The sequence below is a fragment of the Melanerpes formicivorus genome, unplaced genomic scaffold, assembly GCF_026170545.1.
Source record: "Melanerpes formicivorus ecotype bairdi unplaced genomic scaffold, bMelFor1.0.p_v2 SCAF_2, whole genome shotgun sequence".
In the NCBI taxonomy this organism is placed as follows: Eukaryota; Metazoa; Chordata; class Aves; order Piciformes; family Picidae; genus Melanerpes; species Melanerpes formicivorus.
The window spans coordinates 36,973,593-37,180,852 of NW_027142354.1; the positions used below are offsets into that span (position 1 = coordinate 36,973,593).

Consider the following 207,260-nt stretch of genomic DNA (forward strand, 5'->3'; position numbering starts at 1 on the left):
ATCTGTTGTGTTATAAATAAGTATAAATCAGGCAAAACCGAAGCTTTTTTGTTTTCTATTTGTTCTTTGTTTATAAGTATCATGCTGGAACTTTTTCACTTTTTGTTTGCCAATGTATTGTTTCTAATCATTAAAAATGGCACCAACCGAGGCTGTGTTCTTACGCTGACAGTGAACAAAGTTTGAAGTAAAATGTTTCTGTTGCATGGATATGGTGTGTTAATCCAAGGCTTGTCCTGACTGTGCATTCGTCTCAAAACAACAACATGGGCATGCCCGCATCACTTCAGGGGATCCTTAATCAAAGAGCAAAACAAGCTGCTCTGTGCCAGAGCTGCTGCTTAATGTGTGAAATGAAGAGCTTGTGCCATATAGTCCAAGTTTCAGAACTTCAGTGTTAAAACAGCACTGCATTTGTCTAGGTGGATGTTTACTTCCCTTCTGTTACTGTACAAAATGACTGTGATATTCTTGTAAAGGCTCCAAAGGCAAATTTACCTGCAAATTTCCAACTGTGTTGAAGTTAGTGGCTTCCATTAGAGCTCTTCATTTGGTGCTTGACCTATCTGCCTACAGGAGCATAGCCTTTTTATAAAATCCTGGCACTTGTACCACAACTAAATGTATCAGACCTGACGATGCTCATTAAACATGATGATCATTAACTTTTTTTTTACCATTAAAAACTAGCATTGAAATAAGTACTTAATGCATTGATTTGACAATAAGAGGGTGGCTAGCATGGTTGCACCTTTTTCTTTAGTGTGTGTTTATGGTGTCATAGCAACGCTAATGTGAAGTCACTGCTGCTTAATTAAGCAGATGTAAACAGCTGCATGGGATATTAAACTCTAATTTGTATCCACATTACCAATTATTTTTTGCTCTAACCTCAGTTAGAATACTATTGTACCAAATTAATGCAGATATTCAAGCCTTAGTAACTTGCCTCTGTTACAGCTCAGTAAGTAAACTGATCTTGGCAGCAGATGGGAAATAACTGTCTTTCAAGGTTTTAGCTATAACATGCAAGGTAGATATCTTACTTTGCAGAAAAATCACAGTGAATCCCATGAAGTATGTAGACAATGGAGTACTTTTTAAATCACTTCCCCTCATCTTTTTACCATTTTATCCAAGTGTATAGGAGCCTGTATAGTTAAAGTCAGTTTCTGGCCATAACATAAAAGTCCCATTTTTTAACTCTTAAGCTGGTTTTGTGGAAAATGGTTTAAGAATTATTTTCAAAGGCACAAAGGTCAGCAAACTGCTGGTTAGATCAGGACAGAACTTTACTCCATGGTTTTTGGTCCTGCCTTTGGCCCAAGATTCACCTCTGACAGGTTGCCACATTGCAGAGTGGAATGTTACCAGGCACTGGGATCACTGTAGCCATCCTGCCCAAGGGAGAGCACACCACACAAGTCAATAGTCTTTCCTGGTGCTTTTAGGAAGGGAAAAAAACAAGGAAATTTAAACAGTAAGAACCCTGTAAACAACTTCCAAGTTTCATTCCTGTAATTACATATTAGATATTTAGGTACTAGCAGAATAAAATATATGTGACTATAGAGTGACTGGGTCTGCAGCAGCCTCTTTGGCATTGTTGGTTGGGTTTTGCTGCTGTTTTTCTTCTCTAAATCTTTGACAAAAGTTCAAGGTAGAGATAGTGCCTATCTGCTAGACTGTCAGGGATAAAATTATGTGAATGGAGGCAAGACTGGACTACTGCTAGCTTCTAGGGAGCTTTAGTGTGGGTCTACCATCAGCACTGTATTTGGATGATGATCTATTAAGCAGCAATAGAGCCTGAATCTTTACTTAAAGACAGCACGCTCCTATACAACACAGGAAATAAAAACTACACTGCTTATGCTGGCTTTAACCTCTGCTTGCTACATCAGATACAGCATTCAGGCATGCTCGGAATCACACTGTTAAAAAAGGAATTAGTACAAAACTTTTTTTTTTCCCATGCCACTATGTAATCCTACACATGAACTGTTTATTAGGGTGGCTTTTCTTTCCCAAAGTGTTTCTGGTATTAATTAACATAAACAAATGATCTCTTTCACACCCTGAGGCAAACAGCTTGCTAAGAAAATAACCATATCAATTTATCGTGTGTACAAATGTTGAACCCAAACCCAGCTGACCTACATTTAAGCCAATACAATACTACTATGTTACCCTGGATCCCTGTGGAGGAGAATTACTGAAGTTTAGATTTTCAGATGGAATTCCTCAGGCATGTCTTCATTTTTTACCTCCATACTGCCTTTGTATTAGTGTGGTTTAGAGGCCTTCTTTTCCTGTTTCCTTATTTGCTTGTCCAGAAGCCAGTCTCCATCACCTGCCTCCCCGGACTGTCAACTCTGTTGTTACAAAGCAGAAAATAGAAACATTTTTCAATGGAATAAAAGAACAGATCTACATTTATCTTGCCATAAGGAATAAGTATAAGGTATACTAAGCAATTTCAGGTACATGTTGTTAATTCTTTGGGGTTTTTTCCCCACTATGTGTATATACACACATACTTACTTAGGTTTAAATATATTGGGTCTGGCAGCTACCTGTCTTTGAAAAGCAGGTTTTTGAGCTTCAATGTTTCTCTCCTTTCCTACAGATTAGGTGGAATTTGCAGGTGTTTATATTGAAACGTGATAGAAGTAAGTTTCACAATTACTAAAACAAAATAGATTCTCCTAGAGCATAAGATGCAGACCATACAATATATACCCCACAAATTACTACGGTACAGCTCTAAAATCTCAGCACTGCCTCTGTTTTTAATAAAGGCTCAGAGAACACAAATACCAAACCACAATGAACCATCCTGATTTTGAGAGGTCTGCATGTTATGACTTGTCACCTTTGTAAGTCACAATCTCTTCTGTGCTTCTTGCCTGAAAAGCAACTTTTTAAGTCTTGCAAAGTGCTAACTTGGTAAACTTAGTTCTCTAGCTGTATTAATGCTACTTACCCTTTACATTTAGAGTGCCTATACTAACTATATCATTTAGTAATACAGAATCACAGAATCACCAAAGTTGGAAGAGACCTCAAAGATCATCGAGTCCAACCTGTCACCACAGACCTCAAGACTAAACCATTGCACCAAGTGCCACATCCAGTCCTCACTTGAACACCTCCAGGGATGGTGACTCCACCACCTCCCTGGGCAGCACATTCCAATGGCGAACGACTCTCTCAGTGAAGAACTTTCTCCTCACCTTGAGCCTAAACTTCCCCTGGTGCAGCTTTAGACTGTATCCTTTTGTTCTGGTGCTGGTTGCTTGAGAGAAGAGACCAACTCCCTCCTGGCTACAACCACCCTTCAGGTAGTTGTAGGCAGGAATAAGGTCTCCCCTGAACCTCCTCCAGGCTAAGCAACCCCAGCTCCCTCAGCCTCTCCTCATAGGGCTTGTGCTCAAGGCCTCTCACCAGCCTTGTTGCCCTTCTCTGGACACGTTCAAGAGCCTCAATGTCCTTCTTAAACTGAAGGGCTGAGAACTGGACACAGTACTAAAGGTGTGGCCTAACCAGTGCTGAGTACAGTGACTTCCCCGCTCCTGCTGGCAATGCAATACCATGGCTTCTGGGCATCTTGTTCAGACCATGCTTTTGCCAAGAAAGGTTAAACCAGATGATCCTGCAGGTCTCCTTTCAACCTGGTATTCTATGATCATCTCCAAATGTCTAGATAATATTAATGCTAGAGTCTAACATGTCTGCAATTCAGATTGTTAAATACAAAATTGTATTGGAGAGGTGTCCAGAAAAGAAAAAAGCAGGTTCTTTATCAGTCAGAGACCATGCAGGGTATCTAGCAGCCCTGCTTCTGGTGGGAAGATCACCAAGTTAATCTTGGGATGCAGGATGCAGGGCAAGCAGAGCCCTAAGAAAATCTGAGAGTGAAAAAAAGGCATGATGTTCTTCCCCTTCAAAGACATTTAGAAGCGAGGTAACTGATAAGACTTGCACACCATAGAAGTTGTTAAACCTCAAGAGTAATGCCCAAAACTAAACCAAATATAAACGTGTTTACAAAAATAACAAGCAGGCTGCTCTACTAGGGTTGCTAGATATGGCTTTTATGTAAGGAACATGCTTTTCAAACACATCCTGTCTCACTGCATTTAAAAACCATCAGACAAGTTTCCCACATAACCACTTACTGTGTTTTGGGTTTTTTTAATTTGTTTATCCTGCACCTCCATTCATTGTTTTCCCACCTGCCAACCCACATCCACAGATAGGCCTTTAGTAGTTCAACTCTTTGCATAATGCTCTATGGGCAGAAAGTAACCACATCTCAGTCTCCCAAGAGCAAATATACAAACACAATAAAAGTGTGACACCTCCAACCAGAAAATTAAAGCAAACTAAACTGGAATAATACCAAATTCAATTTGCCATCATTAATGACTGCCTCTGTTCCCTTATTAAGCATTTTCTCATTTACCAGAACAAATGGGAAAAGCAAAATGTGAGGCTGTTCCATCTTTTCAATTTTCTTTCAGATGTTTAAATGAGTATGTGATTCAGAAAACAAAAGTGAACCCAACAGAAAATGTCTTGCAACCTACTCTAAGCAATGGTTTGGATGTCCCAGAAGTCCTGTTCTCTCACCGTGAAACTCTTAAGTTTCCAGCCACAGAAAAACTTTGCCCTTATATAAATGAGCAGTGACCACATCAATGCAAACTTCCAGAACCTTGTCAGTCATAGAATCATAGGATGCACTGGGCTGGAGGGGACCTCTAGAGGTCATCCAGTCCTCTTGTAGTAAGCAGGGGCATCCCCAACTTCAATCAGGTTGTTCACAGCCCCATCAAGCCTGACCTTGAATGTCTCCAGGGTTGGGACCTCCACCACTTCCCTGGGCAACCTGTTCCTCCCAATGATTCACCACCTTCAGATTCCTTTGTTTGAAACCTGTTATAATAAGCTTATTTCTACAATTACTTTAAGCAGCTAATTAAAAAGATAATGAGCTGGATGCCACACAGCTGTATAACAGGCACAGCTGAAGCCTAGTGCACTACAGTTCACAGAATCACAAAATTAACCAGGTTGGAAAAGACCGTCTAGTTCTAAGCCTAGAGTGTGACAGCAACCCTTGCAACACTGCAGGAGGGTAACACTGCACAAGGAGTACACCAGCATGATTAAATTACCATGTAGCAAGGTCTTAATCGTTATACATGCATAATCAGCCTAGCCAAGCACCAGCATTCTCACATTAGGGAGGCCAGGGTGCCAGATCCCTGTGCATGCTGGCTGGAACAGTCCTGCATGACATGAGCTCCAGCCAGTTCAGGCTGTTTGCTGGCAAGGTACTGTGGCAGTGACTCAAGAGGAAATGGCAGATCAAATAGCCAACAGCAGGATTGCTGGACAAGAAATTATATGCCTGCCAACAGGACCCATCCTCTTAACTACCAAGTTGTTACTGTGAAACCCCAACTGGATTTTGAGGCAGTGCAATTTGGTGTGATACAAAATTCAGGGAGGCTAGGCTGGCCTGGCCTTCAGCTCAGCAGCAGTCACAAGAGAAATCGTGTGACCATCTGGGCTGGCTGAGTTTTGCCACAGCAGGTGGGTTTCTGGATAACTCCCAGAGCACTACAGAAGCCCCAAACCAGGGAAAAAATACCTCTTCCAGATTTAATTCAATGCATGGCCCATCTCTCTCATGGTCACTAAAGGCAACAGAATGTGCAGGCAGATCACAGGCACTGAAATACCTGCTGTCATATCTCCCAGGGAGGCTTTAAAGATTAGCAACATGAAGGATCTCAATGGAGACCACCTGATCCGTAAGAACAGAGAAGACAAGGTGGAAATTACACCCAGATGAGGATTTAGCTCAATACAGACCTCATTCTAGTTAAAAAAAACACAACATTAAATAAAATAAATTAGTAACACAAACAACAAAACTCGAAACAAACAAACAAAAAACCCCACTACTAGTACACAGTCACAAACAATTGCTGTTGACAGTAAGTAGTGACCAAAGCAGAAGTCCTACTGATGTGTTAAACCTCTTTCCACTCTCTTCTAGCTGTTTCTCCAAGGAAATCATTCATGGTAGAAAACAAATAGCCAGATGAAAAATGACACACAGTAGGGAACTGAACATCAGTACCTTGTGTCAGAGGAGAAGCCAAGCCATTTAAACAAAGGAGAGGAGTACATGGCTCCTGATAAACTCTGCAGTTCAGGAAAGATGGTTCTGTCTTGAAGAGCTCTCAAGAGTCTCTGTTGCTAACAAAAATAAATGAAGGATAGTGCAGAAATTTCAAGACTGCAACAGAGAACTGCACTGGAATGCAAAATTTGATGTATGCCTAATACAAGACATGGATTAATTAGCTGAATAACATAGTTGAGATACTGTTGCCTTCTTGAAAATGTTTGTATGACTTGTGTAAGTGTATTTTTACTCACTGCTTTAAATATGCCTTTGCTTTTACTTGCAAATGCGTTTTCAGGCACAGGATCCAACAGCAAATGATTCTCCATTGCCAAGTGTGCCCTCAAACGCAGTTGTCCAGTCACTGTCACTACAGACTAACCATGACTGTAAACTCATCCAGTTTTCATTTTCCCTTGACAGTTCATTTTGCACATTTCAGCACTCTGACCTTCTTCTATGCAACAAAGCTCCACTGAGGCAACAGAGCTGTGCTAAGTGCCCCAGCATTCATCACTGGCTGCAGTTAAACATCCTAGTAGGTCAGGGTCTGGAGTCCCACCACAAAGCATCCTTAATCTGTCATACAGAAATTATTCTTTGTTTATTCCCAAATACTACATCCTATGACTGACACAGTTTAAATTGCCAGCAGTGTTTGCCTCAACCCTTGCTGCCTTTTTTATCAGACTGAAGTTGTTCCAGAAGCCCTCTGGGAGAAAATGCTACAATTTAGATTTTTTCTAAATTGAAAGTATTTCCATAGTTGAACAGCTTTCACTTTAACAGCCTTTGGGGTTTAGTTCAGTCAGCATATGTAAAGAAAATACTTCAATGTTCTTGTTGTGTTATCATCTTTTGACCGTAGTTTAGGCCTCTGTTGTTATTTAGATGACATCTAAGGAAAAATACAGCTCTACGTGAAGTTAAGGAAATGTTTCCAGTGTCATTTTGAGGCACATATCAGACAAGATTATTTGCTCTTTGATTTCTTGTTAAAATACAATTTAACAATTCATATGACCATTCTGCATACTAAATCCTCTGCCCAAAGTCAGTTTTATCACAGAAATGCTGACCACCTGGAGGCGATCACCCTTCGGCCCTGCTATTCCCCAGTCCCAGCTCCCTCAATGGCTACAACTGCTCATGAAATACATGATCCACATCCCCTACCATCATGATAGTTTAGACCCCGTGCTTCAAGCTAATTGCTTTCTCCCTTTTGTCCCTAGTTCCAGTTAAGTAGCAATGTTACCATGGATACCCTGCGTTTATAGCTTACTTCAGTTACAAGACATAATTTGTACATTTTCATTTACTCAAAACCAAAACCATTGCACAAGAGGTGAAGAAAATAAGCATGAACACTAAGCATAGGTCGTGTTTCACTTTTAAAAGGCTGGCCATTTTCAGTTTCTCTCATACTTGCAGTTAAAATCCATTAATCATCATAAACCATTTTGTCTAAAAGAAGAGGTAATACATTTTCCCATGTAAATCACTTCATTGCCATGACAGAATAATGTCAGAGAATCTAAACAGGTGTTCTAATAGATTTTCCTTTTGGAACAGTGCTTAGGATTAAAGTGGGGAGACACATACACAACACACACACAACACAGGGTGTGACTGATACCAGCTGCTGGTAAGAAAAATTCAGTTTTAATTGTTGTAAAATAGACCTAAATACTATATTGACACAGATACACCTTGAGAGACTGAGAAAAATACACACATAACTTAACAGTGGAGCAGTAAGAACTCAAGTCCTTTCTAGAATAGAAGTCCAGCTCCAGCTAATAATAAGATTTTCTGACATTTCTAAAAAACAATTGAAATCAAAATTAACTTCGTAAGGTGTATCACTTCATTCCTCTTTTTAAGGATCATTTTTGATCAGTAATTCAGCATTTCGTGTTCACCATTTGTACATGCACATACACTTGAATACACAAATTCCTTTAGCTGAAATTAGCTTTGCATCTAACTTGGCTTTGTGCATAAGAATTCTCAAACAATGGAACAGCAGTACAGGTGAGAAACAGAACTTTATTTCTCCCTTCGAAAGAGATCAACTTCCCCAAATTGTAGCCTACACTTTCGTCCTGGTTTAAGGCTGGACAGATCCTCTATTGCCCTGAGAGGGACAGAAGAATGACACTCACACAAAAGGATTGGATAGTGATGGAAAGTTTAAATGGAGAAGCAATTGGTGTTTTACAGAAACTACGAAGCGTAGTGGCAAGAATATCCCAAAGCATACAAAGTGCCGTACACCACACCCTAAGGCCTCCCAACACTTCCCTGCTCTCCACCTGAGGGTGTATACTCAAAACCCCACAGGGCTCTTTCTCCCTTTCCTTCGCTGTAAAAAATTAAAAGTTATTCATAGATCTTTAAAGTAATTTGATTCATAACAGCAGAAGAGTTTTCTCATGAAATCAACCTAATCCTTTTGCCAGTGATTTCTATTCATTTTTGTTCAGCTTGGTTCACTAACCAATTTTAAATACCTCTAGATGTACCCTTAAATATATTTTTAGGGTAAGACATCATTAACATCCCCTTGCACAATCAAAACCTTAGTATATAGTACAGGGGGAAAAAAATAAAAGAAAAAGAAAACAAAACCCCAAACAATAACACAACAGTAAAACATCCACACAGAAAGCAAAGAGAAATCTTTCTTACTCCACACATCCCCCCCTTCCTTCTGTTCATCTCCCTCATAAAGACAGAGACTGTGTTTCTGTAGTTGTACCTCTATGTGAACTCACTGATCACTACAGAAACAAACAATTCTGCTTTGTCCTGACAGGGACAGCACAAGAGGTGAGGAGAAAGTTCTTCACAGAAAGAGTTGTTGGCCATTGGAATGTGCTGCCCAGGCAGGTGGTAGAGTCACCATCCCTGGATGCATTCAAGAGAGGACTGGACGTGGCACTTGAAGCCATGGTTTAGTTCGTCATGAGGTGTTGGGTGACAGGTTGGACTTGATGATCTCTCAGGTCTTTTCCAACCTTATTGATTCTATGATTCTATGATCCCTCCTGATGAACTTCAGTAAGCTTCATTAATTTGTCAATACTGATAGGGGGAAAGGGAAATATCAAGTGCTTTGTATTAGCTATAGCTCTGTATTACTTCAGTGGAGGAGGCCACCTTAAATGAGAACAACCCTTGGTAGCAATCAGTCAGGATCTGGGTGGTATAACTCCCCAAAACAGAATCTTTACTGCTGATTCTCAACAGGTGCAACACAGAATCCCATTAAAAAAAAAAAACCACTGACTGAGACTAAGTATGAATTGTTCTCACTAAAACACTTTAAGATCAAACACTGTGTTCTTGAATGCTGTTTCCCTGTATCATTTATCAATTCATAGATTATCTGCATTTGCTTACCTCACTCTCACTGCAAAAACTACTATCAACTTTTCCAATGTTTACATTTTTATTTCCTTTCTATACTCTCCTTGCTCACAGAAGGCTTGAGTTCATTCTTTTAAAAAGTAATGTGAGGTCTTTCACTGTAGATTATTTAAGCAGTCTGTAGTACTCACCTCATACTTGAATGTCCAATTTTCTTAACTTCAGTAGTATTTTCAAGGTTAACAGTAAAAACTTCAACATTTTTTTCCTAAAATGACACCCTAATTAACTCTGTTTCATCTACATTGTTTTTCAAGCCCTTCAGCATTCTGCCCCTTTTAAGAACAAATAAATATATATAACTAATAATATATATTATAACTGTATATATTTATTATAGATATTATTATATATTACAGATGATAAATATTTATATATAACATTTATTATATCTAGTATATTTTAAATATATATTATAAATGTATATATAGTATAAAATGAAATTCAGTAACTGAAACAATGATTCACTTGGCCATATGTTAATGTTTAAAAGATAACAACAATAGTAACACAAATTAAAAGGGAAGTGTATGCACACATTTTCCATATTGCATTCAATTTAGGAATAGACTGAAGCTGACAAACTTATATTTACTTTAAGACTCCTTGATGCTAGTAAAATTTGTTTGTTTGGGGTTTTTTAATTAAGAGACTGGGGCCCATTATCATCTCAAGCTGTGCTAAAAGCTGACAAATTAAACCTGCCAGTTTCATAGTTTCATAGTTTCATTCAGGGTTGGAAGGGACCACAAGGATCATCTAGTTCCAACCCCCCTGCCATGGGCAGGGACACCCCACACTAGATCAGGCTGGACAGAGCCTCATCCAGCCTGCTCTTAAACACCCCCAGGGACGGGGCCTCGACCACCTCCCTGGACAACCCATTCCAGGGTTTCACCACTCTCATGGTGAAGAACCTCCTCCTCACATCCAGCCTGAATCTCCCCACCTCCAGCTTCATTCCATTCCCCCTAGTCCTATCACTACCTGATATCCTGAGAAGTCCTTCCCCTGCCTTCCTGTAGGCCCCCTTCAGATACTGGAAGGCGACAATTAGGTCACCTCGGAGCCTTCTCTTCTGCAGACTGTACAGCCCCAACTCCTTCAGTCTGTCCTCATAGGAGAGGTGCTCCAGCCCTCTGATCATCCTCGTGGCCCTTCTCTGGACACGTTCCAGCACCTCCACATCCCTCTTGTAATAGGGGCTCCAGAACTGGACACAGTACTCCAGGTGGGGTCTCACCAGGGCTGAGTAGAGGGGGAGGATCACCTCCCTCGACCTGCTAGCCACACTTCTCCTGATGCAGCCCAGGATCTGATTGGCTTTGCGGGCTGCAAGTGCACACTGAGAGCTCATGTTGAGCTTTTTGTCCACCAGCACCCCCAAGTCTCTCTCCTCAGGGCTATCCTCCAGCCAGTCACTGCCTAGCCTGTATTTGTGCCTGGGATTGCCTCGACCCAGATGCAGGACCCTGCACTTGCTCTTATTGAACTTCATGAGGTTGGCCTGTGCCCACCTCTCCAGCCTGTCAAGGTCCCTCTGGATGGCCTCCCTTCCCTCCAGCGTGTCTGCTGCACCACACAGCTTGGTGTCATCAGCAAACTTGCTGAGGGTGCACTCAATGCCACTGTCCATGTCCCCCACAAAGATGTTGAATAAGATAGGTCCCAGGACTGATCCCTGAGGGACTCCACTTGTCACTGGCCTCCACTGGGACATGGAGCCATTGACAGCCACTCTCTGGGTGCGGCCATCAAGCCAGTTCCTTATCCATCTAGTGGTCCACCCATCAAACCCATGTGTCACCAGTTTGGAGACCAGGATGTGGTGCGGGACAGTGTCGAAGGCTTTGCTCAGGTCCAGGTAAACGACATCAGTTGCTCGCCCCTCATCTATTAATTTTGTCACCTGCTCATAGAAGGCCACCAGGTTGGTCAGGCAGGATTTGCCCTTGGCAAAGCCATGCTGACTGTTCCCAATCACCTCTTCACTATTCTTTTGAGCGAGTAGTGACTCCAGGAGGATCTGTTCCATGATCTTTCCAGGCACAGAGGTGAGACTGACTGGCCTGTAGTTCCCTGGTTCCTCCTTCTTGCCCTTTTTGAAGATGGGGGCAATGTTTCCCCTTTTCCAGTCTGTGGGGACTTCACCAGACTGCCAGGACTTTTGAAATATAATAGAGAGGGGTTTAGCAACCTCATCTGCCAGTTCTCTCAGCACCCGTGGGTGTAACCCGTCGGGTCCCATGGACTTGAACACTTTCAGGTTCTTCAGATGATCACGAACCTGATCTGCACTTACAATGGGCAGTTCTTCCTCCCCGTCCCTGGCTTTGACTTCCATAACATCAGGAGTGTGGCTAGAGGCCCTTGCAGTGAAGACTGAGGTAAAGAAGTTATTAAGTACCTCAGCCTTTTCCTCATCACAGGTGACCATGTCACCATTTTCTTTTCTGAGGGGGCCCACACCTTCCCTAGTCTTCTTCTTCCCATTAATATACCTGTAAAAGTTCTTAGTATTCCCTTTAATCTCCCTGGCTAGATTCAACTCAAACTCTGCTTTGGCTTTCCTGACCAGGACTCTTGCTGCTCGGGCAGCTTCCTTGTATTCCCCCTGTTCTACCTGTCCTTCCCTCCACTTCCTGTAGAGTTTCCTTTTAAGTAATAGTGTGTCCAGTAGCTCCTTGCCCATCCAGGCAGGCCTCCTAGCATTCTTACCTGCTTTTCTCTTTGTTGGTACACAGAGCTCCTGGACACAGAGGAGGTGGTCCTTGAATACTGACCAGCTGTCCTGGGTCCCTCTTCCCTCCAGGGCTTTGTCCCATGACACTTTGGCTAGCAGATCCCTGAAGCGATCAAAATCTGCATGCCTAAAGTCTAGGGTCATGAGCTTGGAATACTTCCTCCTGATTGCCCTGAGGATGTTAAATTCAACTGCTTCATGGTCACTGCAGCCAAGGCCGTCTATGAGCCTCACATTGCTTACCAGCCCTTCCCTGTTGGTGAGAACAAGGTCCAGCAAAGGTCCAGTTATAGATATATTCCTTCAACCTACTACAAACAGAAACTGATTACTTCTCTCTTTAAGCTCACTGTACTTTTGTGTGTGTTATGTGTCTCACTCTAATAATTTTCTTCCAGGTGCACTGCAGCAAAGCGAAAAATAGCATTAACCAATTCACAAAACTGTTGCACACAGCTTTTGCTGAAGTAAAATTTCTCTTTCCTCTGCACTGCAGAACTGCTCTAACCACTGCATTTACAGATGACAACACACTGATGACAACACACAGATGACAACACACTGGTATTTAAATTCTGCAAGGGTACCATCTGCCCTTATTTGAGCTATGAGGCTGAAATGCCCTTTATTCCAACAAATCAAGAGATCTTTTGAAGAAAAGGATGTAAATTGTGTGGAGGAGGAAAGAATATAGACTACATTTCATTTGCTTGGAAAATTCTATTGTACTCCAAAGAAACAAAGCAGATTTCAAAACAGTCTTGATCAACCACTGAACCTTTTGACCAGATGCTGCCACAACTTACAGGGTGGCTCTTCCAGGACATGACTCTCAGCATAAAATGCTACCATTAGTAATTATTTTCCTTGTCAGAAACAATAATGTATCAGATCTCTTAAAGGTCCATGCCCTCCCTTTATTCATCATTTCCTGAACAAGATACTAGAGCTCTTAATATGCATGCATGCAAATTGGTACAGCCTGATCCCCCACTCATCCAGCAACATCCATTTCCATTGCCTACTTACCCTTCCCTCCACAAACACATACATGCTATCTTTCACACTGCATTATGGACAAACTGAAACAAAACCCTTCCAGGCTTGTCTGCAATGCCTCTTCTCAACACTCTTTTTCTCATCATTTTCCAGCATCTACCATGACAGCTCCTCCAATGTACTGATTGTATATACATGGAGGGTTTGCAGCAATTTCCATTATTTACATAGCATTCAGATCTTTTCATTAAAAAGATAAAATCAGACAAGATGCAGCTGTTGACACAGCTGGTTTATGAAAACATTCTTCACTCTGCCTTTTACTACATTAGCTCTCTCCACAGCATAGCCAAATACATAACAACTCTGTCTTCCACTGGAACAGTTCTTATCAGGACATCTAGGGCACTGACTGGCCATTAACAGCCTTGACCAGCCTCACCTGGGGCCTACACACACCCCTGTCAGCCCATGGGGCCAGGAGCTCTATTTAAGTCCAGGCCATCAGTCTTGGCCTAAGCTAAGTTGTTACAGTATTGGTCTCCAGATTTGTCACAGCTATGGACCCTGTTGATCCCAATCCCTGCACTGCCTTGGCCTTGGACCTGCTCACTGTGAGTTTACATAATGATCTAGACCTGGCCACAGCCTGTGAGTCTGCCTTGCTCATCTGTCCTTGCCTATCTGTCCTTGCCTTGCCAGCTGTATAGTGAAGATTGTTATCCAATTCTTCTGCAGTGATTAAGATTTCTAGGCCTTATTTTAAAATAGCTCATTTAAAATAGCAAAATTACTTTGCAGGCATTGAGTAAGCAAGAGAGTTCTCTTGCAATGCTAAATTTGAACTGGAAATTGACAAACCTTTTATGCCAAGTTTGTACTAAATATGGTATTGTGGCTGCTCCTTTTTTATCTTCTACAACAACACTAGGAAAATATTATAGCTGAAGATGTCATTGTTATGAAAGTATTGGGAAATGAGGGAATCTGTCCCTAAGCATGGAAAGTTTGGAAGTAGGTGGAAATTTCCACATTTATGTTGATTTTTGGTGCATGTTAGCTTGTTGTTTTTTTTGTTTGGGCTGGGGGGGTTTGGTTTGGTTTGTTTTTTTGTATGGACTTGTAATGCCTTTATGTCATGAAGCTCCATAAACTCAGGACTTGAGAGGAAAACAGATGAGGTTGGACTAGATGACCTTTAGAGGTTCCTTCCAACTCAAATCATTCCATGATTCCAGATGTAGTACAGAATGTAAGATGTTGTGACTCTCAACAAATGTGACATTCCACACTACAGAAATCCTTCTTTGCTGATCTTCACCGTCTAGTAGAGCTTAATTGAAAAGATTTATTTGCTATCATGACCTGGAAATGAGCTAGTGGTAATGTCTGTCAGATGTATGTTGGGGCTGAGTTGTAGTCACACTGCCATTGGTACTGCTGAGCATCCTTCAACACAGGTAAAAGGCTATGGGTGATCCCCATGGCCTCACTGTAGAATGGGAACAGCCATAGGGAGGACACAAGTTGTGAGGTGTTGCTCAGTGTCTATTGAAGGTAAGCCAGCATGTGTCCAAGTGACCAAGAAGGCCAACAGCATCCTGGCCTTTAACAGCAATAGAGGCCTGTACTGGGCACTGGTGAGGCTGCATCCTGAATGTTTAGAATAGAATAATAAACCAGGTTGGAAGAAACCTTCAAGATCATCGTTCGGTTTTGGGCTTCTCTCTCCAGAGAAGGGCATCAAAGCTAGAAAAGGGTGTAGATCATATGCCCTATGAGAAATGGCTAGGAGTAGTGGGCTTGTTTATGCTAGGAGGACGCTGAGGGGAAGTTTTCTCACTCTCTACAACTCCCTTAAAGGAGGTTAGAGTGAGATGGCAGTTGGTCTCTTCTCCTAGGTAACAAGTGATAGGACAAGAGAAAATGGCTTCAGGTTGTGCCAGGAGAGGTTTAAGTCAGACATGAGAAACAGCATCTTCCCTGAAGGGGCTGTCAAGCCCTAGAGCAGGCTGCCCAGAACAGCAGTGGGGTCACTATCCATGGAGGAATCGGAAAGGTGTGTACATTTGGTGCAGAGGACATGCTTTAGTGGTGACCTGGCAGTCCTGGGTTAACAGTTGGACCTGATGATCTTAAAGGCCTTTTGCAACCAAAACAATTCCATTATTCTGGTATAGTGACTGGCATAGCAGTGTCTCTAAGAGGCACTACCCCAACATAAATAAATAACAGCAACTTTGGTAATTCAAAAGGAAGACCTCATCCTTTATTTATGTGAGCTGAAAACCCATTACTGAAATGTTCTTTATTAAAAAAGCTACATCTAGAAATAGGAAGAGCTGCAAGTGCTTTATTCTGTGAGCAGTGTATTTGTAAGCAGAACTCTAGCTGGTGACACTGAACTGCACTGTCAACATCTGAGGAAAAATCCTGTCACTGTTTTCTTACATTTGGTGAATGTAGATGAATCTCTTTTAAAATAAGTCATTCTTGTTTTTTTTTTCATCCTGTGGATTCATCCAAGCCACCCACAGCTCGAAGATTATCCTTTCCTGAACTTGCCAATTTTTTCACATTTGAAATCTACCAGCTGCCAGATTTATATGCAAACCCAATGCCTCACACCACACAAGACATCTCTCTCACTTTTAAACTAGTCATTTGAGTAATATGTGAGGTTCACTTACAAAAACTGTTAGAAAAAGGCAGGTATTCCACCTGAGAAATCTGGGAAATTTCCCCAGGGCAGATACCTGACTACAACATCAGTGAAGTGTGGACTGCAAAAAAAAAAGGCAGACTAGCGCTGCATTAGCACATAAAGCAGTAAGCTTTAGCATTGGCTTTATCTAGATTCTGACTCTATCTTCATCTTTAAAAAGTCCCACATTACACAAGCTGTGAATTCATTCATGCCTAGGGAAATTATGAAGACTGTAGAAGTACTAGGAGATCATTATTTCTCAGAACAGATCCTTTTTCTGTGTCTCAGCCTACTCTTCCCTCTTGAATTGTATTCAAACACATATTTAAGCAAGGAATCTATCTCACTTTTAGTTCTGATAAGAATGAGAAATTAAAACCAGAACAGGGATAGCATTGGGTTTTTTTAAAAGAACCCAGACAGACAGCTAACTCATCTCCTAGTCATATTGAGCAAGTTATTTTCTTATGAATCATAGAATCAGTCAGGGTTGGAAGGGACCACAAGGATCATCTAGTTCCAACCCCCCTGCCATGGGCAGGGACACCCCACACGAGATCAGGCTGATCCTCAAACGCTTGGAGATTCCCTCAGTGTATCCTTTTCGGTAGTTACTTCTGTCCAGGGCTGCTGCTTTTTCGCTGTATGAAGGACAAGGAGGGGAAAAAAAAAACTTGGCAGCTCCCAAGCTCTTGGTGGGCTCCTTCAGAAGAGAAGTTCTGAATGTCACCTACAATCACTGTCACCATGAATTTCACATTCTCTTGGGTTAAAAGTGAAGCCAGCTACAAACTGATTTAAAGTCCTGCAAGTTGTGCCAATGTATAAATTAGTACTAACATCTTATCTATGTTCACTACTTTGCTTTAGGTTTCCTGATAGGAAATCAGTAGGATGTCTTATAGATGACTTCCTCTGACAGTTATGATGTTTGAGAAAGTTTTGTAAAGAAAACTCCTTTAATAGTGGTTATTTCTGACTGGCTTTAATCTGTTAAGAACTGCTGCAAACTATTAGCTGCTTTGCTTTGTGGTTGTCTTGCTTGTTTGTGGAATAGGAATTCCCTTTCCTAAAGAAATATTGTTGCAGAAAAGCATCATAGAATGGCCTAGGTTGGAAGGGACCTCAAAGATTACTTACTCCAACCCTCCCCTGCCATGTGCAGGGGTACCTCTCAAATAGACTTGGTTGCTCAAGGTCTTATCACAGCTATTTTCCTGGCTCCAGAACAAGCACTAAATATGAAAGAGAAGCCTGCTGCAGCTGGGAACCACCAGGTGCAACTTTCAATTTTACTGAAATAGAACCTAATGGCAGCATTCATCTGCGCTTTCCAAGGGCAGGTGCAGTGAGGGTATTTTATGGAACCACTTCATTTTATATGTTGTTTTAGCCGCCTGGGCACACTGCAGGCTCATGTTCAGCCTACCATTGACTAGTATCCCCAGGTCCCTCTCTGCCTGGCTGCTCTCCAGCCACTCTGACCCCAGTCTCTAGCACTGCATGGGGTTGCTGTGGCCAATGTGCAGAACCCGGCACTTGGATGTGTTAAATCTCATGCCGTTAGATTCTGCCCATCTGTCCAGCCTGCCGAGGTCCCTCTGCAAAGCCTCTCTCCAGAAGATCAACTCCTGCCCCCAGCTTGGTGTTGTCTGCAAATTTACTGATGATGGACTCAATGCCCTCATCCAGATCATCAATAAAGATGATAAAGAGCATGGGGCCCAGCACTGATCCTTGGGGCACACCACTGATGATACCAAGTCTGAACACACTGACAAAACTAGCACTACAGTGATCAATAGAAAAATGTTTCACAAAGAAAATCAGAATCCAATCTTCCTCTTCCTTCCCAACAACATATCAGCATGAGCAATAGTCACAAATTCTGTTTCAGAGCTAAATATGGAGATTTTAAGATAAATACTATTATTGATGAAAACTTGAATCTAAGCTTGTCACTGAAGAAAATTATGTCACTAATTGCAATATAGGAAAGAAGTGAAATATGACAGTGATTTGCGTTGCCAGTGTCAGCAGAGTTTAGCCTAGATGTACGGGGACACTATGACACTGGAAATGCAGTAATAGGTGTAAGTACAAATCCCCCTATGTTATACAAAGAGAAGTTAAGAGGGGGAAAAAAGTATTGGGAAAAGTAAACAGTTTTCAAATTTGTGTGCTGTGAGCAAAAATGTTAAGGATCATGGTGGTGTTACTAAATCAGGAGTTTTGCATACACCAGGGTTAGTGAGGCCTGGCTTCGAAATGATTTGTGTCTCAGCTGACTGCAAGCTGCAACTGAAGCTTTTTTATGCCCTCAGGGCATTCAATGAATCCTGACTTCAACCCCTCTTCCCTCCCCAGTTACCTCCTCAGGGCTGAGTTCTCTTTCACATAGTAACACAAGGTTTTCATGCAGGAGGTCTAACTATCCCAGTTTGTATTTCTCTTCTTGTTTATCCAACTTTTTCACAAACCTAAAAATCCCCTCATCAACCTCTGTCATTAAGTTAAATGCTCTGTTGATCTTAAATCATAAATAGGACTAAGATATTGGTATTATCCCATTATTTGCATGTATTAATATATTTTTATATAGTCTGTTTTCATCAAATAGACTTTACAGCCTATTGATTTAGGCAATGAGTCTGAACACTGTTATTATCCCAAGCTTCTGGCAGGATTTTTTCCTGGAGGTTAAATGGCTTCTTTCCAAATTGCACCTTGGCAGAGATTTTCTGCTGTGCTTAGACTCATGGGATTTCCTTATTTTTGTACTTCTAAGTCATAAGCAACAATAAAGTATTTATGATATCTAATGTCTTGGACTTCACAATAATCATTCTAGTAGTATGACAACCTATGGTACCATATTTTTCAGAATGTCTTAAATTTTGCTCCCATATAACTGTATTACCTTCCAACTTACATGTCAATCTCAAGGCTTTGCATAGTAACCACAGGTATTCTGTACATTCTGAGTGTGAGACCTCCCTACAGCAGGACAGTGTGTGTATTTTGATACCAGTCCTCACTACAAATAATATCAGAGAATACAGTAACTGCTATAGTTTGGTTTTTTTAAAGCTTGTGTGAAAAGGTTGGAATAAAGCAGTAATATCTAAGATGAGTTGAACTATCTGTATATGCATGGAGGTGTGGCAGGTTTGATTTATAGCAGCTTTATCTTAAATAAAAAAAAAAAAATTAATTCTAGGGAACACAGGTGACAAAATTACATTTTCAGTTCTAGAATTCAGAAGCCAGTTGCTGGAATAAGCTCCTCCTCCCCCAACTGCCCTCTGTGCAAATCTGAAGCAGTTAAAAGATTCTGTGTTTGGACTTGAAGTCTGAAGATATGTACAAATATGTAACTATTTCTGAGGCACTAATCCAGAAATGTATTATCTACTAAACTAATAAACACAAAGCTTCCCTGCTACTAGGCCTACCTATGCACTTCAATGCAGAGAAAGAACATGGAGCCTGGCATACCTGAACACTCAACCATTGATGTAAACAGGGGACACATTCAAAACTCAGTTCATTTGTCAACCTGACAGTAGCTGGAAGATTTCTGCATGCAAAATATAGAAGCATCTGGCTATCAAGAATATTAAGACCTTACCTATTGATCTCTTTCATCTGCTTAAATTAATTCAAGATGTTAGGATGCCAAAAAATGGTGATTAAAGATCCCATGCATAAAAACAAAACCCAATGAAGCAATTAGGAGATGGTACACATACTACAAAACCATACCTGCTGTACAGCTCCCAAATAGCAGACTGAAAACCTATAAACCCCAGAAACCTGACTGCTAGAAGTGGTGGACACTATGGCTTATTTTAAAAATGCATTTTGTTTATTTGTTATGAAGGACTTAAAGGAGAAAATTGTTGCAAAGAGAGATAAGGAACCAGAAGATGGGAAAATATGATTGTATTTCTATTACATGTCTGTTTGTTTTTAAAGGACCAAGCTACAATATTGCCTACAAATATAGGTTAGGTTTAACTTCTCTAACAAGGACCTATAGTCCCTGCAGGACTGGGGTTCATATACCAATAACATACCATAATCCCTGTGGTGGTAGGGCTAAATTGAGTCCAGCACAAACCCAGACAGGTCCTGGAATGTCTAGACATGGTCCCCCTCTTTCCCCTCCCTCCTGCAGGAGTTGGGGTAATGTGGGAAAAGGGACAAAAGAACAGGCACCAACATGTCTCCTTTTGGGGTAAGAGCACTGGCCACTGCTTCTCCCAGACAGGCCTATATTCCCACCTTTCATGGCCACAGCCTGGCAGAGTCCCATTTAATTGGCTAAGTGTTTGCTGGCTTCAGTTGCCCTATTGGCCCAATTGAATCTCGGACAAGTCATAAATACACAGGCTGATTTCTATTTGCCTTTGCCTGGACTTGCCTACTTGGACTTGCCTTGCCTTGAGTTGCCTGGTCCAAGACCTGGGATAGAAGCCATGAGTCCTACTTACTGGAAGCCTGAGAAACCACAAGCCTTAGGACCCAAGCCCCACTTCCCCTTGCAACCAAATTCGTGCCATGCCTCAGTTTACCCAGGAAGATGCAAGAGCCCTTTGTGAAAACGTATGGTACCACCTGCCCTCTTACTGGAGTCACATCAGCCTCAAGGCCACGCTGGCACCCTTACAGCCTTAATGGCTAAAGTACAGCAGCAGCACCCCTCTGTGAGTAACTAATTCATTGCCTCCTGTATTTACAGTTCTCCTCGAGTCTCCTCTGTGGTGGAGCACCATATTGCTCCCGGGGATTCTCGTATCACAGTATCACCAAGGTTGGAAGAGACCTCAAAGATCATAGAGTCCAACCTGTCACCACAGACCTCATGACTAGACCAAGGCACCAAGTGCCATGTCTAATCCCCTCTTGAACACTTCCAGGGGTGGTGACTCCACCACCTCCCTGGGCAGCACATTCCAATGACGAAAGTTCTTCACGGACAGAGTCATTCTCCTCACCTTGAGCCTCAACTTCCCCTGGCACAGCTTGAGACTGTGTCCCCTTGTTCTGGTGCTGGTTGCTAGAGAGAAGAGACAACCCCTTCCTGGCTACAACCACCTTTCAGGTAGTTGTAGAGAGCAATGAGGTCACCCCTGAGCCTCCTCTTCTCCAAGCCAAACTCCCAGCTCCCTCAGCCTCTCCTCATAGGGCTTGTGTTCTGTTATTCCTTCTAGTTTGCTTAAAATTGTTACATTGCCTAAATACATTCCCACTGTAAATATATATTCAAGCCATACACCAAACCTATTTGATAAGTTTTTGGCAAATATTCATATTAATTAAAAAATTAATGCTTTAATTAATATTCATGTTTTCAATATTAATTTCCATAAATTCTATAACAATCCCTGCAGCAGATTCATTTAAGTTAGAAACTGGAAGACTTCACAACACAAACCAATACAAATTGCTACATTAACTAGGCAAGTTAAAGATTCAAGCCTTATCTTTCCTTTATTAATTTTTAAGAGAGCAGGATGAAAATCACTGCACCTACTTTTACTCTTCCAGAAACAATTTAACTGTAGCAAGGGCACCATCTTTATCCTGTACCTTTCTTCCCTTTATAGTACTAGTATAGAAATTTATGGCTTGAAACTGAGATGTAAATAGAAATAGCTATTATTCTGTCAGGAGCAAGGAGATGACATTTGAGGAGAATCTGTTCACACTAGAAGCCAGACTAAATTAAGTCTTGACCTATACCACACTGTGATGCTATCAGAATCTGGCTGCGTGCCAGTCAGCCTCAATGCCATCTCTGCAATCTAAATTTGGCTGTTACATATATATATATATAGAGAGAGAGAGAGAGAGAGATTAATCTATAGAGAGAAAAAAAAAAAAGAAAGCAACACATGATTGTTGATAACCTTTCTAAGTTTAGAAAAATAAATAAAACATTATTTTAATAGATGTAGCAATTAATGCCATTGAGACTGAATAATACATAACTTCAAAAAAACTACCAGTAGAAGTGCTGGAAAATCTACACTGTCTTTCCAAAGTCATGCAAGTGTCACTGCCACAATCAGACTCATTATTCATTTTTGGGGCTCTGCCTGGGTGGAGATTGGGACTGAGATAATGAACTAAAAGAGGACAGCAGAGGAAGACAAGGAAAAGTTCTTTTTGTCATTGTGTGTGTTTTGAGAAGCATTTCGCCAAATGCTTTGAATCATTTTTTCTAAAATCATTAGACTAACAACAGAGGGACCTTGACAGGCTGGACAGATGGGCAGAATCCAATGGTAATGAGATTTAACACATCCAAGTGCCGGGTTCTGCACATTGGCCACAACAACCCCATGCAGTGCTACAGGCTGGGGTCAGAGTGGCTGGAGAGCAGCCAGGCAGAGAGGGACCTGGGGGTACTGGTCGATGGCAGGCTGAACATGAGCCTGCAGTGTGCCCAGGCAGCCAAGAGGGCCAATGGCATCCTGGCCTGCATCAAGAACAGTGTGGCCAGCAGGAGCAGGGAGGTCATTCTGCCCCTATACACTGCACTGGTTAGGCCACACCTCGAGTACTGTGTCCAGTTCTGGGCCCCTCAGTTTAGGAAGGATGTTGACTTGCTGGAACGAGTCCAGAGAAGAGCAACAAAGTTGGTGAGGGGTTTGGAACACAAGCCCTATGAGGAGAGGCTGAGGGAGCTGGGGTTGCTCAGCCTGGAGAAGAGGAGACTCAGGGGTGACCTTATCACTCTCTACAACTACCTGAAGGGAGGTTGTAGACAGGCGGATGATGGTCTCTTCTCCCAGGCAGCCAGTACCAGAACAAGAGGACACAGTCTCAGGCTGTGCCAGGGAAGGTTCAGGTTGGATATTAGGAAGAAGTTCTATACAGAGAGAGTGATTGCCCATTGGAATGGGCTGCCCAGGGAAGTGGTGGAGTCGCCGTCATTGGAGGTGTTCAGGAGGAGACTTGATGGGGTACTTGGTGCCATGGGTTAGCTGTTTGGGTGGGTTGGATTGGTTGATGGGTTGGACACGATGATCTTGAAGGTTTATTCTAAATAAACTATTAAAGCATGACAGAGCAGCACTGCAACCAGAATACACAGATTTAACACATGATTATTTAATCACATCACAACCATCTATGGAAAGTTCTCACCTCCCTTTTCCTGACTACACTTTCCACTAAGCAGACCAGTAAAGCTCTGTATTGATAAAAGTTATTTGTGGGCCAGTACAGCTGTGAAGTGTGTTTCACAGCCACCAAATGCAACCTTCTCCCATTAAGATGGTGCAATGTTCAGTGAAAAAAAAAAAAAGAGAGATAAAAATCATAAGGAAAAAGCTTCATGAGGAAGTTCAGGAGATAATTTAAGCAACATTCCTACCTTCAGAAATCTGAATGTGTGTGCTGAACATCCTTTTCTTCCTCTTTATAGCAACTTTTACAAATAGGAAGACTATCATGAACTCCCCTTAAATTTTTTGACTAAATACCATCCTAACTCTTTTCTCATAGGTTAAGTCATAAAGAAAAGAATAACATTTGAGATAGAAACCAGAGACAAGTTGAGAATTACTGATTAATGGAAAATATAAAGCTAAGGGATTTCAGCAAAAACCTTCTGATTCCCTAACTCTTTAGCTAATGTCGGGGGGGGGGGGGGGGGGGGAATACCACAACAAAACACAAAAACCCCACAACCTGAACCAAAACCACCTGTCCCTAAGGGTAAATCAATCTTAATTTGTTTCTGAGCATTCAGACCCTGTACTGATGTATCTTCTCAATTTTACTGAGGAAGTAAGTTCTCATACTTGATACTTGAAAAACACTCACTAAAATGTAAAGCACAAATGTATGCATGATTTTTACCACACAAAAAAAGCTCTTGCTGAAAAAATAATAAAATTAAAAATCATGAATGAGTTCTAAGAAGGATTATTTTTACCATAAAGGAAAAGCTTAGCTAAACAGTTTGAGCAATAAAGGTTGAAATGGCATGTGAGCATCAATGATGAATGAGCACTCAGACTTAGAATTGCTGCCAAGTCCAAATGAAAACTTCAATTGAATAACCTAAGCTTCATTTTCCTGGAGGAAAAAAAAAGGCAAGGCTTGCATTCATAAAGTTATTTTGAAAAAACAAAAAAAAATAAAAAATGGACAGGAAGATTTGAGAATATTATCAAGACACAGGTAGCAGCAGAGACCCAAAACCTGTTCCTTGGAAGTTCTAAGGAAGGATGTTTTATTCAGGAGGACACTATCACTAGGCCGTTTTGGCATGATCTCTCCTTATCTTGTGCAGGCTTATCAATTTTTAGAAGCAAATCCTGTAGGACTTTTGCCAGACATCAAGTCATATGCTTTTAGCCCAAGTGTGCTGACAAGAATTTGGCGGCAATGCTAACATACACCTGAAAAGTCCTTGTGAAAAATGCAGCGAGTAACAATTCTAATGACTTTGTGGAAGGACAGAACACCTACTGTATCACCAAGGTTATAGAAGATAATAAGGGGGGTGGGGGGAGGGGTGTCAAATTACTATTTCTGGTAAAAAAATGTTTTGGGTTCCTCTCCCTCCAACATAAATTTGGAAATCTGCCCTGAAAACACAATGTCTAATCTACATCCAGAGAGATCAGAAGAACATACAGTTAGTGAAGCATATACTGCGTGTGCTCCAATCCTGGTTCACTTATTCCGGGAATGATCTATGGTAGTGAAGAACACAGTGTATGCACTGATTCATCCCAGGCTAAGTGGAATTGAATACAAGGAATTCACAGCATTGATTAAGTATCTTATTTTAGAAAGGCTTTTCTTTCTGTGGCTGCTCACTTGCTTGTTTTACAGGGGTTAGTATATTTATTCTAAGGGGTTTAGATGTTACATGTATAAAGGAAAGCCGTGCAGAAACACCACCAAATCTGCAGTTGGTGCGTGTGTTACTATCCTCTTCTGCATAGACGTGGGAGGGACTTCAGTGATAGCAAATCCCCTAGAGACACTAGATAAGGTTTTACATTTCTTTTCTATTTGGTGAATACTTGCTTGTAATACAGAAATAAATGACCTACTGCACCTGCAAATCAGTGCCTGTTTTCTTGAAGGCACTCCCAGCTATAGATGTCTGTAAGAACAAAAAACTTCAGTAGAAGGAGGAAATAAAATATGCAAACTGAAATTCTTTCAAAGGAGAGACAGCAGCACTTTCCCAGCAGGAATTTCAGTAAGCAATGAGAATGAGTCATTATGATACAGCTCTGTGATTCAGACAATTCAGAGCCACTCTGGGATGTAAAACCACTGACATATTTTTGCTCTGAACGAATCCATACTACAACAAAAAAGTATTGTCCAGCTCTTATGAGACTCTCCTAACAACTTTCTGATGGAGGTGTGTTTTGTTTTTCAATGTTACTGCAAATCTGGTTTTAGCCAACTTTAGATCCTTAATAAATTGACCATATTTGTTTCAGCCCTTTGCCTCTGCAGTAACATATTTATTTTGCAGCAGAACATACATTAAAATGTAGATGTGGACTAATGCCTTACTGTTTCCTAATCTGGTTTTATTAATAATTGCTACAACCAGACTTTGAACAGAATGGATGTATAACAGATCAGCAGAGACCAGGCATGTAACAAGACATAAAAAGTGATTCCTCATCATGTCTGTTTCTAGTCTGCTCTTTAGTCATAACTCTGCTACAATATTCCTTCACCTACAAGAGTGGGAAGAAAAGTAATTTCCCACAGCAACGAAATTAAGGCATAATTCTGTTACTGAGAACACTGTCCTGAAGGGACAAAAGCCTCAAAAATGCTCTGAATCAGACAATGGGGCAGGAGCCCGCAGGTCTGTTTTTTCAGGAGATCGCTCACATTGCCCAGGCTTGTCTGAACATGTCCTGGGGTCTAAGTGAGCCAGGTGTGTGTGCCTTTGGCCACTCTTTGGAGAAAACTGATATAGGTTAAAGTATCAGTTTTTTATCTCTTAATCATTGTTGTCACTGGCCATCATTATCTCGGGAAATCTATAAAGACTAGCCCAAGGAGCCAGTGCCTTGCCTTGCCTTGTCCAAGCGCTGAGCGATGTCATAAGCCTTGCTTTCCTTACAATTTGTAATCTGAGCTGTGCTTCAGTTTACCCAGAAAGACTGCACAGTCCCTCACTGAAAAGCGTTGTAAAGCCCAGGAGCAGACAGACGTGTTTTGCCGGGCCGAGAGACGAACTCCAGGAGGAATTGAGACCCCAGGACAGTTTAGTTTTATTGTAAGAAGTAACAAGAACCGCTGTGAAGGTTGCAGCCGGAGGATGTCTCCAAACAGGCAAAGCTACAAAGCCGATAAGCCCTGCAAGCTTTGGCAGTAACCTCTTTTCTACAAAGCTTTCAGCTATAAAGCCTGTATGTGCTACAGCAACAAGCTGCAGGAGCCAACAGAAAGTAAAACTCTGTTCATGTAGCTTTCACGTGTTCAACACCATTTTGGTTTTGTTTAAATCCCCACACATACCGCGTGGTACAACGACCTGTGGAATATAAACCTTGCAGCGGAACGTACTAGACTAAAGCGATTTGCAGTGAGTAATCTATGGGATCTGATTTTTATAAGCATCTGTTAAAAGGCCTGTTGCCCTAGAGAATTCCAGAGTTTCCCCCCTCGCCCCCTTGTGGGCAATCTCTGGCATGTTGCTGATGATGTTCTCTTTATTTTTTTCTTTCCAGTTTAAATTACTGTTTGTTGTTTCTGGATTTCTGCTCATATTGTTTAAATTGTTACATATTCCTGCTGGTGAGGTATCTGTTCCCCAACCACATATTTTTAATAGGTTTTATTAATATTTTCCGTGGGTTTTATTATTAATAAAGTTATTGATATTTTTATTAAGCATTCTGTCTATTAAGTATTAATAATCACCATACAATCATAACAAACAGTTGGAAAACCGATGGGAACTTATTTTCATGCTACTAGCTACAAGAAACCTGGGATTGGAATTAAAACAGATACCACCGACTTTACCATAGGATCTGAAAGATTGTACATAGAATCATAGAATCAGTAAGGTTGGAAAAGACCTCAAAGATCATCAAGTCCAACCTCCAGGGACAGTGACTCCACCACCTGCCTGGGCAGCACATTCCAATGGCCAACAACTCTCTCTGTGAAGTATTTTCTTCTCACCTCTAGCCTAAACTTCCCCTGGTGCAGCTTGAGACTGTGTCCTCTTGTTCTGATGCTAGTTGCCTGGGAGAAGGCAAAAATTACACATCAATGAAAGTCAAATCCTGATCTTACTGAGACCAAGGGCTTTCCCTACATAAAATAAGAGATGGTGAACAACATTGATTTCTTCATGTTTGTGCAAAATGAATGAAAATTCTCACAGGTGCTGGCAGTGCAAGAAAATGTGTGAGATTTGAAGAATTCTATTGTTCACCTTTGGGGACTGTATAAGAATGGGTTGGTTTCCTCCAACTCACTGAAAGTCTGCTCAGAAGTTGTCAGTCTCTCCTTTGGGTATCCAGAAGTAAAGAGCTCAGCAAAAGCAGTTACAAAGGACAGGGAAATGAGTCATCCTAGTCCACTGTTAATGATCTCATCCATTCTTCACTGTGTCAAACTATGACAGGCATTTTGAGGTAGGTTTTGAAAGAGAACATTTCATAGTTTCATAGTTTCATAGTTTCATTCAGGGTTGGAAGGGACCACAAGGATCATCTAGTTCCAACCCCCCTGCCATGGGCAGGGACACCCCACACTAGATCAGGCTGGACAGAGCCTCATCCAGCCTGGGCTTAAACACCTCCAGGGATGGGGCCTCGACCACCTCCCTGGACAACCCATTCCAGGGTTTCACCACTCTCATGGTGAAGAACCTCCTCCTCACATCTAGCCTGAATCTCCCCACCTCCAGCTTCATTCCATTCCCCCTAGTCCTATCACTACCTGAGATCTTGAGAAGTCCTTCCCCAGCCTTCCTGTAGGCCCCCTTCAGATACTGGAAGGCCACAATTAGGTCACCTCGGAGCCTTCTCTTCTGCAGACTGAACAGCCCCAACTCCCTCAGTCTGTCCTCATAGGAGAGGTGCTCCAGCCCTCTGATCATCCTCATGGCCCTTCTCTGGACACGTTCCAGCACCTCCACATCCCTCTTGTAATAGGGGCTCCAGAACTGGACACAGTACTCCAGGTGGGGTCTCACCAGGGCTGAGTAGAGGGGGAGGATCACCTCCCTCGACCTGCTAGCCACACTTCTCCTGATGCAGCCCAGGATCTGATTGGCTTTGCGGGCTGCAAGAGCACATTGAGAGCTCATGTTGAGCTTTTTGTCCACCAGCACCCCCAAGTCTCTCTCCTCAGGGCTACTTTCCAGCCAGTCACTGCCCAGCCTGTATTTGTGCCTGGGATTGCCTCGACCCAATTGCAGGACCCTGCACTTGCTCTTATTGAACTTCAGGAGGTTGGCTTGTGCCCACCTCTCCAGCCTGTCAAGGTCCCTCTGGATGGCCTCCCTTCCCTCCAGCGTGTCTGCTGCACCACACAGCTTGGTGTCATCAGCAAACTTGCTGAGGGTGCACTCAATGCCACTGTCCCATGTCACCCACAAAGATGTTGAATAAGACAGGTCCCAGGACTGATCCCTGAGGGACTCCGCTTGTCACTGGCCTCCACTGGGACATGGAGCCATTGACAGCCACTCTTTGGGTGCAGCCATCAAGCCAGTTCCTTATCCATCTAGTGGTCCACCCATCAAACCCACGTGTCACCAGTTTGGAGACCAGGATGTGGTGCGGGACAGTGTCGAAGGCTTTGCTCAGGTCCAGGTAAATGACATCAGTTGCTCGCCCCTCATCTATTAATTTTGTCACCTGCTCATAGAAGGCCACCAGGTTGGTCAGGCAGGATTTGCCCTTGGCAAAGCCATGCTGACTGTTCCCAATCACCTCTTCACTATTCTTTTGAGCGAGTAGTGACTCCAGGAGGATCTGCTCCATGATCTTTCCAGGCACAGAGGTGAGACTGACTGGCCTGTAGTTCCCTGGTTCCTCCTTCTTACCCTTTTTGAAGATGGGGGCAATGTTTCCCCTTTTCCAGTCTGTGGGGACTTCACCAGACTGCCAGGACTTTTGAAATATAATAGAGAGGGGTTTAGCAACCTCCTCTGCCAGTTCTCTCAGTACCCGTGGGTGTATCCTGTCGGGTCCCATGGACTTGAACACTTTCAGGTTCTTCAGATGATCACGAACCTGATCTGCACTTACAATGGGCAGTTCTTCCTCCCCGTCCCTGGCTTTAACTTCCATAACATCAGGAGTGTGGCTAGAGGCCCTTGCAGTGAAGACTGAGGTAAAGAAGTTATTAAGTACCTCAGCCTTTTCCTCATCACTTGTGACCATGTCACCATTTTCCTTTCTGAGGGGGCCCACACCTTCCCTAGTCTTCTTCTTCCCATTAATATACCTGTAAAAGTTCTTAGTATTCCCTTTAATCTCCCTGGCTAGATTCAATTCAAACTCTGCTTTGGCTTTCCTAACCAGGACTCTTGCTGCTCGGGCAGCTTCCTTATATTCCCCCTGTTCTACCTGTCCTTCTCTCCACTTCCTGTAGCGTTTCCTTTTAAGTTTTGTTTCCTTTGGTTTTATTCTTCCTTTATTTCCTTTGGTTTTATTCTTCCCAAGACAGATAATCCTCATAGAAGCTAGCAGTTTCAAAGATTTAGAGAGAGACTCATGGAGAAAATGAAATCCATTTTAATGCTGATTTGAGGTTGCTAAAGGCCAGTCAGACCTACTGGTCCTTTAAGTGTGAATATTTTCTCTGTATCTACTTCCCTCCGTTACAATCTAATTGTTCGTTTTGACAGAACCTTTTTCTTGGCAACTTCTAACATTTCAGTAAGTTTCACCTACCTCAAAGAGTGGAGAACAAACAGCACCCTCAGTAATGCTGTGTGTCATTCGAATCACATTTGAAAATACTGTGCAGATGGTATCTAGATAAGATTTACATGAACTGAATTTCTGTCATTTCCAGACAGAATGCGTGGCCTCCTGCCTTAACACCTGTTCATCACATCCTCTTCATTCCTCTGGTATTATAATTCTAGCACACTTCAAAACTACACTAAACTTTTGCTTAAGCAAATTCAAACTGAGACAGCAAAACCAGAGGGTGGCAAAAAAGTACTTCTCTGACATACTGGGCACCATACCCCCAATCATTCAGTAACTTCTCGTTTAAAGCACACATTTCAAAGGGGAAAAAAGGAAAAAAATAAAGTCTTTATTCTCTCGCATACACGAAACTTAGCAAGGCCAAAAGCCACAGAGATAGCTCAAACTTCGGAGGACCAACACAAAAAAAAAAAAAAAATCAGTGATTTTTGAGCACAATTGGAATTGCCTGCCTATGAGCTTTACTTTTTCATGGTGAAAGATGGTGTGCTAGGAATTGATAGGGGGAATGGAACAAAAATAGAAATGGGTAGATTCACATTGGATGTTAGGAACAAGTTCTTCACCCTGAGGGTGGTGAGACACTAGAACAGGTTGCCCAGGGAGGTGGTACAAGCCCCATCCTTGTTGGTTTTTAAGGCCAGGCTGGATGTGGCTCTGGGCAACCTGGTGTAGTGTGAGGTATCCCTGCCCACGGCAGGGGGCTTGGAACTAGATGGCCCTTAGGGTCTCTTCCAAGCCTAACAATTCCATGATTCTGTGATCTTCAGGACATTCATCTTCTCATATCACTAACTTGTCTCCTGCTGAGATGGTTTTTGACTTTATCACATTTCAGCAGCAGCTCTGAGAGAATGCTTTTATTGTTTGAATTCTGAGTAAGCAGGAAGGCATGTCATTTTTTCCTCCTCTTCTGAAGTACATGCACATTGTAAGAGAGCTCAGAAAAGATGAAGCGAATTTGTTTTACTACAGGTATCTGGACAGACGCTGAAATAAATACAGGAACAGACCGAAGCATGGTCCTCACCTCCGCTTGCCCTGCCATCCAGGGCAACATAGATCTCGCCGCTGCTACGAAGCCATAGGATTCTCTTCAGGGCAATGCACAGGCAGATGCCATATACCTATGCACGCATATCCTTGTCTATGCCTGCACACGCTCGCCCCACAAGCTACTCCTTCCGCTGGGGAAGGCAATCGGGAAGGCAATCGAGAAGGCAATCGCGACGGCCCGGCCCGGCCCGGCCCGGCCCAGTCTACCTCTCCGCCCCGCCGCCGCCTCGCGCACGCCGAGCATCTGCGGAGGCACGCGGCTGGGGATCCCGCGCAATTTCTCACTCCTGCTCCGTCCCCCCAACACGTAGCACGCACGCTCGCGGGGGGCGTGTGCGCTCGGGCGGCTGCTGCTGCTGCGCCTGCGCGGCGCCGCGTCCTCCCGGCGTGCCCGGCGACAGTGTCATGGCTGCTCCCTGTGGTTGGTTCCTGCACATGGGCTGAGGGGAATCCGGCAGCACCTGTCAGCGCAAGGGTCGCTCTGAGCAGTCGCGAGCAAGGGAGGCGGCGGCGGCGGCGGCTGGGGCAGTGGTGACGAACAGGGCGAGGACGGTGAGACCATGCTGATCCTGGAGCGCTCCTTGCTGAGGGGCTTCTTCAGCCCACCGGAGTCACTGGAGTGGAAGCAAGGCGAAGTCGCAGCAGCAGGTGAGGGGAAGTTCCTGCCCAGCGCGGGAGAAGGTGCTCAGTCGTTGCTCTGGGTATGTGGAGCCAAAGGCATCTCCACTGGCCTCAGGCTGAGCTCGGACGGAGGCTAGCGGCTCACTGCACCGTGCCCGCGCCGGAGGCAGACGTGTTCCCGTCGCCTCTCGTCTTTCCTGCCCCTTGCCGGGTTCCGAAGGGTCCTGCTGGCGCCACAAGGCGGGGGAGTCCCGATGGGCTCGTCCACCTGGAGGAGTGACGCTGCTGACAGGGCTGAGGAGAGAGGTGCGGTCGCCGCGCCCGGTCTCTCCTGAGTTTCTCGCTCGCTATCTGCAGGTCTGACAGGGCTCCAGGTGGAGAGGCTGCGGCTGCAGCAGCCCCTGCTCTGCGCCTGGGGTCCGGCAGATGCCTCGCTGCCGGCTTCATGGCTCTCCGGAGGGCCTCAGTCACGGTACTGCCTCGTGAGTGCCCAAAGTCTCCCTGACTGTTTGAATTTGGCAGCGATATGAAACTCCTTCATGTAGAAAAACACGAGAAGAAAAACTGGCATGAACTACCTGTTCTATATTTTCTTAGTGACTAAGTCATAGTTGTTTGAGGGAACAACAGAATGTAGCTCCTTGAGGGGCTTGATTAAGCTGTTGCTGAGCTAGCTTTCCTGTAGGGGAACACAACAGCTTCTGAAATGCAACATTTCTCATGAAAATACACTTCCATATTTCAGACAGTCTAGAAGTATTATGCTGGTGTGTCAAGATGCTTAAAACATTTGAAAGACTCATTTATCCTTACACAAATGCTTGGTGAATTTAGGAGAAGGACTGTACAGAGCTACTCAGCTCCATTTACCTTAATTTTTATTTAACCTTTGTGATTGTACCATTCAGGAATGTTAGGTAATGAGACTGACATCTGTCACATCTGTCTTGGCACACAGGTTGTGTATGCTATTTGTGGTGCGTACTGTTTATGTGTGTGTTTATTTTCTAGTTTGTTTGCTTGTTTTTAAGTAGTGTGCTGCTGTAAGATGTGAAGAAAACTATTCTCAAAGATATCTTGGCATAGAGATGGAAAGTGGTGGCGTTTGTGATGATTCTTAGTCGTCACTTTCTTGGGCCCTTCTACTGATGATCCCGAAACTAAAGACTATGACCTTGAATTTGTATGGTGTCTTACAAAAAGCTAAGCACATATATGCTTACATTTACTTTACAACATTACTGCAAAGAGAAAATGTCAATATTCATTAGTATCCTCACAGCCAATAGTTATTCTACAAACTACAGCATCACCTGTTTGGGCATCTGCAATCCAATATTGAATTTGTTGAAGGGAATTCTCTCTAAAGCGTAGGTTGGAGAAAGTTTCTTGTTATTTCTATTCTCTGTGGGAGTATGGCATCAGCAGGGCTGCAGAACCATTATTATTCTTCTGTATACGCCCTTCCAGATACAGCTTAAGGTGTTTGGTTTTGAAACCATCTAGCACAAATCATTTCTTGCATTGTTCATTTGATCATTGTTTTAAAGAACAAAAGTGAATTGGAGTCACCAGCCTGGTCCAGAGAGATTCAAATAAATGTCTTTATCACATGCTCTGGCCAAATCATCCATCTCTGCTGTTAAAGCTGGCTCTCTGCTCAGTCTTCCTGTATGTATGAAATGTAGAATACTTGGTTTAGCTGGATGAGCTTGGTGTTGGTATTTTGTTTACTTCCTTGCACAGCCCCTGCCTGTGTGGATCCATGTCTATGCTAGTGCTGAATTGGCTAGCTCCAATCTTAATAGCAGTGTAGCTGTAGTAACACTTGAGTGGATGGGAGCTGCAGTCCCCAATTGGAATCCAGAGTAGTATTAAGGCACCTATCCTATGTAGACCTCTGCATTTCCTCAGCTGCACCATTACTAGCACCTGCCTCAGCTAGTTTAATACCAGTTAGTACATCTGCATGAGTTGCAGCCACAGCTGCAGTGTATGGAGATACGGATTTTGCTCAAGAATAGAAATTTTTACTAAGTTGAAGTTTTTTTAACACCCACTGGATTATCTACATTGTAGCATATAAAGAAAGGATGATACCTTCTCCGAAACTGTCCCCTTAGTCAAGAATTTGATGGATTTGGTCTCTAAAGGCTTCAATGGAGAAACATTCATGCACCTCAATCCACCTAATTATGCCTGTGAATCTGACTCCATATCTCATGGAGATAAATTTATCATAGGAAAATAATTCTTTTTATAAAGACAAAATCATGTTGCCTATTCTTTGTAAGTATTCTAAGCATTTAAAGGGTGGACTGAGTAGTATCTGCAGTTATACATAAAAATCCATGCACTGAACTCTGCAAATATTGAACCATTTTTATTTGCTGTATTTCCCTTAAAAGGGTTCTCTAGTCTGTGAAACTATTGTCTTATCTATTCTATTCTATTTTATTAGATTCCAACACACTCATATAAAAAGTTTTGGAGTAAGAGAATCCTCCTATGATAATTGAACTCATATTCAATAACTGTACATGTTACTGTACAATGTTAGAAAAGCCATCTCTATATTTCCCTTGAAGTTTCTGTGCAAGTTTTTATTTTATATTCATCTGACAGTTTGCATTTCAATGCAAGATTAATGCAAATTCTGTAAAATTTGTATTTAAATAAATTTTAATAAACTAGTGATGCCTGCTACTGCAGTTCTTTAGTTTCAGTGCAATTGCACTTTTCCTTGAAAGGAGAGTGATACATGTTTTGGTTTGAATAGTAATTGTAAGACAAAGTTGCTTCAAAATTGTCACTGATTTATGTTTCATGGGTTTTTTTGTTTGTTTGTTTGTTTCAGAAAGTGGATCATTATTGCAGTTGATTTTTGATGGGAAATATGAGGCAATATTTTCAAGTCCAGCCATCCAGAATATTTTCAGTGCATCTTCTGTGACAGAGGAGAACATTGACAGTTACTTGGAGAAACAGATTCTAGCATACCTGGACTGTTCCACAGAAGCTGATAACATGGAAAGGTGGAAACTTTTCTTTATTATATGGAAGATCAGTAGAGGCCATAATTGATTTTTACAAAAGGCATTTTGAAAAATTTTGTATTGTGTGACAAGGCCTCCAAAATTCTTTATCTGAGGGAAAAACTGAAAACAGATTTCTTGGGTTGTCTGCCCCAGCTCCTTTGGGGCATCTATTCATTAGTGTTTTTCCACTGTGTATTATTGTGATAAGATTCTGGTATAAAGAAGCCAACAAATGTAAATTCATGTTGGCATGTGTCATCAAACTATTTATTAAGTTTTCTCTCTGAAATGCTGCTTTATGTTCATGTGACTTCTTGATGTAGTAAAGTTACTGTCAGAGCAATGCCTGTATCTCTAGGTATGGTTCATAGTAGGGTTGTTCTACTCTTCTCAGGGTAAATTAAGATATTATTCAGAGATTATATTAATCAATTAATTATTTTCGTCACAAGACTTTGTCTGGTAGATTCTAATTGTACTGCATATGTTAATTCTTGCTGTTAAAAGTCTGACTTCAGTGTTTGCAGTTTGCTATCTACAACAGACTGAAATCTATCATGGTAAGGATAGTACAAGAAGAAAATGCGGGGGGGGGCATATGTATTAGTTTATTTTAAGAAGTGAGAAAGAGGTTTCCTGAAAGAAGAGCAAAAGATAAAGGTAAAAAGCAAGTAAGAGGGAGGTTGCCAATAAATTTTGGTATGACAGACAAAGTCAAGAGATTTTGCTAAAATGTCAGAGAGAAACAGATAGTTGGTACCTTTAAAATATTTAGCTTAGATTTGTTAGTGATTGCAGTGTGTCAAAAACTTCCCTTCTAGCGTGGTGCACTGTACACTGCAGTCCTGTTTTCTGAGTTGGAATGTTCAGATTGATCCTGTGCATTTTAAACCTAGGTATTGTTTGGGTTTTTTTTTCTTTCTTTCTTTCATTTTTTCTTTCTTTGTTTTGCTGTTGCTGTTAAATATTAGCTGGAGTTTAGATGGTAGTATAGTCTAGAGAAGTTTTTCAACATTGCTGGATTCTGTCATCTTGAAATAATTTGTTCTGGATAATGCAACAAGGAAAGATGATCTATCACGGCTGGAAACACTGCTTGAACATATGTTGCTACTTTTAGGAGCCAGTCAGCTCCTTAAAGATAATCTTAATCTATATCTTGCCCTCACTAATACTTTGTACATACCCTGTCATGTGACATGTTGTTTTCTGCTCCCCCTGTGAGTTTTATTTGCCTATGTATCATTTACAGGACTCTACTGCTGCTGTCTCACTGCAAACAGTGAAGGAACTTGTTCCGCAGGTGCTCATGCTGCAGCTATTTGGCCTTTGAGGTTTTTGTTGTTCCCTCCACAACTTGAGGTGACATCTGAAGCCCCCTTGTCAGAAAGCATGGAGGCAGATCTGCAGTATTTAGCCTTCCAGAAGCAGGGGGTTCTCTGCCCAAACTTACTGCCTGGAATTTTATTCAAAATGAAAGTGTGTCATCTTCAGAATGTATCAGTATCTGCCAGAAATGTTTTTTGTTTGTAGCAGTCAAGTGAATTTTTCAAGCTTCATTAATAGTAATATAAGAAGCTTTGAATTATATTAGTGCTGAAGGAAGTACATTGTGGCTTTTGCTTGATAGAAAAACTTATACTGAAAGACAGATCATTTCCTATTTTAGGTAGGCAGTGCTTATAGCACTTAAATCTGTACAATGTTTCTCTCCAGTGACTTTCTTGGTGAGAATGTATTACATGGTTATTTCCTCTACCTTCAGGCTCTATGTTCTGTAACTTTTGGAAGAAATTAATGCAGCTTTTGCACTCTGACCCTTCATTGCTTAAAGTGAAAATGGTTTTGTTTGTTTGTTTGTTTTTCTAAATGGGTTAAATGTTACTTTCTTTTTCCACAGAGTGATTCAAGAGAAGTGCAGCAAAGCTCTTAAGTTCTAGTTCAAAAAATTCAGTAAACCACTGTTTCTCTTGTGAATTTTAGTAGGCTGGATAAGTTCACATAGATGCTTTTATATCCTGAACTGCAAGTTGTAATTCTTGAGATTAAAAAAACTCAGTGGGAGTTGAACTCATTCGGAAACAGAAAGTTGGATAATGTTAGTCTTATTCTTTTAGCACAATATAAAGACAATACAAAGTATGCTTTCGCAATTGCATTAAAGAAACTCTTAAGGACTTCTTTTTCTGAAGCTAAAACTGAGCAGCTTGAGGGCAAAACAGCTCAAAATTTGAATCTGGATTGTAATGTCTTTGGACATAACTTGTAACTTTTTCCAATTCCAGGTCTGTGGTTCTATAAGGAAAAAAATGGTATTTTAAAATTTGCTGCACCTTTGCCTCTCATTTTAACTACTTCCCTCCTTCCCCTGAACCAGACAAGTTTTCAGCCGTTACGGCTTAAAAATGAAGTCTCAAAGCATTTCTTACAACAAACTTGCTGAATAGGAGACTTACCCCCACCTCCCCTCCACCACCTTTCTGTTCCTACTGAATTCAACAGTTAACTTTGGTGGACGGGAAGCTCAACATGAGCTCTCAATGTGCACTTGCAGCCCAGAAAGCCAATCAGATCCTGGGCTGCATCAAGAGAACTGTGGCCAGCAGGTCAAGGGAGGTGATTCTCCCCCTCTACTCAGCTCTGGTGAGAGACCACCTGGAGTACTGTGTCCAGTTCTGGAGCCCCTATTACAAGAGGGATATGGAGGTGCTGGAACGTGTCCAGAGAAGGGCCACAAGGATGATCAGAGGGCTGGAGCACCTCTCCTATGAGGATAGACTGAAAGAGTTGGGGCTGTTCAGTCTGCAGAAGAGAAGGCTCCGAGGTGTTCTAATTGTGGCCTTCCAGTATCTGAAGGGGGTCTACAGGAAGGCTGGGGAGGGACTTCTCAGGACATCAGCTAGTGATAGGACTAGGGGGAATTGAATGAAGCTGGAGGTGGGGAGTTTCAGGCTGGATGTGAGGAGGAGGTTCTTCACCATGAGAGTGGTGAAGCCCGGAATGTGTTGTCCAGGGAGGTGATTGAGGTGCCGTCCCTGGGGGTGTTTAAGAGCAGGCTGGATGAGGCTCTGGCCAGCCTGATCTAGTGTGGGGTGTCCCTGCCCATGGCAGGGGGCTTGGAACTAGATGATCCTTTCCAACCACAGCAAACTCCTGGCCAAGCTGTCAGCCCATGGCTTGGATGGGAGCACACTGCACTGGGTTAGGAACCGGCTGGAGGGCCAAGCCAGAGAGTGGTGGTGAATGGTGCCACATCCAGCTGGCGGCCAGTCAGTAGTGGTGTGCCCCAAGGATCAGTGCTGGGCCCTGTGCTTTTTAACATCTTTATTGATGATCTGGATGAGGGCATTGAGTCCATCATCAGTAAATTTGCTGATGACACCAAGCTGGGGGCAGGAGTTGATCTGCTGGAGGGTAGAGAGGCTCTGCAGAGAGACCTCGACAGGCTGGACAGATGGGCAGAATCCAACGGCATGAGATTTAACACATCCAAGTGCCGGGTTCTGCACATTGGCCACAACAACCCCATGCAGTGCTACAGGCTGGGGTCAGAGTGGCTGGAGAGTGGCCAGGCAGAGAGGGACCTGGGATACTGGTTGATGGTGGGCTGAACATGAGCCTGCAGTGTGCCCAGGCGGCCAGGAGGACCAATGGCATTCTGGCCTGCATCAAGAGCAATGTGGCCAGCAGGAGCAGGGAGGTCATTCTGCCCCTGTACACTGCACTGGTTAGGCCACACCTCGAGTACTGTGTCCAGTTCTGGGCCCCTCAGTTTAGGAAAGATGTTGACTTGCTGGAACAAGTCCTTAGAAGGGCAATGAAGTTGGTATGGGGTTTGGAACACAAGCCCTATGAGGAGAGGCTGAGGGAGCTGGGGTTGCTTAGCCTGGAGAAGAGGAGACTCAGGGGTGACCTTATCACTCTCTACAACTACCTGAAAGGAGGTTGTAGACAGGCAGATGTTGGTCTCTTCTCCCAGGCAGCCAGTACCAGAACAAGAGGACACAGTCTCAGGCTGTGCCAGGGGAGGTTTAGGTTGGATGTTAGGAAGAAGTTCTATACAGAGAGAGTGATTGCCCATTGGAATGGGCTGCCTGAGGAGGTGGTGGAGTCACCATCATTGGAGGTGTTCAGGAGGAGACTTGATGGGGTGCTTGGTGCCATGGTTTAGTTGTTTAGGTGGGTTGGATTGGTTGATGGTTTGGACGCGATGATCTTGAAGGTCTCTTCCAACCTGGTTTATTATTATTATTATAACCCTGACTGCTTCTATGATTCTCAGAAAATGTAGCTTCATAGCTGTATTTTAAATTATCGAAGTGGAGGTGATGAAGCAAGAACAACAAGGACAGAAGAAAAAGGTATTTTTGTAAAGGTTGATTCAAAAGAACATGAAGGTCTCCTGTTTAATTCCAAAACCTAAAGGAGTAAGGAAGTGAAAACCAGCAACACTTGTTTATATTTGCCATGTATTTACTAATTTTACCTTATTCAAGATATAAGTGAATACCAAACTTTCTGAAACAAATCCATACAATAGATCTTGTAATGATTTTCCAACCTGAATGCTAAGTGATGTTTCTGGCATTTCTCTTGGGGCATCTGATAGCTGGTTAATTGGTGTGATATTTATATATATTGGGGGGGGGGAAGAAGAAATTCTTGCTGTTCTGCAGCTTACTTTGGTGTATATGAACCGAAAAAAACCCCAAATAGTCAGTGTCTAATTTTGATTTGACTGATTTTCTGTAGTTTCCACTCTGAAAAAAACCAAACCAAACCAAAAAACCCACACAAAGAAAACCCCAAAACCCAAACCAAACACAAAACCTGTAACCTAATCGCGTCTTAAGCATAGCCTGGCTATTGAGTGTTTTTTCGCTCTTTCATTTTATTTGCAAATCCTAGCATTATGAAAATCCATTATTTGTTTCAAATACAAATGCTCTATTACTCTTTGTTTTGAATTTGAGCAAGATTAGATATAGCAGTACGAATATTACAGTGGAGCGTATATAAGCGTCCGATTATGTATCAGTGTCCCACTAGACTTGGTGTAAAGAGTGTTCAAAAAGAAAAAGGCCACAAATCCCCCATTCATGCAGAGAAAGGAAGAACAAGATGCAATGTTTCCAAATGAAGCAGTTCCATGCTTCTATGATGGATGCAGACATATGTGTAAGGAAATACAAGAAATAAATTAAACCAAGTAGGTCACCACAATACGCGGGACAGTCTCAGCAGTCCCTCTATTGCTTTTCAGGCAGCACAGAAGAGCTATTTTCAGGCAGCCTATGAGAGGTGAGCATTTGCAGGAGTGCATTGTAAGTGTGAAGAGCAGTCAGGCAGACAGAATTAATTTTTTTTTTTTTTCTTGAAAAAAAAATAGGGAAGAGGAAGGGGAGGCTAGTATTTTCAGATATTAGAGCTTGGAATTGACTTTCTGATACAGACGGAGCGATAAGGAGACTGGAAGTTGGTCATGGATATGAAACTGGAGGAAGAAAAATCATTTGGCAATCAATTTTCTCAATTCCAAGCTAGTGGGAAGACAGTGTCAAGGACAGAGTAATGGAATTGGTTATCCTTTTTTCCAGAGGCCTTCTGCATGTATATAACAATCAAAACTTCAAGCAACCTTGATTAGCAGAAAAATAGATGTCAGTAATGTTAAAATAAATAAATAAAAACATATTAGTAGGAATAATAGTGTAAATGACAATGAAAATTAGTTTTTGGAAGACTGAAAAGCATCTGTCAAATCCCAGTGCAATGATAGTTGATTGTTCTGTATGTTACCTTTCAGAAGCTCTGAAACACAATTTATCATGGGAGAATAATTAGAAAATGTATGTGTGTAGTCATTTTGTGTATAATGTTAATAATTTAATGCACAGTAGTTTTTAGAGCTTTGTGTTCTTGAATTATTTGGAATTTTAATGGTAATTTTAGATTGCTAGTAGAGAGTTACTGGCTGAATAAATGCAGCTAGTACATGTTTTGATCAACAGCTCTTTGTACCAGTTATTGTTTTCTAACTCTTCTGAAAGCTGTGGGGTTTTTCTGTTTGTTTGTTTGTTTTGGTGGTGGTGGTGTGGTTTGGGTTTCAGTCCTGCATTCCTCACCCCACCTTTCTCATTATTCTACATCTTTTTTTACATTCTTGCCCACCAACTGTGTGTTTGTGTATGGTGGGGTTTTTTTGGGGACTTGTATACTACATAATCCTTTCTTTTCCATTTGGAGGATTCATGCAGCTTTGAGTCTCTGTTTATAGAGGACGAAGCAGCACACAGGTTTTTGCAGTTTGGTTATGTTTCTTTAACATACCAATTTTTACACTGAGCCAGCATGATTGAACTGTTAATTTTTTGTAGGCAGGTGGCCTATTATATATGTGACAAGGCTGTGGTTGGCACGTGACTGATTGTAACACCATCAGGTTCAAAATCCTTTAGGAAACATGAAACAAACCAGAAGTTGTCTACCCCTATTAAAATCAAACATTAAATTTTGAATGATTGTGCCCTGCCTTCTGCAGACCATATTGTACTTGCATAAAGTACTAATATATTGCTGATATTAGATGAGCTTAGTCTCATAATTCCATCTTTAAATAAAATATTATTTAAATTAAAAAAGCATGATCAAATGAGGTAAGATTTGCTACCAAAATATCTGAACCAACTCGACAGTGATAGTTTTGAACTTTTTCAGTGTTCAGTTAATTACATTGTTGTCAGAGGTAGTGCAAATTAAACAGTAATGTTAAAACAATAAGAAACATGCTGGTTTGGAATGTAGGTGAATCACAGAATGTCAGGGGCTGGAAGGGACCTTGAGAGATCATCTAGTCCAACCCCCCTGCCAAAGCAGGATCACTTATACCAGGTCATACAGGAACTCATCCAGGCGAGTCTTGAATATTTCCAGAGAGGGATATGCCACACACCCCCGGGCAGCCTGTTCCAGTGTTGTCACCCTCACAGTGAAATAATTATTCCTTCTGTTTCCATGGAACTTCCTATGCCTCAACTTTCACCCATTGCCCCTTGTCTTGTCATTGGGGATCACTGAGAAGACCCTGACACCATCCTCTTGGCGCTCACCCTTTACATATTTATAAACATTGAGGCCCCCCCTTAGTCTCCTCTTCTGCAAGCTGAAGAACCCCAGCTGCCTCAGACTCTCCTCATAAGGAAGATGTTCTACTCCCTTCACCATTTTTGTGGCTCTGCGCTGGACCATGCTGTAGGCAAATATGGGATAATCTGCATCCTATGCTAATCTTCTGATCTCTGATAGTTAGATACAGCCTTAAATTTTGAATCATAGGATCTAACTCTACTTTCAAAATGTTTGTCATTAATTAAACCTATTATACAAACATATTTCCAAGCCTTTTAGTTCCCGATGTGCTTTCCTGAATACTACATGTAGAATTAATTTGATCTTGTAGCCTTAAGTAAAATGTGATATGCTAATTATTTTTCTTATCTGTATTGCAGGCAGAGGCTGATGTTTCTGCTTGGTGTGGGCAGTTTGCAGCTCTTCGTTCAAAGCAATTGGACTGGGCCTCCAGTTCAGTTCAAGCTTCAGGATTTTTTGCCACCTGCACTGTTACAGAAATTCTGTGAGGTATAGTTGGATTTTAAAAAGCTATCCTTTTATCATCATTGCTTTTCACAAATAACCATAACACAGGTATGTTAGGACAAGGGGCAGTGGGCACAAACTAGAGCATGGGAAGTTCTACCTCAACATAAGGAAGAACTTACTTTGAGAGTGATGGAACACTCACCACCATGACTTTTTTCTATGATACAGAACAGTGTTTGTCATGGCAGTACCAAAGTCTCTCATGATTCTTCTGAACCTGTGGTTCATTACAGTTTCTCAAGCATTTATTTTTCTCTTTGAATTAAACCTATGGTAAAATACTGATTACTGCAGCATGTCAGGGAAGAGCATACCACTAGTTTTTACTAATGCCAAATCTACATGAGTTTAAATTTAGAATTCCACTGTAAACAAGGTGTAGCCCATGAACAATGTGAATGCTCTAATCTGTGGAATGAGAGAAGTCTGAGTATACAGAAAGTTTTGCATAAACCCATCAGATCAGTGTTGTATTATTGTGGTGTGCTTTTGCAAGAATTTCATCATAAAGTCCTGCCCTGGGTTTGTTTGCAAAGTTGTCTAAGTAACCAATTCAGATACAGTATCTCCCCTTAATTTAGCCAGCTGTTTGTTAGAGTGATTTATCTTTTAGAACTGACATGGTGTATTTATAAGATTGTAATTTTGCTTGGTTTTTGATACTGGAAATTAAAATCTCATCTGATGATTAAATAAGTTGCAATAATAGCATCCAAGTGTACTAAATCTTCTAGGGTATGAAATGAGCTAGCAAAATATATAGAAGTATGTTGTTTCTGATGGGCAAAATTAGTCAAATTTGCCTTCATCTATATAATAATAATAATAATAAAAAAATACAAACTCATTTATTCCGTTCTCCTTATAATTTGTTTATAACCTTTAGGCTTCAGTAGTAAAATCTCATGTAATCTGTGGGTGTTGTTTACTGAAGGACTCGTGATGTTAGGGTCTACGCACGGGCCGCAGTCTAACACAGAGCTATAGCCATAGAATTGCTGTTATTGGCAGCGTTTGCAGACCTGTAAAACATAGTGTTCATAATTCCTATGAAACATCCCCATTAATTGTCTGTTTTAAGGGAAAATGAAATGTTAATTGCCTGTTGAATAAGGGAATACCTGTCTCCTGTTTATTTTCTGTTATGTTTCAGCTGTGGCTGTGAATGGAGTACTTTGAAAGATGTTTGCATATACAGAGGTGGTATTCTGGAAATTAAATTGGCTAGAGATTGCAAAAGGAAAGAGACTTAAGCATTCTTGATTTCTAATGAGTGCTGCGTCAGACCTCAATACTGCTGCAAGGTTTAGCTATTTATGCATTCAGGCAGAAGTTTTTCTTTATGTGACTATTTATTTTCTGAATTGCTAGTGGGTTTTTTTTTCAATAGCACTAAATATTTGTGTGCTAAAATATAATACCCAGTTACCTTCTTTATTAACTGTCTTAATTCAAAAGCTTTTGTGTATTTTGGATTATGTTTATGTATTTACTTTTTCCCCCTAAGGATTCTTAGCATAAAATACTCCCCAAAAAAGGAACGTCTTGATAAACATATTTTTATGCTTTCATTAATCCAGCTTTCTCCTCTTGCATGCACAAATATTCAGAAAAAAGTGGGTTAAAAATACAGTTCTAACTTTATCCATCTATTGTAATCTTGCATGTTCTGTCATCATGACTGATACAATACCATTTTAAATAGACTTTCTATTTTTCAAGTTTTCAGACTAAAATTACCTTTTCCCATGTCAAAGTTAAAATTTTGTCCTTGCATTTCTTTTAGCTTGCACTAAGTAATTGCACTAACTTTCAGCCTGACAATGTCTCCTTTATTTGAGGAATATTTTCACAACTTCAATATTCTTATTTTCAGCACCCTTTATTGGATGAGTCTTAACCATGCTTTCAGGCTCTAGAACTGCTGCCATTTCTATCCTTTGGAAGTTTCACCTCTAGGTTTCATTTCTGCTCCTAGATAGCTTCTGAATGCATCATTAATTTCTTATGAGTGCATTAAGACTTCCTGAAACTATAATTATTTCCAGAGAAGAATAAATAAAATAGCCTCTTTTAGGTGAGTTTCTGCTTGGGGCCTCTTGGATGTCTTCTATGAACAATATTCAGGAGTACATTTATTTCCCATCCCCAAAACTGATTGCAGCCTTCTCTGTAAACTATGGTTACATTTGTGTGTTCTGTTAGGATTTCCTTTTATGTCCTGCACAACTGGCTTGTGCTTTTTTTCTTTTGAGTCCACACATAAAGGTAGTTCACTAATTTTTAAACAGAAAACCAGCTAGCATTTTAGTGAAGGGTCTTTCAGTTGTCTAAAATAATTATGAGACCTTACCACACCAGGTAATAGTCTGACTCATACTACCTTGAGTTTCTGTTAAAGGAAGATTTTTTAAAAGTACTGGATTTTACTTCAAATGAATTAGCAGATCTGGGTTTGAAGTTGCAGGTACTAGACTGAAACATTTTTAATTGTAATAAGCTCCTTGTATCCAAAAGATCTGTCACTGTCTGCATATAAGGAAATTAAAGTTAAAATTGGAGCATAGTCTGCCTTAAGTTTCAGAGTTTCTGCATATTAGGTTGTACAATTGAGTCGAGTATTTTTGGTAGATGAACTGCACAAAACTTTGTAGTATGACTGATTAAGACCACCAATAACTGTGTGAATAGTGCAAGGAAGAGCTGCTTTAATTGTTCATTGTCTGCTGTAATATTCACAAGTAGAATATATTTGGTAACAAGGAGAAGCTCCATCTTGAAGAAGATCTCATTATCCTAATTGATAATACATGTAAATAACTGGTAGGAATCCCCCAAATACATTTTAACAGTTCCTTTTTGTAACTTCCAGGTTAATTCCAAATAAAAAGTTTTGGAATGCATTTGAATAATTCTTTTTCCTTGTATTACTGAAGTCTTCTTTGCATTATTTGATTCCTTTGCTGGAAAAGACTGAAATGTTACCACACTTGATATCAACAGCCACATTCACAGCTCTTACAGCAAACACCAATGTACTACTGTCTCAAATCCACTGTGATTCATTAGCTATGTCATAGAATCACACAGAGTCAGAGAATGTTAAGGAATGGAAGGGACCTTGAAAGATCATCTACTCCAACACCCCCTGCCAGAGCAGAATCACCTAGAGTAGATAACATAGGAATGCATCCAGGTGGGTTTTGAGAGAGGGTTTGGAGTCTCCTTCTCTGGAAGGAGACTCCACAACATCCCTGTTCCAGTATTCTGTCATCCTTACAGTGGAAAAAATTTCTTTCCATATGTTCAGATGAGACTCCTGTGCTCCAACTTGCACTCATTTCCCCTTGTCCTGTCCATTGGGCATCACTGAGAGAAGCCTGAAGTCACCCTCAATGAGGTCACCCTTCAGTCTCCCTCAAGCTAAAGAGACCCAGCTCCCTCAGCCTTGCCTTATATGGAAGATGTTCAGCTCCCTTAATCATCTTTGTTGCTCTGCACTGGAGTCACTCAAGCAGCTCCCTGTCCTTCTTGAACTGAGGGGCCCAGAACTGGACACAAGACGTGGCTTCACTGGAACAGGGTAGAGGGAGAGGAGAACCTCTCTAAACCTACTAGCAGCACTCCTTCTAACACACCCCAGAATGGCATTGGCTTTCTTGGCCACAAGGGCACCTTGCTGCCTTGAGGTCATCCTGTTGTCCATCGGGACTCCCAGGTCCTTTTTCCTAGAGCTGTTTCTGACAGATCAGCTCCCAGCCTATACTGGTACGTAGGGTTGTTCTTTCCCAGTGTGACCGTTTTAGGCTGTGCCTTTAAGAAAGGGACATTTGCTGGAACACTCTGGCTGAATGTTTTGGTATTAAAATGAAAATATTCAGATATTCTAAATGAATTTCATTGGTAGAATGCAACTTTAAGTTTTAGTTCAGTTGGAATCTTTTTCTGTTCCAGTCTGTTCTGCCTTTCCAGCCTGTCTGCCTCTGAGCAACTAGCTGGAATGACCTTGGATAACAGATAAGAGGACTAATCCCTGCATGCGCTTTGAGGCCTAACAAAATTTCACCCTTATAAATTACCTTTTCTATCTCTCTAGCCCTTTTTGGGAAAAAGGGAGGTAGGGGGAGAGACGGGGGTACAAAGGGGGAACCTTCCTCTATCCGGAGGAGGGAGTTTTGTTCTGTATTACTTTCTTTGCTGTGTATTTCTGTATATATTGTAAATATTGTATATTGTGTATATATATAACCTGCATTTCATCTTGCGTGTAAATATAGCTTTTACCCTTTGCTTCTCCGACTGAGCTAGCTGTGGTTTCTTTCTTTGTGGGGGAGGGAGAGCTAGGCACCCAGATGCTTGCACCCAGATGCAAGACTTGTCCTTGTTACATTTCATTAAACTTCTCCCTGCCCAGCTCTCCAGCCTGACTTAACTCTCGCTGAATGGCAGCACGAACTTCAAGTGTGTCAGCCACTCCTCCCAGTTTTGTGTCATCAGCAAAACTGTTGATAGTGCACTCTCTTCCCTCATCCAGGTCATTGATGAATGTATTGAATAGTACTGGTCCCAGAACCAACCCCTGAGTGACTACACTAGATGCAGGACTCCAACTAGACTCTGTTCCATTGACCTCAACTATCTGGCGTCTTTCCTTCAACCAGTTCACAATCCACAGTCTGCTGGAAATTCCCTATTCCAGATCGAGATGCTTGGCTTTTATTAGCATAAACTATCCAGAAAGAAGAAAGAGATGTTTGAATATCAGTGTCCAGCAAGACACAGGCTTTGAAGATTTTGCAGATCTCTCCCTCTTGTGGGCAAAGTAAGGACGGAATATAAAGGCTAAATGTGGCAGTCTTGTAAGCAGAGATAATCTGCTAAAGAAGCCTACAGTGTTGCCCTGCATTCCCTTGCTAGGACTACAAAAAAGAAGGGAGATTCTTAATGCAGTCACTTGGAAAATACTCCCTTAATAGTGGAGCAAAATCATCCTCATAGTGACTATGAACAAAAGCATTCATAGCTAAGTACTTCTACATGTAGCACTCCTAGGGAAAACTTGCTTACACTAACTCACTTTTATTGTCTTCAGTCTGCAACTCAGCTTTGCATGAGTTACTTGTTGCTGGTTTTGAGTGTGAAACTGCAGGCAGTCTCCACTGTAATTGTATCTCCTTTGCAGAAAGTTGAGAAGGAATTAGAAGAAAAACTGAATTTTCAATCCCCTAAACTCAGGAGTAAAGAGTGCCATTCCAGAGGACCAAATCTTTGGCCGGTAACCTCAGTACATCCTACGTTATTCTGAAAGATATATCAGCTTTGCCAAATTATTGTCCAGTATTCTCTGTACTGATTAAATTTGAGGAGCCCAGTATATGGGGCTTAGTATCCATGTGGAGACAGATTCCTCATTTGATAGTTTTTGTCATGTCCCCTCCCCCCCATTTCCATATTTAATCAAATATTCCCAAGTCTTTAGTCTGCTTTTTTCTATCTCTGTGTATGTGTGCACTTACCTTTTAAAGATTGAGAGAAAGGATCCCCAAGACTGTGTGCAGAGAAGGGCTACAAGGATGACCAGAGGGCTGGAGCACCTCTCCTATGAGGACAGATTGAAGGAGTTGGGGCTGTTCAGTCTGGAGAAGAGAGTCTCTGAGGTGACCTAATTGTGGCTTTCCAGTATCTGAAGGGGGCCTACAGGAAGGCTGGGGAGGGACTTCTCAGGACATCAGGAAGTGATAGGACTAGGGGGAATGGCGTGAAGCTGGAAGTGGGGAGATTCAGGCTGGACATGAGGAGGAAGTTCTTCACCATGAGAGTGGTGAAGCCCTGGTTGTCCAGGGAGGTAGTTGAGGCACCGTCCCTGGAGATGTTTTAAGACCAGGCTGGATGAGGCTCTGGCCAGCCTGATCTAGTGTGGGGTGTCCCTGCCTGTGGCAGGGGGGTTGGGACTAGATGATCCTTGTGGTCCCTTCCAACCCTGACTGATACTATGACTGCTGAAGAGCTGATTAAGTGTTAGGAAGGCCAATTCAGAGCAGTTCCTGATACAAAAACATACCATTTCTCCTTTTCATCTAGTCACTATCATTAGTGAGAAAGGGACATGAAGCCTCTGAACTAAAATTCTCATGCTCTTTATTCTCAGAGCTATTGAATGTGAATGGTAGAAGCTTTTTTTTTCCTGGTTGTAATCATTATTAGTCAGGTGGTAACAGTTGTGCTGGGAAATATTTTTTAAGGACTGTGAAAATAGAAATAACCAAGAGAACTGTCCAGCTTACAGTTGATTTAGGGCTTTAGTAGTAATTACTTAACATTAATACATAACCAGTCAGTAAAAAAATATGTATTTTGAGTGCATTGAGTTTCATTTGTCTGTGGTCTGGAGATGGTTGAATGGAACCATGTGCAGATCCAACAGAAACTGGATGTTTACCTCAGAGATTTCTCAGCATGTGTTCATAAATTAGTTGCCTAGTATATATTTCTGTGTTTAAAGAATGTTATTCTTGAATAAAATAATTACATGTTTTGATAGCAAGTCTAAAGAATGGAAAGATTCAGCAACGTAAGCCAGGTTTACTATGCCAGGAACATTATGAGGCAGTTTTGAAATACATGAAAATTTTGAGCTGTGTGAGGTAGGTTTGACACTTGGAATACCTAAGTGTTTAAAAATTTGCAGACAAGCTCAAAATTTCTTTTTACTCTTAGCCAATGTTTTGGAGGGGGTTGTGGACTTGGTTTCTAACTTTTCAGCCCTTGAAGCTGTAAAAGCTTAGGTGTCTATGGGGCTGTTCTCTCATTTTAAAGACTGCCTCAGGGCAGTAAATCTTCTTGTTAGAATTCTGTGCTGATAATGAAGTCTTAGAGCAAACTCTAGAAGAAAGAATGTTTCTGACCTAAAAAGAAAAGGTCTGTAGGAGATTTACTCAATGGAAAAGAGCACAGCTTTGTTAAAATAGGAGATAGCAATTCTTTGGCTGTGTGACTTGTTGGCTTATTGTCAGGGCTGTGACGTGTCATCATATGTCTCATCTCCCTCCCTCATTACATTCCTTGTAATGTTACATTAGCCGGACCGAGTGCTCTAGTAAAAGGCCTTGAAATGGGGGTTTGAGATTAACTGTTTGCTACAGTGCTTAAACAAGTGTAGATTACTATAGCATAGCAAGGCTGGTTTAGAAAACATTTCTATAACAAAGCTTACAGCTTCTTTGCTTTTCCACTGAGAATTTTAAGTGTGGTCTACTATGATTGTAGAAAGAATCAAAAAAGGAGCATATGAGGAAAAAAAGTTTATGGGAAACTGAAAATCAAGTGTTCTATTATGTGTGTTGGGATTTTAAAAACAGAACTCTAAAAGTACTAAATGGTGACTTTCTCAAAATCAGAATAGAGCTGTTGGTTAGGACTGTACCGTTCTGAATCACTACAGAGGGAAGGAATCTGATATACTTCCACTTAACTGTTTCTTTCCTTTATTCCAAACTGATTAGTAGACTGTTATATTTGTTTTCCAAGGTGGGATTGAAATGACTTCGGTGATGTCATGCAGAAGTTCCACTGGGGACTTATAATTATTTACTCATAGTCGTTGTCTACAAAACAAAACTATTTTCAGTGTTAATGCAAGCTAAGTAACTAACATTCTAAGGAGATCATAAGAAAAGCCTGATGATTACACTGTTACTAAAAAGTGTACTAGGGCAATAATGTGGCTTACCAAATTTTGTCTTCAGTGTAACATGTTGGGAAAGGTATTGAAAAGAGTTTCAAATCACTTAGAAATTACATCTTTTTTTTTTAGTTTAAAGAGCTGAAATGTGATTCAAATTACTTCTGTCTTGGTTGTATAGACTTAAGAAAAATCTTCCTCAGGCAAGTGACTTCAACACAACTTACCATTTAACCTTCTCTTCCCCTTCCATTGTCTTGCTCCTTTCAATACCAACTGAAAACAAAAGCCCTACTTTTGTTAGTTTGCAAAGGAAACCTGCCATATGAGAACTAGGAATTAACTGATGAACTGATATCTTCCCTGAGCCTGAAGATAACTCTCTGTTTGTTACGCATTAAAAGGGAGAGAAGAATAGGTGATTGTCAGATGACAGTCACCACTCAGAAATTCCCTGGGGAGCTACCTCAAACCCATTAAGTAAAAAAATTGCTGTAGGGAAAATCGTAAAGGAAAGCATCCAAAGCAGGGAGAGGATTTTATTTATTGGAAAAAGGAAGCAATGTTTCTAACATTGCTGCCCTGATGCCACCTCAGCTGGATGCTCCCTCTGGGGAAAGAAGATAAAACATATTGACATCACTGGTGGAACACCTAGTGAATTTCAGTGCTGCAGGATTGATTTAATGAATAAATTACTGTATTTCTGTGATGACAAATCAAATGGCGTGGATTTACCAGAATCTTTTCTCCTTAGAAAGCATTATATTACTGCAGTGTGTTTGGGGATAGTGATGGCTGGACATATGCGTTTCAGGTGGAATAAGATCAAGTTGATAGGGTGTATCAGAACAGAGAGAAAAAAAAACAACCAGAATTTACCATGAGTTGGTAAAAAGTGGAGACTTCAAGAGACAGTGTTGTTGTTTTCTGTAAGGTTTTGAGTAGGTTTTTCCTTAAATACATGGAGAGGTTTTTTTTCCTTAATCTGTATTACATGATTTGCATATAAATTTACTTATGTTTTCTGGAACTTGTATTTTACTTTATCTTTCTTTATTCTTCTTTTAGCCAAAAATGCTGCATGCAGCTATTCTCAATATGCTGGTTCTGGATGGTGAATCAGTCTATGCCTTGACTTCTCAACCTATTTTGCTACTTATAGCTAGAATAATCCTTGTGAATTCAAGACACAAACTTGGATCTCTTCAGGTAAGAAATATATGAGTAATTATTTAGACTGCCAGCTACTTACTAATTTTCTTTCTCATTCCTTTCTTCATACCTCATTGAATCAGGTTTTTTCTGCTAAGAAACAGTTCAGACAAAGGGATTAACATTAAACACAAGTATATTTTCCTTAAAAATGAACTGTTTTCTTACCATCTGCCTCAAAAGAGAAGAAAGATGCCTTCACTACCTGGAAAAATTAGAAAATTTAATAGCAAGCAAGTTTTTTGAAAGACATACTTTGGGACCTTGTTTGAGGGAGGGCAGAGAGGAATGCCCTATAATGCAGCATACATATACTATGCCCATTTTTAGAAACTTTGGGATGCTGTTAATAGTTACTGCATGAATTCTAAGCCAGGAGTTCTAAATGTCAAGTAAGTCCTATCTTGTTTATCATTGTCTTCTACTTCTTCAGCAGGCAACCATATGAAGGCTATCTTAATTCTCTTTTTTTCGTTGTACATTAAAAGCAAGAAGATATGATGGACCTCTTCTTGAGAGACCTTTTGTCTGTATCTGCTTTGTAGTTTAGCAGTAGGCTAGTTGGTAGCTGGACTCTCTCAAACTGGAGGACTTTTAACTGCAGTAAGTTCTCTTTATTGCATTCCAGTCGAACAGAACTTGGCTGGAGATCAAAATGCCACATGGTCCTTCTTTATGCTTGGCTGACAACATCCATTCCCAGCTGGGTCTTTGTATGAGTGATGAATTAAACTGCGTGGGAGATGTTGGCTGAACTGCATTTCTGGAAGCCAAGGTCTTCCATCATTTTCCCTGTTATTCACAGATGAGTGCTGTTGAATTTCAGCAGTTGGGTCAGTCAGGGAGGCAGAAAATGTACCTGGTATAGAGAATTCCCTTGCTGTCTCCTCTCATACTGAGATAATGGGGGGCTGCTGTCTACCAAGTGGAGATCTAATTCCTTGTGGCTACATCAAGTTTGGATAGTAGTTCAAAAACAACAGCTGGTAAAAACTACTTTGATCAACAAGTCAATGTAGCAATTAAACCTTGCCATTCTTTTTTGTTTCAGCTTGATTCAAAAAGAGGCTCAACACTTCTTCTTTTTTGAGATTAGCACAAATAAATTTAAAACAAGATAAAAGACTCTGAAATGTATTATCTAAAGCATTTATAAAGTCCTGTTTTATTAAAAAATATTATTGTACATGGAAGATTAAATGCTTAAAAATCCTCTACAAATTCTTAACTTGGCTCCCAAAAAACTGGCATTGCTGATGGAATATTGTGCAGAGCTCAGCTGGCTTACCCAAAACTTTATAAACGTGCTTTCTCTGATACTAACATTTCTGAGTGGCAAGCATCAGGCCTCAGGAAATTGTCATTAAGCTGGATCCTCAGTTACTTTGTTATATAAACCTTAACCAAAGTAATCTGAAACTATTTAAATTGCCCTTAGGTTTCTAAATAAGTGAAATGCTGGGATTTGACCTTTCTTCACAAAGTCTATTGTTTGCGTGCTTTTAGTCTGTTAAGCTTGCTATCAGAAGTCATCTTTCGTTGCTCTTGGAAATAGATGCTATTTTTTTTGATGGTTCCTTTCAAGGGATGTCACAGTCAACTACATAGGATTGGTTTAGATGTTTGCACTTGAATAGTGTACAGCCCTCGGGTCAGACTTGTAAGCATACCTATGTAAAAAGTTCAGAAATAGATACCTCTCAGAAGCAGTCAGATGTCTGTTTTCTAGAAAATTATGGGCATGCTGACAGTAGCAGAATAACTAGTAATCTCAGGAGCCTGTGGAGAGGTATGCCCTACATTGACAGGCAATAAGAATAATTTTAAGATCTTGTACTATCAGTTAGCTTTTCCACGCATTTCTACCTGGTGGAGCCATAGAGGCACAAGGTATGTTGGGGAATTTATGCTTTCTGTATACAGCTTTCTAAAATCAGGTGTTTCCTGAGCTGTGATTTGGCTCTCCTATAGAAGGATTATTTAGTTCAAAAAGGTATTTGCCCTTCTGAAATTCCACATGCAAACATTAGTACTTCCAATTATGATTGTGAAGTGACCATAACTGCTCATGAAAACCTCTTCCATTTCTCCCTATCTCCTTTCTACCCCCACCTGAAGAAATAAAAAAAAAGGTAAAATGGAAAAGGGAAAAATGCATAGAAGGGCAATACTAGATGATCAGAAATACTGAATGGCTTCCACTCGAACAGTAGCTAAATAGTCTAAGACTCTTCAGTCTGGAAAGATACCTGAAGAGTGAGATCATGGCTGTGTACTAAAATCATGAGTTTCTTACCAGATTGTGGTCCTAAAGCTTTGCAGGATTCAAAGAGTAACTAGAGGAATTAACAGGGGAAACCCCATCAAACACTTAGAGCACTGTAGAGCTGCTTGAGGATGTTAATCTTTATGCTAGATTAGTGTTTGCTTTTTATAGAAAGGAGCTGTTTTGGATGGTTTTATATTTTTTTTAGACATTAGAATCAAATAGATTACAAAATCTGTATTTTAAAGCCACTTTTCCCCCCTCCCCCATTTTAAAGAAAAGGGATCTGTCCTTGTTATTAACTTGAAGTATCTGTATCTTCTTTCAGACATTACCTTGGTGGACTCTGCGATGTGTGAATATTCACCAGCAGTTGTTAGAGGAAAGATCACCTGAGCTATTTACTATTGCCCAGACCTGTATAAAACAAGGTATGTTTCTAATTTCTTCTCATATTGGCCTATAGCATCAGTTGTAAGATATCAGAGGAGAGGAATTTGTGGGCACAACTCTCACAGTGTTCTTACGTAATTAGGGAGAGCAGAAAGGGAACAGAATGCTCTTAAATTGACAGAAAGTTGTTTGCCTCATGCTGCTTTCTGGTCTGCAAGATGAAAATGGGAATACGCAATTGTAAACAAAGGTTTTCTTCACCTGTACTTAGTATTGTTAGCTTATCACAAGCTCACTTGAAGTCATTCTGTACAGTTTTTATTTCATAGAATCATGGAGTTACCAGGGACCTCAAGGCTAGTTCCAACCCCCTTGGCCCAGAGCTCCATCTAGCCTGGCCTTAAGAACTTCCAGGGATGGGACTTCCACCACTTGTTTGGACAACCTGTTCCAGTGTCTCACCACCCTCAAGGTGAAGAACTTCTTCCTAACATCCAATCTATATATCCCCTCCTCTACCTTGGATCCATTCCCCTTAATCCTATCACTACCTGACATCCTAAAAAGTCCCTTACCAGCTTTCTTGTAAGCCCCTTTCAGATACTGGAAGGCCACAATAAGGTCTTCTGGGAGCCTTCTCCTCTCCAGACTGAACAACCCCAACTCTCTCAGCCTGTCCTCACAGGAGAGGTGCTCCAGCCCTCTGATCATCCTCATGGCCCTTCTCTGGACACGTTCAGTATTCGATATCACTAAGGTTGGAAGAGACCTCAAAGATCATCGAGTCCAACCTGTCACCACAGACCACACGACTAGAGTAGGGAGGACACTACTGCCCACTGCAGGCTTGAACTCACAACCTTCCCATTGGTTGGTAGTCTTATGCACTACCAACTGAGCCACAGCACACGTTCCAGCATGTCCATATCTTTCTTGTAATAGGGGTTCCAGAACTGGACACACTACTCCAGGTGGAGTCTCATGAGAGCGGTGTGGAGGGGTAGAATCACCTCCCTCGCCCTGCTGGCCACTCTTCTCTTGGTGCAACCCAGAATGTGATTGGCTTTCTGGGCTGCAAGTGTTCACTGGCAGCTCATATTGAGCTTCTTATCCACCAGCACCCCCAAGTCCTCTTCTTTAGTAAGAGTTATTTAGATTTGGAAAGGAAATTTCCTTTTTCTTCTGTATCTTCATGGGGGACAAACTTATTTTCTCCTTTTTCTCTATTTCCACCTAAGTCCTGAGATTTGTTACCTCTCTGCATTATCACAGAATCGTAGAGTCAGAGATTGTTAGGTGTGGGAAGGGACCTGAAAGATCATCTAGTCCAACACCCCTGCCAGAGCAGGACCACCTTGAGTAGATCACACGGGAATGCATCCAGGCAGGTTTTGAATATCTCCAGAGAGGGAGACTCCACAGCACCCCTTGTCAGTTTGTGCCAGTGTTCTGTCACCCTCACAGTGAAAAATTCTCTCCTCATGTTTCCATGGAACTTCCTATGCCTCAACTTCCACCTACTGCCCCTTGTCCTGTAATTGGACATCATCAAGAAGAGCCTGACTCCATCTTCTTGGCACTCACCGTTTACTTATTTATAAACATTGATGAGGCCACCCCTCAATCTGCTTTTCTCTAAGCTAGAGCCCCAGCTCCCTCAGTCTCTCCTCGTAAGGAAGGTGTTCCACTCCCTTAATCATTTTTGTGGCTCTGCACTGGACTCTTTCAAGCAGTTCCCTGTCCTTTTTGAACTGAGGGGCCCAGAACTGGGCACAATATTCCAGATGCAGCCTCACTAGGGCAGAGTAGAGGGGAGAGGAGAACCTCTCTCAACTGACTAACCACAGCCCTTCTAATCTGCCCCAGAATGACATTGGCCTTCTTGGCCACAAGAGTACATTGCTGGCTCACAGTCATCATTCCATCCACTAGGACCCCCAGGTCCTTTTCCCTTTCGCTGCTCTTCAGCAGGTCAGTCCCCAACTTGCTGACATTGCACTCCATTCCCTCATCCGAGTAGTCAATGAATATATTGAATAGTAGTGGTCCCACTACTGACCCCTGAGGGGGACTCCACAAGATAGATGACTCCAACTAGACTCCATCCCATTGACCACAACTCTCTGACTTCTTTCCTTCAGCCAGTTCACATCTACCTCACTACCTCACTACCATACCACACTTCCTCAGTTTACCTGCAAGGATGCTGTGGGAGATGGTGTCAAATGATTTACTGAAATCAAGATAAACCACATCCCTTGCTCTACCATCATCCATCTACCTGGTTGTGTCCTCATAAAAGGCTATCAGGCTGGTCAAACATGACTTCCCCAAACACGATATGGATAAAACCATGTTGAGTGTTCCTAATGACCCTCTTATCCTTGATATGCCTAATGACCACACCAAGTTGTTCCATTACCTTTCTGGGGATGGAGGTGAGGCTGACCAGTCTATAGTTACCCAGGTCCACCTTCTTGCCCTTTTTGAAGACTGGAATGACATTTGCTTTCCTCCAGTCCACAGGTACCTCTCCTGTCTGCCATGATTTACTGAAGATGGTGGAGAGTGGTCTGGCAATGACCTCTGCCAGCTCCCTCACCACCCACAGGTGCATGCCATCAGGACGCAGGAATTTATGGATGACCAGATTGCTTAACTATTCCCTAACCCAGTCCTCATCATGTAGAGAAAATAGACTACCTTAAAATGGAATTATATATACATATATATATATGTTTACAAAAGCATAATGTAGAAAGTTAAAATGAAGTGTAATTATATTGCTTGGGTTTTTTGAAAGAGATGAAGTCTTATAAAAACTGTTAGTATTTACTCCAGCAACTGATAACAGCTGGAAAAGGAAGGACAACTTTTATGTTTATTTGCCTTTCAGCAGTGAGTTAGCTAAAAATTCCCATTTAACAAACCTGAAACATCCAAATGATTACATTTGAGAGATTTTCAGAATTATCTTTTGTATTACAAATACATTCTTCTTAAGTGTGAGTCAATGTCATCAACTCAATATAAGACAGATGCAGCGATTCCCTGCTATTCTGAGTCTTCTGTTGTGCAAAACCAACAGGGCTCAGTGCAGTTTTTCATCCGTTTAGCCCTGTGCAAGACATGGTATGGAGACCTGTAGGGCTGTCTTAAATTTGGGGCTGTAGTGATAATGCTTCTGTAACCATGATAGTAATGATGTGAAACATTGTAGAGCTCCTTGAAGTCTCAAATGCTTACACTGACCACGTTTTGGGGTTGAGACTGCAAGTAAATACTTAGGGAGTGGTAAGACTACCTCTCAATGCATCACTTCGGTTTATTATAGCAGTATATATAGCAGTATATAAACTAATTTTACATTCAGATCATTGAAACATGATAGCTGTGGAAAATAAAGAAGTATTGTATGATTATAGACTATAGCCTGTTTTTTTTCTTCTTTGAAATAGAATAAAAATCATTCATTTGGAAAGCTGCATTTTGGTGTAGTTTCCATATGTATACTTGCACATTAAAGTATCTTGCAGGTTTTTCACTGAGAACAGCCCTTCAGATTTTAGCAGCTCAAATTATACTAAAGAGTGAATGCAAATCTCTGTTTGCATCTGTATAAAATCCTCATTGCATTTTTGAGTGCTTTTCACAATACCTCATGAAAAACACAATTTTCTTTTTTCCTCATGTAAACAGGATTTTTGTCCTTTGGGAAACCATCAAAGGTGCCTCATATTTGTATGGAGAGTGAAAAGCAAGTGAAGATAGCAGATGTTCCAAATAATTTACTACGTTATTTCCCCCCACTCTTTACAGAAAACAAAGCTTCTGTTAGGCAGATGTTTTACGGTCCTGTGGACATTTTTCTCTTCTATAAAAACAGAGAATGTGTTTCATGATCTAGATGGGCAAAAGCATTAAGGCTTCAGACTGTTTCTTAGCAAAGAATACACATTACGGAAATGTGAAGTTAACATTTGAATAGAATAGAATAGAATAGAATAGAATAGAATAGAATAGAATAGAATAGAATAGAATAGACCAGACCTTCAAGATCATCGTGTCCAACCTAGCATCCAACCCACCTAATCAACTAAACCATGCAACCAAGCACCCTATCAAGTCTTCTCTTGAACACCTCCAATGATGGTGACTCCACCACCTACCTCCCTGGGTAGCTCATTCCAATGGGCAATCACTCTCTCTGTGTAGAACTTCCTCCTAACCTCCAGCCTAAACCTCCCCTGGTGCAGCTTGAGACTGTGTCCTCTGGTGCTGGTTGCCTGGGAGTAGAGACCAACCTCTTCCTGTCTACAATCTCCCTTTTAACTTTCTCAGTTTTGAAGTGATGTGGATTTTCTTAAGGGTTTTTTTTTAAGGGTTAAATTGTAACCTGCTGCATTCTCTATCGTACTTCAGTTGAAAACTATTGAAGTAGTATTTTTAAATTACTAGTTTGATGTCATGAAACAAAAATCTCTAAAATCAGACTTTGTAAGAAGTTGTTACTGAGCAGGATTTGTGTGTGCAAATTCTTATTTACTAAACTTAAAATAACTGTGTGAAAGTATGTTCAGAATTAGGAGCTTTCTGTGTTAATGGAAAGATTTTGAGGATTAACATGTAGGCAAGAAAAAAAGTCTAGGATGCGTAAACAAAATCTTTCAGGCTAGAGTTGACTGCCAATTTCTGAAATCAAAAGCCAGAGAAAAACATTTTAAAAATCATTGATAATGTTATTAATATATTATTAATCTTAAATCATGCTTGAAAAGGTAAGCATCCATTAAATAAAACAGCATCTGTGTCTGTCTTGGATACCTGTCTTTTTAGGTACTGTGATGTTCTGGGCTTTTGAAGACATATATTTCAGAATTTAAAAGTAGCTCACATGAATTGTTTTCAACTTAATGGTCTGTATTTTACTATGCAAGGAAATTACTTTGTCATTTACTGTACTTCGATAAAATTTAAATATATAAGAAATACAAATGCTCTCTGTGCTGGTTGAACAAATACCAAATCTTCTAGATATTTCAGATCTGTTTGCAAAGATGCTTTCTTCTGTTCAGATGGAGAACATGATCTTTATCACTCAGCAAAACAGTAATTATAAAAAAATGGAGCAATAAACTTACACACAAGCAAAATCCATCTAAAGAGTCCTAAGCCTCCATTCGATGCTCAATCTGCTGGTAAAACTCTCTCGCTTGAAGCCTCCTGCTTAAGGGAAGGATATTAGCTCAATATTATGTGTTCTGAATTCCTGTGTTCTTTAGCAGGTCCAAGGTAATTAGAGGGTTTTTTTTTAACTTTTATGTAAAATATGAGCAAAGATTAATCTTTTGTTTGTTCTAGTAGTAATCCTTAGATAAAACACTTGAAAAATGCTTTGAATAGTGCCTCTCTTTTATACATGGACTGTGGATTTTTAAATGTGTGGAGGTGTGAGGAACAGCAGGTCTACGTTGAGCAAAACAGACTTTCTCTCCTGGTATATTAAATGTATCGTTCTCCTGGACTGCATCCTGATTGCTTTTTGTTTTCTTAATTTGCAGTGACAGAAACAGAAACTTTGTTCAGATGTGGTGAAAGCTGGCACTTAGCAGTTCAGTTCCACCTTGAGTGTGCCTATACATTTTTGTATTACTATGAGTATAAAAAAGCTAAGGAGCGTTTCACTATGGCTAAAGACATAACAAAACTGCAGATTAATCTTACAGGTAAGTTTTGCTTATGCAGTCTATGGTGATGGTTGGTTGGACCAAACAAACCTATGGCTTGTTGGGTTGTTTTTTTTACATAAGTAAAAAACAGTAGTTTCAAAAATTTTTACTTTTCCAGATAGGACTTGTTTGTTTTCCAAGAATTAGTATGGCTTGGAAAATGGAAGAGCAGTGTGTCATATAGGTACAATAAACACAGGTGTCTCAGCAGTTGTATTACAATCCTTCCTGTGTTTCATATCAAGTTCTAGGTCTACTTCTATCTGTTGTGTCTTGATGAATGTTTCTGTTTGTTTCTTTGGAGACACTTCTGTAGAAGTCTGCATAATGACTTGTTGCAGTCTTTCACCTTTTATGCCAGTAGCTTAGATAAAATCACTTCCAGGACTGGTGGTGTCACCGGAAACAAGTAGAAATGCCGAATTTCTGATGAACAGAAATATGAAGCATACAACCACTGCGGAGACTATGATTATCTTTTCAGAACTGATTCTTCAGAGTAATGCAGATCAGATTGCTGAAACTTCCTTTAAAATTACATGCGTAGATATGGGAATGTTTGCAACATAAAATGCACATGTTTTCTGTGACAGAACTTTGGATTGTACATGAGTAGAAATGTGAAAGCTCTTGTATGTCTTTTTCAATAGACATATTAGTGAAAAGCACTAAAGAACTCCTCCTTTTCTATTAGGTGTGTCACAAGGCTGGATGTTCTTTTATCTTTAGATAGAAGCCACAGCCACCCCTGCTTATATCCTGAGTCAGTAGTTTCATATTTCGAGAAAAACCAACAACACAAAAAGCAACCAATGAAAATGCACACACACACACACAAAACCCTTACAAAACTAAACAACTTGTATGGAACTTCTTAATCATTTCCTCAAAGGTTTTAAAGCTTTACTTTGAAAAATCTGTAATGAAAATCTTGGGGCACACTCTCAAAAAAATCTTGTGGGACACAGTCTCAAGCTGCACCAGGGAAGGTTTAGACTTGAGGTGAGGAGGAAGTTCTTCACCAAGCGAGTCATTCGTCATTGGAACGGGTTGCCCAGGTAGGTGGTTGAGTCATCGTCCCTGGAGGTGTTCAAGAGGAGATTGGACGTGGCACTTGACTAGACCATGGCACCATGGGGTCTGTGTTGATAGGTTGGACTCGATGATCCTCGAGGTCCTTTCCAACCTAAGTTATACTGTGATACTGTGATAATGTTTTTGCATGACTATTAATTGATTATATTCAATACTACCTGCTTAGAACATAGAGGAGTAATTTCTATACATTTGTTTGAAGGAATTCCATGTCTTCAACTGATCCTACCCTTTTTTCCTATGTGCAACGTGTACTGTATGTGTGACATACTGTGTGTGGTGTATGCTGCAAACTTGATACCATAAGGTAAATTTGTTTAAAATGTGCTTATTTTTACTTTTTCTCACTATAGAAATTTAATTAAGAAAGAAATTTAAGACAATAAAATGGCAGGTGGCTATTTCCTGATATTCCTCAACTTATAGCTACATGTTCAATTATTTTTTCCCCTTTACAGGATAGCTTTAAATTTTTATTAAGTAATGTCCTTAAACCTAACTTAGGGGGCAAAAAAAACTCCTTTGGAGGGATAAAAAAGAGTTTGGATGCAGTGGAATTATTTGTATTTTTTATTACTTTAATAAGAGGTTATGCTAGTCCCAGAGAGAGATTGTGTCGATATAGTCTCTTGGAAAAATGTTGTGAAACTCCTAAAAGTTTGTGGTTTGTCTCCATAAATCAATGAGAACAGCTATGAAAGATGTCTAACCTGGAGGCAAATGAATTAAACCAAGCATGTGGCTATTACTGGCATTCTAGACAAATTCACTTAACATGCATGTATTACATCATCAAAAAAGACACAGCTTTAATGTAAAATTTCAGCCTCTAGCAGAGACATTTTTAAGGTTTTTGGAAGTCATTTCCTTTTTTAGGAAGATATTTTTAATTCTCTAATGGTCGTAACTGTTGCTCATTGAACATTTTATTATGACATGGAAATGAGTTCTGCTCTTAAAATTTAGAACCAGTATTTTCCAATGTTATTTTAGAAGTGTGTGAATAAATCATCCTTGTTTTGGCTTGTGTACTTTTTTAAGTCCCATTAATTCAGGTCTGTGCTGTTTTCTTCATTTATTAAAAAGCGTCCTTATGTCCCATGCAATGAGTCACAACCATCAATTACTCCACTAAACAATTTCCAGTAAAAGAGAAGACTGTGGTCCTTCTTGCATATAAATTTTCTAAATTGAAGAGTGGTAATTAGAAAAAAAAAACTTAAAAAAAATCACTAGATCTGGAGGATTACTAATACTGAACTCCTGAGATCTGCATGTTGTCTGCTTATTGTTTTCACGCCCAGTAATGCATCCCTGCAAACTTTTAATATGGAACAGAAAATAAAGTCTCTGAGTAGGTTTCCTCTCTTTTCTGAGAATTTATGGTGGTATAAAGTAAGCACATTTCCCCCCTACCTAAAGAAACATGATATATATTATCATAGAATCAATAATGTTGGAAAAGACCTCAAAGATCATCAAGTCCAACCTGTCACCCAAGACCTCATGACATGAGGAGGAACTTGTTCACTGTGAGGGTCACAGCGCACTGGAGCCGGCTGCCGAGAGATGTTGTGGAGTCTCCTCTGGAGACTTTCACGACCCATCTGGATGTGTTCCTGTGTGACCTGTGCTGGATTCTATGGTCCTGCTCTGGCAGGGGGGTTGGACTTGATGATCTTCAAAGGTGCCTTCCAACCCCTAACATCTTATCACAGTATCACCAAGGCTGGAAGAGACCTCAAAGATCATCAAGTCCAACCCATCACCACAGACCTCATGACTAGACCATGGTACCAAGTGCCACATCCAATCCCCTCTTGAACCCCTCCAGGGATGGTGACTCCACCACCTCCCTGGGCAGCACATTCCAATGGCCAACAACTCTCTCTGTGGAGAACTTTCTCCTCACCTTGAGCCTAAACTTCCCCTGGTGCAGCTTGAGACTATGTCCTTTTGTTCTGGTGCTGGTTGCCTGGGAGAAGAGACCAACCCCCTCCTGGCTACAACCACCCTTTAGGTAGTTGTAGACAGCAGTAAGGTCTCCCCTGAGCCTCCTCTCCTCCAGGCTATATTACTTACAAAATTAAAAAAAAAATATTTGTACCTGTAATAGCAAGAAATTATTTGCTTAAAAGAACATGGGTGAGTGCATCTCAGAGCATAAACAAATCAGGATTTCTAGGTGGTAGCAAGTAAATTTATTTGTAACTATCTTAGCAGGTGTTTTATTCAGTTATTTAAGCAGTAAGGCATAATGGGAAACTAATCACAGCATAATGATTTTCAAGCATTGTTAAAATTGAGAATTGAGCACTACTGTTTAATATTAATCATTATCCATATTTCTCTCCATGTGTGTCTCTACAGTGCACATTACAATTTTACTGTGATACTTTTAGAACCTTTTGAATTTCTTCATAAAGTCTTAACATGAGGCTTTGCCATTAAGAGGATTATTGGGAGAAAAGTTGAAATCAGTTTAATTTCTTGTTTTCCCTACTGCTCTGTTTCCACCTGCAGGAAGAAAAGGGGGTGTCTGCTATTTCAGTGCCTGTGCCATGTGATTCTTGCTGACAGTAGCCTCATCCTTCGGCCTTTGTCACATGAGCAGTCAGTGGTCTTTACCACAAGGATTTATATATCCTGCAATATTTTCAACATTATAATGAAATTAAGAAATTGATCTTAATTCTTCAAAGGCAACAGTGGACCAAGATTCATTCAGTCCTGTTGCTGTTGACTTTAACAGTTCACATTATCTGAACATTGTGTCATACTAATACTAAGTAAGCAAACCTTCAAATTTTTAAGCTCAGTTTTGACTCTGGTTAGGATTCCGTTATTCTGAGTAACTGTCCTGAGAGTTTTGTGATTTCTGATTGCAGCTTGCAAACATCTTGCTAACAGAGGAAGTCTTCAGATGAAGATCTGAAATATTAAAAATTATGGCTTGAAAGATATTATGGGGTTTTTATTTGCCTAAGTTGCCATGTTTTCATTAAATGCTAGCTGGCAAACTGAACAATTTCTTGTGTCATATGGCTAAGGGGTAAGTGAGGAACTGATGAAACTTCAGGACTATGACTTTTAAAGAGACATTATGGTGGATGATGGGGGTTTTACCTAAATGTGGCTTTGCGAAGGCCTGTCTAGCTGAGTTTGTATGTTTGTAATAGGTGTTTCTTTCTCTGTCATTGGTAGCAGTAAGGACAAGGCAAACAGATCAAGCAGAGTTAAACCAATGCTAGGTTATTTCCCAGTCTGTTTCTCCTATTATTTTACTTTTTAGTTTTTCTAAACTTGTATTAATTTTCTGTAGGTGCTTTGGGGAAGAGAACACGATTTCAGGAAAAATATATTGCACAGCTTGTTTTGGATGTCCAAAGAACAGATGAATTCCTCATTCCTCATAGTGAACTAAGTCTGGCTCCAACACCTCTAGAAAACTTAACAATGGTGTGTATTTGAGAAAATTTGGTTAATTTCTTAAAAAGAAAAATGTTCTGAATGCTCTTCCAGAGTATCTGCAAGCGAAAAGTGTGTGGTTCCTAGGAGAAACTTGATTACAATTTCTGAAAGTTTTGGGGAGCTACATGGGGTAAACCAACAGATGACTGTCTGCAAGACAGATGTGGCTACTCAACTAAAAGCATGTTTGCAAGTTTGATCTTCCATAGTTTATGTATTAATTTCTTGTGCCTAAGAATGACAGAGTTAGGAAAATCAGTGAAACAGATTTTCAAAACAGCCTGCAAGGCATCACAGGAATGTACAGACTTGATTTAGTAACAATATGAAGATAGGAGGTAGGTGTAGGTATTCTTACTGGTATTAATTATGTGACTTGACTCTGCTGGTTCTGAGGATGTATATGATTACTTCAATTATAAATTGCTTAACAACTACTGAATTGTTCTGGGATAGCATTTTTTATTCATGAGGAGAAGTTCTGATTGGTATTTAAAATTACTTGAGCTTACTAAAGAAGCCATAGATGAACTCAGGCAGTGTGGTGCAAGGTTTATTCCTTTATAGAAAGCTTTTATAGGAAAAAAAAAAAAAAGTCTTTATAGACTTCCAGTCTAAGTGGAAATGTTAATCAAAAGAATTTTTAATACTTCTCTATTCCTAAATTGAACATGTGAATATCTTGGGAGACTATCCTAGTTTTTTTTTTTTGCTTGTTTTCCATTACTATGTCCTGACTGTTGTATATAGCAAACCATTTAAGGATAATGAGAACTTGATGGAGGCCACTTGGTGAATGGTAATTTAGTAGTAGACTTAAAGTACAAATTACCTAGAACTAAATTATAGGATCCATTTTTCTCACAGAGTCTCTAACTGACATACTGTGTAACTACTTTTTTCCAGTTATTCTCTATTTTGTGCAGAATTTGCCTTTGTAAGCCTTATCTGATAAGGGCTTTAGTTTGGAATAAAATATTGACATTGATTCAATAAAAGTGACAGCACTGGTTTAGGTTTTAGGTATAACCTGGAATGGCATATATATTATCCTTACTAATTAAGTAGTGTATTCACATGTCCTTTTACTGAAGAGACCAAAAACTTCTGAAGTTAAGTTCAGCAGAGACTTTGAAAAAGGAAATTGAGATATTAGAAACTTTAAATTTAACCATGCTTATGGGTTTTTTTTTAATATATTTAGGGTTTTTTGAAGGGAAGAAGAAATTGTATTAAAGTTACCTCCTTCTTCTTGCAGCCTAAAGAATCTTTTGTTTCCAAACAAACACAAAGTAATTTACACTTTTTAGCCACAGATTGTATTACTTTCTTCCTCAAGTTAAATGATAGAGAATGAACTTAAGGTAGCATAGTTGTTTTTAAATGTTAAACCAGATACTGCTTAAACAACTTATTTCAGAGGAAATTTGCTGGAAAGGTGCAAGTACTTGTCTGGGAGCACCTACTTGTCTGGGAGCAATACTCTGTCTTGCCTTTACCTGGACAAAGTATCGAGATGTTGCCTCAGTGAGGTTTCTTCAATCTGTGTTTAATTTGCAAAACTCCTTCTGAAAAAAAAAAATTAAAAAGTAAAGGAGGACCAGTTCCCTGTGTGAGGAGTTTAACTGTGCTGGCAGACAGTGTTGTTCTACTTAATTGCACTTTACTGAAAATTCAAACATTCCCAGAGGTCTGTAGTCACTAGTCTGAAAACCTGCATGCTAGGAAAGTGATTAACCTTGATCACTTTCACGTTGACATTTCAGCTTGTCAGTAAATGTATAGTAGAGGAGGAAATTGTTGATAATACTATGAGCACCAATTTGAAAAGGAAAATCCCCTTCAGACCTTAAGTAGAAAATCAATATTCAGATAACCTTCAGGATGCTCTGAATGCTGTACCTCCTGCATAACAACCAGTACTCTTGTAGCAAAATGGTCTGGATGATACTTCCTTCTGACTGCCTTAGTCAGTTAGCTATGCTATCACAATCATGGTAAATTGCTTTCAATGTCATTTTGTGATATTTGCATTACCCTATTTCAAACAGGTCTATTTTTTTTTTCATATTTTAAGGCATATATTTCTCTGCAGTTATTTATATCCATTTTAAAATATTTTTTTCTCCTCCAACAGAATTATGATTTAAATGATGACACATTGCTTAATGAGATAAAATTAGCAGATGCTGATCAGTACCAGGTACCTGATTTGTGTGCAGAAGAGCTTGCTGTAATCCTCGGAATGTGGTAAGTTCATCTCTCAGAATAAATTGCTACATTAATCATTCTGATAATTAAATAGTGAAACGGTGAGTTGATGGGACTTTTTATCATTCCTTACCATGTAGCCTTATATGACTAAAATGTTAAAAGATTTGCATGATACATCCTGGCCTGCATTAAGAACAGTGTGGCCAGCAGGAGCAGGGAGGTCATTCTGCCCTTGTACACTGTACTGGTTAGGCCACACCTTGAGTACTGTGTCCAGTTCTGGGCCCCTCAGTTTAGGAAGGATGTTGACTTGCTGGAATGAGTCCAGAGAAGGGCAGCAAAATTGGTGAGGGGTTTGGAACACAAGCCCTATGAGGAGAGACTGAGGGAGCTGGTGTTGCTTAGCCTGGAGAAGAGGAGGCTCAGGGGAGACCTTATTGCTCTCTACAACTACTTGAAGGGAGGTTGTGGACAGGCAGAGGTTGGTCTCTTCTCCCAGGCAACCAGCACCAGAACAAGAGGACACAGTCTCAAGCTGCACCAGGGGAGGTTTAGGCTGGAGGTTAGGAAGAAATTCCACACAGAGAGAGTGATTGCCCATTGGAATGGGCTGCCTGAGGAGGTGGTGGAGTCACCATCATTGGAGGTGTTCAGGAGGAGACTTGATAGGATGCTTCATTACATGGTTTAGTTGATTAGATGGTGTTGGATAATAGGTTGGACGTGATGATCTTGAAGGTCTCTTCCAACCTGGTTTATTCTATTCTAAAATAGCATTTTCAGTAATCTCAGTTAACATTAGTGTCCAGGTCAGAATTTCAGTAGTATTTCATTAATTGCTATGTTGTTCTTTTATCCTGGGAAAACTTCTTGTTCTTTGTGCTTCAGACTAATCATATTTCAAATGTCAGGTAGCATTAGCTACCATATGATGATGACATGTTGGCGCATTTTGAAGATGTATTTCAGAGTCTGCAATGGTCAGCCTCCTATGAGGATCAACCATGTCAAGCAAAATTCTGCCCTGTTATTCAGTGCAGTGGGAACAGAGCATCTGTTGCCAGTTAGAAGCTACATTACGATGTCTTTGGGGTTTTTGCTTAAGGATTTTTCTCTTCAGTACATGGGTTTTGAAAATGGCACAGAAGTGCAAAAAGCAGCTTGAGATTTGAGTATCATACATTTTAGCTGCTAATGAATATTTCTCTTTATTTCTCTCTAAAAGAGAAATACTTTTTTCTATGATACAGTGTCAGCTGATTCACCCTTCTGAAGGAAATTTTAATTTGCCTGTTGGTCTTTCCCTTTGCTCTCTTTTTTTTGTGTGTGTGTGTGTTGTTTGTTTGTTTTTTAAAGTTTAGAATCTGAATTTTACATTGGTTATCTGCACAGTAGGTTTCTTGCCCACAGTATGTCACTTTGAAACCACTGCTGTCACACCCTGAATAGCAGCTAAAAACCATCTCAGCTGCCATCTGTGTGGGTACATTATAATCCAAATGGTACGCGAGTTTGGCGGGACTCAAGAGAAGTTAATTTAACCCACTATAAACAACCACCACCACCAGAAAAATCTGTTAGTGTTGCTTCCCCATAAGAATAGTAAATGGCCTTCAGTGGGTGGGATGTTAAGTGACTGAATTGTTTTGGTCATAGTTGGGGACAAGATTTGATATGCAGCCAGATTGCAGAACTGTTAGTAGAATGTCAGCTTTGAGAACTATTCTGAGGGGATTTAGGATGCAACCCTTGTGACTCAGTGGAGTTTAGACTTGGCATTTGCAAGGAAGTATATTCATGTATAGGAGATTCCCTGGGTTTTCTCATGCTTGAGGACTTCGGTTCTGTAGACCAAATACCTTATTTTATAATAGATAAGTTTGCTTTAGGATTCATTTAAGTTTCCAAAGCAGTTTTAACTAGACTTTAGTTTAGTCTAGCACCACCTTAATGGTATCTGTTGTTGACTGCCATATCAACATTGACCTACTTTGTTGTAGAAAGGCAGCCTGCAGGGAAAGAAAAAGAGTAAATGTGAGCAGTTATTTTCTATAAATTTCCTTGTGCTTGATCCTGTTTGTTTTACAGCAAATGTCACAGAAATGTTCTTTAATTCAACAGAGATTTTTGTAGCTAATGATAACGTTAACAAAATCAGCTGCAGGCAGAAATGTTTGTGGATAGCAGAACAAACTGAAAATTCTTACAATTTTCAGAAAACACTTAATTACAATTACACAGGATCCTATAATTACCTGAATACACATAATGCTTCCTACTGTGAACTAAGTTTCATTTCAATAGGTTACCACGATCAAATGGGTAAACAGGGTGGTGGTACAATATCATCTTCTCCTCAATAACCTTTCAAAAGGATATAAAATAGTTTTTTTCAAGTGTAAAAATATCTCACACCCTACTGTTTTTACAAAAATGGATGCTTCTCATGCAATATGCTTAAGCCAGCATGTAAATAACATGCATGAGCCTGAATCAGTTTGAGATTTGTTAAACCTCTTTGCACTGATGTCAGAAAAGAACAGCTTTATCAATAATCTATTTATATAAAAAATGAAAACTACCCAGCCAGTTCTCTCTGGCATCTGTAAAGCGAGGCAATTTCCTTCAAAGTGTTTGGCTATTCTGTTTCTTCTCAGCTAATTCCTTTTCTCCCAAATACTGAACATTCTGTGAAACTGATTTTTTTTTCTTTTAATGTAATGAAACTGTAGATACAAGAAAGGGGTGAAAGGCTGAGGTGGGGGACAAAACCGCCCCCAGTCTGCCTCACTTACACAGAGGCTTCCTATTCAATTTTATCCAGATTTTATAGTATCTGTCTAGAAAGAAAGTATCTAGAGGTGCCTTCAGATCATGTCACTGCAGGAGTAATGCAACTGAAAGGAGATATTCAAAGAAACTCCTAGGAGTGTAGAATCATCACTTGGCTAGGACTTTTTTGGTATTTCATATGAAAATAACTAGTCATAATGGTAGAAAATTTATCTTATAGTCAAGCATATGAGTGAAGCCAAAATTTTATATAGAGCCTTGAACCAAACTTTCAGAGACTGATGGAAAAGGTACAAATGTGCCAGTTTAAAAAAACTAAAATATAAAATAATCCAAAGAATGGACCAATATGTTAATATAGTGTAGATGCTGAGAAACTGAGACAGGATTAAGTTTTCCTTGCCACTTAAAATAGCCTAGATTATGTAGCTGCTAGACTAAACAGCAGCTGTGTATCAGTTACTTGGGAAGGAAATAATTTGATTCGCCATTTCTTAAAGGGAATGGTTTGAGAAATTAGACATGGCTGTAGAAAAGTCTAAGAAAGCAAGGAAATGTCCAGTGGCTGGTTATTTCTTAATCTTTTGCTATCTCTCGTGGATCAAATCGGATCAAAATAGTGTATTATGCTACTTATACTGTTATATATGCATCAATCTTCAGCTTATAAGAAAAGCATCAGGAAGCCTACCTTTTTTTATACATAGTACATTGAATAATAAGACATTATAAGTTTACACAGTGAACTGTATAAGCACACTTGAAACAGCTACATAAGCACTAAATAGACAACAGCAGATTTATAATTCTCTCTTCTAAACTATTGAGATAGGAACAGTTATGATTTTCATGTTCCTGTGGAAATTCCTGTATTCCAGTTTGTGCCCATTGCCCCTTGCCCTATCACAGGACAACACTGAAGAGTCTGCCCATCTTTTCTTGACGCCCACTCTTTAGATATTGATAAGCATTCATAAGATCCCTGCTCAGTCTTCTCTTCTCTAGGCTGAATAGCCCCAGGTCCCTTAGCCTTTCCTCCTGGGAGAGATGCTCCAGTCCTTTAATCACCTTTGTAGCCCTCTGCTGGACTCTCTCCAGTAGTTCTTTGTCTGTCTTGAAATAAGGAGCCTAGACCTGGACATCCATCCATATGTGACCTCAGGAGAACAGAGTGGTAGGGGAGGAGAACTGCCCTTGACCCGCTGGTCCTACTCTTCTTAATGCACCCCAAGATACCGTTGCCTTCTTGGCCACAAGAGCACGTTGCTGGCTCGTGGTTAAGTTGTTGTCTGCCAGCATTCCCACCCAGGTCCTTCTTGGCAGAGCTGCTTTCCAGCAGGTCAATCCCTAACCTTTACTGGTACATGCGGCTTATTACTCCCCAGGTTCAGGACTCTACACTTGCCCTTGTTGAACACCATTAGGTTTGTGTCTACCCAACTCTCCAGCCTATCCAGGTCTCATTGAGCGCAGAGCAGCCCCTTGCTGTCAGCCACTGTCAAACTCACTGAGGCTACACTCATCCAAGTGTGGTGGTTTGAGGTTCAGGTACCTTTAGGAAGACCACAGAGTTCTCCAAAAAGACCAACAGAGAGTCCTAAGGGAAGGACCGGGCCATTGTAACATTGTTATTCTGTTCTGATTTCTGGTGTCACAATCTTTAAGGCAGTGCCTAGCTGATACTGCTGTCTCCTCTCCTCGGAGGAGCTCACATGCCTCTTTATCCTATGGGTTGTGTGGAGACGTGGCTCTGGCGGGCAAGGGGACTTTGGAGATGTGTCACAAGGCCTTGTAGGCCTGAGGAGGTGAGGGGTGCAGTTGTGGCCTGCTCTTGGGCCTGATGAGGCTGGTAGGGGTGAAAGATTCTGGAAGCTTTTGGCCTGGTAGTCTAATTTGTGTATGTATTCATTCTACCTGAATGCTTTCCATGTGTATATTTGTAAATAGAATTTCCACTTAAGCTTCCAATCTAATTGTGCAGCCTTTTTACTTCTGCTCCCCAAAAAGGAGTAGAGTATCTCTCTGTCCAGTCCCCTGGTCTGGAGTAGCTTGTGACTCTAATCCAGGACACCAGGTCATTGATGAATCCTGGCCAACACTGGACACTGTACTGACCCCTGGGGAGCCACTAGCTACAAGCTTCAACTAGACTCTGTACTGATGATCTCAGCTTTCTGAGCTCATGGATTCAGTCAGTTCTCAATCCACTTTGCTTTCCGCTCATCTAACCCACACTTACCTAGCTTACCTCAAGGGGGCAGCATTCAAAGCCTTCCTGAAGTTAAGGTAGCCAACTGTTCACTGTTCACCCCTCACCGATCCAGCTAGTCACACCAGAACTCTATTTTATTTCAGTAGCTCCTAACAATGTTCTTTTATATTTTTAAACTTTCTAAATCAGTTCTTGAAACAGAAATGTTTAGTCATAATACAAAAAGGGATACTTTTTGTGTTGCTTTTAATTCCACTGTTACAGAGATTATAGGTTATTAGGTCTCAAACTATATAACTGATTAAACTGGATACCATATCCTTTAGATTGCCAACATAGATCTGAGTAATCCCAATAAAATATTTAATTGTAAATTGTAAACTATTCATAATTAAATTTGCTGATTTACCAGATTATTTTTTTCTGCAGAGTTGATCTTACTCTAAAGCCCTGTTTTACCCTTTTAAAGAATGTCTGTTTATCTTTGGTTTTGTCCTTCCCTCATCTATTTCATTCAACTTCCTGAGACAAGGTTAAAGAACAAATAGAGAATACTTTGCAAAGCTAAATGGTGCAGGAAGTGACTTTTCTTTGTTTGGTTATGAAAAGATGCCTGATCATAGATACTAAATTCCACTCTGATTTCACTGAAATTCTCTGGAGTGAACTGCTTAACCTGTCCTTGAAATCGGAACAAATACAGGCATAGAAGTGAAACATCTGTGAAGGACTCTGACAAGAGCTGACACAGTCACTAAAAATGCTTAAAACCAAGCTATAATTCTACTTTAGTTTCAGGTTTAAAATATGCCTTTAAATTTTATTTGATTTAATATGAAAAATCATTAAAGCAATTCCATTTTTCTCTTATCTTTCAAGGTTTTAATTCCTGTAATTATGTGTCTTTAAGTATTGTACATGGATGTGGCAGAAATGGAAATTAGGGACCTATTTTAGCACTGCTTTGATCTGGAAGAACTGCATCTGTGTGCTTCAAAATCTGTGACAAATCTGTCTTGAACAAGAAGAAGATTAATCCTTTATCTTTGAATCAATACATATGCTAACAAATAAGCTCCAAATTTGTCAAAATGTAACTGTCCTTTGATTTGCCCATCTTTTTCAAAAGCTGTGGTCATGTCTCTTTAACATTCTGATTGCTTAGCAAGGGGTGTAAATGTGCTTTTGCTTTGTCTCTCAGCCTTACCTGTATTTGGCTGTAGTCCTTTGAATAAATGCCATTTGTGTTGGCAGAATAGAACTTTTTTCAATTTATCCCTTAATTTCCTGAATGCTTCATTTTGCATTCATTCCTAGTCTGCTTAGTTTGAATGTTGGAAATTCCTAAAGAGTGGTCACTTCAGAAATGCTGAAGCAGTGCCCTTCAGAAAGAACTTTCTCTTGCTGTGTTTGGTTTGTTGGGCTTTACCCTCATGTAATCGTGGTGGAATGTGGAAGAGACCTATGCCATCAGGAAGGAGGCTTGGAACTCTGCCACACAGATAATATTTCTGCATCTTTTTGTGGGGATGCAAAGATAAAGAGAGTAGATTTAGATTTGGAAGAAATTCTTTCCTGTGAGAGTGTTGAGACCCTGGAAAAGGTTGCCCAGAAAGGCTGTGGATGCCTCATCCTGGGAAGTGTTCAAGGTCAGGTTGGGTGGGGCCTTGAGCGACTTGGTCTAGTCGAAGACGTTCCTACCCATGGCAGGGCATGTTGGAACTAGATGATCTTTCCAGTCCCACCTAAGCCACTTTGTGTGCCACAGAGTAGTGGCAATGCTGGTTTATAAGAAATGGACTCCTGTGGTTGTGTTCCTTGAGTGACTGAGTGTTAGTTTTTTTGGCGATGTTTTGGTTTTTTTTGCAGACTCTGTGTTCAATTAGTCATAGAATTCAATTGAAAACAGACCTCTGTAAAAAACAGAGAAAATATTTTAAACTGCTTAGGATTTGTTAAGAGTGTTTTTCCTATGAGCTTAAACTGAGCAAGGCATTTCAAAGGCACTACTGAAATATATTGGTTCCTTGAATGATTCTTTTTTTCTGTGACTGCTCCTAGGTCTAAGCCTTAAGTACGTGCATACTCCCATTTGTCATTGTAACCTTTTTCCAGAATGTCCTTTAGATTTCTGCAAGTTTGAAAAATGTGTTGTGCATGCTGGTGGTTTAAAGATAAATAAGCATGGGTTCATTATTTTATTTATTTTTTTTTTAATAGTATAGACTTCCAAAAGAACAATCCAATACACAAATTAACCGAAGAGGAACTTCTGGCTTTTACTTCAGTAAGTAACTTATCTGAATTTCATACTAATTGTGTTTTCACTTAAGTACAAAGTATTAACCTGTCAATCACATTAATCATTCAACTGTTTATAAGCCAAACTTGTTTCAGTGCTCAGTTATTTCATTACCTCTTTTCTTATTTCAAGAAATTAAAGTTATGCTGAAGTTCAACCCAGTTTTTGAGCCATCTTCATGCAGGATAGGTTTGATACTTAAACATTTAATTTCACCTGAGAACACGCACAAAACTTTTTTTTTTCATATGTTTGGTTTCGTTTTTATTAACTATATTAGTTACAATGTAATACTAAACTGCATTTTTACAGCAAACTCTTCCTCTGGCACTTTGAACGGTATTTAAGTGGATTTGAAGAGGAATTTCAGCTTTATTCTGTCAGATTTATTCAATCTGTGTATCGGATATTCCTTGCCAGTTCAGTGGCTGATTTGCTGCAGAATAATCCTATAACTTCCAAAGAAGCCTTGAACATTCTAACTTAGTATTTTTACTCAAAGCACAGTTTGCTCCCTTCTTCAATTTTGTGTGTGTGTGTGGTTTTTCGAGAGTAGTCTATCTGGGAGAGGTTAAGAAAGAAAGGCCAGACGTTATTTTGCCATTTTTGCATACTCTCCATGATGCTAGACTTTGGTGCAGTAAAGACAGCTTGCTTTCCTGTGCAAGTCTTGTAATGTGAGACCTTTTTGCTATAGTAATGCCCCCTGGAAAGTAAATTCTTGTGGGCATTTTGCAGATAGGATCTCAGCAAAAATCTCTTGGATTTCAGGTAAGCTAGAATTTTATCACTGACATTGCAGTTATGTAGAAGTACTATTGACAGTAAGATTAACTGTGATAATGCTTGTTTTGTTTTGGTTTTGGTTTGGTTTGGTTTTTTTTTGTGGCAGTAAAATGAAGAAAAAGAGACAATTCTAACATTATTAATCAATATATTCGTTTTAAGGTAATGTTTGGTTAGACCCCTATAGTAATGCAGTACATAAGATCTGCATGAAGGAGCTGAGTGAATCACTGTAAAGCAATTCAGTTTATGTAGGTTTTCTATTTGTTGCTACAGTGATCATACTGCTTTCTCATTATGTACTCATAGTTTCTGAAATATTTTGTTCTAAGCAGCAGTTTTGTGGTCTTTTTAAAAAGCTGGGAATAGAGAGCAAGAAGAATTGAAATGAAGAAAAAAATGAAGCTGTCCAGTCTCAGTTCATACTGTGGTAATTAAGGTATACAATAAGGATATTAAGGAGAAAAAAATGCACAGAAAGAATAACCACATGCAAAGTAAGGAAATGTACACATAGAAAAAGCCATAGGAATGAAAAAAATCCTGGTGAACTGTGCACTGCAAATTTCTTTAAAATGGTGAGGCTACTGGAGTATAATTTTTTGCAAAGGTAATGATAATGTGAATATGTGCAGTTTGAAGATGTACATATAATTTCATTAAAACAAACCTTCTTGTCAAATTGAGAGGTTTCTGTGAAAACTCAGAATTTTGCTTATCATATTCTATTTCCTGTCAAGTTCACCGGACTTTTTTTGTATAGTTCCTGCTTCAGTCTTCCCACAACCCACTACTACATAGCTCTTGGATAGAAAAGCTTCCATGATATACCTGAATCGTGAAATAACTTATTCTTGAGGATGTTCTATCCTTTTAATAGTAAATTGGGTGATATTGTGATAACAGTATATCTTTAAGAAATTGTCTTTATTCCTGTAACAGTCTACTTTCCAGTGTGATGAAACTAAGAGGGGGGGTTTTACTTGTTTTAGCACTCAGTGTTTCAAACATTTAAACACATTTCAGGTTTTACAGCAGAGGAGAAAAAGTAAAAGTAGCACAAATACTAGGCAAGAACAATAATCAACTTTACTGTCTTCTTTTATCTGGCATTGCTTGAGTGATCCTATTACTTGCTGAGATGCAAGAGATCTGTTGGCTGAATTCTTCCCCATGATGAGGAAATTAATTGCATTTTTCTGCCATCTAGTGGCTAATTCCTCAAAAAGCAAAGAGCTGAGGAGCTTGATCCTGACGTATTTATTGCTGTGACTGTGGGGAGCTCGTGCTTTTGTTCATTTATTTATTTATTTTTCTAAACCTTTAAAGTCAGCTATAGCTTTCTTCAAGCTTGTAAGATCAGCAGCCACTTTCAGGACAGATCTCCAGAGAAACACAGGTGAAAGATAGGTGTAGGCTTCTTTATCACTTTGTGCTCTGAATAGCAAAAAAGAAGGATATATTGCAATAAGCAAACAGGAGTCTCTCTAGAAGTGCAGAATTCAGTGGTCAGTAGTGAGCTGAAGTAACTGGTAGCCTAAAAATGAGATAAAAGAATGAATTCCAATATACTGAAAATTAGAGGAAGTAGTGAATTCCACTATCAGAATAGGGTTTTTTATAAGCTTTTACTTAATGTTTCCAAGTTACCTGGATGTAGGGATGCAATTCAATCCCAGACAAACAAGAACAAGTGTGAGTTGTAACATTACCATCCTACATCTTGCCTAGAAAGTGTGAACAGGAGTTACTTTTCAGTAAAGGCATCTTTTGTGAAGTTTGCACATGAGCCTAAAATTATGGGTAGTCCCCTGCAGAATTTCTTTATAAAATCTTTGAGCAGTTCTGCATCCTAGCTCTGAGTCACTGAACTGACCAATTCCATCACTACTCCCTGGCAGTAGGGATGTTCTTGTGCAATTGTTAACACAGCCTTGGTCTGCTAGCTGAGTAAATAAGTGGCACTGCCAATGTTTTCACTTGTATTTACCAAGCTTTGGTACTACCTGGTGAAACAGATAAATGATTACTATATCAGTACTACTCTAGTAATTTCTTTAGCATCATTTAAACTGCTATGTGTGTGTGTGTGTGTGTGAGCAGGCATCTTCTCAGCCTACATGTGGATTCCTAAATCTGCAGGCTGGTTAGATGGTTGTCATGCATTCATCTGATATCTGCTGAAATTTGTTTCCTGAAGAAAGGAGAGCATTTCAAGATATCTTAAGAAACTTGAGAAATTGTAAGGCATTTTTAATAATCAGTGAATTGCTTTGAACGTGGCAAAACAAATGCAAATGACCTGCAATTTCTCTTGAGCAGAGAGAATTAAGTTCCAGGTAGTATGAAAGGGAAAGGATGATCAAAGTCAGCTCAAGTAAATGATGTGCCTGACTCATACTAGGTCTAGGTTGGCAAACAGGCATTCTAAACTCCCTTTTTTATCTAGAGAAGTTGAAAATTGCTGTATCTGTAAATTTTGCATATATTTAAGTCACTGTTAGTGATTGCTTGGTGACTGCAGTTAAATACAAAATGATTACTGCTTTTCATTTACTGAAGTCTCATGGGAATGTTGCCATCATCCCAAAAGTACTAACTTTAACTAAAAATTACTTTTAGTATTGCAAATTTTTGAAGCAAGATGTGAGGCTGTAACAGATACTGCATAATTGTGTATGCATTCTTGTTGGCTAGGATAGCTCCTCTTGGTAAAATAATTTGAACTTCAGGGTTCGAGGTCTTCTAGTCAAATCTGTTTATCTATCATCATTGTAATATTTCAACTTTGAGGCTGCTCATCTATAGCTGAAATTAGATACATTTGATTTTTTTTTTCCTGCTCATTGCTACTTTTACATGAGAGGTAGTATAGGTGACATGCACTTAAGAATAAACACAAAATGAAACATTTAATCTTAAGGGGAATTAATTATCTTTTTTTCTTCTGCATAACAGTTTAAGGAAACAGTTACAATGTTTGTAATTTTATTGTGGTAAGCACTTAAGTCCTAGGAAAGCCAAGATCTTATTTAGAAATCAAATATCACACAAGCCACTTCAGAGACAGTTATACATATGATTTTTGGCAGACTTTCTGATTCAGCTAACTGAATAAAGACATTTTGAGAGAGGAAAAGAGGCAGTAAACCAGCAGTGAAACTCAGTGCTTCTCTGCTAGAACTACTGCTTTCTTCCTTACAATATTTTTTTTCTCCAGAGCTTTCTGTATAGAACATAAGAAGTAGACAATGTAAGAAACCAAGGAACTACCTCAGTACATCTTTCATATTGAGGTTTACTAGCTTAGTGTCCTTCTACCTCCCCAGGTTAGTTTTGCAATGCCTGAGTATGCTTCCTCATCCATCTTTATTTTCAGTGGATTGTTTTTAATGTAAAATACAAATGTGAAGTATGCTGGATTTTTTGTTGGGGTAGTAGTTGTTCCCTAGAAGTTCACAAGTACCTCACTGATCTCTATATATTTTAGAAATAAATAAATAAATTCCTTTTTGTAAATGAGCAAAAATAAGGTCTTAAAATCACTTCTATTAAATAGTCACTGGTTTCATTTTTGGGATAGATAATGCAGTTAAGACAATAAACCAAAGATGTGCATGATATTTCAATGTATTTTTAAGAGTTTTTTAACAGTTACATTTAAAGCTTTATAAAATATGTTGCAAACATAAACTATAGGACAGGAAATTAAAAAGTAGTTCTGAAATGTAAAAGAGTTCCAGAAACTTATGAAGCTTCTGTGTAAAAACTGGTAAATCTTCCTTTATGTTTTAATATTGATTGTGTAGCTCTTGCAGAGAAATAGGGGAAGGTTTAAATACTGGATTGTTTTGCCTTTTTTCTTTCTTTTACAAAAAAGAAATTTGGTCTTAAAAACAAGTGATAAGATTTGATTCTGAAATACAAGTTTTTACAGCTTTGTAAAAAGCTTATACTGTGTTTCAGAATTTGCATACTGGGGAGGTAATTCAGTGTTTTATTAGCCTGATGTGACACTCCAGGATTAAAGAGCTGCAAACTGGTCCTTAACATTACCCCTCCATCTGGCTTTGCTTCATCCAGGAGGAACAGGCTTCGCAGTAAATCTGATGAGCAATTTAGCCCAGTGTGGGAGAATATTCATTTTTTCCCCCTTGTTAGAGTGTTAAGATTAAGGGACTTAGAGTAGTAGCAACAGTGTTAACCTATAGGGGACAGAGGAAAAGCAACCAGAAACCACAGAAGATAAGCCTCTTCCTTTGTTCTTCTCACATCTTAGCCCTGTATTTATATTCTTTGAAATCCATAAAAGATGAGAAGGGGAAGAGAAGGGACTGTGAAAACTTATTTGCATTGGTTTGATACATTCCTGTCACTTCTGTTATTTATAGAGAGTAATTGGTTTCTTTATTAGCAGTGAAAAGCAGGAAGATGGAAGCTCTGGCAGCTCTTCTATTGGCACTTTAAAAAGGTGGGGATATCTTTCCTGAAGGGGGGGAACTTTTATTTTGCTCAGAGTACAAAATTGAAAAATCATTCACCATCTTCCAACAAAAATACCTTGATCATTCTGAAATTGTTCCAATAATGACATGAAAGATACTCAGGTCTGATCAAGGACTTGCAGCATGTGGAGAAAGTCTGTCAAAATCAAAGAAATACTGTATATTCAAAAGCTGGACCAGATGGGCATGATCCAGTGTGGTGAGGTGGTGATTCCGTAGGAGACTGATTTTACTAAGGAATTTGAGAATGGTTGGACAGAAGTGTGTTGTTTTTTTTCAGAGGTGGCCATTTATTGAGTGTGAGAGAAACTGATGTTGCATGGTACCTTTGAAAATCACAGCAAAGAACTGTAGTGCACATTTTACTGAGTCAGTATGTGTGTATGTATGCGTTTATGAGTATGTGTTCTGCTTTTCACTGTAGGAAAGGGACTTTGGGAGGAGGCAGTGGAGGGTGGAAATGGGAATGCTTTATTTTTCTCATCTTTTGTATGGCATTTGTGATATTAATGTGGAATAAGGGAGCAATTAAATCATGGCATGTGATATTTTTCATGTTAAGCCTTCCTATCAAAATCTCTATAAAGTTAACATGCCAGTTGGGTTTCTAAAGAGAGGCTGTTTATATAGCTTAAATAAAAGAAGTACATTTTTCTCTGCTGACAAAATGGCTGCAGTTTTCTTTATGTTTTATATCCAGCAAGAGTATTGAAAAGCTCATTAAGAGTGCCATGTGTCTCTACTGCTGTAACTTTTGTGGCTTTATAAAAAGTCTCTTTCACTTCTTTCTCTAAGCTGTGTTGCCTCTCTGTTGGTTACAAGATTATAGCACTGCAAAGACTTTCTCCAGGAAAGCCCTGCTAGTACTAGTAAGACACTTTTTTCCAAGTAAATGAATTTAAAGCATTTTTTTTCCCCTGTGTTTTTTTCTTATAAGCACTTACATTCAAAAGTCTGAATCATTTTCCAAGGTCAGCATCTAAACACTTGCTGCTAATTTAATGCATGTATGCTTTCTGGCCTATCATACATTACTGGGAAATCAAATTGAGTGTGGTGGAGGAGTATCACATGTAAAGACTCAACCAGCTTTCTCAGAAGCTCATTCCTACAGTGTTTAGTACTTGTGTTTACGATGTATTGTGGACAGGACATTAATTTAGCGTTGTCGGTACGTTTTGCTGCTGTTGCACCACATGCGTTCAGATGTTTTAGGATAAAGGAATTGAGTGTTACATAGTACCTGTCTTGAAGGACAGGGGAGAAGCTTGCAATCCATTCTAAACTGATGTATATAAGTAGTAGTCTGATTTATTTTACAAAGTATCAGATTTCAACATAATTGACGCTTTTATCCCTTTTGACTTTGTTCTCCCCTGTGGTCTGTATTCTTCCCTGAGTCCATGGGATCCACAGCTCTCCTTGAATCATGTCTTACAAGAGATTATTCCTGCTTTATTGTGTGTCTTTCTGGGCAGGAAGACATTTGGGAAGAAATTTGGCCTTCTCATTCTAGAGTAGTCTGCACTTTTGCAAAATCTGTACAGAATTACTCAAGTGATGAATTTTGGTAATCTTACTTGAAACTGCAATAAGAGAGCATAAAAGCCTTGTTTAAATATTAGTAGATGATTTGCCTGTCTAAGTTTGAGTGGTTAAACAAGCAAATGTGACGATGGTTAGTAACATTTTTTTCCCACAGCAGTCTTATTTCTCCCCCTCCCTCCTCTTTATCTATCAGCAGCTCACTTATTTTTTTTCTAGCAACCTCTCTGACAGTCTGTTGACATGTTGCAGGCATCCCTTCCCTCTCTTGTGTCTTTCACCAGTTATGACTGTTATAGTTTACTTCAGCAAGGAAGATTTCATTGCTGTATGAGGATAAAATTAAACCCTGTATTTAACAAAATGCTGTCTTGAGGTATCTGAAGGAAATAAGACATTGTCACTACTCTGTGTAATGCTTAGTATTTCTTTTTGATAATATTCTGATGATCAGTTCAATTCACATGTCATCAGTACTAGCAGTCACCATTTTTTTTTTTAAAGGCATGTATATTCTACTGATCCACCTAGCTGGATGTATTAAACAGGAGGCAAATGCTCCTCATTTTTGTTCTTTTGCCATCTGTGAGGAAGAATTATTCTTAAATTTTAATTTATCTGCCCTAATGTCTTGCCTTCTGCTCTGCCTAGTTTTAGTATTTCCCCTTCATTTGTTTTTTTTTTTCCCCCTTACCATTTAAAATACTAATCTTGTTTGTTCCCTAGCATCTAAAAGAATAAAGACAGTTGAATTCTTGTTTTCTAGTCACCTTGCTGCTGTCTCTAAGCAACAGAGTTTAATTTTCTGGCATCATCTGTCTGTAGCTTGCCCCAGAAGATTCCTCATATCAGCACCACAAACAATCTTGCTGGTCTGTATTAAAGATGAAATATTGGTAAAAATAATAATTTGTTAAACTTCCTACACAGTTTAAGAGAGGTTTGATTAGAAGGGCACAGTCCTTGATTTCAGTCATGAAGCATGTGTTTTTCCTTCCCCACCAAGATGTCTGTAGCATTGAAATCTGATACTCTTTGATTCATTTGTCATCACTAAAATGTCTCTGTTTTGGGGTGGGTTTCTTTAAAATAAAAACAGGCATAGTCAGTAGTTATTCTTCTACTCTTAGAAGAAAATTTGGGAAAAGTATCGCAAAACCAGGAGTGAAAAGATTAAATATCTTCATTTTTGTGTGTGTGGTTTTGGTTTTTTTCTTTTTCTCCCCCCCCCCCTTTTATTTTTTTTTCTCTCTTTTTTTATCCTCCCCTCTTTTCTTTATTTCTCTTTTCTTCTTTTCTCTCCTCCTTCTTTTCTTCTCTCTTTTTTTTACCCCCTTTCTCCTTTAAGTCTACTTGAATGGATTTCTAACTGGAAAATTGTTTCCTCAAGTTCAGACTCTACACATCATGGGCTTTTGAAAGGAGATGTAAAGGGTAAAGCTTTGGCAATTTTTATCTATTTTAAGAATTTTCCCCAAAAAAGCAGTTACAGCTTAGACTCAGCAGAATACCCATTTACATGCTTAGCTGTTCTATTTCAGTAAAGCCCCATCTGTTCAGCAGTAATCTTGGATATGTTTTTGCACAGTGTATTGTTCTTGTTGGTTTCAGTATGTTGTGGTAAAAGCATGGTCCTATCTATGTTACAGAAAGACAGAAGTTAAGTAGCACTGATTCTGTTATTTCCACAATATTTCCTTTCCCGTGTTTTATTAAAAGAAGTAAGTTTAAATAGTAAAGTGAATTTTTCCAATAGAAACCAAGATGTTAATTTGTGAAATATTTATCTACATCTGCATTCACATTTCTTTTACTTGTATTGACAGAATGCTTGAAGTCTAGTACTAAACAGTACATTGTGAATAAAGGGGAGAAAAAAACCCATTTATTCTTGCCAGCAGACCTCATCACTCAGCCTTTTTTTTTCCTTCTACAAGTTTTTTTTTCTTCTACAGTTTTACTTGAATAACTTACATACTGATCAGTGAAGTGTTGTTTTTAATAATTATTTGTGGCATCAAATATGCAAGACATTTCCATAGTGTAATTTGCATCTAGCATTTGTGACCTTCTGAAAACTTATTTCCAGTTATGGAAATACATGGAAAGGAATGGTTCATATTTTGTTTATGAAGGTCATCTCACTGCATGAGGAAAAGGAAACAATGCTAGCTCATTTAGTGGACTGTTTAGGCAAATATATATCATAGTTTCTTGATGACTGTGAGAAAATTCAAACTTCTCTGTGCATAATTTATGTGCTTAGCATATATGATAATATATGGTATGGTACAAATACTTTTGATGTGTTTGGATTGGCTGCATTAATCATGGTAAGTAGAGCTGTTATAAAGACTATTCAACATAATGCAAACAGAATATTTAAAAGCATCGTGTTCTATATATTTCAATTTGGAAAAATGTTTTAAAAAGTTAAAGCTATCTATCTGTAAAGCTGAAATTTGAGGCCTCTTCTGAACTTAAATAAAAATCATGGCATTAGATACTAGTTTCTGGGTTTTTGACATTTGAGAAACTTTTTACTGTCTTGTCTGTACTAACCTTAAACATGTGTTGCATTAAATTGGAGCTTGGTCTTTTTTTTTCTTTACATACTTTGTCTTGTCAGCTAGATTATTCTTCAGTACGCTTATCAGAATATGTTGGCCAACACATTCTACAGTGACTTCTATCTATCTAGACAAAAGATGAGAGAGGAAATAACTTTTACAGATTTCTATAAATAGAATGTGTGAGAATTTTCTGCTCTGTAAAATGATGGCTTTTCAAAATGTTTACAACAGTCGGAGAGAAGCAGTACATGCATTTACATTCACCCAAATTAGCAGCATACCTGTTGGGTTTTTTTTGTCATTGGCTAAAACCAAGTATGGGGTTTTTGTCAGTGAAACCCTTTCAGTTTTAGAATAAAGGAAGAAAATATATTTAGAAATTTGTTTTTATTTTGTTTTGATCATCTTGCATGGTTTAAAGATGTTTAGTATCTTAGTAGTAAGATTAAGAAAGCGAGCCAGTCATCTAGTTGTTGGAATAAAGCCATATTTCTCATCCTGAGGCTTATTGTGTTAAGAACTGCAGTGTGTACATTTATTTGTCTTTATATTCCCTTATCTAATAGCAGCCAAATAGTTATGTATGTTGAGTATCCAACAGAACTGGGAAAATGGGAAGCTTAGAGGTGCACTACTGGAATGATTGCCTCTTTTGTCTAAGAAAAATGTCTTGCAGCTTCTTCAGGCTAGGTATGAGGAAGAAATTTTTTACAAAAAGGGTGGTGAAGCATTGGAGCAGGTTGGCCAGAGAGTTAGTAAAAGCCTTATGCCTGGAAATAGTCAAGGTCAGTTGAAGATGTCCCTGCTTACTGAAAGGGGGTTGGGCTAGATGACCTTTAATGGTCCCTTCCAACCCAAAGCATTCTGTGATCTATCATCCAATTTTCACGGTTATTTTAGATTGTGTTTGAATCTTAATCCATTACAGCTCATTCTTTTAACTTCTTTCAGTTCTAAGCCCATCCCAGACATTGCCTTTGGTCTCCACTGACCAATATATTCAGACTATAGCTTCTCTTTATGTAACTCTGTCAGATTGAGGAACGTTACTCACTTTTGCCCACCAAGACAGGATTTTCTTTCATGCTCCCTAGCAGTCTCTCACTCATTTTTTTTTATTATGAGTCACTTGTGCCTATGTCAGTTTCCCTTTTTATTTATTCATCCATGCCATATTTCCCTCAGCCCTCCTTTGTCAGCTCTCATCTGCTGTTTATCTGACTTGCTCTCCTGTTCACTAATTCCTTTTTAACTCGCATATTTCCAACTGATGTTACTCTTTTCTTCCTGACTTTTGGTTGCTTCTTAAGGAGTTAGTCTTCTTTCAGGACCATTGTGTATTATGAGGCTCTGAAAGGAAGGTGATTGGAGCTTTGTTTTGCTCCTGGAACTAAACTTTGTACACATAAGGTTAAAGATAGGCTGCTAGTGACCTCCAGCAGCTGGATCCTATTGTGTGCAATGGGAACAGGAGCTGTTTAAAGAGGAGTACTTCTACTGGTGAGGTTAGGAACTGGAAGAAAACAAATATTTTTAAATGGACATTGAGCCAGCACCAGAACAAGAGGACACAGTCTCAGGCTGCGCCAGGGGAAGTTCAGGCTGGAGGTCAGGAGGAAGTTTTACACAGAGAGAGTGATTGCCCATTGGAATGGACTGCCCAGGGAGGTGGTGGAATCGCCATCACTGGAGGTGTTCAGGAGGAGACTTGACAGGGTGCTTGGTTGCATGGTTTAGTTGATTAGGTGGTGTTGGATGATAGGTTGGACGCGATGATCTTGAAGGTCTCTTCCAACCTGGTCTGGTCTATTCTATTCTATTCTATTCTATTCTATTCTATTCTATTCTATTCTATTCTATTCTATTCTATTCTATTCTATTCTATTCTATTAATATGGTCTTTCCTGGGAAACTGCTGACACCATCCTAGAAATCTCTTAAAATATCATCTTCAGACTTTGACCCTAGCCGCTTAGCCTACCAAATAGTAATTTGGGCACACCTCTTGCATTCAACAGATTACACTAACTTGTGAACATCCTGTATTGCTATATGTAGACTACTGAATAGTAGAGACTGTTGTTGGCAGAATTCATGTGGTGGATGCTGGCATTCAAAATGGGAAAACCAGGTATGACACACTCCCTGTAGATTCCTGTTTGGCATTGTATGGATGTTTCTCTGCTGTGCCTCACTGTTATTCCCCAGACAGCTGCTTTTACAGTCTGATGGTTGTAAAGATGTTTTATAGAAATTCTATACTTTGTTCTAACTTGGCTTAATAGTAAAGTCAGTGGCAGCCTTACTATAAATCTTTGGTTTAGGTGTGTAATTCTTCCTGAATTTTTTTGGCTGTTCCTGCCACCAAAAAAAAAAAAAAGAAAAAGGAAAAAAAGTGATATCTGATTTTGACTAGTTAACATCATTATAGGATGAGTTCACAAATGACACTTTAACAATTGCATACAGTTTTTATATTACAAAAGTATTGTTGTTGTGCCATTGACTAATCTTAAATTTTTGAAATTGTGAAAACATTTAAATTGTTTCTGTCAAGAGGATAATTTTATGCCTTTTGCTGAGGATATGAAGGTGGTTTGCAAGGCTCCATTGTGTAGTATAATTTTCATGGTTATGCTCCAGGTCTGTCTGAGAACCAGTATTTTTGCCAGCCTACATTCTCTCCCTGCAGAAGATACTCAGTAAAAATATTTTAAGGATAGTTACTGTAAATGGATATTTGTCTTGAGGTTATCCTTACCAAAGTAGACATAAAAGTTCCTGTTAGAATAGGAATCTATGCTGCATCAGATAACAGCAGTATTCTTCTAGAAACAGGAAAAAAAAAAACCAACAACCTGGATTTTGCTGAGTAAGAAATGCTATTAAAAAAAAAATTAAAAAATAAATTGCTTAGAAAGGGTTGACCAACCTAAAGGAAGTATTGATAGGTCATGGTTCTTATCTGTCACCACAGGTAGCAGTACCAGATATGGGAAGATGAAAAGTTGTAACTGCCTCCCTGAGGAATAAATTTCTATCAGCAGAGGATAAGTTAACCTGTAGTACTGTTACAAAAATGGTCCTTGTGAGAGGAGAGGCAAGGCTGAAGGTGGCGTGGGGCAAGCAGAGCAGAGGATTTAAAAGCCTACTGTGGTAGTTTCCAAGGGAATACCTAACAGGATGTTTCTTCTTCCACATAGCTGGTCTGAATGGAACAAGTTAGAAAATATTCTCCATTGGCACTGACTTTCAGTCATTTGCTTTGTTGTCTTAGGCTAAACAGATTGCCAACCTTAGACAGGATGTAACATTGCATATAGTCTTGAAACTAGCTTAAAAATATTATATCTAGCCATTCTCAAACCAAACTGACTGTTTTATTAGTTGCCCGGAGAGCAGTCTCTTTGAGGTACTGCTCTGTTTTTCAGAGTACTATCAGTAGAACACGTGATGTGTTCAGATGGTGAAATTCCTGAGGCTGAACAGTGAAAATGAGGAATTCACCATTGTTTAATACCAAGGGAAATCCTTATCATTGGTACCAAAGAGTTAAAGTCTAGTCTTTAGAATCCAAAAACCTGCTTTATTGCTGTTGAGGTTGGGCCTTAGGCAATACATTCAGTACTGTGACATGGTGTGGAAGTCTATACTTGAAGTCTCTACTTGTGTACTATCAGGAATAAGTCCAAACCACAAACCTGGAAAAGATAATGCTACCACAGTCAAATCTGGCTAAAGTAGTTTTCAGCATGACACAGAACAAGTAATACGTTAGGTACAGCAGAGCAAGTGTCACTAGTATTGCTGGACTCCATTCTAAATGAGGATAGAGCTATATCTTTTGTGGTTTCCCTTTCATAAGTCATTGAAAGCAAATTCTTTCAAATAAAGCAGTATCTTCTTTCTTTGTCATGTTTCATCTTCTTCTCTGGTTTCTTCTAAAAAAGTGGAGAACCTCCAAAGAAACTTACTTCTCGGCTTAAATAGTATATCAAAATGAACAGAGAAAAAAACCAAACCAAAATAAAAATGTAAGATCCAGTCCAACTTCCCCCTCAACTTGATCAGGTTGCCCAGAGCCTTGAATATCTCCAGGGATGGGGCCGATACTACCTCCCTGAGTAACCCAAAATCCCATTTAAGCAACAGCATGAAAAGTTTTAACTCCTTTTTTAAGTCATACCAAAGCATGCAGTATGTGTATTGTTGCAGAGCATTACGTTCTTAGAAACTTGCTAAGTATCAACTCATTGCTGCCTGTTCATGTGAAAGACTTTTTTTTTTTTAATTGTGGACATCCAGAATAGATCTATTGCTTGGATGTGTAAGAACTGAACAAATAATCTGACCCTTGGATAATAACATTGCACTATTATTAGAAAGCAGAAAATCCTAAGGGGGAGAGAAGGAAGCATTAAAACATTTTCCTAGCAGAACCTGATTTTAATTGAAATTTCCAGTGTGTCTAAAATGATTTGTAATTTTTGTTCCTACCGTAAGTGTCTCTGAAGGTTATGTACCTACATGCATGCAAGTTAAATAACAGACTGCCTTATGCACAATCAAAAAATTGTTATAGCTCACTACAAGCATCTCCCCTAGTTCTTGTTGTATTTTTCTTCCATGCAAGCTAATGTGAACTTGGTTTTCTGTGTTTGTTACATTGAAATCCATACAAAGCTTTCTTTGAGTTGTCTTTCTCGACTGAAAATTCTTCACTAAGTGTAAATCTTTGTACTCTGTTCATGTAGCTTTTTTTATGAAACAGGAGGCTTCCCTTGCAAGGGAATGTTTGTTTGGTACTCATTTTTTTTGACCTTTCTTGCTGTGAAGTATATCATGTAGGGGGCACTGGGCCACCATTTCAGTTTTATCTGCAGAGCTACATTCATATCTACCTATGAAGACATCCATCTTGTGCTTGTGTTTCTTCTGAACAGAGGTCAGATTCCATTACACCTACGTCCACATGAGATGACTCCCTATAATTTCATTTTATTAATACAGACAATATTTGCCTGTTTCTGAGTCACAGGGTTATGGAGTGAGACAGGAGCTTTTCCAATAAAAAACACAGAAACATCCAACTTAAAAGAAAGCTCAGGAAATTCTTGATATGTATTCAGAAGACATAAAGACTGTAGCAGGAAAGGGAAGAAAAAGATATGGACTGAGCTTTGGGCATGAGCATTGCTCTAAGAAGTGCATAACCATTTTCATATAGACTACTGAAAAATGTACTTGGTGAAAGGGAGAGAAAGATGTTTTGATTTGCATTCTTTCTGCACGGGAGGAAGTGTAGAGGACAACAGAAGGAAGGAAAAAGAAAGATGCAGCCTTTTACAGAACAAGGTAGTTATATCCATTAGTAAAGACCTTTTGTATGTTTCTTTTTGTAAGTTTCACTTTTCACTGTCCTTAAAAAGTAAAATAAAATTAACTGCAGAAGAGAGAAGGGCTAGGGATGACTTCAGGTTTCAAATGAGTCAGTCACAGAGAACAGAAAGGGAAGCTGGATATTCTTCTAATTAATGACACAACAGCTAAGACCAGAGGTAAGGTAGCCTCATTTTACCTGAATTTTTACCTATGTTGTCTTTGCTAGACAAAACAAGATGAATAAACAAGCTGTGAAGTCTGAGGATATTTTCTGTTCAGAAGTCATCCTTTTTCTCCATCCAGACTTCTAGTCCTCAGTTGAGAATACTAAGTCTGAGTATTGACTGAACAAAAGGAAAGGATGCTGGAGAATATGCAGTAGTGTTACTTTATTACTGAGGAGCTCCATTGTCTTTTTTCAACCAAGAATGCTGTCTTTTAAGAGTAGCTAGAAAAGACAGATGAAGTCTCTTGCTACTTCTAATGAAGATAGTAACACAGCATCTATGAGCATATAATGAATCATAGATTTGAAGTTCTTGGCAGAGCTGAAATTTTGAAAGTAGCAGATGCCTTTATTTAAAAAAATCAATAAATTTACTTATGGTTCTGTTTTCAGCACTACTTTCCAATGTCTTCCAAGGAAAGAAACAATGTGCAGTCCTTTTAATGCAAATTATTCTTTGCTTTGTTTGGCTGGCTTTTACAGTGCCATCTACACAAATACGATTGCACTCTTACTGTGGAGGAAATTAAGAAGAGTTGTACACAATGGAGTGTTTTGTTCTTTTTGTGAAGAGACAGCTCCCTTTTAGTATTGAGACTGCTGATTCATCCTTAGGTCTGTTGCTAGCATACCAGCTAGTATAATACTGAAACTGATTATATCTGTGCAAACACTTAGATGTCTCTTGAGAAGGTACTTGCATTGACTTAAAAACTAAAACAGGGTGAGAGATACACCTTAGGGTTTTATTCACTTTGAAATGTGTACCATAGAGCAAGTACTGTACAGAAATCTGTACTATAAAGCAAGTCTGGTGTAGAGTGTATTTTTTCCATCACTTGTATGAAAGAGTCATTCCAGAGGTGTCTGCATCCCTGTGACAAACTTAAGGGAACTAAAGGACATATGAGACTGGAAGATACAATAAAATTGTTGAGAACCTGTCTAGAAGATTCACTGGCAATAAAAATAAATAAAACTGTGGGAAAAATTGTTAGAGTGAAATTATTCTAGCTTACTTGTATACACTAGTGGAATATTTTAAGTCTTGGAGAATAAACTTCTCATCTTCCCTTCTAATTTTTTGATTGATTAAGCCAGCTACTAAGTAACTCTTACATTTATTTAATGTACCTTCAGACATGATGAATTTCAGATATGATAAATTCCAGAGAGTCAGTCAATTGCAAACAAAGGTTAAATTAAATACTTAAGAACTTTCAATTGCTTTCAGACAAGTGCAACTTAATTGCTGCTATGTTAAGTCTAACATTCATTTTTCAGTCAGTCAAATATAGTCTAATTAACTGTTTAACTAAGAGATTTTTAACATCTTTGCATACACCTTGTTTTATAAAAAATGTGGACAAAGAGAAAATGTATGATGACTCTTCATAGCTGCCAATGGGGAAAAAAAGGAACTGTCTATTGTGTGTGTGTTTGTGCATACATATATTCCACTTTAAAAATCAGAATGAATATTTTATTTCAAATGCATTCAGTTAGCCAAGACTGTGAAATTGTATAGGTGAAAGAATCTCATTCAAACACACTGAAGTAAATAAAAATGTAAAAATAGAATATTTTAAAAAAAAAAAATCAGGTAGTTTAATCTTTTTTTTTAGCTGTCAAATTCAACAAAAGATGCTCTGTATTTGCAATGATGTTATGTTACAACTTGAGTACCAAGGCTGCCAGACAAGACTAGACAAAGCAAATTTTAAAAATACCATTCTAATTAGACTAGTCCCTTGATGCAGGTCATGTTTTGGCCTTACTCTTGACTTTTTAACACTGAGAGATATTTTGTATGTCTGCAGCTAAGAGCTTTAAACCCAGCTCTGCTCATGATCAGCTAACACCTGTTGCAGTGAAAAGCTATTTTAGTTATACAGTCTCAAGATTAGTTTAATAGACCAAAATAAACTCTTGTCATACAGCTGAGTGAATAGCTTTAGACTTCGGAAAAAGTATGCCAAATGTGTGCTCTAAACCTACTGAAATATATATATGGAATATTAAAGCCATGCTGGAAAATGGCAGTGTGCACATCATCTCCTCTGTCACTTCAGTACTTTCAGACTTTCTGCTTGTCTCTCATGTTTACCTGACAGACACAATTTGTTTGAAAAGAAGGAACCACTTAAATCTTGATAATGTTAAAGAAGAAAAAAAGGACTGAACTTAATATGCCTACTCAGTGTAACAACTCATTAAAATCAATTAAATACCTAATAAAGGAAAATGCACTTCTGCTAATGTATGTCATACAGGTTCAAACATTGCATAATTTTTTGTATTCTTGTTAAACTGCAGAGGTATTCTTACTCTGAAGGTGCCATGCACAATTTAAATTAGATACTTGTATTTGATGTATTATCTTGTTTGTATTGCTCTCTAAGGACACTGGAGATGTTCAGGAGGAGACTTGACAGGGTGCTTGGTTGCATGGGTTAGTTGATTAGGTGGTGTGGGATGATAGGTTGGATGCGATGATCTTGAAGGTCTCTTCCAACCTGGTCTGGTCTATTCTATTCTATTCTATTCTATTCTATTCTATTCTATTCTATTCTATTCTATTCTATTCTAATTGTGACAAATAGGATTAGAAATTGTCAAGTGGTTACAAGAATCATCTGTTTTGTGTTGTGGGGGGGTTTTGTTGACCCTTATTAGCTATGAAGATGTTCATAGCTAATAAAATGTGATTGCAGGATATACAGCCTTATGTTTTCTAATTACTTCTGCCTAATCAATCCTAACATTTCTAGAGATTAACACCTTATTTGTCTGAATGTTTGCTATCTTGAACAGATGCCCAAAATTTGTTTTTTAAGATTAGTAGGTCTTATCCAACTATTGACACATGCAATCAAATATAAAAATATTTCTTGTCAATGATACATTGGAAGGTGAGGAATTTATAGGTGCTCAGATTACCACTCTGATTAGTGGTGTAAATTTCAAAATTATTGCTTGTTTTCTGCAGTGTCAGTGGTTATAGATGACAGAAGTTTGAAATAATTTCCTTCAGCATCCTATTTATTTATTGTTGTTTGTTCATAACTGTCATGTAGCCATGATGTTTTATATAAATTGAGGATTGTATGGCAGAATCCATTAGTATAACTTTTCAAGTATAGTGAAATCAGTAGGTTTGACCTGGGTGTACTGCATTTTGCTACCACCTTTTCCAACTCACTAGCCAAGAGGAATTTTTATTTTTTCTGTCAAGTTTATGTTTGAATTTTGAACCTAGTCAAGTAGTTATGTGTTAACATACTTTCAGAGAAAGCAAAAGAATTCTATGTCATATATTTGAGTAGGTAGGAATAGGAGTTGCTTCCATCTAAACTTCAGATTATTTACAGAATCAGAGAATGGTTTGGGTTTGAAGGGACCCAAAAGTTCATCCAGTGCTAACCTCACTGCCATGTGAAGGGGCATCTACTATACCAAGTTGGTCAAAGCCCCATCCAACTTGGCTTTGAACACTTACAGGGTTGGTGCCTTCACAATTTATCTGGGCAGCCTGTCCCAGTGCCTCACCACCCTTATGGTGAAGAATTTCCTCCTATTGTCTAAGCTGAACCAAACTTCTTCCAGTTTGAAGCTATTACCCTTGTCCTGGCACTACAGGCCTTTGTAAAATCTTCCTCTCTAGATGTCCTGTAGGTCCCCTTCAAGTACTGAAAGCCTGCTACAAGGTCTCACTGGACCTTACAGCCTATAGACAAGAGCTGAACAATCCCACGTCCCTCAGTCTGTCTTCACAGGAGATGTGCTCCAGCCCTCTGATCACCTTTGTAGCTCTCCTCTGGAACAGTTCTAACAGTTCCATGTCCTACTTGTATTTCAGTTTCAACAAATTGATGGTTTATGAAGAGGCTGGAGGAGCTCCCTGGTTAGTATGAAAAAGATACAGCCTTTACAAAATCACAGTTGTTTAGTCTTTGTCTGGGATGAATTAGATGGGGATTTAGAGATGTGTGTTTTATCTTAAGGGTTCAATTTTAATGCAGTCATATGAGAATACACACAGATTTGCAGACCTTGTGTATCATTTTATATAAAATACAATTTATATGTAATGATAGCAAATTTTCATATATAGTGCCATGGTGAGAAATAAAAAGAGGGAAAAACATGATGTAGGAGTGAATGGATGGGTCAAAATAGATAGACAGTGGTGGAACAAAACAAAATCATAATTCAACATTCTGTAGTTGTAGGTGCATTTTTAAGTTTATTTGCAGTTGAAGAATACAGAGAATGTGTGCTGCAATAATCTGGAAATATCTCCTTTTGTCTACACTTAGAAGTTTGTCACTGTTCCTTTAAGTGATTACTAAGCAACATTTTTTCATTTAAGTAACTATGTTCACCAGAACAACAGCATTCTGTGCTTAAAAACAATCCTTTGATATTTAGATCAGCTTACCTTTTCCCCGTTTAGAAAACAATAAATGTATTTTAGTTCTGTATTTCCAGGATTTGTGTGTGTGCATAGTTATTCTGGTTTCCTCTTAATTTATGGTTGCTGAAGGATTAGTAAACTTTGGGGTGTTGTGATAAGAAAAACACTACCAGGAAGAATGTAAGGTCTGTGAAACCTTGCCTTGCCTTCCATGGTGATGACATATAATGAGATCTTATTTTGATTCTTACTCATTTTAAAATCTTTGGGATGGGCATGTACAGCACAATTGGTACAGATGCTAGAGTGAAACAGAAAAGCTACTTGCTCTGTTTCAGCAAATATGAAATTTCTGCATGTTCATATACCAAGCAGAAAATCAAAAACTGATCGTATTGGCGAGCCATGGTTCTACTGCTTAATTGTGACTATAAATCTAGTCTTTTTCTTATCCTCTTGACATTTATGCTTTTCAGTGCAACATAAAAATTGCATTGATGTTGGAAACCATTTAGTTGTAAATGTACTGTATTTTACCTTCCGGAGTTCTAACAAAATGTCTATTTAAAGTTACACTTCCTATTTCAGCTGGAAAGCTGCTTACAGTGTTGGAGGCCACCTGCATTTCAGCTCGATTAAGAGTGGACTTGACATATCTTGACACTTGCATACCTTTTGCTTCTCTATGGACTTCAGCTTGCCTTAAATTTTTTTTAGGCAATTAGGAATGGTTTTAAGTTCATCTAACTAGTGCCCAGGGCAAAGCTTCCTTTGCATTCTTTTTTTCTTTTTAGAATTGTGTTTCTCTTAGAAAATACTCTTCTCCTGAAAATACGTAGATTAAAGAAACTTTACCACAACACTGTGGCATCTTCCCTTTTTTCCTGTAAGTCAGGGACATTTAAAAATGTATTTCATTTTGGCTTTTTGGTCATTAGTTCAGTTCTAGGAGAAACTTCAAAAACAATTTCAAGTGTTATCTAGACATCTTTTTTTAATAGAAAAATTGCTTTAGTTACATAGAAATTTAAGTGTCAGATTATTTGGATGCAGCTGTGGAAAAGAATCATAGAATCAATAAGGTTGGAAAAGACCTCAGAGGTCGTTGAGTCCAACCTGTCACCCAACACCTCATAACTAACTAAGCCATGGCTTCAAGTGCCACTTCCAATCCCCTCTTGAACACCTCCAGGGATGATGACTCCACCACCTCCCTGGGCAGGATATGAAAAATGAAATCACATTCCCTCTAATCTCTTACTAATTTTCTTCTCTTGTTTGTTAGGATTGAATTCAGTGAACTTTTTATGTCCAAGAATCCTCTGCTGTATGCTTAAAAACAAATTGGGCACTTTTAAGGTAGCATTTAGTGATAAGAGTCCTTCACCAGATATTAACAGATATGTCTGCAAAGCAGTGCTGAGAAGCAAGAATTTTGCCTTGCAAATTATTGGTAGCTTGTACAGCAATAATTTTGTATTGATACTGCAAATTGTGCAACTGTTCTTCCTCTGCTTCTCTAACAAAAAGTCGTTGTGTGATCAAGGTGTGTGTCGCACCTAGGCTACATTCAGAACACTGATGAGACTGAGTCATTTGTTAATGGCACCTGAGAGCCTGGGTTTGCTCTCGGTGTGCACCTATCTCACAGTCAGGTATTACTTGCCATTGTGTTCTTTTCATCGTAATGGGCTGTTATAAAGGTGGTGTACAATAGCAGACTACTTTGTTATTAAGACTTCAGGATCGTAATGTTTCATTCCATATATAAGGAATATATATGTCGTATAAGGGTCAGATATTGAATGAATATTCTGGCTTGTATAATATTTCAGGAATCTCCTTTTTAAACTTTGATATGGTGATATAAAGGGTTCTTGTTTGTAGGAAAAAATGTGGGGAAGAATTGAAGAATTTAGTTTCCCCGTGTGGAAAATTCTATTCAGTACGGATGTTGCATAACCTTCTTTTCTTTCCTATTTTCTCACCTCTTCTGATTCTCCTGTTTTTCTTTGTTTTATTGTTCTTTCCCTAAAGTAAGAACGAGGATGACCTGTGAAGATTCTCAATAGTGGTTTTGTTCTAGAATTAGTTTTCTTAGCTGCCTTTTGGTACAGTCCAATAAACATCCAGATATGCCAACCAAACTTCCATAATCTTTAGTTTTGCTTTTTCCCAAATGTTTTATTCTAACGTGTAGTCTCATTAATAGAGTCTAGCTCTGTATTCAGGTGAAAATACAGAACTTTGGGACTTAAAAGGAAATATTTATTATCTAGACTATGTGAAGATTTTGGTTAGAAGATTAAAGCTTGCCTAATAGTTTTGGATGCATGTTCTGGAATTATTCTTTGCAGCCCTAATGTACAAACATTTGTGCCCTTTATACATGTATTTTTTTGTCTCAGCGGTGCTTTAAATATTACAAATAGGCAGTGAAAAGGTGAGCATTTAATTTCTGGCACAGGACTGAGTTCAGTAAAAGTACAAAATTAGAAGTGTTTCTTAAGTGAAAATAAGCCTGCTTCTAACTGTCCTATGCAATTGCAGTGCTTTTTTATATCAATAAAATGCAGAGAATTTAATTTTTCCTTCTGAAATTGTATATCAGGTACACCTTACACTTTGTTTTGTTTATATCTTCAAAAAGCAGGACTGTTATGCAAACTAAGTGTGATACTGCTCCTGCAGAGAAGTGAAACATAATTACCTCAGCATATCCTCTATCCTGTTTCACTTAGCTTCCCTTACCTCCCCATATGACTTTGCATACACATACAGCATAATTCCTTAAATTGCTGCAAAAACAGTGGTGTAGGAGGTATATATAGAAGCAGAGGTTAGGATTTCCCTGAGATGCTGGTTCTCTTGCAGAGCTGGATGGTGTGGATAGGCTTTGTATAATGCCCTGCTTGTGCCAGTTGCTAAGGTGAACCGGAAAGAAGGGACAGGTACTCCGCTGCTGGACAAGGGCTGTAACTAGATGTTAAAATATATTTAGGAGCATTACTAGTCCAGCTATTTAGTTTTCATTTTCTTTTGAGAGATATTGTGTTCATTAGAAAAATAAAATAATCTACCAACATACAGCAGAGACAAAATGTCCTTTAAGTGAAAAATAAAATATTATGACAGAATACCAATAGTGGAGAAAATGGGGCAAAAGGTAAGATTTCTCACAGAAGAAGCTTCTCAGAAGCTTCTCAGATAAAGTAAACATTGTTCAAGTGTTTGCCCTAACAATTCCTGAAGGGGTTTTTAGTAGCCACCTTGAGCAGCCACCAATGAAAAAATTTGGAAACCAGGATCCTCTGTTGGGAATGCCTTCCTTTTGACCTACAGTGAAGGGTCTATCTTAGGACTAAGCAAAACGTATGTAGTAGGCTGAACTTCCCATAATTAGACAGGAGAGAGACAAGCCCTTAACAGTAGGATTTGGACCAGTTAACAGAGTTACTGATCATAATTGTAAAAGGACACCTATTCTATATCCTGTATACTTTTGGTGTGGTTGTATTCCCAAGCACATAGGTCCTCAGCACACAGACAATGGTTTAGAAGTCTTTGGGTACTTCTTAACATAAATCTGAGTAGAAGTTTGGAAAGAACCAGTGCAGAGATTGTTAGTCACGAGAGGATCAGCCGATGGTGAAGTTTATGATGGCTGTACCTGTGTTTATACTGCTTTCATTTACGCATTCATTTGCTGTCACCTTTCTTCCCTTTATAGTTTTGCTTGGGGACAGTTTGTTTTAGCTTGTTTCTTTCTGCTTCCTTTACTGTGAAAACACTAGGGAAAAGAAAAACTTCACAATATAACAGAAATTTGTCAGGCATTTCACACAAACCACCGGCAAAATATACTTTCTAATGTTTTGGGAGATCTTTGACAATAAAGAATAAAACCACTGGGGCTTTTTTTTTCCAGTCTACAAATATCTATAGACAAATTTATTTTCTCAGAGAAGCTGGATCATATTTGTAGTGTCAATAAAATTAGCAAGGAACTTTTCCTGCTGTCTCACTTTTCAAAATGAATAGCTAACAGAAAAATGGTTTACTGTGTCTGAAACCACACTGGAAAGAATCCATGTGGTCTGTACATTATTAAGGGATATTAAAGTTGTATTGGTTATGTATCTCATATTTTGTTTTTCTAAAACTCAGTAGTTGGTGACTGACTCCAAATTCCTGGCATCAGGGCAAGGCATTCCAAGTGATAGATAACCTACTATGTGATTAGAAAAGCTTTTCAACTGGATTATTCTGTATTCCCTATACATCTACTATGCATCAAAACTTCTTCCTGTTATTCTCAAGTCATGGCAAATTCTAAATTTATTATTATTATTCCAATTGTTAGCAATTTCAGTCTATGTAATGTGGAAGTGCTGTCAAAGGTAGGCATAAGAGCACCTCATATGAGAGGCTAAGAACAAACTGATTCTGCTCAGCCTAAAGAAGTCGTATCCCTGCTGCTGTCTGCAGCTATTTGGTATGCAGGTGTGGAGAAGGCTGAGACAGACTGCTCAGTATTAAATTCTTTATCTTCCTTTCATTCTGAGCAGCATTTCAATGTGTGCAGATTGGCACGTGCACCATATGGATATGTGTACAAACTGTGCTGCCCTGGCTGAGGAGAAAATAATTTTTATGTCTACCCTTTACGCTGAAAATAATTAAAGTGTCTGTGCAGCCTTCAGTTAATGCAATAAGTACTACAACCGCATGTTTGACTTTCAGAATAGGAAACAGCATTCATGCTTGAGAACACTGTTTAAAACTTTTCTGTCTTCTATGTCTTTGAAATAATGGGAAAAAAACCTTGGTATTTTTCTCTGCAGTGCCTGCTCTCTCAGCCAAAGTTCTGGGCCATTCAGACATCAGCCTTGCTCCTTCGGACCAAGCTTGAGAAAGGAAGTACTCGCAGAATGGAACGGGCAATGAAGCAGACACAGGTAAGACATCTGTGCAGGCATCTGTCTCTGAACTACATGTATAGACCACAAATCATTTTATGTCTGCCAGTCTTGAGATAAACTCTTAAATATACAAATAATAAATAGTCACTTCCTTTGAAAACACAACAAGTTGTGAAGGATTGTGGTAGTTTATGTTAATGCTGGGGGGAAACTTCAACCCACCACCAGGATTGAAATTAAAATGTGTTTTCTTACGTCTAGTTTCTGACTTCTGATCTGAGGAGTTTTTTAATGTAATAGTTTACGAATGTTAAGCTGCTGCCATATTTTGAAATAGTTTTTACTCAACTCATCTGTAGCCAACACTGAAACTTGCAAATATTCATTGCTATTGTGAGAACAAGAAAGCACATTTATAAATAAAGCAGCACTTCCAGTTTACTGGTTTGATGTGGTACTTAGTGTTTAGGATACTTACTGCAAGTCTGAGGAGATGATAAATAATGCTACTCCAAAGAAAGCACTTTTCAAATAGGAAAAAGAAATTTTAAAATTCCGAAAGTTTTCAGCTAGTAGGGTTTTGGGATTTGGGGGGGTAGAGGGGAGGGTGTTTTTTTTGTTTTTTCCAAAGGAAAGGTTTGTAGGCTATATAAAGAGTGAATTTTGGGGTTTTTTTTCCTTCATGTTGCAGAGTTTTGCTAGCCATTTGTCATCTTTATGCTCTTAAGTCTTGCTGTCACATCTGAACAGCAGGCATTTCTGTATGTCCATCAGGAACAGTCCTGCAGACTTAAACTGCCAGGAGGCTATAAAACTATGGCTATGGTGCTGTGTAATTAAATCCTGAGAAGCAGATGTTTCATCTAAAATCAGTATTGATGCATGGATCTTTGAAGGAGTGTAGCTTGGATGTACGTTTTTGTTTTGCTGAGAAGAACGTAGAGCTACTATAGTGGAATTTCCTGCAGTCAGTAGAAGAGTGCGAGGGAAGACAGGATTCCAGGTCTTGGAAATGTAGCACCTAACAGCATTTGGGAAGTAATTTCAGGATCCCTGATGCCCAAAGCCATAAAACAGTTGGAGTGTCTCCAACATTTTTGTCTATCTTGATTAATCCTTCATACAGAAAATTATTATACTATGCTATGTTTGACAGTCACATGATAGAAATGTTCATGAAGGAGTTATTCTTGCAAGTACAGGCTCATGGTGTTATTTAGTCTAGAAAAGAGAAGACTCCAGGGGGATCTTGTAGCTGCCTTCCGATATCTGCAAAGGTCCTACAGGAAGGCTGGAGAGGGACTTCTCATAGGGGTGTCTAGCAACAGGACAAGGGGGAATGGTTTCAAGCTGAGGGAGAGTAGGTTTAGACTGGATCTTAGGAAGAAGTTTTTCACTATGAGGGTGATATGACTCTGGAATAGGCTGCCTGGGGAGGTTGTGAATACCTACCTCCTTGGGGGTGTTCAAGGCCAGGCTGGATGAGGCCTTGAGCAGCTGAGTCTTGTTGAGAGGTGTCCCTGCCTGTAGCAGAGAGGTTGGAATATATGAACTCTAAGGTCCTTTCCAGTCTTCTAAGACAGTTGAATAGGAAGTGGTAAACTAAATCATTGAAGTTACTTTAGGGTTGACTGAAGAGTGCATGAGCCACTATAGGCTCTGTGTCACTGATGCTGGGACTTTCTTCTGCTGTTACTCCCCTTTCCCATTTCTATGCTTACTACTTCTGTAATGAGTCTGCAACTTAGATTATTGCTGAGCAAGCATACACTGCTTTTCAGCACTAAAGCAAGCCAGGCTACATGTTTGATTTGTCAAAGAAAACATGTTTTGGCTCCATTGATTTGTGGCATTTTTCTCAGAAAAGACAACAGTTTCATAGTTTCATAGTTTCATTCAGGGTTGGAAGGGACCACAAGGATCATCTAGTTCCAACCCCCCTGCCATGGGCAGGGACACCCCACACTAGATCAGGCTGCACAGAGCCTCATCCAGCCTGCTCTTAAACACCCCCAGGGACGGGGCCTCGACCACCTCCCTGGACAACCCATTCCAGGGTTTCACCACTCTCATGGTGAAGAACCTCCTCCTCACATCCAGCCTGAATCTCCCCACCTCCAGCTTCATTCCATTCCCCCTAGTCCTATCACTACCTGATATCCTGAGAAGTCCTTCCCCTGCCTTCCTGTAGGCCCCCTTCAGATACTGGAAGGCGACAATTAGGTCACCTCGGAGCCTTCTCTTCTGCAGACTGTACAGCCCCAACTCCTTCAGTCTGTCCTCATAGGAGAGGTGCTCCAGCCCTCTGATCATCCTCGTGGCCCTTCTCTGGACACGTTCCAGCACCTCCACATCCCTCTTGTAATAGGGGCTCCAGAACTGGACACAGTACTGCAGGTGGGGTCTCACCAGGGCTGAGTAGAGGGGGAGGATCACCTCCCTCGACCTGCTAGCCACACTTCTCCTGATGCAGCCCAGGATCTGATTGGCTTTGCGGGCTGCAAGTGCACACTGAGAGCTCATGTTGAGCTTTTTGTCCACCAGCACCCCCAAGTCTCTCTCCTCAGGGCTATCCTCCAGCCAGTCACTGCCCAGCCTGTATTTGTGCCTGGGATTGCCTCGACCCAGATGCAGGACCCTGCACTTGCTCTTATTGAACTTCATGAGGTTGGCCTGTGCCCACCTCTCCAGCCTGTCAAGGTCCCTCTGGATGGCCTCCCTTCCCTCCAGCGTGTCTGCTGCACCACACAGCTTGGTGTCATCAGCAAACTTGCTGAGGGTGCACTCAATGCCACTGTCCATGTCCCCCACAAAGATGTTGAATAAGACAGGTCCCAGGACTGATCCCTGAGGGACTCCACTTGTCACTGGCCTCCACTGGGACATGGAGCCATTGACAGCCACTCTTTGGGTGCGGCCATCAAGCCAGTTCCTTATCCATCTAGTGGTCCACCAATCAAACCCATGTGTCACCAGTTTGGAGACCAGGATGTGGTGCGGGACAGTGTCGAAGGCTTTGCTCAGGTCCAGGTAAATGACATCAGTTGCTCGCCCCTCATCTATTAATTTTGTCACCTGCTCATAGAAGGCCACCAGGTTGGTCAGGCAGGATTTGCCCTTGGCAAAGCCATGCTGACTGTTCCCAATCACCTCTTCACTATTCTTTTGAGCGAGTAGTGACTCCAGGAGGATCTGTTCCATGATCTTTCCAGGCACAGGGGTGAGACTGACTGGCCTGTAGTTCCCTGGTTCCTCCTTCTTGCCCTTTTTGAAGATGGGGGCAATGTTTCCCCTTTTCCAGTCTGTGGGGACTTCACCAGACTGCCAGGACTTTTGAAATATAATAGAGAGGGGTTTAGCAACCTCATCTGCCAGTTCTCTCAGCACCCGTGGGTGTAACCCGTCGGGTCCCATGGACTTGAACACTTTCAGGTTCTTCAGATGATCACGAACCTGATCTGCACTTACAATGGGCAGTTCTTCCTCCCTGTCCCTGGCTTTGACTTCCATAACATCAGGAGTGTGGCTAGAGGCCCTTGCAGTGAAGACTGAGGTAAAGAAGTTATTAAGTACCTCAGCCTTTTCCTCATCACAGGTATTTGAGAGCTAAAGCATTCCACTAGAATATTTGATCATGACCAGTATAACATATATTGAAGTCTGGACTAAGGTACTGCTAATCAAAATGGGCATCCAGATACAGTATGATTTTTTTATTTTTTTTTAAGGCTAAGTGTAGGTGAGAGAGGATGGGAAATGCTAGGGTGAAAAGGAAGGAAAGAGGAGGGAGAAAACAGAAAGAAAAGGGGATAGATTTTGATAAATTGCTCTCCACGTAACCAGAAACCTGCCACTTCTACATCAGTTTTGGGATCTTCACCTACTGTCTATTGTAAGAAAGTAATTTATAAACTATTAATAGTGGAAAATTGTTTGGAATGAGCTGTTAAACCACAAGTAACTGCTGAAAAGTGCAACCAGAGAGCAAATAATAGGATAAGGAGGAAAAAGGAATTTTGAGTGGTCTAGGAGCCATAGAAAAAGAGAAAATGGAGGAGGGATTTAAAAACAAACAAACAAAACCCAACAAACACCACCCCCCCACCCCCCCAACCAAAAACAGAAAAGCAAACCCTAACCAAAAAAGTTGTTTAAAGCACATAAAGGGTATCATGCCACTATAGTTTCTTGGTCTATTAAATAAATATTCTTCCATTTCATTGGAATTTAAAGTATTCTTAAGAATGAAGCAAAATTAATTAAAGTTCACAACATCAGTAGACAAAGGGAGAGCAGCCAATGTCACTTACCTGGACCTCAGCAAAGCCTTTGACACTGTCCCATATGACATCCTGGTCTCCAAGCTGGAGCAGTATGGGTTTGGTGGATGGACCATCCAGTGGATAAAGGACTGGCTTGATGGCTGCACCCAAAGGGTGGCTGTCAATGGGTCCATGTCCAAGTGGAGGCCAGTGACAAGTGGAGTCCCTCAGGGATCAGTACTGGGACCAGTCTTGTTTAACATCTTTGTTGGAGACAAGGACAGTGGCATTGACTGCACCCTCATCAAGTTCACCAATGACACGAAGCTGTGTGATGCAGCTAACAGGTGGGAGGGACTTAGGCTGGAGACGTGAGCCCATGCCAACCTCATGAGGTTTAACAAGACCAAGTGCAAGGTCCTGCATCTGGGTTGGGGCAATCCAAGGCACTGACATAGGCTGGGCAGTGAATGGCTTGAGAGCAGCCCTGAAGAAGAGGACTTGGGGGTGCTGGTGGACAAGAAGTTGAGTATGAGTCATCAGTGTGCACTTGCAGCCCAGAAAGCTAACTGTTTCCTGGGTTGCATCAAAAGAAGTGTGGCCAGCAGGTCGAGATAGGTGATTCTCCCCCTCTACACTGCTCTGGTGAGATGCCACATGGAGTACTGTGTCCAGTTCTGGAGCCCCTATTACAGGAAGGAGCTGGACATGCTGGAATGTGTCCAGAGAAGGGCAACAAGAATGATCAGAGGACTGAAGCTCCTCTCCTCTGAGGACAGGCAGAGAGAGTTGGGGTTGTTCAGTTTGGAGAAGAGAAGGCTCCAAGGAGACTTTATTCTGGCCTTCCAGTATCTTGAGGGGGGTTATAAGAAAGCTGATGAGGGACTTCTTAGGGTGTCAGATAATGATAGGGAAGATAGATTTAGATTAGATGTTAGGAAGGAGCTCTTCACCATAAGGGTGGTGAAAGCCGCATCCCCACAAGTTTTTTAAAGCCAGGCTGGATGTGGCTCTGAGCAACCTGATCTAGTGTGACGTGTCCTTGCCCATGGCAGGGGGGGTGGAACTAGATGATTCTTGAGGTCCCTTCCAATCTTGACAGTTCTGTGGTACTGTGGAAATCCCATGCTTTGTACACAGGGTGGTGGGGTAGAAGTGAGAGCATTGTTACACTGGATTACACCAGGAGTGGAAGAGGTGAAGCTGCCTTGAGCCTCATAAACTAATAGCCTGTTAAGTCTTACCCTTATGGAGACTTGTTACCGCTGCTTTCTGCAGCTTAATCTGAGTGGTTACATGGGCTACCACTACACCTGCAGCTTTTATCAGCTTGCCATTGTGTCCCTTTTGTGATTGTAGTTTCTGCTGCTCACTGCATGTGAAGATAGCACACCTATAAGATAATGGGTTTTCATAACAGGCATTACAACATCTATGGTATTTCATACAGTTCTCTCTTGCTTGTTTTTCTTGGCACCTAAAAAATTTGCCTATTAGGGGCAGAGAAATGTATCTTCAAAGGGTGATTTTAGTAAGACTTTAGGAGACATGGGAGCAGACTAGCAATTCTATAGGCTAATTATTGTGTCTAAGATTGAAAGGTCACATGAGATCTTGCTCTGTATCCTTAGTTATACACACGTGTAAGTGATTGGGAATTCTGTCTCAGCTGCCCTGTAATTTTTTCACTTAAATAATACTTCAGAGTGTTGTTTTTTCCAGCTATTAATGGTTTTCTCTATGTGTGAAGAAGTAAATCTTCTTACTTAAGAAAGTAATCGCAAGAGAGAATGACCTTTTTGTGATAGTTATGATTTCAGTCTCCAGACAGACATTTTAAGACCGTATTTAATTTTGCTTAAGCAAATGGCAGGTTTGGCAGAAATTGTTACATGATAGAAGTGATTCTGGGGATACAGTGAACACTTCAAAATAATTAATGCAGTAGTGCTTTGTTTCCTCTTTTTCTTCCACTAGGCAATCATAGGTTTTGTTGAAACAATAAAAAATAGTAGAATAGAATAGAATAGAATAGAATAGAATAGAATAGAATAGAATAGAATAGAATAGAATAGAATAGAATAGAATAGAATAGAATAGAATAGAATAGAATAGACCAGACCAGACCAGACCAGACCAGACCAGACCAGACCAGACCAGACCAGGTTGGAAGAGACCTTCAAGATTATCGTGTCCAACCTATCATCCAACACCACCTAATCAACTAACCCATGTAACCAAGCACCCTGTCAAGTCTCCTCCTGAACACCTCCAGTGACGGCGATTCCACCACCTCCCCGGGCAGCCCATTCCAATGGGCAATCACTCTCTCTGTGTAAAACTTCCTCCTGACCTCCAGCCTGAACCTCCCCTGGCGCAGCCTGAGACTTTGTCCTCTTGTTCTGGTGCTGGCTGCCTGGGAGAAGAGACCAACCTCTGCCTGTCTACAACCCCCCTTCAGGTAGTTGTAGACAGCAATAAGGTCACCGCTGAGACTCCTCTTCTCCAGGCTAAGCAGCCCCAGCTCCCTGCAGCCTCTCCTCACAGGGCTTGTGTTCCAAGTCCCTCACCAACTTCGTTGCCCTTCTCTGGACACGCTCCAGAAAGTAAATGTCAGAGATCCAGTCTGCCAAGAGTTATTCAGGAATAACTGAGTTGATTTTGTACCGCTAGCAAAAAAAAAAAAAAAAAACCAAAAAAAAAAAAAAAAAAAAAAACAAAAAAAAACAACCAAAACCAGAATATTGAATAGTATAATTTTGCAGCTAATGATTCCTGCCTAGAAATCTTTTACTGAACTGTTGCATTTGTGACTGTAGATCAGCAATATCAGCTGGTGTGGGGAAGCTTTTAACATGCAAACCTTTTTGCATTTGAGAATTATGGTCAGTACTTGAGCTGTTGCTTTTTTCTGTCAATGCACTTTCTAAAAGCATCAAAAATTACTAAGCCTCCCATTTTTTCCTAATGTTTCCCATTGAATCTTACATCTGAAGATACTTGCCTTTCTCCCTTTAGAGTGTCTTCACTCAGTATCTTGACAATTGGAATGGTGGCATTAGGAGTCATAATTTCAGATAGGAGAATCCTTAAGCCATATTGAACAATAATATTAAATTTTTTAACCAACAAAATTAAGATAATGAGTTGAAAAGAAAAATGTGAATATTGATAGATTCCAGGACACAATGTTCACATCTTTCTAGAGAAGCTTTACCCTGGAGTGCATAAGATTTATCATCTCAACTGCATTTAAACAATAAAAATAATTAAGTTCCATACATAGTCAGACCCAGATCAAGGCATGGAGAACACACCATGCCCACCTACTGCCACCATGAACAGAGGAAGCTTTACAGCTGTTGTTACATTTGAAGGTAAATATTTACAGTGTATGTCATAATTATCATTGTAGATCTGGAGCTAGGTATCCTACTATGAGCTGACAAACCAAGGTCCAAAATAGCCCAGTACAGGTAGACAGATCTTCTTGTGTCACATTGTCCAGTGTCTGTACCAGGTGCTAGAAAACAAACTCTTCCTTACCTGTTAGGGCAGTTGTCTGTTCCTCGTATATTCTAATTAAATTAACAGTGATAGCTTTTCTTTTATTTCTTCTTCTATCTTGTCCTTACTTGCCCCATTTTAGTGAAAACCAGAAAGCAAAGCTGATGCAACAAGCCTTTGGATCTGCTTTTCAGCATTGCTTTCAGTTGTACCTTCCCTCTGAGCAAGCTGATTTGGGAACTATAAAAGCAGTGTAACTACCACAGCTTGGAACTTAATGCAGGCTTAGTGTTCAGAAAGCATATGCAAGTTTGCAGCTGGGTGTGGAAGGAAAGCACACAAAAGGAAATGAGTGCAACGATCCCAAATGCCTCTGCAGGTTTTGCACCCTGTGCTGTGTTTTGTAGCTGCTCTTCACCAATGGCAGTAGCAAAGCTAGTTACAAACATCTCTACAAGAAGCAGTTGTGCTCCATGGGTGCTCTCATGATTCCATGGGACATTTATCTGCTGATTTAGGGCAGATGTATGCAGACATATCAAGCTGTGACAAAAATGTTGAGTCATCTGATAGGAAAGAGGGAACCTCATTGCAGATCTTTTTGGGGAAGTAAGTTCAACTATCTCTCCTGTTTACCTCTCCTGTTCTGACTCATAAAGATGCAGGTTGAAGCTGTGATCATCCAGATACGTTTAGCATTTGAGACTGCAGAGAAAGATACTGTGATGCTGCTGCGCTGGAAACAAATTAGCTGCAAACATACCAAAAAGATGGCAAGATGCATACATGGAAAAGGAGATGTACTTTTCCAAATGTCAAATGATCTAGCCTCTATTTGAACTTATTTTAAATGTAGTGCTGCCATGGTGAAATTTTGAATGATATCAGTATTCTTGCTTTTGCAGTAGGAAGTGAGTGGTCTGATTTTAAATCCATCCTGTCAAAGTAAGCTTGTAAATCTATCGTAGGAGAAGTTCTGCTTACACCTTCTGGTACACCGTAAAAATTAATAGTATCATTGACAAGTGAGACAGCTTTTTCTTTGAAATCAACTACACTTTCTTGAATGTTTTTATTTGATAAAGATAATGGAATAACTACAAAATCATATTTCATATAAGTAACATTCAAATAAGTGAAAACTAAATGTAAGTGGCATATATATTAAAAATACACATAGCATTTCCCAAAGATTTTGTGTCCTCCGTAAGCAGATTTGTCCTGAGGCTTTAGTCATTACAAGGTTTAACATTGAAATCAGTCTCCTAAGCACTGGCAGTCAGTAGCTTTGGGCTCAATATTTGTCCAGAATACTAGGCTTGTTATTTTCACAGTCTGTTGTGCTGTTAGAGGCCTCATTTGTTTTACCATCCTTCTTTAAGTGGTACCATTTGACTACAACAAAGCATTCCAAGCTGGCATTGCATAGGCAGTGCTCTGAATTGTACTGCTTGGCTCTCAGTTTCAAATAAAAAGGAAATATCACGTCAGACGTTCATGAATCCAATTATCTTCTATTCATGACCTTGACCTCTTTTGTGCTAATTTTGATAGTGAATGCTCTCTATTTCATTTGGGATCGTTGCACTCATTTCCTTTTGTGTGCTTTCCTTCCACACCCAGCTGCAAAAACACTTTTATAAAGAAATTGAAGCTTTTTTAGTAAAATGACACTGATAGAACATGAACATTCACATTAAAAATCTACTGTGTGGCTCGTTTTAGAAAAAATTTAGACCTGCACAGTTTCAGCACCCTAATCAATAATTTCTGTCCCAGCATACTTCCTTTTGCAACTATCAACATCATCTTGCATCTGAAAAATTCACATGGATTTATGCAAAAACCAAGTCTTATTTGTAGTCCAATGCTTCAAGTTCTTTTGCATAGATGCCATGCAGATTTTTGGCCTTCCCTCTTTCCTGCCATTGTATAGGTGAAGCCAGTACCTTAGATTCAAGAGGTGGTCTCCTCCTGCATAATTTTGGAATTTGAAATTATGATGATGTGTAATAACTTTGGATGATTGTCTGTCTTAGACAAGTAGGAGATACTTAGGGAATAAATTTAAAGTAAAGAATCTATTTGTTTGCCTGAGAACAAGGTAGTAATAGAGTGGGGGGAAATGAATTACCAAAATATCACAGAGGAAGAGCTCTGGAAAATGTGTCTCAATGGTAGCTTTACAGTTTTCCACTTAATAGCTTTAATTGGTACACCAGAGAATTAGACTTAAAAATCTCACAGATAAAAGGCCTGCTAAAGGTAGGCAGTGAAAAAATTGTAATCTTTCTAAATGCTCACTTTCTGAAATACAGTTAAAAGCAGGGATAAATCCATTTTTTATAAAGCAGGAGCTGTCAAATAATTGTTTGAAATTGAAATTTAGCTGAATTATTTAATGCTGAATACTTAAAAATGCTTTTTACTTTTTACATTCAATATGTCTATTGACACCCAGTACCTGTAGAACAGCAAAGTTAAAAAGTCCCAAGTGATAACACAGTTGAGACACAAACCAGGATAAAGAAAAAGTGGTACATCCAATTAATGTTAAGATGTTCTCTTACAAAATGTCCTTAAACCTACACTTAAAATCAGTAATCTAACATACCAGAAGGACATGTTCAGATACTGAGGTTTAATGACAGTTGGATGCATGACATCATGAAAATAATTGGCAAAGTACCTGGAATGACAGTGTATGGAAGTGGTAAACAAGCCTTCAGGACTTGCCACACAGGTGCAAAGGCATATTTTCTTTCACTTAACTTTATCCAGAATTGGGAAAATTCTTGGGAGCTGATAAAACAGGAAGGCATATTTTTCTTGTTTGCTCTATGAAATTACACCTGGAACAGAAACAGGGAGATCTGCTAATTTTAATGTGTTGTAAAACAGCCCTGTTGTCAGAGCCTATACATCCCTAAGATATTTCTAAGAAAGGAGTAAATTGTAAATGCAAAACTGCAAAACACGTTTTGATAGCTGTCTACAGGGCCTGTAGTGCTATTTAATTGGTGTAAATAATGCCAGTTGCTTTATTTGCTAATCACACTTCCATTTCCATCTACAAAAGTCTTAAAGTGTTGGCAAGCTCACTTCTTTGTTTGAAACCTTCTCTAACATTTAAATAGACAAAAAGAGGAATTCTGTGCTCAAGATGGTTTAATCCTGTCCTAAACATGTTCACATTGGATCCTCCTGGTTTTTTAAGAAAAAGATAGCAATAAGGCTATGTATAAAGGAAGCTGAAGAAAATGAATTGTTTAGAGGAAAATAAGTTATAATTAAAATAAAATGTTTCAAAAAACCAACAAAACAGAACAAAGCCCCAAAACAATCAACCAACAACAAAGCAAGCAACAACCAAAAGGCCACAACAAAAATACCACCAAACACCATCCCCCTGCCAAAACTCAAGAAAAGCCACACAAATAAAAGAAACCAGAAAATAAACCCTGCCAGAAGGATTTCCTGGCTGAAATAATATTGCTATTTATTCATTCAAACTGCGTACATTTATATCAGTTCTTTCTCTCTTAAATGTGCTTTATCTTCAATGACACAAGTCTGTATGTGTATTTTGGTTGATTAGAGCCATGGTTTATTAAATATATGGAAAGTAGTTGCTCAATAAGATGGCTTTTTTGGAGCTGTGTGAAGATAAACAGAATGAATTTTGCATTCTTTTCAGATTTTCATATTTTTCAAGAATAAAAATACATGCAAAGCAAGTATAAAATGCCCTGAGGATGAAAGCTTTGCAGTTTTAATTCATTAATGTTGATCAGTTTATTACAGGTAAGAAATTAAATCAGTTAAAGGAAACAAAAGCAGTTCTCTTTGTCCTTCCAGTTTTCTCAGAGGAATGTACTCCCAGTCTTCCCTTGCAATGCCTGCCAAATGAATGAGATTTCCACGTGATGAGAATGCACTAAGCATGTAGGTTACTGTGGTTCAAGAAGTTCCAGTGCCACGGTGAACTGTGTAGAAGATTAATTCAGTCTTGAAAGACTAATTTAGGGTCATGCATGTAGTAGATAGGGCCCTCTTATTGAAATGAAGCTAAGATGTACGAAAAACAATTGTTGGGAAATATCACAATAACAATGAGACAAATGTTATTGATAGAAGTGTTTTTGAGTATTTTGAAAGTGGTCCAGCATTGTTCTGAAAAATTCTTCCATTAGAAGGTATTTTAGCACTGCTTTAGCCATCTCAGGAAATTAAAGACTAGGAACTGGTTTTAGTTTTGAAAGCGTTTAAAGGGAAAGAATATGGAAATAGTAGTGCTCTACTACTTGCAGAAGTTGCACTAGCTAATAAGTCAAAGATATTGGTAAATGCCAGGTAATTAGTGGTCCTTGCTTTTCTCCTATATACTCAAGAAATAATAAACAGTCTGACAGTATGGCTTTTCTTTCTTCTGATACAAAAAAGTCTTCTTACTTCCTCAGGTGAGCATATAAGCTGTGATTTTAAGAGAACCAGTGCATTTATTGTCCAATGAGATTTTTAGTGGGAAATCTGATAAAAGCTGAAAATAATTACTCTACAAATAGAGGCAGGAAAGTGGTTATGTAGCCAAATCAGGGTAGATTGGGAGAACATTACATTGAGAACATTTTACTTTTATTATGTAGGTCAGCACTGGGGTGATCAAGGAGAATGCTTTAGGCAATTTGTTTCTTGAACACCAGTTAAGAGTAATATTTCAGCAGATCAGTTTCTGCAACAAAGTTGTATAAGCTGTGGAGATTTGTAGTCATTGGCAGAGATAGTATGGATTCACAGAAAGTGGGGCGAAGAGCTTTGTGAAATAGGTCATTAAACTGGTGACAGATCTTTGTGATATATATTTAGAAACACTGAAGAAAAACAGTCCTTGTGGAAAAGATAAAACAGAGAAGAATGGACTATTGTGTAATTAATGAGGGGAAATGTTATTTTTCTTTTTTTAGATTAAATGATTGTATCATTTACAGAAACAAGAACTGATTTCAAAAATGAAAATGTTCATGCTGTGAAACTAGTTTGTAACCAAGATGCTGTAGTAGGCAGAACTGCTTTTTCTGATAAATGTGCCTACTGACAGAATTCCCATCATGCCAAGGGCCCATCTCTCAAGTGAGTAACAGGGAGGGAGGATTAGGTTACTTTTAAAAATATCTAATATGTTAACTGTATGTGCCTTCTAAGTGTTCAGAGGTACAAAATTTGGGGAATCTAGTTTGTAAAGAGTGAGTTGAATGGGAACTATTGTACTGTGGCTGTACTTTACAGTAGAGACTGAGCTGGTCTGGCAAATTCAGTGGCGGGGGGGAGGCGGAATTTTCAACCCACCACAGCTGGATGTAGTCTCTAACCAGAGAACTGTTTCCTAGCCTAACTAAGCTTGTTTAGTTCCTATTTCAGTTATATTTATGACTTGAGGAATGTATTTGGATTCTGTACTTTCCAAACTAAGGGCCATTGATTGAAACAATCATTTGGATCACTGTATGGAGGGTTCTATGGTGGTGTAATACTGACTCTCTGCAATATTTCCCTTTGCTTTGCAGTTACCCAGTTTATTCACAGTATTGCTGTTTGTCTGAATATTGTTAATTATAGCATTTTAGGTTTGTGATAAGGCCTGGGTGTTTTGACAGATGTGGAAATATTTTTGAAAGCAATATGATCTAAGGTGTGTGAATTGGATTTAAACAGCAAAAATATTATTGTTTATAACTATTAAGCAGATATTATACAGGTCTGTGTAAACACTGAAGTTGCCTAGAAATAGAAACAGTCAGTAAATGATTCTACTACAGACCCTTTGTCTGTTTTATTCCATTTTCCCCTGTGTAAAATGCATACAAACAACAAGTAAGCTCAGAGACTTAGTTCTAAAATGCTAAACTGCAATGCAATCTTAAACTATTTCAGGAGCTCTCAAGCTGCGCCTGATCAGGACAATTCCTCTGATCTGAAGCCTGCATTTTTCCCTCTGGTTCTCTATTAAAGGTGCAGGCTGAGGGTTGGATGAATGGCTAAAGGCTCAGTAGACTCCTGGGCTCACTTCTGTCCTCTGGAAAAATGGTAGCAGAAGTATGTGGTGGCTGCTGCTGATGGAGAAGTTTGACCTTCAGTCCTCTCCTTCTGGCTCAAGTTAGAGTACCTCAGGTGAAATAGGGGAGCTGAAAGCAATGTGTATTTGTTCCTCTGGCACCAGCGTGCTACCTCCTCCTGATGATCTGCAAGAAAATCACCCTCAGTGCAAGACTGGTACCATTAGAACTTGCAGCTGCCCATCACAGAAGTACCTGGGTGTGTTGACAGCTGCCTGAGTGTGAGCCAGCAGTGTGCCCAGGTGATCAAGAAAGCCAACAGCCTCCTGGCTCTTCCTCATGTCTTCATGTACCTTGAATACTGTGTTCAGTTTTGAGCCCCTTAATGAAAGGGGGATATCAATGTGCTGGAGCAGGTCCAGAGTAGAGCAACAAAGCTACTAAAGGGTCTAGAGGACAGGTCCTATGAGTTGCCACTGAGCAAGCTGGGGTTATGTAGTCTGGAGAAAAGAAGGCTGAGGGGAGACTTCCTTGTTCTCTACCTGAAATGAAGATGTAGCAAGGTGGGTGTTGGTCACTTCTCCCAAGTAGCAAATAACAGGACAAGAAAAAATAGCCTCAAGTTGTGCCAGAGAAGGTTTAGATTGGACATTAGGAGAAATTTCTTCACTGAAAGCATTGAATCATCATCCCTAGAAGTATTTAAAGGACACATAGATGTGGTGCTGAAGATGATTTAGCAGCACACTTGGTAGTGTTAGATTGATGGTTGGACTTGATGATCTTACAGGTCTGTTCCAGCCTAAACAATTCTGTGATTGCCCTTGGTTAAGGGATTAAAGGATGGATGTATGATATTAACTGTCACTTTGTTTCTACAGTTCATGGTTTTGTCAAGGTTGTCCAGTTGTGCTTAGCTGTAGTTGCTCTTCTGGGAAGAAGCAGGTCTGTGTCGTCCAATCTCTGTCCTTCAACTTATTTGGTGCAAGTGACCAGCACAGACCACAGAATTCCATCCACCTAAATGAAAATATTATTTTGGTTTAGTTTCTTAATGGGTTGTGAAACAGACAGGCTGTGCCAATACTGCTATGGAAAGAATTGTGGTTTTGTTGATACTTTTTTTGCTAAAGAACTGAGTCTTCAGAGGAGCTTGATGGGCTATTTGATTATGTCATACAATCAGACATGGAATATTTAATGCAATTAGTGTATTTTCTTTTTTTACTGGAAATGGAACTGATTTCAAGCCAATTATTGCTGAAGATGCTTATTTTCCTCTTTGGCAAGCAGATCAGCCATTAACAGGGAATGATAGGGGGCTCGTTTGTTTTTCCCTGATATATAGAGAACTTTCCAGGAACATTTGAAGATCTGGATTGGATGTCTTTCAAGAAAATACACATACTGAAAACAAACTTCTTTATATGTGATAGCTTTTCTTTGGGATAGCTGAAGTTTAAATGTTTTGCCTGTGTGTCATATTTCTAATATACTTACCATCATATACTCTATGGTTGCTGGGTCAGGCTCAGCTACTGGAGGAATGTGCATTTCCTGCCAAGTCATTTCTCAACAGAAACTACTGGGTATCAGTGAAGGTTTCACTGTAGAGGGACGCTATTCTTAGGAAATTTTAGAATTTTTTTTTTGTACAAAGAAGGGAAGACAGTGAGTGTCCCAAGATGTTACCTGAGACATTCTGATCAAAGTCAGGACAAAAGAGACTGAATGTGTCTGTCTTTTCATGGTCCTGTCCCCTTCACCAAATAAAAGTGTTCTTGAGATTTACAGCTGAATATAAGCAGTTGAAAAACAGATTGCAGCAAAAGAGCACTTTTCTTGAGGGGGAACTGGGGAAAGGAAGTTGGCTTTTTCTAATACTGCAAAAAGAGCTGTTAGTTATTAAAGCAGCTGAATATCTGTGGTTTCAGGTTACTGGTATCTAGGTAAAACTAGACAATATTTTACTTTTTTCCCCTCCTCCTTACAGGTGGCTAAGGACATCAAAATAACATGAACAAATTATGCTTGATGTGATTGCCAGTAAAAAAATATCAGTTGCTACAATTTACCGTAAGCGAAATGCAAATATGCGGCATATAGGAGCTAAACTCAAGTCTTCCAGCAGTAGAAAAAGTACAGCATGTTTCTGATAGATTATTATTCTTGAGCAGGTTGTTCCAGTTGGAATATGGAATAGATTAAATAGATCATAAAGAGGCTTGTATGTTTATTATTCTTAAACTAATGATGAAATATTGCATAGAGAAGTTGTTAAACTTAAGGATTCAGCTTGGCTAGCTCTGACTATCTCCTTCTGGTTGTGACTTCTCTCTCAAAGAATATAACTGTTATATCACAAAGCATAATTACTTGACATTATTTATTCTATATAACACTTTATTGTATTGATGCCTGACAGGAATGGGGAGAAAAGATTACAGTACACCACAACAGCTGGTTTCTGGCCTGAAATCAGTCAGATCTTTATTAAACGTTACAAGCAAGTTCCTCCTTTGCTGAAAAATGCACCCCACCTTTGCTTAAAGAGAAGCTTATTTGCTTAATCTTTCAAAGGAAATGACAAACTTAAATCTATCAGGTTTCAAACATTTTAGAATGTTTTCTAGACAGTCTGTCTTGGAGAGAATACAGGCTGGGGGAAACTCAGACCATTTCTTACCATGAGGGTGGTAGAACACTGGAACAGGTTGCCCAGGGAGGTAGTTAAGGCCCCGTCCCTGGGGATATTGAAGGTCAGGCTCTGAGTGACCTGATTTAGTTGAGGATGTCCCTGCTCAATGCAGTGCTGCTTAAAAAGGGATTATACTAATTTGAAATAATAAGCATAGGAGATTTTCATTTTCAGTTAAAAGAAATCAACCTTTTTTCTTCTGTCTATAAAGCTGGTAGAAAGTGGGGACATTATGTTGTGACTGCTTTTTAAAAAGCAAATAACCTTAGTCACTGAACATTGTAATTTCTTTCAATGTAGTGATTACATACAATCAAAAAGTTCCTACCACTACATTGAGCAGAGTAGTTAGAGCACCATTTTCAGCACAAACTTAGTTTTGCAGGCTTGCAGCCTGAAGCCTTCTTGAATGCTTCAGTTAATTCTTTTTAAAGCACTGCTGGTTTTTTGTGGATCTAGAGTTGAATTGCCGTGTTAGTAGTTTCACTCTGAAGCATGACTTTGTCTGAAGAATGACTGAAAGGGTGAGCTTGCAAAGTCAGCAAAAATAGAAGTCTTCAAGGCTACAAGATGTTAATGAGAACAAAAGTTTTATCTGATTGAGGGATTAAAAAAGGGTAAAGTTTTTGCACTTAGAAACACTGAACTTCTGCAGAGTTATGAGAGAACATTTTCATCCTCCAGAGAATGTGAATAATGTAAAATCCCTACTAATTAGTGTTCTTCACTGTGGCATCTTTGCCAAATGTAAGAAATAGTCTTTTTGAGTTTCCATGAATAATAGTGATCGCTGTAAAAAATTTTCCTCAAGATTTCAATGTCATAATTCCCCACAGAAAATTAGATAAGTGAGGAGGAGGGTTTATTTCTTGATGTTGAAATACATCCTTGCTTAATAGCTTTTGGTTTGTGTTTAGATGCTTTAGTTCTTGACTAGTCAGAGATTTTCATCCTTGAAAAGAAATATGTCATATGCAATCTTAGAAAGATAACACATTACTTCCTTTAAGTTATTTTAGTTTCCAAGCAATCAAATCCTGTCTTAAATTTCAAAATGCTGTTCTGAATCATGGTTAAATGTGGTCCATCCACATACACTGGGTTTATGTTTTTTAATCTAGTGATAAAATGTACAATCAATAACATGATCACTGTTTGGTCAACCAGAAATAATACTCTCCCATTACAGTATCACAGTATCACAGTATCACTTAGGTTGGAAAGGACCTCGAGGATCATCGAGTCCAACCTGACACCGCAGACCCCATGACCAGACCATGGCACCAAGTGCCACGTCCAATCTCCCCTTGAACGCCTCCAGGGTCGATGACTCAACCACCTCCCTGGGCAACCCATTCCAATGCCGAATGACTCGCTCGGTGAAGAACTTCCTCCTCACCTCGAGTCTGAACCTCCCCTGGCGCAGCTTGAGACTGTGTCCCCTTGTTCTGGTGCTGGTTGCCTGGGAGAAGAGGCCAACTCCCTCCTGGCTACAACCACCCTTCAGGTAGTTGTAGAGGGCAATAAGGTCACCCCTGAGCCTCCTCTTCTCCAGGCTAAACAATCCCAGCTCCCTCAGCCTCTCCTCATAGGGCTTGTGTTCAAGGCCTCTCACCAGCCTTGTTGCCCTTCTCTGGACACGCTCAAGTGTCTCAATGTCCTTCTTAAACTGAGGAGCCCAGAACTGGACACAGTACTCAAGGTGCGGCCTAACCAGAGCACAGTACAGGGGCACTATGACCTCCCTGCTCCTGCTGGCCACACTATTCCTAATGCAGGCCAGAATGCTATTGGCCCTCCTGGCCACCTGAGCACACTGCTGGCTCATATTCAGGTGGCTGTCGATCAGCACACCCAGGTCCCTCTCTGTCTGGGAGCTCTCCAGCCACTCCGACCCCAGCCTATACCTCTGCATGGGATTGCCATAGCCAAAGTGCAGCACTCGGCACTTGGACTTGTTGAAAGCCATCCCATTGGACTCTGCCCATCTTTCCAGTCGGTCGAGGTCCCTCTGCAGAGCCTTTCTACCCTCTAATTGACTAACATCTGCCCCTAACTTTGTGTCATCTGCAAACTTGCTGATGACTGACTCTACCCCTTCATCCAGATCATCAACGAATATGTTGAAGAGGACAGGGCCCAGCACTGATCCCTGGGGGACACCACTGGTGACTGGCCTCCAGCTGGATGCGGCACCGTTCACGACCACTCTCTGGGCCCGGCCCTCCAGCCAGTTCCTAACCCAGCACAGAGTGTAGTGGTCCAATCCACAGGCTGACAGCTTAGCCAGCAGTTTGCTGTGGGGGACGGTGTCAAAGGCCTTGCTGAAGTCTAGGTAGACCACATCCACAGGCCTCCCCACATCCACCAGGCGGGTCACCTGATCATAGAAAGAGATCAGGTTGGAGAGGCAGGATCTGCCCTTCCTGAATCCATGTTGGCTGGACCTGAGCCCTTGGCCATCCTTCAGGTGCGCAGTTATTGCTGCCAGGATAATCTGCTCCATCACTTTCCCTGGCACTGAGGTCAGGCTGACTGGCCTGTAGTTTCCAGGTTCCTCCATCCGACCCTTCTTGTGGATGGGGACCACGTTGGCCAGTTTCCAGTCATCTGGGACCTCACCAGTGAGCCAGGACTGGAGGAAAATGATGGAGAGTGGCCTAGCTAGCACATCCGCCAGCTCTCTCAGCACCCTAGGATGGATCCCATCTGGTCCCATGGACTTGTGGATATCCAAGTGGCTCAGCAGGTCCCGAACTAACTCCTCATGGATTTCCAGGGTATTACTCTGCTCCCCGACCCCAACGCCCAGCTCCGGAGACCACTCGTCCTGAACTCCTGCCTTGCTGTTAAACATTGAGGTAAAGAAGGTGTTCAGGACCTCAGCTTTATCCTCATCCTCAGTAACTGTGTTCCCCTCCAGGTCCACTAGGGAGTTCAGGTTCTTCCTGCCCTTCTTCTTATTGTTAATATATTTATAAAAATGCTTTTTATTATCTTTGACAGAGGTGGCCAGCTTCAGTTCCAGCTGGGCCTTAGCCTCCCTAATTTTATTCCTACATAATCTAACAGCTTCCTTGAACATACCTCGAGAAGCCTTCCCCTCCTTCCAAAGGTGATACAGCCTCCTCTTCCCCCTTAAATCCTCCAGGAGCTGCTTGCTCATCCAGGCTGGTCGCCTTCCCCGCCGGCTTGCCTTCCGGCACATGGGAACCGCCAATTCCTGTGCCTTCAAGAGCTCCTGTTTGAAGTAGGTCCAACCCTCCTGAACCCCTTGGTTCATGAGGGCTGGTACCCAGGGGACTTTGCAGACAAGTTTTTTAAATAGGCTGAAGTTCGCCCTTCGGAAGTCCAAGGTGGAGGTTCTGTTGGTGCTCCTCCCAATCTCCCTGCATAATGAAAACTTCACTATCTCGTGGTCACTGCACCCTAGGCAGCCTCCCACGATCACATCTCCCACCAGCCCTTCCCTATTGCAGAACAGCAGGTCAAGCAGAGCCTGTCCCCTGGTAGGCTCGCTTAACAGCTGTGTCAGGAAGCAGTCCTCCATTCGCTCCAGGAATCTTCTGGACTGCCTCCTCCCTGCTGAATTAAGTTCCCAGCAGATATCTGGGAGGTTGAAGTCACCAACAAGGACAAGATCAGATGATCTTGAGACAGCCTCCAGTTGCTTGTAGAACAACTCATCAGCCGCCTCATCCTGGTTGGGTGGTCTGTAACAGATTCCAATCAGGATGTCAGACTTGTTAGGTTGTCCTCTGATTTTGACCCACAGGCTCTCAACTACCTCATCTTCCACCACAAGTTGTGTGGCAGAGATTGACTCTCTAATATACACACAAATTTACTGCATTATTATATGCAAACTGTTTTTATCAGTTCATAGTTTCTGGCACTGCTTCACTGGAAGAAAAGTATTTTAATCATTGGATGTTATAATCACACAGAATCACCAAGGTTGGAAGAGACCTCAAAGATCATCAAGTCCAACCTGTCACCACAGACCCCATGACTAAACCATGGTACCAAGTGCCACATCGGATCCTGTCTTGAACAGTCTGGCTGTGTCTCCGTTTGTCCCTGTAATTACTGTTACAGGAGCTCTTAGGCTGACAGAGTTATTGAAGCATTTGTTATTTGGATTATAAATATTTTTTCCTTTACTTTCTTAAATATAAGTTTACTAAAAATGTAACGCACGATCAAATTACATATCCATGAGGTACTAGAAAACTTCTATTGCATTAGAAAAGCTGGGACTAGCTGATCACAGGAAGGAAAATTCAGAAAACGCTAGTTATTCTGTATATTTCATTCTTTGTAGTTGTCACCTGCTTTCTAATGTGTATCTAGCTTCTGACTTTTAGACACTGATTACCCAATATAAATTTTCTTTAGAGGGAACACAGCTTTTATTGTTAGAAAACACAATTTGTCAGGGAACAGTTAAAAAAAATTAATGAAGTCACTTAAAATTTTGAAGCTTCAATAATTATGTAGATTTTCTGTTAGACAAGTATTTTAATATCACTGCCCCAAAAAGTTGTTTTGTCTTTTTTTTTTTTTAAAAAAAAAAAAGAGGCATTTAGAGTTTATTCTTAAGTTGCATGAAAGTTTGAATTAATTTAACAGTGAATCTCTGGAAATGTTACACAAGCCTGTAAATACTGCAGGGTCTGTGGGCTCAGTGATGCATAAGCTTAAAAAAATGTCTACTTCTTGTTTCACAAGTATTTAGCAGTAGAAACTCTTTTATCTGTGTGACCAAGTTCTGTGGTAAGGAATTGGAGGAGCTTTTTGATGATAAACTCTGAAGTTTATTCATAATTTTGTAAAACAAGCTTCTGAGTATAAGAACTTTGTACAAGCAGATTTACACACATAGGTGCTGTTACTTTTACAAAGCATTCCTCTAGTTTGTTCTTGAGTAAATAACACAGGTGAGCTCAGTACAGTTTGGGTCATACACCTGCTAAATTCTTAGAAACCACAGTACCAGTGAGAAGATTCTTTCCCCTACAGACACTTTTTTATTTCTTTGTGTCCAATCACCACTTTTTCAAGCAGCTGAACAATTCCAACTGTGTCTTTGCACCATCAGGTATTTCAGTGCCTGACCCATAAGCCAAGTCCCACCCAGGCAATCCCAAAACTGGTGCCCACACTTTGGTGCTTAACAAGATATATAGGTTGTGTAAGTAAAGACTGAGGCCTAGAATTGGCGATTTATGAAGCCTACATGATCTATTTCATTTTAATCCGCAATTAATATGTTAATGTTGCGGGGATGGGGGATGGGGGGTGAGGTGTAGCTGGTTTTGCAAGGCCTTCTTTCTTTCTTGAGGATGCACTTAATTTTTTTAAGATTCGTAGCATACTTTTGTCAAATGAGGGCTTAGGATGGTAGGTGTTTGGCAAACACAACAATGGGTTCCACTGCTATATACTTTTCAATTTTCATAAGAACAGCATGCAGAGCAAAAAGGAGGAAATTTGCATTAGTTTTGACATCTGAATGGAAGGCTTCCAGCATATGCTATATTCTATCATATACTTACCTTCTAAACTTCAACATAGGTCAAGAGTGACCTAAGCAAGAGGCTGAATAGCTGAGCAGATGGTAACCAAAAAGAAGATAGATTAAATGAGTGTAGGGTTAATCTTTTTTTTTTCCCTGTAAAGGGTAGAAGACTTTTTTGGTGCACTGGAAGTGAGACAAAGCAGGGGAAAATATAGAGATTAATACAGAAATGATGCTGTCATATTAAAGGAAAGATCCCAGATCCCAGTATCTGTCTGTCTCAGAGTCCAGGACTCCTACTGCAACTATTTGGCAAAATTAATGTTTGTCTCCTTTTTTTTTTTTTTTTCTTCTTATTGGATGTGTGGCATTTTCAGGAGTCTTCAGACTTGGGAGAAACTGAAGAATGATGAGACAAAAATCACAAGATCATCATGGAAATATTGTGTGTTTGAACTTTCCATGTTAGGAAAGACTGAAAAGTACTTTTACAGTCTTTTTTCTTTTGTATGTGTGTCTGTCTGTCTGCCTGGAGTTAAAAGCACCAGCTGGCTAGTATGTGCTGGACCATGGCAATAGGAGGAAAGCGGAATATATGTGGTATACATTTCCCATGGCATACATCAAGCTAAACCCATGTTAAATATGGCAAAAATGTTTAAGAGGAGGATCATCGTAGAGTTGTTAGAAAAGGAGGGCAAAAACTGGGCAAGATAATGCTGCATTCAGCATGTTAGACATGATTAGGTTGTGTTTTATGGCTGTTGTGAACTTTCACGTAGAAAGGATGCCTCAGTGGATAGTCACTAATGAATCACAGAATCACACAAAATCAGTCAGGGTTGGAAGGGACCACAAGGATCATCTAGTTCCAACCCCCCTGCCATGGGCAGGGACACCTCACACTAGATCAGGCTGGCCAGAGCCTCATCCAGCCTGGGCTTAAACACCTCCAGGGATGGGGCCTAAACCACCTCCCTGGACAACCCATTCCAGGGCTTCACCACTCTCATGGTGAAGAACTTCTTCCTCACATCCAGCCTGAATCTTCCCACCTCCAGCTTCATTCCATTCCTCCTAGTCCTATCACTATCTGATATCCTAAGAAATTCCTCCCCAGCCTTCCTGAAGTCCCAGAGTTATTCACTAGGGATTGATGCTGGTAGACTGACAAGATCTCTAGGCTGAGAAGAGGAAGAAAACTAGAAAAAAAAACTCATTTAATATTCCTGAATACAAAATTATAAATGATGAAGAACATTTAGTATACCAGGATAAATCAAAGTGTATGAGGGAATACAAGATACTAAGGGCAGAGATGGTAGTACTGAAGAATGCCTAGCAAGTAATCAGGTACTGAAGTAGTAAAAACATTGATGTTTTAGAGTGTGGGTAGTGGTAAATAGCTAAGTGGTAGGTTGAGAACTCAAACAGCATTGCATTGTAAAGGGAATGATATCTCTGGTACACTCAGCAGTGCTCCCTTCATTTTATTCATTTTATTGTTTTGTTGTTTTGGTTATATATTACCTGTGTGGTAAGTTAGGATTCTTATTTTCTTGTTAATGTAACACTCATTTCTTCAAGCATAATTCAGAAGCATAGGATTCAGCAATTTTTGAATACCATTTTCTATACTTGACTAGATGGCAGAACTATCAGAGATTATTTTTTCCATGTATAACAGAATACATAAACCATTGATTTTAATGACTCCTTTCTTAGGGATTGTATAGTATTCATATGTTCTACCTACATTTTTAGTTTTTGTAGAAACTGAGCAGAGCACAGTATTTGTTTTAGGGAGGGGGAGAATTCTATTTGCCAGTAGCCATATTCCGCTGGAACATGGCATTTATATTATGCTTTTCTGCTAAGGAAAAACAGTAAAGATACAGCCACAAAATTTCTATTAAAATACTGCTTTTGACAAATTGCTTGAATTCCAGTTTTTCTTTTAGAACAATAGAAAGTGTTCTTGTTTAAAAAAAAGGCACATAAAACAAGAACAGAATGTTTTTAGTGACTTCCATCTCCTATTGTCCTCAAAAAATTATTTTGCAGGACATATTTAGGCTTTTCTGGCATTGCTCAGACTTGGAGCAGTAGTTTACTACTTTGTCTGATCTTGTAAAATGATGACCCAAGGAATTAGAGAATTTTTCAGTTTCAGTTTTGTTGCAACCAAATATATGACGATGTGCTTCTGCATAGCATTAGAACATTTCAGCATAAAAATGTTTGTAGTCAAGTGAACTCTCAGACAACATTAAAGGTTTACTTGAATCTGACTCCTTTTGCATTGCTTGGAACTGTATAAAGGAATGTGATTTTACTACAAATATACCTTACTACAAATATACCTCAGCTGTTCTTGGCATGGGTTTCTGGCTAATCTCTAGGAACAGATCTCTAGAGACAATTTATGAGAAAGAATGTGAATAAAACTGAGTATTTTAAATATTAGTATTTTAAATTAGGACATTTAGCACGGTTTTAAAGCCTGAATTACTGCTACCTGTTGTGATTTATTTTATTAAAAGAATGAAGCCACCTAATATTTCCCATTAACATCATAGTAGTTACAAGATGCTTAGCAGTTTAAATCATGTAACTGATTATTTTATGACAACTGTTATTTGCATTATTGATATAGGTAGGGTAGCCAACAATTGCATTTAGGAGGAGAGAGAAAGAAGTAATTCTAGGCAGTTTTTCCTTTTATTTGGGAAACTTTACATTCATTTTCCATGCTGACAAGGTGTCTAGCTCCTTCTATAAAACTTTGAGTTATATCTGAGTGGATTAATCCTGTGAAGGCAAGTAGTTTAGTATTCCCTCATTTATATTTCTAGCCTTAAATTTGCCACTTTAGTGATTAACTGGCATTTGAAGAGAATTTCTCCCTTATCTTAAAATTTCTAATCAACTTTCTGGGTATAGCTACTTTTAATATTTTTCTTTTCCTTGCTAGTGCATTTTGATTTAAATACCTTCATAGTAGCTTTTCATAGGAATAAAATCAGTGCTGAAGCTGCTGCACTTTTGCTATGCAGAAGCTACCATTCTCTTTCAAAGGGTTTCAGAAGAAAACAACTCAACAATCCAAAGCCCCACCAAAAGAAAAAGAAAAATGTAATTATATTCCAAGTCACAATAATTTATTTTATATTAGAACAGTTTCCAAAAACATAGTCTACTATAATATGTTTGCCTGCCTTTCTTTAATAAGAAATTTCATGCCTAAAGCACCACATGAATACTGTCTTAGGGAAAAACTAGCTAAAGGATTGAAATATATTAGCCAAGGTCACTTTAATATTTGATACAGTTTTTCTCTCCAAGTATTTGTTTGCAGCTGTAAGTTTGATTCTTATTCCTGTTGCATGTACTTTGAAATTTGAATCTCTTCAAGGCTTTTCTCTTTATTGTTAGCTGCAATAAAGAGTTTTACATAAGTATTTCTTACACTCCTTATATGGAGTAAGAAAAAGACTTGTAGCATATTATGGTGTAAGCATAGTCGTGTCTAATATTATCTTTAATATAATTTCTTCAACTGTCAAGAATGCCTAAAATCCTAAATAATGTGAATTATTTTTTTATGTTGATGAAGGCTAACTAACTAATAATTAGAATATACTTTGCATTTACAGGCCCTTGCAGACCAATTTGAAGATTCAAATACATCAGTATCTGAGCGCATGAAGATTTTCTACTGTTGTCAGGTGCCTCCACATTGGGCCATACAGGTATGAAGCAACATCATTTCAAGCTTTACTTAAAAGCCTACAGTTGTTATTTTTGGTACTGCATGAGTCCAACATCAAAAGAGTATGATACAATCTTGGTTTGTAACACTGTAGAAATAAAAGACATACCCTATCAACATACAATCCCATTTTTCTAAGGAAAGAAATCAAGTTCTACAATGTCTTGCTCTCAGACACTGTGTTCTGTCATGCACAAAAGATACTACTTGTAGTGCAATTCTTTACTTTCTTTTTTGCTACAATAAAACATAGACCAAATCTTAGAAGTTTTCAATGGATCTCTTGTTAAAAAAAAACAAACAACCTTGCCACTGTCTTCCTATTTATTACTGTTTTACTTAGGCTGCTATTGCTTGCATCTTCCTCATCGAGTCAAAAGTACACTGAAGAACTTGAGCTGAGGAAGTTTTTTTTTTCAAGGCATACCAATACTGACAGTATTTTTTCCGCCTCAAAACTATACTTTTTATTTTGACAATAAACTCTTTCTAAAACAGAAATCTGCACATTAGAGTCTTATCTGGTGATGCATCAGATAAGATGCATCCTACATGCCCAAAGGTGCTTCTGTTGTTTAATGATGTTTTATTAATTTTTTATTTCTAACCTCAATGCATGTTACTTTAACCAGTCATATCTTCTAGCATTCTGAAGTTATTCCACACAACCTTTCAACAGGCATTTGCAATAGAACTAGCAAGTTTGGCTTTCATTTCCAGTTTTCAGAGTGGCACTTTTCAAGCCAAGCCTATTTTCAAAGCCAATGAAATGCTAAAATAGAAATTTACACTGGAAGGTGGCTGCCATCTTCTACTCATAACTGCAAAGAGCAATTGCCTGTCTAATTGTTAGCAAATTTGGCTCCAAATAAATCTAATAAAACACAGATGACATTTAGTTCCAGATACTGGCAAATGTAGGTTCTTTTTCCTAAGGGATTAATATCAAATAATTGCTTTGTTACAGATTTTCAGAGTTCGTTACATATTTATATCAAGGAACTGTAGTCAATTCTTAATTTTTTGACCCATGGTCTCTTCCACTATGGTAACTTCTTGGATTTGTAATAGATACTGAACCCAAGTCTATAGAGGGAGGTCTGTGACATCTGTGGAGAGCTTCAGAGAATCTGTTCAGGGTCACCAAAACCACTGCAGAGCTTCACTGTACAGGATCTCAAAGCATAATTAGGTGTCCTTACACAGAATGCTCCCATTTGCTTTTGCAAACCAGATTGTGTATCTGTCACACATAGAAATTAAGTTATTCTTTCTTCAAAAATGAAAACCTATACATGATTTTAATCTTCTCCTAAAAAATAAACAAAAGACCAAAGACAGTTTTGCAAAGTCATGAAAACATACCTTGTTTGTTTTTAAATTGAAAAGATTACTCATTTATTTTCATAAGTAGACTGAAATAATAGCTAAATTTGAAATAACAAAGACACTGAGTTATCTATGAGGAAAATTCAGCTAAGTTGAACCTGAGCTCAAATCCAGTATTGGTTTGATTGAAAACTAACATCCTTTTGTTGTGCCTGTTTGGGATAGTGATTTCTCACAAGTACGCAACAAAACTGTCAGAGCCTTTCTCTCCATCTGTGTTTTTCTTGGAGGTACAGATTACTGTGGCAAAGTATTGCTAAAAGAGTCTTTACCTCCTGCAGCCTGTTTCTCACTCAGCACTCCCAACATCCTGTTGCAGCTGGACTCCAGAAGGATAAGCCATGTGCCTCATTTAAGGGGTGGAAGTTCAGCTCTGTCAGTTCATACTTGTCATGTCTGTTCCCACTTTTGCATTATATTATAAATTAGTTCAAAGAGATTCATGAGCAGCAGTCAAATCAAAACAATTACTGTTCTACTGATGGTGGGTGTTTTGAGGTCAATACATTGTTTGAGGCTCAGGTTGAAGCTTCAAGAGAATAAATTCATACTCTCTGGCTGTTGCTTCTTGATGTCAGAAATTTCTAACATTTTTAAAAATACAAGTAGTATTTACTTATCTCTTTTGAGTAACTTGGGATTTCTTATCTTTCCAGCGACAGCTTGCAAACTTACTGTTTGAGCTAGGATGCACCAGCTCTGCCTTGCAGATATTTGAGGAGCTGGAAATGTGGGAAGATGCAGTAATCTGCTATGAAAGAGCAGGACAGCATGGAAAGGTAAGTAAAATGGGTTTTACGATTGAGAATCCTGTCCTGAAGTTAATATCTGAATTATGAAGGACTGTCTGGCTTGAGCTGACAATTCACTAAGGACACTACTTGTTCTGAGGAAAGCTCGTGTAGGAAAGATGGAGACATGACGTAAGCCTGTCATGACCTGTGAATGCCAAATAAACAGCATTTGGGGTAATGAACACATGAAGTAGAATCTAGTAAATAAGAACTTAAGTAAGAAGATTGTGACAGTAAGTCTTGAAAGTATTAAAGGAAAATGAAGTTAACAAACTATGGATGCACAACAGGGTGTAATGTGGTCATTTCAAGAAGGTTGTAGCAGTCATTCATGATGGAGTCTAGGAGCTTTTTCTGGCAAGGATTTTAGTTTTCTTTCTCACTTGATTTTAAACTATTGACTGTATTTTTAAAATCTAAATTGAATAACAATTACTTGTTGTAAGTATTAAATAATGTTAACATATTACAATTACAGTCAAACAGCTGAGACAAGAAGGGCAATAAGAGTAAAAGGTTTTAATTTGTTATGCCTATGTCGATGTTTTCCTGAAATTCTCTGCCATTTCTTTAACACTGCTGCAGCTAGGTGTGAACAGCTCTACATAAAAACGATTTACAGCCATCACCTAACTATATGTTGGTGACAGAGTTGTTTACAAGTGGTAGCAGGCTGTGGCAGTCCTATTAGTGATTATTTTGCTGTTACTATTAGAGTAATAGTAGAAAGGCTTTAGAAAATGATGCTTGGAAGTAGTGTCTGCTTATGTGTGGCTTCAGCTGTATTCTCTTTCTGGTGCAGTCTGTCACAGAGGAATTTATGCTATTAAGTATTGGTTTCAGTATTTATATGGCTTTCAAAAATACTCACTTTCAGACAAAAATATGTATTTTCTTCCCTGTACTTTCTCTCAGTTTGGTATATGGTAACAAATGAATGTATGTGTGCCTTTATGATTCCATAAGCTCTAAGACTATACTTAAACTAGTTTGAGCTTACAGAATATGGAGTTATAACTTCAAATAATAGAAAAAATACAGAATTACTCACACTTGAATGTTTTTTCTTAACTATCACGCAGCAGTGCTTAGATTTTGGTCACTGTAAGTGGACAGATATGTCTTGCTGGCAAATTCTGTGTCACATTATGCATGCCTTGGGGATAGTATGCTAATATCCTAATCCTTTCAGTACAGTAGAGAAATAGAGGTCAGTGTTTTCCATTTCCTGGAAATGCATTCTATCCTAGTTATATTGACAAACTGCCCTTAGGGAGTTATGAAAATGGTACTCAGAGAATAGGACAGGATATCGACACAGGAAACTGCTTAGAAATGCTTTCAGAATGAGGGTTTGTGCTGTGCTTTGAAAAACAGAAAATGCTGTGTAAGTACTGAGTAACAGTAGTGCTGGGGGAAAAAAGCCAGCAGCTTCAGACCAAAAAAGCCAGAAAATTAGAAACATTTAGCTGTAAACCAAGGAGAGTGCCCATTTGGGATCCTTATCAGAAGGCTTTCAGAGGTTTTATTACCAAAAATGTTTTCAAGCATAGTAGTTATTCTTTTAGATATGCACATCTTCTACCTGCTGCATTTCTTTAACAAAAGGAGACATTAATCTCCATGCATATAGTGAGAACTGGTGTTGAAAAGTGTCCTTCTCCTTTCTTTGAGCAGTGAAGGGATCTTGGAGATCTCGAGAATATTTACATTGGACAATTTATATTTGTTAATGTGTAAGAGGTGTCTTCAACTGTACTGAGAATGGACAGTACACTAAAAATGGTATTTCCCTGCTAAAGAAAAGGTGAACCAGAGATGCAAATTTTGTATTCTTCCAGTTACGGTGAGTGAGGCCTCTAAACCTTGCAGGAGCTCCAGAGCATGGTTGCTGACCTTTGATAAATTCATGAGATCTTCCTTTTAGTATCAGCCTGGTGTTCCCTTCAAGAACGTGATTCATTCCCACTATGTATTTTGTAACAGATATAGAAGGTATGTAATGGCTTCTATATGTAGCTAAAAAAAATGAGAAAGAAGAATAAATGGCTTGCCCAAGGTCATACATGAAATTACAAGGAAGATGAAATGAAAACTGAAGAGCTTTCTTTCTCTGTCACTACCTCTTTCCATGCTCATTTGTTCTGCTTCTTCATACTATTTCTCTGATAGCCTAGCAAATAATACACAAGCAGAAAAGATGAAGGCATTTTAGGAAATATTTTGAACTAGCAGAAGAATGAATTATCAAATAATAGAACTGGCAGATCTGTGCAGAGGGAGACTGTTAGAGGCTTTTAGGAAAGAAATAAAGTCTATGGGAAGAACACACGAATGGGATGGTAAGTGGAAGGTTAGGGTTGGGAAGCCAAATGCAAGATGAATCTTGTGCTTTGTATCCAGAATTCTCTGTATTGAGTAATAAAAAGGCACTACCTTTATTTAAAGCAGAATCCTATTTATTGATGTGGAATTTTTGTGAAGCCTTGTTTAATACCTATGTCCACCATAGTAGTCCAGAAAGCATGATAACAGCCTAAATCTTTCTGATGCTTATATCAACCGATTTTATAATTGAGTATTGAATTCCACCCATTCTGGTGCAGACCATACTGTGAAAAGCAGTGTTGTTAAAATTACATCTGTTTCAGTCAGCAAGGGTTATACAGCTGAGTTTTCTTCTTTTTCAGTAACTTAATTGATAATTTTATTACCAAAGGTCATTTAAAGATAATTTTCAGTTGTAAACCATATTCATTAATAATTAATATCTGTTTAAGGGCTAAGAACAGATCTCTAGTAGTTATATTTCATTTATGTGCACGGTATAAGCTGTGTGGAAAATGCTTCCTGATAATTTTTGTTGTTAAGACTAGATTTGTCTTTACAGAAGCAGGATCCTTAGCAAAGATTAAGTGTGCATTTTTGAAAATAGTTTACTACAAAGTTAGGAGAAAGATACACTTTTCTTCACAAAAACCTAGGCAAAATGAGAAATCCATTTTTAAAGTATTGTCTAGTTTTGTAGAAGAGGATTGATAAATGTTTTGACAATATGATACTTTTTAGTTTGTTCAATTTGTAGCTATGATCCTTTGTATTAGCCTTGAAAGATGTTAGTAATAAAAACATTTGTAACATGCCAGAGAGGTGATCAGATAACTAATCAGATGAAGAGAATATCAGACCTCTGGTTATTTAATGCTCTGTTTTACCTGTTTGCTGAAATATTTATTCTGGCAATAAATTCCTGTAAGCTGAGCAAGTTTTTATGCTCTTAAATGTGAAATGCAATTAGTAAACTGTTGTCTTTCTAGTCTAGTATGTGATTAGTACTAGGCACTGCGACAGAATAGCAAGCTGACCTTGGGAGTGCTCTACAGAGGAAGAGGTAAAGCAGCAGCATGCTTTTTACCTCATAGCTGGTTTTAACACAGCAACAATTATATCTTTCATTTTTTAGTTATCTGAAGGGGGAAAAAGCACCTTACCTTTTGGTTCCTAATGTGATTACCGCAATAAGAAAGCACTCCCTGCTTCAGAAAAAAATCATCTTAAAGATCTAATAATGTGTTCCTTTAATCTTGGCATAGGAAGTAATGGAGACAGGGAAGGGGAAGTAAATTGCTCTTTAACCAAACCCTCTTCAAGTGCCTTGATAGGCAAGGTTTGCTAGTGCTTCGACTAGGATAATTCTACATTTTTATTAATAATTTCTTAGGTTTTCTTTGGAGAATTGTTCTGTAGGAACTTTAAAACACTTGTCATTAAGCAATGTTTGTGATTTTCAGCCACTAATTCTTAATGGGATCCCAGTTTTCCTAGTTTAAATCCCTTTAGAAATCTAAACAACACATCCCTTCTTCACAATAATTGAAAGATCTACTGTTGTTTTATTTAACAAAAAAAATACTAAGAATTAAATGTTAAAATTACTATGCACTAAATATTTCAACACAAAATCATTAAAGAATGTTATGAGAGGATGAATTTTACTGATTGGAGGAAGAGACTTTGCTTACCTAGGGGATCATCTGAAGAGCAAAGAAAACCTAAAAAGGAGAAAAACAATAATAATTTAAATGCAGAAATGGATTCAGCTTTCCTTGTGGATAAACTGGCTATGCTAGAAAAATATTGTCAAACTTCAAGTCTGTGGCAGACTGTGTTGGATCTGTCTTGGTTCTCATGGCTCAAATAGATCATTTCTATTTGAAAAATTATAGTGAGCTGAATTACGTATATTACATTTTTGCAGCAGGGGCCTGAGGTGAGAGTTCAGTCTGAACAACAGATCATTTGTCCAGTGTATTTAACTTTTCAAAAAGCCAAAAGCCCCAGAAAGCAGACTACTACTTGTTTAGAAGAGAAACAATGATTTTATTGTTCGAGCAAGATAGTGACCCTGAGATAAAGAGCTTTTGAAGGTTGGCTGCAGCCCAAAATAGATGTCTGGGAGACCCAGCTTGTGTCTTCTATCCCATAATGCTGTATATATTCTGAATATATTTCATCTGTATCATTTAGATAAATTTCTCTCTTCTGCATCTTATATAAAAGAATAGTATCTGCAAAACCTATAGGATGAAAGAGGATGTGTCTTCAGATATAATACATGGGAAAGAACTGTTTTTTCTGAAAACAATAATTAGTGAAAAAGGAGTAACAGTTGTTGCAAGAGTCTTTATTAGGATATATAGATAATAAACTATTAGGATTTTGCATAGCTTAATGGTGCTGATACTGTGCTTTGGTGCTTATACTGTGCTTTGCTATGAAGTCAGTGCAGGCCTGATGTTAAGAACTGATATCCGATCTTGGGACAGAATACATGCTGAAGACATAAAATGAGGAGCAAACAGCTTCTTGTTTTAATTGGGTACATTTCCCTTGGCGCATTAAACCAACCCCCACCATATTATATTGATGTCAAAGTGTTTGGGGATTTTTAAAAACAGTTTGCAACCAGATTTTCTCTAGTCTGTGATACTGTGTTGGGCAAAGATAATGTGTCCTTGCTATCCCAACTGCTCCCAACTGCTTAGTCTTCAGATGAAAATTGCAAGGTGCTAAAGTGGAGTGTTCAAGCAGGTGTTTAACAGAACATCAGTTGTCCCATTGTGTATTGACTTCTCTTTGTTTTTTAACAGGCAGAAGAAATACTCAGACGGGAGTTAGAGAAAAAGGAAACACCGGGATTGTATTGTTTGCTTGGTGATGTTCTTAAAGACCACCAGTATTATGACAAGGCCTGGGAGCTCTCCAAGCACCGCAGCGCCCGTGCTCAGCGCTCCAAAGGCCTCCTCCATCTTCACCACAAGGAATTCAGGGAATGTGTGGAGTGCTTTGAACGTTCAGTGCAGATCAACCCTATGCAGGTTGGGAAATGATGCACATATGGCTTTGTTTCAGTTGGTGTGTTCAGTTTTGAAAGGTGACAGGCTTTTTAAAAAGGCAGTTCTGTGCACAATTGTCAAAGAAACAGCTCATTACTTTTCTTAGAAAATTTTTCACCATGTACTGGGAAGCTGGGCTAAAAACAGTGGCATAATGAAATGAAGACATCGTTTTACTTTCAGGTCTTTGCATGCAGCTAACTCTTTGCTGGTACAGTTGTTCTACTTCAAAGGGATCAAGCCTTTGAAAATTTATAGTTATCATGAAACCATGAACAAATGTCAAGCAAAATAGTTACAAGAAGAATGCTGTATAGATTTTAATGAAAGTATCCTTTTGCTTTATTTGATGCCTTTGAGTTGCAAACCCTGATCTTTCTATTTCACAGAAATCCTTTTCAAGTGTTCTGATCTGTCGTGCCCTGGAGTCACTGAGAAGCATTGTGTTAAAATTGCCATGACACTAGCTTTTAATGCAGTAATGAAAACTGAAAACACAGTTAAAAAAGTTCTCTTGATGAAGCAGATTATTTTGAAAGATCCTTTTCAAGCTCTTCTGCAGACAGTTTTTGTAACCTTCGTTCAGTTTCTCAGCCACTATATCCTATCCCATTAATGTCCTCCAAGTAAAAGGCATTGAGAATATAAAAGAGCTTTGTGGCTGTTGATATAAATAGTGCTCTTAGACATTTCCAGGTCCATTTGAAAATAGGATATTCCTCCTTCTTGCCCTCCAAGGAATACTGCAGGAGCTGCTGTTTTGAGTTTCACGTAACTACCTGGACTTCTGTTTTGGAAAAAGGAGAAATTTTAAAGATCTTTAGCTTTTCAAATCCCTTATCCCAAAGCTTTTCCTGTATTTTGATGACATATTTTATTCCAGTGACTGAGAGTCCTGTCCTTATTCAAACTAACTCTATATAACTTATAAACACCTCTAGAATGAGGAGCAAAATGAACAAAAATTCTTGCTTTATGTTCTGTTACTGACTCAGGAAATGCCAACAGAATCAAGGAATGGGAGAGGTTAGAAGGAACCTCTGGAGATCATCTAGTCCAAGCCCTCTGCCGAAGCATGTTCACCTAAAGCAAGAAGGTTGCGCATGACCACATTGAGGCAGGCTTTGAATATCTCTGGAGAAGGAGACTCCACAACCTCTCCACAGCAGAGTAGCCTGTTCCAGTGCAGGTTCGCCCTCAAAGTAAATATATTTTTCCTCCCATTCATATGGAAATTCCTGTGTTTCAGTTTGTGCCCATCACCCCTTTCCCTATCACAGGACACCACTGAAAAGAGTCTGGCCCCATATTCTTGTCACCCACTCTTCTGATACCGACAAGCACTTAATAGATCCCCTCTCAGTCTTGTCTTCTATTCACCAGTCTGAACAGCCCCAGGTCCCTCAGCCATTCCTCATGAGAGAAATGCTTCAGTCCCCTAATCACCTTTGTAGCCCTCTGCTGGACTCTCCAATAGTTCCTTGTCTGACTTGAAATAAGGAGCCCAGAACCAGACATGGTACTCCACACGTGGGCAGAGTAGAGGGGGACAAGAACTTCATTTGACCTGTTGGCCACAATCTACTTAATGTATGCACCCCAGGATATCATCGGCCTTCTTGACCACAAGGGCATATTGCCCTTGGCTCATGCTCAAGTTGTCCACCAGCACTCCCACCCAGGTTCTTCTTGGCAGAGCTGCTTTCCAGGTCTCGTTGAGTGTCAGCACAGGCTTTCAGTCTATCAGACTCTCCTGTGTATCATAAGCAAACCTTCTGCAGGTACACTCTGTCCCCTCATCCAGGACACTGATGGAGACTGTACACTTACTGATCCCCAGGGAACACCACTAGCTACAAGCCTCCACTAGACTCTGTACTGGTGAACACAGCCCTTTGAGCTCCTGCATTGTTGGTTCTCAGTCCACCTTACTGTCCACTCATGTAATCCACACTTCCTAAGCTTACCTACTCAGATAAGAACTTTACTGAAACCAAGAGGACTCCCAGATAATACAGGGCTGCAGAAGATGGCCTACAGGGTTCAAAATCAAGAAATATGTTGCTGAGGTGCTTTCTTATTTTGTGTCCTATCTAAAGGAAGGTTAAAATGAAGATCAGTCCAAGAAAAATAGACCAGTCCATATAGGAAAGAGAACATTTCCTCCTCTTATTGCTCAGGAAGCTCTGTTTGAGATTCAGATGAATTGTTACAAAGAGACTGAAGAAATGGATAGTGTGGATTGACATATTGCTGTCTTCTGAAGTCTGTCTGTATTCTGTCACTACAGAAATGCATTGTTTCCTATTCCAGGATGTCTTGTGAACAAAGAGCAGAGAGGAAGGTGATTCTAGATGCAAGGACTTTAATACAAGGAGTTGTTCCCAGTATTGTGAATGATTTATCAAGTAAACAAGGACTTCTTAGTACAAAGAATTTTATTCTTTTTTTGTGGTTATCAAAAACTTTTTTGGAGGAAGGAATTTTTAGACTGCAACAAGTGATTCCCTACAATATCTAATGGATAAGATCATTCTGTGCCAACCCTCTTTTAATTTCGTGTACTCTTGATGAACTGGTTGACTTTATTGAGATCTCTGAGGTAGATCTTTGCAGTACAAGCCGACCACCATATTAAACTTGGGAGAATTCACAAAGCAATGAAAGTTTTACTGTACAAATACATCTGAAACTTGTCTTCAATAGCTTTGCCAGTCAAACAGTTACTTGTACTAGTGAATGGCATGCATTTTTCTTGCATTTTCACTGTCAGCATCTTGCAAGGCTAGACTGAGGGAATTCCAGTGATCAAAGAGCTCATGCAGGGCATTCTCCAGCAGTGAAAGTCTGCATAACAAATCCTGCAGCTTGTTAAATTACAGATTTGTTAGTACCTGTGCTGAACAGTGTGTGGTTCTCTATAACCGGTCACTTCACGTTTGAGTTTTACAGACACAAGAGTGTTCATAGCACCTTTTCTGTGCCTGCACCGTTCTCCACCATGTCACAGTCTGGAAGAAAAGAATAATCCCCTTTTCTGCTAGACTATTTGGCTTATAACTTCTCAGGCTACTTTATTGGGTGTGAAGCAAGACAAGTGACCTCTCTCCAATCTGGGAAAACAGTCACACTTTAGAAGTCAGCTTACCATCTAATTTGAAGTTTTGAACAATGCAAGGAGAGTGTTATTCTCAACAATTCTTCTTATTCATCTTGCAATAGTAGAAGTAACTTGAACTGGAGTTAAATTATGATAAAAGTCCCTACACTTATGTAAAACTACAGTAAATTATGTTGGTGTGTTGCATTCAAAAGAAACTGAATTGTAAGGGAGAAAAATGATGCAGAAAAGAGCAATTAGTAAGATACTCAGCTGGGATTTCACTCAACTAGAGCTCTTAAATTGTATTGCAGTTACTAACTCCAAAGATTAATTGGGCTCTACAGGGTATAGGTTGTTTCTAATCTAACACTGTTGTACCACTAAGAGTATTCTACTGAAGATTTTACTGGATTCTGAAAAATCTATGCCTATCCAAATAGCAGAAATTGCTTTAAAATTGAAAAAAAAAAAAATAAAAGTTTTGTCAGATATGATTTGGGGTTTTTATTTATTTTTTGTAAGGATTCAGCTCTACTGTAATTAGGTTACTTTGGAATGATGTTGCCACTCATATAAGAGAATTGCTTGGACATTCTCAAAGCATTTCTTAATTATTTAGAATTATTAAAGACTTGCCTGGAAATTCCTGATGGCAAGTTTTAACAAAGAGTGCAAGGCTAAATTATCTTCCTTTTGCCGGTTACTGCCTTCAGCTTTGAAAAGGATAAAAATGTACAGCTTGTTGTGTTTTTCCAATCAGTAGTGAAATTTGAATCTTTAGGCAATGCACTTTTTTTTATTTCCAAAAAATAACTTTGACCAAAGTTTTTTTTTTTAATCTTTGTACAAAGTTTTCCTTACACTGCCTTTCAGTTGGTCACTTTGCTCAGAGCAGTTGTTACATCAGCCAGAGGGATCAGCAGATTTCATGCCCTCCTCGATAAAAGGGGAATTCTCAGGATTCTTTCCACAAAAAATAGCTTAAGTCCATTTATATAGTGTATCCAAAATATATGATTGAAGCATCACTGTAGTTCTTATTTTCATTGCTATGGTTGATCAAAGGCAAAGAACTAGGTTCTTTTGGTTGGTTTGGTTTAGGGGGGTTTTATACTGCTTTTTTTTATTGAGGCCTGAAATTTTAATTCATGTTGTTCTTTTACACAGTTAATTTTCTATATGTTTGATGCTGAAATTTTCTTAACATATTGTGACAGTCTTCCATCTGCACAACCTATTGCATGTTCTGTATGCTTTATGCCTCCATATCACAGCATCTCACAAGGTTCCTTAGTTCCCAGCTCAGAGACTTTAATGTCATTCTTTTTGCTAAAGGATCTTTTTTGTGCACCTTTCCCAACCTTCTCTATTGTATCCAGTTCATAGTATTATAGTATCAGTCAGGGTTGGAAGGGACCACAAGGATCATCTAGTTCCAACCTCCCTGCCATGGGCAGGGACACCCCACACTAGATCAGGCTGGCCAGAGCCTCATCCAGCCTGGTCTTAAACACCTCCAGGGATGGGGCCCCAACCACCTCCCTGGACAACCCATTCCAGTTCTCACGTTTTTTCTGTTCAGTGGAAACCTTCATGCCTTCATACATAGTTACTGATAGGCAAAATACTTTGTTTCAAATTATTAAGAATAGAAAATGTTTATCATTCTTTGCAGTCACTGTATGGTTTTTGCTAGGTACCTGTTCATACAGCTTTTCTCCACAAAAGTAAATCATTTTACTTTCTCCTCCTGATGTAAGTTCTCCTTCAGAAAGGAACTCAAAAGCTTAAGCATTAGTAAGCCACTTCCTGAGAGATGCAGCTGCTCGCCATCAGCCTCAAAAAATTAAAATGGTGGAAGTTTTAGTCAAATCAGATTCTGGAATCACAAGCTCAGAAATGAGACTGTAATGCTGTTTATCATTAGAATTACAAATAATGCAATAATTGTTTTTCACAGAATGTTAGGGGTTGGAAGGGATCTCAAAAGATCACCTAGTCCAACCCCTCTGCCAGAACAGGATCACCTACAGTAGGTCACACAAAAACACATCCAGGCAGGTTTTGAATGTCTCTAGAAAAGGAGACTCCACTATCTCTCTGGGCAGCCTGTTCCAGTATCACAGTGTCATACTCACAGTGAAATTTTTTTCCATATGTTCACATGGAACCTCCTATGCTCCAGCTTTCACCCATAGGCCCTTGTCCTGTCATTGAACATCACCGAGAAAAGCCTGACTCCATCCTCCTGGCACTCTCCCTTCACGTATTTATAAACATTAATGAAGTCACCTTTCAGCCTCCTCCTCTCCAAGCTAAAGAGACCCAGCTCCCTCAGCCTTTCTTCATAAGGGACGTGTTCCATTACTTAATCATCTTTGTAGCTCTGCACTGGACTCTTTCAAGCAGTTCCCTGTCCTTCTTGAACTGAAGGGCCCAGAACTGGACACAATATTCCAGATGCAGCCTCACTAGGTAGAGGGGGAAGAGAACCTTGCTTGACCTGCTAACCATACCCCTTCTAATACACCCCAGGATGCCATTAGCCTTCTTGGCCACAAGGGCACATTGCTGGCTCATGGTCATCCTTCTATCAATCAGGACCCCCTTTCCCCTTCCCTGCTCTCCAATGGGTCAGTCCCTAACCTGTACTTGCACATGGGGTTGTCTTTTCCCAGATGCAAGACTTTACACTTGCCTTTGTTCTATTTAATTCAATTTTTCCCCACCCAACTCTCCAGCCTGTTATGTTCCCTATGAACGGCAGCACAGCCTTCAGGTGTGTGAGCCACACCACCCAATTTTGTATCATCAGCAAACTTGCTTCCCTCACCTGGGTTGTTGATGAATATATTGAATAGTACTGGTCTCAGTACTGACCCCTGAGGGACTCCACTAGATACAGACCACAAGGCTCTGACTTCTTTCCTTCAACCAGTTCACATCCACCTCACTACCTGATCATCCAGAACATACTTCCTCAGTTTAGCTGCAAGGATGCTGTGGGAGATGGGGTCAAATGCTTTACTGAAATCAAGGTAAACCACATCTGCTGCTCTACCATCACCTATCCACCTGGTTATGTCCTCATAAAAGGCTATCAGGTTGGTCAGACATGGCTTCCCCCTGGTAAAACCATGTTGATTGCTCCTAATGACCCTCTTATCCATGATATGCTTTGAAATTGCAGCAAGGATAATTGTTCCATTACCTTTCTGGGGATGGAGGTGAGGCTGACCAGCCTTTAGTTACCCAGGTCCTTCTTCTTGCCCTTTTGAAGACGAGTGGTGTTTGTTTTCCTCCAGCCCTTGGGCACCCCTCCTGTTCCCCACAACTTACCAAAGACAACGGAGAGTGGCCTAGTGATGACTTCTGCCAGCTCCTAAACACCCATGGCTGCATCCCATCAGGTCCCGTAGGTTTATGGATGTCCAGGTTGTTAACTGCTCCCTAACCCAGTCCTCATTAACAAGGGAAACTCCTCCTTTGTCCTGACTTCCTTAGGGATCTGGGGCTCATGAAGACAGTTAGCAGCAGTATAAACAGACAAAGAAGGCATTCAGTAACTCTGTCTTCTTTGTATCCTCTGTCACCAAGGCCCCCACCTCATTCAGCAATGGGCCTGCATTGCCTCTAGTGTTAGTTTTGTCTGCAATATTTAAAGAGGCCCTTTCTGTTGTTCTGGACTTCCCTTGCAAGGTTTAGTTCCAAGGAGGCCTTAACTTTCCTAGCTGCCACCCTCCTACATCCTCTGATGACACTCATACTCCTCCCAAGTGGCCAGCCCCTCCTTCCTTGATCTGCAGACTCTTCTTCAACTTGAGTTTGCCCAATAGTTCTCTATTTAACCATGCAGGTCTCCTGGCTCCCCTTCTCAATTTCATTGGTATGCTGTGATCCTGAGCTTGGTAGAAGTAGTGCTTGAATGTTAACCATTGTCTTGGGCCCCTTTACCTTGTCCCATGGGATTTCCCCTAGCAATTGCTTGAACAGGCCAAATTCAGCCCTGGTGAAGTTGAGGGTTGTGATCCTTCTTGGTCCTTCAATTTCATACTTGTGATCCTTCAATTTCATACTTGATCAGTCCTGTCTCTACCCTTGTTTTCATGTCCACAAAGTTATTGAGCAGGAAAGAAGAGAAAGGGGAGTTAACAAGGTAGCAACCATGACATGAGTGCTGGGCTTTGGGAAACTTGCTGGATAAGAGGCTTAAAAAATCAGAATGAGCAGATGTTTTTTCCTATTAACTTTGCTCCCTGAGTTTTGGGAAACATTTTTTTCTCCTTGTATGCAGTTTCTTCTTGAATGATGAGTTTAAGCATCATGAAAGATGACAGACTGACAACACTAAAGATTTTCATGTTTGCGTAGGCCAGATGTAACTGGCAGTTCTATCTTCATGTTCATCCTTATGCTGCATACTTGGGCCATCCGTGTAGGCCCTCAAATACAAAAGGATATCTTTATTGTCAAGCTTGTTCTGTTCTTTTCTTGATATCATTATGACTGCCCACCAAGGTGCCAGATATGACACCTAAGTTTTGAAGCAGATTATCTATGAAGTCTAGAGCAGATCTGCAGTTAATCTGTAAGAGGTAGAAGCACCTTGCATACGAACAAACAACTTTATTCTCAACCCTGTAAAATCCCTGATTTGCAAATGTTTCTTAAGGTAACTTTTCTGTGTTTGAATAGCCATTATGGTTTCCTAAAAAGAACTTAAGTTATCAAAATTGCTTGCTTCAGAACTAGTACCTAAAACACAGGGGGATGTAAACATTAATAAGATATTTTGAAAAGTAATATGTTGTGCAATGTACAGTTAACGTAACGTGGTTTTCCATCTTCCTCTTTCCAACTCTTTTCTCCTCTCTGAATTTTTTTTCCAAGAAAATCTGTTTATGTTTCTTACCTTGGCATTTAGAATGGGGAAACAGCTGAGGCTTTTGCAGTAGGTGGCATTACCTGGGATAATGTTGCAGCACATTATAAAATGTTGTGTTTGATTTTGACTCTGTACATTTAAACAGCATAATGCTGTCAGAATATGTTCTCTCAATATACTTGTCATTTAATTCAGTTCTGAATTACAGAGTTTTTCTCAAATGTAGCACTGGTTAGCTTGCAGAACTTTGTGGAGAGGGAGGTACTCTTGGTGAATCTGTGTGAGTGAGGTATGTGGTTGTAACAGCTGAAGATTTACAATGCAAGATTATTGAGATGGTAAAGTTCTGCTCCCTATGCAAGGCATTATTTATGTACATTTCTGACTTTAAGCACCGTGTTGCAAACTGGAGAAGACTGATAATCTGGCAGGTAGAAAAGGCTATCATTTTGAAGAGTTTATGTTCAGTCATTAGAAATGTTTCTTGTAAAAGCTGATTTCCATTCCCTAGTATGTGAATTTTTCACAAGTTAAAGCAAAATATGTAAAATTCTAAATAACTGTCACTCTCTTCTCTAGATTAACTGTGTCCAGTTCTAGGCCCCTCAGTTTAGGAAAGACGTTGAGTTGTTGGAACATGTCCAGAGAAGGGCAACGAGGCTGGTGAGGGGTTTGGAGCACAAGCCCTATGAGAGGAGGCTGAGGGAGCTGGGTGTAATGGGTTGGGGGAAACCCCCTTCCCACCACAGGCAGAAACAACGACTCAGACAAAGGGATTGCAAAAGTGATGGAAAGCTTAAATAGGAAAACAATTTAAAAACAAACACCAATGAAAGCTTTACAGAGAACCACAAGCACCGTGACAAAGAGAGAAATCCCAGAACATGCCCAAGAACATCCCATCCCCACCTGGGGGTACACCCAAACCCCCCCAGGGCTCTTTCCTCCCTCCCAACCCAGCCTTGGGTCTGGGCAGGCCCAAGGGAGGCGGCTCACGCCATTTTACCTAGGCTGCAGCTGGGGACGAAAGAGGAAGTGGAGACCCCGCATGGGCATTTTATAGGGGAGCAGGGCATTGTGGGATTGAATACCTGCCTGTGACCACCCCCTGGGCTGGGCCCACCCCTTGGGACCTCCCAGGTGTGTTCTGTGCAGTGGCATCCGGGCCAGCACCCAGCCTAAACTACCACACTGGGGTTGCTTAGCCTGGAGAAGAGGAGGCTCAGGGGAGACCTTATTGCTGTCTACAACTACCTGAAGGGAGGTTGTAGCTAGGTGGGGGCTGGTCTCTTCTCCCAGGCAACCTGTGACAGAACAAGAGGACACAGTCTCAAACTGTGCCAGGGGAGGTTTAGGCTGGATGTTAGGAAGAAGTTCTTCATAGAAAGAGTAATTGCCCATTGGAATGTGCTGCCCAGGGAGGTGGTGGAGTCACCATCACTGGAGGTGTTTAAGAAGAGACTGCATGAGGCACTTGGTGCCATGGTTTAGTTGATTAGATGGTGTTGGTTGATAGGTTGGACTCGATGATCTCGAAGGTCTTTTCCAACCTAGTTAATTCTATTCTATTCTATTCTATTCTATTCTATTCTATTCTATTCTATTCTATTCTATTCTATTCTATTCTATTCACTCTTAAGGGTAAGTGGTATTTTGGTTAAGTAGTCTTTATATAGTCAACACATTTTTTAATCTATATTTATTAAAACTTTGAATCTAAGCCTTTCCTGTATTCTGCATGCAGGATATTGTTTATTCCAGTGCAGTGCTATTATGATAGCTGAAAATTGAGTAAAAATTAGCAATAGTTCATGTTTGAGCATCCAGGCAAAATTATTTCTTCTGTGCAGTAATACATATACATATACATATACATATATATATATATTTATATATATATATGTATAATATCATCCTCTTTTTTTCTCTCCAGCTAGGTGTATGGTTTTCCTTGGGCTGCGCATACCTTGCTTTAGAAGGCTATGAAGGTGCTGCCAAAGCATTTCAGCGTTGTGTGACATTGGAACCAGATGTATGTACTTTTCAACAAGTGATTCAGATGGCTTATCTAAAAGCAACACGGATGTTTTCATTATAAATAAGCAAAGCAATAATGAAAAACTTGTTTAAACGTTAGCCCTTTGAATAAATTAAACATTTACATCAACAGTGTATTTTTGTTGAGGGGCATCGTAAAAATACTTGTGCATACTTTGTCCAAGTATGTGTGTGTGAATGTTAAAATATGTTTGAGCACAAATTCCTTTATGCTTGCATACATTGCTAAAACAGAGAAAAGGGAATGAATAGACTGTGAGGAGTGCTGAAAAGAGAGATAAAACAAAAAAATGGTATTAAAATATTTAGTCCTCTAACTAATCAACTTCTGAGAAAAAAGTCAAATAACTAACTCTTTATGAGCATGGGAAGAATGGAGCTTGTCAGCCAGCTTTTCAGGATGCATGGGGCAACCATGTGTACAATACTGCCGGCTGAGTGTGACTGTGCATTGAGATAGTGGAGGTGTCAGCTGGATTACCTCTTGGGAATGCACTGTCAATACTTCAGTCAAAAGGCCTAACGGCCAGCATGTTGTTTGCTTAGAGCTAATGCCTCCTATTTGATGGAAGCTATCATTCATTCTTTTCCCCAAGAGAAAAGAATTAAAGCAATGAAAGATAATGGACTGTTCCTTTTTCTTTATTAATAATAGGAAATAACTCACTGGGGGGTGGAAGTACATACAGACATCTCTCTGTTTAACTGGAGTTTTTACTTTATGTAGTGATTTTTATTTTATTTTTTTTGGCTTAGTATAACAGATTACTTCCAAGCAGATAGTAAAATTGTGTTCATTTATCTCTCTGGGGCCCGTGCTTGATTGTATTCATATGAACAAAGCATCTGACTTCTCAGTGGGTGAAGTGGTATTTCTTTTGTGCGTAAAGGATGCTAGGCTGGCTCTTTGTTATGGAAGTGAAACCTATCACAATGTCAGCAGGTTTTTTCATGAATTTCAGCCTCCAAAAGGTTGCCTAACATGGTTTAAATCCTCCTTAAGACTGAGGATAGCCTTCAGTACCAAAGTATATTTCATTGCAGAACCTAGGTTCTGTTCCTCAAATTCAAACTGGTTGTCACTTTGAATTAAGGAGTGCAGCTTCAATTTTACAGCAGTGTGAAGAAATGGGCAGAAATCATCTCTGACCTTGGCCCTGCTGGTTTTATCAGAGAATAGGTTGTCTAAGCACTCCATAATCCTTTTCAGCTAAACCAGTTGATAAACACTGTTGGAACTAACCCTATTAGTTTTGCCTGAGATGCAGCAGGGGACATTCAGATGTTTGGGGTTTTTTTCACTAACAGAGCTGTGCAGTTAAGTAGCTTCCAGTAGCTAGTGGATAGTGATGAGCTGCTGGGGGCACTGACCTCTCAAGCCATCCCAGTTAGATACAGAACAGGATGCCTGTTTAAACAGAAGGCAGGAGATGACTTAGCATATGCCAACCAGAAGGTGGTTAATTGATATGTACATACCTTATTGTTTCTCTAGTCAATAGTATTTATTTATATTATTTCTATTTCAGTGTAGTATTTTGACTGCCTTTTAGGAAATATGTGTTAAAACATGCAATTAGCAAAATTATTTATATTTCACAGTAGTTTATTTTACATATTTTTGTTAAGTAAGCATAATATAAGTGAAAATTTTTTTGGATAATCTTCTTCTATGATTACAGAATGCTGAGGCCTGGAACAATTTATCAACTGCTTATATCCGATTAAAACAGAAGTAAGTACTTCAAAAGGATTAGAAGATAAAACTTCTGAAGTAAATAATGGAGATTTCCTCCTTTTTTTGTTTTTTTGACATTGAGTTTTTTATTCTTATATTGTGGTTACCTCATATTTGTAATCCTACCCCCTCAGTTCTTTCTCCCAGATTGGACACTGAAAGCATATTTTACAGGATATAGAGTTTCATAAGCTTAACTGGTAGGAACCTCTCACCCTACACTTTTTTCTTGTTACAAGTATTTATGATGTAGTAAAGTACAAACAGTGCAAAATATTAATTTTAAAGGTGGAAACTAATCTGACTGTAAGGTTAAAAAGATCCATCTATGTCAAGCAATCTATATAATAGAATAATAATAATAGAATAAACCAGATTGGAAGAGACCTTCAAGATCATTGCATCCAACCTATTATCCAACCCACCTAATCAACTAAACCATGCAACCAAGCACCCTATCAAGCCTCCTCCTAAACACCTCCAATGATGATGACTCCACCACCTCCCTGGACAGCCCATTCCAATGGGCAATATATATGAACCTATGTCAATTCATACCACATTAATCTTGGTAGGTTTAGAGGGGAAAAAGGCAGTTTACATTATCAAAGCAGATGGAGATCTGTACACAGACTGGCTTGCTTGTTCTTTTCCCTCCAAATTAACCAACGATACAGGAAGCCTTAACCTAAATTGACTTCCTTTCATATTTTGTATTTCAGCTGAATGTAATAAAAGTTAATTGTAGACATGCAATACCTGAAATAATAGTTGAGAAAAATTTTCAGTTGTCCCCAGAGAATGGAATAAAAGAAGAAGACAACTTTTTTGAAACCTTATTCAGAATCTGACATGAGTTTATACAATTAGGCATTCAGGAGGCAAACTGAAAAAGAACAGTAAATTTCCATAGAAGGATAAGTTGATAAATGTTCAAAGGAAATGTGGGAAATAATATCATAAATCAATTGAAGAGGTGGTTTGATAGGCTAATGGGAGCAGGAGCAGAGGAGAAAATAAATATTAGAGTACTTATGACTAAAAAGTAACATAAATTGAAGGCTTGTTTTAAGTTTTCAGTAGTTCCCTTCATCTTCAGCAGTGCTGTGAGAATGTCAAATTTACTCTCTTAAAACTGTGTCTTGTGGATTACTTCTTTTGCATGAAGTTTAAAAGGGTGTGTCAGATGCTCAGTGTACCGGCTTATGCTTGTTTCATAAAAATATCTTTAATCAATATAATTTTTCTGGCCATCCACTGCAAGACTGAGAAACTACTAAGTGATGAATTTCACTTTATTGTTCTAATTTTATTAAGTTTAATCTAGTCTTGTGATTTTGCATATAGACTTTGTGACATACTTCATATTGTATCAAAAACTGTAAAGAGGAGCATGTTTCTGAGGGGGTTTTCTACAGGAATCATGTGGAAGAGGAATATGTGTATAGGAAACCTTAACTCAATATTACATACTGATAGCTGAGTATGGCCTGTATTTGTTCTGACGCAGAAACTCCTTCAAACACTTGTTCAGATCAAGACTCTGTGAGTTAGTTTAACCCCCTCTCAAACCAGGGTGTACCTGTAGTAGTACACTTCAGTATCATTTATTCTGGGGGACTGAGTGATGCTGAAAGTTCAAATTCTTATTTTTCAAGCCTCTACCAAAAAAGAAAAAGTGGAGGAAGGATTTTAAAAAGGAAAATAAAATTTGCATATTTAAGTTACCTGTTTTCTTCTGCTCCTTCATCAAAATCAGGCTTGACTACAACTGGGTTCTTAAATGAGTCCCACTCACAGAATGTACAGAGCCTCATAAAACAGACAAATAAATAAAATGTGGAAGTCAGTTTGAAAGTGTATGCAGACAGCTTGCTGACACCCAAATGAAAGAGGTTTTGTGTATTCTGAATTTCTTCCAGGAGAAAATAATTCAGATAAAAACAGACTCTATCTTCTGTTTACCAGAAAAATTTCTCTGGGTTCCAGGAGGCATTTGAAACCTAGATCTCATATTTCTCAATCTGTGTCTGTCTCTCTGTCCTTTGGGTGCAAGATTCATGATTTCCAAAACAGGATGATGTACTGGTACTGCCTACTGTTTCCTGTTTGGATGTGAACTGATTTAACTGTTGCCCTGGTTAAGGATACTCCATCATTATATGATTTGTTAAATATCTAGGGAATTTATTTTGAGAAGCTGGAGGACTTTATTAGCGTAGCAAGAGATTTGAGGAATACAATTTTCATCCCAGCCCTCTGGTCCCATATCTACATTAAAGAGCTTCATCTGCCCTCCTGATAACCTATCAGGAGAGATCTAATCCTGCAGATCATAGATGTTGAAGAGCAGTTTCAAATATGGTTTCTTCATTCAGCCAGAGTACTTTCCAGCCTGTCAGATATCTGTGGCAAATACCATCTTCCATCGTTGCAAAACCACAGAGGAAGGAATACCTCTCCATTCTTCTCTGGTGTATCTATCATAATTGGGATCTGAAATCCCTTACTCAGACTGTGAACAGTGGAAGGGACACAATTGTTAGTACATTTACTTAGTGACGTCATGTATATCAGTGTATCAGAAGAGAGAGAAAAGGGGACTGAACACAGGAAGACCCCACCTGTGGACTGTTCTGCTTTAACAATGCTGAATGACCTCTTGTCCTTGAATAATTTTGCTCTATCAGCCAGCTCTCTTCACATGTGTTTGATAACTTCTTTAGTACTATGGGCTTAGATTGATAGCTATTTACATTTCTCCCTGACCCAGCCATTCCAGACTTTTAATTGTTTGATCCAATAGTTAAGTATTCCCCTCTGATGGGTGGGATATTTACACTGTCCTGGACCCTCTCTTTGAAACTCAGCCAACAATTTCTTTGTGCTGTCTTTCTTTAGACATATCACTTTGAGCAACTTACTCAAGCAACAGAGCCATTGAACTGAAAATTTTTAAAACAAGCCATATTTATATGATCTTTATTAAGAAGAGATTTAATGTCATACTTTCCCAAATACAATTTTTGCCAGACTGGGAAAGTTTTTTCAAGTTTTCATTTAAAGCAATTTATTCCTTTGTGGTTTTTCCTCCATATTACCACTGTCCACTTGAGACTAAACTTCAAACTCTTGAAGTTCTAGTAACCATATTATTCTGATTCTCTAGCAAATCTTGGGTTTAAGTTTCAAATTTATTGAAAATTTTAGCAGTACATTTAAAGCTTTAAACAATAGGCACCCAGATTTCACCAACATACACTTCAGATTGCATTAGCACTTGTGCTCTCTGGCAGCATTGGTTGCACATCATGTAGGAGGTCGTATCTTTGTAGGTCAACTGCTTTCAGCTCATATTCTTGATCTGGCCAAAATGTCTAATGTTTTTTTGTGGTTCTAGTTAAAAATTCAGAAAATAAAATACTGACACAATTATATTGAATTTGGCGCATTCATAATGAATATCTGTAAAAATGTAATTAAGAGAGCTAACATAGGAGTTTCCTATTTCAGACTCTACAAAGTGTACTGTGGAGTGAACTGAGACAATGTAATTGTCAAGAGAGATTAAATAAATCAGTATTGTAAATTATGAACAATGACTTCCACACTACAGTGTTTTCTAAACCTAACTTTTTTGAATAAGCAGCTTTATAGTTGATACCATGCCAACTGATTTTAGTGTTGAATGTTTCTATATTCAAGTCTTAACACGGAATTATCTTTTTTACTCTTTTTTATTATTAATTAGAATCAAAGCATTTCGAACCCTTCAAGAAGCTCTCAAGTGCAACTATGAGCACTGGCAAATATGGGAGAACTACCTTCTCACCAGTACAGACGTTGGAGAGTTTTCAGAAGCAATTAAAGCTTACCACCGGCTGATGGACTTGAGAGAAAAGTACAAAGATACACAGGTGAGGAAATTACCTTGTTAAGTCATCCTATATGTTCACTAATTTTTCTTATGAGACAGAGATTTCTGCTGATAATGGTATCAGTGATGATAGTACACATACCAGGGAAGTTATGTAGGCAAGCCATTTATTTTTTTGAGATCTAGACTCTAAAACAAAGTATTTGGGGAAAAAAATGGACAGAATGGTAAATTTTGCATCCAGATCGTGTTAGATTTTGTGGAAGGCCAAATACGAGCCTTGCAGTTTTAAGATCTATTCTTACATAAAACACAACATAGCCTCATATTTCTGTATTGTTCCTGCATATATTAATATCAGAAATAATATAAACTATTTAGTTTATAGGTAAGCTTTTCCCATGTGTTTGAAAATTACACAAATGAGCCTTTGAGAATGAAGTTTCATAGACCAAGTGCATTGCAGTCGGAACATCGATTCTTAGTAATTGTAACAAAGACAAAGAAAGGAGGTGTTTTGCTCCTAGAATTACATAGAATAAACCAGGTTGGAAGAGACCTTCAAGATCATCACATCCAACCCATCAACCAATCCAACCCACCTAAACAACTAACCCATGGCACCAAGCACCGCATCAAGTCTCCTCCTGAAAACCTCCCATGATGGTGACTCCACCACCTCCCCGGGCAGCACATTCCAATGGGCAATCACTCTCTCTGTGTAGAACTTCTTCCTAACATCCAACCTAAACCTCCCCTGGTGCAGCCTGAGACTGTGTCCTCTTGTTCTGGTGCGGGCTGCCTGGGAGAAGAGACCAACCTCTGCCTGTCTACAACCTCCCTTCAGGTAGTTGTAGAGAGTAATAAGGTCACCCCTGAGCCTCCTCTTCTCCAGGCTAAATCATCTTTCACTGTAGTTAAGTTCATTTAACTTCCCTGGTAACTTTCATTAAAACTGCAAGTTTATCATTCTGGATCTGGTATCTGAAGGTTCTCTTATTTGAGCACTGTCAAGTGTGATAGTCTAGCTACTAAAAATGGTTTGATCAAGTGAATTTTTAGAGGAAAAGAGCTGTTTGGACAGCAGTTCTGGAATAAGATTAACTAATAGCAAGCAGCATTTAAAAATTATTGGGTTCATTTCTAAGGTTTTGTCCCATGGTGTTTTTTGTTCAGTTTTTAGTAAACACATATTATTCACAAAAGTGAAGAAAGAGCACAGATAGTGTGATGTCATACTAAACACAGTCTCTGCACGCTGACACCCAGTTCATTGAAAAGTCATGAAAAAAGAAAGCTCTATGGCTTGTGTGGGATCCTGGGCAACTGAGCATTGGTTTATTAGATTAGTGTGTATGGCAGTTTACAATCTGTCAATGACAGAAACAAAAATTTAACACTTAAGACAATGATCTAAAATGGAAAGCTCTGGCACACTGCTAGTACTTTATGATGACTAGCACAACTCACTTGCAATTTGAATTATGAGTTTTAATCCCTCAGATTCCAAATCATGAATGTAAGGTGAATTTTAGAACTTTTGGACTATTAATAGTTGATCGCATTTACTATTGTTTAAGTGAAAATCCAAGCTGTTTTAACAGAAAAGTAAGAACAGCTAGTTTGTCCTACCATTTTGTAAAGGCTATATTCTGACAGTTTGAAGGGAGAAGGGGTAAACTGTTTAGCTGATATTGACATGCTACTACAATTCCTTAATGATTCTGAAAAGGTACCAGGTCCTGTGAGGAGTGGCTGAGGTAACTGGGGTTTACTGCGATTGAGAGACGGAGACAAAGCTTGTTGCAAGCAAACTGTCTACTTTACCGTACAAAGTCTTTTCTTTATATAGGCTAACATAATCAAAAGCCACTTGTGATTGGTAATTAGATGTGTCCGTGCGACAGTTACAGACTCATGATTGGCTGCCGAGAAAATGCCAGGGAACACACATCCCTGAGCAAGGCCCAGACAGGTGTTAGACAAAAGGCAAACGATCAAGCATCGCTTATCCAACTTCAGAAAGAAGACAAAAGACTCTCTTGCAATATTTACCAGCTCTTATTCTCAGGTCGTTGTGTGGCTTCCTGAGTTGCAGTGGCCGTTGGTAATCAGCTAAAGGCTTTTTTCTCTCTACACAGTTGCAGTTTTTTCCCAAGGTCTGTGGCCCACAAGAGCTAAAACATTTCCTTCTATCAGCTGAACATTGCTTGAGGTTCTGCTCCCTAAATTCAGTCTGTCAGGGGTTGGTCAGTCTGGAGAAAAAGAGGCTGAGGGGAGACCTTATTGCACTCTACAATAGTCTGAAGGGAGGTTGTAGCAAGGTGGCTATTGGTCTCTTCTCCCTGGCAGCAAATTACAGGACTAAAGAAAGTGGGCTCAAGTAACAGCACAGGAGATTTAGATTGGATATTAGAAGAAACTTCTTCACTAAAAGGGTTATCAAACAGTGGAATAGGCTCCCCAGGGATGTGATTGAATCCCCATCCCTGGAGATGTTTAAAAGATGCAGAGATGTAGCGCTAAGGGACATGGTTGAATAATGCTTGGAATGTTTTTTCCAGCTGAAACAGTTCTCTGATTCTATAAGATGTATAAATTTTTCCCCACTTTTTGGTTACGTTGGTGTATTTCATAGTTCCATTTTTATTTATTTGGGTTATTTGGCATTTCTTGTATCTGATAAAACTTAGTAATTAATTCCTGGAATGCATGTTAATTGAGTCATTCTATAGAAGAAAGTTGTTTTAGGAAAATTACATATCAAAAATGCTTAACTGCATATGTTTTTATTTTAACTATAATATACTTTTGATTAATGTCATAATTTTTACATAACTTTCTGCCAGTGAACTCCATCTTGGTATGTGAGGATGCATCCCCTGTCCTACTTTTTTTTAAAGTAGTGGTATATTTGTGTAGAGATAATCTTTGAAATGGATTTTATTGCTCTCTCAATATTAGTATTGCTATTAGTGTGATTTCCTCTAACTATTAATACCAAATAGCCAAAATAGTTGCCAAATGATAGGCTCACAAGTCAGCAATTAAGAGCATGAAGTTGTTTGTATATTGGCCTATCCCGACTGCAAGACTTACGAAACTTCTATTTTGTTTTCATCATTCTTTCAGTCTCATACATGACACAGAAGCAGTCGTTGACTTAATAAGCCACAGCTTTTATTTCCTTCTAATTCACCATGTGAGCCAATGTCTTAATTTACATTTGGTGTTTCTCTTTTTTTGAGAAACACTGAGGCACTACAAAAGTGTTTTCTACTTTTCGGTGTCTAGTTTGGGGCAAAGAGTCCTGTTCCTTTCAGGGGCACTTGGTATTGTATAGTATTTCATCCAGGCAATAACCACTTCCCATTGAGTTCACTAGCAGCTGCATGTGCTCAGCATTTCTGCAGGTCAGTTGCCTTGCAGTTTGCACTTCATCCACTATACATCTTTCAGTTTCTGCAGGTAATTAAATACCTGTGAACAGCAGTGTCTGCCAATACAATAATTGATCTGCTTCAGCCTGCTTGCTGATACTGTATAACAGTATTATAAAGTGATATTATCTGAGAGTTTCCTATGCTGTTCTCTATCACACTAGCCTCTCCTGGTAAGCCAGTTTTCTGGGTTTAGATCTTTGGGCTCTCTATGTCCACCAACCCAAGAATCTTAAAAATTATGTATAGAATAGAATAGAATAGACCAGACCAGACCAGACCAGACCAGGTTGGAAGAGACCTTCAAGATCATCACATCCAACCTATTATCCAACACCACCTAATCAACTACACCATGCAACCAAGCACCCTATCAAGCCTCCTCCTGAACAACTCAAATGATGGTGACTCCACCACCTCCCCGGGCAGCCCATTCCAATGGGCAATTAGTTGAATTAATCCCCCTATTACATTTATCATTGCATGTACTGATAGTGATTTGAGTTGAAATACAAACTCTTTCCTGCTGCTTTTTTAAGGTGCTGGCTATTCTAGTGAGAGCAGTAGTGGATGGTATGGCAGGTCGCACAGGAGAGGCAGCAAGTGGATTGAAGGGGAAATTGCAAGAGCTCTTGGGCAGAGTGACTTCACGAGTGACAAATGATGGGGAGATCTGGAGACTTTATGCCCGACTTTATGGAAATGGACAGAATGATAGCAATGAAGATATTGAAAAGGTAAAATGTTTTGAGGTTGATGATTTGATTGGTGCCACACTTTTGGTACAAACCTTCTGTTCTCTGACAAACTGTAGTCCTCTAGAAAAGACACGCTTTTGTTCCAGAAGTGTTTTGCTTTCACGTTCCTCTATGTTTATTTTTAGTATCTCTAACAGTAAAATATTTTGCAACAGCTTTTGTGGATTTTTTTTTAAATCTCCCTTTTTTTATCAGTATTTCATTTTAAAACATCCTATTACAGCACATGTGCACTGTCATGGGTTTGTATACTGAAACTTTTCTTGCAGCAGTTCAGTATCTATAATGTAATGGTGGTGATTGTTGGTTTTATTTCAACTGGAATCTTTGATTCTGAAGACAAGATACTGCAGCTTCAGGACTGAAGTGGATCTTAGTGGCACAATCCAGTGGCATTATAAGCCGTCTATTCTATATTCTTCTTTGCAATCATTAAGAAAAAATGCTTTTAAGATAGTCTATACTACAGTTAGAGCTTTGTCCTTACCTGCTTTAAAATTGAATTAAATAACACTATTTGATTCTTAATCTCTGAACTGTAGGTTTCTTTTCACCCGTCTCTGAATTTTACTGCATTTCTTGTTCCTATTACTTCCCAGGTAATTCAATTGATTTCTAAAGTAACCTCTCTGTGATGCTGGAAGTGTTTACTTTGTTGTATGCTGGAGTGTGCTTTGCATATGGTATTAAACGTCCAAAAGTCACATAGCCTTGTACACTCCAAAAATACTTACACGTTATCAGATCTTCACTGAAGCTGAAAATGCACAAGGTCAGCATTCAGTATGTGTTTCCTAGTGGGGGTATGCCTTTGGCCTGGGCAAACATGTCAGTCTGGGGTTTACATTTCCCTTGATGTCAAGGATGCCAGGCAGATGGTTTGGCCTACAAACTGAATGCCTGTGGGGTTAAACTTATAATTATTTGGGTCTTAATCATTGTCTTCCTTTTTGTGCTCTGCCCTGTAAAATGCTTTGTTTAATCATTGCCAGTGTCCATTGTACCTCCAATTCCTCCCTTTTTTTCCTTCTCTACTTTTCTGTACCAATGCACAATAAAAGGGATTTGGCCTGTTCAGAATTCAGAATTACAGACACTGCAATATCCTGTAATATATCCTCAAATTCTTACTCAGACATGCAAAATAGCAGAAGCCTTGTCTATATTATAAATGCAATCGTTTTAGAATCTGGTTACATCACAGTATTTTTCACTAACCCACTTAAAAACATGTTTTCAATTTGTAGAACAGACAGCAATTTGTTTCCTCATCAGACTGATATTGGAACATGCTTGCAGTCTAAATTGCCCTGCAAAATGGAATTATGTTTATCAATACTTAAGGTATGCTTACATGTGTACCCAAATATATTGGTATAATGGTACCATAGATATAGATCATGAAAAAGCAAGTCTGTCTACTGCCCCAGCATATAACAATTCACAGTGAAAAAAATTAATTTACAATGCACTACATAATCACTGGCAGCTTTTCTGATACATTAGCAAGTGTTTAAAGCAGTATTTATTGGCTTCACTAGACAAGCACCATTATTTGTCTGTGAGAAATTAAGTTAGTTAGTGGTTAGTTAAGTTAGTGGTTCGATGTCCTTAAAATGAGGGGCCCAGAACTGGACACAGTACTCAAGGTGCGGCCTAACCAATGCAGAGAACAGGGGCACAATGACTTCCCTGCTCCTGCTGGCCATACTATTCCTAATGCAGGCCAGGATGCTATTGGCCCTCCTGGCCACCTGGGCACACTGCTGGCTCATATTCAGGTGGCTGTCAATCAGCACCCCCAGGTCCCTCTCTGTTTGGGAGCTCTCCAGCCACTCCAACCCCAGCCTGTAGCTCTGCGTGGGGTTGCCGTGGCCAAAGTGCAGCACCTGGCACTTGGACTTGTTGAATGCCATCCCATTGGACTCTGCCCATCTGTCCAGTTGGTCGAGGTTCCTTTGCAGAGCCCTTCAACCCTCTAACTGACCAACAACTGCTCCTAACTTGGTGTCATCTGCAAATTTGCTGATGACTGTCTCAATCCCCTCATCCAGATCATCAATGAAGATGTTAAAGAGGATGGGGTCAGCATTGATCCCTGGGGGACACCACTGGTGACTGGCCGCCAGCTGGATGTGGCACCATTCACCACCACTCTCTGGGCTCGGCCCTCCAGCCAGTTCCTAACCCAATGCAGTGTGCTCCTGTCCAAGCCATGGGCTGACAGCTTGGCCAGGAGTTTGCTGTGAGGGACGGTGTCAAAGGCCTTACTGAAGTCCAGGTAGACCACATCCACAGGCCTCCCCACGTCCACCAGATGGGTCACCTAATCATAGAAGGAGATCAGGTTGGAGAGGCAGGACCTGCCCTTCCTAAATCCATGTTGGCTGGACCTGAGCCCTTGGCCATCCTTCAGGTGCGCAGTTATTGCCGCCAGGATAATCTGCTCCATCACTTTCCCTGGCACTGAGGTCAGGCTGACTGGCCTGGAGTTTCCAGGTTCCTCCATCTGACCCTTCTTGTGGATGGGGACCACGTTGGCCAGTTTCCAGTCATCTGGGACCTCACTGGTGAGCCAGGACTGGAGGAAAATGATGGAGAGTGCCTTGGCCAGCTCATCTGCCAGCTCTCTCAGCACCCTAGGATGGATCCCATCTGGTCCCATGGACTTGTGAGTGTCCAAGTGGCTCAGCAGGTCCCGGACTAATTCCTCATGGATTTCCAGGGCACTACACTGCTCCCTGACCCCATCACCCAGCTCAGGAGGCCACTCCTCCTGAACTCCTTCTGCCTTGCTGTTAAAAATTGAGGCAAAGAAGGTGTTCAGGACCTCAGCCTTTTCCTCGTCTTCAGTCACCATGTTCCCCTCCAGGTCCAGTGAGGAGTGGAGGTTCTTCCTGCCCTTCTTCTTATTGTTAATATATTTATAAAAATGCTTTTTATTGTCTTTGACTGAGGTGGCCAGCTTCAGTTCCAGCTGGACCTTTGCCTCTCTAATTTTATTCCTACATAATCTAACAACTTCCTTGAACATACCTCGAGAAGCCTTCCCCTCCTTCCAAAGGTGATTCAGCCTCTTTTTCCCCCTTAAATCCTCCAGGAGCTGCTTGCTCATCCAGGCTGGTCGCCTTCCCTGCCGGCTCGTCTTTCGGCACGTGGGAACTGCCAGTTCCTGTGCCTTCAAGAGCTCCTGTTTGAAGTAGGTCCAACCCTCCTGGACCCCTTGGCTCATGAGGGCTGGTACCCAGGGGACTTTACAAATAAGTTTCTTAAACAGGCTGAAGTTCGCCCTCCGGAAGTCCAAGGTGAAGGTTCTGTTGGTGCTCCTCCCTCTCTCCCTGCATATTGAAAACTTCACTATCTCGTGGTCACTGCACCCTAGGCAGCCTCCCACGATCACGTCTCCCACCAGCCCTTCCCTATTGGAGAATAGCAGGTCAAGCAGAGCCTGTCCCCTGGTAGGCTCGCTTAACAGCTGTGTCAGGAAGCAGTCCTCCATTCGCTCCAGGAATCTTCTGGACTGCCTCCTCTCTGCTGAATTAAGTTCCCAGCAGATACCTGGCAGGTTGAAGTCGCCAATAAGGACAAGATCTGATGATCTTGAGACAGCCTCCAGTTGTTTGTAGAACAATTCATCAGTCTCCTCATCTTGGCTGGCTGGTCTATAACAGACTCCAACCAGGATGTCAGATTTTTTAGGCTGCCCTGTGATTTTAACCCACAGGCTCTCAATCCCCTCATTTTCCACCTCAAGTTCTGTGGCAGAGAGTGACTCCCTAATATACAGAGCCACCCCTCTACCTCTTCTCCCTCGCCTGTCTCTCCTAAAGAGTCTGTAACCCCTGAGTGCAGCACTCCAATAGTGTGTGTTATCCCACCATATTTCTGTGATGGTGACTATATCACAGTCACCCTGGTGGACCAGGACTTCCAGCTCATCTTGCTTATTGCCCATGCTGCGTGCATTGGTGTACATGCACTTCAGCTGGGCTCCCGACTTTTCAGTTAACCCTAACTTGTACCCTACTCTTTCCTCTGCAGAGGGACTGATTTCCTCACCCACCCCCTTTAGACCTAGTTTAAAGCCCTCCTAATGAGCCCTGCCAACTCTAGTGCTAGGACTCTCTTACCCCTTCTAGATAAATGTACCCCATCAGGACCCAGCAGGTCAGGTGCGGTGAAAGTTGTCCCATGATCAAAGAAACCAAAGTTCTGCCTCTGGCACCATCCCCTGAGCCAATTGTTGATGGTGTGGGTTCTCCTGTTCCTCTCAGTGTACTCCCCTGCCACTGAGGGAACTGAGCAGAACACCACTTGAGCTCCTGCCCCATCAATCAATTGTCCAAGGGTCCTGAACTCCTTTTAAATCACCCTGGTGCCCTTCTTGTCAATCTCATCACTCCCAGCTTGTATTACCAGCAGAGGGTAATAGTCAGAGAGCTGGATCAGCTTTGGGAGTCTCCTTGCGATGTTCCTAACCCGCGCCCCGGGTAGGGAGCAGACCTCCCTGTGGGATGGGTCGGGACGACATATGGGTTCCTCGGTACCCCCAGGAGAGAGTCCCCAACAACTATAACCCTTCTCCTTTTCTTTGTGGAGCTGGTCGTTATAGCTGGTGGGGACCGCTTGGGCTTAGGCTCCTCCCCGGATGGCTGCTCCTCAGCCCTCTCATCCCCACTGCCCTCAGCCTGCAGGGCCTCATACTTATTATGCAAGGGCAGCGGAGGAGGAGGAGAGGGCCGGGATGTATTTCTCTTGCCACCCCTGGCAGGGGTCTGTATCCATCCCTCCCTGTTTCCAGGTACCCTTCCCTCAGCAGGGGAGATCTGCAGAGCCTTCTCCCACAAATCTAACTCCCTTTCACTTTCCCTTATTGATCTGAGCCTAGATACCTCCTCCTTCAGCTCGGCCACTTCGTCCTTCAGCTCTCCACCATGCTGAGGAGAAAGTTCACCTGGTCACACCTGACACAGATGTTCTCTCCTTCCCCCTCTATTCCAAGTGCCAGGCCGAAGCATGCTCTGCAGCTGGCAGCCTGGACTCCCGCGTGCTGATGAAGCAACTCTGTCTGGGTAGATGCTGTTTTCCTACCCTTCATCCGAGTGACGACCATGGTTCAACGTTTGAGTGAAAACAAAACACGAAATATTTTTTTTTGATTATTTTTTCCATGCAATCAGTCAAGAGACCAGCTCTCGAGCCAAAATGGTGCCGCACGCACAGCCCGGGTGAGATTTAAACCTCCCGCGGCTGACATCACGCTCCTGTTCCTGCACAGGCTCGCGAGAGCCCCCTGCCTACTGGGAGTCCTCCCGACCCGCAAAACCCCGAAAGGAAGGAAAAAAGCCGAGCAGAAAGCTCACAATTCAAGCTGAGCGGTTCCGAGCACTGAGTCCGGCACAGCCCGGGCAGGATTTAGGAGTGTAAAACAGCAAAGTACTTCCTTCATTCAGTACATTCAGTACTTCCGTCTTTATTATGCTGAATGGAGTCCAGTCCACCCCTTTTCCACCCAAGAATCTTTCCAGCCTTCATTTCCTGATGATTGATACCCAGGGTATGAAAATCTTCTGTCCCTTGAACTTTCCCTATCTCATAGCTGCTTCCTTCCAGGATAAATTCCCCTTCCAGAAGCTCAAACAAACAGCCCAGGAGACTTTGAATTCTTTCCGCTCCCTGACATCTGTCAGCAAACCCCCTATAATTTGCCGGTCTGACTTAGACATGTGCAGGGACTGAAATAAGACTGCTGTAAAATTTCTTGTTCCTTCTCTTGGAGATTCTTGCCTCTGCTGGCCAGAACTACTACCAATTATAATCCTATGACACTGGGTTACTATGAAAAAATACAGTTTGCTTTGGCTTGACTTAACACCTTTACTCCAATTTACAGCAGCATGAGCAGTTCAGTTGCCTGTGCTGTAGTCACTAGAACTCCCATGGGAGGGAGAAGGTGGAAGCTTCTAGGGTGATGACCCCTCATGTTCTGATTCCTGTCTTTGCCAACAATCAGAAGTCTGCTCTGAATGTTTTTTATTCCTTTTTATGACATTTAAAATCTTGTGGTTTAACCCCAGCTGGCAACTAAGTAGTACGCAGCTGCTTACTCACTCCACTACAGCAGTATGGGGAGGAGAATTGGAAGAAAATATTTAAACCTCATGGGTTGAGATAGGATGGTTTAATAACACAACACAAAGAGAGAATAACCAAGAATAACAGAAATACTAAAGAATAATATAGAAAGTGTAGGAGAGCAGAAAGTATCTATGGAAGGTTTCAGGACAAGAAAGACCAACAGGCCGCTGATAACAGAAGAATGGCCTGATGCGAAGACTGCAGTAAACAACCTGAAGTATGAGAGAGAAGGACACCTGCCTCCATGCAAGAACAGCTCAACCTGATATGGGATGAAGATAACAATGGACAGCTGCATATCAAAGAAGAAAACTCAATTAGCAACAGGGGTGCAAAAATATCAGGGAATTGCTTAGCCTGCTCGATTTTTCCTATATAAACTGCTTGTTAAGTACCAATGAACTATTCCTGCTTCACCACCAAGGGAGTCCGTACATGCATTCCAACCTGAAAGCAAGTGAAGCATGATGCAGTTGCTCACCACCCAGAACCTGGTTCTGAGCCACTTCCCTAGTTATATACTGAGCATGATGTCACATAGTATCAAATATCCCCTTGGGTAGTTAGGGTTAGCTGTCCTGTCTGTGCCCTCTCCCAACTTCTTGTGTAAGTTAACTCTATCACATTCAAATCCAGGACAACCCTTTACAAGAACAATTGAGGAGCTGTAATTGAACCAAGCCGTGTAACTTCTGATATGTATTTGTTTCATATTTCTGGTGCTACAGAAGAAAACAAAACTCAAAAGCAATAATTTATTGTTTCTGATTAAATTTTTTATTTATTTATTTTTTCTTAACAGGATCCTCTCTTTCCATGTCGCTTACGTTTATTTTTCCTGTTCATTCTGAGAACCAGAGGAATATGGCAGCTAATAGCTGCATCTGTAAAATACATTGTTTGGGAAGAATACATAATGTTTTTTTATGCATTCAATTATATCTTATTTGGGTACAAAATTGCTGCTCAAAGTGGGAGTATGAGTATTTTTATGTTTTTCTTGTGCATTTAATTATGGTGACTTGGCAAACATGGGTCACATCCATCAGTCTAGACAGATTTTTAAAGGACAGAAATTAGACACATATTACTTTATATGCCTCTCATACTTGACATGCAATATAGGTGAAAAAGATCTGTGTTAACAGTTGGTGCTTACCATTGCAGAGAATGACAGTGCTCCAACTCACAGGAAATCAAACATATTAAAGATACATTCATTTTCAGCATTGAGCATTAATTTCATAGAAACGTAAAACTAAGCTGGTGTCTTAGATTGTTTTCTCACATAGTGATAATTTTTTTTCTTCCTTGCAGTCACTGCAGTGTCTTACCAAGGCACATAAATGTGAAATTCAGTCAAGTGACTGGGAGAAAGATGTCTCTTCTTTTAAGAAAGTAGTGAAAGGAGCCATAGAGATTGCACATGGTGAGTTCTACCTGAAAATAACTTTTATTATTCATGAAGAGTGTAGCAAATATTTATTAAGCTTAGTAACATATAATCTGATTAATATTCTACTTTACCCATTATATTTATTCCTACTATTGAGAGTCTTCTAGCATAGATCATGAAATGATAGTGCATACAAAAATATATTTGGAATGAGGCATAAATTATGTTGGGCGAGTCAGAAAACATACAACTGCTAAGCATGGAATCAGTTCGTTTCACAATCTAGCAATTTCATAATGCAAGGGAAAATGTATCTGTAGTTCATCTCAGGAGGTGGACAAAATTTAGACTCTGTAAATCTATTTACTGTGCTGCGATATTTACATTCAAGAAGGATATGTATACCTCTGGGGTTTAGAGGCATCTTCTCATAATTGCTTGGCATTATTTTTATTTGTGTTTCTTTTGAGGTTATTTACCTTTAAATTTTTGTTTGGAAGGCATCAAGACTTTTAATTAGATGTTGTTTAATGATTATTGCTATAGAGGTAATGCTTTTATTGTTTTGGGGTCCTTTTCTTCTATGTTTGGCTTCTAGTGGCTATAAAGTGCAGCAAAACCAAATCTAATCATCAAGAAGCTTTGCAGATACTTTCTTCAGCTCGGCTCAACTTACGTGGCTTGTCATCCAAAGGAAAGGTAGGAATGTTTGAACGCTAGGAATCTTTGTTCTGCTGCCAGAAACCATTTCTCTCTTTTGAGTCATATGTAATACCTGTCTGTCCCAGTGTATCGTCAGATGGATATTCACTTCTATGCTGTTGAGGATTCCAGTTTTAAGTAGATCTACATTTTCCTTCTTCCTGCTAGGGTTTGACTGAAATAAACTAACTAGTCTAAAACATAGCACTGACATTTTAGAGTAAGTTAGAATTTTCCTTAAAATTGTGGGAAACAAACTCAAATATTTGGAAGAAATCAGTAATTTCAAAGATTTGTTCCTTGTGTGAGTAGTCATGGGGGAAGCAGGGCAGTCTCAGAAAGAGTGAATGTAAACTTGCAGAAAAGCCCAAAACATGTCAGGATTACTTTGCATCACTTGAAGTGTTTTAAAAACAGGGCTATCTGTTACAAGCAAAAACGGATTTTAAATAGTATTTTCATGGATACCCTATGAATTCAGATAATGAGTTGTTGGCAAAAGTTATCATGTTTGAATTGCATGTTTGGGGTTTGGTGTCGTGCCTTCATTGCCAGGCACTCAAAGAGCCATGTCTCGCTCTTGCACCATTATTATCCTGATTTTACCATTCATCTTGCAGCATGAGACACAGTCATTGCTTAACTGAGGATTGATATGGAATGTACTTCCATTCAAAATACACTTAATGTCTTAAAGACATATTCTTCCTAGCTATGTGGGGGACTTAGTAAATGTGAACTACAAAGTATAAGTTTTATAGCACGTGTACACGTGTTACAAAGTGTTGATCTGTCAGCAGTGTGCTAAACTTGGCTCACTCTTTTTTAAATCCTATCATTTTAAGGGTAAAAGCCTAGGAAAGATGTATAAGCTTTTAGATACTGGTATAACTAAGTCTTCAGAATGTGGTCAAAAAAAGCCACACCATGTTTGTTTTGTTGTGATTCATAATATGTGGGTTGTTTTTTGGTGTTTGTTGTTGATATGGTTTGAGGGTTTGGTTTGGGGTTTTTTTTTGTTGGTTGGGTTTGCATTTGGTTTTTTCAGTGTGTCGAGTGAGTATAGAGAAAGCAAGACTACTTGACATAAATTCTATGAATACAAGTACAGGTGGTTTATATTATGCAATGTTTAAAGCTATTGGTATGACCTCACTGTTTTTGCATACTTTCCAGGATGCCATCTCATTTTTAATGTGAAGTCATACTGAATTTCCAAAGTGTGTTGTGGTTTAAAAACTCAATCATCTTCTGTAAGATTCTATGCACAATTGAGCACTTTTTGTATATGTGTCCAAGCTTGACTGCAGCATTTCTTTTCCCTGCCTTGTCAGTCAATAGTTTTGTAGGTTTGGGTTTTTTTTTCTTTATCATTTTAACAAAGAAGAGCATTTTTTTTTTAAATGGGCTATGAGCAGATTTGGTAATTAAGTTTTCAGCAAGAATAAAGGGCAGAGAAGGTAACTTCGAAACTGTAACATTCCAAAATTTTATGGTCAGGACATGCAATTTAAACACAACAGCAGTTTTTGTGTTCTCACCTGTCCTGGGATCTCCATCTCTGACGTTACAGCTTCTGTATTGTGCCATGCTCTTGATACACCCACAGTCTGCTGAAGGCTACAGCTATGGCTCTTTATTGCAAATGCATGAAATTTGGGTACTGTTGTGGGGCAACATGGGACGCAAAGCCCAAAGAATTGATGGTGCATAAAACTTCTCCATGTTGCCTCTGGACGAACAGGTCTCTAACTGTGGGAGGAAAAATAAAATTACAGCATATTGATTTATTTAGCAATCCTAGCCAGGAAGAACTAAACTTCTCTGTCACATTCCCAGCATGAGGTTTTGGGGCTTAAAGTCAGAAAAGTTTCTGTATTCATAGCAGGTGTGTGTTCTTGGTTTTGTGTAAGATGTTCCCATGTTCAATGACAACATTGTTCTGAGGCACATTGAAGACCTTGGTTCAGGCTCTTTATGTACATTTTTGTTTATATACTTCTCTATGTTACCCCGTGGTGTTTTGATGATATCATGATGTACAGATGGATTCCACAGAAATTTATTTTCTTGATTTGTTTTTGTCCTTAGATGTAGGCTTTTCAGTTATGTCAAATGAAATATGAATTGCTCTCCCTTTATATAATAATGGGGAAGCACATGTTTGGATCCTTCAGCTCCCCCTATATTTCTGTGGAGTGGTACCTTACATAGCCTCCATATTACTTCAGTCAAGTCACAGGTCCTGGCCTTATAATATCAACACATTCTGGTGCAAACTCGGCACACATAAAGCTCCAATCAGAGGCAAGTTATTTAGCATACATGAAGGTTAAGATTGTTCATGGGTTAGCTGCTTTGAGTTTCTTTTAATGTCTGAAGATCTTTAAGAGCAAGCTATTTTTATTAGTCTATAGTTTTTTTGTTTGCTCTTGTATAACATAATTACAAACAGATTGATGCATCCACCCACACATGTCCTGTCATCAAATATTAAAAAACATGTTTATCTGAGGTTTTGGAGGAAAAAAATCAACAGAATATGACACTGGGGAAAATGGGCATTAAAATTCATGACTAGTAATTTACCAGCAAATGGGTTTAACGTAAGCTGCAGTGACAGTATGTGAGATGCTCGTCTAATTTGAGTTTTATGTAAAGTTTTTTACTTCTGATGGGATCAGGAGTCAGCATAGGCAGCCAGATCAGAGCAGGAATCCAGCTTCCACAGGAAGATTCAGCCTCTTTGGCAAAATACCAGATGTGTGGCACAGACTTCGTGTGTGTGTGTGTGTGTGTGTATGTATGCACCTTCTGTTTATTAGTCACAAAATGCCCTTTTTAAAGAGAGAAATACCATCATAGGTACTGAAAATACAAACATTGGTGATTAGCTTGCTGTGTTTTATCTCTACACCGAAAGAGAAAATGTATAAATGTATGTGTATTTTAAAATAATGCCTTTCTATTTGTCATGCAGCAACTTTTTGTAGATGTAACAAGTAATGAAGTTCACAGTGAGATAGCTGATGAGGTGAAAGCTATGGACAACATGATTGCTGAACTTCAGGAGCTGAGCAACCAGCTGAGAGATCAGTGCTGACATAAAGACCGTATTTCACAACAGGAAGACAATAATGTCATGTATCTTTTGCCACAACTTTTGTTGATGAAATTCTAATGCAACAACAGTCTCAATAAACTTTTTTTCTGTACAGTCCTGTTCTTGTGGTCAGCTTTGTTGTGCTCAGCAGCTCAGGCTGCTTTTTTAATTTTTCATCTGCTGTCAGGGTGTTACAAAATAGATTCTTCAGGCCCAGATTTTCTGAAGCAGAACTGCTTGTATTGCTGAAGCAATTATTGCAGATTAGTTCCACCTGACTACTTCACAGCCAGGTCCCTGGCCTCCATGGGACACCCCATTTATGTTGCACATGTGGAGCAGGATTGGTGCCATGGCAGGAGGAGGTGCACAAGCACACAGCAGAGGCAGGAGGTGGGCCCAGCCTATCAGTCTCACCATCAGGGCACATAGCCAATTGGAGGATGCATCTGATTGCCACTGGCCGATCAGAGCAGCTGTAAGGCTGTCCACTCAGTGCTGTGAAGCTGCGGTGGGATCAGGGCGGAGTGACAGGGAGCAATGGAGGGCTGCAGGCAACGGCTGGGCCAGGCCTGGGCCTGAGGTGGCTGCTAGGTTGTTTGGGCACTTTCTGGCTTTAATTTGGTGTTAAGTGCTTACAGGGGAGGAGGAATTCAGTCTTTATTTATTATTCTTGCAATACAATCAAAGTCTAATTTAAAATACTTAACATCTGACTAGACCTGAATGAGTGATTTTCATCTCAAATCTTTTGCATTGTTTCATTTTTGAGCATATTTGCTATAGCTCTTTTTAAAAGAGGATATTTTTTTTTTCCCCCCAGGGTTTTCTAGAAACCTATGCAAAATTGTTCTCTCACTCATCATGATTTTGGACTTTTCTTCTGTACGAGAAGGAAGCAGTCTCCAAAAATGCAGCTATCAGTATTCTGGGTATGCACCATCTAGGGTATACTCATTAAAACTATGCTGTTACTAAATGCCAAGAATGCTGTTCATGAAGAGAAAGTCAAAAGATAAGAGGAGACCAGACAATGAATTGGATTTGAAGCAGCAGTAAAAATGTGTCATTCTGCTGTGTGACAGGTAAAACCATCTTGATGTCTTTGTAAAGCTTTGTATCCTTGTAAATCTTCTTAGAATGGAGAATTATATCTTGCTGGCAGTATTTGAATGTGAGGTTCCCACAAAAATTACTATCTTAGCAACGGGTATATCTGCTAGTGAAAGGAGAGTTGGCTCCAAAACACTTCTGCATTGAAATGGCCCAGAAAGGGAAGAAGCATTAAAGCTCATGCAGAGTGAATTTGCTGCAGAAGCTCCCATTCTTCTGCTCATATACACAGTGAGGAGTAGCTCACCTGACTGGAAAAAGCAGTATTGTGACAGACTCCCACCACTACTGTCTTTTTATAATTGTATTTTATAATAGAATCAAATAAACCAGTTTGGAAGAGACCTTCAAGATCATTGCGTCCAACCTACCATCCAACCCACCTAATCAACTAAACCATGGCACCAAGCACCCTATCAAGTCTTCTCCTGAACACCTCCAACGATGGTGACTCCACCACCTACCTCCCTGGGCAGCCCATTCCAATGGGCAATCACTCTCTCTGTATAGAACTTCCTAACCTCCAGCCTAAACCTCCCCTGGCACAGCCTGAGACTGTGTTCTCTTGTTCTGGTGCTGGTTGCCTGGGAGAAGAGACCAACCCCTTCCTGGCTACAACCTCCCTTAGGGTAGTTGTAGAGAGCAATAAGGTCACCCCTGAGTCTCCTCCAGGCTAAGCAACCCCTGATCCCTGAGCCTCTCCTCATAGGGCTTGTGCTCCAAACCCCTCACCAGCTTCGTTGCCCTTCTCTGGACTCGTTCCAGCAAGTCAACATCCTTCCTAAACTGAGGGGCCCAGAACTAGACACAGTACTCAAGGTGTGGCCTAACTAGTGTGGTGTACAGGGGCAGCATGACCTCCCTGCTCCTGCTGGCCACACTGTTTCTGATGCAGGCCAGGATGCCATTGGTCCTCCTGGCTGCCTGGGCACACTGCAGGCTCATGTTCAGCCTACCATCGACCAGCACTCCCCGGTCCCTCTGCCTGGCTGCTCTCCAGCCACTCTGACCCCAGCCTGTAGCTCTGCATGGGGTTGTTGTGGCCAATGTGCAGAACCCGGCACTTGGATGTGTTAAATCTCATGCCACTGGATTCTGCCCATCTGTCCAGCCTGTTGAGGTCCCTCTGCAGAGCCTCTCTACCCTCCAGCAGATCCACTCCTGCCCCCAGCTTGGTGTTGTCCGCAAATTTACTGATGATGGACTCAATGCCCTCATCCATGGTATGTTTTACCTTGTTCACAAAGGAAAAGAAAACAAAAATCTACAAAAGCCTACTCTTTACAAATAGCATCGTTCTAAAAACTTTTGACAACTAGTGTTGTGACAGCACGCTAGTTTTGCTCTTATAATTAATGTAATAGCAGGGAGATACCTGCAGAGACTTAGAAGTACGCCATTAAATATGTACAGACAGTCTACATTATGTGGAAGATGGAGAGACTGGAGTTGGCTCACTATTCAGGAGGCCCTGGCTTTTCAGAATAGTTAACCATCCCAGAAGATCTCAGCCACTTCATCCATGAGACTGAGCACCTGATGTAACTCTCTTACCAGGTATGTTCTTACTACCTCTTTCTTTGCATTAACAGCATTTTCGTTGTCCTTGTATACAAGATGAGCCTATGCTGCTTCTTTGGAGTTCATCACAGGTGCCTTTTAAAAATTCCCAGACACAAAAGCCACCTCAGTTTGTATAGTACTCATTTTCTCTACTCATGTCAGCACCATTTGCTTTAGAACAGCTCTAGAAGACCATTGTCATGAAGACAATGTTAGTATAAAAGCTCTGATTGTTAAAAAAGCTTGCTAGTATGGAAAGAGGAAGGAACATTACTGACCAGACTACAGACTTTCCAGATCTCCATCTTATAGGCGGCATATGTCTTCTGACACGAGAGTGTTTTTCACTTGGGTTACTCCCATGACAACTGCAGAATCGAGGTTTAGTAGAACTGGACAGTCCTTTCCTCATGTAGTTATCACACCTACAAATACCACTGTAACATCAATGTTATTTTCAAGTACTCTGTGTACAGTTGCATGATGACAACTACTTGGTATATCAGGGCCTTGATTAAGTGGTATTTTGCAAGAATGTCTTAGATTTCGTAGTAGAACTTAAGTTGCTTCCAATCTTCTTTTGTTTTCCCCTTATTTGAATTAAGTATTAAGGACTACCCATTGTATTGGGTTTGGCTGAGATGGAATTAATTCTCCCCAGAGCATCTTTCATAGTTCTGTGTTTTTCAGTGATGTAGCTGGGTGTTGATAACACACCAGTGTTTTGGCTACTGCTGAGCCAAGGCTGTGCTCTTCCAACATTTCTCCCTCAGCAGTAGGCTGAGGGATGGGCAAATTCTGGGAGGAGACAGCCAGGCCAGCTGACCCAAACTGACCAAAGGGGTATTCTGTACTGTATGATGTCAGCTCAGACATAAAAGCTAACTGAAAGAAGGAAGCGTGGGATCCATTTTTTGATGGTGGCTGTCCTCCAAAGAAACTGCTATGCATATTGAAGCCCTGCTTCCTGGGGAGCAACTGGACATTGTCTGCTTATGGGAAGTAGAGAATAATGTCTTAGCTCTTGCTTCTGTGTGCAGCCTTTGCTTTTGCTTTTCATCTTATTAAATTGCTTCTATCTTGACTTACGCACCTTTGTTGTATTTTACCTCTCCTGTGTCCATCTAAGAAGGGGAGTGACAGTGCAGCTTTGGTGGGCATCTTGCCCCCAGCCAGGGCCAAATCACCGCATTCATTTTTGTTGTCTGTCTGCTGTTAGAGTTAATTTGGTGTGAAATGGAAGTAAAATGGATGAGTCCAGAAGTTTTCATTTTTGACCTGTCCAGACAGGGAAGTCAACTGTCTCAGGGTTTTGATGATGAATACAAAGGCAGTAAAGCTTGAAGGAAGCATGATCTATGGAAAAGAATGTATTTCCGTGGCCTAAGATTGTTTGTTTACTGTTTGTCTTTGACCTAATATGGTTCAAGATACAACATCTTCAGGCACTGGTGGTTAGGACCCAGGGAAGATCTGACCCAGAGGGCTCTGTCTACACAGAGAAAGTATACAAAGCCAAGTGTAATGCTAGAAGGTTTTCTTGGGCTGGGACATTACTCATAACAGAAGCGAATGCTCTTAAGGCTGGTGGAACCACACTTGCTCAGGTCATCCTGAATTACCAGTGTGCACTTGCAGCCCAGAAAGCCTATCACAGTGTGGGCTGCATCAAGAGAAGCATAGCCAGCAGGTCGAGGGAGATGATTCTCCCCCTCTACTGTGCTCTGGTGAGACCCCACCTGGAGTACTGCATCCAGTTCTGGAGCCCCTATTACAAGAGGGATCTGGAGGTGCTGGAGTGTGTCCAGAGAAGGACCACGAGGATGATCAGAGAGATGGAACACCTCTCCTCTGAGGGCAGGCTGAGAGAGTTGAGGTTGTTCAGTTTGGAGAAAAGAAGGCTCCAAAGAGACCATATTGTGGCCTTCCAGTATCTGAAGGGGGCCTACAAGGAAGCTGGTGAGGGACTTTTTAGGGTTTCTGGTAATGATAGGACTAGGGGAATGGAAAAAAATAGGAATGGGTAGATTCAGATTGGATGTTAGGAAGAAATTCTTCACTGTGAGGGTGGTGAGACCCTGGTAAAAGCCCCATCCCTGGAAGATTTTAAGGCCAAGTTGGATGTGGCTCTGAGCAGCCTGATGTAGTGTGAGGTGTCCCTGCCCATGGCAGGGGGGTTGGAACTGGCTGATCCTCGAGGTCCCTTCCAAACCTAACAATTCTATGAATAAATGCCAGTGAATGCCTTCTATGTCACATCATAAACAATGTTCCTTCCACCACACTAGCTGGTACATGCAGAAAGGCAGCTTTCCTCCCAGTATGCATGTAAAGCTCTGTGCAAAAGTGCTTTGGGAAGAAAGCAAGCTTGGAATAACTTTTCAGATATAAAAATAGTTTGTATGCAAACACAGAGGACACATTTGTAAGTTTAGCTTTTGGATATGCATGTACATTGGTTGAAACTGCCCCTCTAATTATTTTCAAAATAAATAAGGTAGAAAACCCCCAAGTACTAATTTCACTTTATCCTACTCTGGAGCAGCAACTGGCCAAGAGATTATTTTGATATAGCTCTTCTGTTCAGAATTTCTGTCTCGATATCAGTGACTGTATGAATGACAGTACAGATGGAGATAACATATTTCAGGGGATTAAAGGAAGCTAAAAAAGCCCTCATGCTATCTCCAGAGTAACACAAATTAAAATAGTATAGAAGTATTTAACATCTTCATCTGCCTTCATGCAGAGCTGTGCACCAGAAGTGTGTGTGAAATAGGGAAAAGGTAAGAGCTGATCATGTACAACTTAGGTTCTCTGAACTTCAAAATAAACTGTAAGGAGTTGGTTTCAGTGTGATTGAGTGCTTTATTTTGCAAAAATTATGGCAAGAAATTGGTTGTGTTTTGTTTATATTGTGTGCTTATATAAGCATATACGAATGCTTATAGTGTATTGAAATACTTAAAGTGGATTGAAATGCACATATATACATATATATATATATATATAATTGTGACTGGTCACAGAAAGAGTTGTTAATTCTGGGGGTGTAATAGACACATTTACAGGAAGGTGCATCTCCTGAACTATTGTGGAGGCTGCACTTTGGCCACAACAACCCCATGCAGAGCTATAGGCTGGGGTCAGAGTGGCTGGAGAGCTGCCAAACAGAAAGGGACCTGGGGGTGCTGATTGACAGCTGCCTAAACATGAGCCAGCAGTGTGCCCAAGTGGCCAAGAGGGCCAATGGCATCCTGGCCTGCATTAGGAATAGTGTGGCCAGCAGGAGCAGAGAAATCATTGTGCCCCTGTACTCTGCATTGGTTAGGCCACACCTTGAGTCCTGTGTCCAGTTCTGGGCCCCTCAGTTTAAGAAGGACATCGAGACACTTGAACGTGTCCAGAGAAGGGCAACAAGGCTGGGGAGAGGCCTTGAGCACAAGCCCTATGAGGAGAGGCTGAGGGAGCTGGGGTTGTTTCGCCTGGAGAAGAGGAGTCTCAGAGGTGACCTTATTGCTGCCTACAACTACCTGAAGGGAGGTTGTAGCCAGGAGAGAGTTGGTCTCTTCTCCCAGGCAACCAGCACCAAAACAAGAGGACACAGTCTCAAGTTGCACCAGGAGAGATTTAGGCTGGATGTTAGGAAGAAGTTCTTCACAGAGAGAGTGATTTGCCATTGGAATGTGCTGCCCAGGGAGGTGGTGGAGTCACCATCACTGGAGGTGTTTAGGAGGAGACTGGATGAGGCGCTTGGTGCCATGGTTTAGTTGATTAGATACTGTTGGATGTTGGGTTGGACTCAATGATCTTGAAGGTCTCTTCCAACCTGGTCTGTTCTATTCTATTCTGTTCTGTTCCGTTCCGTTCTGTTCTATTCTAGCACCATTTTCCAGAGAGTTTCTATTGCTGGTCTGCTGGATAGGTTTATAAATATGAAAACAGATATATTTTAAGATACGTTGTTTTCATTATTCACTTAAGAGATGTGCATTGATATCTGCCATTGCAAAACTCTGGTGTCATCCATCTGTGAAGCATTTTAAATTCACTTTGTATTACGGCTGAAGAATGAACAGAGGGGAAATTTAGAAGTTATTTTATCACAGAATTTTTATGGTTACCTTAAATTAAGACAGACATGGATAGCACTTATTTTAACAAGTGTTAATTTGCATTTGTGAAGATTTTATATACACTCATGTATAAAAGATACACCTATCCCCCACTGACAACTGCTAACCAGTAACACTTCTTTTTTTTTCTTTTGAGCTAAGAAGTTGTAAGAAAGTACATCCTGTACATTTTACATTATAGAGTTCCGAAATAAAATTGGCTAAGGAGGTGAATTTCAGTGCAAATGGCAATAAAATATTTACTGTTATGCAAAATCCATTGCCATTCTGGCATACAGATAGCTTTTACACCATTCAGAAGTGCTTATAAATAGATAGGTTTCAATTGACAAGTAGCTTATTCAGGCATGTACTCAAGTATAGTAGCTGCATTCATTAGACAAACTTCTACTAATCCCTCAGCTACACTAATAAAAGAGTAATCCTTTATAGGCCAAATGTAGTAGCAAAGGTTCTTTTTTTTAACTGTTAATATTCTCCAAAGACCAAGATCTAATCATTATTAGTGAATGTATTTGATTTATAGTAAATGAGCTCACATATTTTATTTCATTGTTAAGGCAAGAAAACTAAGTTTGTGGAGTCAGGCTGGCTTCACTGAGCAAGACAAAGATGCTGGGTAGGAACAAGACAAGTGAGTGAGGCCCTGCCCTTTTGTAATGGGGTAGATAAAAGACCTATTACAAATTTAATCCACAAATACTCATCTAAAACTAAATACCATTTCTACAAGAACTGGGTGGTTTGAATCCAAAAATCTGTTATATTTAACTTTACTTTCTGTACAGAGCTGTTTTCCAAGTTGACCTAAGTATGAAAGCCCATTTTCATGTTTTCAGTTTACTCTGACCTAAATGTTTTCTCAGAACACACCAAGAACCATGTAATGACCAGTGATGTCATATAGCCCTTCTCCAATTTTCTTTTTTCCCCTATTTATTTTAAACCTCAGTGACCTGTGAGTCAACTAGAGGAGTTCTTGGACAAAAATCAGTATAATGAACCAGACAAAAGAAATTTCAGCCAAGAGCCATGCAATGGAAAACTGGGATTAAGAGCATGAAAATCTTTAAAACTGCAAGTTAGCCTATTAATGACATCACTGCTGAAGTGAAGCAGGCACATTTTGCAAGTCACAATTTGAGGTTAATCTCTGCAATTCAGCTCTTTTCCACTGTCATCTATAAATGAGCATCATATTGTTAAGTGTAATCATTCCATCCACCTCCATGTCTCTTGCCCTGCTTAACTGTTGCTTTCTGCTTGACACAATGGTGGTCCTGCAGTCTTGGAAACTGCTTTAGCCAGCATCTCTTGCATAGAATTGGCTTGCCCATTTCTATGTGATCCCTCATCTCTGGGTGTTTGGTGACCTTTGATCCCTGGAAAAGCACCCTTGCTTTTTACAGTTCTTTGTTTCTGCCACACAGACATTTTATCCTGTCTGTTTCCCGTAGATGTGCCCCTTCTTCCCATCCCTGTAATCTGTCTTCCCCAGTTCAAGGTTTCTTTATGTGATCTTGGTAGGAAAGATGCTGGGAGGGTCCAATTAGTTTAGAGAGCAGCTAGCAGCAACATGAAAAATGCAATTTGTTGTGAGATGAGAGTTACTTGAAGAAGTGTGAAAAGGGTGTTTTTTCCCTCTGCCTTGTCTGAGCCCCTTGGAGATGAGACAGAGAACAAGTATCTTTATGTATAAATTGGGTAAAGAGCACTGTTAAGCCTTTGCCAGAAAACTCTGTCTGAGGAGAGAGAACAGCAGCCCAGAGATGGTGATAATGGTCCCGCTGGAACTGCTGAAACAAGGCAAAAAAGATTAGCACTATTCATTGGGCAGGAAGGGACAAGTCCTACCTTGCACAGAGGACCGAGCAGTAAATAACCAGGCCAAACTCCTACGTTGCCAGAGAGAAACAGCAGAGCAACCAGATGTCACAGATGCAGCGGGAGAGCCTGGCAATAGCTCAAAATTAAAAGAACCAAGCTTTTAAGGCATAAACGCCAGAGGGCTTTTAACAGCCCATATGGTCTGAGGGATTGTGTCTGGGAACACTCCAGCCGTATCTACAGATTTTTAATTTGTTTTATTCGTCGCAGTCCATGTTGCACCACTCAGATTTCACTGTTGTCAGTGATATCATCTGCTATTTTTAGAAGCTTGTAATTTTACTGTCAGTTCTGTGCAGTCCTAAACCCAGGTGTAGTGAACACAGCTTCAACCAGCCTGCATTTTCTGTTTGCAAGTTTAAAATAGGCAAGTCAGTCATAAGTTTGGCAAGCTACTGTAACTGCAAAACCAACTTACTGACATGCTAAGCAGAGGGTTTTTTTGTAGCTGAAATATGTCTTGCAATCAGTACTGGGGCCTGTCCTCTTTAATATCTTTATTAACAATCTGGATGAGGGGATTGAGTGCACCCTTACTAAGTTTGCAGGTGACACCAAGCTGGGTGACTGTGTTGATCCGCTAGAGGGTAGGGAAACTGCAACAGGATCTGGACAGGTTAGACCAATGGCCCAAGGCTAACTGTATGAAGTTCAACCATGCCAAGTGCCAGTTCCTGCACCTGGGTCACAACAACCGCATGGTAAGCTTCAGACTTGGTTACAAGCTGCACCAGGCAAGGTTTAGGCTGGATATTAGGAAATACTTCTTCACTGAAAGGGCTATCAAACATTAGAATGGTCTGTCCAGGGCAGTGTGGAGCCACCATCCCTGAAGGTAATGAAGCAGTGTGTGGACCTGGGGCATGGGGACATGGTTTAGTGTTGACCCTTCAGTGCTGGGTTGAGGGTTGGACTGGATGGTCTTTGAGGTCTCTTCCAACCATACTGATTCTGTGATACTGTAATTTGTTGGTACTCCACAAGGGCTTGTACTGCTGCAGTAATCTCTAAACTGATAATGGCAAGCAAAGCAAGTTCAAAAGAACTGATGTGTAGGATAATTTACACAGTTTCAGATAGAACATCAAACTGACTCTTTATGTAGTAAGGGGAGGATGAAAAAAAGGGGAAATGGGCTATGGGAACAGTTTAAGAACTGAGATCCATAAAATGAAATGAAACAGTGATAGTACTGAGAACACGCAGTGTTGTGACACCATTCAGACATGGCAAAGACAGCAAGGTTATTTGCTTCTGTCAGCACATACTGTTTGACTGCAGAAGCAGTTAGAACATAGAATAAACCAGGTTGGAAGAGACTTTCAAGATCATCGTGTCCAACCCATCAACCAATCCAACCCACCTAAACAACTAAACCATGGCACCAAGCACCCCATCAAGTCTCCTCCTGAACACCTCCAATGATGGTGACTCCACCACCTCCCCAGGCAGCCCATTCCAATGGGCAATCACTCTCTCTGTATAGAACTCCTTCCTAACATCCAACCTAAACCTCCCCTGGCGCAGCCTGAGACTGTGTCCTCTTGTTCTGGTGCTGATTGCCTGGGAGAAGAGACCATCATCCGCCTGTCTACAACCTCCTTTCAGGTAGTTGTAGAGAGCAATAAGGTCACCCCTGAGTCTCCTCTTCTCCAGGCTAAGCAGCCCCAGCTCCCTCAGCCTCTCCTCATAGGGCTTGTGTTCCAAACCCCTCATCAACTTTGTTGCCCTTCTCTGGACTCATTCCAGCAACTCAACATCCTTCCTAAACTGAGGGGCCCAGAACTGGACACAGTACTCGAGGTGTGGCCTAACCAGTGTGGTGTACAGGAGCAGAATGACCTCCCTGCTCCTGCTGGCCACACTGTTCCTGATGCAGGCCAGGATGCAGGCCCTCTTGGATGCCTGGGCACACTGAAGGCTCATGTTCAGCCTACCATCGACCAGTACCCCCAGCTCTCTCTCTACCTGGCTGCTCTCCAGCCACTCTGACCCCAGCCTGTAGCTCTGCATGGGGTTGTTGTGGCCAATGTGCAGAACCCGGCACTTGGATGTGTTAAATCTCATGCCATTGGACTCTGCCCATCTGTCCAGCCTGTCAAGGTCTCTCTGCAGAGCCTCTCTACCCTCCAGCAGATCAACTCCTGCCCCCAGCTTGGTGTCGTCAGCAAATTTGCTGATGATGGACTCAATGCCCTCATCCAGATCATCAATAAAGAGCACAGGGCCCAGCACTGATCCTTGGGGCACACCACTAGTGACTGGCTGCCAGCTGGATGTGGCACCATTCACCACCACTCTCTGGGCTTGGCCCTCCAGCCAGTTCCTAACCCATTGCAGTGTGCTCCTGTCCAAGCCATGGGCTGACAGCTTGGCCAAGAGTTTGCTATGTTATCAAATATGATTCAGATTCTAAGGTGTTCCTAATCAGAACTATGGCAAACTTTTTGAAAACTACTAATCAGAAGTGTTGAGACTGAGGTCAGTAGGATCTTTCAAAATTTCCCAAACATTTTGGAGAAAGATTCCATTTCCTGAGGTTAAGCTTTTATTTATTCTGTCCCCTTGGCATCCTGTGTCTATAACAGTTTTATGAGTGCTTCACTCTTGGAGTTTTGTGCTTTGATTGCGTGACAGTAACTACCTAACTTAGCACAGATGTTGCAGACCATTCTTATGCGGTCTTACATGTGCAAGGGCACACAAATACACACACACAAACACTTCTCTTGCATGTGGCAGCCTTCTCTCCACCTCAGGGCAACTCAAAGCAGCCTAGCATATTCTGCTGCACAAGGTGACATGTCTGGGATTCTCTGTCTCAGAGTTTATCCATTCTGTGTGTGAATGCTCCCACCTGTTACTGCCGTGTTTGAGTGCCTGAAGAATAACATCAGTGACTGTAACCAAGTCTCTTGTGGATATAATGGAATCTTGCAAGTATTCAGCTTGAGGCAAAATTTTGGAGTTTCTGGTTAAGGGTTTTTTCTTTTCCCCCATGACATACACTTGAGTGAAAGAGACATCAGTTTTGTGAATGTCAGTTTGCCATGGTGGGGTGATGCTGGCTGGTTGGTTTTTAAAAGGAAAAGCTTGCAATTTTTTTCTCAAAGCTGCTGCACCCTGTGTTGGTTTGCTGACAATGCCTTCAGCTGAGTGGTCAGTTTACTGCTTGGGGAACTGGGCCAGGGTGATGACATCCATTGCCTTGGAAGGAGATGACAAATTGCTTTCTTAAAACCATGAATATATATGTCATCTCTTATATCATTCCTTTGTGCATTTAGATATTTTTCTGGACATTTTCTCATACATTCATACTAGAAAATATTTAGCACACTGCAAATGTGTTTTTTCCATACAGGTCTGCTTCCTTGTGAAAATATTGGAAAGGCAGTGAAGGTAGCTTGCTGTGACAACAGTGAACACAGGTAGGATATGTTGTCACACACTGCCTGCAAATGTTTTGGATCACTGCAGATACGCCCACCTTCCAAGACATAAATCCAGAGGAAAACCTGCTATCCTCTCTGATGCTGTTTCTCGCTGTAAAGACATTACAAGGCGCTGCATCAATGAAAACAAAACGGGGTTTGGATTAAGGGATGGCAAGGTAATATCTATGCAGAAAAGCAATTGCATTTGAGTTGTTTTAAGCATTCATGTTTTGATTTATTGTCACTGAAATTTAATCTAGGGTTTATTTTCCTTTGGACTTTGCAAGAATTCTAGTGAAAATATTGCATCAGCACTTCAGGAATGGAGCAGCAGTATTCTTCTGATCTGTCAAATGCAGAGACCATGAAATTCCCCTGAGAAACCCAGTGAAACAGCCTTTCTTCTTCCTTCAGGACTTGTATTGTCAAGAATACTTCCTAAAGTGGGGCCCCTACAGTAGCCCTCACAACTTATTCTGCATGTGAGCCTGATTCTCTGCAGAGGGCTCTGCAGAGGGACCTCGACCGACTGGACAGATGGGCAGAGTCCAATGGGATGGCATTCAAGAAATCCAAGTGCTGGGTGCTGCACTTTGGCCACAGCAACCCCACGCAGAGCTACAGGCTGGGGTCAGAGTGGCTGGAGAGCTGCCAAACAGAGAGGGACCTGGGGGTGCTGATTGACAGCCACCTAAACATGAGCCAGCAGTGTGCCCAGGTGGCCAAGAGGGCCAATGGCATCCTGGCCTGCATTAGGAATAGTGTGGCCAGCAGGAGCGGGGAAGTCATTGTGCCCCTGTACTCTGCATTGGTTAGGCCACGCCTTGAGTACTGTGTCCAGTTCTGGGCCCCTCAGTTTAAGAAGGACATCGAGACACTTGAGCGTGTCCAGAGAAGGGCAACAAGGCTGGGGAGAGGCCTTGAGCACAAGCCCTATGAGGAGAGGCTGAGGGAGCTGGGATTGTTTAGCCTGGAGAAGAGGAGGCTCAGGGGTGACCTCATTGCCCTCTACAACTACCTTAAAGGTGGTTGTAGCCAGGAGGAGTTGGTCTCTTCTCCCAGGCAATCAGCACCAGAGCAAGAGGACACAGTCTCAAGCTGCACCAGGGGAGGTTTAGACTCGAGGTGAGGAGAAAGTTCTTCACTGAGAGAGTCATTCGTCATTGGAATGTGCTGCCCAGGGAGGTGGTGGAGTCACCGTCCCTGGAGGTGTTCAAGAGAGGATTGGACGTGGCACTTGGTGCCATGGCCTAGTCATGAGGCCTCTGGTGACAGGTTGGACTTGATGATCTTTGAGGTCTCTTCCAACCTTGATGATTCTGTGATACTTTTTTTTTTCCTTCATATTCTAATTTGATGCAGTGGAAGAAAGTTACTCCTGTATGTATAGATTTGTCAGGGTAGATCCCAGCACAGTAGTTGGAGCAGTATTGCTGAAAAAGTAGTGACTCTTCAAAATTACTTAGCGTAAATTATCAGCCCCTAAAGGTGCCGTTCTGCAAGCTTAAATGTGCTTAGCCTTTGTGAATATTTCAAAATGCATTTGGAAAAGTAATGAAAAATAAAAAAGTAGAGATTTAAGGGAAAAACATTTTAAACATATAACCATCCTCAGAACAGCCATGCCTCTATTTGACAGGAGCTTAAAAATAACTAATGCTTGGCAAAATTGCCATGTGTGAATACATGTATGTGGCAGTTTTCTGCCTTGTAAAGGCAAGTGGTGCTAATATGCCCTTATGATTTACTGCCCTGTTTGCACTTGTTTGCTGAGATCAGTGATCTCACACAACTCTGGATGTGGTGTTTAATTACAGCAGAATGAGAGCATGGGTATAAAATTGTTTTGTAAATCTCTCCTAAATATTGACTGTGTGCAGCCATAGGATGGAAGGGTTTAAGAAATTGTGTTTGGGAGATCTCAGAGCTCAGCTCTTGCCAGGGTTTGGAAAAAATGGTGTAGCAGTGATTTTGCTAGGAATCACAGTTAAGAGAGATTTGAATTGCTTGTCTGATTTTTCTTCATTTAAAAACGAAATCTAGATAAGAACATACACACACACACATATATGTGTCTATATTCTGTCCCAATTTATTTTTATTGCCTTTTAAAGTAACAGCAAAAGCATCATGTGCTATTATTGTCAGAGGAACAAGCTGACCACTGTCCCAGCCATCAGTCCTGATGCTTGGCCTGAGAATGACATTAAGCTGTGCATGGTTTTGGCTTTTGTTGGCTTCTTTCTTACTTGTTGCTTTTGCTACCAAATTCTCCTTTCTAAAGTTCCATAAGAGACAGATGATAATCTCCCAGGCTACATTTGATCTTTCCTTCTCCTTGGATTCAGAGGTGCCTTTATAGGAGTGAATAATAATCTGCAGTCATCTCTAGGGGATTTTTGACACCCTTCTCTCTCCAGAGCCATAGGGAGGCCCTCTGAATGGTGCACATTCTGTAGCCACAGGGTCTGTTGGCTTTTCCTTGCCTTAAGTCACCATCTCACACATTAACCTTCCCTGCTGCAGCTCACTTGTAGATGTCTTCTATTCAGGATGCTTTCTGAGAGGCACTGTGCCTCCCTAGGACCCTGCTTTGTCCTGCAACACACCTGTTCTGGAGTCAGGTTCTCTCCAGTTCCTAGTGCTCCAGCATGATGTCCTAAGAGAAACCCACAGGGTTCACAGGCAGGGTTTGAAGAGGAAGTCCCTGAAGAACTTGGCTACTCCCTTTAAACCCCTGAGTCACTGAAGTAATTCAGATAGCTCTGGAGGTGAATGGGAGTGAAAAGACTCTGATCCTTGCCCTTGGCTTCTTTCAAATGAAAGGGAGATTGGAATTTGTTTTTCACTTCACAGTGTTGTGAGGTGTCCCTGTGCCTTAAGAAAAGGATACTCAAGTAATGTAAGGGGGGAGAAAAAGGCAAAAGTTTTCTTATGTATTCATAAAATCTTAGACATGGAAAAATACAGCTATGGTTTGGTTATTGTGGTTCAAGGTAGCAAGCTCAGATCTCAGTCATGGCTGAAGATAGGCGCTGCACTCATCCCAAGCAGTCTCCATTGCACGGCTGTGATTCACCATAATAGCTAGTAGGACATCAGCATGCTCCATGCTGACTTGACAGAGTTCACCTCCATACAGCTAAACACTTTTCTCTCCCAAACAACACAGAATCCATCAACGACCTACTGGGAGAAGTCCTTGGCCCACATTTACATCCAAACTTGAACTGTCCTATGTAATGCTTGAAAGAAAGCTAGCTGGCTTAAGGCAAAACCATTTCAGAGGCCATGCTACTAATTCAGCAAGATGGGTGACTGTGGTGGGCCTGTGCTCAGACACTATTAGTTTGACCAGTCTAAACACAGCTGAAGAACACAGTCCCTCCTCATGGGAAACCACAGCCCAAGAACTGACAAATAGGCAGAGGAATAAGAGTATCAGTTTTTAGAACATTAACTTCATGTGTAAGTTGCTGTGATTTTTCTGTGAGCAAGTAGAGGAGAGATAAAGCCTTATAAAAGGCAAAAGGTTTTGAAGGTGACCTGAGAGCCATTTGTTCAGGATATAGTTACACATGTGGAAGATGTCCCAGGGGTGACCTTGAGGAGCTGACAAAGGGAAACTTGTTGCCTTGGCAGAACAAATAAGTCACAGATGGAAGAATTAGTAGATAACAGAGTCTTGACAAGAAAACATAAAAGAGAACAAGACTGAATTAAGCCAGTCCTGAAGGTCCTTTGTTTCTAAGTGACTGATAAGGGAGAATAATTAAACAGGGTAAAGGGATGGGAACCATAAAATAATCAAACTCACTAGTTAGCAGCAACCACTAAAATTAATTACTTTCTTCTGGCTTAGAACAAGGATTTTTATCTTCTGCTTTCTTTTAGTCAGCTCCCATCTCCATCTTAATGTTATTTTTATGTATTACACTTTCTTGTGAATATAGCAGATGGTGAATATAGCAGATGTAGCTTCTATATGAAGCTTCACAGCTGTGCAGACAAATACTAACACCCAGAATATCTTTAGAGAAATATGACTGTAAAAGGGTTTAATTTATAGGAAGAAATAGAAATCTGAAATTCATGCGTGCCTGTGGCTCCCCCAGCTACAGATGACAACACCAGTGAGGCAGCCAGGCCATAGCAGTCTTCTGCACAGGGAACTTGTAAATTAAACAGCAGCTGGGCCCATCCTATGACTGAATGGCAGGGGAAGGTGTAGCTGTTGTTTTCTGTAGCCTTGTTTTATGGATCCCTGTTAACGGAGCAGGACCTTGTTGTACTAGGCATGCTGCCACCATTTTAGTCAGCCTGTCTACATCCCTACACAGAAAGGAAGATTTCTGCCATGTTTGGCCTTCTGGAATATCTCTGGCTTCCTCTTGCCATCACCATAAGTACTGACTGAGCTTTATGAAAAGATTTGGGAAATACATCCCAACCCCAACTCTCAGCTGCATCTAGCAGGGCACTTTCAACACCATTTGAGAGATTTCATTTTAACTGACCTTCAGGCATGACTTATTTTTGTGCTGTGGGTATTTTTAAGATGAGCCCAAAGGAACTCCTAAATAGCTCACTCATGAGAGTGGAGGAGGACACATACTGTTGCTGTTTCCAATAGCTCTGAAGGGTCTGGAAAGTCCCTGTGTAGAGTTTTCAGCTTTAGAGATTATTTTCTAAATGTAGAAAGCCTGAGCTTGTAAGTAATCTTTGTTGCCAGAAGAGTCAGAGTGAGGCAAAAAGATTTGTTTGTGGCATGTATAACCTACCCTGTTCCACATTGCATGGCTGGTTGCAAAACAGTGAGAATCACTGTACTTGGGTGTGTGGTGCACACATGCTTGCAGGGCTACAAGGAGTTTGCCTGTGTTATTGGTACCAGAACATTAGAGGTGAACAGCTGTGTGGGGGAATAAAGTGGGAAGGCAAATATTTTCTAAGTGTGATGGTACTGAGACTCATAGAATCATAGAATTGTTTTGGTTGAAAAAGTCCCTTAGGATCGTTTAATCCAATCATTCTCTAACTCTACCAAAACTTGAGCTAAACCTTAGCACCACATCTGTGTATCTTCTGAAAACCTCCAGGGGTGGGGATTCAACCAGCTCCCTGGGCAGCCTATTCCAGTGTTTGATAACTCCCTTTCAGTGATGAAGTTTCTTCTAATATCCAATCTAAACCTCTCCTAGTGCAACTTGGAGCCATTTTCTCTCATCCTGTCACTTGTTAGTATGGAGAAGCTACCAACCCCCACCTTGCTACAGCCTCCCTTCAGGTAGCTGTTGGGAGCAATAAAGTGTCCCCTGGGCCTCTTTTTCTCCAGACTAAACAACCCCAGTTCTCTCAGCCACTGCTCATAAAACCTGGACTCCAGACCCATCACCAGCTTTGTTGCTCTTCTCTGGACACGCTCTAGCACCTCAACGTCTTTCTTATAGTGAGGAGCCCCCTGTTCCTGCTTGTCACACTATTCCTGATACAGCCCAGGATGCTCTTGGCCTTCTTGGCCACCTGAGCACACTCCTGGCTTATATTCAGCTGTCTGTCAATCAATACCCCCAAGTCTTTCTCTGCTGGGCAGTTCTCCAGCCACTCTGCCCCAAGCCTGTACCATTGCATGGGGTTGTTGAGACCCAAGTGCAGGACCTGGCACTTGGCCTTGTAAATTTCATACGTCTGGCCTCAACCCATCAATCCAGCTTGTCCAGGTCCCTCTGTAGAGCCTTGTTACACTCAAGCAGATCAGCACTCCCTCCCAGCTTAGTGTTATCTGCAAACTTAGTGCACTTAATCCTCTTGTCCAGGTGATTGATAAGGATATTGAAGAGAACTGGCCCCAGCAGTGAGCTCTGGGAAACACCACTTGTAACCAGCTGCCAACTGGATTTAACTCCGTTCACTAACACTCTTTGAGTCCAACCAAGCAGCCACTTTTTTATCCAGTGAAGGATCCACTAATTCAAGTCATTAAACTGGAGTGAAAGTAAATACAAACTGTAGCCTGGGATGCTACAGCATATTTTGGTCCCTGTACAGGTCTGTGTACAGGTCTGGAGCCTTCAATATAGGAAGGACATGGACGTGATGGAGTAGGTCCAGAGGAGGGCCACAAAAATGATCAGGGAGTTGGAGCACTTCTGCTACAAGGACAGGCTCAGGGAGCTGGGGTTGTTCAGCCTGGAGAAGAGGAGGCTCTGGGGAGACCTAATAGCAGCCTTCCAGTACAGTACCTGAAGTGGGCCTACATGAAGGATGGAGAGAGACTGTTCACAAGGGCCTGTGGTGACAGGATGAGGGGCAACGGCTTCAAACTGGAGAAGGGCAGATTTAGGTTGGATATTAGGAACAAGTTCTTTACTATGAGGGTGGTGGAACACTGGAACAGGTTGCCCAGGGAGGTGGTTGAGGCCCCTTCCCTGGAGATACTCAAGATGAGGCTCAATGAGACCCTGGGCAGGCTGATCTAGTTGGGGATGTCATCTAGTTGGACTACATGAGCTTTGGAGGTCCCTTCCAGCCTAGACCTGGTTCTATGATCTCAGGGGAGAGGTGGCAACTCCAGGCTGGAAGTATGACTGAGCATCTGCATCTCTGTCCTGGCTGTGTGTGCTGTAGGTCATCTGCCCTTCATCCCTGCTTGGCTGGAAGAGGGAAGCTGGGGAAACTGCTCTTCACCTCTTCTCAGAGAGTGCCTCTGGTAATTCTGTGTGGTTTGCCATCCATATCACATATTGAAAGGACACACAGGCTCACGAGTGCTGAATGTCTTCTGACAGCCTGCTCCCAGTGGGATTATGCTTGGAGCAATTGCATAAGGGAGGGCTACAAGACTGAATAGTTTGGATAGTGTCCAAGTCTGACTAGTCTCAAGCTAGTAAGCAAAATGAATATACCCCACAAGGCACCCTCAGCTTGCTTCTTCCTGGGGAGCAAGGAAAGGAACTGAATTAAAGTTTTGCACTGCAGGGGCAGGGTATTTAAATGATGTTTCTTCTCTCAAATTGCAGAGGGTTAAGCTTCCTTGGAGCCAAAGCAGCAGAAGGATAAAAGAAGACTTTGTCTGCTGTGCAAAGAGATAACTGGTAGTGGCTACAGCCTAATTACTGTGTCTGCATATCTAATTAACTTCTTTTTCCCTTTTTCTTCTGAAATGTTTTTGGAGTAATCCCTGCTATTATTTGTAAACAATCATTTTATAAGGTGTGAAATTCCTATACTGTGTTTATCATGATTCATGACCCTATGCCTGAGGGGAAGGGTGTAGTCAGGTTGGCATAAGCTGCCCTGTGCCAGATGTAGGGTGGTTCATATCCAGAAATGTTATTTACAGAGACACAAGGAGCAGGGGGGGTGGGGCAGGAACTGGAGGATAAAGGTCCCAGATAGCCTGGAATGTGCAGGATCAGATATCTGCATTGGAGCACTTACCCCCTTAATTCATGTTTCCCAGGATGCCTGACTCTTACAGATCATTTCTCTTCCCAGTGAACATGTGCCTACATATAGCTCTTTCCATTCCAGTCACAGCCCTTGTTTATGTCACTTGCAGACTTCATCACACTTGGCTGTGTTATTTTTACATGGAAGAAGTAAAAATAAGTGTAATTGTGAGAGGCATGGGAGAATTAATAAATCCTTCAAGCAATTGCTCTCCAGAGCAGTAGATGGATCTCTGTCTGTATCAGTGTGCATATTTCACATATGGAACTGCAATGACCTTCACCCTCCTGTTTTCTGAGGCTTTTGAGCCAGAGCCCGGTGAGACTTACAGGTTTTGGCCACTTGGTTTGAGGTGAACTGGGTTGTTTTTTTTAAAAGCCTGTAGCCTGCTTCCTGAAGCAGACCTGGAAAATGTAAACCACACTAACAGACCACCAGGGAAGAAAGCTGCTGTGCCATACTTTATCAGCCTGATGTTACTGAGGAAGCCAAAAGATTCAGGTTTTTGGCCAAAATCTATGTTGTTTTTCACAGCAAACAATTTCCACAGTGTTGAGGGTATTTTGTGTGTATGTGTGAAATCCAGAATGGGATGTGCAAATTGTTACAGTTTTGTAACTTGCTTTAGCATTTGAAGAGTTCCTACTGGCAAGAACATAGAGGGACTTCTGCGACAAAATTTCCTTCTCTCCCTAGCAGAGTGAAAACTCCAAGAAACAATAAAGTATGCATGAAACCAGTGCTTAGAAATAAACTCATTGAAGATTCTGATTTCTAATTTGACCAGCTATGAGATGTCAAAACACACCTTTTTTTTTTTTAATTTACTTTTTTCCCCAGGTGAATTTTCAGTGTTGGTTCTCTAATGATCTTTTTCCCAGATGTTTTGACACGCAAAACCACTGTTGACAACTCAGAACATAATATACTACTGAAAATAAAGTTCTGAATAACTTTATTTGGGGTGTTGGTTTGTTGAGGGTTTTCCCCAACGTGTTCTGCTAAAGACTTACTTGCTAAAATCAGGCAACACTCATTGGCAAAGTAGGCAACTAATTCAAATTGTTCATTCTTTCTTGTTCTCAGTAGATTTGTGTCATGGTTTGGTTGTCCAAACATTCACTGAACTCTCATGTGTGCTTCACAGGTCACTATTTTATTTGTCTTCCTATTTAGGGCAGTGACACTGCATTTTTTCCTGTGTTAGGTACGCAGTGTATAGATTAATAATGGGAAGCACTGAGTAAAAATGGTAAAAAAAAATTTCAAATCCAGACTTGCCTACAGGACAGTGCTTTTCTTCAAAAATCCTGGGATAGCCATTTTTTTAAACAAGTCATTTTGTGGCAGCAGTGCTAATGAAGCCTGGTTTCCTATGGCTTTTTCTCTCTTGGGTGATTGACTTTCACTGTCTAAGAGGATGTGAGCCCCCGGCAAAGCTTTTCCCATCGCTGGGGTGTTTATATAAGGCCTTTCTCCCATGAGGCTTCTCTCATATCTTGAAGTCAGGACTGCAAGTTTTCTCAGAGCTAGGGCTCTGATAGCATCTCTACTGATCTGTCTGTTTTCAGGACAAAAAGGAAAGAGGAAATCAGCTATCTTTCAGAATTCTACTAGTGTTAGAAGCTATTTGGAAATACCATTAAGAAATTGTTGGAATGAGCACACAGGTGAACACAAAATGAATGAGCACACCGGCTCCTATACTGAAAATTGAGCTTTTCAGGATGCAGTATGAGAGCAATCAAAGATATTTTGTGTTCTTGAAAAGAACACAGCTACCACCAGCAGCTGTTGCTTAGCTGTGCTGTTTAATCCATATTGCATAGATTTGAAGTTTGGAACATTTGGTTTGGACAGTAAAGGCAAAGTCATAAAGAGAGAGTTCTTGCACAGCCGAGATATAGCAATGCCTATATTAAAGTCAGTGAAGTAAAATTCCAGCATGTATCCTTTGATGCTTTGCCTCAGTGATGTACATTTTAATGTTATTTTTATAGTACTCAAACTCTTGCTTGTATTGAAATGCAATTTTTCATCTTTGATGATTTTGGAATGTGTTGAGAGCATGATATCCATGTTTTTCAAGGATCCCAGAGAGACCTCCCTCTTAACTTTTCCTTTTGTCCACTTACAGCAATCTCTGCCTTATTTGGGTGCTGAGGAACTCTTTTGAGTTAGTCATCAGTGAGGTAAGAAGTGGAATTTGAGTTAGTTGTCTGTATTTTAATGAGAAACTCTGTAGTGTTACTAGGCAGATTCTTAGATTTGGGCTTTACTTCTTCTGCTTAAGAGTGTGAACTGCCAGAAATTTCCTGATTCTTTTAAAAGTATCTGTATTTTTCTGAGATGATCCCACGCAATTTTAAGAACTATTGCGGAAACAAGCTAGAAATAGTACCTAGAGCTTTTCAGTCATCCATTTCCAGAGGCTTTAGAGAAGTATTATTAGCTCCATTTCATATGTGGGCAACCTGAGGCACAGAAAGTTGCAGCGACTGCCCAGCCCAATCAGCAAGTAAGAAACTAGAGTTAGCAGCTCTGACTTTTAAGTTGAGTCAAATCCATTCAGACACATGCTGCAGCCATCATGAGAGAAGCCATATCACATATCACCTTTAGGAATAGGAATTAATTAACCCCAGTGGTTCACAAAACAAACTGTCTAAAGAGTAGAAAAGCTGGATATTTGCATCCTCTGATATTCAGACAGCTAATGTCAATGGGCTAGCAAGGAGAAGCTTGTGTCTCTGCCTGGGCTAGAAAGGAGGAATGGCTCTATGGCTGAGTCAGTCTGCACATGATTTTCTCTCTCAGTCAATGAAAAAATACTTTTTGGGGTATAGAATGAGATTCTACATTTTTCTACACTGTTTAACCATGATGGAGGCTGAACACTCAAGTTCTCATGAAAGAATTATAATTCTTTCTGTGCAGACACCTCATATTTCTTTAGACACCATCTGATCTAATATTTTGCTAGATGAGACATCTGATGCTTAGTCATGACATAAACGAGCTTATTTTGCCTGTATGTATCACAGTAGGAACCTGCACAAGACAGACTTTTGAACTTCTGTCCTGGATTCTGCTGTCCTACCTGAGTAGCTAGAAGTGGAGAAATATTTGTGTTGCTAGTTTTATCTCAAATGCCCAGCATTACAGCTTTTCAGTAGCCATAGAAAGAATATGCCAGGTATTTTCCTTTCTTCTCTCACAGGCTTTCACAGACAGGTAAGCTGCAGAAGAATAGCTGTATGTAATCTCCTGCAAAAGGGAGAAATTGCAAAAAAATATGGTGGGGAAAGATGAGAAACTACAGATAGAGAAATTCAGTTCTGAAATATCTTGGAATTATCCTCTTTTGCTTACGGTCTTCAGAATCTCAGTGGTACCCATTATATAGCATGGTCACAGCACAGGAACTGAGATTTGAACTCCAAACAAATAGTAGAGAAGGGGGAGTGGTACTTAACATCTGTTTTACAGGAGAGCAGTCTAAACATTACATTGAAATCTTCATGCTGAATTTTCTTAGCAGCAATGAAAAGTAAGCCTATGTAAGGAAGAGTGCCTAGCATCAGCTTTTGTTTTAAAATGACCCCATATTCCTAAAGCTGTGTAATGTTTTGCACTGGTAAACTATCTTCTATGTGTACTTAAATTTTTTTCATTTTTTTTTTTTCCCCCAGCAACTTGCACTGATGAAGTTTTCATTTCATTCAGAGCCCTGGAATCCTGCCCACTGGAACTTGTAACTTCTGAAGCTCTAATAATTAACATGCCTGCATTCTTTGAACTGCAGCACTCAACAGAATGTGCTTCCTGCAGAGATGAATGACACTGTCTGGTCAGGAGGAAGTAAATAATAGTGACCCTTCCTGGAAGGATTCTTGCTGTCTTTGGGCTGGTTGGAGGGGAGGGTTCACCTGAGCCGTGGGTAGTCAGAATGCTCTTAGCCCCTTTGCACATACAGGAGGTATGTAGGATGTGGCTCTCTTTTGAGTTTTCTTTTTTAACTTACATGAGATGCAGGCTGTTTCCCACTCCAGGGCTCTGCTTACTGGAGAGATTCTCTGGTTCCTTCTTAATCCAGGTTAAAAAAAAAAAAAAAAAAGAAAAGAAAAAAAGGCAAAAAAAAGGTAGCTCTAGTTTCTAACAAGTGGTATGAAGATACAACTTCTTTTTCCAGACCCCTTCCTCCATCACGTGAAAGGAGGCCATGTGAGGCCTTATCAGTGACTTGAAGATTCTTCTCTGAATAAGCTCCCCTGATGAGGAGAAATTACTGGGAAATTGCAAAGGGTAGTGAGTGTCAGTAGGTAATGTTAACACACACACACAATGTAGCCTGAAATAAGTACCCAAGATCTTTCTCTGAAGTGACAAGGAACCCACCTGGCCTGTCAGTATCGTGCAGTCTTTGCTGAACTTCTTTCACATGTGATGTCTAGGGGTCTGCAGTGTGACCATGACATTGAGTTTATCTTGTTTACAGTTTTCTCAAGCTGTGATCTCAGGAAGTTCAGTCCCTTGTCCCAAGGACAGATCAGTTAAACCAGCATCAGTTTTCATCAAGATTTGTCTGATCTGTTCTTAAACACCATCCCTAATGACCTCTCCAGACAAACTCCAGTGTTTTATTTTCTTCTTTATTACAGGAATCCTTCCCTTAAATGTATCATACTGCAAATCAAGCATATTACTTCTCATCCAATCCACACTGTACCTGGAAAACAGTTTATTTCCATTTCTTTTTGCAGTCTTACATACTGAAGATTGATATCAAGGCTCCTCTCAACCTTTTTCTCTAAACAACTCCAGTTGCTTCAGCCTTTCTTCTATGTCAGGTTTTCTGGAGCTCAGATTAGTTTCCACTGCTCTCCTCAAGGCTGTCTCCATTTGGCTGCTTCTGTGAACTGCAGAGTCCAAATGGGGCGAGCACTTCATCTGAGCTCTTTCCCATGCTGAGAAAGCATCAAGCCTTTCTATATGTTTTACAGTCCTGCTTGCATCTGCTGTTCCAACACTTAGGCCAACAACTAATCCTCAATTTAAAGGTAAAGCAGAAATCTCTAGCCTATAGCCAAAGCAGAACAGATCCTAAAACACTGAATTTTAGTACAGCCCTGGCTCCAGGTGGACTGGTAGCTGAATCCACAGAAGGCTCTTATTTAGCTCCCTTTCTTTCTTTCCTCTCCACTGAGAAAAGGTGACAAGGTGTGGCTTGCCAAAGCAGACTGCCAACAGCTAAAATTTCCTATACAGCTGTGAAAATAAAGAACTATTGAGAATGCCTGGTCCCCTCCACACCCTTTCCCTGCCTCTGCTTTGCCTTTTCTAAAGTACCCTGCTCTGCCATCTGCCCTTGCAGGTAGGCACACAGGGTTGCAGTGTACATCCTTGTCTCTTCTCACACTCATTTTCTTTTTTTCTGCTGGGTCATGCCTACAGTGTGTTTCATGCTGCATGGCTGGAGCCCACATTCTGTAGTATGTTGGGCATTTTCCTGGTATTTTAGGGAGGTAAAAGCTTCTAGGCTGGCTGTTTTTATTTTACTCTCAGGTTACAGCAAAGGTGTCCCACAAGATCAGAAGGATTGGTGTGCACATCTTTATTCTAATACAAAGCTTGAACCCTGCTTTTTTTGGCCTTCTTTTATTTAATGGAAAGTCGATGCTTTACTTCACTGATGTCCCTGGCAGGAGAAAGGAACAGGCAGTCTTTAAAACTACTTTAAAAGCACCTCATAGTTATATTGTGACCACATCTGAACCTATGAATGCAGGGCCCCTGCCTTTTGAGCTGCCAGGAGCACTCAGCTGTTTGAAGGTCAACAGAAGTTAAAGTCATGAAGCATTTCCTAGGAGGCTCCTACCACCCAGTAGGACAAGACCCAACTGAAATCAGTGGTGGTCTGTATGTGTTAAAACCAGTTGTACATAACCAACCCAGAGAGTCGAAGAAGCTAAGAATTTAACCTGAAAAGAGGGAGTTTTATTACACTTAGATGTGGTTTTGAGGAGAGTGACTAGAATTACAAGAGATGTTTTTCTGTTATAAGTGACAGGTTTTTTTTGTCACCCAGCACAATCATGTATATGGTGCAGAATAACATGCGTGCCAAATCTAATGGAGCAGGCATTCCTAATTGTGCAGAGAAAGATGACATGGGGATTTTACAGGAAAAGCGTATTTTCTCCAACCTTGCATAACTCAAAGAACAGATGGATATATTTACTTTAAAGCTTTTCAATAAACTCTACCTTTCAGATGAAAATAAGCATGAAAACTTTCAAGGGAATTTTCAGACAGAGTTGGGGTTCTCGACCCTGATTAGTGCTATTCTTGATAGGTTGTGCTTTCCAAAAATAAGATAAAGATGTTTCTGAGAGCCAAATTACTATTGTCTCAAAACACTGTGTAACATACCTGATCTGAATAGACAGTGGTGGCTTTGATAGCCCTTATTAGCTCTCGAGGAGAGATGATGGCCTGGCAAAATGGTTTAACAATGAAAAGAGATAATTTCTGTTGGTGGTGGTAATTCTCCCCCTCACTCTTTCTCTCCCCCTTTTTCTTTCTCTCTCCCTTTCTTTTGCTCTCTCTCTCCCTCCCTTTCCCTCTTTTTCCCTATTCTTTTCTTCCCATTTCCCCTCTGCTCTGGTCCATTGCCATTTACTCCAAGGGAATTTCTGAATCTTAGCAGGACCTCCCCTGCTGCCCAGGGTTGGCCCTGGATACCAGGTTGTGACAATGCTTGAGGAAGTTATTCGATACTCCTCATTGCAAGAGTATTGTGTTATCTTGTCAGGACCACCTACCTACAGAGGGAGACTGAAAGAAAGGTGTACTGTGGAGGGCAAAGAATGTAGTTCAGACAGCACATGAAAAGGAAAGCTAGAGACAGTAGCAGCACGCTTTGAGCGAGCCTAGGCATACATTCAGCTATTGCACCTTAAATAATGTGTCCTGACATTGTGTCCAGGTAAGTCATTGGCAAAACCCCTAAAGGAACAAACCGCAGTCTCTTCATGTGTTTTGGGGCTTTTTTAAAATAGAAAAATCTTTACATCTAAACTTTTGCATTTATTTACTCTAAAATATTATCTTTAAAGTTATGTGCTAGTAAGTCCCAGTCCTGTTCAGACTCAGAAAAGCTATGTCTTGGATGTATATGACATTTTGCAATGCCAGAGATAGTCACTCCAATGTCATCTTAACTAATTAAAAACACGGGCAAAGTGTTTTGTCATGGGTTAAGCTGAATATTTGCTGCTGTTATTCAAAACCATCCTGCCTCATGCCAGCGTCAAAATGAAAGTGCTGGCTGCAGCAAAGTATTATGGGGCTTGAAGTTCAGATTGCAACAAGACAGGCTTCCTATTCTTGCTTTTGGGTGTTGTCTGTGTCCCGCAGGAATGGTAGCAAGACAGGTGGGAATTGGCTAGTTCCCTGGTTTTCTGCTTTATGCCACTGCTGTCCTGCTTTATGCTGCACTTTTGTTTCTGCAAAGAGGCTAAGCTAAGGTAATTGTGCATTATATTGTTAGCTAAGGTGATTGTTCATTATTATTGACTGTTTTGCTCAGAAATGTTTTTTTATCTCAACTCTTTTTATCTCAAGCCAGTGTTTTTGTGTGTTACTTCTCTCTCACTTCTGTGTTGGGGATGGGGAAAGACAGGCAGGTTAACCTGTTTACCATGTGTTAACCTGTTACAGTTTTATAATGTGTGGACTGTCCACATTGTAGATGCTCTCAGAGACTTTAATTCTACATCAATTGGTTGCAAATATCTAATGATTGATGATGCAAATATGCCATGATTTACTCTCACAATGGGTGTTAGGTAACTAATGTCACTTGTGGTACCATACACACCATTTGAAAATCAGATTTTATAAGTAGACTTTGCTTTAATGAAAACCAGAGTTCTTTCAGGAACTGAGCAACAGAATTGTTTGGCATTTGTTTTTCTATATGAACTTGCAGTGGCAAAATATTTTAAGTACAATAACAACTTCAAATACTAAGTACTTAGTATTTAAGTACTAATTGTACTATAGTACAATTGGATTTAATCAGAGAGGTGAGCAATATCAGAATATAAAGAGTACATTTATACATACACATTTTATTAAGTAAATATTTTTTAAAATATATATTGGGATATATTTCAGTCAAAATAAATATTTTGTCCTATGTGTTTATGAAAGCTGAAAGTCTGGTCTTCCTGCCTTTGTATTTTGGATCTCTGTGGCTTGAACTTGACTTTCAGAGCTTCCATAGGACTGTCCAAATTGGTTAGCTATTAGAGCTATGTTTTAGAGTTTATTTTCAATTTTTCTTGCAGTCTACTACTTACTGGTTCCAGGAAAAATCTTGACATAACAACTGGGTCATTTTTCAATTTAGTGAGGGGGTTTGTGGCTTTTTTCTCCTTATAGATACAACATAATTCTATATTGTTTAGCTTTGCAGATGAGGACTCCACTCACAAAAAAAAGAAGAGAGAAACACAGTTCCAGCAGCACTCCATAACAATGTAATGAGATAACCCAGATGCTATCATGATGGAATTACTGCATGAGATTTTATGGCTTGCGTGATTAGCTGTCCAACTCTTCTTAGGAGGGAGGGTCACAGGCTAGCTGTGGTATCTTCTCACTTAATGTGGCATGGAGATGATGGTTCCTGGATTGAAGTGCTTGGCTAAGTAGAACTCCAGCTCTTCATCACTAGGTGGTGGGGAACAGCAGCAGACATTCTTGAGAGGCAGAAGCACTCTTGTGCATGGAACTAGCCTGAAGCCTGAATGACCCTCATGAGCTGGCACTTGGTGTGCAGCAGGTTGGGACTATACAAACACTTTTGTCTTTAAAAAAAATAAAATGTAAATCTATCAATCACAGTTTTATGAGCAGCAAAGCTACTGAAGTTGTCTGATATACTACATGTAGCTTTCTATCTTATGGGTAGATCTTATCTAATCTACAGTGCAAATACCACCCAAATTGATTCCCAGAGCTGAGATACACACATTTTGCATTCTCTGATGTCTAATCCTCTTGTTATTTTTCAGTGGTGCCAAAATGGAAGCTTTAACAGTTTAGCAACCTTGTGGAAATTGAATAAGTTTCATATATTCCTCTTAAAATGTGAGTGAAACTAGCCATGTGCTTAGAATTTAAGGGAAGACACATACCATGATTACACATATTCAATATCTTATGAAACTAGGCCAAGAATAATACGAGTATCAGTTTGTTGAATAAAATGTGGAATTACATCAGGATGTTTCTGCACACAAACTCTCCAGTTCTGGCAGGATCTAATTTGGAAAATGTATTATGCATTATAAGGGCTTGCTGCAAAGTCAATTGTCTGCATATTCCTTAGTAGGACAGATCTCTATCTTCTGCTTTTCCCCATATGAAAGACAGGTGGTGAAAACAGATATGCATTAATTTATTTAGATTGTAGGAAATCAAAGGGGAAATGAGTTTGGATGGCTTATCTACTTTAAACATTATATAACATAAAAAAGGTCTAATGTCGGTCAGCCATGTCAGAGGGAGCTGATTTGTATTCACTATTTGTACAGTTAACTAAATGTGGAATTTTGGAGTGTCACTTTAGGAGTCTACTTCTTCAAGTGGTGGTACCTGCAGAGTGCCTGCACTTCAAGTAATTGGTACCTGCAGAGATGTTTAGCACTTACTCCACTTGAAGTATTTGTTGATTGCTGAAATAAAGTCTCTGACTGTCTTTGGAAAAAGCTACCTGATTGGTCTGTCAGGATAAAATCTAAGCTAAGCAATTAATAAACCTCCTCAAACTCCTGGCCAAGCTGTTGGCCCGTGGCTTGGACAGGTGCACTCTGTGCTGGGTTAGGAACTGGCTGGAGGGCCGAGCCCAGAGAGTGGTGGTGAATGGTGCCACATCCAGCTGGAGGCCAGTCACTAGTGGTATACCCCAGGGATCAGTGCTGGGCCCCATCCTGTTTGATATCTTTATTGATGATCTGAATGCGGGGATTGAGTCAGTCATCAGTAAATTTGCAGATGACACCAAGTTGGGAGCAGATGTTGATTGGTTAGAGGGCAGAAGGGCTCTGCAGAGGGACCTTGACAGGCTGGACTGATGGGAGGAAACCAAGTTGTGGTCCAAGTGCCGGGTGCTGCACTTTGGCCACAACAACCCCATGCAGTGCTACAGGCCAGGGTTGGAGTAGCTGGAGAGCAGCCAGGCAGAAAGGGACCTGGGGGTACTGATTGACAGCTGGCTGAACATGAGCCAGATGGCCAAGAAGGCCAATGGCATCCTGGCCTGTATCAAGAATAGTGTGGCCAGCAGAAGCAGGGAAGTCATTGTGCCCCTGTACTCTGCACTGGTTAGGCCACACCATGAGTTCTGTGTCCAGTTCTGGGCCCCTCAATTTAAGAAGGAGATTGAGACACTTGAACGTGTCCAGAGAAGGGCAACGAGGCTGGGGAGAGGCCTTGAGCACAAGCCCTATGAGGAGAGGCTGAGGGAGTGGGCCGGTTTAGCCTGGAGAAGAGGAGGCTCAGAGGAGACCTTATTGCTCTCTACAACTACCTGAAGGGAGGTTGTGGCCAGGAGGGGATTGGTCTATTCTTCCAGGCAATCAGCACCAGAACAAGAGGACACAGTCTCAAGCTGTTCCAGGGGAAGTTTAGGCTCGAGGTGAGGGGAAAGTTCTTCACAGAGAGAGTTGTTAGCCATTGGAATGTGCTGCTCAAGGAGGTGGTGGAGTCACCATCCCTGGAGGGGATTGGATGTGGCACTTGGTGCCATGGTGTAGTCATGAGGTCTGTGGTGACAGGTTGGACTTGATGATCCTTGAGGTCTTTTCCAACCTTGTTGATTCTATGAATGCATAAACCCAGAGTTGCTTCTGAAGCAAACAAAAATATTCAGCAATTTAAGCAAATCTTTTGAGGAAAGATTGGGTTGCTTTTTGATATATTCCCCCATACCCCCAAAAAAAACCCAACAACCTAACAGGAAAATAAAAAATGGAGCAAATGCTAAAAACCAGGAATGTGTTTCATAAGCATTTAAAAAAATCTCAAATCGATGCATTAGGGAATTCTTCCAAATGTCATAGTGGCACTCAGATCAGAGGTCAAAAAACTGGTAGGTTTTAAAGCCAGGAGGAGTCATTAACATTCATCCTTTTTTAGCTTTCTTTGTAGGACAAACTGTAGAATTTCACTCTGAAGTTCTTGATTTGCTTTATTTGAGCCAGGTGTGAAAAAAAGAAGTCAGTACTGACACAGACTTGAAGTCCTGGAGGATTTACTGCATCCATCCGTAAGCCATTGAGCTGTTTGATTTTGTCACAGCAGAAATTTGTGTGCTTTATCATTTTGAACTTCTCTAAATTCATCTACTAGCCATATGATCTTGTTATGCACTGCATTAAAACATCTGCTTTTATAATGTGAACACCACTGCCTGCAGTGAGGCAGGGATGTCTGCTCATGGAAATGAGGTTAACACAGAAATGTGTTTTACACTCTGAGTGTGTGAACATTAGTTAACAGGAACAGAAGTGAAAGACCAGGCAGTTTTAGTACCAGTTACTAGTTTCCCATGTGGCTCTCTTTAGTGGTAATATCCTATGACAGGCTGTGATTTAACATAGCCACCACACTAGCACATCCTCCAACTTCAGTCCATGACTGAGGGTAGCAGGAAAAGCTGCTGAGGCCCACCTTCTCACATTCAGACAGCAAGATATCCCAGCTAACATGTCCTAGGAGCCTGCTGCTGAGGTCCAGGCAGTGGTTCAGGGCTTCCCTATAGGACCAGCATGCTAGGATATCTATTGAGCCCAGCATGACTTGGTTTGACTTATTCAGAGCCATGTGTCCCATTGCATCCTCCAGCCATCCTGGATCCCAGAGTGGCTTTTACCCATGAACCTGGACAAACAAGGACAGGACATTGGATATTCATGCAGTGCTGCAGTGATATACACCTCTTGCCATGGTCCTTCCGGGAGCACCTTGCCAAGAAGGTCAGACAACCTAATTTTTTCCCTCAGGTTGAGGAAATGCATGCATGTCCATGCCTGATCCAACCAGCTGTGTTTAATACATTCTCAGCTTGCTGATTGCACTGAGTGTCTCCTGAGGGCTGAAGTATCAACCCAAGCATAGCCAGAAAAGTAAGTGCTTCTGAGGCTCTAAGTGTATAGAAATCCAGGCACCTCAAAAAGCAAGGGATTTGATGACTGTGGGACTGTGATGCAGCAAAGTGAGGGATTTGGGGCTTTTTATATTTCCAGCTTGAACGAGCTCTTTGTGGAGTTCAGCCTAAAGCTTGCAGTTCACAGTAATACCTTGCATGTGTTACCAAACAGCAATGCCTCTCCTTCAAATATGACCATCTGTCTTTACTGTTACAAAAACTTTTATCTGAATTATGCTGTAAACATATTTTCCTAAATAATTTTCAAGGAGCAAATAACATGAAACACTACATCTCTGAAAGAATCTAGACACACACGGAAGCTGTTTTGCAAAAACTAACTGCTTTTCATAAAAATACTTAAAGAAAAACAAAGAGGTGTACTTGGAGCTTCATGGAAAGATGAGGTGATGGTAAAGATCTGTATCATTTTAAGAGTATGTCTTTTGAAAACTGCTACTTCTCCTGCTATTTAGGATTCAGTTCATGAAATTAACTAGCCTGAACACAGAAGACATCAGTATTCTGCAAACACTGTTTATTAGTCAACATTCATGCTCAGAGAACCTTAGCAATGTCTCTGAATGTTTGGTGGAAATCTGTGAAGCTACGCTTTTAGAATACAGAATCTGATGTTTTCAACTGATCTGAAAAGTACCTTACATTCCCATTTATAATACAACATGTAGTATAGTGTCATTATTCTAGTAGAAATGGGCCTGTTTACTTGGGGGCCTTAGTTTTGTGTGTGTATCTGCAATGTCACACATCTGGTGTTTGTCTCTGCAATAACTTTTTGATGGTTTTGGTCTAAGACATCTACTGATAGCGATGGTATCTACTGTCTTGTAGCAAAAAAAAACCAAACAGGTGATGTGCATGGTGCTGCTTCTGTGATTTTTATGTCTGTTTGGTGTGGGGTTTTTTTGTGTGGTTGGTTGGGTTTTCATTTGAGTTGTTCTTTGGTTGGGGTTTTTTGGAGGGGGGTTGGGTGGAGGGGGTGTTGTTGCTTGTTTCCTTGTTTCCCACTTTAGAGCAGTGGCATTCATGCCAGTATAAAATAGGGATGCATCAACATTTCCTAGTGCAGTCAGAGAGCCACACACTAAACTGGATTTGTTCAAACTTTTGCCATTTCAATGTTTCTCAGATGTTTTGTGGGGAAATTTTTTGTGCTCTGACAAGCAAGCTATTGTGTGTGTGTGTTTGTTTGCTTGCTTTTTAAGCATTAGATATTTTTAAAAGTTCATTTTTATGCTCCAATGACTACACAAGTTGTTACTGTCCATTAGTATTTGCCTGGAGGATTAGGGCTAGCATTTAGAATAATGTACCTGGCATCTTTATTCAATTATTACAGAACTGCCACATTAAGTGTTACTTGGTGGCAATTTTATGATGTGCCCCAGCGGCACAAAATATCTGTTTTATGTTTAAAAGAATGCACTCAAGGACAGTGCAGTGGGACCCTGATACAAATGTTTTGCAATGGGACACATTCTCATGAAGTGATTGAGTGTCTCAGCTGGGATTTAACTCCCAGGGAGAATTCCAGAATTGTCACTTACTGATATTGGTTCATTTTCAGTGGAGAATGCTGACTTCTCAGAAAAGGAGGGAGGGGAGTGAAGAACCATCTCATTTGTTTTATCCTTCTATTTGGTGGGTCAGGGCAAAGTTATTTAAGGGCAATTCTGTTGCATGCCTTGTCAGATACTCATTTCTCAAGTGCTGAGCAGGGAATTTTTATTGCTTTCACTTGGGATAGTTAAAAATAATAAATTTGAAAATAGGAGATGCATTTTATGTCTCTTGTAAACTTCACACTCACAGATCTCTATCAGCTGTGCAAATGTGCCATCAATCCTGTTAGTATCTGACAAGCAGCAAATGGGAAAAATGTCACTTGCCTAAAATCTGTACTGTAATATTCCAAAGTGAGTTTTTCACAGGCCTAAAGCAATTATAATTTCTTAGAAAATAGGCTTCTTCCACCAACAGTTCCAATTAAAGTGTGATTATGACTACTGGACTGTTTTGTTCTAACTGAATTGTTACTGCTGGATTTTGGAAAATTGAGCCTTTGAGTTTGACAAGAGTAGTCCTTGTAGGACTGTGTGTGACAACACATCTGCAGTCAGCATGTGACAGTAGGAGATGTAACGTTAAATGACTCCTTGAATTTTAGCTGTCATGGAATGTAAATCAGGTAGGTAAGAGGTACAAACACTCATTTTTGACAGCTGTGTTCATAACTGGAAACCATTGGAGTTCTAATTAATGATACAAAAAAGCTACTTTCAGCATTGCTTTCCCATAGAAGGATTTATTTTTATGCTAAAACATGACTACTCATCCTGTGTGTAGGTGGGTCCGTATATACACAAACAGGGCATCTCCATCTCTGGGGTCACTCAGAACCCCCCCAGATGCATTCCTGTTCAACCCGCTCCAGATGAACCTGCTCTGGCAGGAGGATTGGTCTACACGGGCTACAGGGGTCGCTTCCAACCCCTCTCATTCTCCGATTCTGTGAAAGAGGAAACTGCGTTTAAGTCATGCCTGAAGAAAAGTCAAATTCTAAGGTATAGAATGGACGCACAAATGCAAGAATGTGTTGGGGCTGGATTTTTGTGTACCAGCAGTGCCTCTCACTACTTCATAAGAAGTCCTACTCAGAGTTGAAGTATGCTTTGGAATTTTTCAATATTTGTAATACTTCCAGAGAATCTGTCCATGCCTCTTGCTTAGAAAATCCAGAGATTACCTCAGGGGCTCCAAAGATTGCCATTGTCTATTTTACTTACACGTGTATGCCCCACTGGTACCCAGAACTATGCATTCCCTTCTTTTCAGTGAATTAATGTTTAACTTTAAAGGCTCACAAGACTGTGGTAGGGCTCAGGCTGGGCGCTGTTTGAATGACAGGCACCCATTTGTGAAGTAACGCACTGCAGTGATGCTGCTCTTTCTAAGAGGACTTGCTGTGACATGCAAGTAGATATTTGTGGCAATTCAAACTCACCATAAGGCTCTGACAATTTACTTCTACATGATGATATTTTCCTTACGATTTTAAAAGAATTTACTGAAAACATGACGATCAATTAATAGCATTCAAAAAGTAGAATTATTGCCAAAAACTATAGGCAAGGTTATCTCTTGCATCTGTCCTTAAAGGGGGTCTACAGAAGGGGATTATTTTGTTTTCTTCATCTGCTTTGTCTTCCCTGTTCAGCCCTGCAGACAGACTTATGTCCCTCTTATATGGCTGCACAGTGATGGCAGAACCAGTGAATGCATGGTGGAGTGCAGAAAGGTTTGGGCAGAAGGGCAAAAGAAGAGGGATTGAAGGGAAGTGAGAGTTACTTCCACTGCCTGCAATTCACTGTGAGATGAGAAGCACTTTTGAGAGGACCTCAACTTACTCTGTAAAGGTTCCTGAAAGAAAGAAAGGAAGAAATAGAGAAGACCTGTATATCTCTACCTAGTGGAAGGTCTGACCAAGATCTTGGAGGATATCTGTTTCAGATCTCCCTTGGGCAGCTTAAAGGTGCTGGGAACTTCAGTGAACAGGCAGTAGGGTTTGTGACTTTAGAGCTTTAGGTAGGCAAACTTCAAACAAAGTGAACTCCAACTGAACAAAACTCTTGGGTACATGAATGGTATCCGTATTCTTTGAAGGTGAACACGTACTGACTAATGGGAGCTAAATTGTCACAAAATTAGTCAATGTGTCCCTTTCACTGGAATGTTGTCTGCTCAGTTCAGTGTAAATTGTGATATACAGAGTAACTGATGAACTGAAACCACTTGAGGTCAAGTGCTAAATAACTGCAAAGCTTAAAGCAGCTGAAAGCTTTGAAACAGCCTCTAGAGTGTTTGTGTTTAGGCAGTTTCTTCTTCCTTTCCTCTAACCATTCACAAGGTTCTGCTGTGTTAACTGTGAGGCTCTCTCTCCATTATCTGCTGCCTCAGCAGAGCCTTATAAGCATCTAGATCAGGCAGGTACCTCTGTGTCATGACACAAACTATGGGGGATTTTCATCAGGACATTCTAATGATCTTAGCAGATTCTTGGCAGCCATATTCAGAATTGCCAATGGCTTTATTTTTATCTCACTTAGTTTGTTTTCAAGCTTGAACATGTGTCTACACTAAGATTAGAACGATTTGCATGCCAGATTTCAGAGCTCAGTTATTTTTGAGTTAACATTAAAAAAAAAGAAAAGGAAAGAAAGAAAAAAAAGTAAATGGCATTTGTTTAGGAGGAAAAGGGAATGTGATTTTATTTAAGGCAGTAATAAAAAACAATTCTTAATTCAAATCATATAATAAAAAAAAAAAGGTCACAGTTATGCATGGAGGTCAAGCACAGAAAAATCTGGTTTATTGAAGGAAGTATTCTCTTTCCTTCCTCACTTATCCAAAGGTAAAAGTTAATTGAATTTCTGGGTCCATGGGAGCTGGTCCTTGTATCCTTGCATGGGAGGTCTGCTGCATAAGGAATCTGCTGCAATTCAAGTGACATTATGGTCAACTGCACCAATGCCTCATGTTTCTACGCCAACACTTACCTATTTTTTTAACTAATATTTTTACTTCCCAACTAGACTGAAGTGCATTTGAATCAAATATGCAACCACATACAGGTTCTGTATGCCTTGAAGTTAGCATCTCCTTGCAAAGGCTGTATGTTTGTGCATATAAAGAGGGCTTTCCTCACAACTAGTATCACAGCATAACTTCTCAGTATAACTTAGGTTGGAAAGGACCTCAAGGATCATCGAGTCCAACCTATAAGTAGATTGCTTAATAAGACTACTGATGGCATAACCTAGCTTCATGACATCTGGTGGCTACTATTTCTCCTTAAAGCTAATCCTGAATTTATGGCGTTTTTATATGTGAAGATCAGAAAAAGGAAGAGACTCTCTATGAATTTAGAGAAGCAGTAAAGCCCCTCTGCAGCTGCTACTGCATTAGCCAGACTGCAGTTAAAGCCAAGACTGAATCTTTCCGCCGGCAAAAGGGGCTCTCAATTTCTAGATATCTATTAAAAGCAGTACAACATCTGGCTCAGGAAATCCATAAACTTATGATTGTCGGAAACAGGGAAGATACATTTTTAGTTTATTTTTTATTGGAGAGAGACTCACTCTGCACACACCCTGTTCTTATATTCTTTTCCTAAGCAGCTGCCTCTATCTGCTGTCAAAGGCAGGATATGGGCTGGATGAATCTTTCATCTGACCCCAAATAGCAGTTCCTGTGTGTTTGTGGGAGGTGGAGTGGGGTGTGGCAGTGAACCTCCATATTCCAGAATCTAAGGATCCCATACAAGATTTCCTCCCCTGCCTAAACCTTTATGGTTGTAGTGCCTCATCTACTATCTGTTTTCCCCAGACCCTGCTCACAGCAGAAGTGTGGCATAAAGGGAGAGCTGGCCCCCCTCCTCAAGGGCTGTGTGTTTTTATGTGTGTATGTATTTATTTTGGCTTGGATGGAGATTTTTTTTTTTTTCTTTTTTATTTCCCCTCTGAATAGATAATTGAGAAAAGTGACATAATTTTTAATCCTTGACAGTTTATGGGCTTTGAAAGAGTTTCTGGATAACACTGAGCAATTAAGATGCCATTTTATTGGTTCTTTCAAGTGAAATCAAGTGAGTAATTAAATAAAATTTAATAAGGACCATGTCAGGCCACCCACAAGCTCTCATACCCACTACAAATAGATGAGTAAGTCAGGGTGGGGGACAAATCCTATGTGTTTAAGTGGTCCTATTTATGTATTATTGGGTAATTCTAGGAATGAGGCTTTCAGCTGGAAGATGTTTTGTTTGTACCATGTTTTCAGGCAAGAACATATAAGACTCTCAAGTGCTATTCAAGCAGCAGTAACTTTCCTGTCTTTTTAAATTCTACACGGTGGTGTTAATGCCATTGTTTTGCATAGATGGCCTACTGTAAGAGTCACAGAACATAAACAAGATTTTTTTACATTAGATGCTGGATTAGCATTTCTGCTGCCTTACTATTTATATGATTATATGAGGATGCCTGTTGAAAGTTGCTTTAGAGCACAAGCATGGAGTATGGTATTACACATGCTTTGCATTCATTTTACACATATTAAAAGACAAAATACAGGCAAGGGAAAACCAAGCGCTTTTCAGATTTACAGTATGATTAAGCAGAGACTGATGAAAGGTGATAACTCTGTTGCTTTTAAGTTCATTTTCTTAGGAGGGGAAAGACCTCCTTTTACTTTTTTTTTCTTTCTTTTTAATTTTTTTTCTTTTCTTTTAAGATTTTCCACTCTTACATGTTAAATATTGTGCCAGGATCTCTCACTATAATCAGAAGTATTGACTGAAAACTGTATTTCCAAAGTGTATTCTTTGTACTGTAGTTGGGATACTTAACCTTGTCTTAGATCTATGCAAAATGCTGAGAAAATATTGATGATTGAAGAATATCCCATTTGAAATGAAAATAGAAATATCAAGATGATGACATTCGATACCAGTTTTGAAAACTTGCATCTGCAGCATTACTTTTCCTCAGTTAACACTGGAGGAAGCAGGGGCTCAATACAGCAGCCAAAATATCTCACTCATTTCACATACAGAGTCACAGAAAATCTCATATTATTCCTCAAGAATTTCCTCTGTATGATACTTTCTGGGCAAAGCTGAGGGAGTGTGCTTTACACCACATAAACTTGCTTTCCCTTCTTCTCATCAGTGTGTTGCAATCAACTGATGATCACTCAGTACCTGCAGGTGCTACGCTAGTACAAAGACAAGCCGTTTTCTTCCTCTCCTGAAACATCCTTCTCTGTTTTTACAATGAATCTGGGGCGATGCAAGCCCCCTCTGGTGGTCAAAACAACATCTGTACATTTCTATGGGATTTCAATCTCAAACTGTTTGGCTGAGGGGCCAAAACGTCTGCTTTATGTTTTTAAGTTGTATGACCATACTAATTCATTTTTTCTAAGAAAACCCCGGGAATGAGCCAAAAGGAGAGAAGAAAAATGTGTTGGAGGGATGTTCCAGCATATGTCAGGTCCCAGGAATGCCGCTGGTGACACTGACGGGCACATAGCTGCAAAACTCATTGCACCAATTCTCCCTGCCCAGCTACAGAGCAGGTGTAGGGATGGCACTCAGGACGCCAGGGCTGGGCCTACTGCTGGAGACAGGAGAGATCATAAGGAAGAAATAGGAAACAAACTCTTACTGCTGAGAAAAAATACCTGACTAATGTCACAGACTGCTCTTTCTCTAATCACTGGAAACCACAGGGATACTGGATGTGGCCTATCAAGGTACAGGAAGGCACTATAAGATGATTTACCAGTTTCTATGGCACCCTTATAATTTGGTAGATTTGGCCTCGTGATAACAAAAATACTTGAACTCACACAGAGGATTATGATATACAACACTTAAATTTAGAAGACGATGACTCTCCAAATAATTTTTCCTTTTCTTTTTCCTCTAATATTCTTTCCTGTGAACAAGTGGCATTTCCCTTTGCTGTTGTGAGAATGTTTGGTGTCATCCTTTCAGGCAAGTTATTTCAACAACATCTGACTTCCTGCAGGTTGAGCTGGTTTCTGAACTTGGACTTGGGGGTACTGGTGAATGGGAAGCTGGACAGGAGCCAACAATGAACACTTGCAGTCCGGAAGGTAAATTGCATCCTGGGCTGCATCAAAAGAAATGTGGCCAGCAGATCGAGAGAGGTGATTCTGCCACTCTGCTCTGATAAGACCTCACTTGAAGTACTGTGTCCAGCTATGGAACCCCGTTGTGGTTTAAGGCCTGTGGTGGAATCCTGACCCTCTGCAGGTGGGCCATAAGGTGGGTGCAACCTGACCCCCGGTGGAGGGGTCCCTTGGTCACGTTATTCCCTCCCATTTCCTGCCTGTCCTCTATATAAGGGGGAGGAATTTCCAGTGTTGATCTCTTGCCTTCAGTTCCTGCCTGGGGGCTGTTGCCACTGAGAGCTGCTGCCATGTGGTGAGGCCTACCTCCATACAGTCAGGCCTCCAACCAGGGAATCCATTACCATCTGCCACTGGAGGTTGTATATATCTGTATCTAATCCTTTCCCTAATATCTCTGTACATCCCTTTTCTCTAAATACCTTTATTTTTTGTTAAAATTACTTCTCTACCTTCCAAGTCTGTTTGAGTCCTTTTGTTTACCCCTTACATCCTCTGCCTATCTTGTCCCTATGGGGGAAAGGGGAGGGGAGAGAGTGGGATAACCTGCATTCTGTCCAACGGAGTTTTTGCCCTGAAAACATAACCAGCAACAGACCCTCAACACAAGAAGGACGTAGATCTGCTGGAGTGGGTCCAGAGGAGGGCCACAAAGATGATCAGAGGGCTGGAGCGGCTCTGCTATCAAGGCAGCTCCAGAAAGCTCCGGAGAGACCTTGTAGCAGCATTTCAATATCTGAAGGGGACCTACAGGAAGGCTGAGGAAGGACTGTTTAGAAGGGCTTGTAGTGATTGGATGAGAGGCAATGGTTTTAAACCAGAGCAGGGTAGATTTAAGTTGGATATAAGGATGAAGTTCTTTATAATGAGAGTGGCAAAATACTGGAATGGGTTTGCCCAGAGATGTGGTTGAGGCCTCATCCTTGAAGACATTCAAGATCAGATTTGATGTGGCCCCAGGCAGCCTGGTCTAGTTAGAGGTGTTCCTGCTGACTGCAGCAGATTTGGACAAGATGACCTTTGAGAGTCCCTTCCAATCTGATGACATCTGGGAAACTGCTGGAAAAACCAAACAATGTTTGAGGTTGCTATGGCATCCTTAAAAGCAACTATCAGCCATATCATCAGGAAGATAATCAAGTTGGTTGTCCAAAATCAGTCTGACAGTCACTAGCTAAGATTTATCCTTCCATCTGAATATGGCTGATTCTTGTGCATTGCACAAGCTTCCACTGGCATTTCTTAGCTTTTCCCCTAAGCCCTTGACTTGACTTTCTGTCTGCTGCCTCCCAGCAGCCACACATAACCATCTGCCACTCAAAGAATAAAGAAGTCCTGTCAACATGAGAGCTGACCAAGAAAAAATGTAATTTACCAACATGTTTACTTTCTCAAGAGCACTCGATCAATTCTATCAGTGGTGACAAAGAGGATTTAATAATAACATACAATAATTCTGTTGTTGTTTTAAAACCTCACTAGCCACAATAATGGCTGCTGAAGGGCTCATCATTGTCATGTGATTCTTGTTAGCCTATTCTGTTCTGATGTTTCATAAAAATATTTATAGTGTTACTTAAGGGTTTGTGCTTGAGAATGTTGGTTTATCCGAATCCCCTGTTTTTATTTGTCTCTTAGTATCACAGAATCACAGCATGGCAGGGTTTGTAAGGGACCTCTGGAGATCACCTAGTCTAACCCCCCTCCTAGTGCAGGTACACCTAGATCAGATTGCACAAAAATGCATCCAGGTGGGTTTTGAAAGCCTCTAGAGAAGAAGACTCCACAATCTTTCTAGGCAGCCTGTTCCAGTGCTCTGTCACGCTCAAAGTAAAGAAGTTTCTCCTTAAGGACAAGTGATACATCCTAGTTTGTACTTGCTGCCACTTATCCCATTACTGGGCACCACTGAAAAGAACCCAGTCCCATCCTCATGACCTCTTCTCTTTAGATATTTATCTGCATTTATAAGGTCCTTTCTCAGTCTTCTCTTTTCCAAGCTAAAGAGCCCCAGGTCTCTCAGCCTCTCCTCATAAGAGTGATCCTCCATTGGACTTTCACCAGTAGTTTCCTGTTCCTCTTGAACTGCGGAACCCAGAACTGGATGCAATATTCCAGATGTGGCCTCACTAGATAAGAATAAAGGGGGAGGAGAACCTCCCTTGACCTGCTGGCCACACTTCTTAATGCACCACAAAATACCATTGGCTTTCTTGGCCATGAGGACACATTGCTGGTTCATGGTGAACTTGTCTACCAGCTCTCCCAGGTCCATCTCCACAGAACTGCTTTCAATCAGGTCAATCCCTGACTTTGGGGTTATTCTTTCCCAGGTGCAGGACACTACACTTGCCCTTGTTGGACTTCATGAGGTTCACCTCTGCCCAGCTCTCCTAGTAGCTTTTCTGAAGACCCATGCACTGCAAAAAATAGCTTTGTGCCATAATACACTGAAGTTTTAAACCTCTGGTAGCAGGGGTCATCCTGACCAAGGGCTTCTGAATGTTGTTTTCTTTCTGTAGTAGGTCTGAAGGTGCTTCACAGTTTGCTGGTAAGTGTACACTATTGGCAGCTACAGGCCACCATCAGAAAATAAGTGGACTGCCGGAACAGCTGGACTGGTTAGAGTTTAGTGTGTATGTTTGGGGTTTTTTTTAAGTTTATAAATTTCTGTTGTAAATAGATATTTCCAAAGTAGAAGGCTAGAAATCTGTGTGATTATTTATTTTTCTTTTCACTATAGAAAATAAATATAATTTTTATGAGATTTCTTTTAGTTATACAACTACTGCCATTCCCCATGTGCATAAGTAATACTTGTGCACAAGGCTGTGCAGAGGAGAATGGCTTTAAAAGGGAAAAAGTGGACTCTATGGCTGCCTTGGACTTCTTTTTCAAAATGCCAAATGCCAGATTACATTCAAAAATAGTTTGTTCATCTTAAGAAATGGGGATACTATTCATGAACAACCATCAGAGTCCTTTTCCTTTGCTGAATTGAACAGTTGTTGTCAAAGTCTTGTTATTCATGTGTTAGTTTCTGAATATGGCATTCCTTAACCTTCTTCCTGATGAGCTAAGTAGTCTGGATTCATGGTCTTTTTCATACATGACATTTATTTTCCAGGTGGCTAACTGACAGCATGTGAGCTACACGAAATGCAAGCAGTTAAGGCATGGTTACAGAAGGTGGTGAGTCACAAACCCATCTTTTATCACACCTTTTGTCTCATCTTTCATGTAGTGAGCAGTGGCACTCTTAGGGGATCAATATTCCATTGATCATTCTGGGAGTTTCCCATTCTGGCTTTTGATCAAACAAAGAAAAAGGACAAAGAAGATTGGTCATGTCCCTGTTAGTCACTGTTGTGGCTTTTCTCTGAACTTCCTATAACTTATTAGCATCCCTTTTGAACTGCAGGCTCTAACCTTGGGCAGAATTCTAGCGTAATTCCTCAGGACTGCATGCAGACATATGATAGCCATCCTGCTTGCTTGGGTATATGCTTGTGTCTCTAAGAGCAGCATTGTCTCGTATAGCAGAATGTCACATCGGGAGCTCCCGTTCAGCTGACAAAGCAGCATGACTCCAATATGTTTTCAGCGACCTAAAGCTCATGAAAGAGATCCCATTTTTTTTCCCTGGCTGCAATTAATCATGAAGGGAAACAAGATTACACAGAGGTCTTTTTAACCGTTTTTTCCCCCTGGGGACCAGCTCCATTCCTGTGCCCTAGAAACAAAGACTTTAGGTATGAATGCTAAATGGCTGAAGAGGCCAGTTCTGGTTCTTTGTTCAGGCAATATACAAGGGATGCCAGCAAAGGTATTGAAAGAACTTCTGGTATGGGCATGCATTCCTTTGACTGAGTGCTTGCATACAAGAAAGTTTATGTAGTTACATTAGTAAGAGCTGATATTTGACTACTATTCTTAGTGCAAGCTACAAACCAAAATTGAACAGGACTACCCTATTCATCCTGCTGCTGATATTAAGAGGCACTCCAAAATGCCATTCAAAAGACCAGGAAAAAAAGTCCTAAGAAAAAATACAGTATGTAAGCAAGTTGAGGGCAGGTGTAATGGGCACATAGTTATCCTATTACTCTAAGCTGGTATATTCATGTGACAGAATCTGGCTAAGATACTCCATCTTTCTTTCTCACTGCTACTGCTGGGAACTCCCCGAGCTCTTGCCAGGGAAATCCAGCTCCAAGCTGCTGTATGCTGTATGCCCAGCAGCCTGAACATCAGAGGCTGATAAAGACATCAGGTCATGATCAAGCAACAGGAAGAACTGAGTGAGGAATTCAACAGGAATTTAACACAAGGGTGATGTTGAGAAACAGTGGAGGGAGACAGACAGAGTTGTTCAATAGGAAGAGCCCATTTACCTGTAAGATCAGCTTGGGACAGAAAAGGGAGATGAGCTGGTAGAGCAAGACAAAGCAAGCCAGGCATTAGGCCATAACATAACGGTGCCCTCCATAGCAGCAAGAAAGCAGGCAAAAAAGCATGCACAGACTTCATTGCAAACTCCCTCATAGTGCTGTGTACTTGGCAGACCCCTGGCTCACCCTGTGTGACAGAGGATTTTCCTGGCTAAAGCAGTCTGTTGGCAGATGCTTCTCCACCTCAGACACAGAGATACCATCTCTCAAACAGCCTGTGTGACTAAGAGGAGGCTGACTAAATTATCATTACAGTATCCTGAAAAATACAGATAGGGATGATGGTTACAGGAAAAGCTTTAAAAGCCATGCTTGCAGGAACAGAGTGCTTTATTATGTGAGGCTACTTCCAGGCAGATTTTCCCTATAATGGAAAAATTTCAAAGGTAAAAGAAGCAGCTTACTTCAAACTATCAATCTGTAATACAGAATTAGAAAAAGTAAACCAAAACCACTATGGAAACTGTATTTGGAAAGCATCCTTTGTGGGTCTCTGTGGACACAGGAAACTGCA

General features: G+C 40.3%; 1 protein-coding gene and 1 long non-coding RNA gene across 2 annotated transcripts; one reads left to right on the forward strand and one right to left on the reverse strand.

Annotated features, from left to right (window-relative positions):
* Positions 1 to 300: 300 nt before the first annotated feature.
* On the reverse strand, positions 301 to 31,409 carry LOC137450232 (uncharacterized). Its single transcript, XR_010989557.1, has 3 exons — positions 31,090 to 31,409; positions 2,268 to 2,375; positions 301 to 1,444 (listed from the first exon to the last, which is right to left on the reverse strand). It is a non-coding gene; the product is annotated as an uncharacterized lncRNA (long non-coding RNA).
* A 104-nt stretch (positions 31,410 to 31,513) lies between these two features.
* TTC27 (tetratricopeptide repeat domain 27) lies at positions 31,514 to 162,864 on the forward strand. Its single transcript, XM_068156572.1, has 20 exons — positions 31,514 to 31,763; positions 34,594 to 34,771; positions 42,283 to 42,412; positions 51,186 to 51,326; positions 53,924 to 54,026; positions 59,550 to 59,714; positions 64,135 to 64,271; positions 66,421 to 66,533; positions 73,723 to 73,789; positions 98,083 to 98,196; positions 123,858 to 123,953; positions 126,019 to 126,141; positions 131,307 to 131,534; positions 141,474 to 141,572; positions 143,281 to 143,333; positions 147,088 to 147,253; positions 151,193 to 151,390; positions 158,867 to 158,978; positions 159,544 to 159,644; positions 162,628 to 162,864. Exons 1-20 carry the CDS (start codon positions 31,676 to 31,678, stop codon positions 162,748 to 162,750), a joined length of 2,535 nt encoding a protein of 844 aa, XP_068012673.1. The 5' UTR covers positions 31,514 to 31,675; the 3' UTR covers positions 162,751 to 162,864.
* The last annotated feature ends 44,396 nt before the right edge of the window (positions 162,865 to 207,260 follow it).

Coding starts and splice junctions, on each gene's coding strand:
- TTC27 (XM_068156572.1), top strand. CDS start 31,676: ATGCTGATCCTGGAGCGCTCCTTGCTGAGGGGCTTCTTCAGCCCACCG. Junction 98,197..123,857: donor GGGCAATGAAGCAGACACAG/GTAAGACATCTG, acceptor TTGCATTTACAG/GCCCTTGCAGACCAATTTGA. Junction 126,142..131,306: donor GAGCAGGACAGCATGGAAAG/GTAAGTAAAATG, acceptor GTTTTTTAACAG/GCAGAAGAAATACTCAGACG.